Consider the following 245,796-nt stretch of genomic DNA (forward strand, 5'->3'; position numbering starts at 1 on the left):
CAAAAAAAAGTAAACCACGTGAGAGACAGAGGACAACAGAATTTAGGAGTAACATAAATTGATGTCTTATGTAATTAGTGAAGCTTAATCTATCTGCAAAATTAAAAATTCTAGATAATGTCTATAAATATATTATCTGGCGATACTATTTAAAATATAAATTTATTACCAAATTAAACTTTATTACTCTATAAATAAATCATTGTTAAAAAAGAAATTTAATTGTAAGTTTATAATCACGAGTTACGACTCATTTTTTTGGACAAAAAAAAATTTTTTTTTCCGAAATTTATTTATTTATTTATTTATTTTTCGATAAAAATAAAACCTAATTTTCACTAAGAACTTTCAATTTAGATATTTTTTTTTGAATTTAAGTCGATTCTCTAAACATTTTGAACATTGTACCGCACATAAAATGATTTAACTCAATCTCGCATTATAAAAAACATAAACAACAAAAACTTAGAAAACTTAAACAACAAAGTCTTGTATCACCACCAAAAAAGTTATTACAATTGATGTAATTTACTACTTATCTATAATTTAAGTATTTCCGTATTATATGAAAGTGCATGATCATTTTCATCAATCGTAATATTAAAAGTTCCAAATTAACACTGATGTTATAACGCTTGGGTTTGTCTTAGAAGATAATGCAATTATATCTGAACAGTTTATCATCAAGCAAGAAAACCCTGTATTTTCCTAAATAATATCAAGATAATTCACTAAAAAGATATATAAAAAGAAGAATGAATTATTTGTTTAGTAAAAGTATCAGCTACAATATTTTTGAAATTGGAGATCAACGGAACTTATCAGACTATCATACCGAGTTATTACAAATCAAAGAAGAGCAGCAATCTTCTAGAAGACTGTAAGATATTCAGGAACAATTAGAAAATGTTACAAAGGAAGACACACAATCTTACAATAAGTGAGTTGAAGTTTCACCGAGTTATTGAACATTAGGCGCACTTGTAATAGGGTTCTTTCGATAAGTTCCTTGAAGAAGTTGCCAAACAGTTACGATAATAAGATTGAGAATTGATAAAAAATCAAGGTGAATAAAGTAATGCAAACTCAATGCTTTTTTAAGCGTAAAAGTAAATGAATCCTTATTTGAATTTTGACAATTCTGGAACGCTAAACTTGATAACATTATTTTCACTTTCACGTGTCAGTGAATAATGTTAGGACGGTTACAAAAAAATTTGTAAATCTGGATGTTGTTTACATGAGACGTCTGAGACGTGATTTTTAAGTTTACAAGTTTGTTTTATTTTAATAATATATTATTTTTATGTTAAAAAATGGTTGGTTTATTTGAAATAAATAATTATTAAACACATAGTTCCATATTGGGCCGGTGACCTACAGTACCGCAGTACGACTAAAAATCCTATAAGGCGGACTTTGATCTAATCGGGACTATTAATTATGAGTCATCTCGATTTTGATTATGACATAATTGACTAACAAATTTATATAAAAAGCCACTCCAGAAATTTTTCTTTCTCTTTCTCTTCACTCTTGTCAATAAACATTTTTTTCACAGTATTTTATCCCTTCCCTTTTTTAAAAAGTTCTTAATAAAATTTTTTAATTTTATTTTTAACTTAAATTTTTACTTTTGTTTTGTTGTGTTAATACGTCCTTCTGTCTCTCTCTCACACATTTCAGGGAAGACTTATGATCTAAGCTTATTCAAAGCCTAACAAACAAAGATGTCACATACGCCTAAGAAAGTGATGAAGTGATGTCTGAGATCAAAATTTTTGACGATATTTTCAGCAAAGCTAATAGTAAATATTTATTACTTTATTATTTTTATACTTGAATCTTTATTACAAATATTAAAAAAAAAATCTTTTTTTATTATAGAGTGTTAGGATAAAACGAAGATGAAGGCGCACATATTTTCTTAGAGAAGTTCTTGAAAAAGAGTGCGTATCAAGTATTAAAAACGCGAATTTTTTTTTTTGATGTTATACTTTAAATTTGTTATCTGACCTCTTATCATTGGATTGTATTTATTCTTTGTTTATTTATTAGTTATAGCACTATTTTGTATTGAAACACTGGACAACAGATGAAAGTTCTCTGAATAGAGTATTATTGATTTCTAGATGAGTGTAAATGGCTCAAGAGACTTTAAAAGAGGTGTGTATTTTTTTATTTGCAAAGTGGGTAACTTCCTAAGCTAAAATTAGAACGGATAACTTATTGAGTCGGGGAGTTCACAAATTTTACTTAGGAGGGTACTGGATTTATTTGTTTGGGTTGGGTAAGGGTGAGCAAAGTGGGTAATTCCTATGAAATTACCTGCTTTTTCTTTTTTATTTTATTTTATTTTATTTTTATTTTTTATTTCCTTTTTTTCTTTTTCTTTTTTTTTCTTTTTTTTTATTTCTCTTGTTCACTTGATAACCAACTCAAGCAAATAACATCCTACTTTGTTATTGATAAAGTCTGCTAATTCTAAAGGAGGAATTGGCTATGTCTTCTTTACCATTAAATAAAAATTTAGCACACTATTAATAATTTTTTCTTTCTTATAATAGGTAAATGCAGAGATTTACAATTACTGGTAAATGAAGAAATTCCTTAGATAAAGTATTAAAAATGTGAAAAATTTTTTTTATGTTTATACTTTATATTTGTTTTCTGATTTCTTATTATTGAATTGTATTCAATTATTTATCAATTACAGCATTATTTTGTATTGAAATACTGGACAACAGATGAAATTCTCTGAATGGAGCATTACTGATTTTTAGATAAGTGTAAATGGCTCATTAAGAGACTTTAAAAGAGGTGTGTATTTTTTTATTTGCAAAGTGGGTAACTTCCTAATCTAAAATTAGAACGGATAACTCATTGAGTCGGGGAGTTCACAAATTTTACTTAGGAGGGTACTGGATTTATTTGTTTGGGTTGGGTAAGGGTGAGCAAAGTGGGTAATTCCTATGAAATTACCTGCTTTTTATTTTTTATTTTATTTTATTTTTATTTTTATTTTTATTTTTATTTTTTTATTCCCTTTTTTTCTTCTTTTTTTTATTTTTTTTTATTTCTCTTGTTCACTTGATAACCAACTCAAACAAATAACATCTTACTTTGTTATTGATAAAGTCTGCTAATTCTAAAGGAGGAATTGGCTATGTCTTCTTTACCATTAAATAAAAATTTAGCACACTATTAATAATTTTTTCTTTCTTATAATAGGTAAATGCAGAGATTTACAATCACTGGTAAATTGAAGAAATTTCCTAGAGGAATTCTTGAAAAAGAGTGCATATCAAGTATTAAAAATGTGAAAAAATTTTTTTATGTTTATACTTTATATTTATTATCTGATTTCTTATTATTGAATTGTATTCAATTATTTATCAATTACAGCATTATTTTGTATTGAAATACTGGAAAACAGATGAAATTCTCTGAACGGAGCATTACTGATTTTTAGATAAGTGTAAATAGCTTATTAAGAGACTTTAAAAAAGGTGTGTATTTTTTTATTTGCAAAGTGGGTAACTTCCTAAGCTAAAATTAGAACAGATAACTCATTGAGTCGGGGAGTTCACAAATTTTACTTAGGAGGGTACTGGATTTATTTGTTTAGGTTGGGTAAGGGTGAGCAAAGTGGGTAATTCCTATGAAATTGCCTGCTTTTTATTTTTTATTTTATTTTATTTTTATTTTTATTTTTTTATTCCCTTTTTTTCTTCTTTTTTTTTCTTCTTTTTTTTATTTCTCTTGTTCACTTGATAACCAACTCAAGCAAATAACATCCTACTTTGTTATTGATAAAGTCTGCTAATTTTAAAGGAGGAATTGGCTATGTCTTCTTTACCATTAAATAAAAACTTAGCACACTATTAATAATTTTTTCTTTTTCATAATAGGTAAATGCAGAGATTTACAATTACTGGTAGAATTAAGAAATTTTTAAAGGAATTTTTGAAAAAGAGTGCGTATTTAAATATTAAAAATGTTTTTTTTTTATGTTTATACTTTATATTTGTTATCAGACTTCTTATTATTGGATTATATTTATTCTTTTTTTTTATTTATCAATTACTTTTTGTAATATTGACATTATTTTATAATTGTTGAGATTGTTTTTATGTATTTTGCAATTAATTACAAATAATATATCACAAGGGCTTATGTTGCAATGGTATTTGTAATGGATTTATTAATAATATAATTAATAAATTGAAATTATTATGAAATTTTATTGCTGACGTTTAAAAAAATAAACGGATAAATGAATAACTGTGAAAATTCTAGAAGCCTCCTTGTTTATTTGAATAAAACTTGTTAAACGACAGATCACGTGATTGTGGTTATTTCGTTAGGTAAAAGTTTATATAATTTAGATATGATTGAGATAAGAGATAATTAAGAGATGGTGATTAACGGGTTTTGTCTATAAATGTATGTATTAAGGAGTTTAATAATACCAAATTTTGTTTCATTTACATAAGGGAAATAATTACCCCATTAGTACTAATTTTTTTTTTTTTTTTAAAAAAAAAATTGGAATCTTAAATTTTTATTGGCTTCAATACGAAAATAAAAAAAAGAAGAAAAGAAAAACAACAACAAACATACCCACAGAAAGAATTATTTTTTGGAAAGAATTACATTGATTAATTGACAATCAAATTGGGCAAAAAACATTAAAATACTTGTTTCAACCCTCGCTTTTTGTTAAAAAAAAAAGTCATAATGGTTCCAAACCTTAATTACGATTGTTTCCAAAATATTTTCGAGCATTTTGAATCTGATCAAGGCACACTATTCAATTGTATCCTAGTCAATCGTTCATGGTTAAAAATTTCGATACCTTATTTATGGGAGAATCCATTTTCAATTGTTCATCGTAATGGAGCAGCAAATTCAAAAAAATTACTCAAAACAATAATTTCAATGTTTCCTTTTGATATGTTGACGGAAGAAAAGTTAAATTCATGTAAATACTATAAGATTACTTATCATGAATATGGGAAATCAATCCGGGATTATTTGGACTATATGGAAATTTTTAAATCCGTCGAATTTCATGGATCTATTGACAAATGTTCTCGTGTAACGCCTTGGAAATACAAAAATCTTAAGAATTATTATGATGAAAATGAAAGAAAGTGGATATCAAAATATGATGAAAGTTCGATTTCATCAATTTTAACAAATCATATTTTTAATATTATTTTTAGGAATTGTACAAAAATTAGACAGTTTTCGTTATTTAACATTTCTAATATGACAATACGAAATAATTCTTTCAATAACCTTTCGAATCTTTGTTACTTAGAAGTTGGTAAACCTTATTATCTCGGTAATATATTTCGTGATTGCAAAAAAATTAAAAAGATCGTAATTCATTTCCTTTTCTATAATAATATACGAGACAGATGGTTTGATTCTTCATTATTAATTAATTTTTTAAAAGATCAAAAAGAATTGAAAGCTATACATTTTTCGAACCGCATAGATCGAAATAGTCGTTATTATAATCAATCAAAACCAATTCCAGAGGAATTATTAATACAAATACATTCAATTGAAGAACTTGGTTTGGATTGTCTCATGTTACCATACAAACAACTTAATACTCTTTCAAAGTTAAAACATTTAGAAATTACTCTCCGGAAATGGAGACCTGAAACTGTTGCTGCATTCTATAATGGATTATGTCCACTCTTGGAAGTTTTAAAATTTCAAGGTCATCTTCCACCTTTAGATGTTTTGGCTAAATTTATAGGAAAAACGAAAGGTCATTTACAATGTTTTTATATAAAGAATCCTAGTCAAAACCATTATAACCACACTCAATTATTGTTAAAATCTATTGCAAAATCGTGTCCAAAACTTAATTCATTATCTACAATTATCAATATAACAAAAGATTTAAGCTTCTTGGAAACTTTATTAATTTCATGCAATGAATTGAAAAATTTCACTCTAATGAGCATCGATTTCATGAGTCAATCATTATTACAAGAACAATTGAGAATGATGAATGAAAATTGGGGTGTTGTTCATGAAAAATGCCAATATAAGAAACGCAAGAATATCGATTCGATAAGATATAATAAATATCAAATTAAATTAAAAAATAATCTCATTGATCATTAAATTTTTTTAAGCGCTATTTGCATATTATATTTTTCTGGTGAAAGTTATATGAAAATATTTATTCTATTTAGATGAGGGGATATTACTATAATATTATAATATTTGGTTCTTTGAAATATAATAAACTCCTATTATCAAATATTCATGCATAAAAATAAACAATATTCTAATGATTAACATTGTAGTAATTTTTTTTTTAAAATCTAGTATTGTTCAAATTGTTTATTGAAATGTTTTTTTTACCATGTATTTTGGTGTACGTCAACGTTAGAAGATGACATAACATGTGTCCTTTGTTGCTGCTTTTTGTTGCTTAATCGTGTTACCAATAAAAAAAATGTTATTTAATTTAATTATGATGTAATATCCAGCTAATATTACTCAAGAAAAAAAAATTTTTGTGACATAATAAAAGTAAAACCAATGTGAATTGAACGTGAAAAAAATAGTTCCGTAGATCCTTGAGAACAAAAAACAAAAATGTCAAAAGGACATCGTGTAACATATAAATAGGTCAACACTAATTTACTATTAGATTAGCTATACGCAACTCTTCAGGGCCAGAATTACGTAATTCCGCCTGAAATTATTGAAATTATCCAAAAAAGGAAGGTTCTATACATTATTTTGTCGCAAACTCCGTATTGTTTACTTTTTCATGTATTGCTCGGGGTCCTATGTCAAAGCATAATAACAACAAAGTTCATAATGTCATAGTTTTTTTAAATTATCATTGAACATTCCTTTTTAGTACCTTTATTTTCTTAGTACCATTCTTAATGAAAGCATCAAGTGATCGTCAGGGTGTGACGTGCTAGATACGTGTATCGTTAGGTAAGGGAAAGTAAAATTCATATGTAACGTTTTGAGGCGCTGAAGTTGAAGTATTAATTGTATTAATTAGATTCGTATTAGATATCCCTACTTTGTTAATTGAGTCATGATGAAATGGTTGAATACTATCGTTGCTATTATCAAGAATTTGTAAAGATGCGAAGCTATTTCCAGTTTGATCTATTGGTAAACTTGAATAATCCTGTGTAGTTTGATTATCCGAATTCATATTTTTCAAAATCACAATTAATAAAAAAGAATAATATATTTTTTAATCGAAAGTGTTTACTATCGTATTTTTTGAAAAAATTGCTATTGTTATTTGCAATAATATTGTTGTAATTTTTTGAGTTGTAAAATTTGCGTTAAATTTGAGGAATATTACTATATTTAAAGTGGATTTTGCATTTAAAGAATGTAAAAAATTTTCGATCCTTTTCTTTCAGAAAATTTTATTCATAAGTTGGCAAAACTTAATATCTCATTGAAGTTTGTTTAAGAAGAAAAATTTTTTTCTGCCGTAAACCAGCGTTTGAGATGATTGTTTGAGACGGGTCTAAATGTGCTCCAGTTTTGAAAATTATTTATAGACAATTATAATAATGGGCGGTGACTGAAATTATGACGATCGACCAGCATTAAAAAAAATATAGTGCCGGTAAAAATGATAATTCTGGCCAACTGTGATGATCACCCGGACTAAAATTGATAAAAAATAAAAATACATTGACCCCTTGGGTTTCTGTAGTACAAGACACTCATCTGACAGAAATTATATGAGTACAGAATGTTGACCAAACAAATAAATAACTCTTTCCCAATATTTTGCAATTTATATTGTAATCCCGCAGTAAAAAATTCTAGAAAATTTTCACATTCTTTTAAAGAAAATATAGGGGTACATAAAAACGGGAGTATATCGGTTGAAGATGGGGACATTTCGTGACCTTTTACGTGTCTTTTCATCACCTCACAAAATACCATGTCCTTTTTTCTAAATACAATAAACGTACTGAAGAAATTGTTGTCAAATAGTGTATATAGCAGATACGATCCCGTATCGGACACTAAGTTGAGATATCATTTCGGTAGTTGAGTCACATGTAAGACCAAATGGGAATATTTGAGGAACTAATTACATAAGATAATTGCGTTTATATCCTCTATTCAGTCAATGTCCTGATAATCACTACTTTGTAAAGTCACAACGTATATGATAATCACGGGCTGTAATGGCCTTTAAATGAGATTATTTGCATGGAAGGGTTCGTAATAACAAGGCGGTTACATATGGTTTATTAAAAGGTGTTCAATATTTATAACTTCACGTAGATGATAGCACTCACCTCTCGGAATGTGCGTACTGTACCTTCTCGCTGGAGAATTCCTCGTGACCTAGCAGTCTGCATAACATGTAGCCACAAATCCTACCTCTGAAGAGTAAAAAAAAAAAATTTGAGGAATAGTAAGAATCCAGGGAGAATAAGAACTAAGCCAAAATGTTGAAAATACACTGGGATCATCGTACTGTATGACATTCCCTCGCTTAAGAAACTAGCACCTTCGATGAAAAAGAGCAAGTATATAAAATTTACTATCGCTGAAACCACTATTTCAGTTTATTTAGATGTACCTGTTTCCGGTAATCATGATTTTATTTTTATTAATTCCGTATTAATTAGTTATTATTGGTTCCAAGTCATTTGGAATTGAAATGCGTAAAGAGCGCAAAAAATTCCAATCATTGCTAGTGGATGTCGATGGATGGTTGAATAAATCCATTTTTTAAACTTTTAACCCGCCAGGATAAACAGACAAGCTAGTGGTGTTCTTTGATAGTTTCAAGAAATTAGTCGGTCAGAATTTAGCTGGTTCTAACCTCATTTACATTTACGAGGAAAGAAAGCAAAAAGGGAAATTATACCAAAAAGCTGGAGGGAGAATACAAAAAGAAGAAGGATATTAATTATTAAGGGAGTAGTATTTGCTAAATTGATGCTGTAGATGTTAATACTAATAAGGAGTGGAGCATCAGGATTTGACGAGGATTCCGTAAGTAATATTAAGTAATTGAAAATTTTTTTTAAAAACGTATATGTATTATTTGGGAATATTAAGAAAGAAATAAGCAAATAACGATCATAAATAAATTATTTTCTTTTGTATTTCAAGAAGGGTTAACAGTTAAATGTAATTGAATTTTATCTTTAACAAATTAGTAGTAGTCTTAAAACAAATAAAACACAATTAATTATATATGTTCTTGAAATTTTACGCTGAACTACACCATTTTTAAACACATTTGTACGAGTATATAAATTTTTTTTAATAACATTTTAATGAACCTCGTTCTATTATACAAAAAATTTAATTCGTTTTCTATAGTAAACGTGACATGTTTATTGATATGATTCCATATACGATATAAAATTCATATACTAACTATGTCGTTGATATGCAATCAACCATATGTATACTATCAAATTGATAAATAAGGTAAAAATAAGACTACGAGATAGTAGTATATAAACATAGAATAAAATAAAATAAAATATATCGATAAAATACTAATCTAGTACAAAACCAAAATCACTTAAATAAAATAAGAATAAAATTAATGATGTATCATTATAGATCAATAGTGGCTTCATAAAACTTTTTAGACTTGAAGACTCACTTCGCACATGTATTGCAATGATTGACACAAATAAAATAAAAATAATAAATATATAAATTATAAAATGAAATTAGTTAAATAAATCTTGAACAAGAAAATCATTCTTTATAGAGAAAATGTGGCAAAGGTCATTTAATTTACGCTGAACAAATTAACAATTATATATAAAAAAAATAATGAGTTATCATTTCATATTTTATTACCGAACTTTGACGTAAACGAAAATAAATAAATTAATCTTACCATATAATGATGGGTCTCCTAAGTCCTTAGGGAGAATTCTGGAATTCCATAACTCTCATATCTTGCATATCATAAGAAACAGTTCCGTTTGCTACTGTATTATAAGTGTCACTATTTAAGTATACTTGAGAAGTAGGTTGGGTAGTGCCGGATTGTTGGTGAATACTATTTTGCATATCATAAGAAACATTTCCGTTTTCTACTGTATTATAGGTGTCACTATTTAAGTATACTTGAGAAGTAGGTTGAGTAGTGTCGAAGGATTGTTGATGAATGCTATTTTGCATATCATAAGAAACAGTTCCGTTTGCTACTGTATAATAGGTGTCACTATTTGCTACTGTATTATAGTAGTCACTATTTAAGTATACTTGAGAAATAGGATGAGTAGTGTTGAAGGTTTGTTGGTGAATGCTATTTTGCTGATAAGCAATAGGATCATGTTGGACTTGTTGCTGAATCTGTTGTCGAATTAGAGATTGTAAATTATAATGATGCGACAACTGGTAATCAGAGATATGAGATAGATTAATTCCATTATTCAAAAGTCGAATATTTTCTGATGGATAATAAGTGGCACGATAGATACGAGCATCATTTGGTAAATAAAAATAAAACTCAAATATAGTATTATGAGGCGCAAGAGTCGTAGTATTAATACCATTAATGTGCAAGGTGTTTAAATTCGTACCAGATACTCCAATATTGTTAATTAAAGTATATTGTTCCATCGGTGTAGGGTTACTATCGTAAAAAGGAGGACCCCTGGGAGTAGGATTGATAATGACGGGATCTGAATCTTTATATGAAACTGGTGGTCTTTCTGTTTCGGCATCCGTTGAAATGCCACTGGAACAAGATGTAACAGGACTTGGAGGGTGAACAGGTTTCTCATTTTCTTCACGATTACGTTTTGATTGACAAGACTGTACATGTCTTGATAAATGTCCATGTCGAGTGAAACTCTTCGTACATCCATTAATTGGACAATTAAAAGGTTTAGAATTAGGATGTGAAGTTGTAGATTCGGTAAAAATATATGTTATACGAGACGATGCATATGGGGATGATGAATTATTTCCTTCATTTTGAGCTTGATCACGGAAATAAAGAGAGGTCAAATTTTTAGAAGAAACTGCAATCATCTTTTTATTTCGGTGATCTCTATTTTTAAATGCGTTATCATGAGTTCTTTTATGTCTTGTCAATTCATCGGATCGGGAGAATCTTTTGGAACATCCGTTCCAAGTACATTTATGGGGTTTTTCTCCAGTGTGAGTCCGGATATGTCGATTTAAATGTTCCAGTCTGTTGAATTTGCGAGTACAAACTTGGCATTTATGAGTTTTATGATTTCGGGATTTTGCTGGAGACCTATTATTTTGATCGCCTACTTTCGATGCGATTTTTTCGTCTGCTGGACCATTTATTAGTTTAGCGAGTTCGTTAGACATTATTACGTAAGAAAAGATTTTAGGAAAGTAACGGAGTAGGAAAGGATTCGGTGGAAGAAAAAGAGGGTGAATAATTACTCAGAAGAGTAAAGATGTTTTTTAAAAAATTTGGTGGATTTATATAAGAAAAAAATTTTTTTTTTATATGTTAGATAAGAAATCTCGTTTATATATTATATATTATATAAATATAAATACAATGAAGCTAAGATAAGTAACAATCAATACACACATTAAATTAATTTTTAATTATATATATAATATATATATATATTATATCCTTATCTCCTTATCTAAACAATATTGGTTTATACACTACACTCAGGTTTTTTTTTTATTAAAAAAAAAAAATTTCATACATAATATAATATATACATATAATAATATATACTGAATATATACAGCGTACCATTTGTCTTAATAAATCTTATTTGTTAATAATTTTCAATGCTTTGCAGTTTGCAGTATCGTAACTTTTTTCCTGAATTAAATCTTATCTTACTTATATTATATATATGATATGATTGAATTTTCAAAATAAAGTTATTCTGTTAATAATCTTCATTGCTTTGCAGTTTGCAGTATCGTAACTTTTTTTCCTGAATGAATTAAATCTTATCTTGTTTATATTAATATGATTGAATTTTATTTTAAAAATAAGGTTATTCTTTTTTTTTATCATTTCCTTATTAATCGCTTTTGCTGAACACAGCAGACTTGACTATTGTGTTATATAGTTGCGTTATATAGTTGTATAGTTGTACAGTTGTATCATTATAGTTAGGGATTTGATATATATTTTTTTAATTTTAGTAACGAGAAATCACATGTGAATAGTTGTATCACAGTTTTACCTGTCAAAAAACAAAAAAAAAATTTACACCTGTTTAAAAACAAAAAAAAAATCTACACCTGTCAAAAAACAGAAAAAAAAATTTACACATATCAAAAAACAAGAAAAAAAATTTACACCTGTCAAAAAACAAAAAAAAAAATTGACCTGTCAAAAAACAAAAAAAAAATTTTTTTTTCTTTCTATCAAATGAATAGTGGTATCACAGCTTTACCTGTCAAAAAAACAAAATTTTTTTTCCTATCAAATGAATAGTGGTATCACAGCTTTACCTGTCAAAAAAAAACAAAAAAAAAATTTTTTTCTTTCTATAAAAGTACATTAGTTCGTTCCGTTCCGATGTGTGAAACGTGTGACAGGTTACGCCAAAATGCCAAATTATTTGCCTACCGTACTATTAGAGACAAGAATTTGATTGGTTCATCATCATCATCTTTATGATAAAAGACTTTTCTCTTCCCTTTTTCTTCCCCTTTTCATGTTCTAAAAATATATTTTAATATTTAAAAGTTTTTGTTATTTGTTATTTAATAAAGTTAAACATTATTCACCAGCAGCAGAACTTCAGGTGTAAAATATTATTATAAATATTTCATAACAAACGCAGTTTATAGAAATTTCACAACATAATTTCAGCATTTGGTATTAAACGGGTGAAAAATGCTTAAAGATAGTTGTTTATGAGGTATGAGATACTTGTATATTAATTTGTATTGATTTTCATTAATTTAAATTGAAGTTCATGTATATTGATTTTTATGGAACTAGCTTAAATATTTGTGGAGTTATAATTTTTTTTTTTTAATAATACTCGGAAGCGTTTTTAATAAATATTTCATAACTTTCATGTAAATATAATAAAATTGTGCAAAAATATTAATCCTTTTATATGATGATATTTAAAAGTATGCAAAATACACATTTTTAAAAGCGCAAAAATATTTTTCTAAGATATCACATGAAAAAATGCGAAGTCAAATTTATGACAGTCAAGCAAATTGACATTTGCAGTTGTACTCTAAAATAATATATTTGGCATAGCCTGTCACACATTCACCCACTCATCTTAGGCGCCGATCAAAGGTATAACCTTACTATTTATGTCACAACTTTTGGGCAAAATGTAAAGCTGGCCCACCAGAATTCGGATATGATGTCCTTATTAATAAGGATTCTAGACACACAGTGTCTTATTATTAGATCTTCATAAGCTAGAATTCAGACCAAATGTAATGCTGGCTCAGACATCTGGTATCCTTATTAAATGGGATTCCAGATATAGAGTCTTAGAGTCTTATATAATTAGGTTTCGATACTGAAATCCGGACATTTGATGTCCTTATTAGCATGAGATTCTAGGAACTGGGCATCTGATATCCCTGTTAGCATGAATTCTGAAGTCTGGATATACAAAATTTGCATATTTAACTTTTGATCAAACAAACTGTAAATAATATATATATAAGTAAGGGTCTACCTTATTAAGTATAATGCAAGAATTACTGATCATCATTTATAAACTTTGATCTTAAGAAGTGATATTTATGTCTTTATTAAAAAGTTTTTTATTTAATAAATAAAGTTATGTATTTTTGCTAATTTGAGAAAAGACAAGGAAATTTTTGCCTGCCGATTTTATGCACTTAAATTGATAAAATTATCAAAGATATACACAAATGCAACATTAAATATTATAACTTTTTAAGAATATCATACTTTCATACTTTAATATTAATAAGATATAAATAAACAGCAAAAGTTTATTTTGAAAGAAACTGAAAAAGTTGAAAATTATAAACAATAAAATTATTTTACTTGTAATATTTATTAAATAAAAATTTATATAATAAATTAAAATTATAAACAATAGAATTATTTGGCTTGTAATATTTATTAAATAAAAATTTATATAATAAATGTAAAATTCAAATTAAAATATGATTTACTTATTAATAAATTTAGTCTTATATAATAATAACTAATTATTTTGCATTAATTTATTGACTAATTATAATAAATATATAAATACGAATTTTTTAAAATTATGTGTCTGGACTCCTTATTAAGGATATCATATATCCGAATTCTGGGCCAGAATTACATTTGGCCCAAATTTTAGCTATGGGAAACCTAATAAATAATAAGACACTGTGTGTTTGGAATCCTATTAATAAGGACATCAGATATCCGAGTCAGCATAATTCCACATGAATTTTTTCAATATTGGGTAGTCTTGTAAAGTTCGGCCCAAGTTATGTAGTCTACGGGAACAAGACATTGGAATGATTGGATGTCCGAGTGAGCTGCCCATGGGCCGCCCATATAAGGTTATAACATATACACTTGTGACATAAATAGTAGGGTTATAACCTTTGATGATCACCTGAGTCTGAGTGGGTGTATGTGTGCACCCCACTCCAGACGTTACAGATACTAGGTAAAAGTATGACGTGAATTAATGATTGGCTACGTCTCTTTTCTTTATACATCAAGAAAATATCATACAACATGCATATAAATGACTGGCATTATCTCTATCTTTTAGGGCGGATTTGGATTTTTTCCACATTTTACAAAGAATTGTTTTTAATATTAAAACAAATGAAATGTACTGTAAATAAAAAATACGATCATATAATCTTATTTTCAAAAATAATCAAACCCAAAAAAAGTTTGCATAATTGCATCATATTTATACATGTTAAAAATTTTATGGAAATGTTCAAAGTCAGGAGATTCACGGATCATTCACGGAAAATGAAAATAATTTAAAAAATTCCGTGATATAAGGTTATTAATTTGAGCCTTTTACGGAAAAAAAGATGGAATATAAAAACGGATCAACTTTTTTTACAGGGTAAATATATAAATATAAATTATTACACAAATGAAAGAAGATTTGAGGTAAATAATAATTTGATAATTTTTTTTCGCACCTATCTCACGTTCTTTTTAGTTAGAAGATTTTTGATGGTTATTTTCTCGTCCCAAAAAACTTTAATATTATTATTCGTATTCGCAAAATTTACATTTGGACGGATTTGGTGATCGACATTCCGAAATCCGCCCAAATGAATCATATGTTGAAAATATAATTGCTGATACCAAAATTGACCTAAATGCAATGAAAATAAAACTCAAATATAGTATTATGAAGCGCAAGAGTCGTAGAATTAATAGTATTGATGTGCAAGGTGTTTTGTATCAGATACTTCAACATTGTTAAGTATTTGGAAAAGAATTTGTTGAGGAGCGGAACTATTCCAGTTTAATCAATTGATAAGTTGTAATAATCTTGTATATTCAAAATCCAAATGATAATAAGTAGATAATTAATTAATTTTTTACTTTAATCTAGATGGAAGGTTTTTAAATTTTCTAAAAGATGTCATATTTGCTGGATCTACCTCTTCCATGCTAACGTAAATCAATGGCAATTTCTGGATCCCCAAGTTCTTAACACGTTCATTAACTTTTGCATCATTTGTAGTGTTAGCTGTAGGAACGTCTCCTGTTAACATTCGATATATTGTTCGAAGTGAAGTGTTGATGACTTGACATTTGGGAGCAGAAGATCACAGGTACGTTGATAATTTATTCGCATTGCTCTTGTGTGATAGCGACGCGTCGGCTTGCAATTCACTCACAATACGGGTGTTCTCTTGTAAAGTTGTCAAATTTCCATATGGAAATTGCGTTAAAAGAGGTTTTTTTTGGGAAAAGAATAGGTATTTATTACCCAAAAACATAGCCAACACCTCCTTTGCTTGCATAATTGACTAGACACCATTAATCGTAAATGATTAAGTTCCTCAACTTAAAATGAAATCATGTTCAACCATAATATAGACTGTATAGTATATATAATAAAATAATCAACAAATCGCAGAAACATGTGCACATTATGTAATCGCAGCTACAATTAGTGACTTTAGATTATAAAAAGGATCCATGCAGTATAAAACCTTTAAAAGTTTATTTCTCCCTATAAAAAAATTGGATACGTTTTTTATAAAGTTTTTATACGATTTTTTTCCTTAGAAATAACGTATCATAATAGGATACGGAAAAATGCACAATTCCGTATCACTAAAAATATGGTTTGGATACGGAATTTGCACGGAATACATATGGAATTTACATGATTTGATCACTGATTTTATCACGAAATTTATACGATTTGGTCACTGAATTTACTATTTGTATTACAGTTTACTATAATTATATTTACATAAATCTAATTTTACTTTATTAAATTAAATAAAAAATAAAAAATAAACAAAATACAAATACATTATGAAAATTCCCTCTTTATTAAGGCCACCTATTGCAACCAAAATTATCTATAAGTTCAGGTTCATTTGGAGTCAAACAACCTAAAAAAAACAAAAAAGAACGTCTAACTTAATTGAAAACAAAACCCCCCTTCATATAGTATCTGCAATCGTCCAAGTCACCAAAGGTCAGCATTCCTACAAAAAAAGAAAGAGAACTCCAGAATGTCTGACCTACATAAATGAAAAGAATTATGAAGCATCTGATGAAAAAGAAACAAAAACAACAAAATAAATCCAAAACTGACCTACAAAAAAAGAAGACTCTGAAGCAACAAAACTGAAACAACCTACAAAAAGAAAAGAATCTGAACCCAACTTACAAAAAAAAAAAAGAAAATTTGAACTGACCTAAAAAAAGAAAAAAATCCTGAACAATCCTACAAAAAGGAAAGGACTCCCAAACTGATCTACAAAAAAACTGAATCTTCTCACAAAAAAAAATCTGCTGGCCTATGAAATAAAAAAAGGGATAAATATAAATAAAAAAGAAAGGGGAATAAAGAATAAATCAAAAAAAATATTTTTTTAAAAAGAGGGTAACGAAGTTAGGAGAGTTAAAAAAAATTTTTTTTTTAAAGGGAGGACGTCAAAGTTAGAAAAATAAAAAATTTTTTATAAAGAGGAAATAGAAATAGAAAGAAGAAAATTTTTAGAAGAGTGGGAATAAAAGAATAAAATCAAAAAAAATTTTTTTTTTTAAGGGAGTGAGTGAGTGACGAAAAAAAATTTTTTTTTTAAAGAAGTGATGAAAAAGAAAAATTTTTAAAGTGAGGTACGAAAAAAAAAATTTTTTTTTTAAAAGGGGGGGTGACGAAAAAAGAAGAAAAATTTAGAAAAAATAACAAGAGAAAAGAGAAGAAAAAGAAAGACAGAAAGGAAGATCGGAAGATCAAACTCATCAAAGTAAGGGTTTATATAAAAAACAAAAAACGTATCATAACAAAACAATAAACAATCACGTGATCTCGTGTTATGATACGAGATTTTTGTAAAATTATTTTCTAAAAATATTAAGTTTAAAAATTCCGTATACATTCCGTATGATTAATTTTTTCCGTATACATTAGTTTTTTTAGATTATATAGAAAACTAGAGTCATACCCTAGGGCCGGTGACCGGCCCTTACTAAGAGTAGGATATATACCATAAATTTTAACACTTATTTGCAGAAACAATAATATTGGTAATAAATAATTTAATTTATTTTTTTTTGTATTTTGATTCAATAATTTTGTAATTGGCTTTAAAAGAAGAAATATTATGATTTTTTTTAATTTATAAAAAACATTTAACAATTTTTTTTAAAAAAAATTTTTCAGTTTCTAACCATGCTGTAGTAAACTTTTTAAAAATTTTATATAAAACGTATATTATAATTTATATTCATATTTAAAATAAAATTATTCAATAAAATTTATTTCACACAATCAAATTTGGGACAATTCTATGTCCACATTTTTTTTTATTTGTGTAATATATATAATTTTTTTTAATAAATCAATTCATGTAATATATTTTAATAAGTAAATTCATATAATTTTTTTTTGATAATTAAATTCGTATAATGTTTTTTAATAAATAATTTTTTTTTTATATATAATGCTTTTATTCTAATAAATAAATTCATATAATGTTTTTTTTAATAAATAAATTCATGTAATGTTTTTTTTAATAAATAAATTCATGTAATGTTTTTTTTAATAAATAAATTCATGTAATGTTTTTTTTAAAATAAATTTGTATAATATTTTTTTAGTAAAAAAATTTAATAAATTCGGGTATATAATTTTTTTAATAAATCAATTCATGTAATATATATTTTAATAAGTAAACTCGTTAATTTTTTTTAATAATTAAATTTGTATAATGTTTTTAAATAATCACTAAATCTGTATAATGCTTTTTTTTAATAAATAAACTCATATAATGTTTTTTAATAAATAAATTTATATAATTTTTTTTTAACATATAATGCTTTTGTTCTTTGATAAATAAATTCATATAATGTTTTTTTTTAATAAATAAATTTATATAATGTTTTTTTTTAATAAATAAATTTATATAATGTTTTTTTTTTAAAATAAATTTGTATAATATTTTTTTAATAAATAAATTTAATAAATTCGAGTATATGTATTTTTTTAACAAAATAAAATTCGGATATATATTTTTAACAAAATTCGGATGTATATATATATATTAATAAAATTTGGATATACATATATCAGTGTTCGGCAAATGACTTGAAATGAACAAATGACTCAAATGACAAGTCATTTGTCATTTGTCATTTGCAACTCAAATGACCTGTCATTTAAGTCATTTGAAAAATATTAAATATTCTGAGAATTTTTATTAATTATTTTGTTTATTTTAATTAAGAAAACAAAAATATTAAAACAAAATTGGTTTTAATATATATAATCAAAAAAGTTCCAATAGTAGTAAAGATTTTTTAATCACGTGATTTTGTTATTATTTTACAGGTTATTATTTGTTAATAATATTATTATAGACAGGATTATTTCACTTATAATTATTTCACTAATGATCATTTTATCCACACAGATAAAAGTTAATTGATTTTGCAAAAAAATATTTAATTGTAACACATGTAGTGGATCTCATTTTTCACCATTTTTATATATAATTGTTGTCTTTATTTAATCATAAGATGGCCATAATATTGCATATAATTATATAATAAAATTATATATAATAAATAACATATCAGATAGTATTATCACTTTAATAATTATGGTTGTGTTATTTATTATTTTCAGATTACAGTAAAAAATAAATAATTTGGTGAAATTGATTCTTTTGTGATTATTTCGATTACCTCCTTCCTTTTTTGTACATCACGTAATTATAAATTGTCCAATAATCTTTAAATATTTTAATGACAAATGACCAAATGACAAAGGACGCAAATGACAGTCAAATGATACCCAATCATTTGGCATTTGTCATTTCGCGAATAATTCAAATGCCAAATGCCAAATGATGGGGTGTCATTTGACCAAATGACTCCTAATCCGAAAAATGGTCAAATGACCAGGTCATTTCCGAACACTGACATATATATATTTTAATAAAATTTGAATATATTTTTTTTAATTCGGATATATATATTTGGGTAACATTATTTGGCAACCTGTCATGACGACCCTATCACGTAACGTAATAAAATTTTAATTGGCTGATTTTTCATTTTTGATCAGTTAATTTTTAAAGAATATTTTATTTACAGTAAAATTTTATTTGTTAAATACAATATTAAAACTATAAAATTATACACTTAGTGGATTATATTTTATTGATTAGAGAAATAAAAACTAATAATAATGGTAAATAGTTATAAAAAAAAAGAAAAATTACAATGATAAAATGAAAAAAATGCTAATAAATAAGCAAAAAAAGGAAATAAGAAGATATAACATTAATAATTATGAAAGAAAAAAGGAAACAAAAAGAAATGACATGGGATAAAAAGAAAAGAAATGAAAAAAAGTGTAAAAAGGATAATAAGGACAAAAGGAAGTGTAATAAGATGATAAGGATGAAAGGGAAGTGAAAGGGAAATGTAAAAGAAGTGAAAAGGCTGTTAGAAGATGAAAAGAAAGTGAGAAATATGATAGTGAACGAAAATGAAGGGAGAAGGAAGTAAAAAGGATGATAGGAGATGAAAAGGAAGTGAGAAAGATGATAGTGAACGAAAATGAAGTGAGAAGGAAGTAAAGGGGTGATAGGAGATGAAAAGGAAGTGAGAAAGATGATGGTGAACGAAAATGAAGTGAAAGGATGATAGAAGATGAAAAAGAAGTGAGAAAGATGATAGTGAACGAAAATGAAGTGAAAAGAAAGTAAAAAGAATGATAGGAGATAAAAAAGAAGTAAGAAAGATGATGGTGAACAAACGGGAAGTGAGAAGGAAGTGTAAAGGGTGATAGGAAAAGAAAAGAAAGCAAAAATAATAATGAAAAATAAAAGAAATAAAAGGATGATGGAGAATAAAAAAGAAGTAAAAAGGTGAAAGAAATAAAATAATAAAGGGTAAAAAAGAAGTGAAAAGAATGATAGAAAGACGAAAAAAAGTGAAGAAAAAATAATCAAAAACACCACCCATAAAAAAAGGAACAAAGAAATGACTGGTTAGTATTATTTCAAATAAAATGAAAAAGTAATAAAAACAGAAAGATATAAAAAGTAATAAAGCAAGAAAGACATACATCAAATAAAAAGAAGCCATCCCATTATCTAAAGAAAAAAAATAAAGTTAGCATTAATAATAAAGTAAAGAGTCATTAAATACAATAAAATAACAAAAAAAAACAAAAAAAAATGCCTTAAAAAAAGTCATTTTCAAGCCAAAATAGCACTGCAATAAAAAAAAAGGAAAAAAAAATTATCGTTATCTAATAAACAAATAAACATTTATCAGATGACGCGATGATCATGTTTGTGTAGCCAATCAAAAAATATAAATTTATTACATAATCAGGGTCACCATGTTGCCTTTTTTATAAAATTAAGATATATTTTTTTATATATATTTTGACCTTCAATTCCTATTATAATCACAAGAATTAGCCTCCTGAACAATGTATACGAATAATAAATATTTCCTTGATGTTAATATATAGTTAGCTCTTAGATATTTGGCCAGTCAATTCATAATTCCTTGATGTCAATATATGGTTAGCTCTTGGATTTTGATCAACCAATTTCATGCTGCAAATCATGATCAATTTTTTTTTTATATAAACGACCATTGTTCGTAATATTGAACTCAATATCAACTCAATATCAATACCAATATCAATATCAATATCAATAATATAAAAAACGTACCCTATACTTAGCGCATAAGAGCTAACCAAATTAGTAAAATTTTCCTTCCTTTCCAGGATAGCACGATTAGCAGAACAACCAATCACAAGGAATATCACTATTAAAATGAAGATCACCTGATATCATTAACTATATAGCGTGATCTGTATATGGTGTCAACAAGTACAGTATGGAATCCTATGTATATATGTATGGTGGTCAATGTATGGTATGTATGGTGTTAATTTTCATACGGTATAGTTATCACAATAGTAATATACTATACATGAGCCACCATACATCCATACATAGGTCACCATACATACATACATAGGATTCCATACTGTACTTGTTTTCGTCACCCCCGTTTTTTTAAAAAATGTTCAAAAATGAATTGCTTATTAAATATACGGAATTTGTATACGGAATCTATAGAAACGTACATAAAATGTATATAAAACGTATCCTTTCCGTATACATATTTCTTATAGGGTCTCGTAATAAGAATACTGTGAAAAGTTAATTGTTATAAAAATGTTCGACAACGTCAAAAATTTTGCAAAATTAAAGATCAGAGACTTTCATCTTCATAGACAATCGTATACTCGCCCTCTAGCCCATCCATAATAAGACCGTTTAAACACATGATGATATTGTTGTTCTTAATGACAAAATATTCAGATAAACTTTTTTTTAAGCATCCATGAATTATCATTTTTTCACGAAATTACTTTAAAATAAGAATAGCAAATAAAACAAAATGTATAGGTTACTTAAGCTTGACTATAGGAAGGTACGTAATTCAGTTTATTTTTAAATCTTTTTAATTTTTAAAAAACTTTATTAATAGATTATTAATAGAAAAATTTCCATATAAGGATAATTCAAATTTTGCTATATAACAATTTAAATGTAAACCTTTTTATTATCATTTGGATTTTGGAAAAGCATGAATTTAAATAACAAACTGCACAAAGGTTACTCTAATTTACCAATGGATTAAACTGGAAATAGCTTCGCTTCCTTGCAATTCTTGACAACAATAATAGTGTAAGAATGTCTAATACTTTCATTAATACTGCAACCCCTGTACCTCATAAATTTGAATTTTACTTATTTTACTTTCCATTACCGAACGATTCACATATATCACGTGACATAATGACGTGTACCAAACTAGAAAATGCGCGACTCTTGAATGAAAGAATTAATCTTATTATTTCTGATTACCAGTTATCGCATCGTTATAATACAATCTTACATTCAAGTCATTCAACAACGAATTCAGCAAGAAATTCAACATCCTGTCGTTTATAAACAAAATAATATTCAATAAAAATCCTTCGATACTATGAGAATTCAACCTACTCCCAAGCGTATTCGGATAATAATGCTTATAATAATAATGCTTCAATTTTAAACGGGTCTATTTCTTATGATGTGCAAGACATGGGATTTCAGAATTCTTCCTAATAAGGACCAGGTTCGATTAATACAATTATTTCATTTCGGGTAAAATGCTTCTTTTAAATTTACCACTATGTTTTTTCATCAGCTGTTAAATTTAGAGATAATATTAGCTTGAAGTCTTAAACATTCCTAAGATAATAAAATAACAATATTTGTTAAACACATTTTTAATTTTCTTGACTAACTATCCTTCTACGTGCATAGCGCACCCTTAAAATAAATTGCATAAAATTTACGTATTTTGTAATATTTTTTTTTTTTTTTACATTGAACTACTCAAACTTTCATATAGTAATTTTTATAATACTATAAACACTTATTCTACACAGTCTATAAATTTTTTTAAAAAAACTTCATTCGAATTGTACGGAAAATTAAGAAAAAATAAAAAATATTTATGTAAAAATAGTCCATGGACAAGAAATTAAAATCGAACTTTTACATTTGGTATTGAATAATTGTTATAATTCGGTATATTGATATGTAACACGATTGAAACATGTATTTGCAGTGCATATGACCCTATAAAAAATATGTATACGGAAAGGATACGTTTTGTATACATTTTATGTACGTTTCTATAGATTCCGTATACAAATTCCGTATATTTAATAAGTAATTCATTTTTGAACATTTTTTTAAAAAACTAATGTATAAGAAATGTATACGGAAAAAATTAATCATGCGGAATGTATACGGAATTTTTAAACTTAATATTTTTAGAAGATAATTTTACAAAAATTCCGTATCATAACACGAGATCACATGATTGTTTATTGTTTTGTTATGATACGTTTTTTGTTTTTTATATAAACCCTTACTTTGATGAGTTTGATCTTCCGATCTTCCTTTCTGTCTTTCCTTTCCTTTCTCTTTCTCTTGTCTTATTTTTGTTATTTTTTCTAAATTTTTCTTCTTTCTTCGTCACCCCCTTTTAAAAATAATTTTTTTTTTCGTACCTCACTTTAAAAAAATTTTTTTTTCGTCACTCTCCTTTGAAAAAAAATTTTTTTTCGTCACTCCCTTAAAAAAAAATTTTTTCTTTTATTCCCACTCTTCTTTTTTTTAAAAAAAAATTTCTTCTTTCTATTTCTAATTCCTCTTTATAAAAAAATTTTTATTTTTCTAACTTTGACGTCCTCCCTTTAAAAAAAAAATTTTTTTTTAACTTTCCTAACTTCGTTATCTCTCTTTTTAAAAAAATATTTTTTTGGTTTATTCTTTATTCCCCTTTCTTCTTTATTTATATTTAATTTCATAGGCCAGCAGATTTTTTTTGTGAGAATATTCAGTTTCTTTTTTTTTTTTTTGTAGATCAGTTTGGGAGTCTTTTCTTTTTGTAGGATGATTCAGGATTTTTTTCTTTTTTTAGGTCAGTTCAAATTTTTTTGTTTTTTTGTATGTTGGGTTCAGATTCTTTTCTTTTTGTAGGTTGTTTCAGTTTTGTTGCTTCAGAGTCTTCTTTTTTTGTAGGTCAGTTTTGAATTTATTTTGTTGTTTTGGTTTCTTTTTCATTAGACGCCTCATAATTTTTTTCTTTTATGTAGGTCAGACATTTCTGGAGTTCTCTTTCTTTTTTTGTAGGAATGCTGACCTTTGGTGACTTGGACGATTGCAGATGGGGGGTTTTGTTTCCAATCTCTTTTTTTGTTCTTTTAGGTTGTTTGACTCCAAATGAACCTGAACTTATAGATAATTTAGGTTGCAATAGATGGTTTTAATAAAGAGGGAATTTTCATAATGTATTTGTACTTTGTTTATTTTTTATTTTTTATTTTAATTTAATAAAGTGAAATTAGATTTATGTAAATACAATTATAGTAAACTGTAATACAAATAGTAAATTCAGTGACCAAATCGTATAAATTTCGTGATAAAATCAGTGATCAAATCATGTAAATTCCATATAAATCCCGTGCAAATTCCGTATCCAAACCATATTTTTGGTGATACGGAATTGTGCATTTTTTCGTATCCTATTATGATACGTTATTTCTAAGGAAAAAAAATCGTATAAAAACTTTATAAAAAACGTATCCAATTTTTTTATAGGGTGACATCATTTCACTTGTCAATGTCATTTGAGATTAATGTTGGTAAACACTATAATTCTGGCCTAAAATCATGTGATAAGGTAATTAAGATATCAAAAATCAAAATCAAAGCAACTTCCGTTTTTGTCATGTCTCTGTTCTTGTCCTTATTATAAAAATAAAATAAAAATGAAATGAAATGACCGTACTAAATGGCAAATGATTATGAATAATAACAAACCGAACACTGGTATTAAGTTTACTTGACCTATCAGCATGTCCCAATTGCCGATTATCTAAATTCATGTTTTTCAAATCTAATTTAATTAATTATCTAAATATTATTTAATCAAAAGTGGTAATTATCGTTTTTTAAAAATAATTGCTATTGTTATTCTCTGTAAAAAATGTTGATCCATGTTTTATACTTCCATGTTTTTTTCCGGGAATGTATATTCACGAATTTTTACGAAAGCCACGGTAAAAATAATGGAAATATTCAAATAAAATTTTATAGGGGCTAATTTCACTATTTATCACTATGACACATACGATTGCATAATGACTTGTAGCGACACCGTATTACACTATCACAAACACAAATTCCTAAAATTCTTTGAATCACTAAAAATATACGGCTTTACACAACTTTTAATTTTTTAATAATAAACCAAATTTCTTTTTATGAATAATTTGTCATATGAATACGATGCGTAAATCAGGTGCAGCATCACGAATGATCATAGATGAATTCACTAATGTGGAAAGAATTTTCAAAATGTCACGATCATTTAAAACTACAGTCAATTTTTAATTATTAAGTACTAGCGAATTCCCTCCGTCTTTTATTTATAATTCTGGAGTAGCAGATGTAAATGTATTTTAAAGTGATATACAGTACATTCCCTTTGAATAGTCATACATCAAAGTCACAATGAAAAAAAAAACGAAAAAAATCCCTATTAAATCTTATCAGATCTCAAATCTCGTTGTCAAGCATGCGACAAATTTACCGAATTTTAGAAATTTTTTTTTTTTATTTTAAAATTTTGTTTAGATCAAAGGGTTATTTAGTGCATACGTTACTTTATAATCCGCAGCAATCTGAAATTAATATTATACGAATACTAAAACATTGCACTGCGAATTATATTTAAAAAATCACCAAAGATGGCTATCTTAGTTACTTTATTAAAATAATTCTATAGTCTATGTATAGTATTTTATTATTATGCTTTTTTCTTCAAAAAGAACCTTAAAAAAAAAAAATATTTTGGAGAATTTACTAAATATAGCTAGATCTTATTGAATAAAAGCCAAGAAAAAATTATTTATCAATTTCATTGAAGAATTCATTATACGCGCGTTTTCTTAATATCATGATATTACACAAATAATTATGCGAATATATAATAGACTCTTCTCGCAAATTGCTATTTGATAGACTTTTTTTAGTATACAATTTAAATAATCGAAAGGCTTTATAGGTTCTAGTTTTTATTATAGAATTTTAGATATAAATATGGTGAGAATGGGCATTCGCTACAATTCAATAATAAATAAATAAATAAATAAAATTAAAAAAATATATTCCTCTTGTTTAAATATCACCAAATTTTTTTAAAATTATATAAATTAGCAAATTCTTTAAGGGATGATTGGACGGCTTAATTTTTTTTCGCCCGGGCGAAAATTTATATACCGTCTGACAAATGAACATGAAATTTTTCGGCCGGATATACAAATCTTCGAATTGATTTTATTTTGTAACTTGTATTACGAATATTCATTTTAAGGATCTCATTATTGTAAGAACTTAAAATACGGCATATTTTTTAAAAAACTTTTATTATTTTAACATTGTTTTTAAAAAAATTTTCATAAAATCTAGTATTGTTCAAATTGTTTATTGACAATGTTTTTTTACCCATTTATTTTGGTGTACGTCAACGTTAGACACGTGTCCTTTGTTGCTGCTTTTTGTAGCTTAATCGTGTTACCATTAAAAAAAATGTTATTTAATTTAATTATGATGTAATATCCAGCTAATATTACTCAAGGTTCACGTTCAATTCACATTGGTAATTGATATTACGGCTTTACTTTTATTATGTCACATTTCATTTCAAAATTTTTTTTTTTCTTGAGAACAAAAAACAAAAATGTCAAAAGGACCCCGTGTAACATATAAATAGGTCAACACTAATTTACTATTAGATTAGCTATACGCAACTCTTCAGGGCCAGAATTACGTAATTCCGCCTGAAATTATTGAAATTATCCAAAAAAGGAAGGTTCTATACATTATTTTGTCGCAAACTCCGTATTGTTTACTTTTTCATGTATTGCTCGGGGTCCTATGTCAAAGCATAATAACAACAAAGTTCATAATGTCATAGTTTTTTTAAATTATCATTGAACATTCCTTTTTAGTACCTTTATTTTCTTATACCATTCTTAATGAAAGCACCAAGTGATCGTCAGGGCCTTCCATACCGAGGTTTTCATTTCTTTATTGTTTATCTCATGTTGCTCATGTGCCTGTTCATGTGCCTGTTCATGTGCCCAACCATTAGATAAAAAAAAACAATACAAATTATGCTTGTTCGGTGACGAGTCCAACTACTGCGGAAATCTAATATTTTAGGAACGACTTAAAAAATTCTTGTTATATAAAGAACCAAAATTAAACAATTCTTAAATGTATTGAAGTAGTCATATTTTTTTTATATATAAATAATTTTTCTTTATTATAATTTCGAAAAAAAAGAAAGAAAAAAAAAAAAAAAATACTCCCACCCCATTTTTTTATCAATTTACAAAGAATATAACTTTGTCAATGAAAGTATGAAAGTAACACACGAGTTTAAATAGAATTAAGTTTTTAATGATTCTTGATTAACACATTTAAAATGAAAATGATTTTCCAGTTTAAGTTAGTAATTGAAAGGTCGACTGAATTTTTGTGATACGCAACGGTCATAACATGAATAACATGAGTAACGTGAACAAACATGTCACAAAAATGATATAAATAACGTACGTACGATTGTCATTATTTATCGTAAAAAAAAAAAAATTTTTTAAAAATGCCCAATTTAAACGGAGATATACTTTATTTGATTTTCAAAGAACTTGAATTGAATGAAGTATTTCATTCATGTTCTTTAGTTAACAAAACATGGTGTCGAATAATCATTCCAACTTTATGGAAAGAACCTTGGAAATATATAAAGAGAAGAAAAGAGAAATCATTCTTGAGCGTAATTATTTCACATTTATCAGATAAAACGAGAAATGATTTAATCCAAAAAATTGATTCCGATATTTTGAAAAAATCATATAAAAAACCCAGTTTTAATTATATTATTTATTGTAGAAATTTAAATTTAATTGAAATTGAAAGGATAATTAATGTTTTATTTGAAAAACAACCAGATAATTCAATTATTAAGAATACAATAGTTGAACTTTTTATTAATGGAAATACAAAATTTACACGCCTTAATATACCTCATAAATTTGATATTAAATTACATCTTATTTCTGGAGCGGAACGTTGTTTTTCAGACCTTCAATTTCTCAAGTGTAACACCAGCGTAGATGATAAAATTTTAACTGGATTAATGAGAATATGTAAATCTATTAAAGAAATACAACTTTCTATTGAAGCGGATAATAACAAATATGGAATCATTAAATTAATTGAAAATTCTGAAAAATTATGTAATATTGATTTGACTAATAATTGTAATAATCATTCAAAATTTGATAAACCATTTTGTGAAGCTCTTGAAAATTCGTTAACTAAACATGTAAATTCTTTACAATGTTTCACGATACATAAATATCCTATCACAAATATTTCATCTTTTGTAAATTTAAAAAGGTTAGAATTAAATAATAGATTTCATTATATGTCATGGGATTGTATGAAGAATTTATCTTTACCTTTATTACAAATTTTAAAAGCTGAATATGTTCCAACCAATGTTTTAGAAAATTTAATTAAAAATACAAATCGATCACTTATTGAAATAAATATTAATGGTGGATTTACTAATGTTAATGATAATAAGATAATTATTCAAGTTATTTATCAAAATTGTCCAAAACTTAAATATCTTAAATTATTATTTAGAAATGATAATATTCCAGAATTAGAAAAATTATTAATCAAATGTAAAGATTTAAATGGTTTATATATTAATTTTGATATTGATGATGAACGTATTAGTTGGATTTATTTATTTAATATTTTGACTATATCTTCACCAAATAATTTATTTAAATTTAAATTTTTTCGCTTTAATGAGAAACCTAGTTCAGCATTTTTAGAATTATTCTTCGAGAATTGGAAGGGTAGACATCCTATATTATTACATCTTCCTAAAATAAATATTATAGGTTATACTAATTCATTGAAAAAATACCAATCAGAGGGAATAATTAAAAAATATGATATCGTTTCAGATGAAACCACTTTTGAGGATTTCGAATGGACTCGAAAATGTTTTTGTTAGTTTTGTTAGTTTTACTTTATTATATTTATGTGTATTTAAACGTACTTGTATTAAATATTAATTATATAATAAAATTATATTTGCTTTATTATGAATAAATATATAAGGTTTAATAAAGAAATGCAGTGCAATTGTTTTTAAAAAAATAAATAATAAAAAAAATAAATATATAAGGTTGTTGCTATGCTAAATCGGAGGTAAAGTTACCGGTAAGGAATTAATGTTAATGCTGGTAATGGGTTCACTTGAAATTATGTAATTCCGCCCACCGGTTAATTTCCCCCACCGGTTAATTTTCCTAATTTTCCTCCGGTTAATTCCCCCTGTTAAATGTATACAATATCATCATCATTTCTATTATTATTCACGTTACTATTTGTTTGCAAAAGTGTAATAACATATGAAAGCCAATAATTATTTCTGATTATCTAAAAATTATTGAACCTTATTGGTTTGCAATATTTTTTTTTAATATAAAATCTGGCTTAGCAAAAACAATCACAGGTAAGCCATGAACAAAGCCATCTATCAAAGCCCATTAAACTAATTAAAGTTATAGTAAATTTATCATATTACATCATTTCAGCATGTTATTTAAGCCACAGTATTATATATAAATTAAACAGCTTTTTTTTTCATTTTTCTGGTTCACCCCTAATGCCAAAATATTTAAATAAAAAACAATGTTTTATTAATAAATGATATAATCATGAATAATAATAACCTTTTTGTTATACCAATCTTATCTTATTATTATATATACTTCTCAAATCTATTATTTCTTATTACTATGTTATATATTAATCATAAATATTAAAAATCAATATGAAATTAATAGAAATTATACTCTCACTAGAAAAGTCTAAAGGAATTATTAGAGTACTATCTTGCAAACTTTTTAATGATACCATCCCGTTTGATTATCTTTACTAATAATAATGTTTAATTCAGTAAACAAAAATTATACATTAAATGATAAAGATATATATAAGTTATTTTTAAACAGACTAAAATTATTTTACTCTTCTTAAATGAAACATTGAAAAATTAATCATATAGAAATCACAAATCTATCTAAAATAAAATTGTTAAAAGAAATCAATCTCAAAATGAAAAACAATATTCTTATACACTTTTAAAATGGAAAATTAAAATTAAAAGTCTTACATGAAATATTTTTTTCTTTATGAAGATAACAAGATTATTACTATCATTATTTTAGAATTAAAGTAAATACTAGCAAAAATTTCTATAATATCTGATTTATATATATTTAGTTTTTTGCTTTGCTAAGTTTCCATTTATGCAGATATTCCCCTGTACATCACTGAACCACAGATTCATGGTTGCTTTTTCAGATATGGAAATACAATGAAGTGCAAATTGTTGGACAAAGAAGCTTTATCAACATACATCTATTATAACATTCAACATGTCAAATATCAAAAAATTTTCCATGCATTATTTGACCTTATCCCTGAATTAACTGGTCCATCACCTCAATTTAAACACATTCATAGGAATTCTCAATTGATTTGAATCTTTATTATATTTTTCAGATATATTTTTATTATTATATATTTTAATATAACAATAAATTAATCATTTATATTCAAGAAATTAGAGTCAAAAAGGGCAGTATTGAAATCGAAATAAATAAATTTGATGCAATCCATATATACATCAAATTTAAATATAATCAAGGAATTGAGGGGGAATGCGTGAAATGTATAAATTTATCTGTCAAGAAATACTGAACAATTTATCCATTGAAACAAATAATTTTAAATGGGTTGTAAGAATGTATATTCAAGGGAAAAAAGCACAATTGAAATGCTCAGTACCAATGTCCAAATGAAGTATGAATATTGGCAACTATGATATTTAATGGATATAGAGGGGTTTGAATATATTAATAAATGTGCAGATAAAAAATACATTTTACATTTTAGACAAGGAAAATCAAGTAGTTTATGAATAATATTAAATTAGTCAATTACCAAGCAATCAGAAACCTTAAAGCTATTATTTAGGTAGTAGAAAGATCTGAGTATCATCACAACATCAAGGAAAACTTAAATAACAATGTATTGCAGATGTATCCACAAGATGGAATTATATAAAGAATATAAAGATCATAATATAGTTGGCATAAACATTAAAACAGGCCTTTGCTTCCAATTGATTCTCACCAATTTCTTTATAGCATATTTTAAGGAACATGTCAGATTTTGCAGGCATTGAATACAATGTGAAAGATAAACATATAATCATCAAAAACTTTGAATTAGGCGTAATGAGAAAGATGGTCCATGTCTTCAGTCATCATTTCAAATCTCACAAATTGAAACTGACAGAAAAGAAATATTACACACTACATTTTAGATACTGTATCATAAGAGCAAAAAATGGGTTAAAAACTGAAGATAATCTTTCAAATATTAAACTCAAATATTAAAATTAACGTAATTATGGACTTATAAATAAAATAGTTTATACATATTTGTATTACATAAATTAGATAAATTAAACCTGAATTTTTAATGTAGAATACATCTTATAAAAACAGTAAGATGGACAACATATATCAAAAGCTATTCTTAAAGTATACTGATCAAATTTGTTCTCTATAAGTTGAGAGAATATATCACTACATTATGAAAAGAATCATCTGATCTTTTAGGAATTATGACATTTAGCAAGTATAAGTGAAAGAGATGTATATAATTTTCTATTGCCTTGGTTGTAAAAGAGGCCATTATGAATTTAATATTACAAAAATCTTCCTAGAGAAGTGTGCAATTCAAACATAAAATATCTAAAGAAATTATAGTATTATCTATTACTTAATATGTTATTGAAAAATTAATCTCTTTTTTGAAACAACAAAACATATGGTTAGGCCTTTTATAAGCTATAAGAGAAAGAATTAAATATGAAACTTTTATAACATATTATAGCATTCTAAACTATTTGGACAAAATGTTTGAAGTCATTTAAATTTGAGAGTAAAATGGATGTTAAAGTTTTAGTGAAAAAAGAATTTAAATAATAGTTGTGCCAAATATGGTTGATCAATTTGGATGTGTTAGGATTTCAGCAAAAGTGTTTGGATCAGCAATGGCACCCCAATACTTGAAAAATGCAAATATTTTGGCGAAATTTAAACAACTGATTTATTTCTCAGTCAGGTGCAGTATTATTTTGAGCACACTATGAGAATTTATAAATTTTATATATTTCATAAATAGATGACTTGATAGACTAATTTTACTTACTATAATATACAAGTTGAAATTAGAAGAATCAAGACTGATAACAGCATCATTAATTTTCATTGGAGTTGAAAATTAGAAGGAGAGTAATATCACATTAATCTCATATAATGATGACCTTGCCACACAAGTGAAAGAAAGAAGTACTGATTAATATAAAAAAAAAAATGACAGAAATCAATAAAAAAATGACAGAAATTATTAATAAACTGAACTATTTTTATTCACCATATTTTAATTTGAGGATTTAAAATCAAAAATCATTTCATTACAGGAAGAACAAAAAGAAATCATAGCAGTTAAAAAATTTTACACTGCAAAAAGGTGGACTCTATTATAGATTTAGTGCCTTGAAATAACCTATTGGATAATTAAAAAATTATGGATTGATAGCAATAAAATCACTAGACATAATCTAGAATGATAAAATAAGCAAAGTACCAGATTTGAGATAGATTCCAAATAAAATTGTAATTACTAAACTTGATGATTTTTGCTTTATCAAATTGATTTGAGATATTTATATCATTAATAATACTATTAATTAAAGAAGGATTTTCCAGATTTATGGGCAACCAGTAGAGATCATTGAAATTTTAGAAGATAATAAACTGTTGCCAATAGATATAGTGTAAAAATGAAGAATGGATCAATGAGATTAGGCAATTTTTTTTATACAAAAAAATCTACTTTGTACAATGGTGAACAAATACCATCATCAAATCAAACTGAAAATCTATCAAATCTGTCATCAAATAACAATTCATCAATCCAACCACCAACTTATGAAGTAGTTACAAACGGGATTGTTATTGTTGAAGAATAAGAAAATGGAAATATGTGAATTTTCTAGAAAGCATTTCCAAAATGGATCAATAATTTCATATATGTTGAATTAAAAGCTTTTATATCTCCTCACTTAGCATCTTGATCAAAATATGCTAAAAATTGATAAAAGAAGATTCTCATCTATCCTAATACTTTGCTGAATAACTCAAAATGTTAGAATTGACTATAATTAAACTAGATACACCTCAATGACTTTAACATTGGCTCCCTAAAAGTTAAATTTTATTTCTACCTCAGAAGTTGTAGCTTTATCAAGCAAAACAAACTGGATTGCACCAGTTGGCATCTACAAAGCCATGCTACCTATGTGAATACTTTGGACATGGCCTAAACAGAAGTCCAAATATACAGCAAAATTACTTAGAGGAGATCATTTTACAAGAATCATCATATTATTACAAAAACTCAAAGCACTTACTACATGTATTGATTCATAGTATACTATTAAGGTCTAGAGACTATTTTATCAAATTGCATATTAAATAAATGTAAACTAATTATTAGATTTAATTCAAAATCTCAACTTATGTTTTCATATTGCATAAGTTTGTTATATTTTATTGTCTTCATCTTGTAAAGTTAATCTTTGGTATCAAGAACAAAGTTATATAAGGTCTTCTTCATAAAATATAAATATATACTACAAATTTTATATAATCAAATGCAAAATTAGTTCTTGCAACTGTGGCTACGAGAGTTTCAAGAGCTCCAAGTTACGCCAACTCACATAGTACTTGAAGTGCCCAAAAAGATTGAGTTGATAGAAATTCAGACGATTTTACAAGTTGATAGATGACAGAAAGACTTTGATATATGTCGTCGAGCCATTCAGAGAACTCATTTATCTTATATTTACATATCAAACAATATAAGGATTATATAAATTTTAAATGAAACAAATTTATCTTAAAGTTTATTAAAGAAGGTTACAATAATGAAAATAATTAACCTAGAGGTATAGATCTTTTAAAACTAAAAAATAATGGTGCCTTAATATATTAATAGATTTTATAAGAGACGGTTTTAGATTACTAAACTATATCAATTTAAAAAAATTTACTTTCAAGAAATTATTAATTGTTAATAGAAAATTGAATTTGCAAAAATGCTTAAACTATATGGCATAGAAATTGGATTATTTTGCATAATATGTTATGTTATATTTATCAAATTTTAATGGATTATCATAGTAATTCTTAACAATGTAATTAGCAATTACATTAATTAAAGCTCAAGGAATTTAATTATTTGGTTATATTAAGATTTCACTGAAGTTTTGATCAACTAAAAAAAATGCAGAATAATAAGTACCTCTAACACTCAAGTTAGCATTAAGAAATAGTCGATTTTAATAGGTACAGGTCAAATGTAATAATATGTACTTAATTTCGTACAATATCAATTTTTATAAATAATTATTTTAAACCTATCTGTAATACTCCAGCAGAATAGTGGGTGGCATAAAGGATTACAACATATGATATCAATGCAAGACAATCTTGTAAATGAATATCATCCTCAAAATCATAACATAAGAAGAATTTATGAAAGATTGTGAAAGGCAGTCAACACATTTGGATTCAAGAATTTTTGGATATTAACTCAATTTCTGTAAGTTTAACTACAGACATGTGGACAGATAGAAATAGACAAGGATATTTAGGAGTTACATGTTCATTTTTAGACAAAAATTTTACTATTCATGAAATTACATTTCCAAGGACAATTAAAAACACCTATTTTCTGATCATTTTCAATAAAGTAATTGGATATGCAGTCAAAATTATTACAAATTACATATCAATAATCCTTTAATAGTAAGAAGCAAAAAATATATGGTTTTCAATACTAATAGAGTTTGACATACATTACTCAACTTGATAAAATAGATAAAATTGTAATAATAATATGAATAATTTAAAATGACTAAATTTGTTGCAAGAAAGCAAAATCAAAGCAATCTATGCATTAGTAGTAAATATTACAAATCTGATGTACTCAATAGGCCATATTTTTTAATTCATTCATATTCAATTTTAATACTTACGAAAATCAAAATTTTACAACAGTTCTATTGATCATTAATACCAGAAATACTTATACAAAACCATATAACAACTATATTTATATAGAATTTACTACCAAAAGCAAGGTGATCAATTACATATAAGATTGTCTTCCAGATGGATTGATAGATTTAATTTCTGACAGTGACACAATGATGTGCAATGTTTCAGATGTGATGTACATGGCAATGAATGCAATGAATGTATAAAATGTGGTTTCACAATAAAAATAGTAAGGGAAACACAAAATTTTTAACATCACCCTTTCATTCTCAAAGAAAAGAATAGTCATTTTTATTTAGTTCTTTACATACAATGTATAACTGTCATACTTCCATGATGCTAATATTGATTGAATACTTAAGAGTTAAAAGGTCTACTAATTCATTTCATAATAGAAAAGCATACAATTCAGTGGGTAGCTATTTTTTGTAATTGGGTCTAAAATTTTGCAAAATACTGAGCTTATTAAAACTATAAAGTTAATATAATTATAAGTAACTTTTGGAATCAAATCCCCCTCCACCAGAGTACTATAATTTTTATTTTTGGCGGGAGTGCCAAAGGGTTTCTTTTATTTTTTTGGCCAGGAGTGCCAAAGGGTTTCTTTTATTTTTTTGGCCAGGAGTGCCAAAGGGTTTCTATTATTTTTTTGGCCAGGAGTGCCAAAGGGTTTCTATTATTTTTTTTGGCCAGGAGTGCCAAAGGGTTTCTTTTTAATTCTAAATTTTTCTTTGGTGGGGATTAATTTTTTTCTGCATAATATATAATAATAAATATTATAAGTATTATAATACACAATTTAGTAGAAATATTACAGATACATATAGGATAATTAATTGAGAAAACTTTTTTTCATTGATCTTATAGCCAAAATTTTACAAAAGAAATTTATAGACAAAACTAACATACATTTTTTACAAATATTTTTCTCAAAATATATAATAAACACCACAAGAGTAAAATTTAAATATGAGTTTTAGCACTTCTTCAGTTAAAAGAAAAACAAAAAACTCAAATAAAGATTCATCAAGCTATAATGATAAAGATATAGCAAAAGATTCATATTCTCCTTATAATAAAAATGATTAAGGCCAAAATGTTCCAGAGTTAATAACTGAACAATGTATATATTACCCAAATAGATAGCCTTTTGAACATCAGATATTGTTTTGAGCATTGTTAGACATGAAAATTAGATAGTTAAGAAAAACACAAGATTTGCTGTGCCACAAAATGATCAACATGTGGTATATTTTCATATATTTGGTAACAATAATCTTTGTAGAAAAGACTTGGATAATGGTTCAATATAGGTTTATAGAAGTTTTTGTTTGTGATTATTATGGTTATAAGAGTGTAGTGCTAGAATTAAAATGCTTTTCTATGTTGGAAATTTATAATGGGAACATGGGCACATGGAAGGAAGGATTGATTGATTGGGAATCATTGAAAAATCTGAATGACAGATTAAAAACTGAAACTGAAGTAATCATTTAGTAAATCATTCATGCAAGAATACAATAACAAAAAGTGAAAAGTCAATCCATGAGTGATCTTTGTCATTTAAGAACAAAATGTGAACATGCAAAAATAATTCTTTCAAACTATGATCATGTTCATATTGATTCATTCCTCTATGATACCAAAAAAGAGAATTCATATATTTCTTATATTTATTATATTACATATATATTATTTATTTCTTATAGTGTTTATATTTATTTTATTATATTTATTTCTTTTATTTCTTTTATAATTTATATACTTAAAGGAAACATATTTTATACCATGTATTTATCTCAATATGAGATAGATTTTGGTAATTGTAATAGTTATAGACCTTTTTGCATGTAAGGATTTTAATTGGAATACTTCATGCCAAGTGTCTCCCTAAAGATATTCATAATTCACTGCTCAATAGACTGAGCTGCTGGTGAACAACATATTCTAGAAAAACATATTTTCCAAACTTTACCCCTATGATTTATTTTGAACATCATTATAACCTTTGATTTACAAATTTGCCATAATATTAATACTAATCCTAAAACATTTTAATTCCTTATACTGGCTGTTCATTACACAATAGTTTTTATATTAGTAATACTTACATTAGTTGCCCTATTAACAACTCTATTACCATTCAATCACATACTTATCCTTCTTCTTCTTCTTCCCTCTTATTAATTTTGGACAAATCAATGTTAATAGTTTGTGTTCCCCTGTTCGACAACTGCATTTGTTAAATTATTTTCTCCATTCTTCTTTCAGCGTTTTATCTTTAAATGATACTCGTCTTACTTCTTCTAGTGCTAAATTTATTTATCAAAATGAACATTCCCAATATAATTTTAAGTCCTATTGGGCTCCTTCCCTTCTAATTCACGACCACCAAACATCCTTACAGTTCAAAAATTAAATTTTATGTTACAATGCATATGATTGCATTCTTTTTTATTAAATAATAATATTTCTTCTTCACAAATTATTTCACTTTTACCTTCTAATTATTCACCTATTTCAAATTTAAACAAATTTTTACCACTATTATTGAAGACGCTAATAAAAATGGTAAAGAAGCTTGGATTTTGTTTATGGATATATCGAAAGCATACAACTCAGTAAATACTAAAATGTTAGAACTAGCTATGGAAAGGATAAAGCTACCAAAGAAGTTTATAGAACTAGTAATGGATATTAGTTTGAATAGATATAATAGAGTTCTAGTTAATAACGAGATGACAGAAGCATACCACATAGAAGATAACTTTTTCTAGCCCCTCTCAATTTTCAAGCAACATTATTGATGTATTAAGTATATTGGATAATCAAGAAACTTATTCTTCCAATAGATTTACATAGTGATTTGCTTTATGGTCCTTTCCATTTATAGTCTATTTTTCCTATCCATTGTTTTCTTTGCTGCATCATAATAAAAGACTTTATCTTATTAATCTCCTTTTTAATTTTTTGATCATAATATTCTTTTTTCTTGGCTTGACTTTCTTGACTTTTATTTTTGTTACCTCTTTCACATGTGGAAAATTATTTATTAGAGTAGTAATTCTTTGAAATATTTAATCCAAATTATCAGACAAATTATCTACAGAAAATTTTGCTTCTCCTCCATTAACCAAATAAAATAGTAAAATTTTTATAGTAAAATGTTTACTATTCTAATACTGGAGAAATATATATATAGTTTATTTTTAATCCCAAATTTTTCTAAAGTTTTTCCACTATTTTGTTATTTAAGTGAGTTCCTCTGTCTAATAATAATTTTTGCAGTGCAACCATGTTGGCAAATAATATCTTTATAGATAAATCAAGTAGATGCTTCTACAGTAACAACTGGTATAAGTTTAGTTTCTGGCCATTTAGTCATATAATCTATAGCCATAATTATATATTTGTTTCCTTGAGAAATTATTAGTAAAGGCCCACAAAGTATATTCCTACTTGTTTATATACAATAATAAGATGAAGTAATTGATTTAATTATGATTTCCTCCTTTGCAGAAACCCATGAAATCGTGGCTATGTAGTAGCCATGCTGCCACCACTTAATATAGTAGGAATACGGCTACTCTATGTTAATTCTAATGCAGTTATTGTATGTATTTAATATAGAAAATATGTAGTCATAATATAGAAGTTGTATTGCTAATACAAAGAAACTATATAAATGTTAGCAAGAATCTGTATAAATGATTTAAAGTAATAATATATCAAACATGTAGTAAATTCATAATAATTTATAGAAAATTTGTATTAACTTTATAGTAAATATGCAGTAAATACATAATAAGTATATAGTAAATTCATAGTAAATATATAATAAATATGTAACAAATTGCAGTAAATATGTAATAAATATATAGTAAATTTACAGTAAACACATAATAAAAATAAAGTAAATACATAATGAAATATAGTAAATACATAATAAAAATATAGTAAATTACATAATAAATATACATAGTAAATCTCTGCAATAATCGTCCGATCACATTCCAAAAATCGTTAAGCATGGCGCTGTAAATGGACAAATATTAAGCGAGAGCAAATAATATACCAAATGGACAAATGTGAACGTCAAGTACTAAGTACGAATGAACTAATCTTGAATCAGCGTGAATGGATAAATGATTAGCCGAAAAGGATAAACATTTAGGAAGAGTAATGATCTACATAATGTAATATTTATCAAATGATTAACAAGGAACCAATAGATTGAGTAGGGAGTTGATCAATTGCGGCTTAGCAACCAGTTTATTGAGTTCAACAATAAGAACAATCAGAAAGAATAATTATAAGCCACAAAAGGTAAATCATATGAAATGAAGGTATAGCGGATTAAAGGAATACACATAATGAAAATACATAAAAACAATAATATAAAAGATAATATGAAAAGATAATATAAAAGATAATATAAAAGATGATACAAAAAGATATAAGCCACAAAAGATGGAATATAATATATTAAGAATAGAAATATGTTGAAAGATAGTGTATTAAAAAGATGAAACGTGAAAGATAATATAGAAACATATTGAAAGATAACATATTAAAGATAGTATATAGATAGCATATATTAGAATAGAAAGTATCATAAAATTTGTATAAATAGAGAGCAGAGTTCAAAGTAATTCCACAGTTCTCATCCGCAGAACTCAATAAAATATAAGTTTCATTTAATTATTTGTTACACAGGTCAAAAAATGATCTATCCTACACATATCGGGTACCTATATATCGGTGACTAATCAGGTACATATTGGGCATTTTTACATATCAACCACATATCGGGTACCCGATTTGTCACCTACTCAAATTTGGTTAAAAAATACAAATTTAACAGGTGCCCGATATCCAAACTATTAGTCACCGATCTGTTATATAATAAATATCTGGCACCGATATCTGTATGATTTTTTTGTTTATAGATGAACGCATCAACTTGCATTACATAATCTGCAACATGCAGATTTTATTCGTTCATTTTATTTTTTTATTTTTTTTAGAGCCAGAATGCTGTTCCAGACTCCTCATTTCGAAGGTAACACTTTTATTTTATTTTTTTTTATTTAATTTTAGCGAAACATTTATACTAACGTTTTGAATTTTTTTTTTAGGTTCTGGAAGCCGAAAGTCAAGTTCCGGACTTCTCATTTCGAAGGTAACACTTCGAAATTTTTTTTATTTTATTTTTTTTTATTTAATTTTAGCGAAACGTTTATACTAACATTTCGAATTTTTTTTTTTAGGTTCTGGAAGCCGAAAGTCAAGTTCCGGACTCCTCATTTTGAAGGTAACACTTTGAAATTTTTTTATTTTATTTTTTTTTATTTAATTTTAGCGAAACGTTTATACTAACGTTTCGAATTTTTTTTTAGGTTCTAGAAGCCGAAAGTCAAATTCCGGACTCCTCATTTTGAAGGTAACACTTCGAAATTTTTTTATTTTATTTTTTTTTATTTAATTTTAGCGAAACGTTTATACTAACGTTTCGAATTTTTTTTTTTAGGTTCTGGAAGCCGAAAGTCAAGTTCCAGACTCCTCATTTCGAAGGTAACACTTTGAAATTTTTTTATTTTATTTTTTTTTTATTTAATTTTAGCGAAACGTTTATACTAACGTTTTGAATTTTTTTTTAGGTTCTGGAAGCCGAAAGTCAAATTCCGGACTCCTCATTTCGAAGGTAACACTTCGAATTTTTTATTTATTTTTTTTATTTTTTGTTTAGTTTTAGCGAAACGTTACTAACGTTTCGAAATACTTTTTTTTTCAGGTTGTGAAAGCCGAAGGTACAGTTCCGGACTCCCATTTTGAAGGTAACACCAACGGGTTATCTTAATCATTTTGTAGGTTGCCGGATTGGAATTATGTATAATATTTCTTATTTTTTTTTTAAGAGAACGCTTCTAACGCTTCTCTTTTTCTTTTTTTTAGGTTGCCAGACGAATAATACGAACCAGACTTTGGAATTTAGGTAAAAGGGGTCGGGAGTGGGGTTTTTTATTATTATATTCTTTAAGAAATGTTATTAAACGTTTCTTTCTTCTTTTTTTAGGTTTCTGGACTTAGACGAACCCGGACTTTGGAATTATGTAAGCGGGTGGGGGATATTATTTATTATTATTTTTTTTTAAGAGAACGTTTCTAACACTTCTCTTTTTTAGGTTGCCGGATTTTTAGACGAACCCGGACTTTGGAATTATGTAAGTGGGGTAGGGGATAACATTATATATATATATTTTTTTAAAAGAACGTTTCTAACGCTTCTTTTTTTCTTTTTTTTTAGGTTGCCGGATGAATAATACGAACCGGACTTCGGAATTTAGGTAAAAAGGAGTTCGGGAGTGGGGTTTTTATTATTATATTCTTTAAGAAACGTTATTAAATGTTTCTTTCTTCTTTTTTTTTAGTTGCCGGACTTTTAGACGAACCCGGACTTTGGAATTATGTAAGCGGGGTAGGGGGATAATATTTTATATTTTTTTTTAAGAGAACGTTTCTAACGCTTCTCTTTTTCTTTTTTTTAGGTTACCGGACGAATAATACGAACCGGACTTTGGAATTTAGGTAAAAAGGAGTTCGGGAGTGGGGTTTTTTATTATTATATTCTTTAAGTAACGTTATTAAACGTTTCTTTCTTTTTTTTTAGGTTGTCAGACGAATAATACGAACCGGACTTTGGAATTTAGGTAAAAAGGGGTTCGGGAGTGGGTTTTTCTATTATATTCTTTAAGAAACGTTATTAAACGTTTCTTTCTTCTTTTTTTAGGTTGCCAGACTTAGACGAACCCAGACTTTAGAATTATGTAAGTGGGGTAGGGGGATATTATTTATTATTATTTTTTTTTAAGAGAACGTTTCTAACGCTTCTCTTTTTCTTTTTTTTAGGTTGCCGGACGAATAATACGAACCGGACTTTGGAATTTAGGTAAAAAGGGGTTCAGGAGTGGGTTTTTCTATTATATTTTTTAAGAAACATTATTAAACATTTCTTTCTTCTTTTTTTTTAGGTTGCCGACTTTTAGACGAACCCTCTTCAACAAATTTTCATAAATTATGGGACTTTGGAATTATGTAAGCGGGGTAGGGGGGATAATATTTATATTTTTTTTTAAGAGAACGTTTCTAACGCTTCTCTTTTCTTTTTTTTTTTAGGTTGCCGGACTTTAGATGTACCTGGACTTTGGAATTATGTAAGCAGAGGAGGGGGATAATCTTTCTCTTTTTTTAAGAGAACCGTTTCTAACGCTTTCTTTTTCTTTTTTTTTAGGTTATCGGACTTTTGGATGAACCCGGACTTGAAATTGTATGCTTAGGGATTTTTTAATATATCATAAATAATGTTTCTTTTTTTTTAATTTTATTTTTGAATTTTTGATGAATTGGGTATCGGGTATACTGTATGTGACCGATAGGTGATCGATAGGTGACTAATTGATGTATACAGGTTGATTTTGTATTATTTAAAGCGATAAAGAATTTAACTTGCAATTGAGTGCAATTGAGTGCAATAATTCTAGTATAAATACATTTATATTAAACACTGGCCAATTTAAAATCAATAATTACCTAAATAGCCAATAAAAATTAATAGTTATTGTTAATCACGTGATAATGTGATTTTTTTATTTATTTATCTTTCGCGTTTATTTTTTTTTTTTTAAACCCTTTCTCTTAAAATTTTTATTTTATTGTTTTGTGTAAAATAAATACAAAAGGTACATTTTTTACTGATATTTTTCTACTTTTATTATATTATTAATATTTTTAACACTTCTTTTCTCTTCCTAATATATTATTTCTAATATGTATCTTCCTACTAACGTATGTTTTTACTAATATATTTTACTTCGTACTAAACATTTTTTTTATTAACAATTATACATACTAACACAACGTTCATACTAATATATTCTATTACTAACTATTTTTATAATGTTTCTTTTCTTTTACTAACACTTCTACTACCATTTATACTAACATTTCTTAATACTATCCCCTTTCTTTTTAACAATATTCATACTAATATCTCTAATACTAAAATACTTTTAATGTTTCTATTTCTTTCTTTAAAATATCAAATTAAATAGACATAAATAATGAAATGAAAATAAGCAGCAAATGAGTGAACACATTATTTGTAGTATAAAAGGAGATTTATATATGCATTTCACATAATTTTAATTGAGTTTATATATCTAGAATAATGTTTTTATATTTTTTTGTAATATTCTTTAATATAATTAATAAAAATAAAATAAAACTTTTAATACAATTAAATGAATTAACTGTTAATATTATAAATATAATTTTTTTGGCATATTTCAAAATAAATAAATTCAGCTTAAATTATAAAAATTTTGGACACATATCGGATACCTATCAGTACGTCTGATAAGTGTGTGATATCTGTCTGATATTTATTAAAATCTATCGGGTATCAGATATGCTTACTATATATACCCGATATTTAACTACCCGATATGTACCCAATATATATCTAATATGTATAATATATGTGTCCGATTTTTTACATTTGTACTACAGATATCGGGTACCCGATATGTGTAGGATTGTTAAATAAGTATTAAATATCGTACACATATCATATATCAGGTATATATCAGGTACCTGATATGTACCCGATAACATCAATTTTGACCAGTGTTAGTAAAGTTCAATATTAATTAAAGGTAATAGGTTCGCCCTAAACTTTAATTAATGTTTGCTTAATTAATTTTAATTGAATAAAATGAAGTGAATTAAATACACAGGTCGAAAAGTGAAAAATCAGGCATCAATCAGTCACCAATTGGTCACCAATCAGGTACCTGATTGGTGACCGATTGGTGCCTGATTGGCATTTTCGCCAAATACTGTCACCAATCAGGCAGTTTGCTAACTTTTGATCCAGTGATCAGAAAAAGATGAAATATAGCTCATTGGAATCGTCTCAACAAGACGAATCTAATGGTAGTAAAATCGCATCTCTAGGATTAATACTTGATGAGAAAGTAAGTAAAATATAAAAATGAAAATGTATCATTTATATTTTATTTAATTTTTTATTAACTATCAATCCTAGAGATGCGATTTTACTACCATTAGATTCGTCTTGTTGAGACGATTCCAATGAGCTATATTTCATCTTTTTCTGATCACTGGATCAAAAGTTAGCAAACTGCCTGATTGGTGACGGTATTTGGCGAAAATGCCAATCAGGCACCAATCAGGCACCAATCAGTCACCAATCAGCTACCTGATTGGTGACCGATTGGTGCCTGATTTTTCACTTTTCGACCTGTGATATACATTTTTGAAAAGTAATAATTCGTAGCGAAAGCTATCGAAGTTTGAAATTAAAGGTAAAGTGAATGAAAATTGATGAAAATTTAGAGAAGTTAAATTTTATTTTATGTCGTTCAACATTTTATATGGGTTCGGTTTATTTCACCGAAAAACATTTCACCGAAAATCAACTTACCGACAGTCACTTCACCAAAAATCATTTCACCGACAGGTTCATTTCACCGACAGGGTTATTTCGCCAAAAATCATCTCTCCGAAAATCATTTCACCGAATTTTAATTTTTTACTGTAATTTGATAATCAATCACATAGCCACAATTATTAATTTAATATTTAATAGTTTTTATTGTGAAAAATAACATAGCCACAATTATTAGTGAATTATTTATTGTGTAAAATTTTATTAATATACACATAAAAGGAATGTTATGTAATTTGAATATAATAAAATATTAATTTTTTTTATTTATTGTTTGAATCGTTTTTTTACCACTCAAATAAATAAAGTGAGATGACAAAATTCTCTAGTAAAAATTTTACTTTCTTCAATATTCGTAGTATTTACAAGTAAAACTCAATTTTTTTCTAATAAATACTTTATCCTCTTCTTTATTTTTTTCAAAATGGATATCTGTGAAGCTGTTTCTTCTATTCGAAATAAAAATAAAATCAATGTTTGTGGCTATCTCATGGTTAAAGACAAAAAAAGAAACAACTCATATTACTGGTATTGTGAAAAACGGGATCAACTACGATGCAATGAACGAGCTACAACTATGTTTACCAAAGATCAACATCACCTTGTAAAGTTTACAGATCACAACCATGCTGCAGATGCAAGCCGAGTTATAGTTGTAAAAAGTCTCAATTTATTAAAAGAACGGGCCCAACAAACAAATGACCAGCCTGTACAAGTTATTCAAAGTGTTTTGGCTGGTAGCTCACAGGAAATAGGTTCTCATTTGCCATCTCGTGATGCACTTCGTCAAGCTGTCAAACGAGTTAGACGTGCTAATTTACCAGCAGAGCCACAATCTTTTGCAAATCTTATTATTCCTGATAATTTGCAAAAAACTTTAAGTGGTTCTGAATTTTTGATTAGGGATTTAAACATAGGTGATGAAAAAGTGCTAATTTTTACAACATTTAATAATGTCAACTATCTGTCTCAATCATCCTTTTGGATAATGGACGGTACTTTCAAGACTGTCCCAACAATTTTTAAACAACTCTATACAATTCATGGAAGTGTTGGAGGTAGTGAAAACTCCCAAATTATGCCTCTTGTATTTTCACTAATGTCAAGTAAATCAGAGGAGTGCTATAGAGCATTGTTTCAAAATTTAATCAACTTTGGTGATGAACATAACATTGATCTACAACCACAGTATGTATTAACAGACTTTGAAAAAGCTTCAATCAATGCAGTTCATATAGAATTACATGGTGTCCAAAATAAAGGCTGCCATTTTCATTTGTCCCAAAGTGTATATTGTAAAGTGCAAGCATTTGGCCTTGCTTCTCAATATGCAAGTGACGAAAATATTAGTTTATTTGTTAGACATATCCCAGCACTTGCATTTTTGCCTTGTGATAATATTCCAGCTGCATTTGATGAATTAAGGAGTAACATGCCACCAGACATGCAACCAGAAGTCAATGAACTTTTGGATTGGTTTGAGATTTATTATGTCCATGGAAAGGTGATTCGTAGATTAAGAAATGGAAATGTGGTTCGTTCCGAGCCATTATTTCCACCATCTTTATGGTCAGTCACTGAAAATATAGAATATACATTTCCAAGAACACAGAATTCAGTAGAGGCATGGCATAGGAGATGGGAGACATTGGTGGGTCGTGCACATGTGGGATTATTTAAAATCATAAAGGAGTTGCAAAGTGAGCAGCATCAAATTGAGATTAAGGTTGAGTCAATTCTTCGAGGAAATCCACGACCTAAGCAAAAAAAACATGATAGGGAACATGAAAACAGAATCCAGGTGGTTTATAATGATCAGGAAAATAGACCATTATTAGACTTTCTTTGAGGAATAGCCCACAATATTTCATTTTAATTAGTTTATATATTTATATTTTATTCATTTTATGTATTAGAAGCATTAAGCATAAGTTTTTATCAGTGTTAATATACTGTATGATATGGAATTTCTAAGATATATATAAATTTTAATTACATAAGCATTAAATATAGTAGTATTATGAAATAATATGTTAAATATAGAAAACAGCTAAATAAAATAAAATTTATAATAAATTTTTCATAATGCTATTTTTTTTTAATTTTTTTTATATAAAAATGCCAGGATAATAGGTTCCGGCATTTTTTTTTATTAACATTTTTAGTTGTCGGTGAAATGATCCTGTCGGTGAAATGATATTGTCGGTGAAATGATCGTCGGTAAAACAACTGTAGGTGAAACGACCCTGTCAGTGAAATGACTGTCGGTAAGTTGATTGTCGGTGAGATGATTTTCGGTGAAATAAATGCGTCCCGTTGACAATAATGCCAAGATGATATGAAATGGATCAATATAGTTCATGCAGAAATTATTAGATAATACTGTAACTGGATATTACATGAATGGCCCGAAAAACTGATAATATTGAGGCACTACATGCCAATAACAAATAGTAACTGAATTATTTATCACCTTAATACCCCAAAAATTTATTAAACGTCATTTGAATAATTTCCAAAAATTCAGATCTCGTCTCATGAAAACAACTTCCAGATTACAAATTTTAAGTTATCATTGAGCTCATGATAAAGTTTTATAAGCGAACTTTGATTGACTAAAATATTATGAACGTGTTTAAATCAATTTTGCATATCCCGTAATCCTATTGCTTACTAATATGTTTATTATCCATAGTGTTTGATAAAAAGAGTTGTAAGAAATGGAAAAAAAAATGAAAAAAAAAATTAATGGGAAATGAGAAAGAAATATAAGAATGAAAAATCGTGAGAAATGAGAGTAGAAATTGTGAAATATGAAAAAAATGTTTGTAAGGAAATGAAAAAAATTAAAAAATATTTATAGAAATTGAGTTTCACATGAAATTATAAGGTTAGATTCTGGTATCACACGGTATAGTGTTCATATTTACTTTTTTCAAAAAATCGTTTTTCTAAGTAAAAAATCATATAAAATATATTTATTCAAGCAAAAAAAAAATTATTTCTATTATATCACAGCACTTGCCCGATCCAAACCTAAAGAATGAAAAAACGAAAAAAAAATTGGTCAAATTTTTACATTCTAAATTATTTTAATAACTAGGGTAAATCAGGAATCAAGTTGGGACACTCCTTAATTATTCTTTTTATTATTATCATTAATCATTTAAAAAATTTTTTTTTATTTATATTGGTTTTAAACAATTTTATAAAAAGAAAGTTTGTATGAGCGTTATTAAATTAAAAATGAAATTAATATTTCGTGAATAAAATCCATTTTGACATGTAATTTTTTATAAAAAATTCGTTAGAATAATTTAAATGGGAAAACTTTTGTGTGATCACTACTTGTATCCCTTTGCATACTGAATAAAAAATTCCAAATTTAAAAAAATTAACCCAAATTATCGTGATCCATATATTAAATATAATTGTCGATAATTTTGTTATTTTTAAAAAATCAAAAATAAGCTATAATTAACGTTAAGCTATAATTAAACTAAAGTCAATGGGTCACACGATAATATCGTTACGTGGCCAAATCTTTACCAATCATCTGCTATAATTGGTTAATAATTGTGATATTAATCGTTGCAAAGCACAATATATAACTTATAAATATAATTAGAGATTATATTACTCTTGAGATCATTGGTTTAATTCATTTAATTCAGATAATCTTCTTTTAAAAGAGAAAAAAATGGTAGATTAAAAAAAAAGAACAAACTCCCATAAAGAAAATCTGTTAATTTAATAATTTACTGAGAAATATTGTATTTTTCCTTTTTATAAAAATTAAAAGTAAACAGTAATTAACCATTTTTACCATTTTATTACGTAATATGTTCATCCTTTTGTTTTTTTTTCATCATCACTTTTTTTCAATATATACTAACATACCATCTACGTAGGAGCTGATTGCGGATCCAATGCATAAAGCTTGACATATTTTAAACTTAAAAGTAAGCTTAAGCTTAAGCTTAATATGTAATGTTATAAAAATGCTGGCATCAGCAAACTAACCATATATTGGATTTCGATTAAAGTTAGACTCATTGTACAGATTTTCAGCATTCTTTTCTTCAAGCTAAAGAGTTGAATTTGAACATTATTCCTACAATAAAGAACCAACCAACATGAGTATTTATAACTCAACAGTACTTCAAATTTTGTCAAGTTTTCTCAGACAAAATTCAAACAATTCCTATTTGGAAATTGTCCATCATAGGTCAATAAAGTGTTTGGTTGCATCCATTGGTTGCATAACGATAAGGAACTAGTGAATAAAAAATAAAACCAAATTTTTTCAAGAATTATTTAACAGGGTTTTACTAGACTATTAGTAATTATAATAATTTTTTATGACCTTCAGATTCTGTACCTTTTAAAGTTTTCAGTAAAATTAGGAACAAAAGTTATTTCCATGTGATGATTTCTTTCATGATTAAATATGACATTTATTACAGCATTCTTTAGATTATGGATAATTAACTTATAACTTTTTATAAACATATAATATACTATATAAATAACCTAAAAAAATGCTTCATCCATGTACCTAATTTATGGCTTTGTAACGAACTCAATAATTGCGTGCAAAAATGATCGGCTAAAAATTTCAGCCCACATTACAATGATCAGGCATTACATAATTATGCATAAGTATCTTTATTATGGCATGAAGTTTAAATAATGGATAATTAGCTTATAACTTTATAGACTTATAATATATGGCATGAATAATATTAAAAAATTAATGAAATTATTTTTTTTTGGTTCAAAAAGTTTCACTTAATATTCGTGTTATTTTAGAAAAATTCACGTGCATTTAAATTGAAAATGATCGGCAAATAATTGGTTGAATTTTCATAAAAATTTGTCTTACAATGATCAGCAATACATAATTATGCATAAATAAGTGAAATTTTTTTTTCTTACTACTACAAATTTTTTTTCTTTTTTATACGTATGAATTTTAGTTGAAAAAACTCTCAATGGGCAAAAGTGTTAAAAAGCTGATAAACAAGTCACGTGATCATTGTGACTATGAATGTAACGCAAAATGGTTTAAACAAAATTTTAAAAATTGGACTAGCAGGAATCATCATATTGATAAATTTATTCAAAATACTCAGCTATTAGAACATACTTCTTTTGTAGAAAATGCATTAGAGTGGATACCTTATGATAGACTTGATGATATTAAATATGTTGCGGATGATGAGTTTGGCAAAGTGTATAGTGCAAAATGGATTGATGGATGCATAAATAAATGGGATGATGAAAATCAAAATTGGAAAAGAGAAAATCAAAATATGTTTGTAATTTTGAAATTATTAAATAATCCAGCAAAAATTACATCAGAATTTATAAATAAGGTATAATAAATTTGTCAAGTTTCATTTTTTCGTGAATTATAATATAAATTAATCACATTGTGTCATTTGATGGAAAAAATTACCAGTTATTTTAAATTGCAAATAGTTGAAAATTTTATTTTTTACTAATATTTCTAACTTAAATATATTGTAGATTGCTGTATCTCATAAAGTTTATGGAATAACTCAAGATTCAAAAACAAAGAATTTTATGGTGGTTATGAATGATATATGTAAAAAATGTAATAGAGTGTGTAATTCATTATATTTTCAACGAAATTTTAAAAATTGGACTAGTGGTAATAATGATATTGATAAATTTATTCAAGATACTCAGCTATCAGTACATCCTTATTTTGAGATAAAAAATGCATTAGAATGGATACCTTATGATAGACTTTATAATATTAAATTTACAGATGTTGATAAGTTTGGCAAAGTGTACAGAGCAAATTGGACTGATGGATGTATAAATGTTAAGTTTTTCAGTAGTTGGGATAATAAAAATCAAAATTGGAAAAGAAAAGAAAATATCTTTGTAATTCTGAAAATTTTAAATAATCCAGCAAGTATTACACTAGAATTTATAAATAAGGTATAATAAATTTACATTTTTTCGTGAATTATAATATAAATTAATCATATATTGTGTCATTTGATGAAAAAAATTACCAGTTGTTTTAAATAACAAATAGTTGAAAATTTTATTCTTGCTAATATTTCTAACTTTAATATATTGTAGATTGCAGTATCTTATAAAGTTTATGGAATAACTCAAGATCCAAAAACTGGAAACTTTATGGTTGTTTTGAAGGATATGTGTGAAAAATGTAAAACAATGTGTAATTCAATGTATTTTCAACGAAATTTCGATAATTGGACCAGTAGTAATAAAGATATTGATAAATTTATTCAATATACTCAGCTATCAGTACATACTTATTTTGAGATAAAAAATGCATTAGAATGGATACCTTATGATAGACTTTATAATATTAAATTTACAGATGTTGATAAGTTTGGCAAAGTGTACAGAGCAAATTGGACTGATGGATGTATAAATGTTAAGTTTTTCAGTAGTTGGGATAATAAAAATCAAAATTGGAAGAGAAAAGAAAATATGTTTGTAATTCTGAAAATTTTAAATAATCCAGCAAGTATTACACTAGAATTTATAAATAAGGTATAATAGATTTACATTTTTTCGTGAATTATAATATAAATTAATCATATATTGTGTCATTTGATGAAAAAAATTACCAGTTGTTTTAAATAACAAATAGTTGAAAACTTTATTCTTGCTAATATTTCTAACTTTAATATATTGTAGATTGCAGTATCTTATAAAGTTTATGGAATAACTCAAGATCCAAAAACTGGAAACTTTATGGTTGTTTTGAAAGATATGTGTGAAAAATGTAAAACAATGTGTAATTCAATGTATTTTCAACGAAATTTCGATAATTGGACCAGTAGTAATAAAGATATTGATAAATTTATTCAATATACTCAGCTATTAGAACATACTTCTTTTGTGGAAAATGCATTAGAGTGGTTACCTCATGATAGACTTGATGATATTAAATATGTTGCGGATGATGAGTTTGGCAAAGTGTATAGTGCAAAATGGATTGATGGATGCATAAATAAATGGGATGATGAAAATCAAAATTGGAAAAGAGAAAATCAAAATATGTTTGTAATTCTGAAATTATTAAATAATCCAGCAAAAATTACACTAGAATTTATAAATAAGGTATAATAAATTTGTCAAGTTTCATTTTTTCGTGAATTATAATATAAATTAATCACATTATATTGTGTCATTTGATGAAAAAAAAATTACCAGTTGTTTTTAAATAACAAATGGTTGAAAAGTTTATTTTTACTAATATTTCTAACTTTAATATATTGTAGATTGCTGTATCTCATAAAGTTTATGGAATAACTCAAGATTCAGAAACAAAGAATTTTATGGTGGTTTTGAATGATATATGTAAAAAATGCAATGAAGTGTGTAATTCAATATATTTTCAACGAAATTTTAAAAATTGGACTAGTGGTAATAATGATATTGATAAATTTATTCAAGATACTCAGCTATCAGTACATACTTATTTTGAGATAAAAAATGCATTAGAATGGATACCTTATGATAGACTTTATAATATTAAATTTACAGATGTTGATAAGTTAGGCAAAGTGTACAGAGCAAATTGGACTGATGGATGTATAAATGTTAAGTTTTTCAGTAGTTGGGATAATAAAAATCAAAATTGGAAAAGAAAAGATCAAAATATGTTTGTAATTCTGAAAATTTTAAATAATCCAGCAAGTATTACACTAGAATTTATAAATAAGGTATAATAAATTTATTTAAGTTTCATTTTTTTTGTTAACTGCCATTCTGTGAAAAAAAAAAAAAAATTCCAGTTATTTTAAATAACAAATAGTTGAAAATTTTATTTTTACTAATATTTCTAACTTTAATATATTGTAGATTGCTTTATCTCATAAAGTTTATGGAATAACTCAAGATTCAGAAACAAAGAATTTTATGGTGGTTTTGAATGATATATGTAAAAAATGCAATGAAGTGTGTAATTCAATATATTTTCAACGAAATTTTAAAAATTGGACTAGTGGTAATAATGATATTGATAAATTTATTCAAAATTCTCAACTATCAACTCATTATGATATAAAGAGAGCATTAGAATGGATACCTTATGATAGACTTTATGATATTAAATATATTACAGATGATGATAAATTTGGTAAAGTGTACAGAGCAAATTGGACTGATGGGTGTATAAATGTTGATATTCTGAGCAGTAGTTGGGATAATAAAAATCAAAATTGGAAAAGAGATCAAAATATGTTTGTAATTCTGAAAATTTTAAATAATCCAGCAAGTATTACACTAGAATTTATAAATAAGGTATAATAAATTTATCATAAGTTTCATTTTTTTTTGTTATTTATAATATGCTAATTATTAAACTATGCCATTTTGTGAAAAAAAAAAAATCTCATTTTAAATAACAAATAGTTGAAATTTTTATTTTACTAATATTCCTAACTTTAATATATTGTAGATTGCGGTACCTTATAAAGTTTATGGAATAACTCAAGATTCAGAAACAAAGAATTTTATGGTGGTTATGAATGATAAATGTAAAAAATGTGATAGAGTGTGTAATTCAATATATTTTCGACGAAATTTTAAAAATTGGACTAGTGGTAATAATGACATTGATAAATTTATTCAAAATTCTCAACTATCAGCTCATTATGATATAAAGAGAGCATTAGAATGGATACCTTATGATAGACTTTATGATATTAAATATATTACAGATGATAAATTTGGTAAAGTGTACAGAGCAAATTGGACTGATGGATGTATAAATGTTGACAGTAGTTGGGATAATAAAAATCAAAATTGGAAAAGAGATCAAAATATGTTTGTAATTCTGAAAATTTTAAATAATCCAGCAAGTATTACACTACTAGAATTTATAAATGAGGTATAATAAATTTATCATAAGTTTCATTTTTTTTTGTTATTTATAATATACTAATTATTAAACTATGCCATTTTGTGAAAAAAAAAAATTCTCATTTTAAATAACAAATAGTTGAAATTTTTATTTTTACTAATATTTCTAACTTTAATATATTGTAGATTGCAGTACCTTATAAAGTTTGTGGAATAACTCAAGATTCAGAAACAAAGAATTTTATGGTGGTTATAAATGATAAATGTAAAAAGTGTAATAGAGTGTGTAATTCAATATATTTTCAACGAAATTTTAAAAATTGGACTAGTGGTAATAATGATATTGATAAATTTATTCAAATTTCTCAACTATCAGCTCATGATGATATAAAGAGAGCATTAGAATGGATACCTTATGATAGACTTTATGATGTAAAATATATTGCAAAAGGTGGGTTTGGAAAAATATATAGAGCAAAGTGGATTGATGGTTATATAGTAGGTAAATGGGATAACCATGATCAAAATTGGAAAAGGAAGGATCAAAACATGGTCGTAGCTTTGAAAAGTTTAAATAATTCAAAAAATGTTACATTTGAATTTATGAATGAGGTAAATTAATCAATTATTCAGTTACCCAATATAAAATTATTTATTTATTGGTATTAATACTTATTTATAAATATACAGATTACATTACATTACAAAGTGAATTCGCACAAATGTATTATTAAACTTTATGGAATAACTCAAGCTCCAAAAGAAAAAAATTACATCATGGTTTTAGATTATGCAGAGCATGGGAGTTTACGAAATTATTTAGATATAAAATATAATTATTTAAATTGGAATAATAAGATCAGTTATTTACATAAAATCGCACATGGACTTAGAGATATACATGAAACAGAATTAATTCATCGAGATTTGCATATTGGTAATATATTAAGGCTTAAAAATCATACTTGTATAACTGATATGGGATTATGTAAACCTGCAGACTATAATGTACCAGAGAATGCAAAAAACAAATTATATGGTATTTTACCTTATATTGCGCCTGAAATTTTATGTGGACAAAATTATACCAAAGCTGCAGATATTTATAGTTTTGGTATAATTATGTATGAAGTAATTTCTGGATTACCTCCATATTATGATATAGGCCATGATATAAATTTAGCAGTGAAAATTTGTAAAGGACTTAGACCAAGGTTTAATATTAATGTACCCCAATTGATTGTGCATCTAATCAAAAAATGCTTGGATGCAAATCCATTAAATCGACCAAAAGCTGAAGAAATTGAAAAAACCTTAAGCAATTGGTTTAGGAAATCATATGATCTTAGTTATGCAGAGATAAATAATCAAATAAAAGAAGCAGAAATAATTAATAAAAAATCACTGATTAATTGTACTACTACTAGTCTAGGAATATCATATAAAACACATTCAGAAGCAATTTATACCAGTAGATTACTTAATTTTAGTAATCTTCCTGAGCCAAAAAATTCTGATGATTATTATGAAGAAAATGATAATATAATTAGCATGAAATTTTCAGGTACTTATTAGTATTTTAAAATTAATATGAAACTTTTTTTACTAATAAGGTTTTTATTATTAAATAGAATCCTTACAAATTGATATTTCTCAATTGAAAAATAACAATTCTTTTGAACTAAAAAATTCTGATGATAGTAGTCACTATGAAAAGAATGATAATATTAAAATGGAATCTTCAGGTATATTTTTTAAAAAAAAAATTAATAAACTTAATTGTCAAAATATTAATAAATTTTTAATTCATTAAATAGAATTCTTACAAATTGATACTTTACTATTAAAAATTGATAATAATAATTTTCCTGAACAAGATAATTCTGATGTTTCTTACGAAAAAAATGATAATATAATTAGTATGGATTCTTCAGGTATTGATTAATAAAAAATATCCAGATCATTATTTAAAAATAAAATCACTAATTCTTTCCATTAAATAGAATCACTACAAATTGATATTTCCCAATTGAATACTAATAAAGATGGTGAATATTCCTTGGATACTATAGATAAAAGAAAATAAGACTATTGTATAATATACTTATTTTATTTGTTCATTTTTTAGACCAGGATAGCAAATCTAAAGGCAAAGAAAAAATTTAGACCAATTATAACTATTTGCTATTATAGTTTAATATTTTAATTATCATTAAATCTTCAGTTGAAAGGTAACATTTTAAATTTTATTGAAATGCGGTCTTGTTTTTGCTTTTCAATAATTAGTGAATTACAATTTTTATAAAACCATACAATATGAGTAGGAATAGAAATAATGATAGATAAAATTTTAAATTATACTAGCCCTATTTATTAACTTATATGTATTTATTCATTTATCTTATATTTATTTGATTAATTAATTAAATAAAAACTTTTTTAAAACTAAAATATAATTTAATTTTATTCCTAATAAATAAAATGTTCATTATATTACTGATAATTTACCTACTAAGATCGAATTTGCATAAGAAACTATTAATCCATAAAATTAATATACAGAAAAAGAAAGTGTTTCGCAGCTTCAATAAATAATACTTTTTTGTAATACCATTCTACTTTAATAAACCGGAACATTTTCACCCGAATTTCTATAACAAATTATTTTCGGTATTAGTATATGAACCCTATTGTAAAAGGATTTATTAAAGTGATTTTACATAAAAATTTTGTTGATATTTATCGTTTATCATTTTTGTGACTTCTTAAAATTGTAACATAAATGGTTAAGATGCTTACAGTGAAATATCTATTAACTATGTTAACAGTTTAACGCTTTCATTATTACACTTTTGAAATTTACTAATTCTAATTCGTCTGATTCTGGCAGTAATTAGGATTTCATATATTTCGGTTAAATTAATGCTGACCAAATTGAAGACAAATAAATAGAATATGAAATTAACCCGATAAAGTCTTATAATAAAATAATAGTAATAGTGATTCTCAAATCTCAAGGAACTAAGGAAGTAAATTAATTATGTGATGCGTGTATATCATTTTATAGTCAATTTAAAAGCTTAACTAATTTTTTTTTATTAATGTAATATTCGGTTACGATTAAAAATACATACGAATAATATAATTGAATAATAATTTGAACTTGTTTCTTTCTCAATAACATTCGATAAATGAATAAATAAATAAATAAAATCGAAATATTAATCAAAATTTTAATTATAGTCTGCCACTAGACACAGAAAGGTTGATCAAAACTTTTCAAGCACATATGGTAAAACCATAATATTCTTTGATAATTTAAATGGCTTAATAGAAAAAGAGGAGCGAAAGGAAATTCAAAGCAAGATAATAATTTTAATAAAAGATAATACAAATGTCAACAACAGGAAAATGTAGTTACTTTTTCAACGTATAACTTAGTATTTTTTCTCCGCACAGGACTATTATGCTTGATAAAAATATGAGTATAATAAATATTTATGCTAAACATCACCGGTGGTGAAATTATGATGTAATGCCGGCCAGTATTTTATTAGATTTTTAATTCTGGTCGAAAGTACATCATAATGCTGGTACGGTGACCATCACCGCCGGTGAGCTTTAGCAATTTTCAATATTTATTACCATAAGGCATTAACAACATTTTCTATGGGAATTATAGAAGTTATTATTTACTTGTTATCTAATTAAAAATTTCGACACTCTTTCAATATTACAATTGTATCCCTCATAATTCTTTTTTTACATCATCCTAAAATCACATTGAGATAATCTTTTCATTATATTTTCTCTTGACTTAATTCTCGTTGTTGATGTCACTGTTGCTACCTTTGTCCATTAGACCCTGTACTTTTCAAAAATTACTGAATCCTCCTGGATATTAACACTAATTCATAAATAATTTTTGAATACAAGGATTTGAAAATAAAGGTGGAAAGAAAGAACCTTGTTGCCAGATAAAGAAAATTATTTGATCGACATTGGCATCTTCCTATATGTTCGTAGATAAATATTTTGATGACTTTTACATAAAATTTAAGTATAAAACCCTATAGACCATTTTAAAAACTTCACAGGCAAATTTACTTGCAAGATACCTGTGATAAAATTTATTTGCTAATTTTGCTCATTTACATAAAAACTTGTATTTTCCAAATATTTTACTAATTTTTCTATACTTATGGTACACTCATTATAGAGTAATTTAAGTTATATAAAAGTGATGCCTACCGTCATGTGAGGATTAGTGAAATTTAAAATCAAGGTAATATTACAGTATTGACAATTACGATATATAATTTTTTATTTATTTATTTTATTTATAATTGGAAAAACAAACCCAACCCAGATCGCTGCACCAATCAGAAATTATTTATATGATAAACAATAATGATATAATGAAATTCACGATAAAATGATTTTTTTTAGATTTTATCGTTATATATGGAACTTGTAAATTTCAAGTGTTGATTATCACGAAAATTTTGGACTTGTTAACATTAATTAAAGTTCGATTTTTATGGGTTACAAATACGATGAAGTTAATTTTGAAATTTGAAAAATAATGTATTTTTCCATCATGACATTAAAAATGACTTGAAATTTTATTATTTTTTTATTTTATTTTAAGTGATGGTAAATTTTTTCCGTTTATTTATTTTAATGAACATCAGTAAATTTTTATGTGACCGGATACTTATCTGGAAAATTTCTATCCTATTTTGAAATAAACTTTAAAACACCTCTTTCTCCTTTTTAGGGACACACTTTGCCACTTTAATTTAGGATTTTCTTGTTTAAGAATGTGGTAAAGTTTTTTTTTTACTATGCTTCGCTCTCCCTTCTTTTCACATCTTTTTACTTCTGGCCTACTATTTTAAAATACCTTGTCTTTTTCTTAGGACACTTAAATACATTATTTCCATTTTTTTGTCTAAAACGCGTGGTGTTAATAATAATTCTTTTTTCTTTTTTTTCGTCTATACATTTTCTCTTTAGGAATATTTTTTGATTTTTTAATTTAAAAGATGTAAATTATATGTAATGTTAGTCAGCTTGGTTTATATATTATCAGATATTAATGTTTTACAATTTTTTTTTTTATGTTAAAGAAACTTGATTTAGTACGCTTATTAATTATTTTTTGTAGTTGATAAGTTGATAGAGGTTTTCTTGTTTTATTGGGAAATATTAAATAAGTGAAAAAAGAAATAAACATCTTTATAATAATTTTTTTCAAAGTCCTTTTTGTTTAAAAATATTCAATCTGAAGTATAGTGTTAAATATATTTTTTAGTGCATGTTGTTATATTCTTCGCGAGCTCGCGTTTCACGAAAAATATATTATAAAAACATTTGTAGCTAGTTGTGCCACATTTTAAACCAATCATATTTAAAAAATACAGTCGTAAAGATAATATAGATAATATTTTTATTTTTATTTTTATAATAGAGACAAAATACAGAGGAGTAAAAGTATTTTCTAACACTAGAAAAAAACTATCTAAATTGAGTTTACTACCTAATCCTTAAATAAGACCATCCGTCCTACCTTTTATTTTCACCCCATCATATTAAACAATATTATTATTCGTTATTGTAAGTCTAAGAATTGTATAAAATTTTGTATTACAAGTATCATGACAATGAACGAATAAGATCCTTGTTTAATGACAATAAAAAAAGCTAGAAGTTACATCGCACAATAATTCTATGAATTTCTGGTTTTCAAATTTTATATCAAAATGTTTTCGTAAGACTTTTTTTCGTAATTGTCACTATTGTCAGTAATATTGTAGCGCAACGACCAATACGAAACGCAAAAAAAATAATGAAAAAATGGTAACAATATACATCACTCAATGTTTCATAGATTGGCTTTTAATTTGAGAAACGAATTATTTCCACAATTGACAATTATTTTAGTCAAATCGATATTAACAATCAGGATTTAGCACCAACTTATGGAATTACCATATAAATTCAGCTGACTTCCATATTTCTTTGATTCTTTCTTTATAATATATGATGATAAATTTTTACCAAAAATTATATTGTCGTGTACATAGAAGAATATTATCAACAAAAAAAAATGATGGAATTCTTTTACATATAAAATTACCAAATATTTTACCTGAAATTTTTCAAAATAATCTTGAGGTACAAGAGAATTAAATAAGAAATTTGGTATAAAAATAAAAAATAAATAATTTTTATGTTACTATTTAAAATTTTTTTTATGTATATTAATGGAAGGAGGCTTTCTTTAGAGGAATAAAATCTTGATCACTGCCGGTAAACTTTGTTTTCAAGAATTAAATCCTTCATTTACAGTTATTTTTGATTTGAAAAAAAAAAACTAATGGAATAAATTTTAACATGATATATCAAACAAGTTTTGAAAATGATTCTTTCATGAAATTACAAAATTTTGTACTGAATTGGTTGCGAGTGAAGTTGGCTAAGAAAAAAAAAGATGATGAAAAATAATTTTGGAGTTTCAAATTAAATTAATTAAGAAAACGCTGAACACTGAAATTAAAATTGTTTTACTTCTAAAGAATAAATAAAGTTTGAGCTAAAAAGAGGGAAAACGTGGAAAACGTGCGAGGGAAACAAAATTTATATTCCATATTATTTGAATATTTAATAAGTACAAATCAATAAATACGAATTATTAATTCACATCTCCTATAAATTTTTAAAATATCTCTAAAATGTTAAATCCACTACTTACCAAGTATTTCATTTATAAGAATGTAACAGCATTAAGTTCGTCTATCATTATATCCTTTATAAATAAGAATTTGGGTTTGTTTTTAACAAATAATAACAAATGTGATTAACGTGATTAATAATTATCAAAAAGAAGCCAAGATTTGGTCTTATATATGTAGAACTTCAGTTTTATTTTTTTTATTTAACAAGAAATTATCTATTTTTAGTTAGCTTCTTATTATTTGAAATACTTCATAATCTTCTATTGAAAATTTATCTTCAGTGTCTCTTATATTTCTTTCATACATCATTTTCTACAATCATAAGATTTAGTATTTCTAGAAATTATGTTAAGATCTTAGTCGAAATGTGGACCACATGATCTGCTATAATCTAATGCATGTTTTGCATTTGTTACATTACTTAAATTTGCATCTTAATATTCTTATTTTTAAAAGAAATAATAAAACTTTTATTAGTATAACACCATTTGCCAGTATTTTCCCACTTCACAGGATTATATCCACCAAGAATTTCTTCATTTCCTTTTACTTTAATAAATGTAACAGTATTAGTTTTGCCATTACATAATTTATGAAATATTTTAGGAGTAAATTCAAATTTGTATGGTAAATATAATTCCTAATAATTATGGCTACTTTATCAACCCATTTTGAAACGGTTGAAATAATATTAGAACCAACAATTTTTGAATCAATAATTTGGGAATCAACAATTTTGACTACATATTTTTTCAAATTAATAAGATATATAGAAATTCAAAATAAAAATTGAAGAAATGTATTTCATCATTCTTAATTTTTCTTGGACGTAAAACGTTGGTATTTTGACACACCACCAGGTTCCAAATAAGAATTCAATAAATCTTCATATAATTGTTGATCTAAGTTTTTGGTCGAACTTTTTGCGAGAATTCTCTAGATGATAAACCAAAAAATCTAATTAAAAGCAAACAGCTTTGTAAAATATTTTTCATCGTTTTGAAATCATCATCTGACCAAGTTTTAGGATCCAGAATGAGAGTTGAATTTTGTGCAAGACCCCATTTTAATACATATTCACACACTTCGATTTCTTTCATTTGTAATTCATTATTTTTAATAAGTGAAATTAAAGATTTTTCAGAAAGTGCGGTGAAATTAAAAGATTTGAATATTTTTGTACAAAATTCTTGAAGTTCTAATAAATTATTAGATTGTGAATAAATTTGTTGAATAATTCCAAAATGTTGTTCTGCCAAATCTGACTTATTCTTAATTAAATATTTTTGTAAATAATCAACTAAATTCTTGAAGATGGAGGTTATCTGCAGCGGCCAAAACTTTAAGAGAATCTTAATCATTCCACCATAAATATATCTATATAACAAAAATCTCATAAATGTTGTTTATTATCCGTTAACATAGAATAATATTATATACTTTAAAATATTTTGGAATATTTCTGGTGAAATATTTGATAATTTTATGTGAGCTAATATGTTATCATTGTTTTTTTTATTGGAAGATAAAATTCGTCGTAAATATGGAGAACGGTAACACAAAATATTCATGTGAGCACGAAATATTTTTACGTTAGGATCTTCGCCAACTTCATCTTTTAATAATTCAATTAATGTTTCATATTCGATCAAATTTAGATATTTATCATTCATTCGTTACGCCAAATCTGCACAATCTGCGGCTTGTCTAACCAAGATTTTATCAGCTGATCATTCTCAAAATTTTATGTGAAAATAAATTAAAATTAATTATGACAGAATCTTTTACTATTTTTTTACTTTATTCCTTTAACTAAATAATATATTGATATACTACAGTAGATATGTAGAATTATGAAATTCCAACCAGCATTACATAATGTTAAAAGAATCTTGCTAATTTGCTCTCCGGGTGAAATCACCCAGGTGATTTCACTCATATATAAATTTATTAAAATCAGGTGATTTCACCCATAATAAATCATGTATAAAATTTTTATTTTGATTTGCATATAAAAATAAATTTTTACGAACATTTATTGTGAATAGAAAAGTCTATAATAACGCTACACCATATATATGGTTTATATGATAACCCTTGATACCACCACTAAAGTTAAAAATAATTGAAATTATACTAAATTATAATGAACTAAAGATAAAATTAAATGAGATTAAATGAATTCAGAAATAAAAATATACAAGATTAGAATGAACCAAAACCAAAGAGAAGATAAATGAGTAACCAAAATCGTAATAAAACCAAATCAAACACAAGTAAAAATGAAATCGTATAAAGAAAATAAAAAATCCCAACCAAAGGAAAAGTTGCCCAAGAAGAAACCCAAAAAAGAAACTCAAGAAAAAATCAAAAAAACCCGAAGAAGAAACACGAAAAGAAATCCAAAGAAAAACAAAAAAAATCCAAAGAAAAGACCCAAGAAGAACCCAAAAAGAAACCCAATGAAACCCAGAAGAAATCCAAAGAAAAGACCCGAAAAAAAATCCAAAAGAAATACAATGAAACCCAAGAAGAAATCCAAAGAAGAAGTCCAAGGAAAAATCCAGCCAAAATAGAAGAAACCCAAATGAAAAATAAAACTGGTTAGTTACTGTAAGGAAACTAGACTTCTGAAATTCTGAAAAACTTGAAACTTACCATTTACTACATTTACTAGGATACCGAAGTTGAAAAATCTACAAAAAGAAAATGGGTAAGTAAGGAACAATAGCAAATAAAAAAGTAAACAAATATTATAAAAAAAAAGCTTACCTTCAAAAGTCTAAGAAAAAAGAAAAAGCGTTAAAGAGCGTTAAAAGACGTTAAAAATGTTAAAGGTTGTCAAAAAATGTTGAAGGATGTTAAAGAACGTTAAAAAAAGGTTATTCGTTATCTGATAAACAAATAAACAAAAGTGATATCACCTACGTTAAATAAATTTATTATCATTATAAAAATAATAAAAATTAATAGGTGATATCACCTAGGCGATTTCACCCCAAGTGAAAATTAGTTATAATCATGTTAAAATTATATAAAGTTTATGTTGAATTATTAAACATTTGAATCTATTATATCTTTGCCGATATTGATATTGATCAAATATTATAGTTAACACTATGGAGATTTTGTGATTTAATGTCTGCTAGATGCAAGCATAAAGTTGCTTTTGGTTGTGTTTGAATATTTTTGAATTTATCTTAATCCGCCTTTAAATTTTTTTTCTTCAATTTTATCACATTCTTTTATTGTAAACAAATTTCACTTTTTATTCACTATCTTAACTAACTCCACTACTTTTATTTTAAAGTTTATTATTCCAGTTTTTTAATATCTGTTGTAACTCTTCAATGGTTAGTAACCTATTTTCTTTTTCAGCATCTCAACATCTCATTATCAAACCTGCAATAATTTTGGTATATCTTTAGTAATTTTGGTTTAACTCCTTTACATATTTTAAAATTCATCATTAAAATATTATTATAAGAAATTTTTTTTAGAAAGGAATTCATCTATTATTATTTCGAATAATAAGGGCGGTTTTCGGAGTTCATGAATTAATTACTAAACATCTGCTCCTTATGTATATTGATGACTACGTAAACCTTCTGGTGCAATATAGGTAATACTTCATAAATTCTTTCTTCAACCATTTTGCCATTTACTGGTTGACACATTCCTAATCACTTATATATGAACTTACTATATTTCCTGAATGACTCTTGCAATTTATATACTTAAACAATTTCATTATTAAATTTCTATTTTTACAATATCTTAAAACCATAATATAAATTTTAGTAATTGGATCTTGAGTTAAACCAAAACATCTAATAACGTCTTCAAAATAAATGAAAAGATGGATTTAATCTAATATGAACATTAAAGGATGAGGAAAAAAAGACAAATTTATTTCTTATATAAAAAATTTACAAAAAATTTTATATATATGGAAAAATATAGATTTCGAATTATTTCATCTTTGTTTTATCAAAAGAATTATTCAAACTTTTAATACAACAATAAATACGATTTTTTTTATCAATTCTGATTCTCAATACCGACACCTAATGTATCATTCAGACCACTTAACCAAATAAATTTTACTAAATCCACAACTTGTAATATAGTAATATCTCGTAATATCTTTAGGAATTTCATAAGGTATCCATTCAAAACATTTTGTGACATAAAATTTTATCATTTTGAATTAATTCATCAATTTCTTTATTTTAATTAATCCAAATTTTAATATTTTCTTAAAATCTTTTAGCATAAGGTTGACATCAAAAACTTCCTGTTCAGGTTCATTAAATTCTCCACATATTCATTTACTCATTTTCTTTTTTCTAAATTATCCATTTAAATTATTTTTTAATCCATTTCTTCTAATTCAGTAGTTTAACCAATGGTAAATGGAGCTTTTAATTATTTAAAAAATATTAGGCCTTACCATACCAATTTGATGACATCATGTATTTAAGAGGGGAAAGAATAGGAGAATAAATGAACAATAGTAAAAGTTAAACATTTATAATGAAGTTTTCAGAAAAAGTATAAAAAAAAAAGATTATGTCACATAAGGTACTATGTTTTACCATTAATTATTTATGGTCTTTTGTCTAAATGTGATCATATTAAACGAACTTTAAATTGGTGGCTTTTATCATTAAAATATATATAAACAATTAATTATATAGCATTTGTAAAAAATAAATTTTTTACATACTAATACTTTTTCCTATAATCATGTTTCATAAATTCCTTAATCGTTCAGATTTCTTTTTTTTTTGATAATTCTATACTAGATTAATTTAAATTAATATATTTTTTTTATTTCATATTTCATATTTAATTATAATTATTAAATATTAAGTTAATACTAAATAACTTTATTTATTTCAAATTGTGTACAATGATAAATGAAAAGTTGAATTTGTAATTTTGAAATAGGAATTTAAAATTGCATAAAAATCTATAATTACTATTCATCATGCACTAATTCACTATCTATCAACTTCTTTATCTACAATATAAAATAGTTTATCAATCTCAATTAAGAAAGGGATACTACTAGCAGTAATAGTTTAAGTTGATTCAGTAAGACTAGCATAAATGTTACAACTTCAATAAATAAATTTTATGATAATACTTGGATGCAAAGTTGCTATTATAGTTGGTATCCAAGTTCATTTCACTAAAAACCCATTTTTCTGAAGAAATTTTGCAAGAGATGTTTCACTAAAGTACCATTTCGCTAACAAACAATTTCCTAGATAGACATTCTCCCTAAATGGATATTTTGCTGAAAGACATTTTGATAAAGCCATTTCAGTGAAGGGACATTTTACCAAAGATATAGAACTCTTAAATTTCTTTTATTTTAAAGACAAATGAATTATTTATACATTATATCAACTCATTTTTTTTTTATTAATTTTATTTGATCTCAAGTTTAAAAAAAGATAATGAAATCACCATACTCAAATTTTCTGAAACAACTGAAGAGAAAAAGAGAGTTTATTTTTTGAACATTTATTATTTTCTTTGTATTAAAATTGTTTTTTAATAAAGAAATATGTTAATAACTAACATTTTAAGCAAAATTTTCTCCACAAATAGATGATTCAGAGGAGGAAGAGTTAGCGAAATGCCCATTTGATGAAATGTCTTTTCTGCAAAACTTCCAGAACTTCCCTTTAGCGAAATGATTTTGGAAAAATGAGTTTATGCGAAACAGACTTTATAGGTAAAGTACACCATATCCATTATAATTTATATGAAATAAAAAAATAAAAATTTTGCATAAACGAACATTATTCAATAATTATTATACTTGTATTTAATAATATTTATTTTATTACAAAATTGTAATTACATAATATAAATATTTTCTATATAATAACCAATAAATAATTCAATAAATAACAAGATCATTGATTTTCAATTATACATTCAAAACATTCAGACTTTTCTTGAACTAAGATTTCAGACTTTTCCTGAACTATGATTTCGGATTTTTCTTGAGCTAAAATTTCAGTAAATTTGCGAGTTGTATAATATGCTTGTGGATGAGATTGCATAATAGAAGTATTTGCTTGTTCTTGTGCTAAAGTTTTGTTTGCTTCTACAAATTCAAACATATCATCTTTTAATTGTTTATCAATATTAGGTACAATAAAGTTATATTCTCCATCCCTGTTTATTTCATAATATTCATTAATACATCCAATCCATTCAGATATAATATCTTCAAGCATTCTTATGGTTGGTCTATTGGAGGGATTTGAATCCCAACATTTTTTCATTAAATCTATATAACATTTTGGAGTATTTTTTATAATTTCAGGACGTTTTCCTCTACAAATATCCAAGCTAAGGCGATGATCATGTGCTTCATGATAAAATGGAGGAGTACCAGATGTAAATTCCCACATTATCATTGAAAGACTATAAATATCACTTGCTGGGGTATAGGGTTTGTTTCTTAATATTTCAGGAGCCATATAAGGTAAAACTCCATAAATTTCATCAACCTTATTACCAGAATCACTTATAGGTTTACATAGTCCTAAATCAATAATAAATAACTCATTGTGATTATCTGACATTAAGACATTACCATCATGAAAATCGCCATGAGTTAAATTTGATTCATGAATTACTTTAAGTCCTAATATAATTGTTTTCAATAATTGTAACTTATCTTGCCACTTAAATTTAATTATATCAGATAAACATTTTCTCAAACTTCCTTTTTTCGCATAACTCATTACAATTATATAATTTAAATTATCTGGATCTTGAGTAATTCCAAAGAATTGAATAAATTTTGAAAATGATTTTTTTTGACAATCATAATGATATTTCCACTATATAGATGATAAAAAATTTATTAAATTTTTTTGCAAAAGAAAATAAAATTTGCTATAAAAATAAATACCATACCTCATCCAGAAATTTACTATTTAAACTTGATGAATTATTAAGTATTTTAAGAATAACCTCATAATCTATTTGTCTGTTCCATTGTTGTTTTTTAAAATTCCAACTATAAATAGGTCCATCTAACCAGATAGCTTTATGAATTTCACCAAATCCTCCTTTATCATAATAATCAATACTTGACAATTTATTATAAGGTATCCATTCTAAAATTTCATAACTATTTTTAGCATTTAGTTGTGCTTCTTGAATAAATTTATCAATAAATTCATTTTTACTAGTCCACTTTGAAAAATCTTGTTGAAATCGTCTAGTATTACATTGTTGGCACCACTGATAATCAGTATATGGTTGCTTACATTCAATACAAGATTCAATTTCATTTTTAGGATTTCCTTTATCATTTTCTGCTACTTTTTGATACCAATAAAAGGCTTTTTCTAAATTCTTCCTTGTCCCTTCTCCATTATTATAACATTTTACTAAACTAAGCATTGCTGTTTCAACACCATTTTCTGCTGCTTTATGATACCAATGAAAGGCTTTTTCTAAATTCTTTTCTGTTCCTTCTCCATTTTTATAACATATGGCTAAATTAAACATTGCTGTTTCAACACCATTTTCTGCTGCTTTTTGATACCAATGAAAGGCTTTTTCTAAATTCTTTTCTGTTCCTTCTCCATTTTTATAACATATGGCTAAATTAAACATTGCTGTTTCAACACCATTTTCTGCTGCTTTTTGATACCAATGAAAGGCTTTTTCTAAATTCTTTTCTGTTCCTTCTCCATTTTTATAACATATGGCTAAATTAAACATTACTGTTTCATCACCATTTTCTGCTGCTTTTTGATACCAATGAAAGGCTTTTTCTAAATTCTTTTCTGTTCCTTCTCCATTCTCATAGCGTATAGCTAAACTATTCATTGCTTTAATATGATCTTTTTCTGCTGCTTTTTGATACCAATGAAAGGCTTTTTCTAAATTCTTTTCTGTTCCTTCTCCATTATAATACGTATTGGCTAAACTAAACATTGCATCTTCATCACCATTTTCTGCTGCTTTTTGATACCAATGAAAGGCTTTTTCTAAATTCTTTTCTGTTCCTTCTTTGTCTTCATAACATATGGCTAAATTAAACATTGCATTAGTATGACCATTTTCTGCTGCTTTTTGATACCAATGAAAGGCTTTTTCTAAATTCTTTTCTATTCCTTCTCCATTTTCATAACATATGGCTAAACTATTCATTGCATTAATATAATCTTTTTCTGCTGCTTTTTGATACCAATGAAAGGCTTTTTCTAAATTCTTTTCTGTTCCTTCTCCATTATAATACGTATTGGCTAAACTAAACATTGCATCTTCATCACCATTTTCTGCTGCTTTTTGATACCAATGAAAGGCTTTTTCTAAATTCTTTTCTGTTCCTTCTTTGTCTTCATAACATATGGCTAAATTAAACATTGCATTAGTATGACCATTTTCTGCTGCTTTTTGATACCAATGAAAGGCTTTTTCTAAATTTTTTTCTGTTTCTTCTCCATTTTCATAACATATGGCTAAACTAAACATTGCATCTTCATCACCATTTTCTGCTACTTTTTGATACCAATGAAAGGCTTTTTCTAAATTCTTTTCTGTTCCTTCTCCATTTCCATAACATATGGCTAAATTATACATTGCACCAGTATAACCATTTTCTGCTGCTTTTTGATACCAATGAAAGGCTTTTTCAAAATTCTTTTCTGTTCCTTCTCCATTATAATACCCATTGGCTAAATTAAACATTGCTGTTTCATCACCATTTTCTGCTGCTTTTTGATAGCAATGAAAGGCTTTTTCTAAATTCTTTTCTGTTCCTTCTCCATTTTCATAACATATGGCTAAATTATACATTGCACCAGTATAACCATTTTCTACTGCTTTTTGATACCAATGAAAGGCTTTTTCTAAATTCTTTTCTGTTCCTTCTCCATTCTCATAGCGTATAGCTAAACTATTCATTGCTTTAATATGATCTTTTTCTGCTGCTTTTTGATACCAATGAAAGGCTTTTTCTAAATTCTTTTCCGTTCCTTCTCCATTCTCATAGCGTATAGCTAAACTATTCATTGCTTTAATATGATCTTTTTCTGCTGCTTTTTGATACCAATGAAAGGCTTTATCTAAATTCTTTTCCGTTCCTTCTCCATTTTCATAACATATGGCTAAATTATACATTGCACCAGTATAACCATTTTCTGCTGCTTTTTGATACCAATGAAAGGCTTTTTCTAAATCCTTTTCTGTTCTTTCTCCATCTCTATATCTATTGGCTAAATTAAACATAGCTACTTTATCACCATTTTCTGCTGATCTTTTTAAAGAATTAATACATTCTTCGCACCCCAATTCTTCAGTAAATGGTTTACAACAATTTTTGGTATTTATTGTATCAGTATCTTTATCTGAGATATTTAAATTAAGTTTAGTTTCCATTTGGTTATTTTAGAAATTTATATTATTGAAAAAAAAAATTTTTTTTATTTAATATGCCATGAATGAGTTACTAAAATGGAATATTTAACCAAAAGTAGAAGTTACAATAAAATGAATTTTTTTCGGGTCATATTTTTTCCGATGCACTGATCTGCATCAATAAATAAGCAGTCACGTTTTCCATAATATACCAAATACTTGAAAAGTTTTCTATTGAAACAGATTGGTTCGATGTGTCAAATTTCACTGTTTAGTATAGTAAAACATACGCAAAATTTCAAACAATTTATGTATTTTAACATTCTATTATTTAAATAAACTTAATTAAAGATTAAAAGCTCTATTTAAGTAGAATCTAAATAAAAAAAAGGTTAATGCAAAATAAACAAGCTTAATTTTTGAAAAATTTTAAGATTATAAGAAACATTTTTTTTTATACAGAATGTTCTTTAATGAAATTGGTAGACAAATAAATGGGTATGAGTTGAATATTTCCACAAATAAAACTTATTATATAGGTGCACAAAAATCGTTATACTAATATAATTGTAATAATTACATTTAATAGTAATTTTTTTATATTATAAAAAAATTTGACGATACATAGTATAATAAATGATTATTATAAATTAAGAGTCCTGTTATACTCGTTATACTCATAAATATACTTTACAAATACACAAATAATATTAGAAAAAGAATTTTTTTCAAAAAAATTTTCTGGGTATCATATGCTTAATAATTAATAAAAGTTAAATATATAAATTAAATTTATTTTTGATAAAAAATAGATGTCAAAAGTTATAATAAATGAATCCTAAATTTAGATTGGCCCATATGATATTACGTAATTCTAATTTTTGTATATTAATTAAATTTGAAAAAATTTCAAAAATTCTTCTAATGGTAAATAAGATTATAGGCATTTCTTATCCAATAACGCAAACAACCATAATGCAGATCAATGAAATATAGCCCGAAAAAATAAAAATCAACGAAAATTTCTAATTTTAGTTAAACATGCTTTATCCTCAAAGAAAAACGGCGATAAAAATTCGCCATAACAATGTAAAAATGTAATGCAGATCATTGTATTGGAAATAATACGGCCCCAAAAAAATAAATAATCTTCTATTTTTAGTTAAAACCTTCCATTTTAGTAACGACAAATTGAATATCGTGGTTATTTTAAAAATAATGGGAATTATACTTATCATCAATTAAAAACTCCTTCGAATTTTTAACATGAACAACACGCACTAGTATTACATTTAAAAATGATCCAACAACCCAATTCAAACCAATCTCTTTCTTTTATTAATAAATTATTTAATGATTATATAAAAGCTAGCAAACATTATGAGCATTGATTATTTCTTCTCTTATACCATAAAATATTAAAGTTAAATATGGGACTACGATAACAACAAGAAGAATCGCTTGACTTCCGACTATTAAAGAAAATAAGAAAGTTACATGCTATTTCCGGTTGAAACAACGAGAGTTAGACAAAGAATATCAGTTGAAAAACATCATTTATTATTTTGTTATATTTAAAGTGAATCACTATTTAAATTTACCTAACTATTTACCTAAATAAAATAATATATAGAATTATCAAATAATGGTACGCTTCAAGATTACTCTAAGAATAATTTTAGTAATCTTACTTGGAATAATAAATTAGATATCGCTTATCAAAATATTATGATTGTAAATTTCAAAATTATTACATAAATTAAGAATTCATTAATAAAAAATCATATAAATCATGAAAAAAAAAACTAACAAAAAAATATAATAATAATTATTATTAATTGCAAATTGTAAATAAATCATATAATTTTACGCTTTTTCAATATTTCTAAGAAATTTGACATATAAATTTCCGCGAATGATGAAAAATAATACTGTTAAAAAAAAATTTTCAAAAAATAGTTTTCGGATTATTAGTATTTATTAAATTATTAAAGAAAAAAAGTAAAAAAAGAAAAAAAACTTCACTTACTTCATGTTGAGAACTATGATTTTGAATAAAATTATGCGCTAATTCATGACAAAATGTCATGAACCAATAAATCATTGCATTAATTGTAGGTTTGGTTTTACATTCGTTATCATGTAATCCAATGTAAAATTTTAAATTGAAAAATAATGATTTATCCCGATTAAATGCAATCGAATTTGATTGATTGTCATAAAATACATGAAGAGCTTGTGGCGTGATTTCAAATGCACTCGCAAGATCTTTTAATATATTTATAAAACGATTTAACGGATCAAAATTCGATTGAGATAGAATTTCCGATTGATTAAACCCTTTAGGATCATAAAGCTCAATTCCTTGTCTAGTTCCAACACAGAATAATAAGTGACCTAAAAGCGTAAAATATATAAGATAATTATGAAGTATTTGATATTATAATTAAATGATATCGTATTATATTTACCAGGTATTACATCACAATATCCAGATTGACTCTCTTTAAGAATTGCCATACTAGCTTGACTATTTACAACATTTCCAAAATTAGAATGACATGCTTTTACAGCAATTTGTAGAGAATTTCGTAAATTTTGAGTTGTTTCAGGAGTTATAATAATTGGAACCTTTACAGATTCTAATTGTTGATCACATTTCTTAGCAACATTTTCTGATTTAGATTGTAAGGCACGATCAACTGGGTATCCTCTACGTTCCAAACTTGATAAAGATATAGTTAAAATCATGTTAGAATAAGATATTTCCATCCATTTGTGTGACATGTAAATTTTTTTACATATCGCTTCTGAAATATCAAGCTTATCCGGATCAGGTGTTACATAAAGAATCCATGTATACAAATTCATCTGCGCATTTTGAAGAATGCAAGCAGTAGTAGATTCTTTTATAGTTCTAGTAATATTTTCTAACTTATACGTTGTTTCTATTCGATCAATTTCTCTAACTTCTAATTTTTTGAGCCACTCTACGTCTTTAGCAATCTTATTACTAGGATAGTCATAAAAGAATAAATTTGCTCTTTCCCTGATTGTATTTTGTATTTCTTGAGAATTATTGTATGTTATTTTCATTACGCCTCTGGGAATTGTAGTTTCTAATACGGATTCACGTAACGATCTAGAACCAAGTTTCTAAGTTATAAATAATTTGTCATCAGTTTAAACATTATAGACAATTTGTTATGTTAATACTGAATCTCAATAAAATTAATAATAAACGCTATACCTCATACATATTTTCTAGTAAAGTATCTTCTGGAGCTACCGATGGGTTGAAAATTTTTTGATATGTTTCACAATCATTTATAAAAATTTCTCCCGCCGATTTCAGCTCATGATGATTCGTCTTTCTTCTACCATTGAACTCTACCACTTTGGCCAATAAAATAGGTTCCCTTTTCATCTCAGCAATTAAACTTGCTTTTTTGCTAGCTATAGTATCGAAATCAATGGCAATTCTTCTTAATATGTTTACATAAGTTTCTACACTATAGTCGGTTGATTTCCATAGTTCATATGATGATTTCACTAACAATTCTGCAAATTCTATTGAAGATGGTTCATTTTTAACACCACAACTAAACAAAAATCTATTTGCTTTCTCTCCAAAATCAATATAAGTGAGAAATTCATACAAGCTAAAAAAAAAGTTATACGTAAAAAGTTAGATTTCTTTCTTTTTAAAAAAAAAAATTTAATGAGGTATATATTATACCTTTTTTTATGTGTTTTAAAGAAACAACCGCTCGGATTAGTATGGATTATTGCATGAGGTTGAAAGCGGTCTCTAACTGGAATAAATTTGAGATCAGCAAGGATCTTCAAATCAGAATGGTTAAAACGTCCCTGTTGTGTTGATAAATATTCGAAAATTTCCTTTGCCTTTTTATCATTTTGTGGTGGATAATCAACTAATCTTTTTATAAGTTCTTCGTTACTAGGATTTTGACAAACACCGAATTGTTCTGCATAAAACAATAAATCTTGACGTATGACATTGAAATTCATTTTCATGCATTCAAGGTTAGTGAAGCATTCTGAAGGCTTTGCGTAAATACCTTCATTTGAACAAGGCAAAAATGCAACATTGATTTCAGTTGATTTATAATTTGCAGAATATTTTTCTTTAAAATTATCAATAAAATATTTAAGAGCCTTGCTACGAATTATGGGATCGGTTGGTGGTGCTACCAGCTCTAAAATTTTTTGAAGTGCAGGATATTCTTGTAGGCCAAACTCAATTAAAAGTTTCCCTAAGAATTTAAAAATACATTATTATTAACTATTGATTAAATAATTAATTAATAAAATAAAACAAAATGATAATGAAATAATACCTTCTGGAGTGTTGCGAATCCATTTTCCTTTCCAATCAATTATAGGTAAACCAAACTCTCGATGCAATGGTAAAGGTATATATAAATTTCTGGCATTGTAACGTTGAATTGCTGGTGCCGTATTTATTTTTTTGGATCCTTTCTTGTCAAGCGTTTTCATTTCTTTGGATTCATTCTTGTTATGTGCTTTCATTTTTTTTTGCTCGTACTTATCAGGATGTGAATATTCCAAATTTTCTTTAGGCCAGATGGGTTTGTTCTTTAATATATTTATGTCATTTTCTTTGAGATCATTCATTCTTGAGGCTAGATATTTTATAAGTTGCACGTGATCCCAATTTCCTTGATTGACAAGACGATCAAAAATGAGTTGTAATTCAACAACCTATAAATAAGGGATTAGCAATTAACAACTTAATATTCCAAAAAAAAAAATGAAACATGATTTTACCTTTCGGACGCCAAGGAGTTCCATTATATTCTGAACATTTGAAGGTTTTTGAAATTGAATCGTTGGCAAGTCGGGAAAAAGATTAACATTTTGAAAATAAGCTTCATTGGGAACCTTCATTCCAAACTTAGTTGGAATGCATTTCTTTTGTGCAAATAGTTTACGAATTGTTTCCTTATCATTTTGCGAAGTGTTATTTAAACCTTTTGCTAAAATACAGTGAACTTTCTCAGCAAATGCAAGATCAACTTCCAAATCAGATTTATTTACTATAAATCTTGCCCAATTTACCAAAGGTAATTCCGACCAATTAAGCCATTTTTCAAGATCCTGATTTTTAAAATTTTTGGAAATAGTATGTGGTAATACTTCAACTGGAACGTCCATATTTGGTGGAACTATGCCTGGATTCAAAAAGTAACAAATTGTATCCAAAGAACGGGATTTACTACCAATATGTGTAAGTTGCATAAACTGTTTATGTTCTGATGGATCAATTTTATTACCCTTCGACCTACGGGAGATCCACCATTTTAAAAGTTCGACTAATTCGACTTCAGAAAGTGTCCTACTTTTTAATTCAAATAAAACATCTTTAAGTGATAACTCTTCTATAAGTTTAAACGAATCTTTTGCTTTCATAAAAAATAAATTACATTTTTCAAACGTAATTGTTGAAACAACTGGAACAGTTTTTAAGAAACCCTTCATTTCAGGATTAGGAATGCGAACATTAGATATTGGAAGGACGCCATTCGTTGATAAAATTGACACCGGTTTTTTTGAACATTCAAAAAATTGGGATTCCGATATTTTACCAACTTTCTCATTTGGTGTGCTTCTCCTGAACATAAAATGTGTCAAAGCATGCGTTGCTCGTCTATCAATCGATTCATGAAAGCCTTCTTCATCAGTCTTAGTATCAGCCTCAGTATCAGCCTTAGTATCAGCCTTAGTATTAGTCTTAGTATTAGTCTTAGTATTAGTCTTAGTATTAGCCTTAGTATTAGTATTAGTATTAGTCTTAGTATCACTAATCATTTTATTATAAACTCGCGCTATTTGTGCCATTTCATGTTCATATAAAATCCTGCACAATGTTCCTGCTAAACTTAGCATTTCACCGTTGTATATTACCAAAGTTTTTTCTGCCAAATCAATTGACTCTCGTTCCACCTAAATATTATAAATTTTTAAATATATTAGATTAATATTACGTACTTTTTTTTTAAATTAGATACTTCAAATGTATACGTACGGTAGGAATTACACGAGCTGCCAAATGAGAACAACATCCGGTGGTTTGATGAGTTGAAAAGCCGATATATACCCTTCCTAATTCTGGATATGGAAGTAAATCTTTAAAGACTCGAGAAACATTTTTATTATAATTTTCGTGTTCTTCAAATCCAGTAAAAATCATTTGAATGGTTGTTTTACTTGGAGGTTTTTTTTTAGTAATTCTTTCCATTTCTGCAGAAAATTCATTACTAATTTTAACGTTCAAATTCCCACTAGCGATTTTAAGAGATACAGATGCTTTCTCTATTTGAAAATCAGTAATTTGTAACGAACGCCAATGTTTTGCACTCATATTTTTTGGAATAAGTATTCTCGTAGCATCTATTTGGACATTTCTAACGTCCACCGAAGTAAGTTGAAAAATTTTTTGTGGGGAATTTTTATTAATTTCGGATGCGATATTCATCGCTTTTGGGTCTTGCATTTTCTTTGATAGTCCTATTACCAATGTATCATTAAAATACACAGATAATTCTCGTAGATTTCCGGTAAATCCCTATGATTTAATTAAATATAAATACATATTATAAAACATTAATAATCATAACGTTAAAATTAAGTTTACCAACGAATTTGCCAAGAACTGGCCGAATTTTTCGATATCTGGAAACTAAATTTATATAAAAAAAAAAATTATATTAGCATATTAAAAAGGTTTAACTAGATGTAACGATATCATAACTATTTTAATAAATACTTTACCTCTAAGGGTTCTCTCGTGTCCATTAAAAATGTCGTCCAAACTCTATCTTCATCACCGGTCGGACCTTGCTTTGTGAATAATTGATTTCCTTGCCAAAAGAAGGCCATTCCTTGTCCACCAGATGAAACACTATCAAATGAAATATTAGTTTAATAATCGCGATTTATTAAAAAAAAAGAAGAACCGCCTTTCTAATAACTTACAATGGTTCTTCACATATTGAAAATAATGAATAAAATCCTACACCAAAAGCACCAATCTATAAATATTATATAAAAGTTAGAAGGAATTCACTTAATATGACAAAGTTATAAATATCTAAATAAAAGTTTCACTTTTTGTTCATCTGGATTTCCTTCAGCAATTTTCTTTAATCGATTCCAATCTTCATCTCTAAAAGGAAATCCATTATTTTTGAATATAATTCGCGTAATTTTATCTCCAAATTTATTACTATTATTACTCTTTATCCTTTTATCTATGCTTTCTTTAATTGGGTTGAATATATTTCTTATAACATTATTCTTTATTTTTTTATCTTTTGAAGTATTAGTGGTATTTGTAGCGTTTGTGGCGTTGGAAGCATTCGTGGCATTTACAGTTTCAAATATAATTTGTATACTTGATGATTTCGCATCATCTTAATTAATATATAATTAATTTTTTTTATTAATATAACATTGAAAATCAAAGCGTGAGAAATAATAAAAATCAAAATTCTTACCAGAATTTTGTATCAGTTCCCGGTATATCACAAACTCAGAAGAATATCTAAAATTGAAAAAGATTTCTTATTAATAAAGAAATTAATATATATAAAATATATGATCGAAAAAAAATAATAAATAATATTTTTTTGTACCGAGCCAAAATCTTATCAATCAAAAGTCTTTGATTGACTTCAACACGTTCTTCACTTAAACTCGAAAGAACTTTACGTTTAAAAGCATCCAAGGACATTAGGAAATATTATACAGATTGAATAAACAAAATTTGGAAAGAATTTTTTTCGAAAAAAAAAAAGAAAAAAAAATTATATGATCTAGTCGTTCGTATTATTTATTTATTTATTTATTATTATTATTATTATTAGACTTCGTATTTAGTGATTGAGTCAAAATCGGTATGTCGATCCTGATACAAAGCAGGTATATCTATATATAGAAAGTTACAAAAAAAAATAATGAAATGTCAAAAATTAAATAATTAATAATCAACCATTTACTTTACTCGATATAGAATTTTTCAGGAAAATCCCAAAACTGGACAAAAAGAAAAAAAAAGAAAGAAAAAAAAGTTTTGAAATATATATATATATATATATATATACATATACATAATATACATACAACGAAAATTCATTTGCGCCGCCGTAAACTACTAATATATAATGGAACGACGATCATTGCTATATAAAAAAAAAACTTTTTTTTAACCAATGTAACTTGGAGTTAAAAATATACCAAATAAAAATAAGGAATATCAAAAAAAGGAAATATAATAAAAAGATATGCATAAATAAGATCAATTACGGGAATTTAATTGTAACGTAAATAATGCTGAGGACTAACGACTAAAATATATTATAAGCAAACATATATGTGAACACTGCGTTAAATAAGGAGAGATAATAGAAGTAAACAGATAACAATTAAATAAGGAAAGTAATGAAAGAAATTCCGATATAGAAATATAATAAAATTATTTTGTTTAGATTTATATGTTATTGCACGTAGCAATCTAATACTACGGATACTACGGCTATTACGTTACTATGACGGTTACTACGGTTTCAGGATATTTGATTTTAAACTCCAACGGGTGTTGCCGACATATCAACCGGACAATGTATACTTTTTCTTTTTTTATTTATGATCGCCGTGAAAATTTTGCATTGTACTTAACTTTATTTAATGATCATATTTCTAAAATAAGTTTAAAATCATCGTTTGCCAAATATAGAAGATCAATCATTTTCTAAAATAGAAAATTATCATTTGCCGAAGATATTTTTAAAATCATTGAATATCCGATTGATGTACCATAAATACCGTATTGCGTCGATTAAAATACTAAAATCAATTTACCCGATTTGGGAACTACATATTTGTAGAAAAAATTCTACATATTAGTAAAAGATGCAGTATTCATAAGAGTATAAACATATAATCACAAATTCATTACACGAACATGGATTTTCTCTCTCTACAGTTGCTTAATTTCGCGCTTGGCTTCATTTTCAGAAGTTTTAGGTGTCATTTATTTATTGTTTTCTGTAGTTATTTGCTGTAATTTAAGTCAAAATTACATTGTTATCTATAGTATTATTTGATTATGTTCGTTTCGTTTTAAAAGAAAATTTTTATCAGTTTTAAAAAATCAGCTGTTTATAAATTATTTGTAATTTTGGCCAAATTTATATAATTCCAGCCAGAATTATGAAGTCGCGAAGTCACGTGTAGGCAGTTGAGGCGTAGAGCCTCTGCAAGAATTAACGTCACGAGCAGTTACGATAAAGCGTATGTGGGTATCTACATATAAAACGAACATATCATTGAAAAAAGATGGATTGTTAGAGTCAGATGAAAATTTAATAAAAAATTATCAAACAATACATCTTTTTTGCGAAGTTGTAAAAAAATTGTTGCAGGACAAGAGAGAAAAAAATGAATAAAAAATTAATCTCTTTAATAGTATGTTTATTTAGCATGTTTGTTTAATTTTTACTTTCCTCTCCCTCAATTTTTTCAGTCAAAAAGGACGTTAAATTATTAATCTGCAATGGCCTAACTAGAATCGAAAATTCGTACTATAATTTAATTTATTTGTTTCGCCTTCGTCCACTGAACCAATGATAATCACAAGAATTTAAGATTAAAAAATGGATATTTCGAGCAAAATACAAAAAATTGTTTAGATGTTGATAATTTATTATGTTTATGACATGTATTAATTAATTTATTATTATACTACTATTACTTTAGATTATTCTATTATTAATTTTATTAGAGTATTGCTAAATATCACCGCTGATGATCGTCACATTACCAGAATTAGGGTAGAATTTTGGGCAGAATTAAAAATGTCATGAAATTCCGCCCATTAATATTTGCTAATGCTGGTACGGTGAAAATCACCTGCGGTGAGATTCAGCCATTTTATTATATTTAATAAACTAAGTAATGTTATATCGTAATCGGATTGAAACCAAAGTTACCAAAGATGTTTCCTTTTTTGATGAAATTTGAATGTTTAATAATAGAAGATACTTTTAATTCTTTTTCATTTTTTAAAAAAATATTTTATATCACGATATATTCTTTTTTCAACGTTTTTAGTTAAATTAAAGATGCGTCAAGAAAAAAAATTTTGAAATAATAATTATTATTAAACAGACTGATTGAATATATAAATTCATTGTATTCCAAATTATATTTAATTTTAATGTTATGTTAATACCCAACTTAGAATAAATAAAAATTTTTTACTAATCAAATTTTAAAAATCTTGCTACTTTTTATCATTATAATAGTGAAAAAAGTACTCCGACCCTACCACAAGGGACTTCCTATGAAGTGCACTATGCTCCGCCCATGAAAGTTACGCATAGCACTATGCCGTTACCGCAACCAACCGGTCCTATCGCGGGACTGCAGCTAAAACCGGTACCCACGAGCTTACTATGAGTAAGCGCCTATGCTCCAACCCTCGCATAGTACTATACCGCTCCAAGAAAATTCCCAACCAACTGTGAGACTGCAGCAAAGTTGGTACTCACAGGCTTACAAAGTAAGCACGCTATGCTCCCACCCGTGCATAGCATCATGCTACTCCATCAAAATATACTCAAAACACCTACAATTTCTTAACGTAAAGACGAAAAAGGTATATGATAATATAAGGAAGAAGAAAAGGAAGGGAGTAAGCGAGAAGGGAGAGGAAGAAAAAAATGGAAGAAGTGAGAGAGGGAGAAATGACAAGAGTGGGAAGAAGAAGGAAGGGAGGAGTGAAAGAGACGAAGGGGAGAGTGAGAGAAAAGAGACGACAAAGAGAGGGAAGTTGGGAAGGTAATAAAGAGAAGGGTGATGAAGAGTGATAAGTGAAACACTTATTTTTTTTCCATTCATGATTATAGATATAATAACATCATTGCGTGATTGCGTGCTCATACCACATATACCACATGATGAGAAAAATTATATAAGAACAAAAATTCACGATGATCCACTTTACACATTAATAATTTAACAAAGTAAAAAATTTTTGCTATCTTCATAGTCATGAACCATTCATATCAGATAACTGTAAATAACGTTAATGTGGTTAATAAAATAATTTATTTAAAATCGTATATACCCAATAAAAATTTATATATGCCCCAATAAAAATTATATATATACCTAATAAAAATTATATATATATACCCAATAAAAATTATATATACCCAACAATAATAAAATGGATAAATAAATAAAAAAAATTCTATGTCATCTATTCTCACTCAATTAATACATTTCTTTTATATATTCATAACTATTAATATTTAAATCATCATAACTTTGAATTTTTATATTATAAGATTCAAATTTTTTCACCAAATCTTTTGAATAAAACAAATCACCTTTTTTCATATAATCTTCTTTAAAAGCCAAATAATTAACCCTACTCTTTTTCATAATATATTTTTCTAAATAAAATAAAATATCATTTTCACTAATTATTTGCATCTTATTTCTAATTAATAATTTCTTAATAAAAATATTTTGAGAATTTTTTAAAAAAATTTCAAAATCATTTGAATCAATCATAAGAGATAAATTTAAATATTCTAATTTTGTAGGAAGAATTTGACCCAATTCTTGTAATAATAAAGAATTAAGTTTAATAATTCCTTCATCATTTTGATCCAAAACACCAAATTTATAAAAATGAATAGAAAGGTAATTAAGATTAATTCCAATACTTTTAATTAAATCAAAAGCCAAATTAATATTTTGACTATTATAAAAACCAGGTAATTTAAGAAATTTGATTTTTGTACAATATTCAGAAATTAATTCAAATAATTGTTGTTTTAAATCATAACTTGTTAAAGAACCAAAACCAACATTTTCTAAATAATCACCAGATTTTTGTAATAATAATTGAAAAGATCTAATTTCAAATAATTTACTTAAAAATAAAGTTCTTAATTTAAATGGTTTTGTAATATCAACAATTTGTTGAATAAAATCAACTGTTAAAGAATAACAATAATGAATATGAACTGAATCTAAAACATTTAAATGTTCAAAAACTTCTTTAAAAACGCTTATATTTCTAAAATTAACATTATGAAATATAATTGTTCTTAAAGTATTTGAACAATTTGAATTTGATAATAAATGATGTAAAGGGGAAATTTTATAAGAAAATAATATTTTTTTAAGATTTTGTTGTAAATTAATTATACGTGATAAAAAATTTTCTATAAAAATATCATCACTTCTCTTTTTAAATTTAAAATGTAATGTTGAAATTGAATTACAATTTGTTGATAATAATAATAAAAATGAATCAATTTTTGTTATATTTGTAATATTTGCTACCCTTTTACTAAATTTTAAATTTTTTATATTATTAATAAAATTGGGATTTTGTAATATTAATTCTACCGTATCATTAAAATAATCATGATCATTATCTGTTGTCATTTCAAATTCAAAACTATTTAAATTTACTTCGCTTTCAATAAATGTTTTAAATAATAATTTGGATATTAATCTTGTAGAATTTGATATTTGACTAAATGTTGAACATGAATTTGATGAATTAACATTCCATTTTTCAACTGAACAAATTATTTTATGTGTATTTAAATTTTTAATATATCTAGGATAATTAAATACTGTATTTAAATTGGAATCTTTTTCTTCAATAATTCCATATTCATTCAATTTTTTTTTATCATTTTCACTTAAATTATATAAATAAATTTCAATAAAATTGAAATTTTTTGTAGGAATTGAAAATGGATCCTCCCATAATAATGGAATTGAAATACGACACCATAATCTATTAACTAAAATGCATGAGTGTAACGTTGAAAAATCATTTTGAAAATTTTGTATAATTTTGTTTATTAATTCAGGTAATCCACCCAAAAATATTTTTGAAGTTGCCATAATCTACTTTGTGAACTGAAAAAAAAGGGGAAAAAGGAAAGAAAGTAATTTGTATGGTCAGGTTACATTAACGCCCAAAAAATTGATCTTCTTGTTACACGAGGAGCCGCATGATCATTTTGTGTTCTGCCAATCATTTTTTCTTTCCTAATACATGTCGTGCGTCAGATGCCGATTTGCGCCGGCCTACATTATCAGCCCAATATTGCCCAATTTTATAATGCCTTAAGTGAGTTGTCCAGCATTACTAAGCCAGCCGTTATCTGACGCTTTTTTTTGCGATTAATGAAATCGAAAATTTTTAAAATTTTCAAGTTACAAAAAAGTTCAATTAATGTTGATTAAATTAATGGTGAAGAATTTGATTAATTACAGGAAAATTATTGATCTGTGATCACGTGACTTCAAAAAATATTAATTATAAATTTTTACGTTAATTGTGCAATAAAAGTAAACCATTTTTGTGAAGCATAATATCAAATTTAGAAAAAAGATAATGTTTCGGGATAATAAGTATTGGATAATGAGTGTCAAGAATAATCATGTTTCGGGATTTTGAATTTCGGAATTATGATTTTCCAGGATTGATTGCGAATGTCGGGTTTGCGTTAACCAGAATTTTGATTGTCAGAATTTCGTATATTGTACCTTTTTTTTAAAGAGAATTCGCACTTGTATAATTGTATTTATATTTCTCTTTATTTCCACTCTTTATTTCCACTCTTTGGTTAAAGTATTTAACGAATTATGAAATTTATCATTTGTTACAATTTTTTTGTCATTTATATTCCTAGTTCTGTTGTAAAGCAGTCCAACGAGGGAAGGGAAACGGACGTTTTCTTGGATTATCGGTGTAAGAAAAGATTTGTAATAAGAAGAGAGAGAGGAGCGCGACAAGAAACACCTGAAGGGATAGACACGAATTGTTCAATTCCCCTTGCAAGAAGTTATCAAAAGGGGAGCGTGAACGTATAGAGGTGATTGATTCATTATTAAAGCGATATAGAGTAGTCTGATTTGCGCTTGGAGTTAATTTTCAGCATAGTTAAGAAAGCGTGCATCAAATAGACTATTGTGGAAAACTTCGTTCACAACTCCGCTCTTTATGTAAAAAAGAGCATGAAAGTTCTGATTGATGAATGGTGGATCGATAATCATGAAAATAAGAGTATAATTTGATTTTCGATAACACTAAGGAGTCCACTTAATGAAGTACTATGAGCGTATTCATAAAGATAATGGTATTGGAATTATGAAATACATAGAGAAGGACATTATTATGTCTTGATGGCAAATGGGCACTTTTTACAATTGTTCCTTTTCTAAAAAACATTCGAAATATTCTATGCGATTATACATATATTTTTAAAAGAATGTTTATCAATTTCATGTTTGTGTTAATTTTACTGATAAGAAGATAAGTGTAAATAAATTGGCCCAATAAGGAGTGAAAGGAGTGATTGGCTTTAATCATAACAATCTTGAGATAACCTATTCTTGTGCGAAATCATTTATCAGATTGGCTGTACCGGATAATTTTATTTTATTGTATGTTAAAATATAAATAAATAAATAAATTATTTAAATTACAAACTAAGAATCTTGAAAAACATCCTATCTTTCTACTCTAATCTTTGTGTTTAAATAATTTATAATAAGGTAAAATTAAGAGTGTTTGTAAAAATACACCTGTATCTAAATATCTAAATACATTATTTAAAAAAATTTAATTAATGATTTTAAAGTTTAATAGCATTTCAACATTGATATAAAAATTAATCCTTACTTTCAAGAATTTCCAATTCATCTTGTTCTTCTGAATGAGGATTAGAATTATTGTGCATTTCAATCTCATCTATGTTAATATAAATTAGCATTAATAAAAGCAACGTAAAATAAATTGTAGTCATTAAAAAATTATTTTATATACCATAAATATCAATATCCTTTCTTTGTTGTTGCATTATTTCTTCTCCATAATAATTACTATTTTGAACATCTAAAGTATTAAATAATAAATTTAATGATATTGATAGACAATTTGTGATAATTAAATTAGTATACTTTAATTAGGTTTACTTACCAGATTTTGAATTTATTTGTAATTTATTAAATACTTTAGATAAGTTTCTGTTATTATCTAGACAACAAATTATTATTAATATAATCATTTCTGTCGAAAATAAATCATGAATTTGACACTACCTTTATTAATTAAAGTATCATTATCTTTTTGACAAACTAATTTATCAAAATCATCAACTAAAAAACATCAAATCAATTAGTTAATGCGCAAATTAGTATTAATTTAATAATACTTACTGTTATCAGGAATGCAAAGGTTATAGGATTCACTGTAAAATTCTAAAACACCAAAAAATAATTAATCATCATTATCTTAATTGTTCAGTTATAAAATAAGAAAATTTAAAAAATAATTTATTACCTTCTAGTTCTTCTATTATTTCAATTAAAAAATAATGTTATTAATAAATTAGTATTCTTTAAATAATTAACTAGGAAAGTAAATAACTAGTATATTATACCTTCTGTTGCATTTCTTGGTTTAGGAAGATTTTCAAATTGATAAACTTTGCTTCTACTAATCATATAATTTTTTATACTATTGATATTACTACCAATTTCTGAACCATTATACTCTTCTGGTTGAATTAATGATTCATTTGATTTACTTTGATAAAAGTAATTAATTTCAACGATTTTTTTCCAAAGTGTGCCAATATTAGGTCGCTTTGATGGATCAGCATCCCAACATTGTATCATTAAATTTTTATATTCTAAAGGAGTTCCTGATACAATTTTTGGTCTTAAACCATTAACAATATTCATAGCAAGATAATAATTATGTTCATAATTAACAAATGGTGGTTGTCCAGAAGAAATTTCCCACATGAGCATTGCAATACTATAAATATCAGATTTAAAAGTCTGCTTTTTTCCAATAATAACCTCAGGTGCTATATAAGGAAGATTTCCATATACACTTTTTAATGGTTTATCCGCAGGTCCACAAAATCCAAGATCACTTATACCAAATACAGTTTGAAATAATATATTTCCAGAATGCAAATCTCTATGAATTGAATTCTCACTATGAATTCGTAAAAGTGCTAGAATTATATTATCAGCAATTTGAAGTCTTTCTTTCCATTTAAGCTGATTATGATTTTGCTGTAAATATTTCCTTAAATCTGTATCAAATTTACGCATTACAAGCATATAACTTCCATTTTCTGGATCTTGTGTTAAACCATAACATCGGACAATTTCTGTCCATCTATTGCTTATAATCAAATGTGACTTAGCCTACAAAAAGATACATTTAATTTTGAGTAAAAAGTTTAGTCATTATATTCCTAAAATATTTCTAGATTACAAACCTCTTCAAACCAATTTCGATTTGCATTTTCAACATTTTCTAATTTTTTAAGTATTATTAAATATTCTCCATATCTTTTTAATCGTTGCTCTTTAGTATCCCATTCATTATACCATCCATTAATCCATTTAGCTGTATAAATTTTAGAGAATCCCCCTTTTGTTAGATATTTAATATTTCGAAAATTATTATATGGAATCCATTCTGGTATTTGATCTGGGCTTATTGCTTTCATCTGACATTCTTGTAACAAATTATCAATATTATCATTTCCAGATGTCCAGTTTGAAAATTTTGCTTTTAAATAATTCCGAACACAATGCTCACAAAATGATGTAGCTAAACATTCTTTATTACAATTTTCACAAATTCTTTTTGTTCCTTCATTAATAATAAGTTTATCCCCATCATAGGATATAGTTAGAATATTTATTGCTTCAGATTTTTCATTTTCTGTAAGCGATTCATCAGCAAGAATTGTTTGTTTTTTAAATTCATATTCTTTGTGTATATTATTGTAAATACTAAAATTTACTAAAGAATATGCTCTTTTAATTGCAGCATGAACTTTATGAAAATCAGACATGCTTAAATTTTATTAAGAATGAATGAAACAAAAAAAAAATTCAGAACGAGGTTATTAGTGTCATAGCGTCATAACACTTTACTTAATAAGTTAGTTTTATAACCTAATGAACGTTACATACTGTAAATCAAAAATGTACTACCTGATATATCTATATATATGTATATCTATATGTATATATCTTAATCTGTGGTACTGATTTATTTATCCGAAAAACATTCTATTGTTATGTGTTACACAAAAAAAAGTGATACAAATATAAAAGGAAATAAGTAGCTCAAAAAGGATTAAATGGATAAAGAAGAAAGGAAGGAAAAATTGCATGGGCTAAAGACCCAAACCGTCTAGTACGTGATTTATTTACACAGATTCATAATAAGTGACAGACTTCTACGATTTCCGTTTACCTAGTATAATATTATATTATAAAAAACGTATATTTCATTTTAGGAATTGAGTATGAAAAAGTACTATTTACATTTATTATTTCTCAAATAATAATTTTCATATGATACAGAAATATTTTTTCATAAAATTTTATTGAAATATGAAATAATAATTTAAATAACCCTAATCAATTATTTTTGGTTTGAATGAATTTTTATTTTATATCATATTTTACTATATGTATAGTACTTATTATAGTATAAACTTGATGAATAATTAACAAGCAGTTTAATAAAGCATTATAAAACAGGAGTGAGACAAATTCTTTGCATATAAAATTTTATTCAGATAAGGCTATTATTATAAACTGAAGTGTTACGGAAAATACAACAAGCAACTAGACAACTAGGCCGGAGAACCTACTAATAAAAATTAAATAAAAAGAATGCACATTTCTCAATTATACACCAACTCATATATCTGTTCCATCTGCAAATACAACAAATAATAATCCTCTTTGCATAATAAACGATCATGATTTCAACAAAGGAAAGAATAAATAAATCACATCTTATTATATTAATAGTGTTAAGATCTGGACCAAGGTTAATCCGTCAATCCGGCGGGTATCCAATTCGAAATTCATTTGGATCATCCGCTAGAATTTCAGTCGGATGACGGATGAATCCGGATAAAAAAGCGGACAAATTCGGATAATTCGTTTACTGTCAGGATGCTATCATTGATATGCCGATCATTTCCTTTTTGGATTTGATAACATTATTTCCTTTTTTGGAATTATAATTCTGGCCGGCACTATAAACTCAGCCAGAATTAAGCATGAATCCAAAATCCATAATTCATCCGGGTCGTAACACTAATTATATATACAATATCCATCAATTCGTGAGAGTGTAAAATAACGCAAATTAATATGACGTCTCAGCCATAGACCTATTCATTTGTAGGTAGTGTTTCTCTACTTCTTACGTTGAATCCCTTCTTTGTGGAACATACTACGTGTCAAGCGCATTAGAACCTGGATTTGTTCGACACTTACATTGCAACTTTTTTTTCGTCACAAGTCAGGTATACAAATGATTTCACAAGTCTCATGAGCATCGAGTCTGGAATGGTATATCAAGTTACTGTAAAAGTGCAATTGATTATCTTTTACAAAAGATTATTAAATAGTTGAATTTTTCATACGCAGTCATACGCACGTGATCGTAATCGATCGACAGTAATTCTGGCTAAATTTGTAATTCCGGCCGGAATTAAAATATTGAAAATTGTGTATCACTAGTATCATGTCTCGTGATACCACCGGAATTATAAATTTGCCAGAATTACGTTACGATCTGTGGATATTCATCTTCGGAGCAAGAATGAATTGGGTGGTACAATATTTTTGCAATTAGCTGTAAGAATAGAATCTTTATGATAATTCATGAAACATTGTATTAGTCTAACTTCCGCAAGTTTATGAAGGATATTAATAATTATTAGCTTATCCTTTTCTCATAATTAGTTTGCACAAATATATTATAATTAAATGGACTCACATCTATAAAAAAGCCATTACGTGATAATTTAAGATCATTGTAACCAAAATGAAGGTAAATAATTTACTGCCTTAATCATATTGTTTACATGACTTAATAAAATCTTTAATCTTATCTTTATCCTTAATTATACAAAGGTTGACCTCAACTACTAGAAGATTTCAATTTTGAAGGATTATATCTCGTCAGTTCCTTTAACTTCAATAAATGTAATCAACCCATCTTGAAATAGTCGAAATTATATTTAAATTAACGATCTTTGATTCAATAATGTTTCTTATTTTTAAGTCCTGGGAAGTGGAATGTTGTTATGTGGTTCAATATCAGGATCCATATGAGAATTTAATAAATCTTTATAAAGTTGATTCAAAAGCTTTTGTAAGGACTCATTTTGTGTAAAATTCTTTAGATGATGATAAACTAATTAAAGGTAATAAATTTTGTATAAATTTTGTATATCATTTTAAAGTTATTATCTATAAAGTTTGAATACATGTTCCCAAATTTTAATTTCAATTTCCTTCATTTGTAAATCATTCTCTTTTAATAAGTGAAATAACGATTTTTCGGGTAACGAAGAAAGCCAAGTGATTTAATTATTTTTTTTCAAGAGTTTTAGCCATTAAATTTGTACATAATTGTTGAAGTTCTAATAAATTGTTAGATTGAAAACTTTTCGATATGTTAGTTCAAAATGTTGTTATATCCACCAGTATTGTTGTTAATTAAATATTTTTTAAATACTGTAATCATGTTATCAACAATAAGATTTTACTATAGTATCTTGTTATAAAGGTTTAATAATTTCAAATATTAAAATTTTTGACATTTTAAACTTATTAACATGCATTAATTTACCTTAAAATAATTTGAAAGGTTTCTAGTGAGATATTAAAGTTCTCCGTGAAAATAGAGAACGGTGAAATAGGGTATCAATCATATTTGCACGAAATATTCTTACGTTGGGATCTTCATTTCAATAGTGACGCAAAATTGGATAGAAATTTTTAGGTATAGTTCAAAAGAAAAAAAAAAAAGAATTTATCGGATCATTTATAGTTTATATAAAACATGCAAACAGAATATGTTTCGTCCATTTTTTTTTTTTGAAAAAAGGTTATTATTGATTTATTCACATATCATTCTATTTACTTGACCATAATCAAATTTATTTTTTTTAAAAAAAATTTTTTAAATAATGCTAATGAATAGCGTAAAACTAATAAAAATCAAAGTTAATGGGTGGAATCATTTTCGAAAGGAATAAAGTAATAAAATACGTTTTATTTTGCAATTAGATGAAGAGCCGGCAATAATATTAATATGAAGATTAACTTAAACTACATCGTTAATATTTCGAATAGTAAATGAAAATAAAAATAACATTAATTACATTTAAAAGCTTTTCTGTTTTTGCTGTTTGAGAATTCTTATTACATATTAAATGATTATCAAATTGCTTTACACAGTTTTTTTTTGCATAATTTTAAATTTAACTAGAACTGATTTACTTGATATTGAAAGGGTTATAGATCCTTCATCAGATCTACACCCCTAGTTGTCAAAAGAATTTATTCACAATCATTAGGTTTAAAATTGAATTATGTAATGAGTTCTTAAAAAAATTTGTCATGAATAAGTAAAACTCATTCAAAGCTTTGATAAACACTATTAATGATTTGGTTTATTTTTAATTTATTTTTACTTATCATTATCAAAAAAAAACACTAAGTTATACCTCTAATTGAAATTTATTAAAAAATTTAGTAAAAATTTTATAATAGTTAAAATCGAAACTAAAATATAATCTTTTTATTATATGTTAAAATATAGAAATTTTCTAACTATCATCGGGGGTGATGATCACCGGTGACTGAAATTATGACAATCGACCAGCATTAAAAAAAATATAGTGCCGGTAAAAATTGATAATTTTGGCCAACGGTGATGATCACCCCCGGTGATTTGAAGTAAAAATCTAAAATATAAATAAATAAATAAATTATTTAAATTACAAACTAAATTCTTGAAAACATGCTATCTTACTACTCTAATCTTAGTGTTTAAATAATTTATAATAAAGAAAAATTCAATTGAAATAGTGTTTGTTAAATATAAATCTGTATCTAAATGTCTAAATATATTATTTAAAAAATTTAGTTAATAACTATTTAAAGACAAATAATATTTCAAAATTGATATAAAAATTAATCCTTACTATCAGGAATTTCCAATTCATCTTGTTCTTCTGAATGAAGATTAGGATTATTGTGTACTTCATCCTCATCTATATTTAAAATAAAATTAGAATTAAAAAAAAAATTGTGATTACAAATAATTATTTTGCATACCAATATCAATATTCTTTCTTTGTTGTTGCATTATTTCTTCTCTATAATAATTATTTTGAACATCTAAAGAATTTTTGATATTCAATTTGTGGTAATTAAATTAGTTACTTTAATTTAGATTACTTACCAGATTTCGAGTTTATTTGTAATTTATTAGGTACTTCGGATAAGCTTTTACTATTATCTAGACAACAATTTATTATTAATATAATTAATTATTCATGTTGAAAATAAAATAAATTTGTAATTACCTTTGTTAATTAAAGTATCATTATCACTTTGATTAACTGATTTACCAAAATCATCAACTAAATAGTATCAAAATATTAGTTAATGCACATGATTTAGTTTAATATCAATCTAATAATACTTACTGTTATCAGGAACGTAGAAGTTGAAAGATTTACTATAAAATGCTATAAGTTCAAAAAATAATTAATTTTCTTAATTATTTATAAAATAAGACAATTTAAAAATAATTTATTACCTTCTAGTTCTTCTATTATTTTGATAAAAAAAAATAATGTTATTGATACATTAATATTCTTTAAATAATTAACTAGGAAAATAAATAACTAGTATAATACCTTCTGTTGAATTTCTTGGTTCAGGAAGATTTTCAAATTGATGAACTTTACTCGTAAATAATCTGCTGCTATTTGTATAGTTTTCTAAATCACCTATTTCCAAACTATTATCTTCTTCCAGTTTGGTTAATAATTCATTTGGTTTATCTTGGTAGTAAAAATTAAGTTCTCTTATTCTTTTCCTAAGTGTTTCAATATCTGGTCTATTCAATGGATTAGCATCCCAACATTGTATCATTAAATTTTTATATTCTAAAGGAGTTCCTGATACAATTTTTGGTCTTATACCATTAACAATATTCATAGCAAGATCATAATTATGTTCATAATTAATAAATGGTGGTTGTCCGGAAGAAATTTCCCACATAAGCATTGCAATACTATAAATATCAGATTTAAAAGTCTGTTCTTTTCCAATAATAACCTCAGGTGCTATATAAGGAAGATTTCCATATATACTTTTTAATGGTTTATCGGCAGGTCCACAAAATCCAAGATCACTAATATAAAATTTATCTCTAAATAATATATTTCCAGAATGTAAATCCCTATGAATTGCATTTTCATAATTAATTCTGCAAAGTGATAAAATTATATTAGCGGCAATTTGAATTCTTTTACTCCAGGTTAGTTGATTATGATGTTGTTGTAAATATTTTCTTAAATCTATATCCATTTTATTCATTGCAAGCATATAACTCCCATTAGATGGATCTTGTGTTAATCCAAAACATTGGACAATTTCTGGCCACTTATTGCTTATATTTAAATGTGATTTAGCCTACAAAAAAAAAGTGGTATTAAACTTTTTTAAGTACAAATTATCTTTTTAAAATATTTCCAGATTACAAACCTCTTCTAACCAACTTCGATTTGCATTTTCAACATTTTCTAATTTTTTAAGTACTACAGTTTGTATTAATCCAGATTCTCCAATTCTATTTAAACGTTGTTCTTTAGAATCCCATTCATTATAACATCCATTAATCCATTCTGCTGTATAAATTTCGGAAAATCCACCTTCTGTTAGATATTTAATATTTCGAAAATTATTATATGGAATCCATTCTGGTACTTGATCTGGAGTAATTACTTTCATCTGACATTCTTGTAATAAATTATCAATATTATCATTTCCAGATGTCCAGTTTGAAAAATTTGCTTTTAAATAATTCCGAACACAATGCTCACAAAACAATGTAGCCAAACATTCTTTGTCACAATTTTCACAAAATTTTTATTGCTTTAGCTTTTTCATTTTCTGTAAGCGATTCATCAGCAAGAATTGTTTGTATTTTAAATTCATATTGTTTATGTATATTATTGCAAATATCAAAATCTATTAAAGCAAACGCTCTATTAATTGCAGCCCAAACTAATTTTTCACGAATATAAGACATGCTTAAATTTTAATAAGAATGAAATCTGAAACAAAAAAAAAGAAAGAAAAAGAAGTTAGTGTCATAACGTCATAACACTTTACTTATCAAGCAAGTCATATAACCTAAATAAACGTTACATAATGTAAATCAAAAAATTGTACTACCCGAGTATGTGGTACTGATTTATTTTATACTTGTAATATATAAATTTAAATGAAAAAAAAAATAGGTTAATTCAGTTAATAAATTAGAAATATCATTGTAATATGGAATGCTCGTTTCCATTATTATTATTTCTTAATAATTATCATAAGGAATATTTTTTATAAAATTTTATTGAATTATGAAATGAAAAATTTTTAGATTTTTATTAAGATATTCTAAATATTTACTTCGCCTTGGATTAATTTTTATTTTATATATTGTACAGCAAACTTGATAAATAATTAAACAAACAATTTAACAAAGCAATATAAAACATAAATTTGGTTGAAGTGAGACAAATTTCTTGCATGTAAAATTTTTTTTTTTATAATATTATAAATTGAAGTACTAGCCAGAGAATTAAATTCTTTTACGTTAATTAAGATTAATTTTTATCTAAACAGTCATATACATAATCGGTTTGAGTTATAATTACAAACAACTTCTAAATTTTTATTCGTTTTATTTATTTTTTTTAATGAAACATGCAACGAAAGTATACCAATTAAAAATTGGGTTGCCTTGTACACAATTCTGTATTTAGTTAATTATAAAATAACTGTAATACAGCATCAGATCTAAAAGGATAAATGACATGTTGTATAATGTTGTGTAATGTTCCGCTTGCTTTAGCCCATCATTTAATCTTACCATTTCTTACCGACTGTAAACTTTAAAACTCGTACAACTTGCTAAAACCGGAACCAAAAAAGTACGTAAGGGACTTAAAATAAAATGAATAAAGTAGTAATTTTAGGAAAATGATCAGATTTAAATAATATTTCATTAAATATATTCTTATAAGTGAATTTTATAAAATAATTTAGCGTGATAGAATATTAAAAAGTTTAATCACGACGATCACGACATATTTTTCAAAACGAAATATCCACGCAGATTATAATTCTTTTTATCCGTTAACGTACGAAATTCTAAATCAGTTCGTTAAAATGACATAACTCAAATAATTTATTTTATTACAAAAATAAATAAATACTATAAAGTGTTTATACGTCGTTATGTTACTCTTTATTTAAATATTTGATCATAAGACAAAAATAAATTAATTAAAAGCATGATATCTTTATAGAAAGGATGTACGACAATTGGATCTAGCTACGATATGAAAAATTAGAATGCACGAGAAATTTCAGGTCCTTCTTCCAATCTGAATGATTACATCATAATTAACTTGATAAACTTCAAGTAATCAGATTCAAATTTGTATGATATGCCTAGTTAAATATTATAACGTAAGGAACAAAAATATTAAAGAAAAAAAAAATTTTTTTAATAATTAAATGAATAAAAGCGTTTCAAAACTATTTCAAAAAAAAAAATTGGATATATTAAGATTACATTGAATCATCTGATAATCATTAAAAATTATGAAATTTGGTGTTATGACATTTACAATTAAATAAATAATTAACAATTTTATCGTGGAAATTAAATTATTGTCAATTTTCAAATTTAATCTCAACATTTATTTGTCACTGCACACGTGACTGACGAGGACGGTGGACTTTGCCTATTTGTCATTTTGTCACCTCCGTGATGAAAAAACCACGCCCACAAAATGGAAGTGCGTTAAATTTATTGATGAACAGTCATGATTTACAAATTACGCCTTTATCGTAACACCAATTTCTATAAATAGTCCAAATTTTTTTTTTTCTTTTTTTTCAAACTCGAAATTATTTCCATAGTAAAAAAACTACCGCTTTTCTATACTTAAAAACAATGTCTAATAACACTGAACTTAAAATTACTGATAATTCAAATGAATGGATTAATTGGATTGAAGAATCTATTACGAAAAAACAAATTAAATATTATGACTATAATCATTTTAATAATATGCAAGAAATTGGTTTTGGAAATTTTGGAAAAGTCTATCGTGCAAACTGGAAAAGTTATCATAGTTATTTAGCATTGAAATCTTTTTCTAATTTCAATGTCATGGCTAAGGAAATTGTTAATGAAGTAACTAACTACTATTATATATTTGTCTTTATAATATATTAACGTAAATTATGTTCCTAATTTGTCAATTCTATTTTTGTTTAGATTAAACTTCATCATGAATTTGATTTTCATGAAAATATAATTCGCTTTTATGGCATTACAACAGGTATTATAAATGTTTTGAACATTCAGTTATTTTAATAAAATAAAATAAAAATCTAAATAAATTTTTTTCTTAAAAAAGAAAATCAAAGCAACAATTCAAAAAAATACTTGTTAGTTATGGAATATGCCAATAATGGTACCCTTCGAAACTATTTAGATGGATGTTATAAAAATCTTACTTGGAATGGTAAATTAAATCTAGCATTTCAATTAGCTAATGCTATATCATTTTTGCATGATGAAGGGATCGTGCATCGTGATTTGGTAAGTTATTTACTATTAACATTTTATTAAAATATACTATTTGTAAGATTATTACTTAATATTATTCCAATTAATAATAATAGCACTCTAATAGCATATTAGTTCATAAGGATACCATTAAATTGGCTGATTTTGGATTATCAAAAAGGATCGATGAATCTTCCAATATTCAATCAAAAATATTTGGAATGGTTACTTATGTTGATCCACAAACATTTAATAGAAAAAGAGATAGCAACAACAAAGTTCAAATATATTCATTGAATAAAAAGAGTGATGTTTATAGTATTGGCGTACTCTTATGGGAAATATCTAGTGGGCGGCCACCTTTTTGTAATGAGCCATACGATGTTGGTTTGGCTATGGAAATATTACATGGTCTTAGAGAAAAACCCATTCCCAATACACCTGATGATTATACAAAATTATATACTGGTAAAATACAAATAAAATTTTATTATGTTAATAATAGTTACAGTTATTAATTACAAGTTTATTTTATATTTAGATTGTTGGAATAATGAACCAGATAATCGTCCAACTATCAATCAAGTTGTTGCAAAATTACATGTCCAATTATCAAGTGAACAGCAAAATGTTGTTGAAACTCCTAGTAATAATTTATTACATGAAGAAATGTCCAAACTTATTCAAAATTTTAATAATATGAATACAAAAGAAATACAAATTTCAATATCATCAGAGAAAAATATTGACATAATAGTTAATGAAATAATTCTCCTTCTTGATAATGTAGAAATGGATGATAGAAAACATAAAATTATTAATTACCTTAATAATCATAATATAATTTTACAAGAAATTTATAGTTGGTTATTAAATAACCATAATAATTCAAATTCTTTTTTTTTACTTGGAGTATTTAATCATTTTGGAATTCTAATTAATGTTGATAAACAAAAAGCATTCGAATTATATCAAAATGCGGCAAATTTAGAAAATGTATCTGGAATAATTAGTTTAGGATATTGTTATCAAGCAGGAATTGGGACCAGTATTGATTATCAAAAAACATTTAAATTATATCAAAAAGCAACAAATTTAGGAAGTGCGCGCGGAATGTATAATCTAGGAAATTGTTATTATAGTGGAATTGGAACTAATATTGACAAACAAAAAGCATTTAGATTATATCAAAAATCTGCAAATTCAGAAAATACACCTGGAATGTATTTTTTAGGAATTTGTTATTATTATGGAATTGGAACCAATGCTTATAAACAAAAGGCACTTGAATTATTCCAAAAAGTTGCAAATTTAGGACATTATATGGCTCAATGTCATCTTGCTACTATGTATGAAAATGGAGATGGAGTTAAAAAGGACATAAATAAAGCAATTTATTGGTATACAAAATCTGCAGAACAAGGATATCAAGATGCTCAAAATAAATTAAATACTTTAATAAATTAAAAGAATATAGTACTTGTAATTACATTATGTTTTCCATAATTTTTCTATAAATATAGCATATTCAGATAATTTATAATCTCATCAAATAATGTAAAGTATCAATTTTATTGATAATATAGCAGACTCATTGAAGAAATAATGAAATATTCATTAAATATAATAAAATTTAAAACTTTACTTGGTAACATAAAATGTAATTAGTAAATTTTAAAATAATTAAAAGTCTGCACTTTATATATGCATAGTACACAAATTATTAAATTCCAATAAAAATCATAGAATTTAATTTTTTCGAAATTTGGTAGATAATATCATAATAGCAACTCAGTCAAAATTAGCTAACTTTTTTCAATTGTTAAAATAAAAATCATGAATGTTACACTTGCCGATAATAAATTGTAAATGGATAGATACATTAAGAATATTAACATTACTTTATTATTTTTTATATTAATTAATACGTACCTTTTTAAAATTAAACAATTTTTAATTGTAAAATATTTCTTTGTTATGTTAAATAAAAGAACTTATTTATTTTCACAGGTACAAGATGCATGAGATGGATTATTTCATTAAATGTAGAAAGGAATAAATAAATAAATATATATATATATAACCAAACGAATTTCTAATGATTTCACCCATAAATAATTTTAAAATCAGTTTCTTGACTTTTACACCCAGATAATCATTTATCGAAAATTTACAACAATTGTGGATATTTTTTATGTTGATCATTTGTTGATCATTGTCAAAAATTTTAACTCCGGCAAGAAATTTTAGAAATTTTCTATTGCCAATCATTCCCTAATTTATTATTGATCTAGCCATTTTGGTAAAAAAAGGTCCATTTATCATTAATCTTAAAAAAAAAAAGTACTTAGTACAGTACATAAGACGCTGAGTTCTTCTGTGCCACTATTGACTTGATAGATCATGAAGAAATTTACATTTCTTACTTTTATGTTGATCATCAAAAAATTTTTTTACACAAAACAAAAAAAATTTCTAATATTTTCTAGTGAAATTAATTAATTTATTAAAAAAAAAAAATGGGAACTATTTAAGTTTAAAGCAAGATATTATTTATTTTAGCAATAAATTAAAAAAAAAATTGTTTTATTTTATGTTTTATGGAATAAAAAAAATATGAACATTTTTTAATTTTAATTTAACGTGGTGACACAGGCAACTAATTTATTTACGTTTTCGCATTTTTTTTTTATGAAAATTATTAATAAAAAACGTTTTTACAACATTTTTGTTAAAACAATTAAAAAACATTTACCTACTTTTTTTAAATAAGACACTTTTTTTAATTTTTTAATAATAGAATAAATTGAGCAATTTTTATTAAAAATAATAAAAATTTTTTTTAATTTAGAAAAAGAAATTGGCCAATTTTCTATTGAAAAATAAAAAAAAAATTTCAATTTTTATAAAGAAATTTCCCAATTTTTTATCATAAAATAATGTAGCACAGTTGCCTCCACATTGTTATATAGTAAAAGGGGCAAAAGGGGAATAAAGGAGAAATAAACAAATTTAACTAATAACCGGAAATCAGTATCCGAAGTCACGTGAGGTTCAGAAAATGAATCGGAATTCCAGCTACAATTTTTTCCGGGCGACGCTATGTAAAGTTGTCAATTACTGCGCTTAATAATATCAAATTATCCCATACGACTTTATAGATACTTAGCTTAAGTAACTTTTATGACTTATATTTTGAAATGGTCAAATTGTTCATGTAACCTTCAATAATGTATGTGAAGTTCCTCATTCGTTTTGACTATTTTCATGTGAATGTGCGTTTAGTATATGTACAGAAAATTCAAGTAAAATAAACTAAGAAAAAAAATTATAAATTCATATTTCCATTGAAAAAAACTTCTAGAAATTGTGTATAGAATTCTAAAAAAAATTCCTTGTATAACATTAATTATTGCGGCTGATCAACAATTTATTTTGATTTACGTAAAGTAAATTCCTTAAATAGATTTATTCGGACTTTCACCAAATTTATATTGCTTTACTTCACTCATTATTTCTAATAAAATAAAATGTTAAATAACGAAAATAACGAAAGTAATGAAAATATGGATGAATGTATTAATTGGATTGAAGATGCTATCAATAAAAAACATATTAAATATTACGAATTTGAAAATTTTGAAAATATTCAAGAGATTGATTCCGGAGCATTTGGAAAGGTTTTCCGTGCAAATTGGAAGAGCTTTGATCATTATTTGGCGTTAAAATCTTTTTTTAATCTTAACATTACTTTGAAAGAAATTATTAATGAGGTAATTTCATTATTATAAATATCTGATACATTTTTTTAAAAGAGTTTATCTATGTGTACTCCTTTTGTAAACTTTCTTTAATTCTTTCACTTATTGTACGTTCATATTAAAATCAGATTAAACTTCAACAAGATGTAGATTTCCATGATAATATTATTCGCCTTTACGGAATTACAAAATATAAGTTAAGAACTGGTAAAATATTTTAATTACGATTATAACAGTCAAAGTTGAATGAAATAATCTTATTTACGCAATAACTAATAATAATTACTTTTACTAGAAAATATATTTAATCCAACAAAAGATTATTTGTTAGTAATGGAATACGCTGACGGTGGTACGCTTCGTGATTATTTGAAAAACAACTTCCATAGCCTTACTTGGGAAAATAAATACAGATTAGCATTCCAATTAGCTTGTTCTGTACTATGTCTGCATAAAGCGAGAATTGTTCACCGAGACTTGGTAATTTTTTTTTTTTTAATACTAAACAACAAGATGATTATTTCCTAAAAGTTAACTTACTTTGTTTGTATATTATAATAGCATTCTTGTAATGTGTTGCTCCATCAAAATTCTATCAAGCTGGCGGACTTTGGTCTATCAAAAAGGATTGATGAAGCATCTAATTCAAAATTGAATTTATTTGGTAAGGTTCCCTATATTGATCCAAAAGTATTAATGGGTAATTTAAAATTAAATGAGAAGAGTGATATATACAGTATTGGTGTACTGTTATGGGAAATATCAAGTGGAAAATTACCATTTCATGAAGAAAATTATGATTTTAGTTTAATGTATAAAATCTCACAAGGTCGAAGAGAAGTAATTATTTCTGATACTCCTATTGATTATTCTAATCTTTATACCGGCAAGTTATATTTCACTATATTAATTGTTTTATTTAGTATTTAGTATTTTTAATCAAGTATTAAATATATATTATTAATTACTAGAATGTTGGAATGGAGAACCAAATGAACGACCATCTATAGATGAAGTTGTTAATAGATTAAGAAAATTTATTCCAAATCCAATTTATCAACAAAATGACAATCAAATTAATCCCATGCCAAGTGTAAATTTAATTCCAAATCGTACAAATACAAATGAGATATGCATAATGTCAAAGAATGATTTGAACATAATAGTTAATGAAATAGTCGATCTCATTTGTGAGGAGACTAATAAAGGAAGTGTGGTAAAGCAACATGTTCTTGATTATATTAATAATCATAGTACAGATTCAATAATATTCCATAATTGGTTATTATGCAATCAAAATAATGCAAATTCCATTTTTTTACTTGGTTATTTAAAATTTTGTGGAATTGGAACAATTGAGATTAAGGCAAAAGCATTTATTTTATTTATTGATGCATCTAAACATGACCATGCATTAGCACAATTTTATGTTGGGATTTGTTATCAATTTGGATATGGATTCACGAAAAATGAAAGACTTGGATTCAAATATGGAGTTGCAAAAAATGAAAGACTTGCATTCGAATATTACAAAAAAGTAGCTAATAAAGATTATGCAATGGGACAATATAAATTAGGTTGGTTTTATGAAAATGGACTAAGTATTAAAAAAGATTTAAAATTTGCTGCTTATTGGTATAAAAAAGCTGTAAATAATGGACATTTGGTAGCTGTGCATAATCTTGGCCACTTATGATGAAGACGGTATTAGTAAAGAGCTTGTGAGCTACAACCAAATGAGAATATTCAATGATGATGTTAGGTAATAATATTGGTATTAAATGTTATGCAAATTTTTTATATGGCGTTTATTAACAATTTTAAAATAGCATTTATTTATATAATTTTTTAGCATATAAATTTTAATATACATTGTTATTTAATATATATAGATGTATATTTTATTTTTGTATATAGTTTATTGGGTATATAAATGGGAATTAGAGGGTTGCTGGGTGCGGAAGTGGGTAAAATTTTTTGATCGAGAAATTTACAAATTGAATTGTATTGCGGATAATTTGGCCATCTGACAAATTGTCTTTTTGATGAAATTGTGCCAAACTTTCACTGATATTTAAGGGATAGGAGGAATAGCAATGATTTTACAGTCGTTTTCGTTAATTTTTTTGTAAATGAGTTTTTTGATATTTGTAAATAGGTAGTACAAACGTTACAGAGCGCCAGAGGCAGTAATATTGTCGTAATTCTGATCGTTTGCTAATAAAAACTTAAGAACCGTTTCCGAATAAACACCTTTTATTTCTTTTATTACAATTTTTTTTACTACAATCAAAACTCGGCATAACGAACCCTCCAGTTCACTGAAAAAAATAGCTATATCAAAATTTATAAGTTTGATATAGCGAATTTTGTATGTTTATATATAAGATAAAATATTAAAACATCGGTTTATCGTGAAATTTATTATATCACATAGCCAAATTGTTTGCTGATTATTGACCGTTGTCATAAAGTTACATATTAAAATATCTATCTTTTCTTAATGTGAATATTATTTATCCATATATTTATTCATTTCCACTAGAACCTTCTAAAAGTGCAACATAGATCAATAATTTTAAATGAAAAATTACTTCATTTTACTCTTGCATTATAAAAAAGTGTTTATCATATCATACAACTGTACATACAAAAACAATGCTATTTAGTTTTTATAAATCGTACTTGCAACTTTAAGAACAGTAATCCCGCACCCGTGATAAAATTAGTTTTAATCACGTGTTTTGTCGCCTCAAAATTAAGTCGTGCCGTGTTTACAATTCTCCAAGCTCACTTCATAACCACATAAATGTAAGAACTTAATTGTAATGTTTCATTATTAAATTATGCATTTAGGAGAAAGAAATTAACCGATGCAACAAAAACCTCGTTTCACATGTAGATAAAATATTGCAGATATATAATTCTGAACAAGCCAAACTCAAAAGTGCCCCAAGTTCATTCCATATCCGCGCTCTAATGCAAAAATGCAGGAATATGAGGAAGAAATCCGCCAAATCCGTGAAGCACAAGTAGCTATAACCAATGAAGAGGCAGCCCGCCTGATGCAAATCGATCCTCACCCGCATTATGAGGTAATTTTCGTGCGTCATGATCAGATACGTATAGGAAGAGAGTTAACAGACTCAAATTTCATGGCAAAAATATCCAGGACGAATTTAGCATGAAATATTTTTATAATTTAATAATCAAAAGATGTTGAATAATAAATAAATATAATTTATTTATAAAAATGTGAATAATTTAAAAGAAGAATAAGATTTTTGTAAATAATAAAAATATAAATTTTGGCTTCTTCGTTCATCAAAATCATCTTAATCGTAGGACGTTCAACCTTTTTTTTAAATTGTAAAAAAAAAAATTAATTAATACATTAAAAATATCAAAAACATAAAAAGGAAAGTTTTATCTAAACTACTACCTGAAATTCATGCATTAAGATTATCATCTTCGGGTTCTTATGTGATACATGTTAATAAAAAATCTACTTAAAAATAAATAATTAATCATATTGGTTGCTTACCTAAAATTTTTGGTTCATCATCACCATCTTCCTCATATATATCAAAATTATCAAGATCAAAATGTAAAGATTCTGAATAAAGAAGTAAAATCAGTATATTTATAATTAAAATAAATAGAAAACTTTTTTAAAAAAAAATTACCTGGAATGTCAAATTTGTGAGTAGCTTCAGAACTTAAAAGACTTTTATAATTCAAATGCCTACTAGTATAAACAGCTTGTGGATGCGTTTGATATGTAACTTTCGAACTATTTTGAGCTACTTTTTTATTTAATTTGTCCGCTTGAGCACATTGTTTAGATATTCCTGATTCATCAGGATCTCGATTTGAGAAGAGATTTTGTTCCCTTCTATCAGCAGATATATCAACAAAAAGTTTAGAGGTCATATTTTTCAATTTTTCTGCACTTGGTCGTTTTAAAGGATCTGCATTCCAACACTGTTTAATCAAATCTGAGAGTAGTTGAGGTACATGATAATTTTTCGATTGTGGACGAAGTCCTTCACAAATTTTTAAAGCTAAATATTGATCATGCGGTATATCACAATATGGAGGTAATCCAGTAATAATCTCATAAGAAATAATACCAAATGCGTAAATATCAGCTGCTTTTGTATATTTTTGACCTTTTAATACTTCAGGAGCAATATAAGGTAATACACCAAATATTTTTTTGTCCTCATTAACAGATTTTCCATCATCTATTTCACATAAACCTAAATCACCAATACAAAAATTATGAGTATCTTTTATCAAGATATTTCCTGAATGAAAATCTCTATGAATTATATCTTTATCATGAATATCCTTCAAACCATCAATAATCCAAGTCATATAAAGTATTTTATCTTTCCAACTCATATCTTTATAACTTTCATTTAAAAAGTTTCGAAGACTACCCCTAGAAGCAAAATCCATTACCATTATATAATTTTTTGTATTAGGATCTTGGGATATGCCGTAACATTTAATATAATTAGGAAGATAATTCAATTCTGAATGAAATTTAACCTAAGAATTAATTGTAAGTCTGTATTAAGATTTTTATTTTATATTTTATTTTTTATAAGAAAATATATATATATATATACACTGTACCTCTTTTGAAAATTCTTGTACTAAAATTTGAGAATTATTTAAAGTCTTTAAAGCCACTCGACAATTTTGTTTATCCCTATTCCATGTTTTAAGTTTATTATCCCAAGAACTGATATATCCTTCTCTCCATATTGCTGTATAAACAGTACCAAAACCACCTTTTGCAATATATTTAACTTTAGAAAATTGACTATAATCTATCCATTCTAATACTTGCCAATATTCTTTAGCATTTAATTGTGCTTCTTGAATAAATTTGTCAATATTAGCATTTCCACTTGTCCAATTTTTGGAATTTTCTTTAAATATTAGAGAATTACAAGTTTGACACCATGTATAATGAGTTCTAATTTGCTTGCAACGTTCACATAATCCATATTTAATATAACTCTCATACAATTCTGATGGTATAATTTTATTAATGAGTAATTCTTGTTCGTCAGTTAATGCCAGACGTTGAAAATCTTTTATTTGATTATAAATCTCATCACTAATATGTAATTCTTCCATTTACGAAAAATAAAATATTACTGATAATAATAAAAAAAAAAAGTTTCAATATTTATCCTATTATGTATTTTAATTTATACTATTATGGTAACATGCTAACCATTATTAAATTCATTTTAATTTACTAATATAGTAATGATAATCCATTGACATTTAATTACGCAGCGTACGAACTACGGAGAAACTTTTTTTTATTTTCGTTGAAATGGCGTCTTTGAATTTATTGACTTTGAAAATACATAATTTAGAATAACTAGGAACAATTAAGAAATTAAGAGGTTACTTTATAACATATTTCAAGGTTTATAATAATAAAGAATTACAAATTTTTTTCTTTATAAAACAATTTCCTTTTGTAAAATATAAAATAAAAAATTCTTATTTGTAAACTACGCTTTTTTATTACATTTCTTTGTTTTCTATGATTCAAAATATTTTTTACATAAATTTACATGCGACAGAAGTGAAGATCGGGTAATTACCAGTTTCCCTCAAGTCTTATGTAGGATCCAATCGGATTTACAACAACGAGGTTACACTAATTAGTACCGCACTACTACCGTGCTATACTGTATAATCATTTTATGTTACCGGTTTTTATAAATTTGACTTTAATTAATATTTGTAGAATCGTTTAAAACAAATTTAAATAATTACAATCTATCAGACGCAAAAATTACGTTCTCGATCCTGTACGACTTACTTTCTTGACCCGGTCAGAATACGCATGATTATGTATGGCAAAAATGGTCTTTTCTTTGACCCAAAACGTGATAATTGATAATGCGATAAACAATAAAGATATATTTAATATTTAACACAATAACTTCAGTTGTTCTTTAATATTTTTTTTTCTACAATATTTTATAATATTTTATCAAATTGCAATATAATGATTTGTTTTTTTTCGGTTTTTTTCCAACTGATCTAAATTTCCCTTTTTTTAATTTTCATTTTTTTTTCTTGAACCGATCTTTTACAAATGGTTCTTTTTTTTTCAAATTTCCTCTTTTTTCTTTCGAAACACCTTTTCCTTTTCCTTTCGGTTTCTTTTTTCAACCCGATTTTTCTCTTTGTTCCTCCCCACAAATATTTTTTTTTCATTTTTATTTTTTCGAATTTTTTTCATTTTTTTTTTTTATTTTTTTCCGGTTGGCTTTTAAATTTTTTTCCACTTTTCCTTTTTCGGTTTGGCTTTTTTCTTTCAAACCGAATTTTGTTTTCCCGAATTTACTTTTTCCTGATTCTTATTATTAATAATAATATTTTTTTTTTGTATCAAGCTCAATAATAGGCTAACATAATTACTTAAAAAATTTCATTGTAGGCATTAAAAAAAAATTACATCCTCTAGAAAAAAATTTCCTAGAAAATTAATCATAAGTTCATAACGATCTATTGTTACAAAAAATAAATAAGTAATTGTAACAATGTAACAATAAACTACTACGAAATTGTTTTTGTAATGAATTTGTAAATTTCACTGCAACATTTGTTTTGTATGATAAATAAAATTTTCATTTAATAATAATATTTCATATAACACTTGCACACAATTCATTGTTATTTGTATAATCATATAAATCGTGTAATTTATTACATTTATTTCCTACTAATACCATCAAAAAACTAGACCTATTCATACTGCATGGCAAATAAAATATAAGTATGTTATTATTACTCTCTTACTTGATGGGCAAGTAGTAAAATATTAAAATATTTTAGGGGATTGCTAACCGTCGCCTGGCGATCATCGCCTGGATTTTTTTTTTCAAATATGTCACAATTGTCACATGATGTACAATATATAGTAATTTATTAATCGGCCAATGGCTGATTTTTTTAACTTGATCGGTTAAACTTAAAATTTTATTGCGAAGATATTTTTAGAAAAATTTTTTTGCAAATATGTTTATTCAAAATAATCTAAATTTTATTTGCAAATATTAAAGTTTAAGTCACACATTTACGATTTTAAAGAAAAAATCACCATATTTATTTTTAATGAAGTGATACAAATAAAAAAACAATAACAACGGACGCAAAAATTACCTTCTTGACCCATGTAACCATATCATCACCCCTCCGCATAAATAAATAAAAAAGATAAGTACCGTATTTTGCGGTAAGTAAGCACCCCCCGAAAGTAAGCACCCCTGGCCAGAATTATGGCGATTTTGGCCAAAATTATGAGGATCTTGGCCGGCATCAAGTGCAAAAATGGGGTGCTTATATACCGCAAAATACGGTAAATTACAATTATCAAGGAGACAGATTCTAATAAAATAATGAAGCAACAATGGAGTAATGGAAAGTAAATAGAAGATTAAAAAACAAAAGGAGAAATAGGATATGATGAGAGATGAAAAGGAGTGATGGGAGACGATGGGAGATAAAAAGGAGTGATGGGAGACGAAGAGGAGTGATGAGAGACGATAAGGAGTGATGAGAGACAAAAAGAAATGATGGGAAGTAAACAGGAGAGAAAAAGAGATAATAGAAGATGAAAAGTTGTAATAGAAAATAATGGGAGACGAAAGGATGGAATAATGAGAAGTAATACAAAAAATAAAAAAATGATCATGATAGGAGGTTGGGTAATGATAGGAAACCAAGTAAAAAAAAACCATAAAAACCATAAAGTAAAAAAAAATGTAGTTAGTAAGCAACGAAATATAAGATAGAAACGAAATAAAAAAAAAATAAAAAATAAAAAAAAATAAAAAAATATACCTTTATTAATTGTAAAACCGAAAGAACTAAAATATCTAAAAAAAAAATGAAATAAAATTAGTGAAAAATGAAATATGAAACAGAAACAAAATAAATAAAAAAAAAATGAGTAAGAAACGAAACGTAAAGTGAAAAACAACTGAACCTTAATTGCAGAACCGGAAGGACTAAAGGACCTAAAAATAATGAAATAGAGTAGTAAGAAACAAAGTGTAAGCAGAATGTAAGTTAGAAATAAAAGTAAAAGAAAGGAAAATACCTTGAGACCGAAAGAACCGAGGAAACGAAAACGAGATTCTAAACATGACGCGATCATGTGGCCAATCTGGCCAATCAAAATATTAAATCTGTCACGTGATCGAAGACCCAGATAATCACCCAGGCGACAATGACAATCGCCCAGGCGACGGTTAGCAATTTCCAATATTTTAATTTAATTTATTTTATTTACGAAAGATGATAAATTACATTTAAGAAAAAAAGTAAATCAAGTAACTATGTAATAAATACTAATCACAACCCGCATAAAACTAATAGATTAAAATAAAAAAAAATGTTGAATATAAATAAAAAATTTTGTTATCATATTAATGAAAAAATATATATGAAAATAAGATAAAATAAAAACGCGTTAATGTTTTTTTGCAGGTCAAGAAAAGAACATTTTTGTCATGCATAACATATTTTGACCGGGTCAAGAATGTAAGCGAGTCGTACACGATCAGGAACGTAATTTTTGCTTATCAGACTGAACAAAATAGGGCCAGTCTATCCCCTATTAAATAAAATCATAAACTTTAATTGTCTTCATCATCCAATTTAGTTAATGCACTGACATTATTAATCCACTTAATTGGGAAGATTCTAAATAAGTAAAACAAAATATAATAAATAAAATTGTAACTACATTAATATGCAATTCCAATATAAAAATTAGATAATTAATTTTGCAAGCTTAAATTGTTCTCAGATTCGACATTGTTTGATATAGTAATATCAGAACATATTGCTAAACTCTTATTTATATCTATAGTTTCTTCATTCAATTTTAGGATTGCTTTTGGTTTTTCTAATAAAACGTCTTTTTCATTAACGTAGTCAAAGTTTGTATCATTTTGTTTAGGAGAAATTATAGCTTTAAGAGTAGAAACGATATCTTGCATATCTGGACGTTTATTTGGTTCATTTTCCCAACATTCTAATCAAATAGAATATAATTTTAACGTTAATTAAAACAATAATTAAATAATAGAATTAATTATTATTACCTGTATATAATTTACTATATTCAGCAGGAGTTCCGTCAATAATTTCTTCTCTTTTTCCATCTATTATTGATAAAGCTAGACTTACGTCATAATTATCACCATATGGTTGTTTTCCACTTGAAATTTGCCACATTAGAACACCGAAACTATATACATCAGACTTTTCATTCAATTTGTAATTTTGCTGACAATTTAACTTTTTTGGATCGACATATGGTATAGAACCAAACATTTTTGAATTATTACTTGAATTAGAAATCTTTCTTGATAAACCAAAATCTGCCAGTTTTATCTTTTTCTGGTGTATAAATACATTGTCAGAATGCTATTTTATTTAAATGAAAAGAGTTTATTATAATTAGCTAAAATCAATATTGAAAATCAGAAAATTTAAATCATTACCAAATCACAATGAATAATGCCACATTTATGTATGCACTCTATCGCGCTTGCTAGTTGGAACGCAAACTGGTATTTATCATCCCATCTGAGGTCATTAAAATGATCACGTAGGTAAGTCCTTAATGTATCGCTATCAGCATATTCCAAAACAAGTGCGTATTTTTGAATTTTATCTAGTAGATATACATTAAAAAAAATTAATTACTATTCATTAAATATGTTTTTTTTTTAAAAAAAAAATTAGAAATATTATATATTATATGCAGATTTACCATCTTTTTTTATCATTGTGATTCCATAAAATCGTAAAATATTTTCATGAAAATCCACTCTTTTTTGTAATTTTATCTGTAAAAAATTTAATTAGTAAAAATCAAAAAATATTTTTTAAATTTATATATAAATTTAATACCTCATTAACAACTTCTTTTAATGTAGTCTTAACACCTTTGAAACTTTTTAAGGCAAAAACTTAATCGGTATTTTTCCAATAAGCACAGCAGACACTTCCAAATGAACCTTTTCCTATCTTTCGTATTATCTCAAATTCTGAATAATCATAATTTGTGATAAATTCTTCGGCAATTGATTTTTCTAACCAATCCGAATAATTACCTATTATATTTAAACTAATATTCATCAGTTTTTAGTTAAACTTGTTTTCATTAAATTATTTCCAAAATATACCTGAATCATTAATATTCGCTTTTGCTATTACTTCTGTAAAAAAAAAAAATTATTATTAAAAAGTTAAATTACTGCCTGCAATTTTTCTTAATTTATATTCTAGTAAAATAGGAATAGTTACTATAAGGTCGAATTAAAACTTACTGTCTGGTTGCTGTTTTTGATTCAAAACTTTACCATGATACGAAGAAAGAAGCGATGGTATCCCATAATTTTTATAAAGTTCTTGAAGCGTTGTAAAAATTTTTGAAAATCCGGGTCTATAACTTGGATCATGCTCAACAGCTAAGATGAAAGAGCGAAAGGGATTTTAGAAAAAACTTTTTAATTTTAAATATAATAACTAATTATTTTAATATAAATACCTTCTTTTGCAATTTCTTGATATTTTTTTGGCAAACCGTTACCTAAAGAAAATGGTTCCCGATACTTTTGTCTAACAACAAGGTCGGTAATTTTTAAAATATCATTGTAATTTTCGTATGGAGTTTTTTGTTCAGCAATCTCCCAAAGTAAAATACCAAAACTATAAACTTCACATCTAGTAGTATATTTTACTCTTCTTTGTCCTAACATTTCAGGGGCCAAGTAACGAACAGTTTCTTGTATTGCACTTAGTTCCTTCGTTTCCCGATCAAACGTTCTGCTCGATTTAAAATTTGCAATCTTAGCAATTTCATTAGCAGTGATTAAAATATTTTCCGCTCTTATGTCTCTATGAACAATCTAAATAAACAATTGATATATTGAGAATTTATTTGATGGAATAAGATTAAAAATTTGGAATTTATTAATTCACTTACTTTAATGGCTCTTAGGAAATTTAGACCTCTTGCAATATCAGCAGCAAATCTCAATTTCTTTTTAACATCAAAATCATAGTTATTATAATATTCCTTTAAATTACCAAGTTCAGCCCATTCGGTTATTAGATACCATCTTTCTTCATTATAAATTACTCCATAAAATTTTAAAATATTATCACAAACTAGTAATTTTTCCAATATGGAAATTTGATCCTTAACATTATTCATAGAACCTTCATTATCCTTTTCATCCGCAATGCATTTAAATCCTACTATCTCCCCATTTTTTTTATTAACACATTTTCTGATCTTATTTCCACGAGCTTCACTTGTATCCTCGTATTTATTAATATTAGTCATACCTCCTAAAATTTCATCAATATATTTTATAAGGTAATCCATATCTTGTCTTAAAGCATTTTTATCATTTTCAGCTTGATTACGTGAATCAACAGTATTAGCAAAATTTAAAGCTGCTGCATTGCTATCAAAATCTCCGCATAATTCTTTAAATTTTTTTTCTATACTTTTGACTGGAGCATATTTTATTAACCCTTTTAATTGACCTACTTCTTCAACAAATCTCTTAATTTGGTGAATATTATTTATTAATGTTTGTAATAATATCAATTTTTTTTGATTAAAGAAATTTTCATTTTGTTCACTACGAATTTTTAAATTACGTATTGCCGATTCAGCTGCCGATACCCTATCAATTAAAGCACCACAGATCCTTTTATTATGTTCTGCTGAATGATATAATTCCATTATTTGATCTAATAAATTAACTACTTCCGTTGTCAATGGAATAAATTTTGAGAATGGTACTATTGTATTAGTCACAGTATCAGTATCTTCCAATGCATTTAACGACATTCCTACTCCTTCAAGCATATTTTCTACTACCTTATGTTTGCCATCGTAGTTCACATTATTTGTCATAATTAATATTTCCTTTTTTCTTTTATTTCTTTTTTATTTTAAAGAAAAAGAGAAAAGATTTTTTTTTTTCAAGATTTTTTGGAATGCTAATCAATCGACGCACCTGGTCTAGGGCCTTTCCTTTTTTTATATATAGATATATGTAAATCACTGGGCACTGGCTAAACACCTAATCGCTTTTGGTCAATTGGTTAGCATTCCAAAAATTGGCCGATATGGATATTTAAATAAGTATTCGAGAAAGGAAATTACAATAAATCAAATGCATAGTTGCAATTTCCTTTTTGACTTCTGACGGTAGCATGTAGTGATGTAGTGATGTACAGTAGCTTCCAACATCTTAATGGTAACACAGATGACATCTGACTATTTGTTTAGGTCCACATTAGTAACACAGTATATTGTTGAGTTTGATTATATGCACAGTTTATAATTATGATCAATATAAATTATTTTACGTTTTGTGTTAAACTATATTCCTGAAAGATCATAAAGTGAGTTGATTTTCCATATAAATAACCATGTAGATCTTTTCTTTTATATAATGTCGGCAGAAATTTTAAGAGACTGACCGACATTAACGGTAATTCTAGCTCTAAAACAATGCGTACAAGAGTTAATAATAAACTAGGAAAACGGAAACCGGTATTAAGTCCGAAGTAAATCACAATAAGGAACATAGGTTCAGTAGGACCCAGAAATACTCAGTATATATACAGGGGTAGGGTACACAGATGCGTTGCCATCATAGTGAAATTAGACAGAGTAAAGTTTTGATTTGCGTATAATCTAAGAATTTTTCATCCATAGTTAGGTCATCAAGATTGTCGAAATTTTTATATGTAAAAAATTAGTTTGCCTAAATTTGGCTAATCTTATATATTGACTGTACGTTAACCGCATTGTAATATTTAGTATTAATTGAAAGAAATTTCTAAGGGTTAAAAAGTGAAATTTTAAAAAAATATTATTGAAAAAATGGTAAATTAGAAAAAAATCTATTTTTTCACATTAGTATTTGGTTTTATAAATAATATAGAAGCCATGATAAAATAATTAATAACTTAATGTCTGAAATTTTATTTGCGTATTTTTGCAGGATTTTCAATATCAGGTGTCAATCATGTGTACTACTTATATAAAAAGTCTCTGCGTACAGCTCATAGTAAAAAAATTTTTCGCCACTTGAACCTTATATATATATTTCTGGGTCCTGGTTCAGTTCCTGAAATGAGCAGAATAATTGGAAATTACCGGACAACGACCGTCACGTTCACGTGATTGTTGCGTTCGCCATAAACTTATTTTTTAAAAGAAAAGACGCGGATCAAAGTTAGGATAATTTTTTCAATTTTATTTTTATACAATTTATATAATTAAATTTTTTTTTATTTATTCAATCATCTAAGAAATTAAACATTTATCAATGGACATGACGTAATCATCAAGCGTATAAGTATATAGTCCTTCGTGGCTTCGTTACACTTCGGACTATCATTTGTTCTGACATTATTAGTATTTTACTCTTATTATTATTACAAATTGTTAATCTTTAAATAGGGTTTACATTATATGAGACGTGTCAATAAATGCCATAAGTAATTTTAATATATGATAAAATTTGAAATAATTTATTAATCATTGGTCATAAGAAAAAAGGGTATACATAGATTGTATTCAAGGTAATAAAATATCTTTTAAAAATAAATAAATTAATCATTTTGTTGATTACATAAAATATTTAGCTTATCGTCATGATCTTCTTCCTCATCAAAACTATCAAGATCAAAATATAAAGATTCTGAATAAAGAAATAAAATCAATATGTTTATAATTAACAATAAATAGAGAAAATTTCTTTAAAAAAAAAATTACCTGGAATATCAAATTTGTGAGAATCTGAAAGATTTTTAAAATTCAAAAGCCTACTAGTATAAACAGCTTGTGGATGCGTTTTATACGAAATTTTTGAATTATTTTGATCTACTTTTTTATTCAATTTATTTGCTTGAGCACATTGTTTAGATATTCCTGATTCATCAGGATCTTGTTTTGAGAAGGGATCCTTTTCCCTTCTATCAACAGATATATCACTAAAAAATCTAGAGTTCATATCTTTCAATTGTTTTGCACTTGGTCGTTTCAAAGGATCTGTATTCCAACACTGTTCAATCAAATCTAAGAGTAGTTGAGGTACATGATAATCTTTTGATTGTGGACGAAGTCCTTTACAAATTCCTGAAGCTAAAGATTGATCATGTGGTATATCACAATATGGAGGCAATCCAGTAAAAATCTCATAAGCTATAATACCAAATGCGTAAATATCAGCTGCTTTTGTATATTTTTGACCTTTTAATACTTCAGGAGCAATATAAGGTAATACACCAAATATTTTTTTGTCTTCGTTATTAACAGATTTTCCATCATCTATTTCACATAAACCTAAATCACCAATACAAAAATTATGAGCATCTTTTATCAAGATATTTCCTGAATGAAAATCTCTATGAATTATATCTTTATCATGAATATCCTTCAAACCATCAATAATCCAAGATATATAAAGTATTTTATCTTTCCAACTCATATCTTTAAAACTTTCATTTAAAAAGTTTCGAAGACTACCTCTAGAAGCGTAATCCATTACCATTATATAATTTTTTGTATTAGGATCTTGGGATACGCCGTAACATTTAATATAATTAGGAAGATAATTCAATTCCGAATGAAATTTAACCTAATAATTAATTGTAAGTCTTTATCAAGATCTTTATTTTTTTTTTTTAAAAAAAAAGTACATATATATATCATACTGTACCTCTTTTGAAAATTCTTGTACTAAAAGTTGAGAATTATATAAAGACTTTAAAGCCACTCGACAATTTTGTTTATCCCTATTCCATTTTTTAAGTTTATTATCCCAAGAACCGATATATCCTTCTTTCCATATTGCTGTATAAACAGTACCAAAACCACCTTTTGCAATATATTTAACTTTGGAAAATTGACTATAATCTATCCATTCTAATACTTGCCAAAATTCTTTAGCATTCAATTGTGCTTCTTGAATAAATTTGTCAATATTAGCATTTCCACTTGTCCAATTTTTGAAATTTTCTTTAAATATTAAAGAATTACAAGTTTGGCACCAAGTATAATGAGTTCTAATTTGCCTGCAACGTTCACATAATCCATATTTAATATAACTTTCATACAATTCTGATGGTATAACTTTATTAATTAGTAATTTTTGTTCGTCAGTTAATACCGGACGTAGAAATTCGTTTATTTGATTGTAGACCTCATCACTAATATGTAATTCTTCCATAATTGTGACAGTGTAATTGTATAATATGATGCTTTACGAAAAATAAGATATTACTAATAATATTATTTTATTGTCATGCGCCAAATAAATTTTTTTTTTAGAATATCATAAAAGTTTCAATATTTATACTATTATGGTAATATACTAACCATTAATAAATTCATTTGATTTACTAAGATGGTAATGATAATTCCGTTAATTGCGCAGCGAACGTGGCGGAAAATTCTACAGAGGAATTCTTTCGTTACACAAATTCCATTAAAAATAATAATCCTGACGATAGTTAGCAAACGTAGCGGAAAATTCTACGGAGAAATTCTTTTCTTTATTTTCATTATACATTTTTAGAATAACTATAGTGGGAGACACAACAAATCATCAAATATGTTTCAAATAAAAATCACGTGATTGAATTAATATTGACTTTTGATTGGATAGAACCACCCTAGCGTCGCCTAGAAAAAATGGTAGCCGGATAGGTTTTCATTTACCCCAGTATCACCGACACTTTTATAATTAAAATTCCACCCCCACGTGACCGGTGACATTTAAAGGGATGTGAAAAAAATAATTTTGTGGGGCAAAAAATAACTAAGTCCCTCAGATAAATATAAACAGTGAAAACGCGGTGGGTGTGATGCCGGTGATGAATATTACAAAATCACGTGGGGGTGGAAAAAGTGTCGGTGATACTCGGGAAGATATAGGTTTTCCGGGTTACACGTGATTCGGAAACCGATTTTTGGGTTAGCTTGTTAATTTTTATTATAACGTAGTAAAAAAAACTTCGATAAATAACTGAATAAATTAATATAGTAAATATTTAAGTATTTTAAGAAAATTGCTGAAATTTTATTTATTGCTATGATATTATTTATTTTATTTATTCCCAATACATTGTAATTTTGTTAAAGTTTTTCCATGTTTTTGGCATTGTTCAACAGTTTTCTAGTGCTTTAATATCTATTTAATTTGTTGTTTGTTATTTTGTTTGATCAGAAATTTCTATCCTCTTCCTCAAGTGTTTATAATGAGAAACTTTTTCTATAGTAACACGTATTTCAAATTATTTCATGATTACATTGTTTCATATTATTACCAATATTACCAATGAAAGGCGAAGTAAAGGAGGCGTAGACAAGGGTATTTTTGCCATAAAATTGTCGTTTTATTAACGATTTTGCCACTTTTTTTAATTATTCACCTTTTCCAACAATCTGAAATTTTGCAAACAATTTTTAACCATAGATGTCGTTTTGGTTTGTTATATGATTCTTTTAACAATTCTTTAGCCTAAAAAAATTATTTTGACATTAGTAAAGATTAAAAATGCATCTGTATATGAAATTTATACATAGTATTAACATGCCTTGGTCGTAGATGTAACATTTTATGAGAATATTTTTAAACTTTGATTAAGTCCAGTTTTGATAAGATTTCTATATTTATTGTTCCTTCACAATGGTACCGTTATAAATAGGTAGATGTGTCTCTTTGTTTATCTAATATAGGATGCTTTACTTGCCGTTTTCCAAGTTCAATTCGACAATTGCAATAATATAATATATGAAGAGAGTCTTTTTTTTGATTTTTATTCCGATAAACCCATGAATAGCCATCATCTTCCGAAGTAAGTATTATTACAGAAAGATATTGATGAAAAGGTAAAAAGGTAAAAATTGATTTATAATCAATTAATGTAACCGGAAATCAGTTTCCGAATCACGTGTAGCCAGCAAACCTATCCGGCTACCATTTTTTCTAGGTGACGCTAGGTAAGTTGATTGGATAGAAATAAATCATGTGGTTAATACTTCTCTGTAATTCGGCTGAATTTATTAATTTTAAGACTTTATTTATATTCCAGCAAAAATCATAATGACTGACCAGAATCAAATCTGAAAATTATATATAAAATACCTGAATTTTACAGGTTAATAACTTTTGATTTAGATAACCAAACTGGATAATCTCAACGTCATTTTGTAGCTTTAATTAGTATCTAATAAATTACGTTTAAATATTTTAACTCAAAAAATTTTTATTAAATTTTCAATTTATTTGATGTATTGTTGCGTCCCAAACCGAGGGAACCACCAACGCCAAAAGGATGTTATATCATGCGAAATTTTATGATTTTTACTAATTTTACCCCATTGAGAAATCCATCTTGGTATGGCTTAGATCAGTTGATCAGTTGGATGATTGACATCTACAAAAAAAATATTACCCATATAAATAATTTGAATTGTGCAACGTGAAATGCGTGATGATTCTGCGCCAATTAAAATGGTCATGAGCACAAATCCTTGTGGTGGTTAATGAATTTGGTCGGCTCTCGGGATGATGCAATTGACCGCAGCAGATCACATCATCAGTTAAAGTATAATGGGCTTTTTGCTTTTTTTATATTGTTTTTCAGTTCTTATAAACTTACTTCTTTTCGGTTCTTATAATAGACCGAAATATAATAAATTTTTTTTTTTCGTTTTTTTTCAAACCGAAATTTATTTATTTATTTTTTTTATTTACTTCTCAAGTTTTTTTTTATTCTGTACATATTTAATTATTTATAATTAATGATACTAATATATCTTAATTTACCTAAATATTGATTGTTATATTGATTTCAACTATATTAATTCTGTTGCAACGCAACAAGTTAGGAATTATTTTTATTTGGGTTCATTCAATCCGATTGTTGAAAATTTCCTTTTTCTTTTATGCCGATCAATAGTAGCGCAACAGCCGTAACACCCGTAACAATTTACTATAAATAGAATTTTTATATCAAATTTTTGAATGTTACACATGCTGTATAAGGGCTTATTTTTTGAAATAAATTTAATCCGAATTCCGTAATTTTTTAAAAAAAATTTTACATTTCACTTTATTATGTGAATTTACTAATAAAGTTTTTAAGCTAACCAGTTAAAAAGAAAAAAATATTATCTTTGAATTTACTAAGTAAATTGTAATCTACATATATACAATCCAAATTAATTAGCATTGGAATTATCAAAATGGATCCTAAAGAAAATAAAAGAAGTTTATGGAAGTTTGTTTATGTTGATGAATATCAGGTAAAACAATTCGTTTTATCATTAATAATATAACATTATTTATTTCTAAGTTGAGCAATGATAATGTTTTTTTTTAATTATTTATTTTAAAAGTTACATGTTACAATTTCTACTATTGGTTCAACTGCTGAATCAGCAGTAGAGGTAGATGATAAAATAGTTTATATGGAAGATTTAGAAAAAAGAAAACAAGTATATGGAATATGTGGAGAATGTAATGAACCTGGCACAGGAGAAGATTGGTGTCAACCTTGTAATGCTAAAAAATTTAAGGATAAATTGAAAAATTGGACTAGTGGAAATAAAGATATTGATGAATTTATACAACAATCACAACTTAATGCTGTACACCATAGAAAATATCTTGAATGGATACCTTTTGAAAATTTTAAAGATATTACTTATATTACCAGAGGTGGATTTGGTAAAATTTACTCAGCTGAATAGCCTGAAGGATATATTGATTCTTGGGGTATTAAAAATCATAGATGGAAAAGGTATAGCAGAAAAGTTGCATTAAAAAGTTTGGATAATTCATCTTGTATAAGTACAGAATTTTTAAATGAGGTAATTAAAATAAGAAATGTAACTTATTTACTTAATATTATATTTTATTAATTCCTTTCAATGTTTTATTAGATTAAAACTCATCTTCAGATTTATCTTCTTGATGTTATTCAATGTTATGGAATAACTCAAGATCCAAATACCAAAGATTATATGATGGTTTTAGAATATTGTGAATATGGAAATTTGAGAAATTATTATATGAATTATGAATCAGATTATTATTCAAAATTTTATAGATTAATAAAAATTGCAAGAGGACTTCTAGATATTCATAATGCTGGAAAAATTCATAAAGATTTTCATTCAGGCAATATATTATATTATAGTGATAGACATCCATATATAAGTGATTTAGGAATGTGCCAACCAGCAAATAATAAAAAGCAATTAGTTAAACAAGAAGAATTTATGGAGTGTTACCTTATATAGCACCAGATGTTTTACGTGGATATCAATATACAAAAGCATCTGATATTTATTCATTTGGAATAATGATTAATGAATATATATCTGAAGAAACTCCTTATAATAATATTCCTCATAATCATGCTTTAGCTATTAAAATATGTAAAGGACTTAGACCAAATATTTTTGAATATACACCAAAATTACTTGCAGAATTAATTATTGAATGTTGGGATGCTAAAGCAGAAAATAGACCAACTGCTAAAGAATTGTATCAAACATTAAATAAATGGTGTAATAGCTTTAGGTTTAAGGATAGTGATATTAAATCTCAAGTAAATGAATATGATGATAAAATCAAATTAAACAGAAGAAGTGAAAAAAGATCTAATAACATTCAAACACATCCACAAGCAATCTATACTAGTAGACTTTTAAATTTCAAAAATCTTCCAGAACCAGTAAATTCAGGTAATTTAATTTAACTTTACTTTGGTCACCAAAAAAAAATGCATTACTAATAACTTTATTTTTTAATAGACATTACTAAAACAACATTACGTAAGTAATTATTTCTATTGGAAATCAATATAATTAATAAATCTTTATATTGTTTTAATATCATATTAATTAATTTATAGATTCCGAATGTTTTGATTGTCAATTAGACGAATTAGGTAAGATTATTTATTCTTTAGTTCTTTATTTTGCTAATACTTATTAATTTGCTTACTTTGTAGATCTTGAAGAAATTAATCAAAATGAAGAAAATAATACTGAATGATTTTTTTTTATGAGAATCAAAGAATTTAGTTTAATTAAAATTATAATATTAAATTATTTCTTTTATACTAGTTATTATTTATGGGTTTTGTATGTATTCTGGTTTAATAAAAATAAATTATAAATTGGCAAATTAATTTTATCTTTACATTATTACGTACTGTATATTAAACTAATCTGACAATAATATTCTAGGTAGTTTAATATCAAATTAAATTATCACTTATTGAATAAATTTATTATTATTTTTTTACTTGATTATTTTTAAACGAAAAATGATCTTGAAATTTTTACAAAAATGTTTTAAAAGATTTTAATTAGTTGTTGAAACATAAAATGAAGAATCAAATGAAAATGAACAAGCACAAAGTAATAATTTGACTATCGATCATTTATGAACTGGATATACTGATAAAAGTTTTTGCTAGATAGTAAATAAACAAATACTACAATATGATGATTTCATAATTTATAAAAATTTCAGTGATTTTCACGACTTGATGATATACAGTATATATATTTCTCAGATAACTAACTATTAACTTTTCAGTGAAATCATCTTAAATTAGTTCTAATCATAATATATAATAATTGAATAATTTTTATAAAGTAATTTATTGATAAGTTATAATATAAAAACAAAAAAAAAATAAAATTATTTAAATTACAAACTAAGAAATATTTAATCTTATTACTCTAGTCCTAGTGTTTAAATAATTATATAAAAATACTTTGTGTAATAATAGTATTACATAGAAGATGATTATTTATCTATATCTAAAAATTTATTAAAAAAGACTTTAGTAGTGATTTTTTAAATTAATTAAAATTTCAAATTTAAAATAAAGAATCCTTACTATCCGGAAGTTCTAATTCGTCTTGTTCTTCTGAATGAAGATTCGGATTGTTATGTATTTCATCATCTACAAATAAAATAATTATTTAGAAAATACTAAATTAGTTATTATTATTATTATTATAATTATTATAATCAGTTTAAATAATTATATTACATACCATCAATATTATCATGATATTTTTATTTGTTGCTGCATTGTTTCTTGAATATTAAAAATTAAAATAATGTTATGTTCAATATTAAACAATTAAATTTGATAATATTAATCATATTACTTACCATTTTTTTGAATTCCTTTTGAATATTTTGGATAATTTTTTACTACCAACTAAAAAGTTTAAAATGTAAATTTAATTTGTTTGATTATCTAAAGGAAATAATATTAAATATGTCTTATAAATTACCTTTAAAAATGTTAATTATTTTTGAACTATTCTTCTGATTATTCAACTTATCAAAATTATCAACTAATAGATAAAAATAAATCAAATAAAGTACTATCTTATTATATTAACATAAATCTAATATACTTACTGTTATTGGGAATATGAAAGTTGTATGATTTATTAACTGTGAAATGCTAATAAAAGAAAATAATTTATTATTTAATTATTTTAAAATAAAAATATATAAAATTGTAATGTTTAATTTATACCTTCTTGTTCTTCTGCATTATTATTTAATTAAAAAGGTAAGATTTTAATTATTAATATCAACCATATATTAAAAATCAAATAACGAATTTCAATAATATTTTCTGTTGCATTTCTTGGTTCAGGAAGATTTTCAAATTGATAAACTTTAATCATAAGTAGTCTTCTACTATTTGTATGAATATCCACCTTTTGTTAAATATTTAATATTTTTTAAATTATTATATGGAATCCATTCAATTATACTATCTGGTTCAAGTGTTTTCATTTGACATTCTTGTATTAAATTATCAATAATATCATTTCCAGATGTCCAATTTGAAAATTTTCTTTTTAATAATTTCGACACATAATGTAGCTAAACATTTTTAGTTACAATTTTCACAAACTCTTCTTGTTCCACTATTATCAATAAGTTTGCTTTTGTCATAACTTGCAGTCAAAATTTTTATTGCTTCAGATTTTTCATCTTTTGTAAGTAATTCTTCAGCAAGAATTGTTTGTTTTTGAAATTCAAATTGTTTGTGCATATCGCTATAATACGCTAGTTCACATGCTTTATTAAATATAGTATAAATTAAGTCTTTTCTAATAGTAACAGACATAATAAAATATTTTATTGTAAATTTTTTTAAAAATTTTTTTTGGAACGGTCTACTTATAAGTCAATCATGTGTAACAATGACTGCGTATGTACTCCTGTACTCAAACCTAATCAGTCTAGTCAAATGATTTGTGATTTTCATTGTTGAGGAAAATTTTTTTTCCGATACATCAAATTTAATTTCGACCAAAAAGTACGACAATTTTTTATTTAATCTTTGCCATTTATTTTAAAGGATTTCAAAAAAAAAAAAAAAATTATTATTTATCTAAAGACGCAAGTTCACTTGACAAATAACGATGATCGTAAATACTGTAACTACAGTATTAAATATATATATATCAGAAATTTATACCATTAAAATATATTAGACAAATTTAATTGTAAATTTGGATTTTAATGTACATAGGATTGATAGGAGAAGTTAATTGATAAATTAACATTGAATATATTAAAAATTGTAATATAAAAAATATTCATAATATTTCTTTTTTTAAGGATGACTATCTAAAAATAATCAAAAGTTGAATTAACTTTTATAAAAAGTTTAACTTATAGTAAGTTGCTCCTCTGATATGAAAACTTTTTTTTCATTTCATCAAAATTTATAAGTTTTCCATTTAAAACATCACGACATCAGGTATTTAAAATACTATAAAGATTGTACAAATCCTAATACAAATTGCGATTATCAAAAATTTTCAACCTTAAAAAAATTACTTCTTCAAAAACGAATTTTATTTATTACTTTTGCGATTGTAAGTAAGTGGCTGCCTATTTATCTGATTTATACGCACTTCGAATTTTTCGATAGTCTTGCCCTTAAAATCTGCTTTGGAGAAATTGTTTTAGCCATGCCTGTTACCTCCATTATTATTTGCACGAATCTTAAGTTGATTTCTCATCGTTATTCTTCCATTAATATCACTATTATTGGATTAAATTATCTACTAGGTCAAACAGTTTTCATACAAGTCTATATGGAAACTCTACAATTATTACAGTTTTATGGATAAAAATAGCCATAGGATTTTTGTTTATCTAAATAAATTTTAGCATATGATTATTATGATATACAATTTCCCTATGAAAATAATCATATGATATTTATACAAAGTATTTGATTTATGTGCAATTTACATATGATTTGGTATAGAATTTTGCAATCATAGCCTATAAAAAACAAGCAATTTTTTTACTTCTTTAGTAATTCATAAAATTTGTGCGTACTTGGTGGCGTAACTTTATATGAAATCACCGACGTGATATAAATCAGGAAATTTCATTGGTCTATATTTTGTATGGCATGATTTATTTATTCATCTTTTTTTCTTTTTTTTTTCAACATCACTTCAACATTTTTTTTTGTTAAATAAAAACTGAATAATCTGCGAAGTTGGTTTTAATTGTTAATTATTATGTTTTATTAAGTATTTTTTTACATAATACTACATACTGCTTTACTACGTGCGCGTTTTTCATTTCATAGCGTAATTTCAGTACTTTGTTAACTGGAATATGCCTTGGAGGTTTAAGAAAATTTGTTCAGCAGGTATGAAACTATCTATATATTAATTTTATTATATATCTTTAAAATATTTGCGAAGAACTGATTTACATTTGTTTTTTTCGCATAATGTCTGCGATTAGATTTATCAATCCGGTCATACTTTGAGAGTATTCTGGTATTAAAGTGGTCGCATTGGGTTTTCTTGAGACAATGAAACTCCATCCTAATTCAGTTCAAGGTTCATTAGACAAATGAGAATCCATATAACGAAAACAATTTCTAACCTTTCTGCTGGTGTTCTTGTCAATGAAGAAGAACAAAGGATATATAATGACAGTAATAAACTGTGATTTGAAATTGCAACTTTGCTAGTTCAACAGGTTCGTCAACATTTTATTTAAACCTTATTTCTGGTTCATAAAAGGTGGGATGTGCACGACCTCTGGATGGTGAATTCCTCCTAGAGGTATAGAGTGTAAGTGTCATTTCTAGCGTGACATTTCACGAGCTTCTCTACTATTGCATAGCCTAAAGCGGTGTTGACCTTCCTGTGGGTAGGGGTGTTGTTCTCCAGTGTGATAGGTGTGGGTATCATTCCCCTAGAAAGATCATGAGTCATGTACGAAATGTACTACCTACTTGATTTACATTTACTAATTATTTCAAGTTTTCTTAGAAATACTCACCTGAAGCTTTGGGTTAAAAGACAGCTGGCGATTAAGGAGGTGTGTATGGACTTTAAATAGGGCTCTTTAAAGTGTTAATGATATCAGTTGTGTTATCACTTGCCAACCTTCTTTAGGATATATTGATCACAGATTGACGTATTGAATATGCTTGATGCTTCTTGTAGTCAAAAAAGCAACGAATACATTGGTGAAGTTAATTCACACGCAGAATTTGCCATTTAGACAAAAGTGTAAAAAAAAAAAATAATCTATCATCTCAAAAAGTTGGTGAAATTTTTTTTGATATAAAAATATCGCCTTGGATTTTATGATGAGCACGTTTTATTAATGGCTTTATTGTATCTACAGGATAGAAAATTGGATGTCTCAGTTAAAAAGGTCCATATAAAATGCAACTTATGATAAGGATTTGTTCACACGAATTCCTCAAAAGTTTTCTCATATGAACAGATAAAACCACAGGCAGGAATGTAGATGATGATATTGATGATCCACTCATTGGCAATAATAGAGCCATTAATTTAGCTGGGCATTTTAATTTTCGAAAGATAATTCATCATCATTAAATTCAATTAAAACCGTATGAAGTTCCTTCATATCTGCTTCCTTTGACAAGTCACAAAATCTTGATAGCGTATCACCTGACCTAGAAGAGAGCAAAACAGAATTAATTGACATATAGTATCAAGGTGAAGAAGAAATTAGGACAAAATTGAATGGCTCAATATAGTTCGCAAACAAAAATCCTGAAAACATACAGGCCACCTTTTATTATCTCGTTGAGCGCCACATTCCTGCTGGAGTTCAATATAAGCATCTTGATAAAAGGTTAGGGCTGGTATTATACGTAAATTTAAAAAATCTAGCCCTCATTTCCTGGTGACTGGGCCTTAGTATATCTCATGCGTCGTAAAATAAACTTCAGTCATATGTATTTACAAAATCAAGTATCAAGTTTATTTAAAACTTCAGTCATATGTATTTACAAAATCAAGTATCAAGTTTATTTATTAGTGTACATTTTTACTAAATAAATTTAAGAATTACGCAAATCAATTCACCGAAGATATTTGTGATATGGTAAACATTTCATATGGTTCGCAACTCAAGTCTTTTGTAATTTCAATTGAATCATTCAATACCTTTCGTCATGAGGGTCATAATATCGCACAACGGATTTTAATACATTTGTAAGTGTTTATTTGAAATATTTAACAACCACAACAAAATACTTAAATAATTTTTCTATAAGTAGTTCCGAGTGATTTTGAAGTACCAACAAGAATTGAAAACAAAAACATTGAACTTACTCAATAGATACAACAGTATATATTATTAGTAGATTATTCTGTATGCATCAAGATCGATGTGGTCGAACTTGTATGGTAAATATCAATATCAATTTGTAAAATTAAAAATGATAAAGCTCATTTGTTAATTTTCTTTTTGTTTTATTTAGGAATTAGGATTAACATACAAAACATCACAAAATTGACGGACTCATTAAAGTCAAGCTATAATTCTATTTGAGTCTCATAGCAGGTGAGCACCTATATCAAAGGAAGACGTTGATATTAAATTATGTAGAAATTTTATGCGAATTCTGAATAACCTATTATAGCCATTTGTCATCATATTAACATTATTTAATGTATAGGTTCGAAGAAAGAGACTTGTCCATTATTACTTTCAAAATTTGACATTACGGTAAGAACTTCGGTACAAACAAAATTCAAGTGACACTCCTACTAATCTACCAGCATATTAGAATTTGGAAGATAAAGTTGATGAAGATAGAAATATTGACGAAGGTAAAAATGTTGATGAAGAGATAATAATTATGAAGAGTGTTGCGAACTATGAAAATTAAGTTCAAGACAATATTAGACGAAGTAAGAGATTTATTTTCAACTGGTTAACTAAACGAATATAAATAAATCTTTGTTTTAGACTCACTATTATTCAAGAAATTCTGCTAATTTGTCTCAAAAAAAAAAAAAAAAAAAAAAATGGTTAGAAAATATTGCTGAAAATATTGCGGCTAATTTTAATCCTCTAGAGTAAATGATCTAGGAGAATATGAACGCCGACAATGTCAAGATCATGGAGAGACAAGACTAAAATTTAATGAGAATAATAAAAGATGTGTACGACTAGATTTAAAAGTTTTTAATAAAATTAATTAATTTAATATATTCTTTAATAAATAAAATAAAAATTATGTTTATAAATTATCATAATACAAAAGAAACACTCTCGTAAGTCGTAACAAATATCACATGATTTAAACATTATCATGTGATTTACGTGACAGACCTACTGACTAGAGAGGTCGTTTCTCATTTTGGCTTCAAATATTGATCATTAATGAGTTGCTCTTTTTTTGGTCTTTTTCTTTCTTAACTAAGAAACATAATACTTAATTCTTTTTTCCCGATCTTTCGAGTTTACAATGGATAACTGAATGACTTCTATTTTGATTATCTGATTTCTTAGAAAAAGAATAATATTTCACGTGATTCTGAAGAATTAAAACCATAATATATTGCTTTGTTACAACGAGAGAATAATTTTCATGAGTGAATGACATTCATAAATATAGTATTAGGAGTAAAATTTTATAAATTTATAGTGACATAAAACGAATTGTTCGTAAAAAAAAAAAATTATAAAATGTCCGTTTTTAATATCTTTAATTTTAATACCAATATTATTACACGCACAAGAACCTTTAGAATATAGTGAAAACTTACCTAACCTTCATTATGAAGGTTCAAACACATATCAAGATGAAAGATAATAATACTTTTTACCCAAAGAAATAACGAAACAAATTTATAAATCCAAATTATATTTGCGCATCGTCTTCATTAATAAAATAGTTCTTCCAATTGAAATCGATTATAATTCATTTTTCTTGATTTATTCATGGATACGGCGCAAACTCATTTGATTGTATCGTAACATTCTATAGCATTGATTGATGGTTACGTACTTATAGAATCTAGACTCTATATACTGTATATAGAGAAATAATATTATTTGGAACGGAGTTATAAATAAGTATGTTTACTATTTAAAAAGAAAAATCACAATATGTTAAGGATATATTGATAAGATATTTTCGATAAACTTTAAAATTAATTTTTAGAATTTTTTTTAAAAAAAAAATAAAATAAAATTAATTTTTAGGAAATTTAATTTATGTGATAATTATCAAGTTGACACTGACCTTGATTCCAAACAAGTTTTTAATTTCTTACGAAGTATTATAAAATTATTTCGTTACTAAAAAAAATTACGGTATTAAAAATATTAATTGCGTTAAATAAAAAAATCATTCAAAGTTTTACAAAGTATTATAACATTATTATATAAGAAAAAAGATTAATTTTTTTGCGAAAAAAAAAAAATTATAATTATCAGATAATAATTGTTGGGACAATAAGTGTCGAGTTTTAGAGTTTTGAATTTTCAGGATAATTATTGTATATTGTTGAGATTTTGAATGGTTTCCATTTGATGTTTTCTTTCAAAATAACCTTTTTATAAAATTTATATAGAACCAAATCACACTTTGAATAAAATGAAGTTACATTGCTATACACACATATGATTTTACAATATTGATATATGATTATTCAAATTATTACAATTATTATTTATTATTAAAATTATTGACAAGGCATGATTCATTGATTCAAGATGACCATAAAAGTTCCCAAGTATTATCAAATAGAAGCGTGATTATTTAAACTCAATAAAATGCATTATTACTTCCGTTTCTATCTTTCTTGTCTCTTTTTTATTTCGTACAGATATTTAATAACAACGAAAGAATTTGTATTATTTAGCATAAAAAATATAGGTATAAGTCTTTATGAGCAACTTCCATCTTAATATCGACGTAATCGCATTTCAAGAGTAGTATATTTTTATACCAATAAAATTTGAAGATTTGTTTATTAAGAAGCATGTACAGATTTGTACAGTATAAAAAATTATATCATTATCCAACTCTTATACCATAATTGTATTACTAATTTATTCTATTTAATAGTAAAATCTAGGTTTATATAGTATTAATCTAATATTATGCTTCTCTAAGAAATCTTTAAAATTATCACGATCATAATTATAGTAATGCCAATAATCATCATTTATACCTATTCCTAATGTTGATAAAGTTTCTTCATATTCCATGTAATTCAACAGACCTTCTAAATTCATAATTGTACCTTTCATTTTATTTTGATATAATTGTAAAGTAACTAGCCTAAAATTTTTAATATATTTAAAAATCATTTCAAAACCTTTTTTACAAACCCCAGAAATTGATAATGAATTAATATTTGGACAATATTGAGTCAAAGCAATTAAAGTATCATCATTAATTGATTTTTTATTATCTTCTTCACCAATTGTTAAAGAAGATAAATTATTTCCAGCTTTTTTTATAATCAAAGTAGTTACCTCAGATGACCAATCATTAAAAGATAAATCTAACTTTTTAAGATTATTGAATGAAGTAAATAAATCAATATCTTCAAATTTTAATCCTTCATTAGATCTTAATACCAGTACTTCTAAATTAATGCATTTAAGAATATAATCAAATGATATTTTGCTAAAATCCAAATTGTTTAATACCAATTTAGTTATAGAATTTGCTCTTAATTCTAAAATATTTGTGATAAGATCATCAAATTTATCAGCATTCCATTTAACACTTTTATAATCAAAAATGAATTCCTCTAGATTATTTTTTGATTTTACAAGAGAAATAAAATCTTTTGTACATTTATTATCATATAATATATTTATTTTTAAACTAGAAAGATTTTGAAAGTGATTTTTAAAAAAATTAATATACATTCTTGCTATATTGATATCATACTCCCCATCACAATATAATATAAGATGATCCAAATATTTAATTTTGTGTTGCATGATTTTCAATATTTTTTTATCATTAAAACGTATATTCCAATTTAAACAATTTAATCTTTGACTTTGTCTCATAATTGAATGAAAGAGATGGTTTTTTAATATTTCAACTTCATTATGATAAATTGGGTTCATTAAATAATTTTTTTTTTTGAAAATTTTATACCATGAAATTACTGCATTACTTAAATCACGAATATTAAATTCTTTTAAATATTTTCCATATTCAAATAAAAGTGGTATTTTATTTTCATTATAGTTCTCGAATTCACTGTTTAAGATTGAGATAACTTTCTTATGATCATCTTCATTGAAACAATTAATATAAGTTTGTATGATAAAATAATGTTTACTTTCAACTTTTATATTGCAAAATTTAAATGGATTTTCCCAAAGAATAGGGATTGTTAATTCACAAATCTGCTTATTCAAAAGTAGGAAATTGAATAAACTAGCACCATCATCTTTTAACTTATTAATAATTTCAAAAATAATATCTATATTAAAAGTGGGTAGGGTCATCTTTATGTGGAAGGGAAAATAGAAGTTTAGAAAAAAATTTTTTTTTCTTGAAAGTGGTTTTAACTATGAGTCATATTATATGCATAGTTATACAATCTGAATACTTATTGTATTATGTAATAATCTATTATTTAGTGTGACATACAAATAACACAGTGTTCCTGATTTTGTAATACAAAAATTGGAAATACGATCATGATAATATTAACCAATTATTATAAATTTATGGAGAGAAATTTAGACCTTTTAAGTATATTTCATTTGTTGAAAAATTTATACAGTATTTTATACAAAGATTTAATAATATTTACTCATAATTAATAACAGTTTTTATCAACTACATCAGGAAAAATATATTTTACAACATACTTATTAATTAACATATTAGATTAGTTAGAATCCTTTTATAGCTCAACTGTAATATTGAAATTTGTATTACTTGCCTTAATATATGTAGTTTAATATTTATTTAAACTCTATATTCAATATCGATTTTAGCATCTCAGCAAACTTACAGATAATTAATATCAAGTTCTTCAATCCATTCGCGCTATATTACGTGTCTTAATATTTACTGTATTACACAGTATGTGTTACATATTTATTATCTTAGTACGGTAATTTGTGATTTGTCTATCATATGTAAATCAGAATCACAGACTCGGTAGTACATTTTTTTAATTTACAGCGTGTAACGTCTGTACCGACTGTAACGTCCATTAGGCTATACAAATTATGCACCAACTTCGTCTTGAATCTTTTTTTTTAAAATTCTTTTAAAATTTAAGCATGTCTGATATTTGTAAAGAATTAGTTTATACTGCAATTAATAGAGCATATGCTTTAATAGATCAGAGTATTTACAATAATCAACATAAACAATATGAATTTAAAAAACAAATAATTCTTGTTGATGATTCACTTACAGAAAATGAAAAATCTGAAGCAATAAGATTATTGACTAGACTTTATGATATGGATAAAGTTTTTCTTAATGAAGGAACAAAAAGAATTTGTGAAAATTGTAACAAAGAATGTTTAGCAACATTATTTTGTGAGCATTGTGTTCGGAATTATTTAAAGGCAAATTTTTTAAATTGGACATCTAGAAATGATGATATTGATAATTTAGTGCAAGAATGCCAACTGAAAACACTTGGACCATCTTATATAATTGAATGGATCCCATATAATAATTTTCAAAATATTAAATATTTAACAAAAGGTGGATGCTCTGAGATTTACACAGCAACATGGATTAATGGAAGATATGATAAATGGGATTCTAAAGAACAACGATTAGAAAGACGTGGAAGACAGAATGTAGTACTTAAAAGATTAGAAAATGTTGAAAATGCAAATCAAAATTGGTTTGAAGAGGTTTGTAATCTAGAAATATTTTGAAAAGATAATAACTAAACTTTTATTTAAAAATTTTAATACATTCTTTTTGTAGACTAAATCACATTTAACTATAAGTAGTAAATGGGGAGAAGTTGTACGATGTCATGGATTAACACAAGATCCATCAAATGGGAGTTATATGCTTGTAATGAGAAAGATGGACATAGATTTAAGAAAATATTTACAAAAAATCATAATCAACTTACATGGAAAAAAAGAATTCAAATTGTTGCTAATATAATTAAAGCACTTTTACGAGTTCATAATGAGAATGCAATTCATAGGGATTTGCATTCTGGTAATATATTATTTAATTTTAATGGAATGGCTAGTATTAGTGATTTTGGATTTTGTGGACCTACAGATAAACCATTAAAAAGTATATATGGAAATCTTCCTTATATAGCACCTGAGGTTATTATTGGAAAAGAACCGACTTTTAAATCTGATATTTATAGTATTGCAATGCTTATGTGGGAAATTTCTTCTGGACAACCACCATTTATTAATTATGAACATAATTATGATCTTGCTATGAAAATTGTTAATGGCATAAGACCAAAAATTGTACCAGGAACTCCTTTAGAATATAAAAATTTAATGAAACAATGTTGGGATGCTGATCCATCAAAAAGACCTGTTATCAAAACACTTCGCAATAAAATAAGAAATCTCAATTACTTTTATCAGAGTAAATCTAACCAACCAGAAGAAAATAATAATAATTTAGAAACAAATAATAATATCAATAGTCTAAAAAATTATACGTATAGTACAAGTAAAGTTTATCAATTTGAAAATCTTTCTGGACCAAGAAATGCAACGGAAGGTAATAAATATTATTTACTTTTCTAGTTAATTATTTAGAGAATATTAATGCTAATAATATTATTAACTAAAATAATATAAAATAATAGAAGAACTAGAAGGTAATAAGTTATTATTTTAAATTTTCTTATTTATAAATGAGATAATTATTTTTTGATCTTATAGAATTTTATAGTAAATCTTATAACTTTTGCATTCCTGATAACAGTAAGTATTATTAAATTAATACTAATTTGCGCATTAACTAATTGATTTGATGTTTTTTAGTTGATGATTTTGATAAATTAAATAATCAGAAGAATAGAACATCAAGAATAAGTAGTATAATTAAAGGTAATTTGACCAATCTATATTTTATTTATTTTAAGAAATAATCAAAATGAATGAATAATAATTTTACTAAATTATTTAGTTAATAGCAAAAAATTATTTAATATATTTAAAAAAAATTCAAAAAATGGCAAGTAAAGTAGTAATAATTGATTTGTTAATTTAATCTCTTAATATTAAACATAACTAATTTCATTAAATCTTTTAGATATTCAAAATAGTAATTGTTTTAAAGAAGAAATAATACAACAAAGAAAGAATATTGATATTGATGGTATGTGAAATAATTATTTAATTATAGAATTTATTTTATGCTGTTTTTAATTTATTTTAATATAGATGAGAATGAAGTGTACAACAATCCTAATCTTCATTCAGAAGAACAAGATGAGTTGGAAATTCCCGATAGTAAGGATCTTTTTTTGTAACAATGTTTATTTAACTTTAAAGTTATTGATTAAATTTTTTTAATAATGTATTTAGATATTTAGATACTGATGTATTTTACAAATACTATTACAATCGAAGTTATCCTTATTATAAATTATTTAAACACTAAGACTAGAGTAGTAAGATTAAACATCTTTTAAGAAGATTCTTAGTTTGTAATTTAAATTTATTTATTTATTTATATTATAACGTGCAATAAAATAAAATGTTTATCCTTATTATTTATTATTTTGATAATTTCATCCATATAGCTTCACCTTTTTATGATTTGTCTTTTCTTATTAAATAATAAAAAAAGAAATAAGCATTATCTTGGATATATTTCTACTTTCTAGTAATTAGTGTTAATTTATTATTCGAATGATCATTATCATTCTTTGAATCGATAGAAAATTTATGAACGTTTATTAAAAAAATTAAGTTTCGTTATTAATAAAATTCGGCATAGAATTTATTTTTTACCGAAAAATATTATTTATTCTAATGGTTTCATTAAAATTTTTTATTTTTTTTTCTAATGTTATTTATTATCCTATACCATTTTATAGAATTTATTGAATGTAATGGACAATTACCCATCATTCAGACAGAAATTAAACTTAGAGCTTGGGGCAAGCTTTCCAACGTGATTTATGGTATACGGAAATATGTGTAAAAAAGGGCCCGGGACTTATTAATCGTTTTTTATTCATATCAAATTTTTATATCTTCTACTATAACTGTAGATTTGTGAAAACTATTACTAAGCTGATGACATCACCGCTAATTCATCAAATCCTATTTATTTTACAACTTTGCCTCATAAGCCTATGTTGAAGAAATTTAACACTTAGTTTATTTGATGCACCAATAAATCTTCTTGTTACTTTTGTCTTAAAGTCATATATTTTATCATCTTTTACCCCTATTTCACCTTAAAAATTTATATATCATGCAAGCATAAGAAAAAAAGTTTATATTAGGTCGTTAAAGATTAAAACTTTTAAAGCCAGGTTAAAGTAGGCAAAAATTTATTTGAAAATTATGTACATAATTTAGGTTAGAAACTTCCCACCTCACATCGAAAAAAAATCAGATTTATCATTATCCATTCAAGATTCTTTATTAAAAACATTGTATTCTATAAATTAAAAATATTTATTTTTTTTAAAAAAAAAAGATGATAAATAACTTAATTGTTAAGTTTTTCATAATTCAATCTATCATACTTATTACCATACCGTTTTATTACTTAATAGGATTAGTGGATTGTTTATTACTTTGTATAATTATTTGTCTCAAATCTTGAATTTCTTGTTTAAGTTCATGCAACGTTAACCTATTATCATCAACAATTGGAATCGATTCCTGTCCATGATTGCTACAATTATTAATTATCGAATCTGGAGTACTTATTGGCTCATGATTAGTTATAAATTCATTTTGTATTTGTTCAATTTCTCGTCCATGATTATATGTATTTTTTTCTTCTTGGTTATTATTATTATTACTTTTCTGTCTATTTTTATTCCATCTATATGAAAGGAAACCTACAGAAGATAAAGTCGCACCACCAATCAAAGATCCTATAATCGCGCCGGTCATAGAAGGTGCCGATTGTGATTGTACTATAATTGATGGTGATATTGTTGATGGTGATGGTGATGTTAGTACTTTACCAGAACTTGTACTTGATTGTGGAAGAGGTGGAGGATAAAATTCATATGTCCATATATATTCGTCAACATTACTAATATCAAGTAATAAAATATCACTTTCGGTAAATCGGTCATAACCTTCACCTATCGTTAATTAATTATATATTTTTAAAATCGTATGTTAATCCAAATAATAGTCTAAAAAAAATTTACTTACCGAATGTTATAACCATATATTTTCCAATTACATTTGCACTATGATACGCTCGACTTTTTGGAATTATTCCAGAAATTTTTGGAATATGCCATTCAAAATTAATTACATTTAATTCATAAAGTGAATTTTCAGGTGTAAATTTTTGATTTAAAGCAGGAGCACCTCCATAAATTATTACTCTTTGGCCATCCGATCCTATTAACATAAGATTTATTAATATGAAACGGGTTTCAATTGTTATTATATTCTTTATTTAAACACATACCGAGAACGGCAGAAAAACCATTCCTACCGGAAGGCACTATTCCTGAGGTCGTCTATATTTAAGAAAGATGATGTTAGGCGGTGAATTATTTTTTGATTGAGTAATTTATATCAACTTACTTTTGTATTCCAATTATCGTTGATTGTATCATATAAATAGACCTATAAATATATTAAAAATGAAATTATTATAGTTAGTCAATTTGTTTTGTAAATATATTTAAATCAAAGATCGCAAAATTAATTATAATAATTTACCTGGTTCAATGTTAGTACATCACCATTGAAACCACCTTGAATAACAAATAGTTTATTAAAAACAATATATTGTTAAAATAGTAAAATCATAAAAACTTTGCTTACTCATATAAATTATCCTATTATCAGGTAATAAAGTGGCACCATAATTCATTCTTGCAGTCGGCGCATCAAATGAACTTCCCAGTTCCCAAATAAGCTTTTTTGTATCTAATATAAGCATATCATTATTAAAAAAATGTGTATTCTTCCCGAGTACAAGTCCACCCCATAGATACATTTTTCCATTTCGGTCTATAATACCGGTCAATACATTCTTTTTCATAGAAATATTGCCATTTAATTTTGGAGGAATATTATCAATTATTTGTGGGATACTCCATGAATTACTTTTCGGATTAAAGATATAAACAAAATCCGTTACAGTGACATCGACATATCCTCCATATAAGAATAAACTATTATTATTCTCACCACCATTCACTGATACAGCATGATAATGTGAAGGAACAGTATTAATGCTTGATAAATCTTTCCATAACAAATTTCGAGTAATAAATGGGACAGAGACATCAAGATAAAAAAAATCTTTTCCAACTTCAAGAGGCTTGTAACCACCCAAAATATACAATTTATCATCAATGAGCGTTGCAGTATGTCTCGATCGTTCCATTGGCTTATAGGGCGTCATTTGACAATTTATTCCGATTAATAATTGAAGTAAAAACCATAACGTAAAGTATATTAAATTTTTTTGTGTCATTATTGCACTTTCTTTATTAAAAAGAGTTTCAAGTGGACCAAAATTCTTTTTTAGAGTTGTTCATTAATTAGAAAATCAGAAAATAATTAATGAACGGTAGGTCTACGATTAAAGCTTTGTTTATATTATTTAATAATACAAAGCAACAAACAAGTTATACAAAATCCATTGTGAGCAAATAACTTTAGCCTCGCTTTAATTATATTTAATAAATAAACTATATTTGGAAGTTATTAATGAAAGTAATGAAAATAAGCATCAAAGAAGCCATTACAATTCACTTGTCACTTTATTGGTTCGAACGATGTACTATAATAATATTCGTGCGTGTATGGCGCGCATTATTTGTATTGAACACTACACTGTATTTGTCACACCTGTGACTCTGCTGCGCCCTTTGGCGTTTGTTCAATGGAATAATAGCATTCCTATGATCAAAACATACGAAAATTTCTTAGAATTCCGTTACAGGCACAGTCGTTCAACAATGAAGTTAGTCAACATCAAAAGCTTACACCGGGATCTAATCGACTGGACACTTATCTGGTTGATCCTTCGATAAAACTAAAATTATTCCACAAATCAAAAATACCCTCCAGTCTCCACATATTACCTAATTTTGGCCGCGCTAAACCTATATAGCCCTACATCGGTATCGGGACTTTTCGCCGAAATCCATCTCACCGAACCATTTTGCCGAAGCCTTTTCACCAAATGGACATTTTCCGAATAAAACGTTTCTCTGAAAAATTATTTATTTCATTTTGGTTATTAATACTAAATACATTACTGATAAAGAAATCTTTATCTAGAAAATTATTGAATTAGATGAAATTTATTAAATTTATCTAATCTTTATAGATTGGTTGTTTATAATACATTAATGTTTTTTACTTACTTTTTCGTGTATAAATGTATTTATATACTATATACTAATACTTATTGTATAACAATTAATATCAGTAACTTGAATGTTAGATTGAAATATCCTGAAAAAAGAGATTTAAAATAAATAGAATTTTTTTTTTATCTTCATTTACGCGTTGAATATTCTTTATAAAAATGTTAGTCGCAAACCATTTTCGGCGAAATGTACTATTCAATGAAATAGAATTCGGTGAAATGGACGAAATGTACTTGTGAAACATCCCCTTAGCGAAACATCCATTCGGCAAAATGGCTTCGGAAAAATGTACCGTAATCTCCTACACTATATGTGAACATGCCAAAATGTTTCTCAGCTACTGAAGACAACGAACGCTTATACACGTGTATTGCACACAGGAATAAGATACATCAAAATCTTTATTGTTAGATCATAAACAACTACTTATAGAAAAATTTAAGGTTATGCCTTACGGTGTCCAGTCCGATGATCTTCCTGAGTCCAGTCATGTCAACTTTTAGCATAGTCATGTGAATTTGGGTCCGGATCATCAGACCTTGCGGTCCAATGATTCGCTTAAAATTACTTGATTATAGAGCTTGATCTACACGACTTTTTTTTTTACATTCGCTTTATAATGAGAGTTATTATAAAAAAATTTTTTTACTATTAAATATTTAATGAGATAATGGTTTTAGTAATGATATAACCTCTTGCTTCAATAAATTAAGATGCAATTAATTTTGTTAAAGCTTTTAACCATTTTATTGTATAAAAAAATGTTTATTTAAATCTAAACTAAAAATTATTAAATACGAGAAAAAAAAATAAAATGTAGATCGGTCATGTAAATTTAGTTTGGTCCGATTGATCAAAATCACAGGACTCAGCACAGTTAATTTAGTCCAGGTCCAGTGGTAGCGAAGTCTGATCAAAGTTTAAATTCGGTCTGCATCAAAATTCACATGACTGTGCTAAAAATTTACATGACTGGACTCAGAAAGATCATCGGACCGGACTCAGTAAAGATATACTCAAAAATTTATAGACTTATAGATGACACTTCAACAAGCTCATCCTCATATCACCGCTTACTCAATAATTCAGACATTTTTAAATGGATCCTTACGATGAATGTATACTTAATGCTCCACGTATTCATAAACAACTAACAATGCTTATCAATAAATATATCCCTAAACCCTCTGTCGCTAAACACACTTTATTAGCCATCTTTAATATCTTCTCACAGAAAATCAGAGGAAAATTCTGTATTTATACAGCGCTGTATTTTTAAAGAAAGAAATTATGATAAATTTTCAATTTGGAAATATGAAGAAGAATCTGATCGAGTTACTAGTCGCTTGGGAGGTGAATCGCCTGGTAATGAGTTGCTAGTCGCTTGGGAAAAACAAAACGGCATCATGAAACGTCTGAAAAAACGCGAAAAAGTGAACATAAATAAACCTTACAACGCCCAAACCGTAATAACACCTGAAGATCCTCAACCTGATATCATTTTCAATCCTGGCTAGTGGATCACTGGCACGTCCTTATCATATATTTTACACAGTGGCAACTGGTCGCAAATTCGAAATCATATAATTTTTTTATCGCTTCTGGTATCGGATCCTACAACGGATATCAGTTCTTTGTAACCTCAATATGTTTTTCCGATTCAATAAATAAATAAATACATATAAAAATAATAATTTTATATATATCATTTTTTATTCTTTGGGTCTCTCATATCATAAATATTATAAACCACTTACAATCATTTTTTTTAAAACAAACCGTCATTTGAGGCTAATGTTGCCCAGCACTATAAATTTTTTTTGATTTTCGGTTAAAATCATGTGATAAGTTGTTAACCAATCAAAATCATGATGATTTAGGTAATGGTCGAATGACCAGGTGATCCAACAGGTCGTTGAAGTACTTCCAAAAAACTAGTATTAATTCCGGCCGAATCATAATGTTGGCCGAAATTAACATTTTAATACTAATAAAATATTTAAAAATTTACATTAGGAAAAAACATAACCATCATTAAAAAAACTATTTTTTGACCTTTTATTAATATGTCAAATATATAATAACAAAATAAAAATTATCCAAAATTTCAAAATTTCAAAATTTCAAATATATAAAAAAAAAAAACCTCCTCTCCTAATATCCTTTTACCATTCAAAATCTTGAAAAGTATTTTCACTTAAAGCATTTTCATACTTTTTAACTATACCATTTTTTTTATATTTTTCTATTAAATCAAAATGTTCACTTCCATATAAAACATGATATTGAATTGTTTGTAATAATATAGGACGCATTGGAATTCTAATTTTCCAATTATCAAAAAAGAATTCAAAAGATTTTAATTCAGGTTCTCTATGATAATAAAATTTCAATTTAAATAAACTAATTGAAGAATTATCAGATAAAATTTTAAATATAATATTATAATCAATCATAACATTAACATCCCAAACATCCTCAAAAATAATATATAAACCAATTAAATGATTACAATTAATTAATAATTCTCTTAATTCTAAAATATTATTATTAATAAATAATAATTTAAGATATTCAAGATTTGGACATTTTTTATAAATAGTTTGAATAATTTTTTTATTACTAATCTCATTATGACTTATATGATCAATTTTTATTTCAATAAGATGACCATTAGTATGATCAATTAAACTTGTTAAAACTTTGATTGGAATTCCTGTAGCTTTTAAAATTTGTAAATAAGGTAAAGATAAATTTTCCAAACAATTCCAAGACATAGGACGAGAATTATCATATAATTCTAAACTTTTTAAATTTATAAAAGAAGAAAGTATTTTTGTTGTAGGTTGTTTTGTTATCTTAAAATATTGTAAATGATTTGCGTGTTTAATAAAAGAATTTTCAAGAATACCACAAAATAATTCATCATTTGAAGAATAAGGTTTTGTTAAAAAACGAATATTAATTAATTTTTTAGGGGAATCAATTAATTTAATAATTTCATCATTATTATTACAAGGTTCAACGTAAAGTTCCAATTCTTTGATTGATTTACAAATTTCCACCAATCCAATTAAAGTATCATCATTTATGTTAGTATTACAACTAAGGAATTCAAGTTTTGAAAAACCTTTTTCAACTCCAGAAATAAGATCCATAAAATAATAATTAAATTTATGAGGTATATAAAGATGTGTAAATTTCATATTTTCATTAATAAAAATTTTAAAAATTTCATTTATATTAATTAATGATTTAGAAATTAATAATCTTTCAATTCCACCTAAATTTAAATATTTACAAAAATTAATATAATTAAATAAAGGTTTTTGATATGAATTTATATTAAAATATTTTGATAATTTGTTTCTTGATTCATTTGATAAATGTAAAATGATTATATTTAATAATAAAGTTTCGTTCCCTTTTCTTAAATATTTCCAAGGATTTTTCCATAATATTGGAATAACTATTTCACTCCAAGTTTTATTAACTGTAAGACATGAATAAAGTGATTTTTTATCATCTTGTAATTCTTGTAATATAAGATAAATAATATCTCTATTTATTTTTGACATTTTTATTTTTTTTTTTCAGTAAAAAAAAAAAAAATTTCTTTGATTGACAAATAAATATCATTTATGTTATTTTGTACCAATGTTGTGCCATTTTGCGTATCACAATATTACGAAATTATGATTTTAGCCATTTTGCATTAAACCAAATATGTTAAGTATTTTAACAACAATAAAATAACACATGGAACATGTACAATCTTTTGTCAGCCTTGATGATCCGCTAAAAAAATTGTTTAATAAACTAAACATATCTTTTGTTATATAATGTCATACAAACTTTAGTTAATAAAAATTGCGAGAGAGGGTTCCGCTCATTCCTCGATGAATTTCCTTAATCGGAAAAGTGATTCTCTAATTTCTTTTGTACCATATAAGGAGATGACAGCGATCATGTTTATAACTGGTTTAACTGACCATTTGAGCAACTACTTAATAATTAAATTAATTATTAAAAATTTATTAGTTTAATTAATTAATGTCAAATTTATTAAATTTACGTTTCACTTACATAATAATCGAAATTTTCATTATTAAAAAATAAAAATTATTTAAATAATTTAATCGAGCACAAATGATCCACCTACGCAAAAGTTCAGTCCCAAAAGTTATAGAAAAATTATTTATTATTAATAATCAAGTAAATACTAAAAATTTCGAACTAAACAAAATCAGAAATTTCCCTAAGATCGAATTTTTAATTTCATACGCAGTAGTTACCCACATTCGAATGAAAGTTTATTGTTTTATTCAACAAAGAGAACCTTTTTATTATATTATTCCCTAATTTTGATATTCATTTATTTTATTTAACGATTTTTACCCCTGTAAAAGAATCATCGTTATTTTTAGAAATTTTTTGTTAAACCCATTTTTTTTTTGTTTGTGTCACGGTATGTGGCACAGCTGGCACAGTAACGAATCAACACTGATTCCCACTACAATAATAATAACGGGTATTTGAAAAATAAACGATTGTATTATTGTAATTTAAATAAAGTTATTTGATAAATCAAAGAATTTGTCATAATCTCTTTTAAAACATACCTTATTTTGATTCTTTCATTTTTTTCTTCCGAATTCCGTCTTCCGGCAATGAAGTTTGATATTCATTATATTACCCGATTTGGTATTTTAAATAATGCCTTTATTTGTTAACAACGTCTTTGAGTCATTGTCGCTAATTTTATACAATAGAATGTTTTAAGTTGAAACTTATTTTCGTTTACTAAAAATGTATATGACGTAGCACAGTGTGTGAGTGTATCAGTGTATCAAAACAAGTCACACAATATAAATATGGAATTTATTTGAAAAATAGAATACCTGAATTAGTATCTAAATAGTTTATTCAGAAATAGATCGATTCAAAAAATAGATCGAACGTTCTAATTAAAAAATACATGTATTAATATAGTATAATATGATGTATTCTCTATACAAAGTTAAGTAATAAAGAGCTCACAAAAGGAACCACAAAGAATTTTGATTCTCGTGATTGTTTATTTTATTATTATTCTTAATTTAGAGTGATAAAAATAAAGATACAAATGTATATATATGCGCTTCAAACGTAAAAAATTCGATTCTTTCGTTGTATTTTTTTATTACTAAAAAATTTGAATCTTTCTCATGCTATATACTCTTTACAAAGAATTCGCTCATAAAATCTTTTCGCTCACAATAAATCTTCGCAATATTTTTTTTTCTCATCAAAAAAAATAAATCTTTGCAATATTTTTTCCTCATCAAAAAAAATAAACCCTCGCAATATTTTTTTTCTCATCAAAAAAGAATAAATCTTTGCAATAATTTTTTTCTCATCAAAAAAAAAAATAAATCTTTGCAATATTTTTTTCTCATCCAAAAAAAAATAAATCTTTGCAATATTTTTTTCTCATCAAAAAAAAATAAATCTTCACAATATTTTTTTTCTCATCCAAAAAAAAATAAATCTTTGCAATATTTTTTTCTCATCAAAAAAAAATAAATCTTCACAATATTTTTTTTCTCATCAAAAAAAAAAAAAAATCTTTGCAATATTTTTTTCATCAAAAAAAATAAATCTTTGCAATATTTTTTTCATCAAAAAAAATAAATCTTTGCAATATTTTTTTCCCATCAAAAAAAAAAATAAATCTTTGCAATATTTTTTTCTCATCAAAAAATTCTCGTTAAAAAAAAATAAATCTTCATACCTAAATCTTTAAAAAACATGACAAATATGACCGACATCACAAAAAACGATCAAGATTTTTTAAAAGATTTTTTAAAAAATTTTTATATTAAAATAATTAATATAAAAAATTTAAAAAATTTCAATGAAAATTTTATAAAAGAAATAATAAAATGGATAAATGAAACAATTATAAAAAATGATTTAAGTTTAAATAAAATTTTTAACATGATGAAAAATCATGAAAAAAGTGATTTATATTTTTCAAGTATAATAGGATTTTTTTATAATTACGATTTAGGTATTGATGACGTTAATAATAATGATAATAATAATGATATGGCATCTTATTATTATAATATTGCTATTGAAAATGGTTATAAATTAACTGAATTAGATTTTGATTTAAATCGTAATTATGAAAATTATTATTTTCAATTAGAAAATGTTATTATTGGAAAATATTTATTATTATTCTTTTATTATAAAGATCATTTTATTAAATTATTTAATCAGAATGGAAATGTTCCACGTATACTCTCACGAATACGTTCTAGTCATAATCATCTTGAATATGATGAAATAATTCAAAATGTTGAAAATCATATAAAATTAAATATGGAATATAATCTTGAAGAAATTCATTTTTTATTATTATGTATTAAATTTGGATTAAAAGATGAAAAAGAATTAAATAATTTATTTAATTATTATAAATATTTGGAAGAAAAAGGAAATGTTTTGGCTCAAATGAATTTAGCTTATTGTTATTTATCAGGTATTGAAACAAAAATAGATATTCGTATGGTATTTAATTTATATTTCAAATCTGCTATGAGTGGAAATTCGATAGCACAAAATTATTTAGGTTATTATTATAAAAATGGAATTGGAATAAATAAAGATGAAAAGGAAGCATTTAAATGGTATTTGAAATCTGCAGAAGGAGGAAATCATAACGCTCAAATTAATCTAGGAATTTGTTATCGACGTGGTATTGGAATAAATGAAGATAAAAAGAAAGCATTTGATTGGTATTTAAAATCTGCAGGAGGAGGAAATCGTGATGCACAAAATGAGATAGGAAATTGTTATTATTTTGGTAAAGGAGTTGGTAAAGATTATGGTAAAGCGTTTAAATGGTATTTAAAGTCCACTAATGATCACGATCAACAAAATATCAGAAATGATTTGGAAAGTTGTCAAAAAAATGTCATCTCTAATAATAAAAATTATCAATATCGATATGAAGAAAAGATAAATTGTGAAGAGAAATCAATATTTGAATTACATTTAAAATCTGCTGAAGAAGGAGATAGTAATTCACAAATTGAATTAGGTAAATGTTATTTTTTTGGTAAAGGAGTTGATAAAAATCATAATAAAGCATTTGAATGGTATTTAAAATCAGCCAATAAAGGTAATCATATTGCTGAAAATGAATTGGGTAAATTATATTATTTTATTGATAAAAATTTTGATAAAACATTTGAATGGTATATGAAATCAGCTGAAGGAGGAAATTCTGATGGACAATATAATTTAGGATTTTGTTATCATTGTGGAATTGGATGTAAAAAGAATATTGAAAAGGCTGGTTATTGGTATAAAAAGGCTTCAGATAATGGTTCATTGAATGCAAAAAATGTTTTAGATAATAGTAGTCTCTTTCTTTTTATGAAGAAATCATCATCATCTGTAATTTAGTATGTAATTTAGTTATATAAATTTTCAAATTTTCAAATTTTTAAATTTTCGAAATTTTCGTAAATATTTGTAACAAAATACGATAGAATATTCCCTGTATAAAATATTGTTATATTTGTTTATAATAAAATCATTTTCATTAAATACACTACATGAGCGATCGATGATCAAAATGTACTAACGATCAATAAAGTTATAGTGTGATTATGAATGAAAAAAAAATTTTCTTAGTCATGAAAAATTTTACGTCGTCACACTGGTCAATTCATTATTAGTCATGACGTATTTTTACTGATAAATTTACATTTTCAAAATATCATAACAATCACCGATTAAAGAGTCAAAAATACTACTTTTTCTAAAAAAACAAATCCTCCTCTCTCATACTACTTCATATAAAAAAGAATACTCTAATACACAAAATACACCACCTTTAAATTTTTACGTCTCATCGTTTCTTCCAATACGATACCACCAACATTATAATTCTTTCTTATAAACAATATAATTTAATAGAGGTATATTTATAGTGGTATTCTTTCGTTAAATGGACAAGAAATTTTTAAAAAGTTTACTAGCTGCAGATGAACTACTGCTTCAAGGGTTACAAAGTCATTTGATTGAAATAAATCGAACGAACAGAACTTCAACAATTTTGTACGGAAAAATCTCCAGAAAAAATAATTAAATCACTTGATTTCACTATTCAATTACAAATGAGATCGATCGACTGATCGAAATTTGGAACATTTACTAAAATGGGGTCTTGCACAAAATCTTGAACTTGATTCATTATCATATTATGTAATCGATTATCCTTTTTTTTTTGTTTACAAAAGAATCGTCCGATCTACCAAATTTCAAAGCAAAAGCCTCCGAAGGGAGCATTATTTTCTAGACAAAGTTAGACAAGTGCAAAGTGGCTACTTATTTCTTGGAAGGAGCGAATCTGAATCAAGAAACCTTAAAAGAGAAGGCGTGTTATTTATTATTTTGCAAAGCGGGGTAATTCCTAAGTCAAAGTCAAGAATGTGGCTTAGAATTACTGGATTTGTTTATTTGGTTTATTTTAAAGGGTGTTGTTTATTTTGCAAAATAAAGTAACTCCGTCCTAAGCAAAGTCCAACGTTGGTGTTTGACTTGGGGGATTACCTTTTATTTTTTTTTTTATTATATACAAATTTTTTTACTATTTTTTTTATTTCTATATATTTTTTTTACTATTTTTTTATTTCTATATATTTTTTTTATTTTATTTTCTTATTTCTTTCAATTCTTTACATTTTTTATTTTTATTATTTTTTTTATATATATACATATTTTTACTATTTTTTTTATTTCTTTTTTATTTTCTTATTTCTTTCAATTCATTATATATTTATTTATTTTTTTATGAATATTATAAGTTACTCATGCAAAAAAACTACTCATGCAAATAATTATTTATTATGGCATACAACACGTATTTTCTTATTTCTTTTAATTCTTTAATATATATATTTTTTTATTTTTTATTTTATTTGTTTACTTGATATTTGTTTATTAGTACTTGATAACCAACTCAGGCTCAATTTGGCATCCTAACTTTGTCATTAGTAAAAGCCTGCAAAAGCCTGCTAGTTCTGGAAGAGTCAAATGACACAAGTATTAATAGAACCACTATGGTTCAATGGAGGAATTTGGTCATGTAAGTAGATTAAGAAATTGGTTTGTATTTTTTATTTAAAAGTTGGAAATCAGTAAAACTAATCATATTATATTTTAATATTGGATCCAGATAATGCGATTAGCAAATATTATTTAATATCCAATGATGATGGATCAAAAAAGTTAAGAATTAACCCTTAAAAATCAGAAATGAGAATAAAGAGCGAAAGAGGTTTTGTCAATGATAGAAGATTGAAAGTATCGAAGATTGCTTGAAGAGCACGAGATTGATCAGAAAAACCAGAAAGTCATCATAATAAACAATTTTACAAAATCAAGAAATTTGGCTGGCTCATGAATTTCTCAACCTTCGCCATCATTCCATCCTGAAGATAAAATCCAATTCAGAAAATGAGAACAATTCAGAAAGTGAGGGTGGCAAAAATGACTATCAATCTCCCGAAGAAAGCATCAGCAAATAGATGAAAAGATAATGGTGATGAAAATTTCAATAGTAAATCAAAGAAGGTGCTTTCTACAGGCTTATTAAGGAGTGGAGTAAAAAAAGTTAAGTTCACTCATATTTATCGCCGTTTTCAAAAAGAAAACCGAAAACACAGAAATGACAAGTCAAGAGCCTGGTATTTGTGAAATTGATCCTTGGTTAAAACCTTTTGCTCCCGCAATAAAACGCAGACTTGAATCATATAAAAAATGGATCAACCAAAATGAAGGTGGTTATGATAAATTTTCGCATGGATACGAACGTTTCGGTCTCAATGTACTACCAAATGGCGACATTATATACCGCGAATAGGCACCTAATGCCGTTGCTGCAAGTTTGATTGGCGAATTTAATGATTAAACATCCAACGAAAAAGGATTCTTTTGGTGTTTGGGAAGTTCATATCCTTGCCTAAAATGGCACTCCTACTATTCCTCACAATACTAAAATAAAAATCATCAAAAGGCGAACGTATCGATCGTCTTCCAATCCTGGATAAAACGAGTTACACAAGATTTAAATGTAAGTCTTGGATGCCATCTTTTGGAACCCACCTCAAAAATATCAATGGAAAATATAACTCCCCGAAAACAACAAGTTTAAGAATTTATGAAGTCCATGTGGGAATTTCTAGGATGAAACCCGTCAATGGTTTAAAAAATAAATTTGGTAAGCTCGGACAAAATATGGACGAAAAACGGATGAAAACCGAGCGAATATTGGTATTTGAATATACAATCACAAATAAACTGCGCACACCATTTTGAAAAACGGCGATAAAGAAATCCAATTAATGTAACATTAATTTTAGCATTTTAATTAACGTTAATTTAGATCTAGTGATAATTATGTAATATTTTATTTAAATTGATGAATCCTTTAAATAATTTGATAACTTGATAATTTAAAAATATTATATGCAAATATTTACTCTTTAGATAAAATCATTTATCATTATTGATTAGATTATTAAATATAAAAATAAAATTACAAAAAAAAAAAAAAAAGAATAAATAAAATAATAAATAAAATAAAAATAATGAAAAAGAATGATAAATAAATACAAATGATAATTATACTTTTTTGAAATTTATTATATATTATTATATATATATTATTATTTTTTGTTTTCCAAGTTCCCAAATGTTCACAATTTTTTTTTTTATGATTATTTATTTATTTATTTATATTATTTTTTTTAAAACAGAAAAAAAAGAAAGAAAAAAGAAAGTAATATCTCTTAAAAAGGTACGATTTATACCGAAAACTTTCTTTTAATCATTTTAACAATTTTATTCTCTTTTTTTGATTTATCCATTAATTTATTACTCCAAACACTTCCTTCTTCATTATGAGATTCTTTAATTTCAATCTTTATCAAAGTATTTAAACAAGCTTCACCACATAAAGGATCTAATAAATTTATCATATCATCAGAAATGAATTCATTTGTTTTCCTATCACAAAATACGACAAGAGCGGAAGTTGATCTTATACTATTAATTGCATTATATTGATGATGTAATTGATTATTTGAATTTAAATCTCTTGAACTATTATTTAAATGATGTCTATGAGGACGATGAATATTTGAATTATTTGCTGAAATAGAAAAAGTATTATTCTTCCTTCTTGATACATCCATTGAACATCTTTGTTTTGATGTAATATCAAAAGAACTTCTTGATTGATGTAAAGATTTTCTACCGTTTAATAAATCTACATCAGATAAATTGGAACTTGATTGTGATTGTTGTAATTGAGAGGGGGATACAAGAGTTGTTATACTAATATTTGATAAATGATATAAAATAAAAGTTTCCATATCCATTGTTAAAGCATTTGGATATTTTTGAAAGACAGAGTTGATCACATCATGATTTTCATCAAGAAAATTATCATCAAGACGACCTTGAGAAGAATAAAAACTATCTGTAGAAGCATTTAAACCAGAGAATATTGGAGTTGTCGTCAAGACTTTACTGAATTCTCTTTGTAACTAAAAGAGGATGGAAGTAAAAATATAATGATTAAATGATTTACATTTTGATATTACAATATTACGATATTACGATATTACGATATCACAATATTACATTATTGCTATACACGAACATTATACGAAAAAAAATTAAAGACTTACCATCTCACACATTTCACGATCACAATAAGTTATTTTTGATATATTATAAGGAGAATCTACGATAGGAAAAGCATCTTTTGTATCAATCCCATGAATAAAATAATCATAATTTTTCGTTACGGAAAATGCACCACTTGGTACTATCACATCACCAATATTTGGATGAGATATTGAACCACAAGATCCCAATCGAATTATAACTAAAGGACCATCAACTACTTGTCTAACTTCTCTTATAAAAAAATCCATCATAGAAAATCCCTATAAATAAATAAAAAAAAAATTAAAATTACCGTTTTTTTTGATCCGATTTAATTGAATACTTACGTAAAATATCGAAATTATACTAATAGGTATGGTTTTATAACGTCCTGTTATTGTTAAAAAACCTCTTCCTGAATCAAGAATAAATGGTTTTGGATTACGATCTAAAAGTCTCTCAATTACCAATGCTCTTGAAGGATCTTCAACCGTTATGATTCGATTAGCGACTTGAATTATTTTTTTTAAAAAAAATAAAGAAATTTAATTATAAAAAAAAAAAATTTTTTAAAAAAATTTTATAAAATTGATGGCGTAAGTTATAGGTTACCTTCACCACGTTTGACTCCGACATGGTACGTTCTTCCATCATCGACTTTTGGAAAATCCGCATATCTCAACTGATCTTTCATTATCGTAACTACGACACTTTCTTTAATTAGAATCACTTTGTTAAACGAAATTTTGAAAAATTAAATGATAATGAATTTTTTTAAAAAAAAAAGATGATCAAAAATAAATAAATAAATAAGAAAAATATATATATAATATATATATATATATCGTTTTTTTTTTTAATTAAATCGTTTATATACTTTTTAAAAAAAAACGGATATTTAAATAATAAAGTTTATCCGATCATCAAACTATTTTTTGATTAGTTGTGGAAAAAAAAAAATCTAAAAATCTTAAAAATTTTTTTTCTAACTAATCATATGATTGAAGTGAATCTAAATATAGTAATAATATATGATCCCTTTTATTATTTATATGTTTCAAATGAATAAATGAGGAATAGATGATTTATGATTAAAAATCAAAGGAGCGGATGAAATTATGTAATTGTTTTTTAATTTTGAAACATTTTATTTAAAGGGTTTTTATTTTATGGGATGTGAAAGTCCGATGGGAAATGGAAAATTTTTATATTTGATTATGATTTTTTATGATTTGAATATGATTGATTGGTTCAAAAAAAAAAATTTTTTTCTTTTTTTGATGCAAATATTATTATTACTTTTTTTTTTTTTAGAAAAAATGTCTTTTTTTTTTAATGAAAAGTTCTTTGAAAAAGAAAGGGAGAAAAAAAATTACAAATAAATAAAAATGCAAATGAATAAATATAAATCGTGTATATTGTGGGTAGAAATTTTAAAAAGAAACGTTTCTTTGTCCCCAAGAAAGTTTAGTCACTTTAAAGAGAGAAATAAACGGTAAAAAAAAATATACATGTATTATGGTATTATAACGTCGTGATTATTAAAACTTTTTATGATAAGTGAATGTATTTTTCGAAGGGGGAAATATGTATGTATATCTTTCATTAAACAAAGAAAAAGAAAAAAGATAAAAAAGAAAAAAAAATTAAAAGAAAAAAAAAGAAAGATTACGAAAATGGAAGTTTAAAGTTTAATTTTTCGTCCAGAAATAAGGTAAACGAAGAACATGAATTGTAACCAATTACTGAAGCTTAAATATGTGTGTGACAAATAAACAAGTTAAATAAGCATCCCTTTCGTTTCTTTATATATATTATAAAACAAGTTTATTAACCGGTAACCGTTTAATTAAATTAATAAACAAGTATTTCTTTACTGGATAAAATAATAATAATAATAATTGTAAATAAATATTTAATATCAAACTTATAAAACAATTATAAATAACGGACAATATATGTCAAAATTGACTTTTACTTTTTAAAGAAAATGAATATTATTATTATTATTATTTAGAAAAAAAAAGAAAAGAAAATTCAGAAATCTTTATTGTAATTTTTATTTTTGTTTGTTTTTCTAAAAAATATCGAAGATAATTTGTTACTTGATGCATAGTAATACATTTAATTACATTTTGTGTTCTATTTCCTTACCATTTTGCTGCATCGACATACTTGTACCTTAAAGAAACTGCGGCGGTTATTTTTTTTTTCTGCTGCGCCGAATTAAAATTTTTTTTTCCCCTCGTTACGAGGAGAAAAAAAAAGAAAAATGGGCTTAAAGTTAAAAGGATATACAAAAACGGTTATGGTTAATTACTTTATCGAACATCGATCATGAGGCTTATGCGCAGAGATTGTTTGTTACATTCAATGAAACAATCATATGAGTATATGACATATATTATTATAAGTTTTAATATTTTACTTATTGTTTTACTTTAAATTTTTCGAATAAAATTAAAAATCTTTTTATATAAAATTTCACAAAGAAAAAAAAAAAACTACAATAACTCAGAAAATGATTTATTTAACGATTTACAAGGTCCCTTGCAGAAATCGTTTATAAAGATTAGGTTACCGGAAAATCCTTGCATACCTTGTGTTATACCGTGTTATACCGGAATTTCCGAAATTTATATATCTAATTTTAGGAATTACCTTTTACCGATTTTTTAAATTCGCCGGAATTTCATTACGCCATAAATGTGTTAATTCATTAACTCATTGTTTATTAGTTTATAGTATTTCAATTGTTATCGTTTAGTTTAAATGATTTAACAATATGAAAGAAAAAATGTAACAATCATTGTTACACTATGGAAGTTTGGAAGATAGCACGCAGATTATTATTGTTACCGTAAGTTATAAGTTATTCGCGTGAACGCGTATCAAATGTAAATCAAATTAATCGTATATTTATTTCCCAATTAGAACAATAAAATGTTTTGAAATCAAATTATTATACCAAAATATCCGTTAATGCTGTTAATGCTCTCTAAAATTATATAATAACATTGTTATTGAACGAAATTGTCATATTTTTACAAAATTAAAAAATTATTAATATTATCTTATTATCCGAAGCGTAAGCGGAGAGAAGCTTTAACTCACCAACATCTGAGGATCTGAGGGTCATTTGATATATTTTTATTGCAAATTCTATCAGAATAAACATGATTAAGCATATCACTATTTAGTGTAATAATAAAAAAGAATACTTCTTTCTCTCAAAGCATATGCCACAATCGATTTATATAAATTGATTATGGTAAATGAGAAATGGTTTACTTGGGTTATATCTCCTTGTGTCATTGCGGTACAATCAGGAGTAGAGTGGAATTTTGGGAGGGTGTCAAGAAAGTTTATTCCTTTGATATACTACTCGCCAATGCGAGCAAAGATGGAGAAACCTAGTCCGGGACTTCAATGTTAGTAAAATAATATGTATTAACAGTAATAATATTTTTAGATTTCATAAAATGGTGTATAGCAAAGAAATTGAGAAATGAAAAACCTACAAAAAGCATGGTTGTATAGAATAAGAAATAGAAATCATATACAGTTTCCTGAGTTTACCTATAAAGTCCAGAAAGGTCCAAGTCTCCAAGAGCGTTTCCTAAAGAAAAAAAAGAGAGGGAAGAACGATAGATAAAGAGATTGACAAAGTAATAGATTATAAACTTAACATCAGTATATCGTCGATAATGATGATAATATTGTCTTCATTAGTAGCGACAGGCGACAGCGATAATTCTGAGTTTACCTATAAAGTCCAGGCCGAAATCCACAAGGTCCAAGAGCGTTCCTAAAGAAAAAAAAGAGAGGGAAGAACGATAGATAAAAAAGGTTGACAAAGTAATAGATTATAAACTTAACATCAGTATATCGTCGATAATGATGATTCATCAGTAGCGACAGCGATAATTATGATCATTATTCTGTCAAACGGTACATATAGTATATGTACTTTTATCTAGAAAGAATTTATATAATTTATTTGCAAACTACTCAATAACAATGTGTATATTAATGTATTTACAAGGCAAAATATTTTTTTTAAAAAAAAAGAAATAAAGAAAGGACCAATCAGATAACTATATGATAACTATCCTGTATATTTTTATTACATTTGACATAACCTATTTGATATCATCATTTTCTTATTTTCTTATAGCCTGTTTCGTCGCACAAATTTACGTCAGATGTGACTATTCCTGAAAAAGTATAATGATTTTTGTATCGTTATAAAACCCTGATGAGAGAATTTTTTTATGGAAATTTTTTATTAAAAAAAATTCAATAAAAAATTAATAAAAATGACTTGTCACATTCCTGCTGATTGTCTTGATGAAATTTTCGAACATTTATATTTAGAGAAAGATAAATTTACAAATTTATATACATGTTTATTAGTTAATCGTCTTTGGTGTGAGGTTTCTATTAGAATTTTATGGAGAAATATTTGGAGTTTGAAACATAATTTTTATGTTTTAAAGGAATCAACGAAATTGATCAGTATTTTAACAGCTTGTCTACCTGATGAATCAAAGGATCTTTTACGAGAGAATGATATTTTCATTTCAACATCAATATCTAAAGATCTTAAACGTATGAATGGAGTTTATATTACAACACCAACTTCAAAACAACCTTTATTTAATTATATATCATTCTGTAAAGTTCTTTCAATTGGTAAAATTGACATGATGATCAAGAAATTTTTTGAAAATCAACAATCGTCGATTAATTCAAGAGATTCAAACAACTATCACAAAGCAGATTTGGTTACACAAGAAATATTAAAAATGTTTATGAATCGTATCACTTCTTTAAAAAAATTATCATATCGTACTTTTGTTATAGATCATAGAAAAGGTATAACATTTACCAATTTTCCTAGATCAAGAGAATGTTTAATGGATCTTTCAGAATTAAGCAGTGATTCGGATATTCATTCCGAATTTTTTTATCAATTATCCCAAATATGTCATAATATTCAATCAATTAATATAATATTCGAAAAAGCTGTCTCTAATGGATTAAAAAAATTAATCTCTTCACAAAATAATTTAAAATATTTATCATTATATCAAAATCATAATTGTATTGGTTGGGAAGAATTAATACCTTATTTAACAAAACATTCAAATACTTTAATTAGATTAAAGATTAATGGTAATGATTCTGGTCCTTTCTCTTTTATTACTATATTCACAAATTTAAGGGAACTAATTTTATCAACCAATTATGATAATACTTTTAATGGTTTTAATGATTTACAATATGTTACATTCACTCATTTACATACTTTGGAATTTCATCATGGTTGTCCAAAAGTTGATGTATTAATTAAATTATTAGAAAATAATGGGAAAAATTTAAAAACCTTTGTTGCTGATATTCCAGATAAATATACTGATATATTAAATAACGCCATCAATAAGTTTTGTCCAAAATTTAAGACTAACATATTGGGTTAATAATGTATATTTATTTAGTTAGAATGTTAGATTAGAAATCAAAGAAATTCTTTTTTCAATGAAATAAAAATATAAATGTTTGTATATACTGTATATTGTATATATTTCAATTTTCATTTTTTTCTCCTCCTCACCTTAAAGCACGCTTTTTTTTTCTATTATCCGGGCACATCGCAGATTGATTTTTTTTGTTTGTTACGATATGATGATGACGGAATGACGGATGACCAAAATTACGTATTCAATCACGAATTCAAAAAATACTCGTTTTTATACCTGTTATTATTGTTATTATCTAGTTGAAATTTCGAAGCGTTAAAAACAAAAGGAGAACGTGTGATCGGTGTGAATCTCGTTCATCAACCGCTTAACTTGGGTATTTCAATCCAAATTAGTGGGTTACCCAGTTCCGATTACTTCCGAGTTTACCCGAATTATATGATGATAACAATGGATTCGGTCACGAGTATCATATGAACCCGGATTTGAAGGTCGCAGCAAATGATTGTCATTTCTCTAATTTAATTTTTTGTAAAATTAAAAATTATACTCTGATAGTTTTTTTTTTCTTACTATGTTTAGCACTAAAAAAAAATTGGGGATTAAAAAAATTTCGGTTTTTTTTTCAGTAAATACAATCAGAAAAAAAAGGGGGTGGGTATGATTAATGTTAATTAACGCCTTTTCATTCTATCAATTGAACAATTGAACAATTAAATTTTTAATTTAGTATTTTCTGAAAGAAAATCTTGATCTCTTTGGGATCGGGTAACCAATTTCAGAACCTTGTTTCACTAATCCTCTGAGAAAATTTCTTTTTTCTTTCTTTATCTTTCTTTTTTTTTTAGAAACTTTAAACATTTTAGTTATTAATTAATTTTTTTTGTGTTTTAGAATAAGAAATGATCAAATTTTCATTAGGAAATTTTATAATCAAATCTTTTTTTTAAAAAAAATTTGTCATTATTATTTACACGAATGGCGCAGAAAATGGAAAATCTAGAGGTAAAATGTAATATGTTATTGTTCTACTCATTAAAACTCGGTAAATGTTAATTATTTTATTCATTATTTTGGATAGCATAAGCAGAGCTTTTAGTCCTTATATATACATTACCTAAATAATCACTATGATATTTTCCTATATGGAAAAATTAAAATAAGATCGAAAAAAAACGAATAAATGGGATGAATGGGATGAATGGTATTTTTTTTTTTAAGAAAAAAAAAAAAAAAGAGAAAAAAGAAAAAGAAAAGAAAAATAAAAAAGAAAGTGAAAATAAATACCAACCAACCTCTTTGTCATCATTATTATAATTATTAAAAAATGGATGAGATTTATTTAAGAAATCAAGTACTTTCGAGTGCAGGTGGTGAGCATCGAGTAGAAGTTAATCAAAGACATTTGATCGATAAGATTTTGGCTCGGTAAGAAAAAAACTTTATGGTTTTGTAGTACATTTTTCTTTTCCATTTTTTTGTATTTCCTTTAAAGTTAACCTTTCATATATTTTTTTAGATACTCTGCTAAGTTTGTGGTATTTCGGGAATTGATGCAAAATTCCGGTAATAAATTTAAAAATTTAAATATTTTTCAACATTATTTTTTTAACAATTTTTGATTTTTTATAACGTAATTAAAATTTATTTTTTATTTTATTTAATAAAGATGATGCTAAATCAACAAAAGTTCAAATATTTTATGAAACCGCAAAACCAAAACAAGATATCAAGTTAAAAGACAAGATCATTAGAATTGGTTTTAAGAATAATGGATTTCCTTTTAGACCTGAAGATTGGGATCGATTAAGGAAAATTGCTGAAGGAAATCCTGATGAACAAAAAGTATATATATTATCATTTTTTTCGTTAATTAATTTTTTGCTTTAAACTTAAAAAGATCTTTCACGATGACATTAATAGATAGGAGCTTTTGGTGTAGGATTTTATTCATTGTTTTCAGTTTGTGAAACGCCATTGTAAGTAATTAATCATAAATTAGTTGTTTTTTAATAAATAAAAAAAAATGATATTTAATCCAAAGTTTAATTTGATAGTGTTTCTTCTGGTGATCAAGGAATGGCTTTTTATTGGCAAGGAAATCAATTATTAACAAAACAAGCGCGAATTTATAATAAGGATAAGATTTGGACATCATTTTTAATGGATATGAGAGAGACTGAGGAGGTAGATATTTTATTCGTATCATCGATCATCGGAAATCATTCATTATATCTCATTTAACACTTTGATTGATGTGATTGATTAGTTTCCAGAAATTGACGAACTCGCCCAATTTTTAGCCAATTCTTTGGTAAGCCCTTCTCTATGCTCCGGACTAATTAAGAAAAGTTCTAAAACACGAAGCGTCATACTAATATTTAAAAGTAACAGGGATTTACCGGGAACCTTCAAGAAGTTTCAGTGTATTTTAATAATACATTGGTAATAGAACTATCAAAGATAATGAAAGATTTGGGATCGACGGGAATATCGCCCGAGTTTGACACATATTCTCCACAAGAGATGTTTCATATTACATCAGTAGATGTTAGAGGCGTTCAACTAACCGTTAAGAGATTAATTATTCCAAAAAATATAGATAACAGGAATAACTGGCGTTTTTTACCGATAACTGATCTTGAAATTGAAAAAGTATTTATATTTCTTAAAATTGCTAATGGTAATTTGGATGTTATAGTTAGCGAAGCATTTTCTAATGAAATGGAACGAAGCACTAAAAAGAAACCACCAAGTAAAACAACCATCCAAATAATTTATACTGGATATGGTGAACATAATTCATCTATGAATCATGAGAATAATATTTCCCCAATATTTGAAAATTTACATCCATTTCCGAAACAAGGAAGAATATATATTGGATTTCCAACTCATCAAACTACTGGATGTTGTATCCATTTAGCGGCTCGCGTGATTCCTACTGTATGTACTTTAATATTTTTTTTTGATTTATAGTATCTTTGATGAACCTAATTTTTTAAAAATATGACAAATTATTTATTTAGGTGGAGAGGGAATCAATTGACTTGGTAGACAAGACTTTGGCTGTATATAATAGTGAATTGTTAAGTTTAGCGGGAACATTATGCAGAATTCTATATGAAAGTGAAATGTCTTATATAGAACATCGTCACGATAAAATGATTAATGAATCTATTGATTCTGAAGAACAGATTGAATGGCTTGAAAATCTAGCAGAACATGCTTTAACACATTTTACATTTAGAGAGAGTACGCCAAATGCCGAAGTTGGCAGAATATCAGAATCACAATTTTTCGAATGTTCCAAAAAAAAATTATCAATTTATTCAACAAATGGTGTTCTACCGATAACTGACGTTCGTATTCCTAATCGGGAAATGGAAGGGTTCATAAAAGCGGTTCCAGTTGTTCCAGAATATGTATATGATAGATGTATCAGATTTTTTAAGAAAGCAAAAGATTCGAAATTTATAGAAGAATTATCTCTTAAAGATGTTTTATTTGAATTGAATAGTCGATCTCTATCTGAAGGGGAAATGATCGAACTTTTGAAATGGTGGATTTCTTATAGATCGAAAGAGAATAATGTTGATCCATCAGACGTTAATCACTTCATGCAACTTGCACGCGTTGGAGATAATTTTCAACCTTTGAATACTATTAATTATTTTTTGAATCCAGGCATAGTTCCACCAAATATGGATATCCCAAATGATGTATTACCATATAGTATTTCCAAAAATTTCAAAAATCATAAAGATTTTGAAACATGGTTTAAATGGAAAGAATTATCTCTGGTTAATTGGGCAAGATTTATCGTTGGAAAACCTGATTTGGAATGTAACCCTGATTTTGCTAGAAAAGTTCATAGTACTTTGGCAAAAAGTTTGAACAATCTCTCTCAAAATGATAAGAAAATAATTCATCAGTTATTTGAAAAAAAGAAATGTATTCCAACTAAATTTGGAATGAAGTTTCCACAAAATGCTTATTTCCAAAATGTTAATATACTTCCTGATTTGCCAACGATCGATTTTCAAAAGCCCTCAAGCGTTCAAGCTTTAATGGAACTTCTGGGTGTTCGAAAGGTAAACAAAAAATAATATATATACAGTATATATATTTGAAACGATTAAATTAACTAATAAATTATTGAATTTTTCATAGGTTGTTGAATTACAACTAATTTTTGATCGTCTTCTTCATGAAGGAGATTGGGATCATATACAACTTGTAAAATATCTTTCTTCAAAGTATAATGATCTCAAAGAAAATGAAAAAAATATATTAAAGAGAAAACCTATTTGGCCTAAAGAAATTTATTCAACAAAAGCAAAAATTCGTCGTTACATTGCCAATCAATTGTATTCACCCATACCATTACATCGTGAATTTGGTTTACCTGTAATTGATTGGAAAGGAAGATGGGGTCGTAACACTCCAGAAGGTACTATATTTGATTTTATATATATATATATATATATATAATTAGTTAATCTATAGTTGAAAAATAAAAATTTATTTTAAAATTTGTAGGGAAATTCTTAATTGAATTAGGTTTACAAGAATATCCTAAACTTCAAAAAATTCTAGAACTTATAGTACCACCAACACCTTCAAAAATTCGTATGAAAGCTTTTAAATATCTTAACGATAATTTTAAAGATAGATATTCCAAAGATTACAAACCGACTGAAATCAACGTCACATTTTTGCCATGTAGAAAACGATACGTTTATGCGACACCTACAAATTGTTATATTAATTCTGATTGCATGAAATTGAATTTTAATGTTATACGTCAAGATTATTTGTATTGCGCGGAACAATTTGGTGTTCAACAAAACCCTAGTCCTGATAAACTTTTAAAGAGTTTGATCGAAAAACCACCACGAGATATAGCTAAGGCAAAAGGAGTTTTTGAATATTTGGCCTCACAACAAGGAAATTTTACAGATACTGATTGGAAGATTCTTGGTGATCTTAATTTTATTCCAGTCAAAGATAAAACTAGACCTAATGTAATTAATCTTATCAATCCACATAGTTGTTTCCTTGAATGCACAGAAAATAGGTATGTATTATGTTTATATAAAGTACATTTTATGGGGCGACCTTTTTTTTTTTAAATAAAAAAATTTTTTTCTTTAGTTTGAGAGAATTCTTTACATATATTGATTTTGGAGAGATTGCAAAAAGGTTTCTTCAAAGTTGCGGTGTTAAAAATGAACCATCTACGATCGAATTTGCCGAATTATTGGTGAAATCATCACGTGAATTGTGGGATTCTCCCGATTTAGATAAATATTCATACATTTTGGATAGAATTGCCATTCACATTAATATTATAGAACGTAATAAACCAAGTTTATTTATGGATATGAAAAGAGAACCTATTTTAATAGGTATCGAGAAGAAAATCTGTAATGGTGAAAAGGTTGATCAGAAAAAATTGGCTTCAGCAAAAGATATTTTCATAAATGACGATCAAGGATATCAACAAATTTTTAAACCGTTGATAGCCCCAGAAACCGATTTAATGGAAAAACTTTATAAGGTATGTTACCTATAATTTATTTTAATTTTACAGAGATATACGAGTGTGGAAAGATATCATGCAGAATTATTTAGAATATTAACGATAAATTTAATATTTAGAAATTGGGGTGTAGATCGTTATCTGAATCAGTACAATATACTGTAATTCCAAAAGGTATTATTAAAAAAACTGAGAATACTATGAAGATAAGGAAAGCATTAATAGAAAAAGCTGGTTTATTTTATCATGATATATCTAAATCGAAGATTTTAAGAGATGATGAATGGCTTAAGAACTTGAAAGTGAGATTAGTTGATCGTATAGAAGCAGTTTATGAGTTAAATAATAATGTTCAGATTAGAAATGATACTACTGCTTGCGTAATTGAAAGTAATGAGTTGAGTTCATGGGTACTTTATATAACACCCGATCCAGATAATCTTGATATTTCGCAATATATATGCAAACATATTTTCAAATCACCTAAATTTAAGGAATATTCCTATTTTAATATGATCTTAATCACATCTTTATCAACTTTGGAACGTAAGGGATATCCGGTTGATCGTATATTAAAATCTAGATCACAGAACGTTGTTAAGCAATATAGTCAAAAACCTACCGTTAAATCACCAGTTGCTGTAAATTCTCAATTTACTCAAAATTTACGAAATTCTTTACGAAATGCAATAAAAACTTGCCATTCTAACCTTGGAAGTACTATCGATAGTCAAGCTTGTACTATGGTTGTTAAAGAAAGTGAATCAAGTTACTGTGATGTCATACCTGGTACGAACAATATATTCAAATATATATTTTTTATAATTATATTTTTATTCTTATTAATTTTGATTCATCTATTTTTTTAGGTCATTTATTATGCTGTGTTGGAAATGAACAGGGTATTGAACTTTATGATACTAAAAGTATTAAGCAAGCGGACATCTTATCTCCATCAAATCGTGCTTCATTATTCCGTTTTTTAAATATATTAAGAAATATTGCGAGTGTATTTGAACTTGAATTACAAGCCGTTCATGTATTTTATGATAATTATACCAATAGTGTTGCATTTAATCGTGATAGATCATTATTTTTTAATTTAAAATTTTACATTGGATTACACGATAAAGAATGTGCGGTTAAACCTACAAGCGATGCCATGACTTATTGGTATCTTACATTTTGTCATGAATTGGCACATAATATTATTCAATCCCATAGTTCTGATCATGAAGTAAGTATATTATTGTTTATTTTAAATATTTTATATACATATATATATATATAATTTTTTTATCATTTTTTACTAATTTAAAATTCTTAATTGTTTGAAAAATAATTAGCATTATTTAACATCATACGCAGAAGCTTATATGTCAAAATTTTTAACAATGTTGAAAAATCTTCGATGATGATGATGATGATGATACAAAGAGTTTTTTTTAGTTGGTTTTAAGATAATTTATTTTTTTTATTTTTATTATCTTTTTTATTTTATTTTATTTTTATTTTATTTTTAAATATTATTTATATTTCAAATGATATATTTTTTATTTATATATATGTAAAAATAATATATGTAAAAACAATATTATTTATTATTAAAATTATTTAATATTTATTTAAAAAATTCATTTTGAATTTCGAATTTTTTTTTTTTTGAATTTTTAATTCCATGTTAACTAAATAATTGATCCATCGATTACTATGTTAGGAAAGTCGAAACTTTACAAACTTTACTATTAGAATTAATATCTTTATTATTTTAAATTCATTTTTTGCAATGTAAACTTTTTACGCTTAAATAGTGTGCAAACTAATAAGTAATAACTACAATGACTTTTAAACTTACTTTAAACATCCAATTCTACTAGAAATTTCTAAAAAAGTCTGATCGAATTGAATAATTATTTATGTCATTGGACGTAAATTGGAACGGTGAGACGAATAGTTGTGAGGATGTTGAGTGGAGTACGGTGACATTTGGCGGTGTGTAACATAAAGGGTGTGAAGCTTACTCAGGTGATGAATAGTATCTCGGCCCACTCTGAATCACGTGTTTGGCCCTTCGTGTTATTTATCACTTGAGTAAACTGTCACCTAGGGGACCGTACTCCACTCACTCATCATCCCCACCGGACTCCACAACTTTCCGTATCACTCGTATCATTTATAGAAATATTAAAATGTTCGATAGGTTAATCTTTGAGAATAATTTTGACATTGTTAATTAATATTAATCGCAAGAGAACGGTGTACATAAAATATAGAAAATACAATTATCAATTGACGTATTATGTCTTATTTTTTAGCAAATGAAAATAAATAAAAAAGAGGTTGTAATTTTAAAACCATTTGGAAACAGCGATAAACAATACGTTTTGTAAATAAGTTTGAATAGTAATCCCTCTTGGAGGACTTGAAAAAATTAGGCTGCGCTTACAAAAAAGTAACTCTCTAAATGTTTTCTCTCTAATTGCACGCGCTATTCTGTAAATATTTCTCTAAATGCACCCTCTTACTCAGTCTCAATTATATAGAGATCAATATAAAATTCCTATCCCTATCCCTATAAAAAAAATTCTGGAAAAAACTCCGATAAAATGATCATTTTTCTAGTTTTATTCTGAAGAAACTCAGACACGTGATCATTTTTCTGAAAAATTTTTTATAGGACTAGTTAGTAAATGCATACTCTCTCTAAATGCACATGAGTTTGTCTTTCTTTTCGATATTAAATAACAAATGATATAAAAACGCGAAAGTTCCAAATTTTCAATTAAACGTAATTGACTAATTGGTTATAATTTATATGTAATCCTTAAGAAATACTGTACCTTCTTGACTCGTGACTATTACTTATGAGATCGGCATGCGATTGTACAGTATATGGATATTTTGCAACGAATCATGCGAAAACTTAATGTGTTTATATGCTATTTGTATCATGTTTAAGAGTATTCACTAGAGAAATGTACCAGATATACAATTGTACAGATCGGTTATTTTACGCAAAACATGGGAGGTGGGCTAATTTGGTTTTCTAATAGAATATCTTACAATGTTATCTCTTCAATTTCATATTAATTACACGTTAATAAATATTAATAACTTTCATGGTATTATAAATGATACCATGGTAAAAACTCGAGTAGATAATAAAAGTTTAAAATAAGGCCACACAAATTCAATTTTTCGGTTCACGTAACATTGAAATTTAAAATCGACCCGGGGACCCGGGTTTAGTAAAAAAAGTTTATATATAAAATCGTGACATTTGATTGGTTGATTTTTAAAAGGGAGGAATTTATTTTCGCTCTAGAAGTTCTCAGCCGCGTGATAAACTTACCCGCCAATAAAATTACGTCTCGATCACGGGATAAATTTTTTATATATAAACTTTTTTTTATTGAAATTTGAAAAAGTGACCCGGCCGGGTGAAGTGAACCGAAAATTCGAATTTGTGTGGCCAAATCGTTGCGTTCATCTTAAGCATTTTCTCGTTTCTTAATCTAATGAAAATTTTAATATATTTTTTAATTTTAAAGCTCTCGTTGTTATGACCACCATGGCACCATTGGATATAACACAGTATATAAAATTTAGGCTTAGTCGAGTTCATACTTCATAGTTTAAAATTTTTAATAATATTTTATACACCATACTATATTTTAATTCTAATAAACGTTATAACGAACGTTGTATTTCTTTTATTTAACTGCAAAAGAAAAATTGCAACAAAGAAAGTAATGAGAACGGTTTCATTTTAAATAGATTTGTTGGTTCGTTTGTTTTATTTTAAATTGTAATTGTAATTGATCAAATCGTTGCAACCGCAATACCGCATCTAATTTTATATTGTTGCGAATCTTTTTTTTTTTTAGGCTGACGAAAAATATGATGGAGAGAATATGCAGATAGCTCAAATTAAAAGTATATTTATATGCCGGTTAGACTTTACATAAAGATTGCACGTTAAACAGATATTACTCTAATGCGTGACTCCCGCGGATATTACTATATTCTATTATAAAAAAAAATTTTTAATATTCATTTTTACAAAGTAGAGTGAATTTTAAGATCAGTATATATAACATAAATCTTTAAGATCCTCAAATAAACAATCAATTAGTTGTTAAAGTCATTAAAATTTCAAGAATCTATTTATTGTCATTTCCTATAGTTCGTACTTTATAAAACGTTTATGTCTAAAGATTCATATAAATTAACCATAAGGATCAAATGAAAGAGTTACCCATCTTGCAAATTATTTCTGTCTTGGGTCATTCGAGACTTTAATTTTTATTAATACTTTATATACAGTAATGATTTTAACGAATTCAAATTCCTCCTGACAAAAACATAAAACTATTGATTCTTTGTGTTCTTAATAAGCCAAATTAATAATTTTCGAAACCAATTTTGAATTTCAGATCATTGAGGCCATTAAAAGAAGAATATACGAATGTTGTCTTCAAATCTTCAATAACTGATTCAAGATTTTTAGGAAATACATTGCAATTGCTATATTCAAAGATACTGTATATTTAAGAGCGACTAATATGGATTATAAGTCATTCTCAATAATTCGCACCCACAAAAAGAATTTCTAAGCATAAAAAAACAATGGTTAAAAGTACAAATCGCAAGTGATACAAATAATTTATCGAATTGTTTTTTAAATTGAATTAAATTATATAGTTATAATTGATTATTATACAATATAGTCGGAGAAAAAGTTCGGTAGATCAATTCGAAAATTCGAACCGATTTTCCATTATATAATGCTTAAATTGTATATTTTGAATTCAGCCAAATTCATACGGATTTTGCCATATAAGGGAAATTTTTAATTTAAAATATGATACAACAAGTGAATCGCATTATGCGATGCTTTATTGTGCATTACCCGGTTCGGAATACTGTATTTATTTATTCATTTAACAATGACTCGTTATTATATGTGTTTGTGTGACAAAAAACATAAACAGCAATTGGAGTGAGGATAAAAGTATGTTAATAAGAAAATTTAACATTTAAATATTTTCCTAAAGAGTATTTTAGCTCGTAAATGAGGAATCGGCAAAATTAATTTACTGTAAAATTCGGGAATATTGTAAATATTAAATATGGTTATTTGCCTATGTTATCTTTTTTTTTTTTTACTGTTACGCCCACTTTCATTATATTCCTTTTTCGACATCATTCTTTTATCCTTTTTTTGATTTTCATTTCCATTATATTATTCCCTAGTTTGGTATCACTATGCATAATAGCAACTTTATTTCTTAGATTAGATATAACGAATAAAATTTATACGCTTATTATAATATCGCTATATATGTTCGAACAATAAATAAACAGATAATAGATAATAGGTATAATATTTATTTTTTTGTCCTTTTGGCTGGAATTTGTTTTTGGTAGTGTACTAAAAAAAACGCCTCGCTTACCATTAATAAAGTACAATAAATACAAAAATTTCAAATTGTTATCCATTCGTTCTTAGGTAAAATTGACATCATAATGAATCAATGAAAATAAACTGTAACATGTGATGTTATATTTAAAGTATTCCGTATTCATAAGTGATTCGGGTGTTGATCACGTAAAAAAAGTTAACTAAATCAGACATTTCTATATAATTATTTTTTTTTTCGTGTCTTATTACCGTATTTGCAGTATATAAGTAGTGTTTCGATCCGTATTCGGGTCCAACCGGTTGAACCCGGATAATTTTATTTTTCGGATATCCGGATAATCGCGGTTTTTACCCGGATAAATATCCGGTTAAAAAATATCCGGTTTTGACCCGGAATCCGGATAATGAAAATAAAAAAAAGTTTTTCTTAAATGTTTAAATTAGTTTTCTTTCTAAATTTTTATTCAGTGAAGGATTGAAATCAATTCCCAAAATAAGAATTGATTTTTAGAGTCAATCAATCGTGATTATTATTCATTTCTTAAGTTTCAATTCTAAAATTCGGTTTATTATTTTGACTTATTGATATTAAGCCATTTTGTGCACTAAAAGCATGCAACAATCTTGATGATCACGGACAAAAAAAAAGTTCACATTTTCTAAAAAATTTCGGAAAATCAAACCTACAGCATAATTTGGGCAAAATTCATAGTGCCGGCCGAAATTAGAGTTTCTAACCTTAATTTAAGATCTACGATTTAATTAAATAAACGCCACCAATTTAATCAAATTTGTTACTATGGAACTTAATTAAACTTATACCATGAATTTTATTTAATATATGCCATGAATTTCCCAATCTATAAAAAAAATTAATATTAATTCTATCCGGATTTCGGTTTCTATCCGGATATATCCGGATTTTTATCCGAGGCGGATAATCCGGATAAAAACCGGATAATTTTTTTAATTTATCCGGGTAACGGTTTCTACCCGGATCGAAACACTATATATAAGCCCCCCTTTTTTGCACTTAATGCCGGCCAAGTCCATCATAATTCTGGCCAGAGGTGCGGAGTGCTTACTAACCGCAAAACATGGTATATTCCAAATTCTTGAAACTATAAAAGGATTATTATATCGTTAATGTAATTTATATTATAATTTATTTTATTAATAGTTATGAAGTTGTTTTAATCAATCTAGGCACGTTCGTTTATTCAAGATAATGCGTGTTCTCCGTTTTATTTATTCGTGCAACGTAACTCAAAAGTGTATCGTTATGTAACAGATAAATGGATAAACCGGATCAGATCCTTTCGAGATACCTCTCTTTCGGTCTTTCTACAAAATTTTCATATATTTAATATATTTATTATAGTAATTTCTCATGTCATTAGATAATTTTAGATCTAAAGTCCTTTCAAATTCAGATGGGGAGGAAAGGGTCGAAGTTAATCAAAGACTCTTAATTGATAAGATTTTGGCTCGGTAAGATGATGGTAATAGTGAATATTCTTATATATTTTTTTATTTCTTGACTAAAAGAAATTTTATTAATTTTTTTACATTAGGTACCCTTCTGAATTTGTAGTATTTCGCGAGTTAATGCAGAATTCTGGTAAAAATTTTAGCTTCTCATTATCATATTATCATTCGTGTTTAATGATATGATTTAAGGTTATTGATATTCTGTATCTTTATTAAATAAAGATGATGCAGGGTCATCAACGGTTCAAATTGTTTTCGAAACTGCAAGTAATAATTATCAAGCTGTACGAAATCCTTCAAATCCATCAAAAAGGTTGAGTTTAGATAGAAAAATGGAGAACAAAATTACGCGAATTATATTTAAAAACAATGGATTCGCTTTTAGAGTTGAGGATTGGAATCGATTAAAGAAAATTGCTGAAGGAAATCCAGATGAACAAAAAGTAAATTATTTAAAATCATCATTAATTTTATTAAATTAAACATTACAATAATTTAACTTCAATAAATTTATAGATTGGAGCTTTCGGTGTTGGCTTTTATTCATTGTTTTCAGTTTGTGAAGAACCATTGTAAGTAAATTTTAATAATTTTGTAAAATTATTATCAATATTAATTCAACTTTCGCTTGATAGCGTTTCTTCCGGTGGGCAAGGGATGGCTTTCTATTGGCGTGGAAACCAATTATTTGTAAAACAAGCACAAACTGGTGATGATGATAAAGTTTGGACAACATTTTTAATGGACATGAGGGAACCTTTAGAAGTAAATATTTAATATAAAGATATATTTGATATATTTGATATATTTATCGTTATATTTAATTAATATTTGACGGCATGTTTTTTTTCTAATACATTAATTAGATTCCAGATCTTGAAAAATTCGCACGGTTCTTAACAAATTCATTGGTGAGCTTATAAATGCTATTATAATATAATTATTAATATGTGTATATATGCACTTATACTTTTTTATTTTATTAAATGTAATAGGGATTTACAGGAAATCTTCAAGACGTGCTTGTATATGTTAATGATATATTGGCAATGCAATTGTCAAAGAAAATGCAAGATCCGAAACCAATAAATATTACGCCCGATTTCAATACGTTTTCTCCACAAAAGATATTTAATCTTACCTTAGCAAATGTTAGATGTGTTCAACTATATATGAAAAGATTGGTGATTCCGACAAATATGAGCTTAAGACAATGGATTTCGTTACCAAACGATCTTCAAATAGAAGAAGCATCTATATTTCTTAGAGTTGTCAATGGAAATTTAGATGTTAACGTTAGCGATGAGATTTCTTCAGAAATGGAAAGGGTTACAAAAAAGAAACCACCAAGTAAAACGATTATTCAAATGATTTATACTGGGGTTGATGAAGATGGTAGTTGTAATACGGATGTTTCGCCAATTTTTAAAGACTTACTTCCATATCCCGGACAAGGAAAGATATATATTGGTTTTCCGACTCATCAAACTACCGGATGTTGCTCTCACTTAGCGGCTCGTGTAATTCCTACTGTACGTATATATTATCTTTTTAAATAGATAATTCTATTTATTTTCTAACGTATAGAACTTATTTTATTTAGGTGGATCGAGAATCAATCGACTTGGTGGAGAAAACTCTGCTTATATACAACGGCGAAATGTTACGTTTAGCAGGAACATTGTGCAGAATTCTATATGAAAATGAAATGGATCAAATAGCATGGGCTTTTAATGAAAAGATCACTAATAATACGAACAATGATGAAGATATAAAGTCTATCCGTGGATATCTTGAAAGCTGGGCAATATACGCCTTAACACATTTTGCGTTTAATCCAAGTACACCAAATGCGCAAGTTGGAATAATAACGGAATCACAATTTTTCAATTGTTCGAAAAATATATTACCAATTTTGTCAACGAATGGCGTTCTTCCAATATCTAATGTTCGTATTCCAAATCCAGCAATGGCAGGATTCATAAAAACCATTCCAGTTGTTCCGAAGATTGTATTCGATCAGTGTTACACATTTTTTAAGAAAGCAAGAGATACGATGAAACTTATAAAGGAATTGACTCTTCAAGATGTCTTTCATGAATTAAGTAGTCGAACACTTTCTGAAGACGAAATGACTGACCTTTTGAAATGGTGGATTTCTTATAGATCAAGAGGATCTTTTGTTAGAGTAACGGAAATTTCGCAGTTTATGCAACTTGCACGTTTTGGAAATAACTCTCGATCTTTAAATACAATTCGTTATTTTTTGAACCCAACAGTAATCCCCTCAGAAATGGATGTTCCAGTTGATGTACTGCCATTTAATATATCCAAAAACTTAAAAAAGCAAGATCTTGAAAAATTGGCTGGATGGTCAGAATTATCTTTGATTAATTGGGCAAAGTTTATTGTCAAAAAATCTGATCTGGAACGCGACCCTACATTTGCTAAGAAAGTTATTCAAATTTTAGGAGAGGGTTTAAGTAATATTTCACAAACTGACAAGGAAATTATTCAACAGTTATTTGCTCGTAAAAAATGTATTCCAACAAAATTCGGAATGAAGATTCCAAATGAAGCTTATTTTAAAGAAGTTGATCTATTTTCTGACTTACCTACTATCGATTTAGAAGAAACTACAACCCTTAAAAATATATTGGAACTATTGGGTGTTCGAAAGGTAAAAATAATTATACTTTTAGTTTACTTTATGATAATTAAATTTAATTCTGAAATTTATTTATAGGTTGTTGAATTGAAACTTATTTTTGATCGCCTTGTTGGTCAAGGAAATTGGGATCATATACAACTCGCAAAATATCTTTCTTCAATGTCAAGTAATCTTAAACAAAATGAAATAATGATATTAAAGGACAAACCCATCTGGCCTATAGAAAAAAGTTCATCACGGTCTAAAAAAGGTGAATCTAGGGAAATACAACGTTTTGTCGCGAGATCTTTGCATACACCTTCGGATATACATCGTGAATTTGGTTTACCTCTGCTTGATTGGAAAGGAGAATGGGCTAGTCAATCACATGAAGGTAAATGTTGATTTCTTATATATATTGTAAGTACAGCAAATTTATTTATTTTGCCTAAAAAAAAAAATATTTTTTTTCTTTCTTTTTTTTTTTATTGTAGGAAAATTTATTATTGGATTGGGTTTGCAAGAGTATCCTACACTTATGAAAATTCTGGAACTGGCGGCAAATCATTCAAATCTCAAAATTCGTAGCAAGGCTCTCAGATATTTTATTAATAATTTTGAAGAAAAGTATTCTGGAGATTATGATCCTCAAGTTGATATTGCATTCTTACCTTGTTCGAATCGAGGTACTTATGCAAAGCCTTCAGAATGTTACATTAGTTCTGAATGCACAATAATGAAATTCAATGCTGTAAGTCAAGATTTACGGTTTCAAGTAGAACGATTTGGTGTTCGACAGCATCCTAGTCGTGAAGAACTCTTAAAAAGATTAAACGAAGAACCACCACGACATGAAAATAAGGCGAAGACTATTTTTGAATATTTGGCATCACGACAAACAGTTTTTACCGATGATGATTTTAAATCTTTAACTGATTTAAAATTTATCCCAATAAAGAAAAATTCTCGAGCTAAAATAACTCTTGCCAGTCCACGCAATTGTTTTTTTAGTGTTCAAGAAGAGTACGTATATAATTGTAATTTTTGTGTAAATCTTTTTTATGGAGTTTAAAATAACAAAAGAATTTTTTATATTTTAATATTTAGATTGAAAAATTTCTTTTCATGCATTGATTTTGGAAGTAAAGCAAAAATATTTCTTCAAACTTGCGGTGTTAAAAACGAACCAGCTGCAACCGAACTTGCTGAATTATTAGTAAGTTCATCACGTGAAGTGTACAATTCACTGGGAAATTTGGAAAAATACTTGGATATTTTAAGAAAAATTGCATTTAATTTTAGTACTATAGATAAACCAAGTTTAATTGCAGTAATGAAAAAATCACCTATTTTAATAGGTGTTAAGAAACGTAGCAATGGGATTGAAACTTCTAGTTTGGCTTTAGGGAAAGACATTTTTATAAACGACAATAGTGCATATCAACCAGTTTTTGAACCATTTACAGCTCCGGTAGAAAGTGATCATTATATGAAAATTTTGTATAGTGTAAGTCTTTCAATTGACTCTATTTTACGTATATGAAGTATTTTCATTGTTATATATATATATATTTTTTAGGAATTGGGATGTAGATCCTTACATGATTCTGTACAAGAAATTATAAGGCCAATAGGTATTCGACAGAATAATCTTGATCCAGAAACTGAAGAATTAGAAGAAAAAATCATGGAGAGAGCAAGTTTGTTTTACTATGAACATCCTGACCCTAAAAAAAGTATTGAATGGTTTAAAAGACTGAAAGTTAAAGAGGCTAGCTATATGGAGACAACTTTTACATTAGATAATAATACTATAGTTAAAAGAAGACATACTAGTGCTTGTATTCTTCAAGATATTATGTACGTAACAACTAAACCTGCTCCACTTGATATTGCAGAACAAATAGTCAAGAGCATTTATAAAAAATTTGAATGGAAAAATGTTTTTAGTGTATCTGTGCTTTTAACTGAAGAATTAACAACTTTAAAACGTAAGGGATATCCGGTTGATCACATATTAAAGCAACAAAATTTACGATATGCGTTTCAACAATCCACTGTAAATGTTGAAAAAAAAATAGTTATAGTGACTCCTGCATCTACTCAAAGATTACGAAATTCTTTACGTGATTCTATTAGATCTTGTAATTTAAATGTAGGAAATATTAATGGTATTATTAGCCAAGCTAATGTTACAATTGTTAATGAAAGCAAAACAAGTTATTGTGATATTATACCGGGTATAAAACACTTAATATTTTTGATTTTTAAAAATTGATTAATTATATAATATTAATTGGTTTATTTTGCGTTTTTTAGGCCATTTATTATCTCACGTTGGAACTATACGTGATATTAAATTATATGATACTAAAATTTATCAACCAGAAATCATGTCCCCATCAGTTACTGTTCAATTAAATCATTTTATAGATATATTAAGAGATATTGCGAACGTTTTTGAACTTGTACCGAAAGCTGTTCATATTTTTTATGATAACAACTCAAGTTCAATTGCATTCAATCGTGATGGAGCGTTATTTTTCAATTTAAGCTATTATATCGCGTTACACGAACAAGATTGTAAAATTAGACCTACAAATGATGCCATGACATATTGGTTTATGACATTTTGTCACGAATTAGCACATAATTTTGTTGTAAATCATAGTTCTGAACATGAAGTAAGTATATCTTAAATTTCAATAATTTAATTTTATGAATCTAATAATTATTTATATAAATTAAATTATTTATTTTATTTTTTCAATAGTTTTATTTTTCATCATTTACGGAAACTTATATGTCGAAATTTCTAACAATGATGAAAAACCGTGGAATTATATGGTAAATGGTAAAATTATTGCGTTCCGCATTTGTGGAAAAAAAAAATTTTTTTATTTAAGAAATTTATTACTTGTATTATTATATTCTTGTATTTTTTTTTCTTTTTTCTTATTTATTTGTCTATATTTTTATATTAGTTCATAAATATATGTAAGATGTATTTTTTTGATTTTTAAATTTATTTTTTTTAGCCATTTTATTTATAAAAAATAAAGAAAATGGAATTTTTTTAATAAATTGATGGGATAATAGTATTAATCATTAAAAAAAAAAATTTTTTTTTCACGGGATTAAATTGAATGGAAGGTTTTGTAGATATATCTTTTTGAGATCGCCGAATAACTTGTTTGTACAAGCAAGGGTGATTATCGTAATATCGTTAAACGCACATTAGCCATTTGATCTTCCTAATTATACGCCAAGAAAGATCTTTCAGAACCTCTTACAAGCAACAACAGGGTCAGATTTAAAGACTTTAAGACCTGTCTTGGCGGGAGTTATATTATAACGCGTCCAAATATTTTCATAGACGTACACCATGAAGCCATTATTGACGCTCAATCACGGTGTCCAATGAAGTGTTATTGCTCGAAGTTATTTTTCCTACTCTTCACCTATTAATGATGGTGGTATAAGATCCTATCGACACGAAGTTGATTTGCAGTACTTTAATCCTTATTTTGTTCAATTATTTTTTTCCTTACTCTTGTTATATCATTTTGATTTGCATACAATTACTTAATTGCTCTTTCTACGTTCATTGAATAAATTTCACACCTTTTTTTAAATAAATGTGATAAAATTCTAATATGCTTATTATCACTTTTTTACCTTTTATTTAGTGCCAATGGTTTTTATTAATTTTATTTTCATCGAAATACAACAATGGTGGTAGATGTGGTGACTGATGGAATAGATAGCTTCAGCGCACCTGGTAATATTTAAAATGCAGAAAAAAAATGATTAGTGGTGACTAAATAATAGGAAGATTTTGGTTGGTTAAAAATCAATTGTCTGGTAAGTATTTGTAAAATTTAGCATCATTTAAAGTAAATAGATACTTTACCATCATTTTGCATCGCAGCCACTCGATAGTAACAGAATAAAATAATGAAATAAACGTGTTATACCGCCTTATCAATGAAAGTTTGTAACAATAAATGTATTGAAATAAATGCGAATAAGCAATAAATACAAAAATAAACCATAAAACGAAAAACTATGGCGATCTGCAAATATATTTCGATAATGAAAACAAGCGATGAAATGTACGGTACTTTTAATATTAAATAACTAATAAAGTAAAATAAACTTCATATTATTATTATGATAATATTTTAATAAAATAAATAAATAATCAACTTCTTCATTTTCTCTATGACAAATACTTTTTAAAATTATCGTTTATCATGATTTAAGATCGATAGATGTTCTCGATAATCACAATAATTTATACTAATAATATAGCTTTTATATAGATAATAATTATAATAATTCAATATAAATAACAAACTTTTTCATGATTATCATACAGTCAACTCCGATATAGCGATATGCTGGGCCCCATGTGAATATCATTGAATAATATCGTCATATCCAATTATACAGATATTACCGATATGTACATGTTCTCTCATATAGTGGGAAAGCAAAATTTTATTATTATATCGAGTTTATAATATATATATCTGTATATTGAATATCGGTAAATTGTATTGACTGAAAAAATTTTTCATACGAAAAGTTTTGCAGTGAGTCATTGCATATGCAAACTTTCACATCATAAGATCATAAGATATACCGTAAACTTTTATATTTAATCACAGTCACATTTACTGATAACAATAAGAGAAAAGTCTATATTGTATTACAAAGAGTTTGTACAACTAAAAATATTATAAAAAGACCTATTCTTTTAATTAATTCCTCAAAATCCCATCTCTAAACAATCCCATCTCTAAACTTTCGCAATAATTTTCAATATTCCTTACATTTCACCTCTGGCTCTTACCATAAATTAAATTTTGGTTAAAAAATTTTGGTCTAGCCACTATTCTGCGCTTCTCCCTTGCCGGTCGAAAGAAAGAGAAAGGGAGGAAAGGAAATATGTGAGAGAGACAACAAGAGTGTGATGATCCAACCTCTATTCTGCTTCTTCTTGCTGGTCAAAAGAGTATATAAGTGGAAAGAGAGAAAGAGAGAAACGGAAGTATGTGAGAGAGTGGTGACAAGAGTGGGAAGAAAAAAAAATAAGAGGAGGCGTTCTACTTTTCTACGCAATTTTTCGTGTTTCTACCACTTCTCCTGTATTTAAAATGGATTCCTTTTCTTTTCCTACGTACAGCTCTTACCATAAATTAAATTTTGGTTAAAAAATTTCGTTCTGGCCTCTATTCTGCTTCTTCTTTGCCGTTCAAAAGAAAGAGAGAAAGTGACTATAACTTCAAAATTCGATCTATCAATGGAGGAAAGGAAGTATGTGAGAGAGAGATGACAAGTGTGGGAAGAAAAAAGTAAGAGTCGAGAAGGGAGAAAGATCTCTTCTACTTTTCTATGCAATTTTTTTTTCATGTTTCTACATCTTCTCGTGTATTTAAAATGGATTCCCTACGTAATATCTTTACCTAAGTCCTTCCCTTTGTAGATACAACTTGGGATTTAGAAATTACTTTTTGGATTTAAAGAATATAATTGCGAATTACAATTTCCTTTACGTGATTTGATAAAGGTGAAAGTAAAACAAGGTGAGAGACCTGTTCCTTACTGTTAACACATGCGTCATCTCAGGATACCGAATTATTATAATTTAATGGTTAAATTGTAATGAGGGTGCCGCAAAATCTTCTCTTACATGGCAGGACCATGATAAGGATCCTCATACGCATATTTTAATGGAGGTTGGAGGAAAGTATGTTAAGTGGGGTGGTTGTATCTGATTGGCGGTCCCTAATAAGGGTGACGTTAAATTCCTTAATTCCTATTCGTTTTCTTGATAGACTATTATGAATTTCCTTTTGCTAATTAATCGTTACAGTGACCTGTGTTACTCATACATCGGTGCTTTTTTTGTAGATAATTTTCTGCTGATTATCCGTTTATCCCTTTCTCACAGTATAATTCTATGGTAAACAAGGTAAGAGACCTGTTCCTTACTGTTAACACATGCGTCATCTCAGGATACCGAATTATTATAATTTAATGGTTAAATTATAATGAGGGTGCCGCAAAATCTTCTCTTACATGGCAGGACCATGATAAGGATCCTCATACGCATATTTTAATGGAGGTTGGAGGAAAGTATGTTAAGTGGGGTGGTTGTATCTGATTGGCGGTCCCTAATAAGGGTGACGTTAAATTCCTTAATTCCTATTCGTTTTCTTGATAGACTATTATAAATTCCCTTTTGCTAATTAATCGTTACAGTGACCCGTGTTACTCATACATCGGTGCTTTTTTTGTAGGTAATTTTCTGCTGATTATCCGTTTATTCCTTTCTCACAGTATAATTCTATGACAGACGAAAGTAAACAAGGTAAGAGACCTGTCGTGTTACCCATACATCGGTGCTCTTTAATTTTGTAGGACAATAACAAACTAGAAATAATTAATATGCGCAGTGTGTTCGTCATTTTACTTTTGTTTTTTGTTACAATTTTTAAAAAATTATGACAATTAGGTTTTTTATAATTAAATAATAATTTACATTTGAATTAATTTTCATGATCTTTTGTTTGAAATTTGAGATATGCGAAAAAATGTGAAACATGTAAACATATACACATATACAAAAAAGATAAACCGATCCAGAATGTAGTGAAAATTTATAATAAACGCAAATATTAATAATAATTTTCAAACCAGCTTATTTATTGTACTATCAATCTATTAGCCGTTGCTTCTTCATATACTCCACTAAAAGATAAGCAATCAAAATTATTAAATACTAAATTGCCAAAAAAAAGCTTATAAGTAACCAACATATTTTGTAAAACGATTACAAGGAATATACTAGCAATAAAAGTATATAAATCAACAGCCCAAGAATCAAATGTAGAATCTTTAGTCTTAATATTCGTGGCATTTCTGAGCAAGCACAAACCTAAATATAATAAGTAAATTCAGTATCATTGAAGTTTAAAAAAAAACATCAATAAATTAGAATAAAATGATTTCATACATCGTATGCGCGAACGCGAATATCACAATTGCCATGATAAATATAAAGAATTAAAATATGGTTTTGGTGATGATTATGACATGATAAATGTAAATTTCAATTATGATAATATAATGGAAATTGGATTTTTTATTTACCTGGTAAAAGAGGCGTCGGTCCAGTGGAAAACCAGCGTTGCAGTGGTCGTTTGAATGTTGTTCTAACAAAAGAAGAATAACCATCGCTGGGGGACTGTACTAGTACATGGACAACAGGGAACCGACGACGCCATGTCATCTTGTGTTTCCTTACGCAAAAAATTGCAAGCCGTACCCCCATGTATAATATGCCAGAAGGTAATGGACCATATAATTCATCAGATGCACGTAATAGTTCATTCATGTTAGTCGAAAAGATCTATGACCGTCATCGGCAACTTCTGTTTATCATAATATCTTGAGTGAAAGTGAAGAATTAGAAATTACTGATCTTACTGATGGTATGGAGTGTATTAAAGAGTTTTGCTTTAATTACATCATCATTGTTGAGGAACGTGACTACGGAATGCTTTTTCTTGACTGTTACGGTCGCATATTTGATTGGGATCATATTAATTTTTTATTATGGTCACTCGGAAATTATTTTGAGAATAGACTGGATGAACCTAAGAATGTGGCATGGGGTGTAGGCGAATGGGACTATTACTGAATTTGAAGTTTGTACTACGGGTGCAACGGCTCTTTTTTTTACTTTCTTTTTTATAACTATTTTTCTTTTTCTTTTAGATCCACAAGATAAACATCTCATTACAATAACGAAAAATTTGATTGCGTTCACTAACATATATATCTCGCTCATAATATCAGTGAAAATTTATATGTTAATAAAAATACCTACAATGTAATTGATTACGTAATCTCTGTATAACTTGCGCATTACTCAATACAGCACATAATTGCATTACTTGAATGTGATTAAATTTGATTTTTTGTTTATGAACCCAATGGCTAATACTAGACTAACAATATATTGAATTTTTGTCTCCGAAAATGTCATGATCCCAAAAAACTAAGACATTAGAACGTGAATTAGAATGGAGTATGATATAGAAAAAAAGCTTTTCCGATTTAACCTATCCAATTTTGTATGTGTTATGACACAGGAGTCGGTTTCGCAAATTCAGTTCGGTCAGACTCGTTTCGGTTCGTGAAACCGAAACCGAGTCGTCCCCATCCATAGCAGTAAGTACAAAATTTTTTTAACCGCTAGTTTCCATTTCAACTAGACTTTAAATGATGAAGAAATTTTATCAAAAGTAAGATCTAAAATTACTGAAATTCTCTTTAAAGTATTACGAAATCAGAATTGAGAAAACTATTTAACAATCATGGCATCATACATAGAAACGACAGTTGATAATTAAAGTAAAAGGCGTTGCACATGTACTTTTTTATTTTATTTTATTTTCTTTTATAATTAATTGCTTTCATCAATTTTTTTAAGACCTGTATCTGACTACTCATTTTGGGCGAGTAATCATATTGACTTATTGATAATAACTAAAATAATAATTTAACAATTTATTATTGTTAACAGAAAAAATAATAACAGATAATATGAATAAGGATAGTTTCATGCATATTAATTATAAGTATAAATTACTATGTAATAATGTCTATTTAAAATATACAGCACAGTATAGGGATGGGAATCGATTATCGAATCTTTGTAGATTCGATTTTTTGTTCCTTAAAAGATAAGCTTTGATAATTAATTCCATGATCAGTAAATATATAAATTCTGAATTAAAATTGTAAAATCTACTAAGAAATAATATATCGTTACTAATACCCAGCTGTAAATTCTATAACATCATTGCCGATCATTTGCCGATCATTTCATCATTTTGAAGGCTCAATTTTTCTTTTTTGAAAATATTTTAAATCATGCACTTTAATTTTGGATGCAATGCTAAATTAATTTTTTTGCTTAATTTCAATTTTTTTCTTCAACAAATGAGATTCGATTTTGACTCGATTATCGATTCCAATCCCTAGCACAGTAGCAGTTATTTCATTTTTTTTTTTCATTAACGATACTGCTCGAACGCACCTTATCACGTGATTTATTTTTAAAATTTGATTGGCCAATTATTTATCAAATAAACAAACACATACGACCAAAAAGAAAAAATATTTTTTTTTAACTTTGTTAATAGTCTGATCATAAAAAATACATAAACAGGGCTAAAGACCCATGAAATTTAATTTTGAATCATTACCGTCAAGATAGATTTTTATTAAGTGTGGTCAAATGACTTTATTTTCTTTATTTTATGAAACGTATGTGAAATCAAAATCTGGTGAATTTGCTAATAATAACTAATACTAACTTGGTTTGAAGATTGAGTAAAGTTTGTGTTTCATACTTTATTTTATAAAAATGTTCGCATCTACAGGACGGGTGAGTGGCCTTAACCTTAATTATGTTTTTATAATTACGCGAAATAATTAATAAATAAAGAGTCACGGGAACATTTGATAAAATAAAAATAAAAATAAAATAAATGGAAACGTTATTAATATTTATTAATATAACTTACAAGATGAGCTTTACAAAGATGTCCGTTGCTCAAAAATTGAGATTGGCTCATTTAGTCACACTTGTGTACCCACCCCGGACTTAACAAATAAAAATAAATTAATCGCCTCAAATTCTAATCTGAGCGATAACAAATCACTATAATTTTAATTCCTCAAGAGATTTTCTCATTTTTTATTTTATTAACAATTTTATGTAAATCTTCGATTTTTTTTTAATATTACATTGTCAATTAAGTTATTAATCGCTTTTTTTCAATAAATTCACCTATAAATATTTCACTCGTTCAATTACCAAATTTTCTAATTACCATATTATTCGAATTTATGTTTTATTTATTAATAAATGAAAAATAATATCCAATGATTACTCGAGAATAAATCATGCTGATCAGCGTTTAGAATTTGCATAAATTACAAGCTTTTACATTTGAATCGGATGTTGGTGCATTTTTCTGAATGAAATGTTGGAAGTACAAATGCACGTTATCGTGCTACATACATTTTGATTGATATAGAATTAATATTTCCTTGTAATAAAAAAAATATGGAAGGAAGTTCAAGTTAGGTAAATTAATATTTTAAGCAATATTAAAATTAATTGCAAATCGTGAAAACTTATTTTATATAATATAGAGTGGAAATTATTTTATCAATACTTCTAGCTACTAGTAACTTGTAACTTAGAAAAATTAGAGGAACGATAAATAAAGTTTACAATATCCTAGTTAGCATAAATAGTAAAGTTAATATAGATTATAGAATTTACATTCTTGGTATTTACAAATTGTATGTCTGCGGGAAAAGAATTTTTTTTTTCTCTAGCAAATAAAGTACTAAAAAAAGAGAAAGAAAAGAATATCCAATGAAATCGCACTGATCAGCACTTAGAATTTACGCCCAAATTTTCATTAAATAGTAGTACACTAGTACACTCTTGAATGAGTACAAATTCATTACATACATTTTTACTTAATTCTGTCGATATAATAAAATTTTTTATTACTTCTTTTTGTAATAAAAAATATGGAAGGAAGTTCAAGTCAGGTAAATTATTTTTTAAACAATATAAAATTTAATTAATTGAGTGCATATCATTAAAACTAACTTTATATAATAACAGAGTAGAAATTCATCTACCAATACTGCTTCTGGTAGCTTAGAAAATAACGACCCTGTTTCATATAAAACGATTCTGTATGAAAATATGTCCAACAATCGTATCCTTCTTAAATTAGAAGAGGATGGATTCATTACTCCAGATGACAAAGTAGAAGAATTTTTAAAAAATCTAACTAAATCAAGTTATTTGTATGCACTTAAATTACTTTTTGAGAATTTACAAAATGAGTTTTCGTCACAAGTTTTAGAAAATTCATTAGAAGCTTTAGTTGATACTTCTTTTAGGCATTATTCAAAAGAAAGTGTAGCTAGATTGGAATTACATTTAAGAATTTTGGTTACTGTTTTAGAACGGATATGTTTTTCACCAATAGTACTTAGTAAAGAACTTCGAGATAAAGTTTATAATTCTTTGGCAAAATTTGCAGAAATTCATCGTAAAACAACTCAGGTTATCGAAATAGGTCTTGATAATAATTTTAGATCACGTTTTAATCAATTCAATCAACAAAATAATTATCAAATTGCGATTAAAAAGCGTAATTATAATATTGATTTTTTATTAATCCATTTACGAGATACTCTTCATAGTTTACGTGATGATGAAACTTGGTTTCAAGAAATTATACGAAGAATTAGAGACTTGCTTAAGACTGCATTGAATATTACACCAGGAATTCTGACAATAGCGGGAGTCAATCTTCCAAATGATTGTTCAATCTTATCAATACTTACTCAAATACGTCAAAGTTTAAGTTTTAAATATCCAGTAGCATCTTATTATATAGATTGGAGAATTATGTTAATAATTCAACACAATCTTTTCATTTGGTCTGGAAGTTCTGAAAAAATTATAAGTAAAAAATTTGGAGAGTTGGTATTAATGGAATATATTTAGAGTTTTTTGGAAAGAGAATGGTTGATTCTATGGACAAATCTATTTTAGATTCTCAAACAAAATTTGATGAAGTATCAAATAAAGTCGCTAAAGCTTTGAAAAATGCTGGAGGTTTTCTAAATGAACTTGCTAGAAATGAACCTATAGCATTACCACATACTTTGTGGTTTGGAATATTAGATCTTGTACAAAATCTTATCCAAAGATCATCTCGAATAGCAACATATGGTCTTTGTTATTATTTAGCAATTGAATCACTTAATAAAGCACCAAGCAGTTTTATTCAGTTTAAATCTATTGAATTATTATTACATTTATATAATATTGATAATAAAATGTTTTCAATGATTGAAATTGATTTTGATCAATACATGCAAAAATTAAGTGAAAATAATTTAGAAGGTTCTTTAGAAAATTTTCAAAATTTATTAACTTTTGTTAAAGAGAAATATCTTGAAGATTTAAAAATTCTAAGTAATAATACTGGAAAAGAAAAAGAGGGAAAAGGAAAAAACTCAAATCAAAATTCATATTTAAAGAAAGAACAAATATCAAATTCTAACATTTTAGATGTTATAGCAGATGAAATTACTTGTCCAATTAGTAGTGAACCAACAGATCAATTATGTGTTTTAAAATGCCAACATATGTTAGCATTAAGCAATTTAAAAAAATTAAAGCAAAAAATATGTCCTAATTGTCGGGAAAAAATTGAAGATAACGATATTAGATATTTACCACAAAATTCAATTTATAAAAATTTATATACAAAATTTTTTGAATCTGGACATATTTTACCTTCAATTGAATTGGAAAATTCTGATCAATTATATGATAGTGATGATTCAGATAATCCGGAAGTTGAACTCATATTAACTAAAAAAAAGAAATTTATGAATTCAATTGTTAAATTAAATTCAAAAATATTATCCCCAATACTTTCAAGAATTACAAAAAAACAACATCCAACATATCAAAATATTATAAAAGAAATAAATGAAAAAAATTATGAAAAAGCTGAATCTTTATGCAAAGAATTTATAAATTTTTTTCCTAAAAGTTATTCTTTAAGATGTATTTTATCGTATATTTATAGATGTCTTAACAATTACGAACAAGCACACTTATTTTTAAAAGAAGCTATTGATTTAAATCCCAAAAGACCAGTTGCTTATTTTATTTGTGGAGAAATATTTTTTAGACAAAATAAATATGATGAAGCAATAGATAATCTAAAAAAATCATTGAAATATAAATCAAAAATAAATAACTTATATATATTACTCGGAAATAGTTATTTATTAATTAATTATAATGGAGATATAGAAAATTATAATATTGCATTAAAAAATGATCCAAATAATTATTTATGCCTTAAAAATTGTGCATACAGTTATGAAAAAGAAGGAGATTATTTAAATACTTTAAATTTATTAGATAAGTTATTAAATATCAATAAGGAGGATTTTTTGGTTTTATGTTATTATGGAGAAATTTTATATAATATGACACAATATAAAAAAGCTATATCATACTTTACAAAAGCTTATATTATAGATCCAGAAAACATTCATAACTTGAATAGGAGAGCTATTACATACTATATTATTGGGGAATATGATAAAGTACTATCAGATCTTGATAAAATCATACAATTAGATCCATTAAATAGTTCAGCATATTATCTTAAATGTTTAACATATTATACAAAGAATGATAATAACAATGCTAAAGTATCATTTAAAAAGTGTGCAGAATTATTGATTTCTGATAATATTTTAGCGAAGATTCAGTTATTTCACCTAGAATACTTACTAAATAAAAATAGTTCTAAAGATTTGAACAATATTTTAACAAAATTTCTCAATAGTTATAATATTTATGAAAATAATTTACTACATTTTATTGAATGCAAAATTTATATTGAATTAAAAGAGTATAGTAAAGCAAACCCAGTTTTAAATTATAATGGATTTGCATTTATTGGTTATTTTATACAAGATTATCCAGATTTTTGGTCATATTTATATGAAGTTTGTGAAATTAACAAAAATGATTTTACCAAATTTGGAATTGTCGATGAATTTAGTAAATATATGTATAAAAGTAAGAAAATATTCAAATCATTTATTATCTTCTAGTTAAGTTAATGATAATTAATATCTTAAACTCATTAGAGCATGAAGTATATTTTGTTTCAAATCTTACAAATTTGAATAATGAACTTTGTCAATTTCAAGAAAGTGATATAAGCAGGTAAAGTCTACTCATAATAATAATTTAATTCAAATTGTCAATTAATCATAATTTTAAAATTAAAGTTTATCAGGGCTGGTAATGTCTTCTAAAAATGAAAATCTTCATTTGAAACTGCCTATACTAGATTATTATTATTTTAATAATTATCTCGTTTGTAAAATGAATCTTAAAAAAATATTATCTAAGGATTGCTTTATAAAATTTATACCCAATAGCGTAAGTTAATTAATTAAAACCTCTATTATTTGATTTAATTTTAAATTAATATTAACTTAACTATAGAATTATCGAGAAGATTATATTTTAAAACATAAAGATGTATCCAAACTTGAGGGGTTAGGTTGGATAGAATATCAGACTTCAATAAAAATTTTTCAACTTTCAATTGAAATAAATTCCATTGAAATGGTATGTTCCTATTTACTTATTCGATTAATTTCCTTTCAAAATATAATCTTATTTATTGATTCATATAGCAAATAGAATATATTCGATTTGGATATAATGGAAACACAATAACTCACTTTCCTAACATGAGCTTAATGGGTTATTTGTTACCAGATTATCACAAATTTTTCTCAAATGTTCCGGAAACATTCAAAGACAAGTATTTTTCAAGAAATAAAATGGAAAATTTACTTGATTTAAAAGATATCCTTAACAGCTTATAAGATGAAGAACTTCCTCCACCTTATGATAATTTTTTATCAATAAAAACAACTACCAATAAAACCACAACTGAAACTAAACCTTCACTTATAATTTCTACATCATCTTCACAACAAGATTATAATTATTTGCTTTCTTAATATTGCCATTTTTGTTTTATTCAACATACTTTGAAAATTTTTTATATACTAAATAAAAAGAAAATCGTTCTTTTATTTTTTAAATCAAAAGTTAATATATAAATAGATTTTTTCTCCAAAAAATTTTGCAATTATTCATTCTTTTTTTTTCTTGTTTGACAGTTTAATATCAGAAACGTCAGAATTTATTTTTTTCAAAGAAAATATTTTCATTTTTTTTTAGATGAAAATTTTTTTATTTTTATTAATATATACACGCGTTTCTTTATTAGATATTTTATAAGAATATAAAATATCAATCATTATACAAGAAACATTTAGACAGTTATACAGTAGAAAACTCTGCAGATATCAAATATTTCTACAACATACATTTTGAATATTTCTAAAATTTTTTGTGCTATACTGATTTCAAAGTTTAATCTGGGAGGTCGTGTCCGTATTCATTTTTCTTAGTTCCTTTGTGTGAACTTGCAAAACATCTTCAAAATCCAGTTCTCTTTTCTTTCATATTCCTTCTTGCCCATATACAAAGATTTGAACAATTCTCAGTATTATTTATTTTGTTGATATCTTCCTTGTATCCTTCACCATTTTCTTCATTCATGGTATCATATTTTTAATGTACACATTATTTAAATGTTACTTGTACATACAGTATACTCAATAAGTGTACCTTTAACATTTTTTCTTTTCCCTTTTATCATTATGACAAGACAATATTGTCGGAATGGTTGATATCCACTTGAAATTTGCCATATAAGGATTTCAAAACTAAGATTTTTTTATTGTGACTTTTACTTTGGTTATTAATTGAAACAATATATATGGTAATACAACCATTTTTGTGACGTGTTACTTGATTCTTTAGAATTGCTTGTGTTATCCGATTCTTCAGAATTATTTTCGACAAACAAAAGTCTGATAACTTGAGTTTTTTTTTATGGAAAGTAGTATGGAGAGAGTTTTCTTATAGAGAAAGTAATAAGGGAGTGTTTTTTTAGAGAAAGTTGAGGGTATATACTGTACATAGTATATTTGTAAAAGGAACTATAAAAGTAACATTTGGTTTACCTGTTGGCTTTGATTTCTCCTTCGTTGATAACCATACTTCGAAATAAATTAACCATTTGTGGAGGATCTTGAAATTACCATCCTCATCTGTATTACGAGGGTATTGATTTTGAAAAGTGATAAAATCATCATCCTCTATACCGTAAGTATAATTAATGAATATCTCTCAATATACCTTGCATTGTAGATGTAATAATGCTCAAAAATATTCTACTGTTCTTAAGAATAATTCATACAATTATTGTAGATATTCTTTATCAATTCTAAATTATATTTTTTAATTGCAAATGTTAATAATTCAACACCATATTTCAATTTTCAAAAGACTCAACTTATTACCTGCTAAACTTAGAACCACCCATTTAATTTAAAACTATCATGAATTGGTAAAGGTAAAGTAATTTCTATGGCAATGTCATCAATGATCGTTAATATAATAATATTATTGTCATCAATTAATTTCGCTTCAGGTAAACATCCTTTTCCGAAATTATGCTTACCAATTCATACGTATTGCTATGATCGAGTTGAGAACTTAGTTCTCTAGAAATGCAAAAGGGCCAGATTGATTTGTCGAGAGAATCTTGTGCGTTCTCTTTTTCTGGTAGAGTGCGCCCACAATGTATTAAGAACTCTCTTTGCCACTCGACCGGATGTAGAACTCAGGTTCTTGATTTTGAAAAGGAAGCGCACATACTCTCCAAAGATAACACTACAAATTGAACTCCATTTGTTACTATAATCGATTTTCTTAAAAGCTTGCAATACAATTTTATAGTCTTAATTTATTATGATTTAAATTTATCCTCATATTTAATACATTTTCCATGATAATGCGTATAATATATCTTTGTATGGATTAAATAAAGTATTTGAACGTATCCTTGGTTTTGTTAACGTCATCACATTCATCAGAATTTTAAATATATAATCTAATTTTATCATTTTTATTATTTAATTTTTCACAATTTTCTAACGATAATTTTTTCTTCAAATTTAATCTTTAAAAAATCATCTTTTAGATTCTAAATGCGTATTTAGTTGTAATTTGAAATTTGAATATTATTCGGAAGAATTTCGGATCGATATTCTTTTGACTTTTGATAGATGATAGTTTCATAAAATCGTTACAGTGATATTGATATGATAATTCAGATAAATTTGGAAATTATCAAATTTTGATAACTATGATAGTTAACGAAATATCTAAAAAAATGCCACGTTACACAAGTTTGATTTTCATCAAAAGTATTTAAACTGTTATATTTGCGTCAATATTGCTTTATTTTTCATGATTTTTCTATCAAAATATTTTTCTACATAAGATGCATCCAATTAGTTATTGATTTTTAAATTTGGAAAATATATTGCACAGTAATTACTTTATACTATAATATTTGACTAATATTAATTTATTTTATATTTCCCTTAATCCATCCATATAGAACGCTCTAAAAAATAATAGTCCCCCAGAAGCCAAATCCTTCATACAGTTATTGTAAAAATTTCTCGCGTACCATTACGTATAACAGATAATAATTCATGTGATCATAGATCCACGTGATGATCGCTGCGGCTCTTTCCGGTTAAATTTTTCCCGAATATTATGTACCACAACAATCACCTCATCAACTATGGCAAGCCGAGCTGGACTAAACTATCAGGCATTGGGCGGGTGAAAAATCAAGCATGGATTGACAAAATGTTACACCGTGCCTGACATTTTACCTGTTCATGCTTGATATTCATCTGTCCGTGCTTGATATTTATCTGTACGTGTTTGATATTTTTATCTGTTCATGCTTGATGTTTATCTATCACGTGCTTGATATTTTTATCTGTTCATGCTTGATGTTTATCTGTTCATGCTTGATGTTTATCTGTACGTGCTTGATGTTTTATCTGTACGTGCTTGATGTTTTATCTGTACCGTGCTTGATGTTTATCTGTACGTGCTTGATATTTATCTGTACGTGCTTGATATTTATCTGTACGTGCTTGATGGTTTTATCTGTACGTGCTTGATGGTTTTATCCGACCATGCTTGACATTTTTATCCGTCCGTGCTTTATATTTTTATCCATCTGTGCTTGATATTTTTGTCCGTCTGTGCTTGATGTTTTTGTCCAACTGTGTTTGATTTAATCCAACTATACTCGATAATTTTATCTTTGTCAAAAATTAGTTTCTTTGTCAGCACAGGGTTGATATTTTGTTGGTCACATGTTTTTAAGTTTAGCGTAGTTTTAAAAAAAATTTTTTTTTTATTGGCTTTTTTTTATAAACAAATTTTGTAGAGAATTTTTATTTTTAATATAGGCAAAGGCTTTGTTTGGTAGAATTTCTTTGGGAATTTTTAATAAGATTTTTTTTGATAAAAAATTTCGTTAGAAAATTTTTTTCATTGATAGGGACATTTCTGAGTTTTTTTTTTTTGATGATAATTTCGTTAAAAACTTTTATTTGATAGAAATTTTATTGGAGAATTTTTTTTTAATAAGATTTTTTTTTTGACATATACTTAATTTGTTGGAACAATTTTTTTTAACAGGAGAGATTTTTTTTTTTGATAGAGAATTAATTGAAAATTTTTTTTTTTTTGTAGAAAATTATTTGAAGAATTTTTTTAATAGGGAAGATTTTTTTTTTTGATAGATAATTTCGTTACTAGAAAATTTTTTTAACTAGTGAGATTTTTTTTGATAGAGAATTTCGTTAGAATTTTTTTTTAATAGGACTGAGGGAGTTTTCCTTGATAAAGAATTCTTTTGGAATTTTTTTTAATAGGTGAAAGTATTTTTGACGGAGAATTTTATTAGAGAATTTTTTTTTTTTTTTGATAGAAATTTTCAACATAGAATTTTCTTTTTAATAGGTAAGATTTTTTTTTTTGATAGATCATTTCGTTAATAATTTTTTTAACAGGAGATTTTTTTTTTGATAGAAAATTTCGGTAAAGAATTTTTTTTTAGAATTTTTTTTTTAATAGGAGGGAAGTTTTTTTTTGATAGAAATTCTTTTGAGAACTTTTTTAAATAGGTAAGAATCTTTGAATTTTTTTTTAATAGGGAAAATGTATTTTTTGATGGAAGATTTTCGTTAGAAATTTTTCTTAATCAGGGATATTTTTTTTTGATTGAGAATTTCATTAGAGAATTGTTGGTTGAAAAGTTTTTTTATTTTTTTGATGGAGAATTTTGTTAGAAGTCTCAATAGAAAATTTTATTGAAAATAGTTTTTTTTTAATAAGGGTATTGAGAATTTTGGCTTGAAATTTTTTATTTAATAAAGAATTTCATTAGGAATCTTTTTTTTTATAAAAAATTGATTGAAAATTTATTGGAAATTTTTTATTAAATTTTACAATTTTAATAAATTTTTACTCCTCTTCGTCATCCCATAACTTCTTTTAATCTTCCATCGCTCCTTTTCGTCTCCCATCACTCCTTTTCGTCTCCCATTGCTTCTTTTCGTCTCCCATCACGCCTCTTCGTCTCCTATCACTCCTTTTCGTCTCCCATCACTCTTTTTTGTCTCCCATCGCTCCCTTTCGTCTCCTATCACTCCTCTTAATCTTCCCATCACTTCTTTTCGTCTCCTATCACTCCTCTTAATCTTCCCATCACTTCTTTTCGTCTCCCATCACTCCTCTTAATCTTCCCATCACTTCTTTTCGTCTCCCATCACTCCTTTTTATCTCCCATCACTCCTCTTCGTCACCCATCACTCCTCTTCGTCTCCCATCACTTCTTTTCGTCTCCCATCACTCCTCTTCGTCTTTCATCACTTCCTTTTGTCTCCCATCACTCCTCTTAATCTTCCCATCACTTTTTTTTTATCTCCCATCACTCCTCTTTGTCTCCAATCACTTCTTTTCGTCTCCCATCACTCCTTTTCGTCTCTCATCATGTCCTATTTCTCCTTTTTGTTTCCTATCACTTCTCATTACTCTTTTATTCCCTTTCATCTTCTATTACTTTCCATTACTCCATTGTTATTTTATTTTTTTATTAGCATCTTTTTCCTTGATCATTGTAATTTACTTATCTTTTTTATTTCTTGTTATTGTTTCTTTTATTTGTACACTTCAATAAAAATAAATATGGTGATTTTTTTCTTTAAAATCGTAAATGTGACTTAAATTTTAATATTTGTAAATAAAATTTAATTAAATAAGATATTTTGAATAAATATATTTGCAAAAAATTTTTTTTAAAAAATATCTTTTTAATAATAACCGATCAAAAATTAGATAGTACATATATATTTGAAAAAAATAACCCAGGCGATGATCGCCCAGGCAATCCCAATTTTTATTTATATATTAAAAGTATTTAAAATAGTAGATTTTCAAAAATGTTTCCAATTAATGATAAAAAGAAGAAACACTTCAAACAAATTTCTGCTATATACTTTTCTTAAAGTTAACATTATTAACTTTTTAATTTATGTCGGCTCATGCGGAGCTTTACTAGTATATAAAATTTGCTTAATTTACTGCTATTAAGGATTCTATCATAGTTTTTTTTTAATTTTATCTTAATCTTATTAATGTAATTTAGTAATTTTTTAATTTTATAAAAAAAGATCTCTAATGAAATTCTTTATTAAAAAAAAAATTTCAAGCCAAAATTCTCGATACCCTTATTAAAAAAAAAACTATTTTCTAACAAAATTCTCCATCAAAAAAATAAAAAAACTTTTCAACCAACAATTCTCTAATGAAATTCTCAATCAAAAAAAATATCCCTGATTAAGAAAAATTTCTAACGAAAATCTTCCATCAAAAAATACATTTTCCCTATTAAAAAAAAAATTCAAAGATTCTTTACCTATTAAAAAAAGTTCTCAAAAGAATTTCTATCAAAAAAAAACTTCCCTCCTATTAAAAAAAAAATTCTTTACCAAAATTTTCTATCAAAAAAAAAAATCTCCTGTTAAAAAAATTATTAACGAAATGATCTATCAAAAAAAAAAAAATTCTCTAATAAAATTCTCCGTCAAAAAATACTTTCACCTATTAAAAAAAATTCCCAAAAGAATTCTTTATCAAGGAAAACTCCCTCCTATTAAAAAAAATTCTTAACGAAATTCTCTATCAAAAAAAAATTTCACTTGTTAAAAAAATTTTCTAGTAACGAAATTATCTATCAAAAAAAAATCTTCCCTATTAAAAAAATTCTTCAAATAATTTTCTGCAAAAAAAAAAAAAATTCTCAATTAATTCTTTATCAAAAAAAAAATCTCTCCTATCAAAAAAAATTGTTAAGTACATATCAAAAAAAAAATCTTATCAAAAAAAAAATTCTCCAATAAAATTTCTATCAAATAAAAGTTTTTAACGAAATTATCATCAAAAAAAAAACTCAGAAATGTTCCTATCAATGAAAAAAAATTTTCTAACGAAATTTTTTATCAAAAAAAATCTTATTAAAAAAATTCCCAAAGAAATTCTATCAAACTAAGCCTTTGCCTATATTAAAAATAAAAATTCTCTACAAAATTTGTTTATAAAAAAAAGCCAATAAAAAAAAAAAAAATTTTTTAAAACTATGCTAAACTTAAAACATGTGACCAACAAAATATCAACCCTGTGCTGACAAAGAAACTAATTTTTGACAAAGATAAAATTATTGAGCATAGTTGGATTAAATCAAATACAGTTGGACAAAAACATCAAGCACAGACGGACAAAAATATCAAGCACAAATGGATAAAAACATAAAGCACGGACGGATAAAAATGTCAAGCATGGTCAGATAAAAACATCAAGCACGTACAGATAAAAACATCAAGCACGTACAGATAAATATCAAGCATGTACAGATAAACATCAAACACGTACAAATAAAACATCAAGCACGTACAGATAAAACATCAAGCACGTACAGATAAACATCAAGCATGAACAGATAAAAATATCAAGCACGTGATAGATAAACATCAAGCATGAACAGATAAAAATATCAAGCACGTACAGATAAATATCAAGCACGGGACAGATGAAAATCAAGCATAAACAGGTAAAATGTCAGACACGGGGTGACATTTTGTCAAGCCATGCTTGATATTTTATCGCACAATGTCTGATAATTATGTCCAACTCGGCTTGCCATAATCAACTCCTAATTCTATTGGTGCTCCCGATTTTCTAATTTTGGGTTCACTTTTTTTGTTAGCCTTTTTAATATTAGGTTTCCATTATGGAAAGCCGTCCTTGACAAAAGGTTGATGTCCAAACATCATGAAATATAATGTTTAGACATCATGATGGTATGTCTAGACATCATGTTTGATATATGTAGGATGATGTTTGTACATTATTTAACATGATGTGAAAGACATCAACCGACATGATGTCTAGACATCATGCTGATCAAATTACCAAATATAGTATATTTATGAGTTACACAAAATAAAATTTACTATATTTGGTAACATGATGTCTAAGACATCATGTCGGTTGATGCTTGAGCATCATGTTGAATGATGTACAAACATTATTCTACATATATCAAACATGATGTCTAGACATTATCCAACATGATGTCTGGATATCAACCTTTTGTCAAGGACGGCTTTCCATATTCCATTGACATATGAATATACTTATATACTCTTAGGGTCTTTGCATTTTTAAATCAAACGATATATATAGCCAAGTTTTGCAATATTGAGTAATATAAGAGTGATAAGAAAATTTATTAAGTTATAATGCGTAGAAGTGATAGTATGCTTATTTAACATCAATTGACCAATGCACAATTGTTATCGCTATACATTGTATTAATGAGTTATAGACAAGACGTTATAATACCAAATACACGAATATAAAAAATTAGTAAAGTTTTCGTAAAGAATACACACAATAATTGATGGCACAGTAATCATTTGAATGACCCTCTTTTTATAATTATGATTGGTTCATAAATAATCATCATTAGCCACACAACATTTTCTTGGAGAAAATATTTTTTTATTAAAAAAAGATAAAAAAATAAAAAAAATAAAAAATTCTCTATATTTACATATGCTTTAAATGTTAAAAAGAATAAAAAGTATGTTTATATTAATAATAACTTTCTATTAATGTATTAAATGTTATATTGCAATAACACTTAAATTATTACTAAAAATAACGCCGTTTTGATGTTATCAGTTATTATATATAAGCTAGCCTCCCGAGATTACAAAACTTTAATAATCTGCAGAATAACTATTAAATTTTTTGTTTATTTTCTTTGACTAAAGTATTTAAGTTACACCCTGAAAGTAAAAAGCTAGGTAAACGAAAATTAATATGTAAATATTTTCATACCTTTATATACAACTTTCCTTAGGTGTTTTTCGCCTGTTTAGTTTGATCAAAGTGCTGAAATGACATAATGAAATCTTACAGTACAAAAGTACGTTTTTATGAAATTTCTACAGCTTCATGAGTCATGACAATATTATTCTATACCCGAAATTCCGAACTGTTGAAAAATAAAAATATTTATATTAACAAAACTTTAAATGTAAAAAATATAAAAGGGGAAAAAATAAAGAAGGGAATTTTTTTCGGTAAACGATAAACAAATAATTAATTAATGTGGCTGGGACAATCAAATAACCATTTGGCATGAATGATCATCACATGTCATGCAGTTAAATAAGATGATCAAACAGTTAAAACAATGATCAATGAGTAATTGAGTTGGACAAGATATATGCATATTTACTGATTCACAGTTTTTCTGCCTTTCTTAGGTTATATTTAACCTCATTATTATCATTCACATGAAACTGATAGTCTTGTCCTTATTTTTTAAGATAGCCAATGATATAAGTGATTTTTACGACAAAATGCATCATCCGATTTAGGTAGTACCATACAATGCATTTTATCGTTCTGCATTATGCAATTAATATAATTAGATACACTTTCTTTTCAAAATTAACTTTTTTTTAAAAAGAATTATAAACCTTTATAATATATTTCATTATGTCTTATAGTCAAAATCTATCAGTTAATGCTGCAATTAATAAAGCATTTGCATTAATAGATTATAATATTTACAATGATATACACAAACAATTTGAATTTTTTCAACGAATACTTCTTGCTAACGATTTACTTACAGAAAATGAAAAATATGAAGCAATAACAATAATAACTAGAGTTTATGATAGTTTTAAAATTGCTCTTAATGATGGAATAAAAAGAACCTGTGAAAGTTGTGAACAAGAATGTTTAGCTACATTATATTGTGAATGTTGTGTTCGAAAATATTTAAAATCCAATTTTTTAAATTGGGCACCTGGAAATAAAAATATTAATAATTTGATACAAGAATGTCAAATGAAAACATTAAAACCAAATAGGATAATAGAATGGATTCCATATAATAATTTGGAAAATATTAAATATCTAACAAAAGGTGGATGTTCTGAGATTTATACGGCAGTTTGGATTTATGGTCACTTTACTGGATGGAATTCTAAAGAACAACAATTAAAAAGATTTGGGAGACAAGAAGTAATACTTAAAAGATTAGAAAACGTTGAAAATGCAAATAGAAATTGGGTTGGAGAGGTTTGTAATTCAAAATATTTATAAAGTTTTTTAATATTATATTAAGTTATTAATGAAATTTTTTTACAGGCCAAATCACATTTAACTATAAGTAATAAATGGGCAGGTGTTGTCCAATGTTATGGGTTAACACAAGAACCATCAAATGGAAATTATATGCTTGTAATGAATGAAATGAATACAGATTTAAGAAAATATTTACATCAAAATCATAATAAGCTTACATGGAAAGAAAGAATTCAAATTATTACTGATATAAGTGATGCACTTGCGAAAATTCATGAAGAAAATGCGATTCATAGAGATTTGCATTCTGGAAATATATTATATAATTTTGGTAATGCATTCCGTATTAGCGATCTTGGATTTTGTGGACCTGCAGATATACCATTAAAAAGTATATACGGAAATCTTCCTTATATAGCACCTGAGGTTATTATTAGAAAAGAACAGACTTTTAAGTCTGATATTTATAGTATTGCAATGCTTATGTGGGAAATTTCATCTGGACAACCACCATTTATTAATTATGAACATAATTATGATCTTGCAATGTATATTGTTAATGGTATAAGACCAAAAATTGTATCAGGAACTCCTTTAGAATATAAAAATTTAATGAGACAATGTTGGAATGCTGATCCATCAAAACGACCTGATATTGGAACATTTTTAAATGAAATAGATAAACTTAATCTATTCTATCATAGTGAATCAGATGATCGACCCGAAGAAAATAATAATTTAAAAATAAATAGTAATGTTAATAGTCTAGAAAGTTATGAAAGTTATACAAATAGTACAAGTAAAGTTTTTCAATTTGAAAATCTTCCTGAACCAAAAAATGCAACAGAAGGTAATATATTATTTACTTCTTAAATGTTTAAAATAAGGATCAATAATTTAATAAATTGTTTATTATTATTTTTTTTATTTAAATTAATAGAAGAATTAGAAGGTATGAAATTTATTTACTGTTTATAAATTATTAAATAGTCAATTATTTTTTAAAAATAAATTTTATAGCATTTTATAGTAAATCAATTGATTTTAATATTCCTGATAATAGTAAGTATAAATTGGATTTATATAAAATAAAATATTTTATTTAACTATCTTAACTTTTTTTAGTTGATGATTTTGATAAATTGAATGATCAGAAGAATAAGAAGAATACACCAAAATTATGTAGCATATTTAAAGGTAATTTAATTAATGATAAAGTTTATTTTATCCTATAAAGTAATAAAAAATATATATAAATACTAATTATATTAAATTATTTAGTTGGTTGTAAAAAGTTATTCAAAATATTAAAAAGAAATCCAAAGGATGGTAAGTAAATAATAATTGTTATGTTAATTTAATCATTCATTATTAATAAACATAATTTATATAACGGATAATTATTTTTAGGTATTCAAAATGATAAAAAAGGAAAAATCATTTGTGTTACCGCATGCGTTAAAACAACGCGAAAAAAAAGTAAAAAAAGCAAAGAAAAATGAGATTATAACTTTTATGGTGTGTAAAATTATTTAACTTAAATTAATAACACCTTATTTTTATATTGGATTTTAATTCTAATTTTACTTTGTAGGTAAAGATGAGATATATAATAATCTAAATCTTCATTCAGAAGAACAAAATGAATTGGAACTTCCTAAATAACAACAAAATTATTATATCTGAGATATTTCTCGTTATTATAAATTATTTAAACACTAAGACTAGAGTAGTAAAGAAGAGATTTCTTTCAAAATTCTTAGTTTGTAATTTAAATAATTATTTTCACATTTTATATCTTATCAATAAATTACTACATAAAATTATGACATTATATAATATAATATAAGAATGATCTTAACGCTAAAATTCATTAGGGTAAGAATCATCCCAGGCAAATTCACCTGGTTGAAAAAACTAATGATAATTTTATTAATAAAAGTATTTTTATTTAAACATATGCTAAAAAAAATACATAGTTTATCGCCGTTTCCAAATTAGTGTGATCAGGTGATTTGTAATTATCTCAAGTACCAAAAATCACTATTAGCAAAATTATCTGTGTTTCGCCGGTTCTGTCATTTCCCTAATTTAGTGCTGACAATTTTAATAGTAAACACTACGCAAAAAAGAAGTTGAAATAAATTTCGCGTTTATTATAAAAATTATTCAAATGACGGAACTTAATTGCAAATATCTTCCAGGCACATGTTATTCGTGTCAAAATGTTTATATTGTGTTGAGTTTTCACAATAAGAGCCATGTAAATGTGATAAAAATAAACAACCAAAATGAACTAAATATCCAAAACGCGGACAACAGAAATATCAAACACACTTTTACGCCAGATTCATTGTTTCCGAAGCAAATAAATATTTGTTTAATGCCAATGATAAAGTTTTGGTTATAAGGTAGAAGTGTTGACAAGAGAGGTCGACAAGCTCAAATAAAAGAGAATGACTTTATCGAATGAAATGAAGTTGAGTACATTGCCTATAAAAAATTTTCTGGGAAAATTCCAATAAATGAAAATTTTTTATAGGGTTGATAAAAAGAAAATCATCAAATATTCTCTTTGGTAAATAGTAAAAACTTTACTCTCGATCAATACCCTCTCAATTCTGGTAACCTAAGCTTAATTCTGATCAATATTATACTGTACCCCTTCATATAATGCCCGGCATACCCTTGCATATTATTTAATTTTTAAATTAAGTATTTTGTAAAATACCCGAGATATTTTATGCAAGTTCTAAACGGTATGTAAAACTGATAAAGTTTAAAAAATAAAAAAAAATAATATTAAAAAGTAAAATATAAATGATGGGCTCAAAAATACTGACATTCAAATACCAAATTCAATTGGCGGAATTTTACGTTGGTTTAACTTTACAAAAAATAAACTTATATTGTAATTTATTATCATATAAGTGCAACTTTATTATTCCATCCAAGTTCATTAAAATGCTTAATTACTGTAAATAAGTTTTTGATATACCGTTATATGCATATTTCACTACCAAAGAATATTTGGAAATTATATCTTTAAGATTCCAAAAATTTTATTAAATTTGACGGATCTACTTTTTTTTTCTACGATGAGTAATGTATAGTACTGTATAAACGCAATTAATATTGCGCTTAATCAAATTTAAGGAATAGCACATTTGATCCTCGATGTAAAAATATGGGCACAGACACATTACGCGTTTCTTTGTTAGTTGTTACACTATCCAAGTTATTTATACGGAATTTTTTTAGCTAAATAGATAATGTAGAAAAAAAATTTATAATAATTACGTTGTTTTCACACTTTCGATTTTTATTTTTTAAGTCTCTTTCTTTTAATTCTTCTTAGTAAAAGCATTTGGATTTCTTTTAGATAAAAGTTAAAATTCTAATTGTTTTAATTTTCATAAAATTATTTTGGTTTCATATGTATTTCTTATATAGATAGCTATTTATATTAAAGATAAAAGTATGTACAATAAAAAAAAAGTTTAAATCAATTGGCTGGATAATTTAATGAGCTATACAATAATACGAATTGCCTATAAAATTATCCGATGATCGGAAATTTTTAATAAAACGTAATAAAACCTATTATTTTTAAATTAAATCATATTAAATTTTATAATTAATTGTTAATAGAAACTAGTATAGACATGAAAATTTATTTATTTCATCAAAATTAAAAAAAAACTGCTATTTACATATTTATTTAGTTTATTTGTTGATACAATACAAATAAAATTAACTATAGAGACGAAGTCCCATTGCATACAGCAAAATATAGTTACCTATCAAAAGTGTTTCCAACATTTCACAACACTCATATTATCAACATATAAATCAATTTTACTATAAGCAGGAATTATAATTACAATTGCTACTAGTTTCAACTCAAACATGTTCAACAAATTTTATATATTTGCTTCAAATTTTTAACATATTGTTCTCCACAATGGTTTATCGTTCTCTTAGTGTTTTTGCCTAATTAATTACTAATCACCATGTTCAACCAAATATCTAATTAGAGTTCCAAATTGGGTCAAGCTCAAATTAGGTACCCGAACTAAAAATCTGGGTCATGCCATAATAGATTTTTGACCTGGGTAACTTTATAATAAGATTATCATAAAATATAATGTAATTTTTTTACTTTGTTACAATTTATTATTCTATTTGTTTTTCAAATAATTTTATAAAACTTTATTTAACCATAAAAAATATATTCCAATAAAATATCATACCGTAGTAATGTTAAAGAAAATAAATAGTAAATAATAAAGAAATTTATACCCAAGATTCCTTTCATTTCTTTCATTTCTTTTATTTAATTGCTTTTATCTATAAGTGAAAAATAAATTATTAAATAATATTATTAAGTGAAAAAATAAATTATTAAAAATATTAACAAAATAAATTACGTAAAAATTTAATGTAAATAAGTACCTAGGTTTAGTTTAGTAAAATCTATTGTTTCTATTGATTCTATAATATAAAAAAAAAATTATATATATCAATAAAATATTTAAAGAATTCTTTTGTAAAGTAAATTAGGAAATTAATTACCTGAATATTCTCCAAATGAATTATCATCACCCTTGTTATCAATAGTATTTTTTGGTTCTGGAAGATTTTTAAAATCTAAAAGCCTACTTGTGTAAACTGCTTGAGGATTTGTAGTATATGAAAGAGTAGGACCAGTATATAACAATGAAGATGAAGTTAACTTCTCATTAATTTTATCTGCTTCTTCAATTTGCTTTTTGATTTCATAATCGCCCTGGTATCCACGTAATAAATTAAATAGTCCATTTGCTTTAGGTCGTTTTAAAGGATCTGCATCCCAACATTGTTTAATTATGTTTAAAATTAATTGAGGTATTTTGTAATTTGATTTTGGCCTAAGTCCTTGGCAAACACTAATAGCTAAGAATTCATCATAGCAATATCATGATAAGGAGGAAGCCCTGTACAGATTTCATATGCAATAATTCCAAATCCATAGATATCACTTTCTTGAGTATATCCTTTTCCTCTTAAAACCTCTGGTGCTACATAGGGTAATACTCCATATATTTCTTTACATTCATTTTGGGATGGTTTTACATTTGCTGGTCGACATAATCCTAAATCAATAATTGCAATATAGTGGCTCTTTTTTAATATATTACCACAGTGAAAATCACGATGAATTATCCCATATTTATGAATATGAGCGAGTCCTTGTGCAATATTTCGTAAAATACTCAACTTTTCATCCCATCTTGTTGAATTAAAACTATTATTTAAATGTTGTCTAAGCTACCATCTTTTGCATATTCCATTACCATCATAAAATTATTAGATTCTGGATCTTTAGTAATGCCAAAACATTGTGCTATATGATTTGTATATTCTAAAAAAAAAATATTATGGTTTCAATCTAAAAGAGAATCCATAATAATAATGTTTATAGTTTAACATCTATAATAGGGCAATATCTTTGAAATTATATACAAATAAGTAACTTACTTCTCTTAAAAAATCGGATGTAATATCTTGAGAATTATGTAAACATTTTAAAATAACTGGAAAATCCTCATAATCTCTACCCAAATATTTACTTCTTATCCATTTATTATTTTCAAAATCCCAACGGTCTATCCATCCATCTTTCCAAATTGCTTCATAAATAGTACCAAATCCTCCTTTTACCAAGTATTCAACATTTTCAAGTCTATCATATTCAATCCATTCTAAAACGTTCCTATTACTTATAGTTTTAAGTTGTATTTTTTGAATAAACTTGTCAACTTCATGATTTCCGCTTGTCCAATTTTTAAAATTTTGTTGAAATTTACAATGACACCAATTATGGGAGGCCTTAGGTTGCTTACATTCTTTGCATAAACCATTATATTTATAACGTAATTTTAATTCTTCATTTAATACCAGCTTGTCAATTAACAAATTTTGTTCTTCAGTTAGGTCCTTATGGTTAAAATCCAGTATTTGCTCAAATACATCATCATTGAGCATAAATTCTTCCATATTGGATTAATAAATTTTATATTTAAACAGAGTAAAAAAGATTTTTTTTTTTTTTAAAAAAAAAGGCGGGCCTTTTAAAACGTATTTAAACGTATTACAGTTGCACAGCAGCGATTGACAAAGTCATTTTTAATTTAGGCCAACACAATAAAGCGTTCAAGAAGTCAGCTGATCACAGATTATTAAAGTAAGTAATTTCCTTTTTCATAAATTCCGAGTGTAAACATTCCAAAAATATGCCTATACTAAAATAAATCATACTATGATAAAGATGATTAATAACTGTAACGTCATGATGCTACTCCTAAGTATAACGATAAAAAAAAATTAAATTTTAAAAATTGAGATTTGTAAAAAAAATATTAAATTCGTACCTCAGAACAAAAAAGGATATTCAAATTTCTTGGATCGTCAATTATTAATTAATACATTTGTTTGCATCATTATATATACGACTTTTCGCAAAAGAAACAATTTTTAAAGTTAACGTACAAAATATAGTAACACGTGCACATCATACATTGTTCGTATAACAAACGGAATCTTATTTGTTTAGTTGCTAAAACTAATTTCCGTTATGATGCGAATGATGCGAATGATGCGAAATACTCCGTTTTTTATTTTTAGAACGTCTTTTCTTTATTTACACGGGTGTTTCAATGATTGTTTCATACAAATATCTCGTTACTTTATAACAAAAAATTTTGTAAAAAAAAAATTTAATAAATATAACTTTAAAAGCAGCATATTTTAATATTTTATATTTTATGTATATTTTTGTCCGTTCCTTAAAGCGTCAAAGTTTCAAGTTTGACTTATTTAACAAATCTTTTTTTTCCCTGTTTTTTTAATTTAATTCTGCTCAACATTAACGACCGTCCTAGGAATTTGCCTTTTTTTGAAACTTGTGTTTGTGTGCTTTAAAAATTAATCATTTATTGTTTGCAATACAACAAATTGTTTATGTCTTACAAAAAGACTAAAAATTGAAAGTTAAACCAAAATTATGACGTTATTAGTTTGTATCACAATCCTGAATCGGAATAAATAAACTATAATTCGTTAGAACCATAATACGGATAATTTTACGGAAAATCATTTATTCTTATTAATTTATCAGAGCGTACCGTACCGATAAACAAATTAGAGAAGTTGAGATAATAAGAAAGCTGAATCTTTTAAAAGTATAACAAGCGAAATTACTATGTCAAATCTAAAGGTCAACGCTTATTATTGATTGTTATCATTTTTGTATACGGAATTAAGTTTGTTAATAACAAAAATTTTCGATTAACTTTTCTGAATTTTATTTAATAGCTAAGGATTTGGGCCTGCCTAAATATGAAATTTAATTTAAGCTTGTAGTATTAAATATATATATATATCAACATTATTTAAGATAGTTAGAATACACCCGGTTGGCTCGGTTACCGTAACACAACTAGCACATGATCACAAATATTTGTGCTACATTAACAATGTTAAATGTATACGTACGTTCGTATTGTCTCAATAGTCTCATGTCATTTTTTTTTTTTCGAAGAAAAAAAATGTTCAAATTAAACAGAGATATTCTTTACCTAATATTAAAAGAATTACAAGATGATAAAAAATCATTTTATAAATGTCTTTTAGTTAATAGAACTTGGAGTGAAATTATTATTCCAATATTATGGAAAAATCCTTGGAAATATTTAAAGAAAGGAAATGAAAAATTATTATTAAATGTGATTATTTCACATTTATCAGAAGAATCAAGAAATAATTTAATGTTAATTTTAAGTGGACATTATAATTATTTAAAAGGTTCATATCAAAAACCTTTATTCGATTATATTAGTTTTTGTAAACATTTAAATTTAAATGAAATTAAAAGAATAATTGATGTTATTCCGGATAAAATATATGAAATTTCAATTATTAGAAATGAAATATTAAAACTTTTTATTAATGAAAATAGAGTTTTTACACATCTTTATATACCTCATCAATTTGATTATCAAATACATCTTATCCCTGGAGCCAAAGTTTGTCTGTCAGAACTTCAATTACTTCGTTGTCATACTACAATAGATGACAAGATTTTAACTGGATTATCAGAAATATGTAAATCAATTAAAAAATTGGAACTTTTTATTGGATGGTCTAATAATAAGTATGGGATTGTTAAATTAATTGAAAATCAAAAAAAATTATTTGATATTCGTCTAAATTATTATTATTCAAGAGCTAATGAATCATTTTTTGAAGTTCTTGAAAATTCATTAATTAAATATTCAAATAATATACAAAGTTTTAAGTTAACTAAACAACCTATAACAAATATTCTTTCGTCTTTTGTAAATTTAAAAAGATTAGAATTACATGATGGTTTTCATTATATGCCATGGAATTGTTTGGAGAATTTATCTTTACCTTTCTTACAAGTATTAAGAGCTATAGGAATTCCAGTTAAAGTTTTAATAAGTCTAATTGAAAATACAAGTGGTCATCTTATTGAAATAAAAATTGATGATACAATTTATAGTGGAATTAATAATGCAATGCTTATTCAGGCTATATATAAAAATTGTCCAAATTTAAGTTATCTTAAATTATTAATTAAAATATCAAATAAATTAGAATTTGAAAAATTATTAATTAATTGTCAATATTTAAATGGATTATTCTTAATTTTAGAAAGTTATAATGATCAAAGTAATATTTATGATGGTTTATTAAAGATTTTGGCTAAATCATCACCAACTAATTTATTTAAATTTAAATTTAAATTTTGTTATAATCATAATTTTAAATCAGATTCTTTAAAATTATTTTTTGATGATTGGAAAGGAAGACATCCTATGTTATTACAATTTGCATTAAATGATGATTATGATGATTTAATAGAAAAATATAAAGCAGAAGGAATAATTAAAAGATATGATAATAAGGCTTCTTATGATGATTTTGAATGGATCGAAAAGAGAGTTTAAATCTATCATCATAAGGTAGGAATACAATTATTGAATCAATTTATTAGTAGAAATTTATATTTGAGCACGAAATACTAATAATACCATAGGAAGTACTAGGAAGGAAATTTTTATTATTTAGTTGTTTTTAAATTTGTAAATGAAACTCTTTATCTTTCTTTAATAAATTACTCATTTTATATTATGCGTTAAAAATTATATTTTGTATTTTTCATATCATGAAATATAAAGTTGTGAATTTTAAAAAAGTGTTATTGTGTACCGTGCAGGCGTGCACCCATAAAATAAATAGTCCTAATATTCAATTCATGGTTAATCAGAAAATTCTAATGAATTCTATATATATGGTTGTAAACTACTGGCAATTTATGTATAAATTAATAAGTCATAAATAGATATCTAACATATGTTAAATTTGTTTCATTTAAAATTTTTTTTTGCAAATTTTTATTTTATGGCAGAGTAGCACTTAATTTCAGTACAAGCTACTTAATTTACAAAACTGGAAAACATAAAAAAAAGATACAATAGGGAAAAAGAAAAATCTACACTAAAACAATATAAAAGATATTATTAAACCTACAGTCTATACAGTATATTTCTTTAAGCCTCACAGTGAAACCATCTTTCTAACCAAGTTCTGGATTTTGTAGCATCCTTTACAAAAGACTAAGTGGCCTATGTTAGCCAGTAAAAGTGAGAGGATGGTTAAGTAATACTATATGGCTATGGAAGGCCCAACTGCCACTATGTAAAATATATGAAGAGGTTCCTTTTATCCATCAATCTGGATTAAAAACAATATCCATAGACTTCTCTAGATGGTCGATGAAGGTATCTTCAGTAGAATTTGCTTGTTATCTAGGTAATAGTTTTTGTTCATCTTCTTCTTCCTTCTAATTTCTTTAGACATTTGATTATACCTGCTGTTGTTTTTCCCATACAATTAATGTACTATTGTGTGAGATTCCAAATATTTTCAATTATTTCTTTAGTAAATGTGTTTTAACTGATTGTCTTTTAACTATTGTAAAGATAAAGTCAAATTATTAGCACGGGATGAATCCGTATAATAGTAAATAATAAGATTGTGGAATTTAAGATGTAGTTGCATTAGAATTTCAATTAGACATTGATAGTTGACGTAGGAAAATCATTTTTCGTTTAAAAATAATCAAGTAAAAAAAACAATTCAATAAGCGATAATTTAATTTGACATTACGTTACATACTGCTGTATATTAAATCTGACAGTTAATATTCTGGGTAGTTTAAAGATAAATTTAATTTGCTATAAACGAACAATTAATGGCTAACCAATTTATAATTTATTTTTATTAAACCAAAATATTAAAATATTACATACAAAACCCATAAATAATAACTAGTATAAAAGAAATAACTTAATAACACAATTTTAATTAAACTAAATTCTTTTGATTCTCATGAAAAAAAAATCATTCAGTATTATTTTCTTCATCTTGATTAATTTCAAGAAGATCTACAAAATAAGCAAATTAATAAGTATTAACAAAATAAAGAACTAAAGAATAAATATCTTACCTAATTCGTCTAATTGACAATCAAAACATTCTGAATCTATGAATTAATTAACATAATATTAAAACGATATAAAGATTTATTAATTATATTGATTGCCAATAGAAATAATTACTTACGTAATGTTGTTTTAGTAATGTCAATTAAAAAATAAAGTAATCAGTAATGCAATGTAAAATTTTTTTTTGGTTACCAAAGTAAAGTTAAATTACCTGAATTTACTGGTTCTGGAAGATTTTTGAAATTTAAAAGTCTACTAGTATAGATTGCTTGTGGATGTGTTTGAATGTTATTAGACCTTTTTTCACTTGTTCTGTTTAATTTAATCTTATCATTATATCCATTTACTTGAGATTCAGTATCACTATCTTCATACCTATCATTATATTTATTTATTAATGTCTGATACAATTCTTTAGCAGTTGGTCTATTTTCTGCTTTAGCATCCCAACAATTTGTAATCAAATCTGCAAGTAATTTTGGTGTATATTCAAAAATATTTGGTCTAAGTCCTTTACATATTTTAATAGCTAAAGCATGATTATGAGGAATATTATTATAAGGAGTTTCTTCAGATATATATTCATTCATCATTATTCCAAATGAATAAATATCAGATGCTTTTGTATATTGATATCCACGTAATACTTCTGGTGCCATATAAGGTAATACTCCATAAATTCCTTCTTGTTTAACTGATTGATTTTCATTATTTGCTGGTTGGCACATTCCTAAATCACTTATATATGGAAAATTATCATTGTAATATAATATATTGCCTGAATGAATATCTTTATGAATTCTTCCAGCATTATGAATATCTAGAAGTCCTCTTGCAATTTGACTTAATTTATCAATTTTTGAATAATAATCTGATTCATGATTCATATAATAATTTCTCAAATTTCCATCTTTACAATATTCTAATACCATCATATAATCTTTGGTATTTGGATCTTGAGTTATTCCGTAACATTGAATAACATCAAGAAGATAAATCTGAAGATGAATTTTAATCTAATAAAACATTGAAAGGAATTAATAAAAATAATATTAAGTAAATAAGTTACATTACTTATTTTTAATTACCTCATTTAGAAATTCTGTACTTATACAAGATGAATTATCCAAACTTTTTAATGCAACTTTTGTATCACTAATCCTATACCATTTTTGATTTTCAATATCCCAATGATAAATATATCCTTCAGGCCATTCAGCCGAATAAATTTTACCAAATCCACCTCTGGTAATATAAGTAACATCTTTAAAATTTTCAAAAGGTATCCATTCTAGATATTTTTTATAGTATACAGCATTAAGTTGTGATTGTTGTATAAATTCATCAATATCTTTATTTCCACTAGTCCAATTTTTAAAGTTATCCTTAAATCTTTTAGTATTACAAGGTTGACACCAATATTCTCCTGTGCCAGGTTCATTACAATCTCCACATATTCCATATACTTGTTTTCTTTTTTCTAAATCTTCCACATAAACTACTTTATCATCTATCTCTTCTGCTGATTCAGTAGTTGAACCAATAGTGGAAACTGTAACATGTTTCTTTTAAAATAAATGATTAAAAGAAAACATTATTATTAAATTAAAAATAATATTATTATATGATAAACCGATTGTTTTACCTGATATTTATAAAAAACAACAGACTTCCATAAACTTCTTTTATTTTCTTTATGATCCATTGTTGATAATTCCAATGCTAAATTAATTTGGATTGTATATATGTAGATTACAATTTACTTAGTAAATTCAAAGATAATGATTTTTTTTTAACTGGTTAACTTAAAACTTTATTAGTAAATTCAAAGCTAACGTTAACCATAGTGAAATGTAATTTTTTTTTAAAAAAATTACAGAATTTGGATAAATTTATTCAACAAATAGTAACCCTTATACTGCATGTGTAACATTTAAAAATTTGATATAAAAATTCTATTTATAGTAACTTGATGATAAAAACAACTTGTTATGCTATTGATCGGCATAAAAGAAAAAAGGAAATTTCAATAAACGATCAAAATTGAATGAAACCAAATAAAAATAATTTCAGCCACTGTAACTTTGTTGCGTGTAACAGAATTAATATAGTTTAAATCAATATAACAATCAATATTTATGTTAATAATAATAATAAATCAACTTTAAAAATACTAAAAAATAAAATATTTTTTTAAATTTTCCAGTCAAATAAATTTATTTATCATTAAAATATATGTAATCCTAAAACACTAGTTTGATTAGACTCAAATCCATAGAAAAACATTTCATTCAAATTCATTTAGAAATTACAAGTTTTTTCAAGTAAATTTTACAATGTATAACTAAAATAATTCCAAAATGATATCTTTATTAAGATAGATTTTTAAAATTTAAATTTCATAAACTGTAATAAATTGTCATTTTCAGCAGAAATATTGGCAAATCCGAAATGACATATTTATCAGTATATCCAGTTCATAAATGGTCAATAGTCAAATTATCACTTTGTACTTGTTCATTTTAGTATTATCGATTTAACTTTATCATTTTATCCTTCATTTTTATGTTTCAACAATTAAAATCTTTTAAAACATTTTTGGTAAAAATTTCAAAATTATTTTTCTAAAAATAATCAAGTAAAAAAAGTAATAATAAATTTATTCAATAAGTGATAATTTAATTTGACATTACATTACATTTTGCATGTTGAATCTGACAATTAATATTCTGGGTAGTTTAAGGACAAAATTAATTTGCCATAAACGAACAATCAATAGCTAACCAATTCATGATTTATTTTTATTAAACCAAAATGCTACATACAAAACCATAAATAATAACTAATATAAAAGAAATAGTTCAATAATATAATTTTAATTAAACTGATTCTCATGAAAAAAATCATTCAATATTATTTTCTTCATCTAGATTAATTTCATCAAGATCTACAAAATAAGCCAAATTAATAAGTATTACCAAAATAAAGAACTAAAGAATAAATATCTTACCTAATTCATCTAATTGACAATCAAAACATTCTGAGTCTATAAATTAATTAACATAATATTAAAACAATATAAAGATTTATTAATTATATTAATTGCCAATAGAAAAAATTACTTACGTAATGTTGTTTTAGTAATGTCTATTAAAAAATAAAGTTATTAGTAATGTAAACATTTATTGGTTACCAAAGTAAAGTTAAATTAAATTACCTGAATTTACTGGTTCTGGAAGATTTTTGAAATTTAAAAGTCTACTAGTATAGATTGCTTGTGGATGTGTTTGAATGTTATTGGATCTTTTTTCACTTGTTCTGTTTAATTTAATCTTATCATTATATTCATTTACTTGAGATTCAGTATCACTATCTTCATACCTATCATTATATTTATTTATTAATGTTTGATACAATTCTTTAGCAGTTGGTCTATTTTCTGCTTTAGCATCCCAACATTTAGTAATCAAATCTGCAAGTAATTTTGGTGTATATTTAAAAATATTAGGTCTAAGTCCTTTACATATTTTAATAGCTAAAGCATGATTATGGGGAATATTATTATAAGGAGTTTCTTCAGATATATATTCATTCATCATTATTCCAAATGAATAAATATCAGATGCTTTTGTATATTGATATCCACGTAAAACTTCTGGTGCCATATAAGGTAATACTCCATAAATTCCTTCTTGTTTGACTGATTGCTTTTCATTATTTGCTGGTTGGCACATTCCTAAATCACTTATATATGGATAAGTTTTATATAATATATTGCCTGAATGAAAATCTTTATGAATTTTTCCAGCATTATGAATATCTAGAAGTCCTCTTGCAATTTGACTTAAATTATCAATTTTTGAATAATAATCTGATTCATGATTCATATAATAATTTCTCAAATTTCCATCTTCACAATATTCTAATACCATCATATAATCTTTGGTATTTGGATCTTGAGTTATTCCATAACATTGAATAATATCAAGAAGATAAATCTGAAGATGAGTTTTAATCTAATAAAACATTGAAAGGAATTAATAAAAATAATATTAAGTAAATAAGTTACATTTCTTATTTTAATTACCTCATTTAAAAATTCTGTACCTATACAAGATGAATCATACAAACTTTTTAATGCAACTTTTTTGCCATACCTACTCCATGTTTGATTTTCAATATCCCAAGAATAAGTATATCCTTCAGGCCATTCAGCTGAGTAGATTTTACCAAATCCACCTCTGGTAATATAGGTAATATATTTAAAATTTTCAAAAGGTATCCATTCAAGATAATTTCTATTGTGCACAGCATTAATTTGTGATTGTTGTATAAATTCATCAATATCTTTATTTCCACTAGTCCAATTTTTAAAGTTATCCTTAAATCTTTTAGCATTACAAGGTTGACACCATTTTTCTCCTGTGCCAGGTTCATTACATTCTCCACATATTCCATATACTTGTTTTCTTTTTTCTAAATCTTCCATATAAACTATTTTATCATCTATCTCTTCTGCTGATTCAGTAGTTGAACCAATAGTAGAAATTGTAACATGTCTCTTTTAAAATAAATGATTAAAAAAAACATTATTATTCAAATTAAAAATAAATAATGTTATATTATTAATGATAAAACAAATTGTTTTACCTGATATTCATCATAATCGAAAGACTTCCATAAACTTCTTTTATTTTCTTTAGGATCCATTTTTAATAATTCCAATGCTAAATTAATTTGGATTGTATATATGTAGATTTACAATTTACTTAGTAAATTCAAAGATAATATTTTTTTTTTAACTGGTTAACTTAAAAACTTTATTAGTAAATTCAAAGATAACGTTATTCATATAATAAAGTGAAATGTAAAAAAATTTTTTTAAAATTACGGAATTCGAATAAATTTATACAGCATGTGTAACATTTAAAAGTTTGATACAAAAATTCTATTTATAGTAACCTGATAATAAAAATAAAATACCTTGTTACGCTATTGATCGGCATAAAAGAAAAAGGAAATTTTCAATAAACAATACAATTGAATGAAACCAAATAAAAATAATTTCAGCCACTGTAACCTTGTTGCGTTGCAACAGGATTAATGCAATAATCAATATTTAGGTTAATAATAATAATTCAACTTTTAAAAAGAAATTTTCTAACTATCATTAGGGGTGATGATCACCGGTGACTGAAATTATGATGATCGACCAGCATTAAAAAAATATAGTGCCGGTAAAAATTGATAATTCTGGATCACCCCCAGTAAAGATCTTTTATGTTTTTGTAAAATTTCCAGTCAAAATAAATTTATTTATCATTAAAAAATATGTAATCCTAAAATATTACTATACTAGTTTGATTAGACTCAAATTCATTTCATTCAAATATTTAGAAATTACAAGTTTTTTCAAGTAAATTTTACAATGCGTAACTAAAGTAATTTTACAATGATATCTTTATTAAGACAGATTTTAATGTAAATTTCATAAACTGTAATAAATTGTTATTTTCAGCAGAAACTGAATGTTGGCAAATCCGAAATTATATATTTCTTTAACTTTTATCAGTATATCCAGTTCATAAATAGTCAATAGTCAAATTATCACTTTGTACTTGTTCATTTTGATTCAACTTTATCATTTGATTCTTCATTTTTATTTTTCAACAATTAAAATCTTTTAAACTATTTTTGTAAAAAATTTCAAAATCTTTTCGTTTAAAAATAATCAAGTAAAAAAAAATAATAAATTTATTCAATAAGTGATAATTTAATTTGGCATTACATGATTACATACTGCATATTAAATCTGTCAATTAATATTCTGGGTAGTTTAAAGATAAAATTAATTTGCCATAAACGAACAATCAATAGCTAACCAATTTATAATTTATTTTTATTAAACCAAAATATTACATACAAAAACCCATAAATAATAACCAGTATAAAAAAAATAATTTAATAATATAATTTTAATTAACCTAAATTCTTTGATTCTCGTAAAAAAAAATCATTCAGTATTATTTTCTTCATCTTGATTAATTTCATCAAGATCTACAAAATAAGCCAAATTAATAAGTATTACCAAAATAAAGAACTAAAGAATAAATATCTTACCTAATTCATCTAATTGACAATCAAAACATTCTGAGTCTATAAATTAATTAACATGATATTAAAACAATATAAAGATTTATTAATTATATTGATTGCCAATAGAAAAAATTACTTACGTAATGTTGTTTTAGTAATGTCTGTTCAAAAATAAAGTTATTAGTAATGTAAACATTTTTTTGGCAACCAAAGTAAAGTTAAATTAAATTACCTGAATTTACTGGTTCTGGAAGATTTTTGAAATTTAAAAGTCTACTAGTATAGATTGCTTGTGGATGTGTTTGAATGTTATTAGATCTTTTTTCACTTGTTCTGTTTAATTTAATCTTATCATTATATTCATATATTTGAGATCCAGTATCACTATCTTCATTTACTTGAGATTCAGTATCACTATCTTCATTCTTACATTTATACCATTTATTTAATGTTTGATACAATTCTTTAGCAGTTGGTCTATTTTCTGCTTTAGCATCCCAACAATTTGTAATCAAATCTGCAAGTAATTTTGGTGTATATTTAAAAATATTTGGTCTAAGTCCTTTACATATTTTAATAGCTAAAGCATGATTATGAGAAATATTATTATAAGGAGTTTCTTCAGATATATATTCATTCATCATTATTCCAAATGAATAAATATCAGATGCTTTTGTATATTGATATCCACGTAAAACTTCTGGTGCCATATAAGGTAATACTCCATAAATTCCTTCTTGTTTGACTGATTGCTTTTCATTATTTGCTGGTTGGCACATTCCTAAATCACTTATAAATGGATCAACTTTATATAATATATTGCCTGAATGAAAATCTTTATGAATTTTTCCAGTATTATGAATATCTAGAAGTCCTCTTGCAATTTGACTTAAATTATCAATTTTTGAATAATAATCTGATTCATGATTCATATAATAATTTCTCAAATTTCCATCTTCACAATATTCTAAAACCATCATATAATCTTTGGTATTTGGATCTTGAGTTATTCCATAACATTGAATAACATCAAGAAGATAAATCTGAAGATGAGTTTTAATCTAATAAAACATTGAAAGAGAATTAATAAAAATAATATTAAGTAAATAAGTTACATTTCTTATTTAATTACCTCATTTAAAAATTCTGTACCTATACAAGATGAATCATACAAACTTTTTAATGCAACTTTTTTGCCATACCTACTCCATGTTTGATTTTCAATATCCCAAGAATAAGTATATCCTTCAGGCCATTCAGCTGAGTAGATTTTACCAAATCCACCTCTGGTAATATAGGTAATATATTTAAAATTTTCAAAAGGTATCCATTCAAGATAATTTCTATGGTGCACAGCATTAATTTGTGATTGTTGTATAAATTCATCAATATCTTTATTTCCACTAGTCCAATTTTTAAAGTTATCCTTAAATCTTTTAGCATTACAAGGTTGACACCATTCTTTTCCTGTGCCAGGTTCATTACATTCTCCACATATTCCATATACTTGTTTTCTTTTTTCTAAATCTTCCATATAAACTATTTTATCATCTATCTCTTCTGCTGATTCAGTAGTTGAACCAATGGTAGAAATTGTAACATGTCCCTTTTAAAATAAATGATTAAAAAAAAAACATTATTATTCAAATTAAAAATAAATAATGTTATATTATTAATGATAAAACGAATTGTTTTACCTGATATTTATCAATATCAACATCCTTCCATAAATTTCTTTTATTTTCTTTAGGATCCATTTTTGATAATTCCAATGCTAAATTAATTTGGATTGTATATATGTAGATTACAATTTACTTAGTAAATTCAAAGATAATATTTTTTTTTAACTGGTTAACTTAAAAACTTTATTAGTAAATTCAAAGATAACGTTAACCATATAATAAAGTGAAATGTAAAAATTTTTTTTTAAAATTACGGAATTCGAATAGATTTAATATACAGCATGTGTAACATTTAAAAGTTTTGTACAAAAATTCTATTTATAGTAACCTGATGATAAAAATAAAATAACTTGTTACGCTATTGATCGGCATAAAAGAAAAAGGAAATTTTCAATAAACAATACAATTGAATGAAACCAAATAAAAATAATTTCAGCCACTGTAACTTTGTTGCGTTGCAACAGAATTAATATAGTTTAAATCAATATAACAATCAATATTTAGATTAGTATTCATTATAAATAAATAAATACAGAATAAAAAAAGACTCAAGAAGTAAATAAAAAAAAATGAATAATAATAAAAAAAAAATCAACTTTAAAAAAACAGAAAAATAAAATATTTTTTTTAAAAAAAAATTGAAACCAATTAAAAAAAAAAAATTGAAAAATAAAAAACCAATTTTTCTTCGGTTTGAAAACAACGAAAAAAAAAATTATTATATTTCGGTCTATAAGAACCGAAAAAAAAGTATTAATTGCCAGTCTATAAGAACTGAAAAAAAAATATAAAAAAAAGTAAAAAAAAGCCTATTATACTTTAACCGGATAGCTTTGATGGCGTTATCTGCTTCGGCAAATTGCACACCCCTCATTATAAAAAATATCCGATCAAATTCATTAGATTTGTGCAAATGACCATTTTAACTATGATAAATATGGAATAAATTGGCATCACGCATTTCACGTTGCACAATTAAAATGGGGTAATCTAAACATCAATTTTTTATGTAGATGTCAATCATCCAAGACGGATTTTCTCAATGAAGTAAAATTAGTAAAAATCATAAAATTTCGCATAATTACACCAAAAATAATTTAAACCATTTCTCGGTTTTTCTATTACTTCAATAAAATTAATTAACCAAAAATTATTAAAGACTATTAATTTCATTGTTTTCATAATTATGTAAACACTTAATTATGCTATATAAACTTCAATAATAATCCTATTTTTGCTTAATCTCGGCAGGAGGGTTGTAGGACTACATAGGAAGTATATTATTCTCTAATTTACTATTTGATTAGATATTTTCATTATATATTTTACTATTTGATTAGATATTTTCATTATATATAACTGATAAGTTCCTCCGTTGTATTTTTACAGTGCAGTGACCTATGTATTTTCTTTGAAATTATATTGCTTTCTATATCCTTGTCTAATAAAATAAAATTAAAATTAAATGAAGTCATTTTTCTTTACCAAAATGGTTTGAAAATGTTATAATATATATATTAAATTAAAAAATTTTGCCTTACGGTGTTGTATTTATATTGGTTAATGTCACGAGGAATTGTGTAACAACGTCTGATCAAATTTTAGATCGATAAATTTAATTAGTTTAAAGAATATCTAATTTCCGAAATGGGTAGTTGCTAGTAAATATCTATTTTTTTTTAATAAATAATATCAAGTATTTGTGTAATTCATTCAGTTGTTGAACAAGAAAGCGAAGCATGAATGTTTCCTATAATTAATTAATCATAGTAAAATACTGAGAAATAAAATTTTGAGTCAACTTTTTTTATTACGAAAAGAAAAAAAGAATAAATTAAAAATGTTAAGTGATTTCAAAGATATGCATTTCAAATATTCGCCATGTGTTTCATCAATACTAAAATAGTATAGTATAATCAATTTTGAAAAATTCTTTTAGGGTCGACCAAAAAGAATTTATATAAAAGACATTCTTTTTCATGACTTATTGCAATTTACACTAAATTATAATGGATGACGTAAGTTTCAGCAGCGTTCCAGACATATATCATTGGAATTATCATTTGATAATTTTTATATTATAAAATTTCCTCGTATTGGTGCAGTTATAATTTCATTTTTTAGGTTTCTTTTAAACCTTAATTAATTTTTAGAACGAACCAACGCTTGTGCCTCATACAATTTTTAATTCTCGGATGTGCGTATAATTACTGTATTCGAGAAGTTCATTGAATGAAGTGTTTATAAATCATAAAAGACTTTGAAATGACACTATCCGAGATTATTTAGGCAAATGTGATCATTCATAAAAATTTGTTTAATCTGAACTTTTATTGCAATTTCTTCCTTTCAATATAATCTTTGAGAATATTGGTAAATTTGATAAAGTAGCTCATCTTAATACAAAGCTCGCTAGAGAAGAAATTTCTGGTAAAATGGATTATTACACTCTAATAATAACAAATAATAACGTTATTTTAAAAATCTTTTTTTTAAAAAAAAAATTTAACAATTACAATAATATTGTAAAAGAAATTTTATATAAGGTAAATAATAATAATAATTTATAATAAATAAAAATATCAATATTTATTAAATTCATATATGTTAATTTATTAATTTTTATCATAAAGTAATTTTGTTCTTACGATCGTTTTTAAATTCATTGGCTTTAATTCCTTAAACAGAATTTGAATAACTTCAACTGAAATATTACCGTCTCATTAAATAATGTCTAAGTGACCGTCTATGATTTAAATTCTTATGATTTAAAATCGTGACATGTTGAATTCAGCAGTTAGGAACATTCAATACGTATCAAAAATATATACTGTATACAAATATACTGTTTATATATTTCTTGGGTTGATCTGACCCTTTTGCTCATTCGATTTGGAATTCAAGATGTAAAATTCCGATAAACAAAATAAAATTCTATGAACGTCCAAATTGATAATATAGAATATTTAAAGTTAATCATCACAACGCTCATGTATATCGATGTACATTACATTTATAATTCATTTTCTTTTTTTGTAATTGATATAATCATTGTTAATTCAATGAAGAAATTACAATATCACAAAATTTCCGGAATTCAAAACAGGTAAGTTTAAAAAAGTTTACTTATTTATTTTCAGAATGTTCTTGATACACATTGTAAGTAAAATTCATCTTTTAGAAAAAGAGAAAGAATTTATAAAGAAATAAATGTTTCTTTTATTGGTTTGCCACGAACTCCAAGAGAAAGTAAAGAAATATTTGATAAATTTATTAACATTGAAAGAAATTCGGAAACGACGCAGCGATCGTAAATTCAAATATTACTGGTTTGAAGTACAAAAGTACTATAAGGGAATCACCGGAAACCTTAATGTGATAACCGATCTTTTTATTCCAAACGATTTCCATATGTATTTTATACAGTATACTTTTTTTGTCTATGTATTTAAGTTATGATTTGTTTTTCATCTAAATTCTTATATTGTTAAAGGTTTGAATGTCATTTTATTCTATTGAGCCGTCTATCAATAAAATTATTAAATTGCTCCATCGAATATTATCTACAAAATAAGAGAAAAAAATCTCGAGACGTTCTTTGGTACTTTCATAGAATTTTTTGTTTCTTTTACTTTATAAATGAATTAAATCAAATGAATAAACAAGTTAAAAAAACAAATTTTGCATTTCGGCTAGTTAGCGCGAAAAGACGAAAAGTGTCGACCATTATCACGTGACTTCTACTACTACTTTGCTAGGGTTTAAAAATTAATCTTTTTGATTTTTGAACTAATGATAGTATCATGATTACAATAATCCGTGAAATAAATGTGAAAAAAAAAATAATCCATATTATGATATTAACTAGAAAAGTCGTATAAATGACAATTTTTAAAATACAAAATAAATACAATCCCGTTTAAGAAGAACAAGATTTTAATGATAATGTCATAAATCATGTTTTTTAAAATGCCATAATCCGGTTTGGTTTCGTGACGATCTACAGTATTACTATCATAGTATTAATATGATAATATGATATAAAAAGAAAATAGTCAATATGAAAAAATTTAGTTATTTTATTTTTTAAAATACTTCTTTTTATTTTATTTTATTTTTTAAAAATTTTTTTTTAAAAAATAAAATAAAATGAAAGATTTATTCTGAAACGCAAATATGCATTAAAGATCCTAAAAAATAGAATATTTTTATTTGTATACATACATATATATATATATATTTTTAATAATTCATTATTTGAAACCTTGAATCTGTTATAATCAAGTGAATCAAGCAAAATTGGCTATCTTACCTAAAGAATTTGTCATGAAACTTTTTCATGTAGTAAATCTAATGATCTATTAAACAACATATTATTATAATAACGAAAAAAAATATATAAATATTTTCATTAAATACATTAAATACGCCTACAATAATCACACTGTTTCACTGCATTCTTTTTTGCGTAATTATTTAGCCTAGAACCAAAACGCGAAAAAGGAGATGCCACGTGATGGTCACAGGAAAGATCATGTTACCAAGAATCTGCACATTATAAATTATAATATCTGCAGTAATAATCTAATGTTACAGTAATTGAATAAAAGGAATCCACAAATAGGAGCATCATATAATAGAACAACTACGTTTAGAATATTGAATGAACCAAATTGTATCAAACTACGAGTATCTTTAAATCAAAATTTAAGTTATTACGTGATAATATAAATAACGAAGCCACATGACTAATGGCAAAACGACCCTAAAATAGGTAACAAGAGATCGGCACTCAATCTCTTCAGGACCAGAATTACGTAATGCCGCCTGGAATTATCCAAAAAAGAAAGATCTACATATTATTTTGATTCATTTCTGTTATTGTTACAATGTATTGTTCAAGGCCCCATGGCAAATATCTGCCGATATTTGTATTACATCAAAATAATCTCGTACAACAGGCTACAGAAGAATTAATAATAAATAATCATGCAATTCGGGCTTCAAAAAAAAAAAAAAGAAAGAAAAAAAAAAATGGCCAAACTAAATAGGGATGTTCTTTATTTAATATCAAAAGAATTGCAAGATAATAAAAAAACTCTTAATTCATGCCTTTTAGTTAATAAAACTTGGAGTGAAATTTTTATTCCAACATTATGGAAAAATCCTTGGAAAGATTTAGTGAGGGAAAATGAAATATTACTATTCGATATAATTATTTCACATTTATCAAATGATTTAAGAGATAATTTAATTCAATACTTTAATTTTTTGAAAAGTTCATATCAAAAACCCTTATTTGATTATATTAGTTTTTGTAAACATTTAAATTTGATTGTTATTGAAAGAATAATTAATACTATTATAGATAAAAAATATGGAATTCCAATTGTTGAAAGTGTAATTTTAAATCTTTTTATTAAAGAAAATAGAAAATTTACACACCTTTATATACCTCATCGATTTGATCATCAAATACATCTTATTCCTGATGCAAAATGCTGCTTTTTAGAACTTCAATTCCTTTGTTGTCATACTACAATAGATGATAATATTTTAAATGGATTAACAGAAATATGTAAATCAATCAAAGAATTGGAACTTTTTATTGGATGGACTAATAATAAGTATGGAATTATTAAATTAATCGAAAATCAAAAAGAATTATCTGATATTCGTTTAAATTATTATTATTCAAGTAATAATGAATCATTTTTTAAGATTCTTATAACTTCATTAATAAAATTTTCAAATAATATACAATATTTTACTTCAAGTAAGCAGCCACCTTTTACGAATTTTCTTACATTTTAAAAAAGTAATTTGAATTATGAAATATTTATATTAATATATATTTATAAAATTCTTTAGAAAGTTTATCCTTACCTTTCTTTCAAGTTTTTGGAGCTGTAGAAATTTCAGCCAAATCTTTAACAAGTTTAATTGAAAATACAAGTGGAAATCTTATTGAAATAAAAATTGGTGATACAGCTTATAACGGATTTTTTAATAAAAGAATTATTCAGGCTATATACTTAAATTGTCCAAATTTAAGATATCTTAAATTATTTGTTGAAAATAATAATATATTAGAATTTGAAAAATTATTAATTAATTGTAAATATTTAAATGGATTATTTATTCTTTTTGATAATCAAAAAATATTTGATAATCAAGATAATAGTCATAATGATTTATTTAATATTTTAATTAAATCATCACCAATTAATTTATTTAAATTTAAATTATGGTTTACTTCTAATATTAAATCAGATTCTTTAAAATTATTTTTTGATAATTGGAAAGGAAAACATCCTATGTTATTACAATTATCATTAAGAGATTATAATGATAATTATAATTTAGCAGGAATTTATAAGGCAAAAGGAATAATTAAAAGATATGATAATGAAGCTTATTATGAAGATTTTGAATGGATTAAAAAAAAAGTTTAATCAAAAAATTTATATTGTAAGGTAGGAATTTGTGTTATATACGGTATATGTTATTATCGATCGAATCAATTTCTAACGAAAATAATCTATTAATTTATTATATTTTAAATGATATATAATTAATAATGTCCATATATAGGGATTTTTAACATATTTTAATATTCTTATTAATAAAATTTTGGTAAAAAAAAATTGAAATAATAATTGATAACTTTTTAATTTTTATAATATGAAAATCATAAGCGTCATAAGTTGGCGTGACAAGAGGTTTTTATTAGATATAGACAGACTGGGCGGCGTGACAAGAGGTCCAAAAAATAGTTAAAAAAACACTAGAAATTCTGATTTCACGTGATAGTTAATCTCGAGCAAACGGTACTACTGTAATTTTTTGAAAAATTCAAAAAATAAAAATATTAGGAATGTTTTTTTTCGCACCTGCGATATGTCGCATCTCCCTAATTTTTATATTAATTATGTCGATCATTTGATCACATGAGTTCGTTATAATTTCCCATTTTTTAAAAATCCTGGCGTGAGACCTTATGCACTTACTATCTTACTATATACTATAAGAAACCTTATACTATGCGTATTTTAGACCGCTCTACAAGTTTTATTAATATATCGAAAAGGATTTAGAATGTATTTTTGACTTTTATATGTAACATATTATAGGGTGCGACATAACGTAGGTGCGATAAAAACAAAACCCAATATATTAATATTTGTTCACGTTTACTACCTTTGCATTTAACGCATTAATATAGGATAAATGAAAATGAAAATTTATATCTTTTTATATTAAGAAAAGACATTAAAAACTTAAATAAAGGTTTACAAAACCTCACTAAAGGGATAATATGATATGTTCGATCGATTGGTTTATCAGAAATTGAAAAACACATTTTACGTACATTTTCCGCCATTATCTAAATGAAAGATTTTTTTTTAAAATGATTTGAATAGTTAAAAAGGAAATTTGACACAATTTTTTTGTAATAAATAATTTTATAAAAAATCCAATTAAAGTGTACGTATTTCCTGTCACACTTAATATATCACAGGTATAATAAAAGATTTTAAACTATAAAAAAAAAAATTCTTCCTTTCGATCGAGACTAGACCAAAAATTTTATGGTTAAAAAATGACAATAAGTTACTGAAATTTTATTAATTTTGAGTCTCATTAAAACCAACTTTTGTCATTCTTTTCATTATAGGTTATGTATATTTTTTGAATTTTTTTTAACTTTGGAAAATAGAGAAATATTGACTAAAGATGTTTACACGAAAAGTGAAAAAAAAACGATAAAAAAGCCCAAGCTTTTTTTGATAAAAAGTTCAATATTAAAGGTGTCAAATGTCAGTATGATAGTCAGTGCTCTATTCAACTTTTATGGAGTAAAGAAGACGGTTATGTTATATGACCTTTAAGTTTTTGATAAGGAGAAATTTTCGATGGCTGCGGTTTTGTACAATGTACGTTGATTTGCACGCATATCATAAATTTAGGTAGTACAGTGTTGTTTTATGTAACATTCATTTTGGTTACACATTTACTATTTTAATATATAACTTCGGAGTTAAAATACCGGTTTCATCCTTTTCTTTTTTTTACTTAAAAAATAAATAAATATATTTATAAAAGAATTTAAAGCCTAATAACATATTTCATTATGTCATATACTAAAAATAAATCAATTAATAATGCACTTAAGAGATCATATGCAATAATAGATTACAATATTCATAATGATATACACAAAAGACATGAATTTAGAAAACAAACAATTCTTAATGATGAATCACTTACGGAAAATGAAAAATCTGAAGCAATAAAAATAATAACTCTAATTTATGATTATAACAAACTTTGTTTTAATAAAGGAACAAAAAGAATTTGTGAAAATTGTAATCAAGAATGTTTAGCTACAATGTATTGTGAAATTTGTGTTCGAAATTATTTAAAAGCAAAATTTTCAAATTGGACATCTGGAAATGATATTATTGATAATTTAATAAAAGAATGTCAAATGAAGACAATTGACCCAGGACTAATACCAGAATGGATTCCATATAATAATTTACAAAATATTAAATATCTAACAGAAGGTGGATTTTCAGAAATTTATACAGCAGAATGGGTTAATAATGGAGGTTATGATAAATGGGATTCTAAAAAACAACAATTAAAAAGACGTGGAGAATCTGGATTTGTACAAATTGCGGTACTTAAAAAATTAGAAAATGTTGAAAATGCAAATCAAAATTGGCTTGAAGAGGTTTGTAATCTAAATATTAAAATAATTGACAAATTAATATTTGTTGAAAATTTATAATGGTTTATTTAATAGGCTAAATCACATTTAAATATAAGCAATAAATGGAGTGAGATTGTCCAATGTTATGGATTAACACAAGATCCATCAAATGGAAATTATATGCTTATAATGAATAAGTTGGATATAGATTTAAGAAAATATTTACAACAAAATCATAATCAACTTACATGGAAAGAAAGAATACAAATTATTACTGATATAACTCTTGCACTTGCAAGAATTCATAAAGAAAATGCAATTCATAGAGATCTGCATTCTGGAAATATATTATTTAGAATTAATCAAAAATTCTTAATAAGTGATCTTGGATTTTGTGGACCTGCAGATAAACCATCAAAAAGTATATATGGAAATCTTCCTTATATAGCACCTGAGGTTATTATTGGAGAGCAGACTTTTAAATCTGATCTTTATAGTATTGCAATGCTTATGTGGGAAATTTCATCTGGAAAACCACCATTCATTGATCGTGAACATGATTATGATCTTGCCATGAATATTGTTAATGGTATAAGACCTAAAATTGTACAAGGAACTCCTTTAGAATATAAAAATTTAATGAAACAATGTTGGGATGCTGATCCATCAAAAAGACCTGATATTGTTACACTTGATAATAAAATAAGTGAAATTAATTTATCTTATCAAAGTAAATCAAATGAATCATTAACTCAACCAGAAGAAAATAATAATTCTGAAATGGAAAATCATACTAGCAGTAGCAAAGTATTTACAAGTAGTAAACTTCATCAATTTGATAATCTTCCTGAACCAAGAAATGCAACAGAAGGTATTTATTACTTTTTGTTAATTGCTTAAAGAATATATTGATATATTTAATTAATAGTGTTTATTTTTTTTTTAATTTAAATATTATAATAGAAGAGCAAGAAGGTATAAATTAAATAAATTCTTGCAGTATATAATTTAATTTATAAAATTAAAATTAATGATAACATGATTAATTTTTTTATAGCATTTCATAGTAATAAATCATATGATTTTCATATTCCTGAAAATAGTAAGTGCAATTACATTTATGTTAAATATTATATAAATGAAGCATTATTTCTTGACTTATTTTGTTTTTTTAGTTGATGATTTTAACAAATTAAGTAGTAAGAAAAATAGTATTTCAAAAACAAGTAACATATTTAAAGGTAATTAAATAATATATTTTATTTTGATATGAACGAATAACTTATATTTGAGATTATTTAGTTCAATATATTTAAAAGAAGGTAATTGAAAGTATGTAGTATGTTAATTTTGTTATAAATTTATTATTTAGATATGCAAAATGATTATAAGATTGAAGCAATGCAACAGCAAACAATGAATCATCAAATTAAAGATAACGGTGCGTAAACAACTCATATCGTTAAAATAATTACTTTATAATGTTTTTTTTTTCATTGATTTTTTAATACATTGTATATCTGATAGACGAAGATGAGATGTATAACAATCCAAATCTTCATTCAGAAGAACAAGATGAATTTGAACTTCCTGACAGTAAGAATTTATTTTTAAATGTTATATTTATTAACAATTACAAAATTTAACAATATTTTCTTGTTATAGATATTTAGGTACACACATTATATAAAATAAATTATTATGTCTTGATTTTTTTTCTTATCATAAATTACTTAAACACTATAACTTGATTAGTTATTTTTATTCAAGATTCTTGGTTGTAATTTGTATAATTTATTTATTTATTTATTTTTACATACTATTATTATATTATAAAGTATCAAATATGTAGTTTAAACGCAGTTTATAAATAAATTTATCATATTTTTAACATTTAAAATTTTATAAACATCTTATGCACGGCAATAGATATTAGAAAGGTGAAGAGAAAGTTCAAAAGTTTGAAAAAGCTTATTAAATTATTATACTTTGTATATACTATGATTTACTGAAAAAGAAAACTATATTGATTGGTTAAAAATTCAACATTAGATAATCATATCCAATATTACAAATATTCAGACTTTAGGAGTATAAAACAGTTAGGAAGTGGTACATCTGCAAGCGTCTATTGTGCTAACTGGAAAAGTCTTGATACTATTTACGCTTTAAAGACTTTTCATAAGAATTCACTTAAAGAAATTGTTAATGGGGTTTATTTTTAATTTCGTATTTTATTTTACTAATTTTAATTGAGTTATAATTTTATATTACATATCGTATTAGATAAAAATACATCGTAGAGTAAATGATCATCAGAATATAATAAAATTTTTTGGAGTTTCAAAGAAAGAAACCGGTAAGAATAAATATCAATATAAGGTAATAAATTATTGTATTTCTTATTTTATATTAATTTTTATTTCTTCTAGATAAAATTCCTGAATATTCTTTGGTATTGGAATATGCAGATAGTGGAACATTGAATACCTATTTAAATGAACACTTTAATAAACTCGAATGGGATGATAAACTTGAATTGGCGTTACAATTAGCAAATGCTGTATTGTGCTTACATGAGAATGATATAATACATTGCGATTTGGTAATATATATTTATTTATTTTATTTGAATTAATATATAATCTAGTAAATGAAATCTAAATAATTGATACGATGATATTTTTTTAAAAAAATTGAAGCATGCAAGCAATATACTTGTACATCAAAAAACCATTAAGTTATCAGACTTTGGCTTATCGAAAAACAATTCTGAAGAATCAAGTATTAAGACGTCAAAGATGGGTGTACTACCTTATATGGACCCAAGTTGTTTCGATGATAAAAGTTACGAATTAAATAAAAAATCTGATGTGTATAGCATTGGAGTCCTCATGTGGCAAATTTCAAGTGGACGTCAACCATTCAGACAATTTTGTCTCGATTCAGCTGCATTAATCATAAAGATAAAAGAAGGGAAAAGAGAAAAAATTGTTGACGGTACACCTATTGGGTATAGTAATCTATACACTAGTAGTAAGTATTATTTAAAAAATGTCTAGTTAAAAAATTTTCTTATATAAAGAATTATTATTTATTTTAACAGAATGTTGGGAAGCTAAACATGAAGAACGTCCAAATGTATTAGAAGTTGTTTCAACTCTTCGGTCGATTATTGATTATGATGCATTAAAAGTTGGTTCAACCCGTCAATCGATTATTTTCTTAACAAGAAATAATGGAAATACTATTGATGTAACGAATTCTAATAAAAACTCACTATCGAGCAATGAAACGGCAGATACAAATATGATAAATCTAGTCATTAATGATATGATTAGATCGTTATCAATTCATGAAGTTGATTCTACAAAATATGTAAGTTGTTCAACAACCATTTCAAGTGAAACAAAAGAATTATTAACAGATTTTTTTGAGTTAAAAATAAATCATATAAATGATATTATTAAAATTATTATTAAAGAACACGATAAAGGTACCACTTTTGATCAAATTCAGAAACATATCAGTCAACAAATGTTACAATTTAGTACTGATGAAAAAATTATAGATTGGTTAAAAAATCAAGATAAAGGAGCACAATATATTTGGTTTTTAGGATTATTTTACTTTTATAATATATATACAGACAATACAAATGAAGTATTTCGATTATTTTCAGAAGCATCAATATGTAATTTTCCATTAGCTCAAGTCTATCTTGCTAAATGTTATAGCGATGGTTACGGTACTAAGCAGAACAAATATTTAGCATTCAAATCATATGAAAAATCTGCAAATAATAAAAGTATTGCTGGGCAATATTATTTGGAATGTTGTTATGAGTTCGGTATTGGAACTGAAAGAGATGAGGTGAAAGCATTTTATTGGTATGAACAGGCTGCTAATTATGATAACGTAATTGCAAAACTTTACCTCGCAAATTGTTATAGAGTAGGAAAAGGTGTTGAAGAGGATCATATTAAGGCATTTAAATATTACAAGATATTAGCTAAACAAGGAATTCCTGATGCACAATATCAACTTGGATATTGCTATGATAATGGAATTGGAACAAAAGAAGATATAAAGTCAGCTATTGATTGGTATGAAAAAGCAAAAAAAAATGGAAATATTGCTGCAAATGAAATTCTTGGTGAGCGTCAAAAAACAATCGAAATTAAAAAAAAATAAGTATAAAGAAATCAAAATTTCTTTTTCTCACATACTTGAATTAATTTTAACTGGAAAACTATTGATCAAAGTAAGATATAAAAAAAATTTTTACTATCTACAAAAAGCAGCAAATAACGGAAACAAAGTTGCACTGTATCATTTAGGAGATTGTTATAGAACAGGAAATGGTGTGAAAAAAAATTTAATAAAAGCGTTTGAGTTATACAAAGAATCAGCCGAGCATTGTATTGATGGAAAATTTCGACTTGCTATATGTTTTTCTGAAGGGATTGGACCTGATTTTAACAAAGTAAATGCAATCGTATTATATAAAATTGCTGCCCGTGAAGGAATAAGTGAAGCCCAAAATAATCTCGGAAATTTATATTTGAATGGCAACTATATAAAACCGAATTTAGAAGAGGCCGTTAAATTGTTTGAGAAAGCAGCGGAAAACGGGGACAAAGTTGCGCAGTATAATTTGGCTAGATGTTATGGAAGTGGCATTTTCGTTAAAAATGACGAAAAAAAAGCATTTGAGCTCTATAAGAAGTCATCCAAACAAGGAAATCTGGAGCAGTTGCATACTATTATGATAATGGAATTGGAACTAAACAAAATAAAGAAAAGGCATTTAAATTATATGAAAAAGCGGCTAAAAAAGGAAATAAATTTGCACAAAACAATATTGGAATTTTGTATGAAAGAGGTGAAGTGGCTAATAAGGATCCAAAAATGGCTTTTTTCTGGTATGAAAAAGCAGCAGAAAATGGGAGCGAAACAGCCTTGTATAATTTAGGCGTGTGCTATGAAAAAGGAATCGGAACCGGAAGAAATGATGTAACAGCTTTTGAATGTTACAACAAATCTGCGGAATGTGGATATATTAGTGCACAATGTAGAGTTGCATATTGTTATGATAAAGGAATTGGAACAAATGAAGATAAGGAAGCAGCATTTGAATTATATAAAGAAGCAGCGGAAAAAGGAAATAAGATTGCACAAAATAATCTTGGAACCTTTTATGAAGAAGGTAAAGGAACTGAAAAAATTTAATAATGGCTTTTTATTGGTATAACAAAGCGGCAGAGGATGGGAATGAAATAGCACAATATAACTTGCGTAGGTGCTATGAGTATGAAATAGGTATCGGAAAAAATGAAGTCATTTCTTTTGAGTTTAGTAAGTCAGTTAAACATGGATGTGCAAATACACAATATAAAACAGTATATTGTGATGATTATTATGATCAAGGAATTATTAAAACTGAGGTTAATGTTGAAAATTCATTTATATCATATAACTAACTAGCATCTATCTAGAATTATTAGACGTTCGGTTTAAATTCATATTTTGCAAAATCTCATAATTTTATAAGAATAAGATCAATAAACCGATATAGTTATAATGTAAGAAGTTTATAAAATGGTAGAGCTTGTTTAAATTATTATTAAACAATGACAACAAAATTAGCGTTTAGAATTATATTTGCTTTATTATTTTAACTACTAGAGATTTGAAGTTAGATTCAAATAGTTTAAATTGCTAGTTTGCGTGTTGAAGTTAGTTTTACTTTTATTTTTCTTTCATTATGCTTTATAAATTATTATATTTAGTTTTTTTATTTACGTAGTATATTATAGTATATATGCAGTAAGTAGATTTATTGGATTTATGTTTATGAATATTCTATATTAAATGTAAAACTGTGATATATTTGCAACTGTCAATATTCCACTCAATGTATATAATGGTGTAGTTAGCCGAAAAATTCAGCCGAAGGCGCAGTAAATTTTCGGCTAACAACACCCAGCCGAAAAAAATTCATGTTGATCTTGAATATTTTTTGAATATTATATTGGTTCAACATCTACTATTTTCGGCTAGATATTTACGGCTAACTACATTATTATTTTAAAGAAGTGTAGTTAGCCGTAAATATCAAATGTAACACAATAGTTTAAGTGGTAACAAGTAATGAAAATTGATTGTTCATATTACAATATTTACCATTATTATTTAATGGTAAATATTATGTAATATTGTTTGGTGTAAAATTGTTTCTTAAAATGTTTAATTTTAATATTTGCTTGTAAATAATTTTTAAATTCTTTGGTTTTCTTTTTAAAAAATTAAATACCAGTTTTTATTTTTTTTGATCGATTTGAATTAGTTCTAACAATTCTAATGATCTGCATGGTTAATTATAGGTATGGGAAATTATATTATAGACGCGGAAAATTATATTATAGACGCAGTAAATTATATTATAAACATGGAAAATATTCAATAAAATGGATTTAAATATAATCAAAGATAATTTTTTTTTAATAAACTTTTTTTCTTTGTTATCAAATTTGCTAAATTTACTGAAATTCTTCACTTAATTATGGATTCTATTTCCACTAAACAACTTTTAACTAAAACTAGAAAAAAATTACCAAGTTTAAGTGAGATAATGTCTTATGGACAAAAACATAAAAAAATTCAGTGATCTTTCATATGTAGATGTTTATATATCTGAGGATATAGTTATAGATGAAGGTGCATGTTTATTATTACCAGATGAATTTAATGGTTATATACAACTGCTGATGGAGATTATAAATTTTGTTTGAACATTTATTATAGCTTAATAAAGTATAAATGATTATAAAATTTTATATATTTTATAAATTAAATAAGTTAAATATATTAAATATATATAAAATCATCACATTTTGATGTTGCCTCCTTGTCTTGCTGGTTCGCTTTGGTCTCCTGGAATATTATATATTGGTGTTTCTTGCGCTTCTGATATTTCGGCTAACTACACTATTATTTAAAAAAAGTGTAGTTAGACGAAAATATTCAGCCGAAAATAGTAGATGTTGAACCAATAAAATATTCAATAAAATATTCTAGATCAACATGGATTTTTTTCGGCTGGGTGTTGTTAGCCGAAAATTTACTGCGCCTTCGGCTGAATTTTTCGGCTAACTACACCATTATCTCAATATATTTATAAAAATCATATTAATTATTATGCATAATAAATGTTATGGTTAGGCTGATAGTTTTTTAGGCTGCACCTCATTTCCAACCTACCTTATATAAATTTATTTCATATGGTTTTTAGAAGCTTATTTATTTTTCCACTCGTGTAAACTGAATATTCATAACTTTTTTTAAATAAATATATCTCAAATATCTTAGCATAAAATGAAAAGATATTAATGGGACATGTACGGGTTTAGATAATAAAATTTAAATATTAAAAATGTCAAGAAAAAAAAAGTCTTATTAGTATATTTACGAGTCCCATTCTCTAACAGTAGCTTCATAACGATTACGATCAGACTTGTACAATTGAGATATTTAGGGCATTAAATCACGTTCTAATTTATTGGTAAATTATTTTTAGTTGAAATTAATCAGATCATTCAATAAAACAATGAATATGAAAAAGTGAATTATAATACCTGGGTTTGGATTCCCGAGAGTACTTAGTAGAATAAAAGATTTGATTAACATTTTTTTATATAATAAATTCCACATATACTCATAGTAAATTATTATTACCCCTAAATAAGGTAATTGCTGGTGACCATTAATCCCTTAAGAAATCCACGTCTATACTTCAAATATCAGCAGTGACATTCAGATGGTAGATTCTTGTTGTAAACTTCACCACATTTAAAAGAATTAATAAAGTATCTTACGTAGATGAGCTTTTTCAATTGTGACCCACCGTCATCTTTTAGTGCTTGGTCCTATTGATGATGATCTTTTCCATTGGCAAGCGTCAATTATAGATCCCGTAAGTAATATTTTACCACTTTTAAACTTCATGTGTAGAGATTATAATAACTTTCGCTTGAATATTATGGTATAGTTTGGATTAGAGTGATACTTCATACTCTGGAAGTATATTTTATCTTGATATTCATCTTCCTAGTGTCATCATTCAAACCAACAAGGGTATACAGTATGATTCGCGCTCTAAATTTGTTATACTGTATATACAGTCATTTTGTATTAGAAATAAGTGATAAGATGTGAGAAAATTGTCTTTTTAAAGCTTTTTTAGCACGTAAATGTTTTACCATGAGCTATGATATTACGGAACTTAATTATCAACTTTCCTTTGCAGTTAACACGCAGAACTACTTCATCGTTATATTGTTTATGAATTCATTAATTCTCCCACTACTATTTCTTATTCTTAAACTTTTTTTGAAGAACTTATAAATTGAGGCTCTTTAAATAGTTATTTCTTATGGTCAATCTTGTTTTTGATAATCCTATTTTATTAATCTTATTGTTATTTTTAATTTTTTTTTATATTATTATTTCATTATTTCTTGTTACTTTCATTATCATTTTGTTATTTCTTATTATTTTTTTGTTATTTCTTAATTATTTTTTTGTTATTGATTTATTCTTTATTTTCTTATTTTTTTCGGTTGTTAGCTATTATATAATTTAAAACGAAAATTGAATATATATATATATATATATTTTACGGAGAGGGCTGAGTTTTTTTTTTGTAATTATCATCTATTTTCAAGATAATAAACTTTCTTACATTAAATTTTTTGCTAATATTGATTATATTGATCATGCGATCATGCATATTTGTATTCCTAAGCAGGCCAAGGTTTGACTCTCCGCTGTATTTAAGGCAAAAAATGATGATTGTAGACTGGAAATTTACTACGTGACGCAGCAGTTTTTTGTCATTGTAGACTTATATCACGTGATAAGAAAATAAGATAAAACCTAACAAAAAAAGCCACTAACACTCTAAAAAAACCACTACACTCTCCTAACAAAAAAACTCTAAATAATGTGGTTTCCGAGTTTTAAACTCTCCTAACAAAAATAAAGATTCCATACGAACAACAAAGGCTTTTATGGATAATAACGTTGCCTTCAACCTAACGAGAGAAAATAATAGAGTGGGTTTGCATACAAATATTTTTTTGAGTGGAAGAGATGATCACCTTAGCGCTCTTGAAGAAGTTAAACTGTCTACTGGAATTTTTAAAGAGGTGGGTAAAGAGTATTCTATCACCCACTGGCCATAATCCTTGACTGCATACCGCGAAAGCAACGTGCGAAGGTTTATGAGGGCTGACCGAACGGCTTTAAAGGGTTGCAAACAGATGACTAGGGCCCATCATACGAGAACCCACCCCAAGGTTATATCTTTGAAAGTGGAGCCTTGGTTAAGGTACCTGAATATAAGTCATCAGGTTCAAATTCACCGTCTTGAAGATATAGTAGTTGGTCTACCAAGCGCTCTGGAGCCACTCTTGCAAAGGATCTGATCGTCATAATAGAGAATATAGATGGTGGTGAAGGATACCATAATATATATAGTCACTCCTGAAGTGTATGCTTATCCCTAAGGTAGTTGGGTTATGGTGTACAACCACTTGTCAAAATGGTTACTGTTTACAATACCATTTTGGTATTCACTATTATGGCCTGAAGTTAATGAGCTAGAACTAATATAAGCTTCCAATATTAATTTATAGGGACGAATGCAACAAATAGAATTCCACTTCAAGAAATTAATCGGTTTAATGACTAATGATGATGATATAATTTCTCTTAGGGAACATTTCATCTTTCAAAAAATGTGTTCTAAAATCACAGAACAAGAATTTTTTATTGGTCAGTTATGTGTACAGTCTTTTAAATTTTATAAATTGCCAATGAATCTTCATTAGTACCAAAAGCTTAAATTCAATTGTTATGGTAACGGTTTTTTTGTCATTAATCGGAATGAATTGACCGTCCCTTCCCAGTCTCATGTTTAGACTTAACATTGTAGAGTTGTAGTCAAAGATATGTTATGCGAAATATTGCGACGCTGATAGGAATTATTAATTCACGTGATTACAGTTTACCTTATTTTTTAAAAAAAAAAAATTATATGTTATAGCGCAGACGAATAGCCGTCGTCATTTCAGGGGAACGTTTCAGTGACGTTTCACAGACCGAAAATAAATAAGTTGAATTTCTTTTGCGCCATAGCTATGTTAAAATTTACAATTGAAGAGCAGAGCAACATGAGGAAATGTGAAATTTTGATGTTAATAATTACTTTTAGCCGCGATCATTTGTAAAATTGCGTTATTAATGAGGGCGAAGTAAAGACGTACAAGAGTATTTTTGACACATTTTCTGCATTGTGCTATGTTAAAATTTACAATTGGAGAGCAGCCACTTTAAGTTAATAATGAGAAAATTCGAGATTTTGATGTTAATATAAATTATTTTCAGCCGCAATTATCTGTAAAATTATTTTTTTTTATTAACGTATGAGAGTATTTTGCCACGTTTTTTTACATTGAGCCACAATCGGAACGATCAGTGCAATAGATGAGATCTATCTTTTTTTTTTATAAAAAAAAAAGAATAAATAAATAAAAATATATAGTATTAATACAGTAGTCATAGTTTACAAATATTAGACAAGGAATTGTATACAGTACATAAATAATACATTTGCTTTATAATCGGCGTAAAAATTTAACATTTTATTATATAAAAATAATAATTATGTATTTAATTTTAACAAACCAGGAATTGTGAACGTTACTATAAAATTTAACCCATTGTAAGATGATTTGAAATCATATGTATATAAATGTTCATTCTTAACGAATAATATGAATTACTATAACTGAAAGTTTAAAATTAAGATTTGTTGAAAGAATTTATTCACAGTCATTAGCTTTAAAATTAAAATATCAAATATGTACTAAAGATCAACAACGCTTTGACAAATATTATTTATGATTTGGTTTACTTTTTCTAACTTGTAAAAAAAAAAATTGGGTTATTTATATATTTTATTATTGCTAAATAATAAAAATTTTTCATAATTGTTTAAAATCAATCAAAATAGTAATAATATGGATAAATTTATTTTATTATATGTTAAAATATAAATAAACGAATAAATTATTTAAATTACAAACTAAGAATCTTGAAAGATGTCATATCTTACTACTCTAATCTTAGTGTTTAAATAATTTACAATAAGGAAAACTTCAATAGTAATAGTTGCTTGTAAAATACATCGTATCTAAATAACTAAATACATTAAATATATTATTTTAAAAAAAAATCTGTTAATAACTTAAAAAGTTAAATAATAACATTTCAACATTGATATAAAGATTAATCCTTATTGTCATCAAGAATTTCCAATTCATCCTGTTCTTCTGAATGAAGATTAGGATTGTTGTGCACTTCATTCTCATCTATATTAAAATAAAATTAGAATTAAAAAAAAAGTTGTGATTACAAATAATTATTTTGCATACCAATATCAATATTCCTTCTTTGTTGTTGCATTATTTCTTCTCTATAATAATTATTTTGAACATCTAAAGAATTTAAATAATAAATTTAATGATATTGATATGCAATTTGTGATAATTAAATTAGTTACTTTAATTAAGTTACTTACTAGATTTTGAGTTTATCTGTAATTCATTAAATACTTCGGGTAAAATTTTACTATTATCTAGACAACAATTTATTATTAATATAATTATTCTTGTTGAAAATAAAATAAATTTGTAATTACCTTTGTTAATTAAAGTATCATTATCTCTTTGATTAACTGATTTACCAAAATCATCAACTAAAAAAACATCAAATCAATTAGTTAAATACGCAAATTAGTATTAATTAAATAATACTTACTGTTATCAGGAATGCGGAAGTCATAAGATTTACTATAAAATGCTAAAAGTTCAAAAATAATTAAATATATATTAATTATGTATAAATAAGAAAAGTTAAAATAATTTATCACCTTCTAGTTCTTCTATTATTTTAGTTAAAAATAATATAATTAATACACACATTAATACTCTTTAAATAATTAACTAAAAAGTAAATAACTAGTAGATTATTACCTTCTGTTGCATTTCTTGGTTCAGGAAGATTTTCAAATCGATGAAGCTTACTTGTACTACTTGTATAATTTTCTAAGCTGCTTACATTATTTATTTCTAAATTATTATCTTCTTCCAATTGTGTTAATAATTCATATGACTTAGTTTGATAATATAGATTAAGCTTATCTATTTCATCTGAAAGTGTATAAATATCAGGTCGCTTTGATGAATCAGCATCCCAACATTGTTTCATTAAATTTTTATATTCTAAAGGAGTTCCTGATACAATTTTTGGTCTTATACCATTAACAATATTCATAGCGAGATCATAATTATGTTCATAATTAATAAATGGTGGTTGTCCAGAAGAAATTTCCCACATAAGCATTGCAATACTATAAATATCAGATTTAAAAGTCTGTTCTTTTCCAATAATAACCTCAGGTGCTATATAAGGAAGATTTCCATATATACTTTTTAATGGTTTATCGGCAGGTCCACAAAATCCAAGATCACTAATACAAAATATATTATTAGTCATCATAAATAATATATTACCAGAATGCAAATCCCTATGAATTGCATTCTCATCATGAACTCTTAAAAGTGCTAGAATTATATTAGAAGCAATTCGAATTTTTTTTTTCCATGTAAGTCGATTATGATTTTGTTGTAAATATTTTCTTAAATCTATATTCATTTTATTCATCACAAGCATATAACTTCCATTTGATGGATCTAGTGTTAAACCAAAACACTGTACAATTTCTCCCCTTTTATTACTTATAGTTAAATGTGATTTGGCCTACAAAAAGATGCATTAAAATTTTTGATAAAAAGTTTGGTTATTAATTTTTTAAAATATTTTTAGACTACAAACCTCTTCAAACCAATTTTGATTTGCATTTTCAACATTTTCTAATCTTTTAAGCACTACATTCTGCTCTCCAAATCTTTTTATTTGCTGTTCTTTAGAATCCCATTCATCATAACTTCCATTAATCCATTGTGCTGTATAAATCTCCGAGCAACCACCTTTTGTTAGATATTCAATATTGTTTAAATTATTATATGGAATCCATTCTGGTATTAGACTTGGGGTTACTGCCTTCATTTGACATTCTTGTATTAAATTATCAATACTATCATTTCCGGATGTCCAATTTGAAAATTTTGCTTTTAAACAATTCCGAACACAATGCTCACAAAACACTGTGGCTAAACATTCTTGGTTACAATTTTCACAAATTCTTTTTGTTCCTTCATTATTGGTAAGTTTATCCATATCATAATAATTAGTTAAAATTTTTATTGCTTCAGATTTTTCATTTTCTGTAAGTGAATCATCAACAAGAATTGTCTGTTTTTTAAATTCATATTCTTTGTGTATATTATTGTAAATACTATAATCTATTAAAGAATATGCTCTGTCAATTGCTGCATTAACGAATTCTTCACGAATATCAGACATGCTTAAATTTTATTAAGTAAAACAAAGAAAAAAAAAAATCAGGACGAAGTTGGTGTCATAACGTCATAATTCGTGACTTATCAAGTTAGTTGTATAACCTAATGACCGTTACACACTGTAAATAAAAAAATGTACTACCCGAGTCTGTGATACTGAATTACATAATAGTATACGTAACATTCGTAACAATCGTAACATATTTCATTTTAGTGAATGAGAAAGAAAAAGGTAGAAATCTCATTGTAATAGCTATGATGAAATTCTGGTTAAATAATAAATCAGTGTAGTACCATTTACAAATTTATACGTACGATAGTCAAATTAGTGAAATTACCGTACTAGCATGACTATCATACTATGTGACACAATAAATATCATACAATAAGAGCACTCACAATAAATAATAATGTATCGCGAAAAAATATTTATTGTAACGTATATCTATAAATAAATCAATTTAAAGTAAAAATGAGCAAGATAATGAATCTTTCAAATTTGGTGGAATTTGATATGAGTGAGATCCTGTAAATAAAGTAGGTAAGACTAAGCGATTTAATTCAATAAATTAATTTCCTTTAATGTTTCTTAAAGTGGTATATAAAAAAAGAAGTCTTTAAAATTGCTTTAAAATAATATTGTGTGTTACTACTATAAATTTATATAAAAATTACATAAATAAAATTTTTAAAGATATTACAAATTTACAAAAATAAATTTCATTAATCCTTTAATTTGTAGAAGTATCATTTTAACTGGACTATATATACATTCTCAATCGTACTACATAACTTCCAATTATCAATGTATCTAAGCATCTCAGCATCACATGCCAACATCATATCGGCAACTATAATATAATAACTCCATTAGACAATTTCAAACTCTCAAAATGTGTGTTTTTCATCTACATTAATTTCTTTATCAAAGTTTAAGAAAAAATATTGTGTTATAACTAAATTTAAAAGATTGAATCATAAAATCGTTCAATGTGATTTCGTTATATCGCATTGTCGTTCATCAAGATTCTGATTACATAATATATTTTCTTTATTTGTGACATCAATAACATTACAATTTATTAATGATCAACATTATTTATTTTACTATTAATAGACAATAAATATGATTCGCAAGATTAGTAAACATGGTATTTTAATATTAAAAAGAAAATTTCAATATTCTCAATATTCTCAATAGTCCTTTTTTGGGTATCGATTGATTCTCTTATTAAAAAATGTTAAAAAAGGAAAAAGGTTTTTTTTAAAACAAAACAGTTGAAAGGTTATTCATCCTGTTTAACGTGCATAAAAAATCTAATACTGTAAAGATGAATTTTTTATGCGCAGTATATATTCAATAAATAGTGTATTGATAGTTTCATCGTATTTTATAAACTATAGACTTCATTTTTTAGAAGGTAAAGACAATAAAATAGTTTATTAAATTATCTCATTTTTCGATATACTAATGATATATTATAAAATTCCGTCTTGATCAAAACTGTCAAGTACATAATTATATTTTAAATTTCGATTTTTAATTTTTAAATAATTTTAAAACAAGTTATAATATAATTTTCACGCAACATTTATTTCAAAAAGGATTTCAAAAAAAAAAAAATTGACTAGAAGTTTGACGTAGGTTTTGTACCTTTATATCGAAGAAAAAGGGATGATATGAATGGATTATCCAATAACTACCAGATGATTCTAGAAAAATATAATAACCTATTTTTATCATAGAAACAGAACGTATATTTATAATTACATTCTTGAGTCAAGAAAAAATAATTAGAATATCATATATAAATGGTAGAGCTTCAGTTTCCACAGTCAATTTAAAATGTAACTTAATTATGATAACTGATAACGCTTTTTATTATTATATGTTATTATGTGAATTTTTTTAAAAAAGAATATTTTTATCCATAGTAACTATTAAAATCAACCAGTAAATTTAATGCGAAAAAAAGGAAAGTCAATATATTATATTTTCATTTTCAATTGTTAATCTATAAATAATTAAATTTTAGTTATTATATCATTATCATATTGTGAGGCTAATTTTATTTAATGAAGGAATAATGTCTCACTTAAATATTGTATATTAATAATTGACTCAGTAGCCTTTTTCTTTTTTAAAGCGACTTAGATGATCGACTTTGTGCACAGGGGTTTGTTAATACATTTCCCATGTGAATCATGTTTCAAAAATAAATTTCAAAGAATAATGTTTAGACTCGCGTTGATTTCCTTAATAGGCGTTACCCCTTTCGGTAATTAGTAACATCACTTTCAAATTTTAAAATTATATGAGTATGCATTATATGATTATATATTTTCTTAAATTCTTTATCGCACACAAAAGCTCTCGTTTAATTAATTTCACCTGTGATCGTCTAAAAATTAATAAGATGTGTACTATTGTAACATTTTTCCAACGCTATCAGTAAAGTTTTTTTAAACTCTTTAACGGGTTCACTATTCATTTTTTTTTTTTACTGAGGAATTATACATTGAAAAATGGTACGGTGAAAGAGTTTTTGCGTTGCCGAATTTTCCGTGATCAACATAAAAATAGAGGAATGATTTTCGGGGATCATGATAGAATGACGTTCCATTTTTAGAAATCAAACAATGACAGGGGAAGAGATCCCAAATTAAGTATAATTTATAGCCTTTTTCTTACAACAAAACAGAGATCACGCTAGGTAATCTAAACGTGACTGTGATACAAGTTTTTTAATTATATAAAGTCGAATATTTCTTTTAAAAAATCAATATTTATTTAATCTTTATACTTTCGAAAACTTTATCTTATAAAATATTTTAGTTCTTTTAAACAACATGTTCAAGTGGCTTTTTAAGAAAAAAAATGAAAAAAATCCGGGCACTACAAGTCCTATTATGTCATCCACCTCTTCTCTTCCCCCTTCGCTTATAGCTGATTTAGGTGAACTAAACCTCACTGAAGAACGCTTGAAACGTTATGCCGATGAGGCGGATACTCTAGTTTCCAGTACAAGGGAAAATGAATTAAGGGATAAAGCTAAATTTGTACGAGGAAAGGCTATTTCCAAAACGCTCAATAACATCAAACTTTCAATGAAAGTTGATCTTTGCTTTGTACTAGATTGCACTGGTTCTATGGGGCATCATATTTCTGCTGCTAGAGACTGTATCTTACAAGTTATAAATTACATTAAACGTACAAATCCAAGTATTGAACTTTGGGTTGGTTTTTGTGGCTATCGAGATCATAATGATGGTTCTTCTCGTCTACAAATTTTCGATTTTACCGATCAATATGACCAATTTATACAATATATGCTTAATGTAAAACCATCCAGTTCATCTGATAATGATGATGCTCCAGAGGATGTTCTTGGAGGTCTTAATGCAGCAATAACAAAAATGAATTGGAAAAATAATACTCGGGTTCTTTTTCATATTGGTGATTCTCCACCACATGGTAAGAATTTTACAAATTTGGAAGATAATTATCCAAGTGGTGATCCATATGGCCTAACCGCGGAAAATGTATTAAAAAATTTACAATCAAAAAATATCCTTTATTTTTTTGGAAAAATTACAAACCATACTGAAAAAATGCTTCAAATATTTCGTAGTATAATTGGTGAATTTCCAGTATTTGATCTTGTAGGAGCAGATCCAATTCAATTAATTGAAAAATTTATTAAAGCTACCTCATCATCTATTACTATCGCCGTTTCATTAACTAGTACTATTGGAAGCAATTCCAAAGAAATATATTCTTTACAATTAAAAAAACTTCATATGAATCCCAATGAGCCTGATTGGAATATTCTACCATTGCAAAAAGGTGTTGTTATGTGGTATCTTATTCCTAAAACTCTGAATGAACTTAAAGATCCAAAATACTTCAACAAATCAAATCTTTCTACTAAAAGTTTCTCCTTCAAGATTGCTTCACAACCATTTTCTGCAGGTGCTGAAAAATGTGCATATTATGTTATTGATACCAAGAGTAATCCAACAAAAAAAATGGTAATAAAAAAATATCTTAATGTTGGAAAATGTAATCCTCTTGAAAAGTATCTTGAGTCAGTAGAAGTTTCCTCAGTTGCAATTTTTCTCTCTACAGAATTTAATCGGATTACTGAACGAAAGAAGATCCCTAAAATTAATTTTCTCGATGTGAAACTTTTGCGTAATGGTACTATTATTAACGATCATCAATATTATTCTATTGAATCAAAACTTGAAAATGCAGAGTATAAACGATTTAATACAAATAGTGGTGTAATTACAGAATTTCGACTTACTCTTGAAGCATTTGTTCATTTTACATATGAATATACTGAAGGATATTTAGTGGTTTGTGATCTTCAAGGAATTGAACTTGATGATAAATTCTTATTAACTGATCCAGCTATTCATTGTATTGATTCTTTAAGATTTGGAGGAACAAATTTTGGTGAAGATGGAATTAATAAATTATTCTTGGCAAATCATAGATGTAACGATATTTGTAAACAACTAAAATTACGTCATATTAATAATGACAAAGTAGCTAATCAAACGTAAATTATAAGACTGGTTGGGGTGGTCAATGGACTAATATAATGTATAGTCATTTTTTTTTTTGTAAATTTGATACCAATCAATATTTAACACATTAATTTCGGAAAATATCAGTACTTTATTTATATATTTATATATATATTTATAATTATGTAATAAATTTATTATATCATTTTTATCATCTTACTTTTCTTTTAATTTTGACCATGTATTTCACGTGCTTTTTTAATTGTTGGGAACGTTGAAATAGTAGGCACTTTCTCATTAAAAAATCCGAAATCATAAAAACTTGATAAACTGTGCCTTATTTGTGTTTATGTAATAATAAAAAGTTAAAAAACATACACAATAACTTTAAAAACAATGCAACACCTCGCTTTTTGAAAAACCACAAAAAAAATTTTTTTATTTATCATAGAGAAGCAGCTAAAAGGTTCTTTCAGAGCGGGAATATCTTTGGAGAGAAAAAGAAAGGTGTATGTGAAAGAGATGATTGTTTGGAATGTTTCTGCAGAAATATACAATGTAAATAATGGGAAGAGTTTTGATTTATGGAAGTTTAAAAATACATCAATTTTAATAGGAAACTTCATATAAAAGTCAATTGTTAGTATATCGAAATACGATGATCACAAAAAATTGATCAATAGTAAATCCTACGGAGACTATATATACGTTTGATTTTATTTGTCCATTGACCACCCCAATGGCTGGTTCAATTTAATTCTGGTCATATAAAATTTAATTTAAATAACAAATATTGTATACATAATAAACTTTTGAAATTTTGATTTTTTTTTTTAAAAAAAAAATTTTATTTATCAAGTCAGACTTTTATATTTCAATGTTGTTTAAAAGTTTTTGTTAAGTAAAACTTTGTTTTACACATAAATTTACTTATGTTAATAATATTTTTTTTTTATATATTATGAAAGTTTAATTCGTAATTCGTGTACCAATCGGAACAATTAGTGAAATATTTTTTTTCTACTTAATAATTTTGAAAATAAATGTTTTGAGTATATTCAGAATAAATTAAGGAGGTGGGGTTATATGTTCTTATGAAATCATTTAATTTTTAAAAATGAAATTTTACGAAATTTTACTTAATTTTTAACGATTTTGTAGGGTTGAAGCTGTTAGCCCTAAAATGAGAAAGATTTTGTGTTTTTTAGTATTACCTTTTTTTTTGATAATCTATTAATATATGTTCAAAAGTATGTATGTATAAAATTTGAGACTTTTAGCTAATATTTTTATTAAGCAAAAAATTGTGGGACGATTTTGCTAATATTTAAGCTAATTTACAACTTTTAAAGATTATTACGAAATATTAAGTTTTGTAAAGGTTATTTTAAATATTTGAATATAATAGAGTAAATTCCAAGGTTTTTCCAGTAAAAATTTCAATCGATTTGGTCAAAAATTGATGCATTTACCTATATAAGAAACGCAAATTTGGAATATTCGAGGAGATGCTCCAATTGTTACACGAATTACGAATTTTTGACAACATTTGTTTTTTTGTATAATTGTAGGTTTTTTGATTTTGTTGATCATTTATTCATTATTTCATTCACACTTTAAAAAAAAACTAAAAATTTTTTATTTTTTAAGAATGTTGTGTTAACATGTAATAAGTGATTAATAAAAAAAAACATTTCTGCAATTATGGTTCAGTTGTTTTCACTTTACGTTTTGTTTTTTACTTATTTTTTTATTTTTTTTTATTTTGTATGTTTCTGTTTCATATTTCGCTTTCACTAATTTTATTCATTTTTTTTATATCTTTTAGTTTTTTTGATAAGGGTATATTTTTTTATTGTTTATTTATTTTTTATTTCATTTCTATCTTATATACTAACTTTATTTTTTATTTTTACTTCATGGTTTTATTTTTACTTGGTTTCCTATCATTACTATCTTTTGCTACCCAACCTCCTATCATAATCATTTTTTTTATTTTTTGTCTCTCATCATTTTTCACCTATTACTTTTCATTATTCTATACTTTTCATCTCCCATTATTTTCTATTACATCTTTTCATTTTCCATTATCTCTTTTATCTCCTGTTTAATTCCCATCATTTCTTTTTGTCTCTCATCGCTTCTTTTCGTCTCCCATCACTCCCCCATCACTTCTTTTCGTCTCCCATCATGCCTCTTTATCTTCTCATCACTCCTTTTCGTATCCCATCACTCCTCTTCACCTCCCATCACTCTTTTTTGTCTCCCATCACTCCTTTTCGTCTCCTATCACCCCTTTTCGTATCCCATCATTCCTTTTCGTCCCCATCACTCCTTTTCATCCCCAACACTCCTCTTCATCTTCTCGTCACTCCTTTTCGTCTCCCATCACTCCTTTTCATCTCCTATCACGCCTCTTTATCTTCCATCACACCTCTTTATCTTCTCGTCACTCCTTTTCGTCTCCCATCACTCCATTTTGTCTCCTATCGCTCCTTTTCGTCTCCCATCACTTCTTTTCGTTTCCTATCATTCCTCTTCATCTTCTTTTTGTCTCCCATAACTCCTTTTTATTTCTCATCACTCCTCTTCATCTTCTCATCACTCCTTTTCGTCTCCCATCACTCCTCTTCATCTACCATCATGCCATATTTCTCCTTTTTGTTAAAGGAGAGATCAACAATTTGTATATTTATAAATTGAAGTCATTTTTTTTTTACAATAACTTTCACTTAAAAGATCTTTTAAAGTATGTCAAACTCCCCCATGAAAATGACCTCTTGTTTATGTGACACATTATTATTATAAATATTTTAATCGTATCAATCCTTTACCTAGTCCTTTTCCATTCCCATTCTGGAAATTTACCTCAATTATATAAATATTGCATGGTAAAAATCTCATAAAATTTTTCGAATCTAATCATAAAATATCATGGTGATTTATTTGAGTTCTATTTAGATACACGCTTTATAGCTCTAAATCGAATAGAATATATTGAAAAACTTTATTAGCCTCATCAAAAAATCTATATATTTAGGAAATTTTCTGATAAAAATGGTAGAGGGTTTCATGAATTAGGGATAATGTGAAAGGGAATATTGTTAAATCTTGAAGATATAATCGACATCAATTTACACAATTTACACAAGCTATTTAATCACAAAAATTTGTCAATGAAGCTTCCTCATTTGGTAAATAAACTTTTTAATGTAATTTGTGGATATTTCTACATGTAATCAATTTACAAATGATAAAATGATATGATTATCCGCATCATTAAATTCGTAAATATTTTTTGGATTTATTGATGTTTCAATTATTTTAAAGATATTATTTTAAATTTTATTTTTTTCTTCAATAGACTGCGAATACTATTTCATTCATTATCTATTATCTTGTAAATTATCCAGATGTTAAAAAGAAAATGTTGAACGAAATTGATAGAATCTTCAAGATGACAAGACACGTCCAGTTACCGAAAATGATTTTCATAATTTAACGTATCGTTAAGCGATTGTAAAAGAAGTATCTCGCATTTTCTCAGTCGTAAATTAAGATGTCTTGAAAACATGATGAAATAGGAGGCTATCAATGGTAAAACAATTATTAGAATTAATATTGACGGTATTCATAACAATGAAAAATATTGGGAAGAACCAAATAAATTTTATCCTGATAAATGGATGATTGAAGGTTAAGAAAAATTCATTTATTTCGTTTGGTGGGGGACTAAGAGTTTGTCTAGGAAGAAAGTTGGTAATGATTGAATTAATTTGTTTAATGACTTTATTACTTAAAAATATGAAATTGATTTAATAGATAAGAAACTCCTTTAAAAACTGAATCAGGTATTATAGTTTCCTGTACTGAATTATTAATTAAAATTAAATTAAGAAATTTAAAACATTTTGTGAGTATTTAAAAGGATGCGCAATATTTAATAATAATGTAAATTGAATTTTTCAATTCATATTAAGTAAAATAAAGAAAAAATCTTTTATTACATATGGACATTTGTTAATTTTTTTTTTTGATATTGTAAAACCTGATTAGTTTGAACTCTGGATACCAAATTCTTATGAAGTTTTAACAAACATATTTTTCATTAATAGTTATTACAAGAGTAATAAGAGATTTCAAACAATAAAAAAAAACTCTTCCTTTCGATCGAGACTTAACCAAAAATTTTATGGTCAAAAAAAAATGATAATAAGTTATATGTGAAGAGACTTAAGAGTTACAAATTTTATTAATTTTTGAGTTCCTCCTTATTAAAATAAACTTTTATTATTCTTTTTTTATAGATTATGTATATTTTTTGAATTTTTTTTTTATTTTTGGAAAATAAAGAAGTATCGACCAATCGTCCAAACGATCAATGGTGTTTTAACAAAAAGATGAAATATTTTGGAAAATGATAAAGAAGTCCAAGCTTTTTTTTTTTTGATAAAAAGTTCAACAAGAGTGTTTTTATTCAACTTTTATGGAGTAAAGAAGATGTTATATGACAAAGTTTTTGATGAAAAATTTTCAACCTGCTGCGGGTGACAAAGTAAAAATGATAGTCACATGATAACCATAATGCACTTTAATAGGTTCGATATGTCTTGCAACATCTTCAATATATGGGTTATATGAGTTGAAGATTTTTTTAGTATTTTGTATGACAAACAAGAAACTTGCGAAACTGAAATTTTTAGAAAGAAAGAAGAGAGTAAGTATAGCAAAAAACGCAAATAAATTTCGCGTTACGCGTAAATACAAATCATAAATCATATGCGTGTTTCGCACACGGCTACATATATATTAAAAAATTTATCCATAGTCAATTCACGTGATGCGTGTTTCGCACACTAATAAAAATTTATTCATAGTCAATTCACGTGATGCGTGTTTCGCACACTAGTGTATATTAAGAAATAATCTATATTTTTTTAATTATTTTTTTTTAAAAAAAACGAATATAGTAGCAGATATTCAAAAGTATATATTCAAGACTTCTAGCTGATACGTAAACTTATGAAGAAATCATATTACCAAAATTTAGCTAATTGGCAATGTTTAATAAATTTCAAAGATTTTATAATATTGATATCTAATACTTAGAATACTACATATGCAACATCTCATCAAATTAGCGTTCAACGTTCTTTAATCTTTTGAGTATTATTTTAAATTTCATTCATCATTAACTTCTACAGTATATATATCCAATCTGTGGAATAAATTTCTTTAGTGAATATTTAATAAATTCTTATAAAACCTATTCAGTTATCTTATAGGGAATAAGTGATTTCATTTGATTTTTGTATAGAAAATATCAACATCATTATTCCAAATAATAATTACGAATAAATTATTCGTCATTTTGATTATAGCCTATATTAATAAAATTTTAATCTATATTAAATTACTATGCCTGATATTTACCTTAGAGGACAATATACGGTTAGTTTGATGCCCAAAATATTGGTTTAGACTTTTCCAGCATTTTTATAGTATTACATACGCTTAAGCTTAAAGTTGATGCTTATTTCTAAATTTAGAATATGCTTTAAGCTTCCTCTTTGCACGTGGTAGGTTAATACAGTCTAATACAGTCAGTATATATTGAAAAAAGTAATGAAAACATATAATACGTAATAAAATATAATCATAATCACTGAAATTACTATGAAAATAATGATTAACTTAGTAAAGTGTGTAATAATTACCTTTACCTTTTTTTTGAAAAAAAATTCACTATTATTCCTAAATAGAATAATGAAATTATGTAGAAAGAAGCGCATCTTTCATTTTTTTTTTTCCGAAACCTTTTCTTTTTAAGGCTTATCTAAATTAAAACAATAATTTCAAAAATAATTATAATCTTTTTATCGCCATTTTCAAAAATGATGTACGCTAAAATATTCACCAAAAAAAAAAATATTTTTTTAAATATTGCAAAAACCCGAGATTTCCCAGTGTTTTTAGAAAAAAAAAATATAACAATGTTGAGTATTTCAAGTTGAGAAATCAAAAAAGCTCCAGTTTTTAAGTTTTTATTTTTCCCAAAATTAAATTTTCTGGGTTTCAACTCCGTAATCATTTTTTTTTTTGATACACCCCTTGAATAATACATCATCATCATTTTGAAACGGTTATAGACTATGATATTAGAAAACATTTACTACCAATAAAAATAAATCTTTTACTTGAAACCCACAATTATATCAATATTATTATCATTAGGTAAAACAAAAAAAAAAAATTTCTTTTTAGTAAAAAAGTTTGATGTAATTTTCTTTCTAATAACAATAATAAAAAATAGTAATAATCAAAAGTAATTTAATATAAATTTTTCATGGAAATAAATAATTTTATTTGGTACTTGCCTAATTATTTTGTAATAAAATCTCATTAATAGAGACAAACCTAATTTATATGAGATTTATAATAATAATTACTAGATTTTTTTATTAATCAGTGTAATGTTAATTGTTTTTTTATTTGTCTAATAGTGTACTCAATCTGCAATATTATAAAGCTTAAAACTGTCAAATTTTAATCATGTGATATTATGAACATGTGACACTGGTGATGATCACCAGTAGCGATAAATAGAAAATTTGTAAATTTATTCTTATATGTGAAGGAGGTTGGAACCAATTAACATAATAAAATTTTTAAGATACCTTTTAAACTGGTTAACCATTTTAATTGGTTAATTAATCAATTAAATTATTTAGTCAATATTTATGTTCACGAATTTCAATTTATAGCATTATTCATTTCAACTCCGCTTAAAGAATTAGTAAGCTTATCATTCCAAATTTGCGTAGTCCTCATTTAAATTTATAGAATAAATAACCTAGCATCATCATTTGCCTTATCATTAAAAGGGATGAGATATCACTAAAATTAAGAATCAAAGTTTGCCACAAAACATCAAAATTAAATTACTGGATGCTGAGAAAATCGCATAACTCTAATTTCAACTTTTTAAAAATAGGCTAGATTCCAGATATCTATTATACAGGAGGTCATAGTGGACTTTTGGCCAAAATCACCCTTTTTTATAAATCATTTTTGGTATTATTTTGACATAGAAAAGTTTAAATATTTTAAATTACTTTGGAAAATACACGCTTATTCCAGTATATGAGCGATATATAATAAATAAATATATACTATAGTCAAACACGCTAGACCAAAAGCGAATATCAAAATCCTAACATGATATATATGGGAAGTCGAATTTT

The 245,796-nt window shown here is 25.9% G+C and overlaps 46 protein-coding genes across 46 annotated transcripts; 24 read left to right on the plus strand and 22 right to left on the minus strand.

Annotated features, from left to right (window-relative positions):
* Positions 1–4,740: 4,740 nt before the first annotated feature.
* OCT59_002160 (uncharacterized protein) lies at positions 4,741–6,150 on the plus strand (the record flags this gene model as incomplete). Its single annotated transcript, XM_025312349.2, has 1 exon — positions 4,741–6,150. One exon carries the CDS (start codon positions 4,741–4,743, stop codon positions 6,148–6,150), a length of 1,410 nt encoding a protein of 469 aa, XP_025189929.2.
* Positions 6,151–6,964: 814 nt separating this feature from the next.
* Positions 6,965–7,213, minus strand: OCT59_002161 (uncharacterized protein; the record flags this gene model as incomplete). Its single annotated transcript, XM_025323770.2, has 1 exon — positions 6,965–7,213. The coding sequence occupies one exon, from the start codon at positions 7,211–7,213 to the stop codon at positions 6,965–6,967; it is 249 nt and encodes an 82-aa protein (XP_025189928.2).
* Positions 7,214–15,384: 8,171 nt separating this feature from the next.
* On the minus strand, positions 15,385–15,732 carry OCT59_002162 (uncharacterized protein; the record flags this gene model as incomplete). Its single annotated transcript, XM_066144309.1, has 2 exons — positions 15,385–15,469; positions 15,560–15,732. The coding sequence occupies 2 exons, from the start codon at positions 15,730–15,732 to the stop codon at positions 15,385–15,387; spliced, it is 258 nt and encodes an 85-aa protein (XP_065995482.1).
* A 793-nt stretch (positions 15,733–16,525) lies between these two features.
* On the minus strand, positions 16,526–17,612 carry OCT59_002163 (uncharacterized protein; the record flags this gene model as incomplete). The annotated part of the gene is made up of 5 exons (XM_066144310.1): positions 16,526–16,587; positions 16,669–16,719; positions 16,794–16,835; positions 16,897–16,998; positions 17,582–17,612. 5 exons carry the CDS (start codon positions 17,610–17,612, stop codon positions 16,526–16,528), a joined length of 288 nt encoding a protein of 95 aa, XP_065995483.1.
* Positions 17,613–27,973: 10,361 nt separating this feature from the next.
* Positions 27,974–29,407, plus strand: OCT59_002164 (uncharacterized protein; the record flags this gene model as incomplete). Its single annotated transcript, XM_025323769.1, has 1 exon — positions 27,974–29,407. One exon carries the CDS (start codon positions 27,974–27,976, stop codon positions 29,405–29,407), a length of 1,434 nt encoding a protein of 477 aa, XP_025189925.1.
* Positions 29,408–40,584: 11,177 nt separating this feature from the next.
* OCT59_002165 (uncharacterized protein) lies at positions 40,585–41,919 on the plus strand (the record flags this gene model as incomplete). Its single annotated transcript, XM_066144311.1, has 11 exons — positions 40,585–40,662; positions 40,739–40,782; positions 40,871–40,914; positions 41,000–41,015; positions 41,131–41,174; positions 41,261–41,304; positions 41,395–41,437; positions 41,556–41,595; positions 41,677–41,713; positions 41,786–41,833; positions 41,908–41,919. The coding sequence occupies 11 exons, from the start codon at positions 40,585–40,587 to the stop codon at positions 41,917–41,919; spliced, it is 450 nt and encodes a 149-aa protein (XP_065995484.1).
* Positions 41,920–42,006: 87 nt separating this feature from the next.
* OCT59_002166 (uncharacterized protein) lies at positions 42,007–42,911 on the plus strand (the record flags this gene model as incomplete). The annotated part of the gene is made up of 7 exons (XM_066144312.1): positions 42,007–42,069; positions 42,149–42,211; positions 42,422–42,427; positions 42,510–42,549; positions 42,632–42,695; positions 42,777–42,814; positions 42,892–42,911. 7 exons carry the CDS (start codon positions 42,007–42,009, stop codon positions 42,909–42,911), a joined length of 294 nt encoding a protein of 97 aa, XP_065995485.1.
* Positions 42,912–54,616: 11,705 nt separating this feature from the next.
* Positions 54,617–56,175, plus strand: OCT59_002167 (uncharacterized protein; the record flags this gene model as incomplete). Its single annotated transcript, XM_066144313.1, has 7 exons — positions 54,617–54,621; positions 54,700–54,717; positions 55,341–55,573; positions 55,641–55,754; positions 55,827–55,943; positions 56,013–56,057; positions 56,138–56,175. The coding sequence occupies 7 exons, from the start codon at positions 54,617–54,619 to the stop codon at positions 56,173–56,175; spliced, it is 570 nt and encodes a 189-aa protein (XP_065995486.1).
* Positions 56,176–61,651: 5,476 nt separating this feature from the next.
* OCT59_002168 (uncharacterized protein) lies at positions 61,652–62,422 on the minus strand (the record flags this gene model as incomplete). The annotated part of the gene is made up of 2 exons (XM_066144314.1): positions 61,652–62,126; positions 62,190–62,422. 2 exons carry the CDS (start codon positions 62,420–62,422, stop codon positions 61,652–61,654), a joined length of 708 nt encoding a protein of 235 aa, XP_065995487.1.
* Positions 62,423–63,031: 609 nt separating this feature from the next.
* OCT59_002169 (uncharacterized protein) lies at positions 63,032–63,325 on the plus strand (the record flags this gene model as incomplete). The annotated part of the gene is made up of 1 exon (XM_025329876.2): positions 63,032–63,325. The coding sequence occupies one exon, from the start codon at positions 63,032–63,034 to the stop codon at positions 63,323–63,325; it is 294 nt and encodes a 97-aa protein (XP_025189921.2).
* Positions 63,326–66,682: 3,357 nt separating this feature from the next.
* OCT59_002170 (uncharacterized protein) lies at positions 66,683–67,009 on the minus strand (the record flags this gene model as incomplete). Its single annotated transcript, XM_025312347.2, has 1 exon — positions 66,683–67,009. One exon carries the CDS (start codon positions 67,007–67,009, stop codon positions 66,683–66,685), a length of 327 nt encoding a protein of 108 aa, XP_025189920.2.
* A 527-nt stretch (positions 67,010–67,536) lies between these two features.
* On the minus strand, positions 67,537–70,175 carry OCT59_002171 (uncharacterized protein; the record flags this gene model as incomplete). The annotated part of the gene is made up of 3 exons (XM_066144315.1): positions 67,537–67,621; positions 67,698–67,713; positions 68,054–70,175. The coding sequence occupies 3 exons, from the start codon at positions 70,173–70,175 to the stop codon at positions 67,537–67,539; spliced, it is 2,223 nt and encodes a 740-aa protein (XP_065995488.1).
* Positions 70,176–72,010: 1,835 nt separating this feature from the next.
* OCT59_002172 (uncharacterized protein) lies at positions 72,011–77,931 on the minus strand (the record flags this gene model as incomplete). Its single annotated transcript, XM_066144316.1, has 15 exons — positions 72,011–72,085; positions 72,184–72,551; positions 72,626–73,310; positions 73,405–73,816; positions 73,894–74,143; positions 74,237–74,431; positions 74,516–74,900; positions 74,967–76,142; positions 76,225–76,764; positions 76,834–76,878; positions 76,971–77,100; positions 77,175–77,230; positions 77,307–77,611; positions 77,696–77,742; positions 77,834–77,931. 15 exons carry the CDS (start codon positions 77,929–77,931, stop codon positions 72,011–72,013), a joined length of 4,767 nt encoding a protein of 1,588 aa, XP_065995489.1.
* Positions 77,932–80,920: 2,989 nt separating this feature from the next.
* Positions 80,921–81,219, plus strand: OCT59_002173 (uncharacterized protein; the record flags this gene model as incomplete). The annotated part of the gene is made up of 2 exons (XM_066144317.1): positions 80,921–81,038; positions 81,107–81,219. The coding sequence occupies 2 exons, from the start codon at positions 80,921–80,923 to the stop codon at positions 81,217–81,219; spliced, it is 231 nt and encodes a 76-aa protein (XP_065995490.1).
* A 257-nt stretch (positions 81,220–81,476) lies between these two features.
* OCT59_002174 (uncharacterized protein) lies at positions 81,477–83,135 on the minus strand (the record flags this gene model as incomplete). The annotated part of the gene is made up of 1 exon (XM_025331294.2): positions 81,477–83,135. The coding sequence occupies one exon, from the start codon at positions 83,133–83,135 to the stop codon at positions 81,477–81,479; it is 1,659 nt and encodes a 552-aa protein (XP_025189917.1).
* A 1,695-nt stretch (positions 83,136–84,830) lies between these two features.
* OCT59_002175 (uncharacterized protein) lies at positions 84,831–85,306 on the minus strand (the record flags this gene model as incomplete). Its single annotated transcript, XM_066144318.1, has 4 exons — positions 84,831–84,838; positions 84,922–84,990; positions 85,066–85,134; positions 85,219–85,306. 4 exons carry the CDS (start codon positions 85,304–85,306, stop codon positions 84,831–84,833), a joined length of 234 nt encoding a protein of 77 aa, XP_065995491.1.
* A 10,034-nt stretch (positions 85,307–95,340) lies between these two features.
* Positions 95,341–97,610, plus strand: OCT59_002176 (uncharacterized protein; the record flags this gene model as incomplete). The annotated part of the gene is made up of 5 exons (XM_066144319.1): positions 95,341–95,583; positions 95,668–95,731; positions 95,810–95,994; positions 96,078–96,429; positions 96,503–97,610. 5 exons carry the CDS (start codon positions 95,341–95,343, stop codon positions 97,426–97,428), a joined length of 1,770 nt encoding a protein of 589 aa, XP_065995492.1. The 3' UTR covers positions 97,429–97,610.
* A 1,881-nt stretch (positions 97,611–99,491) lies between these two features.
* Positions 99,492–101,418, plus strand: OCT59_002177 (uncharacterized protein; the record flags this gene model as incomplete). The annotated part of the gene is made up of 5 exons (XM_066144320.1): positions 99,492–99,734; positions 99,851–99,929; positions 100,018–100,202; positions 100,284–100,608; positions 100,694–101,418. 5 exons carry the CDS (start codon positions 99,492–99,494, stop codon positions 101,416–101,418), a joined length of 1,557 nt encoding a protein of 518 aa, XP_065995493.1.
* Positions 101,419–102,943: 1,525 nt separating this feature from the next.
* Positions 102,944–104,876, minus strand: OCT59_002178 (uncharacterized protein; the record flags this gene model as incomplete). Its single annotated transcript, XM_066144321.1, has 5 exons — positions 102,944–103,077; positions 103,165–103,338; positions 103,409–104,279; positions 104,367–104,386; positions 104,687–104,876. The coding sequence occupies 4 exons, from the start codon at positions 104,874–104,876 to the stop codon at positions 103,250–103,252; spliced, it is 1,170 nt and encodes a 389-aa protein (XP_065995494.1). The 3' UTR covers positions 102,944–103,077; positions 103,165–103,249.
* A 3,674-nt stretch (positions 104,877–108,550) lies between these two features.
* OCT59_002179 (uncharacterized protein) lies at positions 108,551–111,714 on the minus strand (the record flags this gene model as incomplete). The annotated part of the gene is made up of 10 exons (XM_066144322.1): positions 108,551–108,807; positions 108,878–109,202; positions 109,280–109,452; positions 109,552–109,627; positions 109,692–109,726; positions 109,799–109,894; positions 109,967–109,999; positions 110,111–110,251; positions 110,332–110,692; positions 110,770–111,714. 10 exons carry the CDS (start codon positions 111,712–111,714, stop codon positions 108,551–108,553), a joined length of 2,442 nt encoding a protein of 813 aa, XP_065995495.1.
* Positions 111,715–113,426: 1,712 nt separating this feature from the next.
* On the minus strand, positions 113,427–114,367 carry OCT59_002180 (uncharacterized protein; the record flags this gene model as incomplete). The annotated part of the gene is made up of 3 exons (XM_066144323.1): positions 113,427–113,515; positions 113,590–114,159; positions 114,259–114,367. The coding sequence occupies 3 exons, from the start codon at positions 114,365–114,367 to the stop codon at positions 113,427–113,429; spliced, it is 768 nt and encodes a 255-aa protein (XP_065995496.1).
* A 3,701-nt stretch (positions 114,368–118,068) lies between these two features.
* On the plus strand, positions 118,069–118,575 carry OCT59_002181 (uncharacterized protein; the record flags this gene model as incomplete). Its single annotated transcript, XM_066144325.1, has 2 exons — positions 118,069–118,128; positions 118,222–118,575. 2 exons carry the CDS (start codon positions 118,069–118,071, stop codon positions 118,573–118,575), a joined length of 414 nt encoding a protein of 137 aa, XP_065995497.1.
* A 614-nt stretch (positions 118,576–119,189) lies between these two features.
* On the plus strand, positions 119,190–119,887 carry OCT59_002182 (uncharacterized protein; the record flags this gene model as incomplete). The annotated part of the gene is made up of 4 exons (XM_066144326.1): positions 119,190–119,574; positions 119,644–119,664; positions 119,745–119,780; positions 119,844–119,887. The coding sequence occupies 4 exons, from the start codon at positions 119,190–119,192 to the stop codon at positions 119,885–119,887; spliced, it is 486 nt and encodes a 161-aa protein (XP_065995498.1).
* An 8,367-nt stretch (positions 119,888–128,254) lies between these two features.
* Positions 128,255–129,670, minus strand: OCT59_002183 (uncharacterized protein; the record flags this gene model as incomplete). The annotated part of the gene is made up of 1 exon (XM_025331292.2): positions 128,255–129,670. One exon carries the CDS (start codon positions 129,668–129,670, stop codon positions 128,255–128,257), a length of 1,416 nt encoding a protein of 471 aa, XP_025189908.1.
* Positions 129,671–133,909: 4,239 nt separating this feature from the next.
* On the minus strand, positions 133,910–135,749 carry OCT59_002184 (uncharacterized protein; the record flags this gene model as incomplete). Its single annotated transcript, XM_025323768.1, has 6 exons — positions 133,910–134,463; positions 134,537–134,731; positions 134,802–134,853; positions 134,921–134,962; positions 135,059–135,093; positions 135,164–135,749. 6 exons carry the CDS (start codon positions 135,747–135,749, stop codon positions 133,910–133,912), a joined length of 1,464 nt encoding a protein of 487 aa, XP_025189906.1.
* A 2,088-nt stretch (positions 135,750–137,837) lies between these two features.
* On the plus strand, positions 137,838–138,242 carry OCT59_002185 (uncharacterized protein; the record flags this gene model as incomplete). Its single annotated transcript, XM_066144327.1, has 2 exons — positions 137,838–137,843; positions 137,937–138,242. The coding sequence occupies 2 exons, from the start codon at positions 137,838–137,840 to the stop codon at positions 138,240–138,242; spliced, it is 312 nt and encodes a 103-aa protein (XP_065995499.1).
* A 519-nt stretch (positions 138,243–138,761) lies between these two features.
* OCT59_002186 (uncharacterized protein) lies at positions 138,762–140,319 on the minus strand. Its single transcript, XM_025323767.2, has one exon. It carries the CDS (start codon positions 140,301–140,303, stop codon positions 138,891–138,893), a length of 1,413 nt encoding a protein of 470 aa, XP_025189905.2. The 5' UTR covers positions 140,304–140,319; the 3' UTR covers positions 138,762–138,890.
* Positions 140,320–142,704: 2,385 nt separating this feature from the next.
* OCT59_002187 (uncharacterized protein) lies at positions 142,705–144,183 on the plus strand (the record flags this gene model as incomplete). Its single annotated transcript, XM_025329309.2, has 1 exon — positions 142,705–144,183. One exon carries the CDS (start codon positions 142,705–142,707, stop codon positions 144,181–144,183), a length of 1,479 nt encoding a protein of 492 aa, XP_025189904.2.
* Positions 144,184–146,452: 2,269 nt separating this feature from the next.
* OCT59_002188 (alpha-1,4-glucan branching enzyme) lies at positions 146,453–146,938 on the plus strand (the record flags this gene model as incomplete). Its single annotated transcript, XM_025308937.2, has 2 exons — positions 146,453–146,611; positions 146,801–146,938. The coding sequence occupies 2 exons, from the start codon at positions 146,453–146,455 to the stop codon at positions 146,936–146,938; spliced, it is 297 nt and encodes a 98-aa protein (XP_025189903.2).
* Positions 146,939–147,590: 652 nt separating this feature from the next.
* On the minus strand, positions 147,591–149,152 carry OCT59_002189 (uncharacterized protein; the record flags this gene model as incomplete). The annotated part of the gene is made up of 4 exons (XM_025312341.2): positions 147,591–148,334; positions 148,479–148,739; positions 148,806–148,969; positions 149,071–149,152. The coding sequence occupies 4 exons, from the start codon at positions 149,150–149,152 to the stop codon at positions 147,591–147,593; spliced, it is 1,251 nt and encodes a 416-aa protein (XP_025189902.1).
* A 3,625-nt stretch (positions 149,153–152,777) lies between these two features.
* Positions 152,778–153,941, plus strand: OCT59_002190 (uncharacterized protein; the record flags this gene model as incomplete). The annotated part of the gene is made up of 1 exon (XM_066144328.1): positions 152,778–153,941. One exon carries the CDS (start codon positions 152,778–152,780, stop codon positions 153,939–153,941), a length of 1,164 nt encoding a protein of 387 aa, XP_065995500.1.
* Positions 153,942–155,268: 1,327 nt separating this feature from the next.
* On the plus strand, positions 155,269–160,652 carry OCT59_002191 (uncharacterized protein; the record flags this gene model as incomplete). Its single annotated transcript, XM_066144330.1, has 14 exons — positions 155,269–155,369; positions 155,461–155,507; positions 155,611–155,786; positions 155,865–155,920; positions 155,999–156,128; positions 156,211–156,255; positions 156,336–156,887; positions 156,971–158,035; positions 158,115–158,394; positions 158,484–159,021; positions 159,099–159,504; positions 159,606–160,275; positions 160,356–160,525; positions 160,620–160,652. The coding sequence occupies 14 exons, from the start codon at positions 155,269–155,271 to the stop codon at positions 160,650–160,652; spliced, it is 4,269 nt and encodes a 1,422-aa protein (XP_065995501.1).
* A 5,649-nt stretch (positions 160,653–166,301) lies between these two features.
* On the plus strand, positions 166,302–171,903 carry OCT59_002192 (uncharacterized protein; the record flags this gene model as incomplete). Its single annotated transcript, XM_025331291.2, has 14 exons — positions 166,302–166,402; positions 166,486–166,532; positions 166,625–166,845; positions 166,919–166,974; positions 167,038–167,167; positions 167,269–167,313; positions 167,398–167,934; positions 168,006–169,082; positions 169,149–169,446; positions 169,547–170,075; positions 170,160–170,559; positions 170,632–171,292; positions 171,372–171,736; positions 171,826–171,903. The coding sequence occupies 14 exons, from the start codon at positions 166,302–166,304 to the stop codon at positions 171,901–171,903; spliced, it is 4,545 nt and encodes a 1,514-aa protein (XP_025189899.1).
* Positions 171,904–175,765: 3,862 nt separating this feature from the next.
* On the minus strand, positions 175,766–176,457 carry OCT59_002193 (uncharacterized protein; the record flags this gene model as incomplete). The annotated part of the gene is made up of 2 exons (XM_066144331.1): positions 175,766–175,998; positions 176,214–176,457. 2 exons carry the CDS (start codon positions 176,455–176,457, stop codon positions 175,766–175,768), a joined length of 477 nt encoding a protein of 158 aa, XP_065995502.1.
* A 3,224-nt stretch (positions 176,458–179,681) lies between these two features.
* On the plus strand, positions 179,682–183,743 carry OCT59_002194 (uncharacterized protein; the record flags this gene model as incomplete). The annotated part of the gene is made up of 8 exons (XM_066144332.1): positions 179,682–179,702; positions 179,779–180,634; positions 180,724–182,781; positions 182,853–182,931; positions 182,997–183,150; positions 183,217–183,342; positions 183,411–183,480; positions 183,607–183,743. 8 exons carry the CDS (start codon positions 179,682–179,684, stop codon positions 183,741–183,743), a joined length of 3,501 nt encoding a protein of 1,166 aa, XP_065995503.1.
* Positions 183,744–194,271: 10,528 nt separating this feature from the next.
* Positions 194,272–194,900, plus strand: OCT59_002195 (uncharacterized protein; the record flags this gene model as incomplete). Its single annotated transcript, XM_025331290.2, has 5 exons — positions 194,272–194,350; positions 194,419–194,460; positions 194,524–194,595; positions 194,680–194,727; positions 194,809–194,900. The coding sequence occupies 5 exons, from the start codon at positions 194,272–194,274 to the stop codon at positions 194,898–194,900; spliced, it is 333 nt and encodes a 110-aa protein (XP_025189896.2).
* A 3,065-nt stretch (positions 194,901–197,965) lies between these two features.
* OCT59_002196 (uncharacterized protein) lies at positions 197,966–199,437 on the minus strand (the record flags this gene model as incomplete). Its single annotated transcript, XM_066144333.1, has 2 exons — positions 197,966–198,333; positions 199,284–199,437. The coding sequence occupies 2 exons, from the start codon at positions 199,435–199,437 to the stop codon at positions 197,966–197,968; spliced, it is 522 nt and encodes a 173-aa protein (XP_065995504.1).
* Positions 199,438–200,951: 1,514 nt separating this feature from the next.
* Positions 200,952–202,560, plus strand: OCT59_002197 (uncharacterized protein). Its single transcript, XM_025331289.2, has one exon. The coding sequence runs from the start codon at positions 200,958–200,960 to the stop codon at positions 202,410–202,412; it is 1,455 nt and encodes a 484-aa protein (XP_025189894.2). The 5' UTR covers positions 200,952–200,957; the 3' UTR covers positions 202,413–202,560.
* A 4,315-nt stretch (positions 202,561–206,875) lies between these two features.
* On the minus strand, positions 206,876–207,571 carry OCT59_002198 (uncharacterized protein; the record flags this gene model as incomplete). Its single annotated transcript, XM_025323765.2, has 4 exons — positions 206,876–206,919; positions 206,983–207,018; positions 207,099–207,119; positions 207,190–207,571. The coding sequence occupies 4 exons, from the start codon at positions 207,569–207,571 to the stop codon at positions 206,876–206,878; spliced, it is 483 nt and encodes a 160-aa protein (XP_025189892.2).
* Positions 207,572–207,983: 412 nt separating this feature from the next.
* On the minus strand, positions 207,984–208,682 carry OCT59_002199 (uncharacterized protein; the record flags this gene model as incomplete). The annotated part of the gene is made up of 3 exons (XM_066144334.1): positions 207,984–207,988; positions 208,374–208,533; positions 208,623–208,682. The coding sequence occupies 3 exons, from the start codon at positions 208,680–208,682 to the stop codon at positions 207,984–207,986; spliced, it is 225 nt and encodes a 74-aa protein (XP_065995505.1).
* Positions 208,683–209,985: 1,303 nt separating this feature from the next.
* OCT59_002200 (uncharacterized protein) lies at positions 209,986–211,825 on the minus strand (the record flags this gene model as incomplete). The annotated part of the gene is made up of 7 exons (XM_066144335.1): positions 209,986–210,029; positions 210,093–210,128; positions 210,209–210,229; positions 210,301–211,129; positions 211,201–211,220; positions 211,515–211,674; positions 211,766–211,825. 7 exons carry the CDS (start codon positions 211,823–211,825, stop codon positions 209,986–209,988), a joined length of 1,170 nt encoding a protein of 389 aa, XP_065995506.1.
* A 4,959-nt stretch (positions 211,826–216,784) lies between these two features.
* OCT59_002201 (uncharacterized protein) lies at positions 216,785–218,205 on the plus strand (the record flags this gene model as incomplete). The annotated part of the gene is made up of 2 exons (XM_025331288.1): positions 216,785–217,526; positions 217,622–218,205. The coding sequence occupies 2 exons, from the start codon at positions 216,785–216,787 to the stop codon at positions 218,203–218,205; spliced, it is 1,326 nt and encodes a 441-aa protein (XP_025189890.1).
* A 3,044-nt stretch (positions 218,206–221,249) lies between these two features.
* OCT59_002202 (uncharacterized protein) lies at positions 221,250–222,142 on the plus strand (the record flags this gene model as incomplete). The annotated part of the gene is made up of 7 exons (XM_066144337.1): positions 221,250–221,340; positions 221,433–221,444; positions 221,527–221,571; positions 221,645–221,710; positions 221,842–221,910; positions 221,997–222,065; positions 222,135–222,142. The coding sequence occupies 7 exons, from the start codon at positions 221,250–221,252 to the stop codon at positions 222,140–222,142; spliced, it is 360 nt and encodes a 119-aa protein (XP_065995507.1).
* A 535-nt stretch (positions 222,143–222,677) lies between these two features.
* OCT59_002203 (uncharacterized protein) lies at positions 222,678–225,952 on the plus strand (the record flags this gene model as incomplete). The annotated part of the gene is made up of 8 exons (XM_066144338.1): positions 222,678–222,698; positions 222,756–222,828; positions 222,902–223,074; positions 223,172–223,505; positions 223,576–224,625; positions 224,771–225,136; positions 225,298–225,678; positions 225,729–225,952. 8 exons carry the CDS (start codon positions 222,678–222,680, stop codon positions 225,950–225,952), a joined length of 2,622 nt encoding a protein of 873 aa, XP_065995508.1.
* Positions 225,953–231,821: 5,869 nt separating this feature from the next.
* On the minus strand, positions 231,822–232,802 carry OCT59_002204 (uncharacterized protein; the record flags this gene model as incomplete). The annotated part of the gene is made up of 7 exons (XM_066144339.1): positions 231,822–231,904; positions 231,968–232,030; positions 232,114–232,170; positions 232,234–232,290; positions 232,353–232,394; positions 232,465–232,476; positions 232,568–232,802. 7 exons carry the CDS (start codon positions 232,800–232,802, stop codon positions 231,822–231,824), a joined length of 549 nt encoding a protein of 182 aa, XP_065995509.1.
* Positions 232,803–236,866: 4,064 nt separating this feature from the next.
* On the plus strand, positions 236,867–238,588 carry OCT59_002205 (uncharacterized protein; the record flags this gene model as incomplete). The annotated part of the gene is made up of 1 exon (XM_066144340.1): positions 236,867–238,588. The coding sequence occupies one exon, from the start codon at positions 236,867–236,869 to the stop codon at positions 238,586–238,588; it is 1,722 nt and encodes a 573-aa protein (XP_065995510.1).
* Positions 238,589–245,796: the final 7,208 nt, after the last annotated feature.

This window comes from Rhizophagus irregularis, chromosome 10 (assembly GCF_026210795.1).
Source record: "Rhizophagus irregularis chromosome 10, complete sequence".
Taxonomy (NCBI): domain Eukaryota; kingdom Fungi; phylum Glomeromycota; class Glomeromycetes; order Glomerales; family Glomeraceae; genus Rhizophagus; species Rhizophagus irregularis.

What these genes read in the sequence shown, in the direction of transcription:
- OCT59_002186 (XM_025323767.2), bottom strand. Translation starts at nt 140,303, where the DNA reads ATGTCAAAAATAAATAGAGATATTATTTATCTTATATTACAAGAATTA.
- OCT59_002197 (XM_025331289.2), top strand. Translation starts at nt 200,958, where the DNA reads ATGTCATTTTTTTTTTTTCGAAGAAAAAAAATGTTCAAATTAAACAGA.